Consider the following 245,267-nt stretch of genomic DNA (forward strand, 5'->3'; position numbering starts at 1 on the left):
TCCCCCGTATTTGGCAATGCACTGAAGTGCGCCGTTGGATTGGATTGCTTCATCTGCTAATGCATATGCAAATTCAAATAAAAATATAAAAATATTTTAAATAAACAGACAGCAACTCTTCGGTTTTCAACTGAGAATGCTGCAATCAGCTGACTTGTATTTACGTTGTTTTACTTATTTGTCAGGAAATGATTATTTTCAAAGTTAGTCAGAAGTTTATTGACTCTCCACATATTTTCACTGTTCTAAGATACTATTTATACCTTTGCTTGATACCAAAACCATTCAAGCAACATGATTTCCGATTTGAACTAATTTTCTCAGAAAAGAATATCTTTGGCCGACCCAGAAATATTTCACAAGCTAGTTAAGAATGCTGTACTGGAACAGGTAGTAGTACTTGACTACCAGATACCCTAAGCCCTAACCCGTGTATGTACGACATATACAGACTTAGGTGTGGCGCTGCAGAATATATACAAAAACATGTTTAGGCTCGCTTATCATTCCGTCCCTTTCTCACACGTGCATTTACATAAACTTATTGTTTGTTATCCGATATTGATAATTATTTTACACCTGATCACTTCACTTGAAATACGTTTCAAACATATATATTATTTTATGATCCAATTATTCCAAGGTCATTGGTTTAAGAGAGTTTACAAAAATAATTGCTGCATTCACATATTTAATAATTATATTTAACTGAAATATGCTTATATTTAAACATTGATGCTGAAAAAAAGAGTGTACAGTGTTGATTCCGTTTTCCTTCTCGAACGAGAGTATAATGTATTTTATGTATTTTTTCATTTTTTTGAAAGTACCAAAAACTGCAATTTAAAATCAATTTGACGTTTGTTATGGCACCCAGTTAAGAGGTGGTCCAGTTTTCATGTCCTTTCGATAAGCGGACCAACATTTAATAACAAATTTATGGGGTTATGGTGAATAGTTTTGGCCAGGCCGACAACATTTTTGGCATGTGGCCGCCCTAGCAAAATGCTAAATGGCTAGGACGACATTATAGTGGCAATTGTGCGGCTGGGCAGCCACAGAAAACTTTTGCCTTCCATAAATTATGCCACAAAATTATTATATAAGCGGCGAGTGTCGAACGGCAGCAAAAGAATTGGCCAAGTGCCAAAACGAAGCGGCATTTGCCAAAAGTTGCTAAGCAAATTATGGCCTGGCACACACAAATATAGCTAGGAACTCTTCACAACGTTATGAGCGACTGCAGACTTGGTCTAAACAGCAATTGCAGTTGGCCAACAATTATCAGTGGCCATATTGTTGCATCAAAAGCTTGCAAAAATTTCAAACGTTTATTTTTGGCAAAAATTCAAATGATAAATGGCTTCAAGTTATTCGACGAAAGTCTTAAATGCAGATTGAATCTGAGTTAAATATAAGATAAATTCACAGAATTCAAATGTCAAATAAAGAACATCTTTAAATGCCAATCTATTTAAACTACTTACGAGCATCAAAATCGAATACCTCATAATAAGTACTCCAACTTTAATTTGTAGTTTTTTATCATGCAGAAAAAAGCAATTTTCATTCTCTGCCTTTATAGACAGGAAATTCTAACCAACCATATATATGTATATAATATTTAGACGAATAGAATTGTTAAAAGATTCCTTACCTCTTTACTTTTTTATTAGTGACAAACTACATTTAACGGTTGAGAGGCACATACATTAATATCTCAATTTAAACAATTAGATTCATTGTATTTAATTATTGAAAAGGTTCATTCTCACCCACAATTTAATTTGTCGATCTGAAATTCATAAGAAATGTATAAAACAAACCTATATAAGTTAAATTAGGTAAGATGTCTATCCACCGTAGGATCGACACAAACAGGCCAGACGTAGTCACAATGGACTACCCTGAGTGGATTCATCACAATTCCTTGACACTGATGGGAGATTGAAGTAAGAATGAGTCCAGCCAGCTGCGGTTGACTTTCGCAATCTTAGTTGGAATTTTGGTAACTGCAATATATCGGTTAGAGACGGGGCTTTCCAGGGCGCCTAATCTCTTCCTGGCAAAAAGTGTTCAGGAGATTCATCTTTTTTCTCTTCTTTCTGCAAAGAGTCGCTTGGCAAGAATGACGCCTAACCAATTTCCGGTTAAGGATTGGATTACTGCTGAGCAGTTTTTACATCTGATGTTTCACATCACTCTATTGTATCTGTTGCAGGTATCCAATGGCATCCATTTCAGTCTGATCACATGCTGCTTTGCCACGCCGTCCAGAGATTTGCGATAAGTTGTTACCGATATCGATTTTGTTTATATCGCTCTAATCGATTTGATTGCCGATTGATCAATGTAGATATTGGCATTGCATGACCCTACTTTAGACCATTAGACAAGTAAGTAATTTTAATTTATATTGAAATTATTCATTTTATCAAACAAATAATCTGCTTTTATTACTACTACACGACGTAGTAAACAAATTCATCATAAATATATATTTATGTTAGTTTCTCTAAGCATAAGATTTCAATATTTTTTTAGATCATCCGTTCCTTCATAAAACTAACTTACAAAGATATTTTTATCTTTTGGTTTATTAATATTAAAAATATTTGATCGGAATTGAACATTTTTTGTGGCTTGATTTTTTATTTCATACTAAGTATCATAGTTTAAAATGTAATGTCTTAAGTTTGTTAATATTTAAGATACTTTCTCATATCTACAATTTCTATATATAGATTTAAGAGCATCCTGCTCCCCATGAAATTCATAAAATTTTGGGAATTAAGAACTTGCAGATCATAAATTAAGAAACTAAATTTAGTGAGCCAAGTTTGTTCTTGGTCACCAAAATCTTTTGTAAATTTGGCCAGCTTAATAAACTTGGTAAGCCATAAATCGCTCAACATGCAGAAATCCATTGTTCGTGGCCACTTTTCAACTTGGCTAAGGCTTTGACAAGCCACAAAAATTGCACTCTCAGCCGCAAGGCATTCAACCAAATGTCTAATTAGGCCAAATTAATTGCCTGCGCTTTTGACACTTTCAATGACTGTTGACCCCCGCAACCGCCTCTTAGTCCGATCAGGGTGGTCTTTCCTTGCTTAGCAAAGTCAACAAAACAGGCAAGCCAAGTATACAACTCTCAAAAGTCTATTTGCAGACATCTTTCTTGTACGCACCCTCCCTCCTTTTTCTGCCGTCTTGCCACGGCAAGAGTAATGTTGGCAATTTGTTGGCCACCATCTTCATCGCCGCAGTCGCCGTCGTCGTCTTATTAACCCGCAACAGGAATCGGAGACGCGCCTCGCCGACTTGGTAAAACTTGCGGCAACTTTTTGGCCGACTCGAGAATGTCCAACGGGCGTATAAATTAGCCCAAGCCAAGGCGCAAGCTAGCATCTGTTTCCATACAACTCCCATTCCCCATACCCCCTCCTCAGACTTACACCCCAGCCGTTGTCTTTGTGTTGTTTGTCTCGTGCAAGTGCCAAACTTTTGGCATCAAAAAATGTTTTCAAATTAAGCTAATTTATATTATATAAACACACTAAAGACGCTTAATGAGCGGCCCATTGAGGATGTGGGCGTGGCTCCATAATTTGTAAGCAACAACCATACACAGCTATACCCTGCAATTTATGTAATACACACATAGGCTCAATGTGCTTGACCGTAAAACATTAACTTTCATTTGATTACTTAGTTAAATCAAAATATCGTGAACCACTAGTGGTGAGGCTAACTTATTGAATACCTTAATTAAAAATTAAATTTGATGAATATCCTAAGACAGACATTTAAATATTCATTATTTTATTTAAAATTAAGTATCAAATTTGATTTTTTATTTAATTTCCATAATTGTTTCTCTGTTTACTTTTTTGTATTGACTGATATTAGTATTGAGCTCGAATCATTATTTTTATTTTTGATTAATTTATTGAAATACAACATAAAATATATAGTAATAGTAGTAGTATAGTAATATACTATTAAGATTAAATAATTTAAGTTTTAAGGTAATTTTTTCTATCAAAATTTTGATAAAAAATATTTGGATAGGTAAAATACAAACGATAACGATAAATTAAAATTTATGAATGCTTTAATGTTTATTTAAGTTAGCAAACCGTCGTTGGGAATGTAGAATAATAAATGCTCAGCTGATAGATATGTTATATTTACAGCTTTTATATAAGATTTAATGGAGAGCTTTGATTAACGTTTGTCCATTTCAAAAATCGATTTGTGATACAAATATTTGAAAAATTTGTGACCTTAGTCTGCAATCATAACTACAACCATCCTTGCCATTCTGCATAAAAATTATCTCATATTTAAAAAGAAAAATATGAACTCTGCTGTTGAATATAATGAAGTTAAGAAATGCAACATTTTTGATTTGCCTAAAAGACGGCAAAAGCTGAATGTAAGTCCACCTTTAAGCTCTTTGAAAATGGCCAAAGTTTTGCAACAACAACAGCAGCAGCAACATCAAAAACAACAAGTTGCTGTTGTTGCTTCACAGTTCGCCGGCGAAATTAACGTGACTTGCATGACGCCCCAAAAGTATGCAGCGCGACTCTAAAGTGTCGCCATCAGCATCAGCGTTCCACTCACCCCTCCATCCACATGCTGCCAGCAACTTTTTCTGCCTTTGGACAAAAAAATGGAACAACAACAAACTGCAACTGTGGAAACGTGTCACAAACTTTATGCGCCCGCCACGCGTCACGCACGCGATTTTCGCTTAGTTGTTTGTCACTTTGCCCGAGGGGAAGGCGACCAAGCACAAGGCGAGTAGGGTATGCCAAAGGGAACTCCTAAGAGATGGGGAAGTGTTGTTGTTGCTGCCACCGCCTGGACAAGAAAAATGACTGAGCAAATTAAGTCAGTTTCCATTGAAAGCAGCATGGCATAAATTAGCTAAACGTTAGCACAGAATTCAGATTTTCAGAGCTATAGGAATATATATATGTAGTATAAGAATGGGGTGGTGGCTTAAGCGGCTGTTGCACACGGATACAAAAATGCAATTAAGTGTACAGATACAATTTGAGGCTAAAATGATGTATGTAATTTCAACAGCTGCGAATTACAAATTCAAATATACTCAAAAAAATTATACCGACTGTAAAATCTTTTTTGAAAGGGGGGATTTTTAAAATCGCTTTGGAAGTATAAAAAATGTGCGGAATACTTTTTGAATTATCATTTATTTTTTGGTGACTTTTAATACACTGGTGTTGTGGAAATATACATAACAGGCAAAAGGAAGCATTCACAAACCCATAAAGTATATATATTTTATTGATCAGGATCAACAGCCGAGTCGTTCAATATGTTTGTGTGTATGCTACAGCATTTACGTGTATGGTTTGTATGTATATAAAATCCGTCACTTATTTTGATACTGTGTAAGCTGTATAAATGATGCATATGGAGTTCGCAGCAAGTGTCCAACTAAAAATATTCAAAAGATATTTCTGAAAACCTTATAAATATTGTATAAACTAGATATCAGGACTAATCAAGTTCTTATTTTAAAAGCAACGCGTTGCACGTGTCACTATGCGTTGTGCAAAAGTCTTCCTTCACAGGTTCAGAAATGTCAATAAGGAGTTTGGACACAGGAAAAACCATATTTTCTAACTTCTTACAACAAAAAATATTATTTTATTTAATTTTATTTATTTTCTTACATATCTACTATTAATTGTACTTACTAAAACTATTCAAAAATAATGAAGAAGATTCATTCATTTAAATAATTGTGAAATTTTAAAAACCTCATATGAAAGGCGTTCCCTATTAGCTTCAAGCCTATCAAGCACATCACGTTCGTTTAAATCTTCAAAGTTTTTTTTAACCATTATAGCGAAACATTTTAGGCCGTAAATCGAAAACGTGCCTTAATTGAAGATGGCCGTTATAGCAAAATGCCGTATAAAGAGCGGCTGTAAAACCTTAATTTTAAAAACTTTCAACTGTTTTTAGTTTATCTTAAGTTAATTAAATAATAAAAAGGCGAATAATGAATAATTTTGAAACACAGCCATGATACAAATTGTAATTTTGAATGCAGTGAAGAGCACGTGTAATGAAACATTTAAACTGTTTTATTCTAATTCAAAAGTAAGTACGTAAATAATATTAAATGAAATTTCCAGTTTTGTCAACAATTCGATTAAACGGCCAGGTAAGAGAAAAGTTCATATCATGGTACTTAATATTGCAGCAATAAACATATAATTGGAGTCTATTGGAGTCCTTGAATGATGTTTAATTATGTTAGGGCATTCATTTCAATTGTAAAGTCATTCAGTTCATTTGCAGTCGATCTGCAGACAGTCACCACAAACGGAGTTGCCACTTGAAAACCACTTGAGCATATAATAATTTACAACATGTTGCAGCAGCAACCGCACACACAACACATGATGTGGCAGTCGACAATGAAACTGACACGAATCAGACCATGTCCATATGCTGTTGTAGTTGTGTGTGTGTGTGTGGTTGTATGTGTGTGTGTGAGTGTGTCTTGGCTTGTGGAAAGTGCTGGAGTGTGGCTGTGTCTGCTGTCAGCTCTCATAAAACATAAAATCACTTTGGGCTTCCTGGACAGCCTGGCAGCAGCAGCAGCAGGTGCTGTGTGCCAGGTGCAGTTATTCGAAGTCTCGAACACTCGAGGACTTCGGTTACGCACAATGCCACCTGAATGTAGCAACAATCTGAAGTGTGCGTCGCCATATCTTCAAGAAATCAGCAAGCAGCTCTTTGAGTTGACCAGCCCACAAAATCTGCAACTGTCGCAGAGTATTTTGTTTTTGACATGGGTAACAAATAGTGTGAATATCCTTTGCCTAAGAGTTAATTGAAAATAGGCTTTTGTATCAACTAAGTGCAATTCTGATAAGTACAAGCAGATCTGGCAACTTGAAAAATTCATACATTATAATTTGGAAATTCATATCTTTACATTTTCATGACATGTGCCACTTGTGGATTTCACAAAAAATTGGGCTTTTAATCAGAATTAAAAGTTAAGTGGATTTCGCAAAGTTTGCACATTTTAATGGAGATGTGTTTTAATGAACGCACTAAAGTAAAATGTAAAATTAATCACTATTATTTCGTCGATACCCTTAAAATATTACAATCACCGCTCTTATTATTTTTTGTTATGTAAATAAAATTTAATAATTTATTTGCGAATTGACGTTTATAACTAGAAATCGTCCGTAATCATCCCAAGAAGATAATCGGATAAATTCAAATGTACGTAATAAAAAGAGACTAATTACTAACCATTGTCCAAAAATTGAGCGATATATCGATTTTAATACACAAACCCAACAGAACACTAATCTACCTTCGAGAAAATATTTATTTTTACTTCACAAATAAATAATCCATATCGATTAAAATTTTCTAAAACACTTTTAATTAAAATTACACAAAAAAAATCATCAAACATTTTTAATCCTCTAATGTGTTAAATGTTCTCTCTAACCTAATAACATAGCCTTATTTTTATTTTTATTATTATTATTATTTGCAATAAATACATCTACTCTGCGATGTCTTCTCTATTTTCAAAAAGCTTTAAATTAAAGGTGTTGCCATAAAGTCGCCACATTTGCATTTAAGAATCTGACAGAAACCTGTAAGCTATCAAGCCAAGCCGTTACGGAGGGAAAACAAGTGATCAGCATAATGGGCAGTCAAGTGTGAGGGCGAGTAGATGCGAGAACCAAGTGCCAGACAATGTGCCATCAGACACGCAACTCTCAACTCAACGCAAGCGCAGCTCATTACCTTTTCGCGTCTTGTGGCAACTGTAGCCCAAAATGTTGCTGCAGCCACTTCACTGTAAATCATTTCAATAATTCAAATAGAGCGCCGCCAGGATGATAGCGAGTGGCAGCAGGAGCAAAGTAAACGATGGAAGTTTGCGGAGCCAGACACAGAATGAGATTGTACAAGTATAGTAGTAGGGATAGCCTGGCAGGACAGTAGACGGCAGTTAGCTTGCAGGGCAGCCACTTGAGACTGAGAGGTCGAGGAGACGGTAAATGCATTTAAGCAGAAAATGTGGCAGAAAAAGAAAGGGAATTGCGAATAGAATATGCCATGATTTAGTGTTGGCTAAATGCTTATACAGTTTGACATTAAACTCGTTTGACTAACACCAAAAAAAAAATTTTGCTTACACGTTTTCAGTTTTTTGTGAAAAATGAAAAAAATGTCAGTAATATTTCGACTGTCATGCTTTTACGATCTAAACGGGCAGACGACTTGGAAATTTCATCTGAAAAGTTCACAGCTAAAAACTACATTATGATATTTCAAATTTTAGCTCTTCTTTTTGTGGCCTTTCTTTGCGGCATATCAAACCAGCTGCAAGCTGGTCAGATATGTAAAAAAAAGCAGCAACTTGCACAAATAAAATCGTATTTAAAACTTTCTGGCCATACCAAAAAAGGCCGTAACAAGGAGCTGCACAAGAAAAAGTCTTGCTGTTGTATACAACCAACAAAAGTTTTGTGTTAAAATATAATATAAAAAAAAGGAAGAAAATGCTTCCGACGACAGATATCGACGAATAGATACCTTAAGCCCAAATTTTAACCTTCGCAGATGATAAATATTATGTACAGGTATATCAACTCTCGATAAGGGAGATATATATTTAAATCAATTTGTTTTTACTGCAATCGTAAATCGATTTATATAAATTTCATTTGCGAAATGTGTCGATAAACTGAATAAAATTTATCCGTATATGGTATATCAGATCCACATATTCATAAAGACGGAACTTGTTAGATCGACACGACCCCTGATCAAGAATATTTATACTTTATGGAGTCCTCCATTCTTCCTGTTACATACTATTGGACAACTTGATTACACTCGTTTGCCCATTTTCAATGGGCTTAGGGTAGAAAAATAACGAAGTGTTTTTTTGTTACACAACAAGCGAAACAAGCCAAACAAAATGCTGAACAAACTGAACTTTTAAATTGGTAATTGTAAATATTTAGCAACATTCATAAACTGCAACAGCAAACAAGAAGTAAAATGAAATCTTTTTTTTTGCCAGTTAGGAAAGTTTTTTAGTTTTTGACCATGTGAAATACCGATTTAACAACACTTTTAATGCAACATCTTATTCAAGAAAACTGGAAAGTTTTTTTTGTTTCAATACCAATTCAATACCAATTCACACCCAGAAATAAACCTTCTTAATACGGAGCCAGTTTTACAAAATATCGAACTTAGGTGTGAACGAAATCATTTATAATAATAACATCTTAGTAAATTTCTGACAATATTTAAAATTATTCTTTTCCCCCAATTTAATGCATTTTTGACCGTTTATTTGAGCAATACTTTTTTAGAAGTTATCATACGTTATGCAAAATGTTATATAAAATTAAACCTACCAAAAATCAAAAGCAATTGCTTGCTACTTTTTCTCATTTTCTCACTTTAGCTGCTGCCAGAATCATAGAAAATGTTGTTACATTGGTTCGTACTCTACAAATTACAAGAATGTAGCTCATGGCGGCAAATATGTAAATATGTAATTATATATAAGTGTGCATCTTTTGGCGTATCTTAACTCAACCCAATTTACAAATAATGGCTTGAGGCACAGAAAAAAATGTATGTTAAAAATATTACATAAATTAAGGTAAACAAAGTGAAAATGTTAAGCATGGTGTGTAATTTTGTAAACAGACAGCAAAGGAAAAAAGAAAAGATGAAAACGAGTGTGGGCCATATTAATGCAATTTAACGGGGCGTATGCATAATATTTAGCTAAACCGAAGCCAAAACGGGCAACGGGCCCAGTGCAAAACTTAATTAAAAATGTGTGCGCATAATTATAACTATATTTAGCATGCTGAATTTTTACACAGCCGTAAACACACACACGGACGCATATGCATATGTGCATTAATTTCGTATGCAGCTGCACACAAAGAAGATCTACAAAAAAAATATATACATATATGCTGCATTTTTTGTAAGCGGCATTTTGGGTCCGCCGCTGATGATCCAGCGCCAGGTTTTGTCAACACGGCGACCCAGTCACCAGCATCGCTTTTGGCCTGATGAGCGGCAGCAGTTACCATAAATTATTTTATTTACACCGTTAGTCGGAAGGGCTGCCGCATCCCATGAGCTGTCTATGTGCTTGACTTAATAAAATAAATTTAGAAGTTGCCACAGCTCCCCTTATCCACCCACTCAATTCACGCCTCAGTTGGGCGCGCCAGCAAAACGGCAAAATGTGCATAATTCCTGTGTGTGAGTAAGTGTGTGTGTGTGTGTGTGTGTGGCAGCAGAAGCTTGTTGTTTATTATTTATGCATGCTGTGCAACATTTACGCCCAGCAGCTGCACAACAAACGCGAAATCGTTGCACGGCTGCTTGCCACACCGATTTTTTTTGTTTCTTTTATTATTTCCCGCACACTTGCACAGTGGTAAAAAGTTTTTATTCTTTCGAAACCCGAATAGAGGTTTGCAGGACACAGTTACAATTCACAAGTTTTGCTATAATAACACTCGGATCTTGCCTTGGACATAAATTTACGACGCACTGCTATTACTATCAATCATACCGTTTCAACATAGCGAAAGCTTAAATTTTGCTGAGATATCGTCTAAAAATGTAAATACTTGTACATATTTATTATACGAGTATTATTATATGACGACACTATTTTCCAGCGCGTTTTTTTTTTAAATATATCGCACAATTTTATGTATTTCTCCAAAAATATGGCTTTAAAACATGGCATAAAATTTAAAATTATGGAATCGGAGACACCTTTTTCAATGCGTTACGAACTTTACAACAAAGTGATGATACCCTGTAGGGTTAATGACTGAAGTCAATACTTAGCACACACATATGAAAAAATGTAGCTGTAGTCTGGATAGTAAATTCTATGAGAATACGAAACTTATGAATTTTCAAAATTTAATTTAATCATCATGTTAAAAAATACAATGTAATACAAATAATACAATACGTAAAAAAAAAATTATTAACGAATATACGGAAGCTCTGGCTTAAGATAACGTACATTTAAATTATATTGTTAAATTTCTTTGATAAAAGTGCAATTTGACCTGGACAGGGAAGTAGGTGAGTGTTGCATACAATTCAGAAACTTTAATTTATGTATTGTTTTTATTTGCAACTCAATTGAACTGGTAAAGGGGCACATAGTCAGCCTGGGTGGTCCCAGTCGCTCACGGAGCATATCGGATTTGCTGGCGACCTCCGATACTAATAAGCCTTACCTACATACCTACATAGTGCGGATTTCTGTGCAGGATATAAGAGTCCGGCACTCTCCAATAGCACCCAACAACAAGCTGGAGCCGGGGTACACATCGGACGTGTCTACGCTGACTCGGGGCCTGGCCGCCATAGACCTGACCCTTGTTTCACGATCTAATGATTGTGAGTTTTCCGTCAAGACCAGTCTACTTCTTAAATCAGAAGAAGGGGATCTGCGATATTTATAAAAGAAAACTAGATCCAGCACTTTCAGATCATCCCACGATAGTCCCAAACTCCAAACAACACCTGTGTGAACTTAAAATGCCTTTAAGGCCTATCCTACGTCTAAATGAAACCCCATAGTTAAAACCACAACTAGGCGCTCTTCAACAAAGCTGTAGGTGTCACTTCAATGCTCCGAAATCGAAAAACGACGACATACAAGCGGAAAGGACTTGATTTTTGAAGAAGCTGTAGAGACGAAGAGGAGGTAGGATCTCCGTAACACTTCTTCTGCTGTCTACTTTCTATCAAATCGAACACAGTTAGAGAGTATAGGACCAATCGGTATTGCGAAATTAATAAATGCAACTGGCTGTATTACCCCACAAGTGACATAGGAATGTAGTGAGATCAATACGGTATCACAACGGTACACAAGTGGCATATGTGTGTCGACTTTGGTAGGCCTAACCTAACCTATGGGTCAAGGATATCTGTGCAGGGTTGAAGAAAGAAGACTTGTTCGTAAGCTCTGATATCAAAGAAAAATTTTCATAAGGACTGAGGGTGGCCACCAGCATTGACAGTTTCTTTGTGGATTTTGATCGACGATATTTTTTTCATAGTATCTTTGCCAAACCAATTTATTTTTATTTCATTACTTCAGATAATCTTGAGCCATTTTCTTGCACCCTCTATGCTATGGTAGTCCTTATGAGCCAATGCAAAGATTATGCCATCCGTAAATTTTGCAAGTGAACTTTCCTACTAAGTCGCCTTGCACTCATTGATCGCCGTCTAACAGCTTGTGAGAATACAACATTCGCAATTTCCTAATGTATATCAATATATAAAGCATGTAAGACAACTCTGTATTTTTGTTAAATGGATAGACACTATCACCGAGAAAACCATAAAAGAAAAACTGCATTCGCCCATAACGAAATAATTTAATTTTCAACAATTTTGCCATTGGCTGTCAATCGGATGCAAAAAGTCGTATTGCAAATTAATTTTTCTTCTTTTGTGGCTTCGATTTGGGTTTGTTTCGTTTTATACATGATTAGTTATTGTTCATTTGCCTTAACGTGTAAATTTTCCTCAATTTATTTTATTTATTTGAATTGCTTACCTATACTACAACCACACGACAAGAAATTGCACAAAAATATGGATACATTTTTGTAAATTGGTTGAATTATTTTTTTTTTAATCGAAAATCAAAATAGCCTCTCGTCATACAGCGGGGTCTTTCCCAAAATCTAGTTAAGGTTGGTCAGTAAATTGTGTAGATTAATACAGCTGATGTAAATTAGACGTTAAACACGACATTGTATTTAATATGACAAATTAATAATATCATGAATGCATACTTTAAAGCGCCAATTATTTCACATATTTAAAATTGAATTTTAATTTGTTTGATTAATACTTAATTTATGGTATTAAATTGTGAAACAAAATATATTCTAGTGGCTTTTAAATTGCTGGCAAATAATTTACTAAAGGAATACAAAATATATAAAGTGGTACTACAAGTTAAAAAAAGACGGATTATTTATATATTTTGCCTTATGTGATCATCAATAATACTCACAAATAGTTGTGTTTAGCGCCAATTAAGCGCATTTATTGATGCTCCTTAAAAGGTTTCAATACTTGACAATTTATTGGCATAGGATTTTAGCCTTTGAAAGACGTAATGACATTTCGAGGCCACAACAAAAGGACGACAATGCAGCAAGCATAACAATGGATAGATAGATATAAGAGCAAAATAAATATGTTGGAAATTCTTTAAAATATCCGTCTTTTGGGGGTGTGTGTGTTTGCATTGTTAAAAAAATATGAAGTCTATTTAATAAATGTGGCATGAAGCGAGTCCACGAAATAAATTTGGATATTACGAATACGTGAGATTAAGAAAAGTTTGCTGAACAAGCGTTGCAGTTCTTTAAATAAGATTAAAGTCAAAGCTCTATTTTTTGCGTTTGCGCCTATTTTTGCTACTTTAGACTGCCAAAAGCAATTTACAAAAGTTTTTCCATCAAAAATCCGCTGTCAGTATAAATATCCTTAAAATAGCCGGTACTGCTGCTGCTAAACATACACAGGATACTGGCACACACACACACACATTCAAAGGCAGACAGGAGCTACTGTTGCTGGCCGCTTCCTGAGCTGCCTGTTTGCCTGGCTGGCTGCACTCTCCAGCTGCAGAAAATGATTTATGAATGCATGTGCTGATATATGCCATGTGTCCTGCCCCAAACTGCTCACACGGCCAGCCGCCCGTTCGTTCGCTCACCCACTTGCCTGCCACGTTCTTTGCTTGCATTGTTAGTGCCCCAAATTATGCTACAATATTTTTTCTTTTCCTACACATTGTGCCAGTGTTGGAAAACTTTGTGCATTGTTGCCTCATCTATTCGCAGACCAAACAAAGAGAACGTGTTGGCCACACACACACATACACACACACACACACACACACTCACACTTCCGCTAAATCAGAACACTTTAAATTGAGCATGCTATGTATTAGATGTGGACGTCAACTTTGTCCGAGCTTATGGAATAGAGCAAACTAAAGTCGTCTGATCAGCTCTCTGGCCTTCTAATCAATTGCAGCTTTAACTTCAACAACTGAAGTATGGACGTAATGATAATATTACAATAAAGGCAGACATACCAATTTTTAAATGAATTTGTATTACAATAGGCTATATCATGCCGTAGATTCAGAGTCCTTTATTTTTATCATTAACAACTCAATTGGAAATGTCTTATGTTGTAAATCTTAACGTAACTATCATCATAACAAATTCATACTATATATTTTTATGTTCTGGTTTTTTTCTGAATTTTCTCCAATTCGAGCAATAAATGTTGGATGAATTTTATATTTATGTTTCCAGTAATTGTAAAAAACAGTCAAATTTGTTGTAAAAACAATTGAAATATTAAATGTTATTTTTATTCGTTTGTATTTATTTGGGTCGGCTAATATGATAACTTACAGGTCTATTTTTCATATTCCTTATTGTTTGTGGAATAATTCAAAATTATCATTATTATACAAGCTAAAATAACATTTATTATTTCTATGCAAAATAATATTTAAAGAAAGTCTTAGGAAATAACAATATACGACAATACAAAAAAAAAAAAAAAAAAAACAATTCATTTATTAATAGAAAAGGTTGAATAATATGCTTATAAAAAATTCAATTCCTTGGCATACAAATATAAATCAAAACCGCAAGTTCACATTTCAGCTTATGAAAAAAACAATAAAAACAAAAAATAATTTAATTAGTGCACATGTAATATGAAAAACTAATCCATATTAATTAAAGTAAATACAATTAAATTTCAAAGAGAGTTGGCGGTCAATGCACAAAGGGAATTATGGCGTGCATAAAAATAAATAAATAATAATAAAAACGCAGACATATGAAAATATTACCAAATGGAAAAATCTGTCGGAAGAGTTAGATAAACGGATTTAAATGCGCTATTATTACATTGATTTTTTTCTTTCGTTTTTATTGGTGTCATGGGCGTGGAAATGCATAAATCATAAATATACACACATTACAAGTAAATAAAATGTAATATTAATTTGTTGACAATTATGACATTATTAGTAGACATAAGCGAGAACCACAACAAAATAAGTTTAGCAGCTTACAAAGCGATTAATTAGCGTTAAGTCAGCAGTTTGGCTGTCAACAAAAATTTAACTGCTCATTAGTTGTTTCAGGCCCACTCTGGACAGTCACAGAAGCGCAGTGTCAATGCGACATTCCTGGGGGCAAAATCAGCGTTACGTATACGCCGCATACAACCGCAAAGCACCTGCCTCATTTGGATTCAGTATGTGTCTCGTTTCGTCTCAAGTTAACTACCTCTCCCACTATGCCTCGAATTTAGCGTATGTGTATATGAAAGTGTGTGTGGAAAAACTACTTGTTATTCAGTGCGTTTAACTTCGTTTAGCTGGGCGAAATGTTTTAGAACTCGTTAGAGCGTTCACCACGCCACAGCAACGGCTTCCATAAAGTGCCTCCGAGATTGACAGTCTTTGTCCGTCAGCCATACTCCTGACTGGCGACCTAATCAATGTTCTGCTAGATTGACTAGCCCTCTAACGCCACCCACATTAGTTTGTAATTTATTTAGCATTAACTGTTGCATGACTCTGAAGACAAGTTGTCAGCTGAAACAGAGCAGATTATGATCAACGCAAATCGAGTATTAAGATTATTATAAAAACAGACTTCTCTACCTTTCCTGCAGAAATTATTTAAATTATTGTTTATTGTTGTATTTATTAATATAGTAAATAAAGCGTATTTTCCTCCCTTCCTCTAATTATATACTCTGTCTTTTTATTAAATAGACCGAACTGTAACAGCATTGTTAAGAATACTTGAAGGATACCCTAAGACACTTACCTTGGATATTTATTCTTAATTAACATCACTACCCGAGTTGATATAGCATTGGCCTTCTCTCTGTCTGTTTCTATGCGACCTAGTCATTAATTTTTATACTTGGAACACATACGACTTTTTGCTGCAGGCCTTACATTTATTCCCATAATTTAAGAGTCAAAACTACCAAAAATGTAATAGAAAAAATCAGAGCTTGTACACCATGTCCCCAAAAATCAAGAAAGCACAATTTCGCACAACTTAAGACCTAAATATTACTAACGTAGATTATGATAATCAACTGTAAGCGGCGATATACTAAAGCTCTCGACCACACCTACTCTAAAGCTTGATTTTCTACCACTACCCTCAGAAATGGGTTTTATGCCAGCCGTTAGAACTAGATAACAGAGTATTCCATAGTCGATTACAACGAGTTGCAACGTTCTCACTTTTTATCTTTATCACATTTCAAATAAGTACTGCTAACAACTCAATGTCAGCACATCGGCTGATTGCTCAAGCATAGCCAATGTTTGTGCAATCATGCGAAAAAACGATACAGACACTAACATTTCTTCATGATTAAACCGATGGCTTGTCCTTCAAATCATGTCCCTGCTTCTGCTCCTGCTCCAGCTGCTGGTGTTCCTTTGCCCATACCAATTATCATTTGTCTGGCACCTGGCCAAAACAAAAATCATTGTCCACTGTCAAAATCAGAGTACTGAAAGTATTGAGGTAGACAAAGCACGTCTACCTGTCGCTCAATTCACGAAAATTTGTCCCGTTCTACAAGATACAGTTGGCAAAAAATAAAGGAAAACTTTTACAAATGGGGACAATGACTATTACTTGGCATGCACATAACACACACAAGACACAAAACACACGGACGTAAAGAGACATGACAATATGAACAAGCAACTATTTTATTGCCTGCTTTTTGGGCGCCTCGTCCATTGATTTGACAAGCACATTTGACAGGCTACAACATGTCGCATAGTAAGTAGTTTCTCACACTTCATAATTTCATTCCAACGAGCTCATCTCACAAATCATCAAATAATCATTACAAATTATCTGGTGACAAACTGAGTGAAATGTTAATACCTATTTTATTTATTTGTATTTATTTAATGTATACTCAAAACAATACACAATTTTAAAAAGAATGAAAAGGCAAAATAAATTAAAGTTTAAATATAAAATATAAAATAATAATAATATACATATATAAAATAAGAAGGGGGTAATTAAATTAAATTAAATAAATAAAAATAAATAAAGTAAGGGATATAATAAATCTGGACGTATTAAAATATTTGAAAAACAATATAGCTTATTTACAGGTTATTTCTCTAAAAGAGTAAAATTTTTCATAAACATTTCTTAAAGCTATATTATTAATAAACGCTAGTACTATAAGATGTCACACATATATATATATATATATATATATATACACCTAACAACACTTTTAAAATTTAAATTTTTTAATTTGAAATATCTTAAGATATCACGACGATTCGAAATTGCGAACAGGATTGTGTAAAGTGTAATCGATTGTACATAAAGGTAATAGAAAGGCGGCAACAATAAATCCAATTAACTGATGCCTAGGCGAAGAAAATGTAAAAACAAAAAGGGAAAATTCATCAGGCGAATTTACTAGCTGTGCCTCCAGATAACAGTTTAAAAAGATGAATGATGCATTTTTTATGCTGGCAGCAGACGAAAAAAACATTTGACACCAAAAAGAAAAAAATCAAAAACGAACAACAAGAAAAAAGCAAACAGTTTGAATTTTATTGGCGAAATTGATAAAGTGGCTGTAGGAAAATCGAACTGAATTGCAAATGCAAGCCCATCGATCGATAAGGGGGGCGCAGGGCTACCAAGCAATCAACGTGCACAAGTACAAGGATTTTTAGATTTACATTTTCGATGTTTTCTTATCTCTTTCTTTTTTCCTTTTGCTATTTGTGCCCGTGTCTTGTCTTTGGCATGCATAAAAATATGAGCAATTGGTTCTCAAAAGAGAGATGGATGATAAGGGGAGCTGCTCAGACTTTGACTGCTAAGATAAAGTTTTACCTCAGCCATCTTTTCGTCTTGAAAATCAATTTTAATTTACCAAACTAGCAAAACAGGTAAGTCTTGTACACTAGTTGGCCATGTTTTAAATTCCAATTTCAATTCCGGAGATATAAAATAAAATAAAATAAAAGTTTGGTCATTAATTAATGTGAGACCAATGTCTGGTGATTGGAAAGTATATATTAGTTTAGTCCGACTTTCAATGTTATACATTATTTACAATATATTTGGAAAGTTCGATTTATATGTTTCTGTTCGCAGCCTTGATACGAACTCAATTTACAATATTTATAGGATTAATTTATTCTGAAATGGGTGACACGTATATAATATAAATTTACACATATATATATAAATTATAGCTTTAAGAGACCTTGAATTTTAATTTAAGTAATCAGTTTTTTTGTAAATGGTGTGTGGATAAAATGAAGAGCTAAACGCAGTTTCTTATTATGAATTATATTTATTATGCGCGTGTGCGTCTTTACCTGTTGAAGAATTGAGAGCAACATTTGAACTGAACTTAGGAAAAGTACAAACAGAAAGAAGGAAAGACAATTCATGTCCGACCAGATCTTCGATACTAATCGATATAGCGATACTTAAGTATTAATCGTTGCTGCGATATTCAAACATAATTCAACAAGTTTTAGCTTTAATCTTAGAAAATATTTCAAAAAAGTAGAAGTACAGACCAAAAAAAATCCTTTCTGAAATTAAAAAAATTGTTATGAAATTTGCGCTCTCGAATGCTATGTGAGAGTTTATATGCTGTCTGCCTTACAAGTTGACATTTGCAATCGCCGTAAAATTGCAAGCTTTTTCAAATGAAATTATACGAATTTATAGACTATCTAAAATGTAAATGAAATCTTAAGTTACCAGTGTTTAAAAATAATATAAGCAACCAAAAAGTTAATTTAGAATTCTATGTACACCTAAAAATACCCTGGTAAATTTAAATTTTAAAATAATCTGCTCAGAAATTAAGATAAAGAGAAGTATACCTCATGAAAAATAAGGTGACTTACACTTGGTGCCAGTATGGATATTTTCAGGATGTTTTTTTTTCTGATGAAGTTCACTGAATTTTTGCAAAGTCCACTTTTTATTCTTCCATGTTCTTTAAGTTTAAATTTAAATACATAGCAATAAAATAATATAACTGAACTGATCTGGATTTCTCAATTCAACTACTATTCAGTATTCATATACATAAATACTTATTAAATATAGTATGTATTTTTTGAGACATTAAGAATTGTCATAATGCCGAATGAACCATGTCAATCGTTCGAATTTTGCCTGTACAAAATGGAAAAGTTGCATAAGCGGTATCTCTTAGATTTCGATTTGAAGAGCAAAGCGCACAAGAGTTTGATTGAATGATTTGGGTATTAAAGAGACAATAGAAAAGTTGAGAGAAGCAATGCTCGCTTTGCATAGAGATTTGTGCGAAATAACCAGAAAATCAAAATAAAAGAAAAGAAAAGAAAAGCAAACGAAAGTCGTTGATGTATGATGTTGCCAATTGTTTGAAGTAAATCAATCGGCTTTGAGCTAGGCCGGGCACTGGACGAAGGATCTCAGCATAAGCAAGTTCAGGCAGCAAAAGGCAGGCAGCAAAAAGCTGGCAGCATCCCCTGACCCTTGCCACGACCACGTCAAATGTTAGTGATTGGTGCCGCCTGCTGCCTGCCACTGGGAGGTATTAGTGTGCTCATCCTGATGCTGCTGGTTTGGATTCTACTGTCGTTGTTGTTATTTTTGTTATTGTTGCTGCTGGTCCTTGGCCAATGTAAACAAAGCGCACTGAAAAATTGCCAGAAATAAAGCAGCCAGTGCCAGAAAGATGTACCCCTGCCTGTCCCACTGCTGACAGTTGGTTAAGGGTCGCCGCTGTCATTTATGTTTGAGTTCCATTCGAGTTATTCACTCAGCCCATTTATCGAACAGAGCTGAAACGACATACCAAACCAACTCCTTTGCTGTGGTCAGCTTTTCCGGCCAGCACCGGCAAATGGCCAAAAATTAGTGAGCACTAAGCGCAGACATAAATCACACTAAACTGCATAAACTTTTATTTTGTTTTTTTGTTTCTTCATACTTATGCAACAGATAGCACTATATTCACTATATTCAGACCTTGTTAATGATGCAAATTATTTTACAACTTAATGCGAATTTATGGCTGCAGTCGTATCGTTTTACAAAATTAACCTGCATATTTTACAGCACATTTGAATTGGGACCGCAAAACGTTTCGACACTGAATAATTTATGGTAATACCAATCACAGACGTAATTCAAAATGAATTATACTTTACAGACACATATACCCAAACACACGCAATAACACCCACATGTTTAGGTGTGAACACATTAGCATACAAATCGACAAACTTAATAGATACTTAAGCCGAAGCCCGACATTGTAAAAGCATTTGTTTAAGATAAATAATGCATAGGTAATAAATTTTCATAAATGATATGGTTGCTATTTAACCAAACGAGTTGGCAGTTCTGCAAAAAGGGAATATTTACAAAATGAAGTGCTGTGGAAATATTAAGTGTTAAACTATATAATATTTCTTAAGGGCAATTAATTAAAATATTTTGTTTGAATTGCTTATATTCAAATTAAAATAATATTAAAATAATCAAAAGTAAATGTAATGCAATTTTTATAAAAAAAAAAAAGAATTAATTTTAAAATGTTACCTAATTCACAACTTTCAAGCACTCTCTTCTCAATGAAACTCACATAAACCTTTAAATTATTATTATTGTTATTATTATTAAGAAGTATTTTCAGCTTACAAATCATTTCCACAACAGGATCGAGCAAATTTGTTTAAAAAAAGGACCCGAATGACAGGAGCACAGCATGCTGAAAGACAAGAAATAATGTGATAAGTACAGGAAACTCCCAAAGTTCACAATTTCAAAGGGAGTTTTCATTCACTCATATCAGTTTAATGGGTAAAAATACCTACACCATTCTAACCCAATAGAGGAAATAACTGATAATTTCCATTCAAATGGTCTACAGGCCCCTAGGAACTTTGACGGTTTGGTTCAATAAAATCGATGTCAGGAGTTCGTATATCTAAAACGAATCTTCAGTAAGCCATTGCATTGTGTCAAATGTGGTACATCGCACAAGTTCAAAGAATAAACGATAAAAACCTGTACGTATAAAACTCGAACCCCAGAGCAAGTCCACCAGCGGTTTACCATGCACAGGAGTTACCAGAAGCACACCCCAACCAATTATGGACTCAACTTAAATTTCTTTGTACAGCTTACACTATCTATAACTCTATGCATTTTAGTACATAATCGGAAATGTTCATTTCCAACACAATTCGCCTATTGTCCTACTTAGACAGATTTCAAGTAAATTTAACGTAAAAAAAGATCTCTACTAAAAATGACCTTAAGTGACAATTGATCATTTTTGCGAAGAATTAATTTGAAATTGTTTGGCAAATGGTATAACATTACAGTACCAATTAAGCTGTGCCATTGGCAGAATATTTATATTTGAAGAAAATATATAGCAAATATATAGAAAATTAAAAATAATGTTATTTAACAAATAACAGTTACTTTTACGTCTCAGATTTTGGCACTTTTGTATATATATTTTTACAACCATTTAACATTCTCAGAATTGATTGTTATAATATTTTAAAGTACACACAAACGAAAAACTTAAGTAAATATTTAATGGAAAAGCTCGTAATTATTAGTTTTGATGTAGCTTAACAATGTAATCAATTATTTCACATTGAGGCACATGGAATTTGCAAGCCCACAGAGATGCATTGTTATGTGCCGGAAAATGTTTTATTAAATATTTCGTTGCATTGAAAATTAGCAGAATTGGGCAACGCTGCAAACGGTGCTCAAATATATGGAACAAAAACAAAAAAAGTTAATTAAAACAAAAACTATTGCCAGTGGGTGGCAGAGCCAGTGTTGCCACAATATTAGTAGCCAGAAATTGGCGCTCGAAATTCCACATCTAAAACAAAATTAATTTTTCCGGCCAAGCAAAAGTTTGGTTTTAATTTTTTGTTGTTTTTGTTTCTGGCCAACGAGAGTTTGCATTGTTTTGCATATTTTATACAGCGGAAATGAAGCGCTCAACACACGCTCACACACATACACGTACACTAAAAAATGTTGGCCCACTGTGCCTTAAAGGAAAAAAAAGCAATATTTCTGCAAAAAACTAAACAACAAAATTTAAATGTACATTTCTTATAGCAGATAGTTTTAATTTTGCTAACAATTTTTGTCATATCGAATATTTTGAGATCGTATCTTCAAATTGGGCTACCCAATTTTTCCAGCAGCCTGAACCAGTCGACTTAGCCCAAAAACATTTTGGCAGAAAAGTGGCTATTTTCTCCATTGTGAAATGCGAAATTTAGCTGCACTGCGCCCGAAAAGTATGCAACACGCAAATTATAAAACACAAGGCACAGAAGACAAACTTTCACTGGCTTTGACTGAATCGACAGGCGATCTGAAAATGAATACGAAAACAAAAATGTGACTAACAATGCATATCAGAGATGCAACTAACACAGCCAGAGCTCCGACGACCGCACCAACAATAAACTAATTAAAAATGCAACTGACTGTCTAATCGGAAAGTTGTCACGGATAATGCACCTTTGTGATGCATGCATAAAATATTGATTTACCATGCTGGCATACATCGAGCGCAATAAATAAAATGCTCTGCGAAATTAAACAGTATACTTCTAGATATCGGAATAATTAAGTATACATATTAATAACAGGAAAACACTGCTGAATTCTTGCTAGTATTGCTCTTTCGGTATTACAAAGAACTCGATTACAGGAACAAGAATACTTTTTATACGTTTATTGCATTTGCCATATCCGTAATTGAAAATCTGTTCTATTCAAAAATAGCCACTGTAATAAATATATACGAAATATTCAGATGCAAACATTATGAAGCGTGGTATTATTAGATCTCAGTTGACAAATGATTTTTTCTCAATAATAGTTTCCTGCTTTCCCTGATATTTCTCGGTTGTTTGAAATATCATTCGTCTAATATCTTGTTCAAAAATACTTTTGTTTTCCCATCACCGGAGCAGTTTCATGCATAGAATTTTCATAGTTAGTTCTTTAAATCACAAGCTGAACTCTATGAAGGGACTTCGTTCATTTCCTCTATTTTTAGGCTTCAGTTTAGTAGTCATTTTAATCAATTTATTTTCATTTGCCAATAATTTAAATTATTCGCAGTTATTACAACAAATTTGTAGTACTTTTTTGAATGTATTGTATATATATAAGTAATAAATTATAGTTCATTAAAAATAAAATCCTTGACCCCCGCTTTTCTCTCACTTCATCATAGTAACTTATAAAACCTTTATACTCGTATATAAATACAACTACTAGTTGATTCCCATTTCTATTCGCAATTTTACTTCAGTGCACAATAGTCGTCATGAAGCTATCCAAGTACATTTTCCTCTTCTGTCTGATTTTGTTTCAACTGCTCAGTCATATAGAGGGAAATTGTAAATCGTGAATATGACAACTACAGAAATATTCTAAAATCATTATATCGATATATTTTTGCTTAGTGTGCCGTGGTCACTGTGATGAGGATGTCACGGAATCTGAATTTGAATATGAGTCGACATAGTGTGGATCTGGTGAAACCTGCTGCAGCTTCTACTCTCGTTGAAAGGTTTTATGTAAAAATACCAAATGACTTTCTACTCTAATTTTCAACACAATTTCAAAGCCAGCATATTCCGAAACAAAAATAAAAACATTATAATAATAATGATCTGAATATATTTATATTTTAAGAATCTTGGTCTGTGATTGGTATGCAATTTGGTAAATTAGTAATTGGTTAGTAAATTGGTAGGTTTAGCTTTCAAAACCATCAAGATATTCTCATAAAAACATATTATTTAATTTTTTGTATTATTTATTTCAATATTTAACGGGTCGACAAGAGAAGAGAGACACAAATTGTTGAACAAAACAAATTGCTTGACAAGTAAGCTCCGTAACAGTAAGAGTATTTTATATAATGCCACAAAATTGAATGCTGTCAAACGGGTTTCACTTAAGCTTACTGCAAAGTATCCAAAAAACAACAAATCCTAAATACTACTAAACAGTTTAACCGATTTTAATGTCTCTGTATTAAGTGACTGATAAAACTATGGCCATTTAAACAGAAAATATAAATATATATATATATATATATATATATATATATATATATACATATATATATATATATAGCTCTGATAAAATTATAAACTGCTGTACCTATCACAGAACCAATTGAAAATCTAGCATTGCATTTTATTCATAAGATTATAGGCATCTGCTTACTAAATAAAATATACAACATTTTTTAAAATTTCATATCGCTTTCATAAGTATAATTGAAAATCTAGTTAGGCTTTCATAAAATTATATAGCTCTATCTACTCTATTATATAGCTCTCATAGGAACAATTAATTAAATCCTCTTTTATAAAAACCCGATGGCGATATGATATGTAGATGCAGTTTTATTCTAAAGCAAAAAGTTTGCCTCAAATTGTTTAACATATATATACTGTATCATATACTCTAATAGTAAGAATTTAAATTCTAGTTTAGTTATCGGGCTCCTTGCACTCTGTAAGCGTATGTCATCTTCGGAGCGCTGCTGCAATATGGCCGTTCTGTCATCGTTGTTTTCATTGACTGACAAAAAAGGCAAAAACCAGCTCCATTAGCAGCAACAGCAACAACAGCAGCATAGATCGATCGATCAGAGCATTGATCTGGTGCACGCCGTGAGCGATATTCTCAGTTGATCGGAAGAGCGCGTGGCGAAAGAAGGTGACGCATTTAGTTGCTTTTGGCTATTTTTTTGGGCCACAATGAATTAAAAAATTATAATGAGCCGCACAAATGCAAAGTTAGCGGCAACAGTGCAAGATATATATATATATATATATATATATTTATATTATTTTTGTTGTTGCACCTTGACGTATAGCGTCTATATATAACCCTATTTAAAATTGCAAATAGAAAGTAAGAAAAAAAATATAGTCCAAATTATTTTTTGCATAGTGAATCGTGTCAAGTGTGTTGTTTGTGTGCCACATGGAGCGAAGAAATTGTGAAACTCAATGTCAAGTGCTGGAAAGGAAGTGAAAATTGCCAGATGAGCAACAGATGCAGCTGCAAAGGCAAAAAGTGGCAGCTGCGACAACAACAGTTTGAGTAGCTTTGTGTGCCACAACAACAATGCGCAAATGTCTTAGTACACACTTAAATAGCATACGGAAAGCCAAATGCCAATATATTTCAAATGCAGTCCATCAAGAGCTTTGTATAAACAAAATAAATAAAACAAACATATTTCAAATGGAGTTCATGAATAACTTTATATAAACATATAAGTCAATAATAGTTTAAGTCTCACTGTGCATTGCTTAAAGGTGTAAAACTTGGCTAATCGTTGTGGCAGCTTCCGCATCACATTTTGAGTCGAGGAACAATAAATGTTACATAAGTGCATTAGTAAAACACATATAACATCATCGTTATCTTCATCATAGCAGTAAAAGTACAGCTCACGCTTAAATTAAATAAATTCCTGACAACAGTTTAATAGCACTATGTCTAGCTAAATACATTAACATTTTTTCCATTCGCCCAATTTTACAGAAAGTGGCAACGCCGCACGCTCAACAGAATCTGACGTTAACAGTGCGCTTAACAGCGAACAACAACAACAATGAATCAATGTCTGCCTGTTAATGCAAAAATGTCTAAGGCGAAGAAGGTTTTGGATGAAGCGCGTGAGACGCAAAATCGTGAATTGGACCTCGTTGACAAGGGCCTGGTGTCCTTCGAGGAGCTGCCAGGACTCTGTGAGTACCATTCGCTTAATGTGCCCGCAAACTAAGTGAAAATCAATCAATTTAAAACAAAAAACACCCACACAACATTTTCATGACGCCGTCGACAGGCTGTTAACAGAACTCAGTTTGATGACGCCACCATCTAAAAACAAAATTGCTAAGAGTTGTTTGTAGAAATATTAAATTTGAGTTATTTGTGCTGGCTGGTAACTGAAACAAACGTTTTAAGCAACATTTTGAGTAGCTTCTGCACTTAAATTGCATGCAGAAACGCCCAAAATATTTATTTGGTTTCTTCTTTAAATAGTAACAACACGCACTAGCGTTGTCTCGCTCACACTTATGCCAAGCATGCACGCCTATTGCGCGCATACGAGCAAACAGCTGTTGATTTTTAGCTTTGGGACCAGTAGGAAACTTGTTGCTTAGAATGCTTCAATTAATTGGTCTAGAAATTCGAATACATTTACAAATTGAAAAAAAAAATGTTAACCGAAATCGTTTAGGTTTAGAAGACAATTTGTAAATGCAATACACCTGCTAATGAATAGTTGTACAACTCGTAGTTATACTTTTATTGGCAAAAATAATACCAAAAATCTTTATTGATTTTTGGGAGATGATAAACAGTTGAAAATTTAATTTTTTATCTCCTCGCAGTTAACATGTCGAATATTACACGGCTAACGCTGTCGCACAACAAGATCAGCGTCATTAGTCCTGGGATTGCCAATTTGCTGAATCTGGAGATACTCAACCTGTCCAATAATCAACTCAGCGAACTGCCCGTTTCCCTCTCCTCGATGCCAAAGCTGCGCATTCTGAATGTGTCGATCAATCGACTGGGAAATCTGCCGCGCGGCTTTGGCGCCTTTCCCGTGCTCGAAGTGCTCGATTTGTCGTACAACAATTTGAACGAACAGCTGCTGCCGGGCAATTTCTTTGGCATGGAAACGCTGCGCGCTTTGTATTTGGGTGACAACGATTTCGAGTACATACCCAAGGAGCTCGGCCAGCTGAAGAACCTACAGATATTGGGCCTAAGGGACAATGATCTGTTGGAGCTGCCACGCGAAGTTGGTGATCTGCTGCGGCTGCGCGAGCTGCACATCCAAAACAACCGACTGCAAGTGCTGCCGCCCGAGGTGGCACAGCTCGATCTGCTCAGCAACAAGTCGGTGATGAAAATGGAGGAGAATCCTTGGGTGAATCCCATTGCCGAGCAGTATCTGTTGGGCATCAGTCATGTAATTGACTATCTCAAAACTGATACCTACAAAATGTGAGTATTCGACTAAGTTCAACCAAATTTTAATCCTATTTGAAAATTATATATGTATTTGCTGCTATTAGAATCACAAATCTTTTAAAACTTAAATTATGACAATTGTTTTCTTTTTTTATTATCATTTCTCCATGTAGAAGTAACACAAGCCTAATAAATACAATATAAAATATAGTCCATATACTCCGCCATATTCTTCTATATATACTGGCTTCCTCTCATCACAATATCCAACTTGACCATTAATGTTTCGATTCAAATGACTAATTTCATATTCATAATTGAATATTTGTATGGCATAAAAGTCGGCGTGGTCACTATTTATGAGTATTATTCATATTTAGCACCATCAAACTGTAATTGTGGTCCACATCATTTCATACACTTCCACAACTCACGCCCAGAATACTTCCCCAACTCCAATGACCTGCTTCTACTGTCAAATGTGATCTCAATCCAAATTTTTTTAAAAATAAATCAATCAACTTAAATTACAATAGTAACCCTCAAAACAAGTACAATTAAAAACCTATGCCTTAAACGTTTATAAAATAAATATTTTCATTATCAACCACATACACTCATTATTTAGCCTAAGGTCCTAGCAATAGCTTTAAGTTTATATTTATATTTTTATATGTAGAATATAGTATAGATAAAAAGAGACCGTTGAAAATGAGATGTATACTAAATAATTTACATAGTTTTCGATGCAATTCGTGAACTTTTTGGAAGGGCTATCAAATTAGGTATAAAATATAAATTATTAAATTTAATAATAAATTTGCTTGCGATTTTTAAAACTTAAAATTATTAAAATAAATTATGCCTTTAAATAGTAGATCGGCTACTATATCTATCACCTATCATTATAAATATAGTTATTATTAAAAGCTTGGTTTTCTTCCCAACAGCATCTATAATCGCCACATGCAGGGCGGAAGAGGCGGGCCACCCCCGCCCAAGGCCGACAAGAGCAAGAAAGCATCTCGAGTACGTGCATAGTGGACCAAATCGGAGGATCTATTGTTTGCGGTCGTGATGCCAGGCTGCCGGAGCAGCCACTTATGTGTGTGTTTTGTTCTTAACCAAAAAAAAAGTTTTTTGTATACTAATTTTTAAGTATTTGTACTTTAATATTTAATTCTTGTAATGTGCCTTTAATGTTTGCTAACAAATGCGAATAAATAAAAAAAAAAGAAATTTTAACCCATAAATGTGTAATTATTTTCAAATTCAGTGTCGAATATTGGACTTGACCATAGCGGAATATAAGCGATGAGCAGCGCAATTATTAATGGGTATTTTATTTTTAGCTTCAATGCCCTCATTAATTTAAATAAATAATAAGTTAGTCGAATACTTTCACTTACCAATGTTCAAATCACTACCCTTGAATTTTCCGATATTTAAAGAACATATTTGACATTTGTATTTTATAAAATAGTAGTTTCTTGTTTTTATTATCGTTTCTTATGTTCATCCATTTTTGTTTATGTTTTTTGTAGCAGTGTTTTTAGCCTTAAGTTGAATTAATTAATTCGTTACATTATATAATTAAATTAATAGTTTAATGTTTTTTGTTTTTGTATTTCCTCTGCTTTTTGTCTTGCGATAAACTAATAGCATAGTTTTCATTTGTTGTCAATTTAAATTTAATACATATTTTATACTTCAATTTAATTAATTACTTTTAAACTTATTTTTCTTTTTGTTCTTTTGTATATGCAGTTAAATTTTAATTTATTTTACTTAATTAATGCTTTGTTTATTACTTTGAGAACTTTTTCTATGTACAAGTTTTTTTTTATTTTTGCAATGTAAAAAAAATTAAATTAGAAGAATTTTTTAAAATATCTTTCATTTTATTTTGAACTTTATGAAAACATTTCAATTATCCAGTTAAAATTATGTTTCAAATTAAAATGTGTGAAAATAAAATCGCATTCAAAATTGTTGCCATAAAATACGTTTTAAGTAATATCTACTCACTAAAATAAAAGACAAAAGTGATTTAAATACTCCATGGCCAATTAAAAAAAAAATTTAATACATAAACAAAAGGAATTATATAGTTTTGAGATATGCACCGCTTAGTCGAATAATGGATGCACCTATGTAGTGTAGTGTGATGTTGTGTAGATTTTAAAATTCTTTAAGATTTGGCATACCGATGCGAAAATACGGACAAACACAAAAAACATAAACTAGAAACCTTAATTAAATACAACAAATACAATAGTGTATATAGATAATTGTTTACTTAAAAATAATGGTGGATATAGATCCCATATATAGATGAGTAACATTTAACATAATCAGTTGCTGGCTCCAGAAAAACCGCTCATTAAACATTAAAAGTAAAGCTTTAAACCTAATACAAAATGACAATAGAAAATCAATACAAAAATTAAAAATATATATGTTCATACGTGTGGGAACTGAATAATTGCTTTTAATGTTTGCTTTATTCGATACTCGTATTTTTGGTGGTCGAAAATATCAGCATATAAATGTTTAAAGAAAAACTGGATGACTGAAAAGACACATTTTAGATTCTCTTTCAGTCAATTCAAAATGGAAATTCGCATGTAATTTTTGTTGTTATAGGTGTTTTTTTGATTTTTTTTATTTACGTTAGTTTACAAATGCAATTTTGACGGCTTGAATTCAAGTTTGGCCTTTATTACAGTTAAATACAATTTAAATGCGATGCTTTTGTCCGTGCTAGCCGCTTAACTCATTTGCAGCTTATTTTTACAAAAACAAATTTAGCGCTTTTTTAATTTGAATTAATTATATTCTTGCCTTACTTTTCTGTAAATGTTCGACATTTATGTAAGTTTATAAATTTTAATTTTGTGGTTTGGTTTTTTGTGTTGCATACATTTAAATGTTATTATTTATATTCATGTTGTTGCTGCTTTGTAAATAAGTACGCACAATCATTATATATATATAGTTTTTTTTTGTAAGTATATATATTTATATATATATATATATATATATATATATATATTTAATGCAATCTGCCTTTTTAATTATTTATAATAATAATGATTTGCATTTCCATATCAATTATTTAATCAAAAATATCATTCATTTTGTTAGCGTTACTTTGTTGTTGGTACATATGCAATTTTTGCTTTTCTCTCCTTTTTTTTTTTTGTTACATGCTTTGTTTAAATAAAAATAATTAGCATAAAAATTACATTTACATTTAATTTGAGTTCATTTGATTTTTGTTCTTGTTGTGGTTGTTGTGGCTGCGCAAGCTGCATGTGAAGTTGTTTTTGTTGTTGCTGCTTTTGCTTTTGCCGTTTTGCTTTTGGTTTCTTATGGCGCTCCGACATCAATTTTGGCTGTCAAACTTTGCTGTTGTTGGGCGCCCGCGTTGTCGACTCATAGTGGCTGCGCCCCAAAGCCGCATATGCGTCGGCATAGGCGTGCTGTTGTTGTTGCAACTGTTCCGACTCCTGCTGCTGGTGCTGCTGCTGTTGTTGTTCTTGTGGTTGTTGTTGTTGTTGTGGTTGTTGCTCATGCAGCGATGTCGGTCGACTAAAGCTTACTTGAAGCGGCGGCGGGGGCGTGACGCCTTTGCAAGATTAAAGACATAACACATAATGGTAGAGATGCATATATATAGAGAGAGAAAGGGGAGATACAAAAAAATTTGAATTAGTTTCTTGACTTGGTTTGATGGCCATTTTAACGCCAATTCAAGTATACCGGTCTCCAGGGCGGCTACTTGATTTGGGCCATGCGCATTTTATCGATTCATATTAAAAACACCATGCACACAGATTATTTTTTTAGTAGTCATTGATTTTATAACCATGCAAATAAAATGCTGTTAAGAAAGTATATCAAATCCATGATTTTTAAGTGGTTAAAAATATACAATAGTTATCAATAAATCAATCATTGATAATAGTATTAAAACAAATTTGTAAACAAAAATTACGCTTTTAGAAATTATTATTGACAAAGTTATAAAATTGAGGTAATTATTTAATCAAAAGTTCATTTACAGTAAAACCATTTGAATATTAAATTCGTTCTTTTGTGCAAAACATGCTGTTGCAAGCCACTTTGGAAATATAGGCAAGAGTATTATTAGACAAAATAAAGAAAAAAAGAGCAAAAGCATTGTTTAAAATTTGTTTTTTACATTTTCAAAAACATGACATGACAACTTTAATTGATCCAGTTTTTTGTGATTAATATGAATGTTAATTTGATAATAGTTGAATAATCAGTTATAATCAGTAATATGTGCACATGCAATAACAAAAACAACAACAATACAATATGCTTGGCTAAAAAATAGAAGGAAAAGGGTCTTAATAATGGTTTAAAAAAAATTAATAAAAAATATCCAACCAAATCGAAACATGCGAAAAGACTACAAAATAGGTAGAACAAAACATTGCGAGTTGTGTTAGTAGAAACCAGGAAGATAAACGGCGATCGAGCAACAATCTGGAAACAAAAAAGAAAAAACGCTCCATGGAAGAGAAATGATCATACCAATTGTTTATCAAATTCGGTTTTTGGTAGGGGAAAAGCGTTGCTTGGAACGATGGGATAGGCATGCGTGCGCTTTGAGGGGTACTGGGATGTTCAGGGTTCTTGTGTCTTCAATATGGCATGTATGAGGCGTTCCAATTCCATGCATTCCATGTTGGCTTTTCTGGCTTCTCTATAAAGTTATTTAATAGACAATATTGCGACGCGTTTTGGCAGCACCCCCAACCGATTTATCTTTGCTGCTGCTGCGACTGCGGCCGCTGTTGTTGTGTTTGTTGCTTTTGTGTTGCTGCTGTTGTTGTTGTTGTTGTTGGCTTGTGTCTTTGGCTTTGGCACTTTTGGCATTCTTACTACTGCTACTGCTGCTAGCAGCCGAGTGGGTGGCTGTGGTAGTGTTGTTGGTGGTTGTGTTGTTGTTGGTACGTGATGAGCGGGACTTATTGCGTGGTGGTAATTCTGAATTTTTAGCGTTTCGATGGAGAAAAATGTAAGCGCAAATACAACAAACGATAACCAAAAAAGAAAAAATGCCAAAATTGTAAATTGTAAATGTGTTTGCAACAATATAAAATCAGTCGAAACAGTTGAGTATTCAGAGCAGCTAGCTATAAGGTACTAGAGTGACGGGTCTAGAGGAACACGCACCTTTCGGCGCATAAAACGCTTGCGATTGTTGTTGTTGTTGTTGTTGTTGTTGCGGTGAGAGTGCTTGTTGCTGTTGCGGCTGTTGTGCGTTGGCCGGCGGCAAGGGCAGCGGCAGTTGAGCACGTGCCACAACACCACCGCTGCTGATGGCAGCCTGGACAGCAGCAGATGCAGCAGCAGCAGCAGCACCACCAACACCACCGCCACCACCCGTGGCACCCAGCTCAGCTCCATACCCCAAACGAGCTGCTCCTCCGCTGGCCTGTGGTCGTCCACTGCTGCTGGGCCGTGCCCCACGTCCATCGCTGCGTCGCGCCTGATTCGCCGCCGAGCTGCGATGAGCGTGACTGCCGCCAGTGGGCAGCGGAACTATCGAATGCCCGCCCTGATGCCGATCCCATTCGTGTGGATGCGCTTGATGATGATTACCACGTCCGCCTCCATGTCGTCCGCCTCCACCTCCGGCACCACCACCGGCTCCACTAGTACCACCGCCTCGGGGATAATGCTGCGCCTCGTGCGCCGGTGGTGGAATGCTTCGTGGTCCGGCGCCGCGCTGGTGCGGATGACGCTGCTGCATTTACAGAGGAGACAGAAAGAGAGAAAGAAGAGATAGTAAGAATGATATTTTAAGTAATTTGAAACAGTGTAATTAATCTAGCTGAATCTTTATAATTGGATGAGATGATATATATATATATGATATAGTGATCAGAATATATACTGCCTGTAGAAAAAAAAACCCAGTATGCCAAATTTGATTTATTTTTATTGTTTTATTTGAGACGGACTGACGGATATGACTATATCAACTAGCCTAGTGATATATCAAGATGAGCCCAAAAATAATATAAATACCTAATAATAATTAATTTTTTTATTCAGAAAAAAAAAAATTTGATTTTTTTGTCTGTCAAAAGTTAAAAATATCAATTAAGGTAAAGGTTATCCCGTCTTTTGTTCACATCAAAATTATTTAAGAAAATGTATGTCAAAGGAAAGCTATTTCTAAGTGCGGCATTGCAGATGGAAACGTAAAAATAACCTATAAAATTAAAAAACTCGATAAAGCCACCACAGCCAACTCAGGGGAATTGAATCTCACTCGAATTATATTCAGAGTGGAAGCAGTTGCAATTGCCTTACCATTCTGCGTAGTGTATTCATTGGGGCACGGAGCGTTTCGCTGATGCGTCGAGCGCGACGCTTCTTGGGATTGGAACTGGGCGTGTGGACGGCGCAGCATTTGATAAAGGCGCCAAGAACAACGATGAATCCGACTCCAATCAGCACCACCAGATACCAGTTACCGGTTACCCACTCGGCGACGGTGAGCAGGGTCTCACGATTGAGTAGGAGATTCTTGAGGCGCACAAGGGGACCGTCGGCGTCGACTGCGCGACACTTGAGAAAGACATCGCAGTAGCCCTGGAAATTGTCACAGGGTGAGCCGGGCTGGAGACTAATGCCACCCGGTTGTATATTATATTCGGCGGCAAATTCGCTTGTGCTGCGACAGGTGTTGGTATCGTTGCCATCCTGGCAGGCCAGTTCGCACAGCTTGCGCTTGTCAATGTGCGGCAACATGTTCGAGGTGAGGAAACATTTCGTCATGTTCCACAGCAGACAGGGTGAGCCACTGCATTCGCCGCGTATGCACAGGGCGGTGCCATTGTTGCACATCGTCTTGTCATCCCGATGCTGCGGTTCTGGGCACTCGGCGGTGGTGCCATTGCAGGTGCTCGACCAGCTACACTCGGTTTCCTCCTTGCACTTCTGCGAATAGGTCGTCGGCACAAAGGTGCACGAGTTGGACAGACAGCAGGGTCCCTGCGATGGTGAGCATTGCGTCTTGGCGCGTCGCTTGCAGCCCTTGGCACTCGAATTGAGCGACTGATCGTACTCGCTGATGAGGCGCGGATAGCAGCATTTGTCCTTGCATTCCTCCTCGTTGAAGCCACAGTCGCATTCTTCGCCAGACTCCACGATCTTGTTGCCACAGAAGGCACCCTCCGAGGCCTTGAAGCAGTCGCGCTTCGTGTTGCCAACCAGCACGTCGAGCACATTGGAAATGTTGCGTATGGAACAGGGTGAAAATTTGGAATTGTTAGGACGATCACCAGATGTGGCACTGGCGAACATTATATAATTGCCATTCAGTCCACCAGGACGGCACTCTTGCGGATAGTCGTGCTGCAAGAAGGGGGAACAGACAACAGTTTAGAATATATATCTAAATATGTTCAAAAGGGACACGGAATGTTACTCACAACATGGGTTTAACATTTAGTGCGTGAAATAAAAATAAATGAAAATTAAATTCAGTTGAAGAACGGAAACAGAAGTTAATTTGAGCCTTGAAAACAAGCTTAGTTGACAAATGTAAAATTAGAAAATTTTGTGAAATAGTTTAAATACGAATATATGTATAAAACAAATTATGTTTATCTGTAAGACCGATTGAAAATCAAACAAAATGTGCTGTATATAAATATTAGAAGGAGTCACTTAGAAAACAGTCTCAGATAAAGAAGAAGACTGAGTACATGAAATTATGAAAGTTATAAGGCTGAGAGAAATTAACTTACTAAGAATGTTAATAAGTAAATAAGGTAAAACCAAATCAAACCTCTATATTCTTTTCATTTCCAATATATTCTCTTACTCACCGGTGATCCAAAGTTATGGCCAATCTCATGGGCCAGTGTCAGCTGAGATACTTTCGGTGGCACGCGACTGTTGTAGTTGACGAATGTAATGATTCCAGTGTTCAATGAGCGCTTTGTGCTCTGGTATTGTCCACCCACCGTCTCCGTATAGGTCTTGTACTTCTCACATATGCCGCCAGAAGCGCCCGAAGCACTGGCGACCCAGGCCAAACCCAAAGTGCCACCTGTAAAATCTCTGCAAGGGGAGTGGAGAGTGTTTAAATTAAAGACTCATAAACGTATAAGGATTCGGATTACTACCAACCTATAGGTAAATACGTATGCTAGACAAAAGTCTGAGTGATCCTCTAAGGAGTGGAGATTCAAAAAGTTGGAAACGTCCATATGCTCATTGCAAAAAGCATTATGTGGACCGTTATACGAATGGCGGCAGGCAGTATCGTCGTCAATCTTAATGCGTTGCACCTAGATAAGATATAGAAATGAATATTAATTCAGAAAAGCTTTTTAACAGTCAGCTTTAAACTCATTTTTAAAACTAATTAATTACTTAAAAATAATTCTGTAATAATACTTAACTCTTTTTTTTTTATTTCACAGATTAAAAGAAGAAAACGCAAAATATATTTATCAGCAACTTAATTAATATAACTACAAATGCATATCTCTTATTAGTCGACACATTTACTTTCATACATCTGCCGTCAAATTATTAGCAGTTCTGCTTCATAAAATGGACACTCTCAATTTTCGTATACCTTGTTCGTAATCTTATTGAGTCTTTTGATAATTTTAGTACCAATTACTTTATTATATGTTTTCTGTTGTAAGCTGGCCTAGCTATGTTTCTTGATGGGTTCGCGGTCAAATTAGTAGTAGTAGTAGTAGCAGACGAAAATAAGCTATATATTTAAGCCAGAGCTCGTTTAGAGTTCTGTGAGTCAGATTATTATTTAATATCAATTATCCGCGATCCATTCTTATGGTTTATTGTTATTTAAGGCCCTTGTATTGTAGCATCGACTGTTGAAACTGATAACATACGTCTCTTTACTAAAATAAAATACATAGCTTGAAGTTCGGCATTCGGTCGAGTTTCTCGTACTACTGCGATTGCTCAAAGCTTAAAATTAAGAACTATTTAGATTACTTTACATAAAACTATTAATTTCATTATGAAAACGGCCTCAGAATAGTGTCAAATGTATTTATTTAGAAAATGAAAATCAGCCACAACTTTAAGTGACTAATGCTACGGATAATTATTGGGCACTGTTTGTGCGTAAACGTTTCTATACACAATCCCTAACGTGATGCAGGACACGGTCTTTGTTCGTTGCTAAAACTGTTGATGTTTGTTGTTGCCTGTTGCCTGTTGGCAATTGCGAGCCACCCATGGGGTGACTGTGCTGTGTACTCACCTCGAAGCGTATATTGCGATGCTCGGTGCGTCCGTCGAACTTTGTGTTGCGGTAAATGTAATTAACTGCCGTCACATGATGTGCAATCAGCGATGTGATTTCCTCACGGGTCTTCACATCCACTTCGTACTTGCGGCCGCGATCGTGCTGCAAGTGAGCAGAAAGAGAAATCAAATTGGCGAATTAATTTAAACAAAGCCTTAAAAAAAAAAAAGAAAACGCAGTCGACTTTTAGGCACTGTGCGTAATAAAAATCTCAACCGCAGGACCGCTGTGCTTGACATTTGGAGCAAACAAGCTGCTGCCGCAGGATGGGTGTGGCAAACAAAGCAGCCAGACAAACAATCGGCCTCTCGACCCCATACCAAATTTTAGCACACCACAAAAAAAAAACGACCCATAAAAACACATCCACCCCAACACACAACAAGCACTCTGCAAATATATTTGTATAAAAATGCAAATTCAGCTAAAAACTCGTCGAATATTTTTTGAAAAGTTTTTTTTCCCATTTTATAAACGCGATGAGCGGGTGGCTTTGCTGGATGGCGAGCTGAGAAAAAGGGAGGGCTGGAAAGAGTCCATCATTGTGCCGCTAACTGCAGCTTTTGGCTCCAAAATCAAAACACCGCTGGGCTCAGTGACAAATAGAATACGAGCAAAGAACGCAACAATTGAAAAAGGCCAGCCATACAAATACCCCGTAATTATATGTTTTAATATTTAAATGAGAGATCTCTTGTTGAGTATATTTTAAGATATTTGGAATATACTTAGCAAAGATTTTTCGTATATTAAAAGCAAGCAAAAAAAGCGGTAAGAATAAAGCAAAGAGATGTTTTAGAGAGTGTTGTTGAAATCACTTAAGAGAAATTATCAGAATTAAAAACAATAAAATAAATATATTTAAAATACGCAAACAAAAAGTTGGAAGTTTACTTTGAATATCGCTTTGAATTTATTGAAATTAAAATGACACACGATCTGATTAACAGGGTATCAAAAAACTCGGAACGAACGCAACGACGAGCGAAACAAATGCGCAAATTATGCAAAACTCATTGCAAATAAACATACAAAAAAAAAAGAAGCGCGAAGAGCGAAGGCGGAAGGAAAACGCGGGTCGAATATCGCGTCGGGCTGAAGGACGACCCTGACGAGGATGTTGATGTCGACAACGTCGAGTACAATGCGAAAAAATGAACGTAAACATAAAGTGCGGCAAAAGAATTGCTTGAGAACGAGAAGGGATAGAGAACGAGATGGAGATAGAGAGTCAGATTGACAGAGACAGAGAGGAGAAGGGAAAACAGGCGAGCTGTAACGGTTGATTGCATGCGCTGCTGGAAGCGAAGCAGGTCAGCTGATTGGTTGATTGCTTTGAAGACGCCGCAAAGCAGGCAATATTCCACAAAATTGTTAGGTAAAAAAAAAACAGAACGCAAGAAAAGAAAAGAAAATGGTTGAACTATTGGAGATTTGAGTTTGGGGATTTTTGCCGCAGTGACTAATGATAAAGGGGGCCTTAATTATACACCAAATGATTTGATGGCAGTTTGTATGCTGACTTCATTTGTTATGAAAGAGAAAAAAAAATTTTATTTATTGAACAGAGTTTATTAATTAACCTTTTTCCTGAAAGCAAGATTCATTTTAATAGCTCGAATATTGTTAGTTCTTTTATCGAATTATTATAACAATATTGGTTAAGTTGGGTCAATATTTTTAATTTTGGTGATATTTTGCTGGATTTTATTGAAACATTGTACTTTATTTGGTTTCTGTTTTTGTTTATATGCTCAAAACTCAATTCGAAAACGAATGGCTCGGCCTACATACATTTCAGTCCAATTTTGAATGACCATCACCAATCTCATTATTTGGTGCATTGCTCTAAAAGCAAATAATGGGGTAAAATTCAATCAGAATAAAAATTGCAAAGCAATTAAGAATACCACTCTTACACGAAAATTATCCTGACAGCTAAAAATTTGTTCGTGTTTCAAGAAGTAATTATCAAGTATTCGAAAAATAATTAAACTGTAAATAATTTTTTCTATTTTTCAGATAATCGATATTAAGATTCTTTTAGCTTTCCAATCTACGTCAACTGGAGTTAGTAGATACAAGCCACAGCTAACTTTCAGCTTACTGAACAACAATTTTCACTCAACGTTGCTCATCACTCAATTCTATGCATACCCTTAAAAAAGAATAGAAAAAATGGCGTCTGACTGACACTGTTGGCCCCAATCCTGCCTGTTATATCCCGTTCCATGAAAGAGGGAACGCCTTTGTTTTATGCGCAGCTCCAAAAGTGAAGCGTTCGTTCGTAAAAAATTGCAAAATTCATGGATGTTGTTTTGTGTTTGCTTCTGTGTGTGTGTATGTGTGTGTGTGCGTGTGAGTGTGTGGGTGTGGGTGTGCATGTTTTTTAAGCCACAATCCTCGCTACTGCTTCGATTTTAATTTGGCGCATGAGCTGCCAAGAGCCAGTCTCCCAGAACAACCACCCTATCCCCGCTACCCACTCAACCCACCCAAAAACCAGAGTCAAACTTACATCAGCAATGCCTTCGCGTATGTGACGCCAAATCAATGGATCTGTTTGTATGTACAGCGAGCAGGTATTTTTGTTATCCTCACGGCCACGTCCGGCGCTGGCTGAGCTCGTCGCACCGCTGGCTGAGGAGCCGCTGCCTCCGTTGTTGTTGTTGCCGCCCGTGGAGCGACGGACGCGCTCGTGAACGAGCTGATGCCAATCGGCGACATTGGCCGTTGTGCCCAGTCGTCGACCGGTTGCGGGATCATAGAATGCACCATCGGCAAAGTTTGCCTCCTTCGTATATTTCTGATGTGGGAATTTGAAATCATCGTCGCCGCTGGCGTATTTCTTTGGTGGATGTTGCTGCTGTTGTTGCTGTTGGCTTTTGTGCTGCTGTTTCCGGTGCAGCTTTTGGTCATCCTTTGACATGGGCACCGGTAGCTCCTCGACGGCTGAATTTTGTATATTCTCCATCCATTGTGAGACCTCCTCCGTAATTCCGCACCCACCCACGTGACCTGCAATTATCAAAAATAAAGAGAAAATATAAGTTTGTGAATGCGCTGATGTTGAGTTGAAATTGAGTTGCAAATAGAGAAAAATATAAAAATGGAATTTGTAGCACGCTTTCATTTTAAGTAAATTAATGCTGATGCAGCAGCACCAGCAGCAGCAATAAGTGCAACATTCAGTTTTACCCTTTTTGGTCCGGAGCCAAATAATTGTATGCATAAAGGAAAATAAAAAAGGTGTGCTTTGCATGGTGAAATTATTTATGGCGCGCAAAATGAAAACCACGAAAATGTAATTAAAGCGCAAAGCACACAGAACCGGGAAAAAAATGTGGGGGGGGGGGGGGGGGGGGTGATGCAAAGTCAAATTTTTGAAAACAGTTGAAACAAAGAAAGTAAATACAAATTGTTGTATACTTTTTGCGGCCGCTGCACTTTATGGCTTAAATGGAAAATTGGAATGTATATGAACAATTATATTTTATTTATTTTATATTCAACTGTTGCGAGCGAACGAGCAGTTGGCGAATGCAACCTTTTAAATGCATTTTCTTTTGGTCAGCGGAAACCGTTAATAGCCCTGAGTCCGGTAATGAAAATTTATTGTTTTATTGTTTAAGCACTGTGAGATTCCTTTGCTATTTTTGTCGCTTTTGTTTTTTTTTTTGTTTTTTATCTTGAGCGCAAATATCAACGGCGAACTGGATTTTATAAAAGCTGCCCGCATTTTATGGTCTCAATAATTTACATTCATCTAGATACTTTTCTGATCGCTCTTGGCCACTAAGAACATACTTAACGTTGATTTTAGTGAATATTCAATTAAATACGAATGTAAATAGAAATTTAAATTTCGTGAAATTCGAAAAAGTTGTAATATCAACTCTCAGACTAATAATTCGACTATTTACATGTAAATTTACAAATATCTGCAGAATATAATGTTGTTGCCTGTACTTTCGCCATAAGGCTAACACTCTGTACAGTCAACATTCATAATGTATGCTGCGAATTTTAGAAATTCGCCACGACTTAAGTGCGTTTTGTGCGATGATATATCGAATTTCGTATTGATGTTGTGAAAAATACGACAATATCAATATCACAAATTGAATTAATTGTTTTACTGATGATGCGCTCTTTTATTTAAATCAATCGGAAATATTGCCACCCACACATTGACGATAATGGACTTGTAATGTAATCGCTAATTGTAAAATATATACGAAATGTTGGCCATACTGGAATCCAGCTACAAATATATGGTCAAAATGTAATTTGAGGTATACTTTCCGTATTTTTATGGCTTAAGCGGGCGAGTTTTGAGCGGAAAAAAGAATTGACAATGAAATGCAGCAGCTTAGTGCAATAGCTTATCATATTGAAACATCTCTTTCAATAATTCCCACTGACTTACTTATTTCCATACATACTTCTGTATTTATCATACTCCATGTATATAGTTAATTCGAATTGCTTTGACTTAAAGTGTATAGTGAAAAGTGCACCATATAAATAAGAATTCTACGCACTTTCTATTGAAAAGTTTTCATTCTTTTGTCGTTTATGCTTTAAATCCTTTTCCAATGCCAAACCAGCTTCAGCGTTTAAACTCATAACGACCAGTTGTTCATTCGCGACTCCCGATTCACATGTGTTTTCTGAGAGGTCCTCGGGACACAGTGTGTACACACTGGCAACATTGCAAAAGCATTCAGTTTTCAGTTTTCAACTGTGCCATAAATTTTTATTTGGCTGCCTGCTTTTGTGTCAAGTTGGACAGGCGCTGGGGGAGGTGGGAGTTAAAGCTGCTGTCATTATCATTATGCTTTTGCACTTTTATTCCCATACCTACCCTTTCGCTCTTCATTTGCCCCAACAAACGAACACACAATGCACTGTTTGTCTTTATTATTTCTTTGCGTAAAGTCCACACAGTGTTGCCAAACTTCAGCAGGGCCGCTCTCGGTGTGTGCCAAACAACAAAACGCGACCTATGCCAAAGCGTAAATTGTACAGCAGCTGCAGCAGGTGGCTCAGCGGAGGTGGGACGCAACAGTTGAAGCAGCCACTAAATACATAACACTCGACAGACAAGCCAAGAATCCGACAGGACGCAGCTTCCGCATTTTCTTTTCCGCTGCATCTCCCAACCTAACAGCTGCGCAAGGCCTTGTCCCTACCCACCCCCATGCCTCCCAGGAGTGTAATTTGCATTTCAAAGGCATCCTTCCATCCCCTGATTTTCTATCTTGCCTTATGCCCTATAAGCAAAACGATAAGGGGTATAAGAAGCTAATTGTTTCTCAATTTCATTTTCCGAATATAATATATAGCAGAATGAGGATTTAATATATCTATATATATTGGAATGCCTTTATTTAAGAAAATGATTAGGGACAAGATGAGCTTGAGGTTACGTCGAGAAAATCAGATAGGAAACTTGACTATTTATTGAAGATGATTGTACTAAATCCCACATAAAACTTATATCATATACATAAACTGTTAGATCTAATTTGGAATTCTACAAAATGGAGAAAAACGACTTAACAGTTGCCAGCTCTTAAAAGTTATCGTTTTTATTTTAAACAGGGCATCCATGAGTGAAATACAATATTGTTTGATTCGATCCACGAAGTGCCTGCTTTAAGGCTCTTTGTGTGCTGCGCCAACTTTTATTTTTTGAAGGGGTATGCAGCTTTGGTTTGGAGGCTAGCTTCTCATCTTACTCTAATGACCCGTTTTTTTAACTTGAGCCCGAAGGAACAAGAGTATATTCGACAAGAGACTTGGAATTTAGAATATATGCATATCTGTTTCCAAGTTTATTTATTTATTTCTCTTATTTAAAATGGGCTAAAAAAAAGTTCTCAATAGAAGTTCAAATAGCAAACAAAAACCTGTTAATTATAATAATAAATAAAATGAAGGATAATTACTAGAGGATAGAAGGTAAATTTATAAAATAAATTATTTCTATAAGGATCAAGTCGAAATCAGAGCTTTAGAGGTTTACTAAGCATGAAATCAGCCAAATATTATTCTTAATATTATTATGGAATATTTGGCTGATTACATAATAGTTTACTTTTAAATTTTATTTTATTAGAGTATTACAAATTTGGGTTTGTACGACTGCTACGATTTTATACTTGTTAAAATTAAAAAAAAAAAAAATCTTTTCATTTTATTTTCACTTTATTTTATTTACTTTTTTTGCTGCAGCCTTTATTTTCTTTTGGTTGGTTTTTAGGACAGTTTTGTTGTTGTGTGCTCCTCTTCCACTCTTTCACTCTTTTGAGACTCTCAGCTCGCGTTGCTCTTTGGTTAGGGGCTTGCATTCAATCGTGCTTATCTGATGTGTTTGCCAGGACCAAGATGTTGTCTGATTTTCGGCCTTTATGCTGTGAGCTGCTTTGAGAGTGCCACTCGACGAGATAGCTCACTGCCTCTCCATCCCTCTCCCTATGTCTATCACCATCTCTATCTCTCTCTGTTTGGCTGTGGGACATTTCTGTATTTGAAGTTATTTGTGTGGGTCTTCAGAAGTCGCGCCATTTCAATCAACAGCTGTGTGCGCAGTTTTCTGCACATTTCATTTTGTTATTTATTTCGCTCTCCCGCTCTTTTTGCCACTCAAACACATGTGCTTGCAGTACCTGCAATCTCCTCTGGCCCTCTTTCACCCGACGCACAGATTTTTTTCCTTTTCCAAGCTACACTTCAATCATATTTTTGCTGCAGCGTCGTCGCGACGTTCTGAGATTTCTTCACATAGATTAAAGTGCACTTTGGTGTTATCTTCTTTGCCTGCAGTCAGTTCGACACCCAATTCAATCCCGCAATCGCACACCACCAGCCCCCGCACTTCAAACTGAAGCTACTTGCACTTGTACAAGATTTTTTATGCTCTGCCTTTGGCTTTCGTTTCGTGTTGCTCCAATTGCACAAAAGCCACGCGCTCGGCTTATGAATTTTACAACTTCCACATTTGACAGCCCGGACCAGCTTAGGGGATTTCCAGCACAACAGCAACAGCAATAACAGCAGCAAGAACAGTCAGAGACAGACGGCGCTCAGACATGCAAGCGGCTTTTATAAAGGGGCAACTTATGTAGCTCTCCCTCAGCTTTCTATTCAGCGCCATTCAGGCCACTTGTGACCTCTGCAAGATGCGCAGCAAAAATGAAAAATAATTCCGAATTCAATTGCAAATGAAATTGAGGGCGAAAAGCACCCACAAAGCGAAAAAATTATTTATAAAAGAAGCCTGCATATCTCAAAGGGGCCAAAAACAGCCGGTTTTGCAATTTAAACGCTTTAAACGTAACGTATTTGATGCAACAAAAAGTTGCTCTGGAAGCAATAATGAGATATATGATTTATTTTCTAATGCCTTAAATTGTTTTTCTCAAGTGAGCATTCATTTTTGAAATCGTCGTCGTCATAGCTCCGCTTCTTCTCCGCTGCTTTATATTTTTATATTCTGCTTCAACTGTAATCAGAAATCATGCTCTATGCAGAATATAGTCTCATTTTAAAAATATTCAATATGCTGCTGGCTTGACAAGCATGTCATTCGGATTTCTTGGAATTGCTCCAAGTACTCAATAAGAATTAAATGGCTACAGGACGGCGTCACATGCTACTAATGCCGCTGGCAAACTTCGAGGGCATATACATTTATGGGCGTGGCACGTTACGACGTAAATGTGTGCACAACGCTTACACGCATTTGCAAATGCTCCATCAAAGCGTGGGTGTATCTGGGTGTGTGTGTGTGTGTTTAAATACATTACACATAATTTTTAGTAATTTGCTTTTATTTTGCAAATGATTTGATTATTTCCATGTTGTTGCTCCTTTTGTTTTTGCTTACTTTGCCTTTGTCGTCATCCTTAGCTCAATCTCCATTTTCATTTCCATTTCCATCTTCTTCGTCATCGTCATCGTCAATTTTGCCGTCTTTTGCCAGTCGTAATTTGTTTATTTTGCAACTGTTGTTATATGTTTACGTGTTATTATTTGCTTTAATTTAAAAAAATGTTTTAATTTATACAGGCAATGCTGTTGTCGGTGTGTGTCTGCGTGTTTGTGTGCGTTAGGAATTGAGTCTTAAATTCCTCAGAGGATAATGCTTAAGAAGATTATGATGCACGAACCAATATATATATATATATATATATATATTCGGAATTTCGCTCAAGCAGTTTAAAGCTTACATGCTAATTACAATTTTAATCCTGCAATGTTTCGCAACTCATTTGTCCATTGCAATGGCTTGATGAGAATTTAATTCCGACATAGCTTTTCGATTTCATGTATTTAGCGTAACTTTTTAGTATTTCTTCTACACATTAATAAATAATAATTGTTTGTGTTATATATAATTTTAATCAACAAATGTGCACAATATTGCATTTTTTGCATTCCTATTGATTTAATTTTAAAATTAAAATTGTTTAAATTATAAGTATATATGCTATGAAAATAGTTAAAGTCGAAACTGCTCACATATGAATTAGAATAGTATGTGTCGAATTCAGCGTTAATTTATTTCTTTTATCATTTACAACATTTAAGTCTTAAAGCCACATCAAACATTTGCTCATAAATGCCATTAATAGAACAAAAGTTAGAGCATTGGCTAATTCGGCAGATGCCGCAAAAGGAAAAAAAAACTGTTCAATCAAAACAAATATTTAATTCATTTAGACAACACTGCCAGCTGTATGCGCTATACTCACATTATAATCTATATATGCATGTGTCTTGCTATATGTGTGTGATTATTAAGGTTTTGGCACTACAAATGGCCAAGAGCTTTAGCTCTTCCTGTTCGCCGTCACCTGCGCTTCAACACTTGCGCACAAGGCTAGCCCGAAACAGGAAAACAACTTGGGGCGAAATTACGCATTTTGGCAGCGTCCGGTGCGGGTGTAGACCAACAAATATACAATGGACACATGGTCAGTTCTGGCGACAGTGCTGCCACCGTTTCTCGCATACAAATTAGTTTTTGCGGCTCAGACTGTTGTCGACTGGCCGCTCTTTTACTTCTCCGCCCCCAAAGCCCACTTTGAGCGTTGGCATCTGCGTTAGTATTTTTTTTCCTGATTTTATTTTTCTAGCTTAAGCACATTAATATTAAATACATTGAGATACTAAGCTTGTACATATGCATTAGTTTTTATTTAAATGTGGTAAACCAAAGCAAGCCTTGCAACAATGTATTAGCCTCATAGAAATTAAGCGTTTGAATTTAGCCGCTTAAATTTTGAGATAACTTAGCATTTACACGTAGAACTTTTGAAATGTCAGTTTCTTTTTATTGATGAATATTGTTTAATTTACTTTCGCCGCTTTTGGGGCGGGAGCGGGCGTGGTTTGCCGATTTTAAAAGGATTTTACATATACCTTTTAATAACTCTAGCTTTCAAAATGATTGATATATATGGTTTTATCGATTTACGCCATCAAATTTTGGGTGTCGGAATGATCGTAGCCACCCAATTTTTTGTACAGATCCTTAAAAGGGGTTACCTGTAATCATCAATATCTTTGAATAACATCGTCTACAACCTTTCAAAATTCAAACTTAATACTATCATCTATATAGCAAAATTGTTGTTAAATCCTTAAAGCATCAGTTGATATTAGAGAAGACCAAATTACAATATTCCCTAAATGCCTTAAGCATAAGGAATAATAAATAAAAAAAAATTCCAACATGTTTGTTATAAAAACTAATTAGCAAAAGTGTGATATGAAAGCATAAGTCCCCATTGACAAGTTGTAGCTCTGGACACCTACTCACTGTCTAATTTTTGTAGATGTAAAATACTTGTTTAAGTCCCCTTGTGCTAAACAAGAATATTGCTATTGCTGCTTGTCACTCAACACGACTGCCCAGCCAAAGATAAACAAGAATTTGTGAGCAAAACGAGGAAAATGCTTCGAGCTGAAGCTAAAACCAAATCAAATTGGTAGTCATGAATCTGGTGATCAAGACGGGTTGGGGGAAGGTATGAGAGTGTTCACAGAACAGTGAGTAAATGGGAGGACATCAGTTCGAAGTTTTCGATACACAACTTTCAGTGCATGGAAATGATGAAGAAATAATCGAAGTCCTTCGAAATGTATGTGTGTGCGTGTATGTATCATTCACTAATTAACGACAGAATAATTTGTTTTGCCATGAATGAAAATGAGGCACAAAAGTACTGGCAACATACATGTGAAAAGTTTGGGCACTGTGGGTTCACGGCATTAGGAAAGTTCATTTGGCAGAGCAACTGTTTGGTTTTTGGTCCTTAACTTAGACCAGTATCCAACAACAGGCAGGATGAGTGACTGCTCGGCTGCCAAATTTTGCATGCAAGACAAAGTGCAATATCAACAAGCGACCAGAGACTAAACCACAAGACCACAAAAAATATGGAGAGAGACGGAAGAGAGGCAGACGTAGAAATATGTCGACTTGTCACATAAAGCACAAATTTTCATAGAATAAGTTGTGGCATTGGACATATTGAACACACATAGATATACATAAATGTATTTGGATAGAAGCAAATGCAGACAATATTTATATGGATAGACGCAAATGCAGGCACTGCTAATGCGCAAAGATAAGAAAGCAATGCGAATGAGGAGATGATAAATAAACTATGCTCGTTGGAGCATGGGCAGGATTAGAATTTTCATTACATGCAATTGGTCCATAAAACAATTGAAATATTGCGGTTTTATTTTCGGCATGCCTACGCACACCTTAACATCCAACAGAGCAGGCTTGTCAATAGTGAATAATAGGATAAACTGGTTTGAGAAAGAGGGCGGGGACAAAACTCACGTTGATATATACGCTGCTTACTCGCAGAGATCCTGAAAAAAAATACAATAGCAACAGGAAATTTGTGGCAATTTGACCTATGCACATAACGAATTTTCTGTAGATTAATTGAAATAGAATTGCGACTTGAGGAATGCAATAGCCGAAAAAATTCAAAGTGATTTACGAATATATACATATATAACAATAAGAAATTTAGCTCGTTTACCAGGTAAAGTTGCATTTTTTTAACTACCCATTTAAAAGATTGGGCTTAAGAAAATTAATTAATTAAATGAATTATCGAGAGAATTTACCAAATTTCTGACAAATAACTTTTAACTCTTAAAATAAATTGTGGTAAATGTAAAAATAAAACAAAATAGGTATACTCAAATATTTCGTATTTATAATTACTATTAAAAAACGCAAAAAATTGTAACTCTGTCTAAGATTTAAAGAGCAGGTTGTTGCAGTGTACAATAACTAAAACAGCAAGAACAATATTGAAATCAGCACAAGCTTAATTTCCTTTGCTGCAAGCCGAAACGGAAGTAACAAATATCATCAAGCCCAATTGCATTTGCGGCTGAAAAGTGGAAATATTTACTGCTACCGGGTTCTGAGGAAGGATGCGGAGTGGCTAAAGTGTCTCTTCTGTTGGCGTTGTCTCCAGTATGATGAAGGATACTAAGTGGACTCCTGTGCAGGAACTCCAAGGCACAAGTACATTTGATAAAATCCAGATAGACACACAGGCAGACAGCTGGCAGGCAGAGGATATCAAATGAAGTGAACTACAACACTCTATACGTGGAAATGATAAAACTGGTTTAAGACTCAGTTTGGGTTATGTCTGCCTGCCAGTTTTCAAGCATAATCTAGCTGTTAACGAGTATTTGACAAAAATATGCACATTCTAATTGAAAAATCATTGAAAATCCTCAAAAATCTTTTCCTTAATCATATATCATACTAATAGTTATCAAAATATATTTAGAGCATACGAAATATGATATGGCATATATATCGTTTATAGTCCAACATTTCTCGTGTTTTTGTGAGATAATAGACAAATTATTCTTTTTTTTCTCCTTTTAAAACCTCAGCTTTCGACCTTACAAATCGGTTACAAAGTTTTGTTTTTCTTAAAATGTCTTTATTTACAAAAAAAATATTTAAAACAATTTGCTTCTCATAAGGCTCACTATATATTTTGGAATCAATTGGTACAGTCGAGTGCTTGTGGCAGTTGTTTTTTGTTGATGCTGTTGATTGAGCAACACCGCAGCACGTAGCAGCTACAATCGCGTCGAGTCCTGTCTATGTCCGCGTATCGACTTGTATGACAATGTCGCCAATGCTTTCGATGCTGTTGTCATCGTAATCATTATCAAGTGCCCGACAATGAAAACCCAGCAATGCCCGAAAATAACCAGTGAAGCACTTAAAACCGACCACATGACAGCCGCCAGCGGGTGTCTAACCAGTACAGTGAACAGAACCACCACCCCTTCTACCACTTGCCCTGCTCTCAGATCGCCTGCCATAATCGATGGCAGTCTCAGTTAGTCGAAGAGTGTCTATTCGAGTGTGTGTGTCTGTCAGTGTTTTATCTTTGGGCTTGAAGTGCCAGCAAAACCGCAATTTTCAGTTCAATTTAAACTTGCTGAATGGTGTGTTCATTGCAGTTGTTCTTGTTTGGTTTGTAATCTGCTTCTTCTCGCTCTTGTTGTTCCTTTTGAGAGCCATTCATACCGCTGCCAGACAATATCCAATATGTTTGTTAGTATTTGACGGGCTTCTTTTTTTAAAGGAACCTGCTTGTGGTACTATGTAGAAACAATTACAATTACATTTTACTGAGCTTTTTATATTATTTCTATTATTATTTTTTAAATAATTATTTTATTATTATTTTTTTTCATTTATCCACCAACTATCCAACTAGGCATTTTAAATACTAATTTAAATTGTGTATAAAGCATAAGAATTTTTTATACTAATTTAAAAGTACAAATTTTATAAGTTTTATTTATTAACAACATAGTTGATCTGTTTGGTGTTTTTGTGGGTTTCATGTTCAATAAAATTAAATAAAAAAATTAATTTTATTTCTTAATATTAATTTTAATACGCACAAGCAACATTTTTTTATTTTTATTTAATTAATTTTAATTTTTGTGTGTATTTTTGAGTCGACTAGAACTGATCGAAATTAAATTAGCAAAATTGTTTAAAATTTATAAAACTCAACTTGTATATATTGGAATTAATCTTTTAATTCATTATAAGCAAACTAATACACCTGGCATAAATCGCACGAACTGCGTTCTTTGGCAAGGCAAAACTTGCTGTATAAATCATTTAGAAATGAGAGTGAATATGAGCACGTCCATATGAACATACATATATGTACAGAAGTTTCTATCCTAATTCCCCTTTTTAATTAAACTCAAACACATGACCCGTTGATTCCCCAAACACACATTCAGTTGCCACAGCAACCATATATAAACGTATATATATATTTTGTATCGAGGGGAGGGATGGGGAGTTAGCTAGTCAAACATTTATGGCTACTGCCAGCGGCTGCACTCACAGACACACACATATACAGACTGGCATCCACAAGGACACTGACGACAATTCAAACAGAAATTTAATATTTTAGCCGTTAAATTATTTGGCACTTGTAATAAAACAAACAACTCACAGCTGCTGACGTCGTCTCGCCTCGCCCTACTCCAGCCTGGCCCACTCCAAAAACTGCAAGGAATAAGTGCAAAATGGTAAAATGCAAAACTTTTTGAAACCGCATAACGGCGACGCCGAGCATTTTTGTAGGGAAGGGCATTGGGACATGTGGGTCTGGAAACGACGCTGAGTGGTTGCGGTGAACATCAAAATATTCAACAGCTTACACTCAAGGATCCGCCTCGACTGGCTTGGCTGACCAAATGTTGTTAAATAGCACGAACAAAATGTAAATATAAATTTGTTGCACAAGATTTATGCACATTTTGAAGCTCGTAAAAGCACAAGAAGAACATTTGTGAGTTGTGTTTTGTTGCACAAAACCACACCCCCAAATACTACAACATGCCCTACCGCTTACCTCCAAGTTGCACATGCAGTCAAGTGGCATGTGTGCTCTAAATTTTAAAATTGTTAGAAATTTTCCTTGGACTGCTGCTGCAGCTGTCACAAGGACATGAACTGCAGTCGTCTGAATTATAGCGCAAGACATTGGCTGAAATCTTCAGTGGAACGTGTGTCAGTTCAGTCTGTCTTGACTGTCTATATGCCGTATGTGCGTGTGTGCGTATATTGGTAAGCAGTGTGTATAAGCATAGTTATTCCACGTGGACACATTACGCATACGCCATGTGTCAGATGCCTTTGTTGACTGCCATCTGAGGGCTGCTTGTCTATTCTCATTCAATATATATATATATATATATATATATACATATATATATATATATATATGTCTGTGGGCTTGCACGTGCGTGTGTAATGGGAATATTGCAAACATGTATTAATTAGTGCACACATTTTAAGAGATGGTTTTACAATTGCTAGTTGTTTCCATAGTTATAAATATTTTGGAAGTTGAAAAGCTGATATTGAAATTATAAAATATATGTACCCTTAAATAAGCTCCGTCTTGCTTAAGAATTAAGACTATTTTAAGAAAAGACTCCTCATGGGAAATAATTCACACATTGATCCGTTGCTGTAGATTAATAAGTGATCATTGTTAGCTCTTTAAAGCTAGGATTTTAAGTAATAAACTTAGTTTAAATTTACAACTCAAGTCGCAGTGTCCCAACTCATATCGTACAAGGCTTGTGTCTAGGATATAGGAAAATGTAAGTTTATTTTACAACTATTTAAATGTTATGACTATGTACAAATAACTTTATGACATAAATATAAATGCTTTAAGAAATCTACATGTTTGAAGTTGGCTTCTAAGTCATAAAAATGCTGATAAACAAAAAATGTTCAAAGAAACTCTTAACATTTTATTTTTCTCGAGCCGCCCCAAAAAATATGCTCCGCCCGGACCAAAATTGATGGTCATCATAATCTGAATGCCCCACCGGAATGGAGGCGGATAGACCATGCTAAGGGCAGGACAATCCACATCAATAAATATTTGAAGCTGGCCTTGCCGTCAAAATGAAAGACTAGACGCTCCAAATGTGCCCAACTGGTAACAGGGTAGCGCCTGACCCGTTGGAAATGAAATCCACAACCGCAGCGAGAAGCGAACAAAACCATTTTTGGTGTGGAATGTTCAGCAAATCAATTTATCGCAAAACTCGTTATTACGGGTGCCTGCAACCAGTTATGCGCTACTCATATAGCAAAAAAATGGTTGGCAACAGTACAGAAGCTGCTGTTGCGTTTGTTCATTGTCAAGTGCAAAATGTATTTAAACCTGTCGACATCGTCAGCCGCCAACCACCAAACACACCCACGACCTGGCTAAAATTTGTTGTGGCTCTCACGTGACGGCGTGTGTGTGGACATTAAAATATATGCAAATGCTTAAATGTGCATGTGTGTGTGTATATATGTGTAAAAAGACCCCAGCCAATTTTTGTCTAGGTGCCAAAAATGCAAATGGGAGAATTGGGCTGCTTAGGAAGGAGTAGGAAGAGTGGAGTCTGCGCGGTGCGCGCTTCTCTATGCTTAAAACAGTTAAATATTTCGGATGGCAGACTGTGGTTTAAGGGCTGTTAGACATGAGCATTTGCTAAATGATCGTCGAGCAATTTTCAAAAAAAGTAAAACTTAATATAATGATTAGATTTCATCCTGTTCTCAGACTAATTATAAATTTTAAGCAATTCGAATCAAATTTATAACTATATATATATATATTTAGTATTTAATAATACTGAATCATATATTTGTACTATATTAATGTGATCCAGGTAATTCAACTAAAACTACTACTAGTTTATAAAAAACAGTCCCATGAGTCAAAATATTTGTAATATAATTTGCATCATCATTCATATTTAAACATTAAACATAAATCACGTTAAAAACTTTAGATGTCTGTAAGCCTTCATAATATTCTACAAACAGCTTTCAGCTTATTACTCCAGTTCTCGAATTTTCTGCTAAAAAAATCAGCATTCTTTATATATCTGGTATTATGTCGCGGACCGAAGGGAGAACTCTATTACTTTTTAGTACTTAGTTGATAAGACTTTAATAAGTCTTCCATGAAAAAATGTAATATTTCGGTTATTTGCTGTCAAAAAAACCCCTGTGAGTATTGTACGCTCATTCAATAAAATGCTAACTGATATCAATTTCAGTCATTCACCGTGTTCAAGTATATAAATGGTCAATGGAATACGTACTGATTTTGTATTGTAAGACCCATATTGCAACAGACAAAGCAGATCCCATTACCGGGACTACGGAATAAGAATAACGAATACACAATATCAATTAAATGTTGTGCAGATCACGTCTGGTGTCCGCTAATATGCAACCAAGGATCAGGAACTCTATTGACAGAGCAACGCAATCTAAGGATCATATTCACAAGAGGACTTCAGGATCATGGCGAAACAAGTGGACAGTCTAAGCAATTAAATTGGTACCTGTAAAGAAACTTTGAAGAATTGAGTAGTGCAGTTTGCACAGCTGCAGCATTTGAATAATTCGTGTAATAGTAGTATCAAGCTTAAAAATTATCTATAACTGGACTCTGTTCTGCAAGTCAAGATGAATTTATAAATATTGAATTGAAGGATCGGATAGAATAACCCATAAAGCCCAAGAAAAAAAATCATATTGCAGCAGAAATAAAAATTGCTTTAAGTACCATCAAGGTCAGACAACTAAATGGTATACAAAGCAAACATGGTTCCCAACTAAAGATATGTGAGTCATGAAGCTGTTTGGTTAAATCCAGGTTGCCGTTACTCAACCTGTGACTCTGAACAGAATAGACAAAAAACACATTAAAAGCGAATTGGAGTCTTAGTATTTTTTCACGCTTTGTAGCGCTCACTTCATTTCAGTTGTTCAGAGTTCAGCTGAGTTGAGTTGAAGTGTTAGGGCAACAGATTTTAATTTACCAAATAAATTTATTAAATTTTAAAATCTAATTTGAATTTTTCGCCACATGGAAGACAAGGACGACGACGACGACTACGACGATGATGATGACAACAGCAAGGGGTTATAAAACTAAACCGAGTGTAACACAAAACAAGCCAAAATGTATTCTTGAAAAAATAGTGGACGGTAGTATACCCTTCAACAAGTCATATGCTAATAATTGGAGTCTGTAAAATAAAATTTCTTAAGACTGAAAAAATAAAATATTATATTGATTTATAGATCTATATTATTGTCTTAATACTATATCTATCAAAATGTTTTAAAATAGTTAATTTTCTTATTAATTGGTTAAAAGTTTTGCTAGTACTTCATTCGAAAAAGGCTTCAAAGATAGCATGTATATACAAATTTTGCTAGAAATATCTCCAATATTTTCAAAAATATATCACAAACATTTTAACAACAAAATACACTTATTTTCATTATTTAAAGGGTATAGGGTCAAAATGACGAACACCAAGCGTAGTGAGAGTAATAACGTTGTGGAGGAGTCAACGCCAACAGGATGGAACTAGCAACAGCATGGAATTGTTGGAGTGAGTGTTAGTAATTTGTTTTTATCGATGGAGCGACAGAATCGACGTAGGTGTAGTGAACAAAGTATAACACGTCACAGGCACACACACCACACATATACATGGGGACTTAGATGCTCAGATTGACGAAAAAGTTGTAGCACATTGGTGAGTTGTTAATATTCAAGGCCTATACCGCCTTGTCGCAGCCGTAATTCATTTTGTATGCTGCACTTCCGCTCACAGCGCCACGGTGAAATTGCAACTGCAAGAAATAAAATTTTGGCTGCTTTCAAATGGACATTCATTTGAGTAATTCTCATTTGTAGAATATTTCTGAGCTTCAGTGTGGGTGTATTTTTTAATTTGTGCATGTGGCTTATCAGCAGAGGCTGTTGAATAAAAAATACAACTATTTGTATGTGTGTTGTGTGATAAATTTGTAATCATGCTCAAAAAGACTCATGTAAAGTCTTGCATATACTAAAGCGGAAGTAATATTATATATATACATTAAAAGTCTATTAAAATTTTAGTTTTAAGTTATACATTATTTAAGTTGTATATTGAATGAATTTAAAAAGTTTTTTAAACGATATTTGTTGCTTACAAAAAATTAAATATCAAATTATAAGCCAATTGATATATCTTTATTCCTATCATCACGAACTTAATTTTAAACTTCTTAACTAATTCATCTTAACACTTTTTATTTTGATGATTGTGTTTTTCTAGGCTTAATATTCCTATTTTTATTTTATTTTAAAATTAAAGAGCCTAAATATTACATTTTTTTGTGTCGACTGATATTAGTCGCCATTAAATAAATATATAAAACAGTTGGCAAAGCTACATCCGAGTGTAATAAACTAGTTTATAATTATAGTAAAATTGTTCAATGGATCATTGTGTCTGTTTAATGTTATGCCAGCAATCTCCTACCACCTTTGAATGCAAGTGAAGATAGAGAAATGTCATTTGATACACTCCCATTACGGACTTTTATTGATGTTGTCAGTTTGAGAGCAGCTGGGAACATAAAACAACAACATCAATAGCGAGTGATACAAGTGCGCAGCTGCCACAAAACATCATGCGTCGTGCAACACGCAAAAGCAACTATAAACTTTTGCAGCTGACAATGAACATGAAAACCATATGGCCATGACGACATGAAAGACAAAAGGAATTGTCGATTTGGCATGTGACACACACTCAGATCAGCATTTTATTATCATCGTACAAATGTCAATTAAAATAGAAACATTGTATTCAACAGTGGCTGCTCTCGCATGAAAAAGTAATGCCCATAACTTACCATTCTAGAATTTTGTTTTATTGTCTTCTTTTTTTTTACGCAACAAAAACGTGACATGGAAAATTAGTCATGCGCGATTTTGTTGGGTCGGTCAACCCCATTAGAGTGCAAAGTTTCAATTAATGCTCACCATATATCTCTGGGGGACAAACAACACCAACATGGACAACAAGACCAACAGCTGCAAACCGTGCTCAGTGATTTCAATTAACCGCAATTTCGAATAGTGTTCGCTCTGTGGCAGCTCTGGCATGCTTTTGAGCTTATCACTTTTGGACACCAACTAAACCAATTATATTGGGGTTGCTGGCGAATATCATTTTATAGTCAACTGCAAGAAATGCACCAACAATTCTGAAAGCAGTGCATTTAAATAATTAAAAAAGTTTTATGACCTGGAAACTCTGTCCAGTTGACTATATATGCGGGTTTTATTTAATTGTTGTACAAATTTTTGTTTGCAACTAAGTACTTTGTCACTTCCAATTAATGAGGCCTTTGATTCTGTTGACTTTTGCATTTATATTAGTGGAAATAAAATGGAAATTTGATTGCTATTAAGGGACAAAATTCATACGTTGCCGAACGATGGGGCTTTTAATACAACTGCAAATTGACATTTTCTAGATATTTATCAAAAACTTTTTAAAATATATCCCAACTTTTTTTAAGGACAGATTTTGATGATTTACGAATTACATTTTTTTCCATTCAATAAAATACAATTTGTACTATGGAAAAATAGTTTGAATATTAAGAAAAAAACATGAGCAATTTCATATTTCTTACTGTAGATTACAAGATACTAAAATTATTATTTATTCGTGAAAGGAGTTTTTAAGCATATTTTTATAATAATTTTCGGATTGTCCTACGATTTGGCAAAATTTTAATTTATTAAAAGAAAATATGTTTATTTTAATATAGAGTTCATGGAATCTCTAAAAATGTATATTTTTGATTATATAATAGAGAGATATTGTTTTTACAGTCTTTAATCATAATTTGTACTTTTGATTTGATTTCCTATTTGAAATAATATACCAAGATTAGTTTAAATATATACTTTTTGCTGTAATTTCGTTAGTGTTAAATACTTTTCTAGTAAATTAATTTAATTAAGTATTGTGGAAATTGCAGCGCATGTTAATTTAAGAGCGCTATTTTAAATCGCTTGACACATCGCTAGTTCACATTGTGTCAGACGTACTTCACCCCACCCTCCCTGGCTCCATCACAAAACAACGCTCTTCGTAACTGCCTCGTGGCAAGTCACACTTTAAAAATTGTCCGCATCAGTTGCCAACTGCCAACTGCTGACCACACGGAGCCCAGCAGAAACATGTGGCAGAGTGTACAATGATAGAGACAGGGACAGGGCGAAGTATACGGACGGAGAGAGGTGAAAGAGAGGCGAATGCGAGTTGAATGACCAGTGTTAACTTAATAGAAGTCGACACATGTCGCCACGCATGCAAAATGTATTCATCCAACCACAGCGCAAACGTTGACCGCTTCACGTCCATACACACCAACACCCACACACACATGCATACACACTTCAGTCGCGTCATATTTAACATACAAATTTACATGAATACACACAAAAAAAAAGAAGTGTAAAAATAGTATTGATTAATGTATGCATTTTTTTTTTTTTTAATACTGAAGTGTCCTGAGCAGTTTTAGCAAAGCTAAAGCTTTATAATATTCGATAGATTGAAGATTATATGAAAATCCTTTCTTTTTATTTATTATTGGAGGTATTGGTTCATTTCGAACTAGTTAGATCATTTGTTCACGCTCTCCCTAAATTTTTGATCAGTATTGTATATGTGTGCTATATACATACACTGCTTATTCAAGGGTTATTGTGCTGCTGAACACGATTGATTTCAATTAAGTGCGTACCCCATGTCTGCCAATTAACGTGGTCATTGCCAGGTTCCTGATTTCAATTCATTTTAATAACACACAAAAGCAAGTAAGTAGTGCAGAAAAAGAAATGAAATATATATATATATATATAAACAACAACAAAAAACACAGACAGTGTATTTCCGGCCGTGACTGTCGCTTGTCAATTTGGTTTTTTCTGCTTCTTCTTTGCAAAAGTCACCCCACAATTCGGCTTTGAACTTTCCGGTGAAACGTAGCATGAAATTTGTTTGTTTACAATCGCCAAACTCCCCTTAAACTGTTTGTGCCTCTGTTGTTATTGCTGCCGCTGGTATTGTTTTTGTTGTTATCAAATGCCGGAAATTATTGTAAGCCATGGCATCGTCCTCATCATCGACAAACATCGCGGCAATCGTAGCAACTTGTGTGTAAATCCTGTTTATATAAACGTGCAATGTTGTTTTCTGCCCGCTGATTTCATGCATCGCTGACCAATATCGAAAATATCGCACAACAGCAAATTTGCTGATGACAGCAAACAAGGCTAAGAACAATAACTTTAAGACAGTAAACAGAAATTCAGTCCTGGAACGTAGCTTCGTGTTGATAGTCTCTCTTTGAGATATTAACATTGTATGTAGTTAGTATGCAGTTATGAACAAAATAATAGTAGTGCTGATTCATTCAGTACTCAATACTTTCATAGCTCCTTTGATCATTTCATTCTTCGATAGATCTCCTCATCTCTTAGTATGTTATTCATTAGTTTTGTTTATCTTCTGTTTTGGACTGATTTGGCTAAGGTTCGTAATTTTGCAGCGGTCAAAATAATAGTAATGCTGATGAAAATAGTCGAAATATTTAAAACTGAACGAGTTTAGTAAGAGCTTTTAAGTAAAATAGTAAAATATTATCTTATTTGCTTACTTAAAATCATTCCATAAAAATATGGCCCATTTGGTGATGATCAAATGTGAGAAAATCTAAACATAAAAAAAAATTTAACAAAAATTTAATTTTGCCTAACAACAAATGGTTGGTATCTCATCCGGAAATAATATAAAATACTATTATTAAACAAGTAGGTAGAAGCCAAAGAATATAATCTATATAGTAACGAAAAACATGAAATCAATTTAAAGTCTAAAAAATAACAAAATGCATGACTATTGAAGAAATAGAGGAACATTTAATTTTCGGACTAACCCAAAACTTGCTTATTTGGTGACAGACGTCTTGACAATATATGAGACGCTCACCTAGATCACCACCATCGTCATGTGATGGATATTTCTAATAAGGGTAATGAAACCAACTACTAAACATAGTATCATACATCCACACACCAAATATTGTTTTTAGAAATATTTATTGAAAAACATTATTATTATTTGTTAGAATTTGTATAACTACTACTACTACTATATTAAAAGAGGTTTAATGTTTATTTATCGTCAGTGTTGATTTTGTATTCTGAACTATATTTTAAAATTTCCAAAACATTTGTATATGATGAGTTGTTACAGTGGGATTACAGTGCAGCATAAGCATGACTCGTAGATGAAGAGTCGTAGAAGAACAGTAGAACGAGAGAATCGAGTTCGTGAAGCGCATCGTTAAGATCGTTAATAAGAAGTCGTCAATGTCCGGTGTACCTAAAGTTGTAAAATATTCGGTGCGCCGAGGAAATAAATCCTTGTTTTATAAAGTCGAACATTACGTTGTAAATCCAATACTCATATTTCACTGTAATACACTCATCATTACAATATTAATAGTAAACATGACATAATCAGCCCCACATGTATGTAGTTGTATGAAGATGAATCATTGATTGTAAAGATCATAAAATGACAGTTTATTCAGAATATATATATATCATGTTATTTGAAGTTTAAAAGACAGTCACATTTGGAAGAAAATGGTTTATCGCAATTGGAACTTAGTTCACAATTTAATTTAATATATTTTTTTAATAATAGCATAATTCACTCTAAAGAAATTGATATAATCGGTTGATCTTATCTATTAACTTGTCCATTTCGAAGTAAAAGCCTTGCTACTCGACTGCTGACCTTTGTACGCAAAATTGTTGCGCAGTTGCACAGGAGAGTGTTTTGTCAAGAGCCTCTTTATATAAATAACCATTCACGGCGTTAAAGAAGTACAATAAAACAAAGTGTCATAAATAAAATGCGACGTATTGCATTAATGGCTGTTGCAGAAAACTGCATAAAGCAGCTACTGCGGCCAATGCACTCGTGTAATAACCAGGGGAGATCAACGCGTCTTTGGGGCGACTGCAACGCGGCCAAACAAAGTGGCAAAAAAATAAAAAAGGAGGGAAAAAATGTTGCCACTTGAACTGCATTCTGTTTGGCTGTACAAAAAAAAAAAAAAAAAAAATATATATATATATCTGTATATACATATATATATATGTATATATATATTTTACAACAATGCGTATAAATTGTGATTTCCAAGTAGCATTCAACTGGCAAGTGCAGTCTGCCGTCGCGTAATGGAGTCACTGTGTGAATTATGTGTGTGCGTGTGTGCCTCAACCTCTAATGAACGAGTGGGGTTAGTCTTGTGCACGCTTCGCTACTTGCCAACTGACTGACTGGCAGTGTGTCAAGCCAGAGAAAAAGAATGCCCAAGTCCTGTGGCGCCAAGTTAGGGGCGTGGCAACATGCGTGTTCTCGCTTGGTTGATTTTAGCATACTCACACGCATTCAGCACACAACCGGCAATGTACTCAAAATGAGGGTCCATTCAGTCGGCCCCTCTGAGAGCAGCTGCTCATTTCAGGCGCCACCTTTAATATGCTACTAAATGGCAGTAAGGGAAGGGTCAGGACTGCAAATTGAAGCAGACTGCACATTTTTGATAAGTGTGAAAGAGTTAACACGTTCAACAAAGTTTTCATCATTTTATACCGCTTGATGTGCGTATTACAATTTGCTGCAAAGTGTTTAACGTGTAGAAAGAGAGATAACTTTGATTCTATATATAATCTAGAATTAAAAAAAATACATACAAAATTTTAGTTTTCTTCTCGATTGTTTTTTTTTTTACTATAAGTGGCTTTTTCTCTCTAAAACTGTGTATCTAGGCGTTTCTTTTTTGGGCTGACAATTAATAGCTGTTATTTACAGTGTGAAAATAAATTCGCTTATTTGAGCTGATGTTAACTGAATTACTCAAATTTTAAAGGATTGAAATTATTGATTAATTGATTAAAAAGTGTTACGTTGGAAAAGCTTATTGCACAGAATGTTGGGTCTGCAACCGTCCAAACTAACCTAACCCTTACTGTATCAAATATTTTTGAATGATTAGAGTGTTAAGTTTGGTCGTCAAGGAAAGGTACAGTCACAGGACAAGAAAAGAGTTGGTCTCGGCGAAGTTCTTATTCAAACTTCTGAATTGATGTGTGCAATATTTCAGACAAGTGATTTGTAGCTTCTTGTTTGATACTGAATTAGTTATGCATGTCCATGAAATATTTCATGTTAAATCCTTCTGCACATGTATTCTTGTGTTCCTTACCGATGAAGGCATTCTTACCATTAAAAACTATTTACACAATTTATTATATCACTGTTTCTTTTCTGTGCATGGTATCTATCAGTTAGGTTAACTCTCAATTATAGCACACCTGTATTTTTTTCATACAGTGTTGCGTGCGTGCCTGCCGAGAGTAGCTAATAAAGTTAGACAGTTTAAGACGTTGCTGGAATGGCTGGGCAGCAATTAAGCCATAAAAGGAACTATAAGCTGGGGGAAAAGAGTTACGGGGGCAAAAAGTTCCGTTTCCTTTTGGGCTGTGTCAACAAGTGAAGCATGGCAACAACGCACTTTGCACTAATCGAACTTTATGTTCTGCTCTTTGGCCAAGTTCCATGAACTTTCTTGCGTACTTGGGGTTTACTCTAGTTGCACTCCTTTGCCTGCTGCTTCAGTGCAAGGCACAAGTTTTTTGATAATAAATTAGAAACCTTTAAAGTGAAACCCCCCCATTACATATATGGCACAAAGTTGAAAAGTGCAGACAATGTAAGTTTATTTGGGGATATTATTTATTGGTGCATTTCATTTGTGGATTGCGCTGAAATCAACATTATTAAAAAGTTGGGGAACAGACGCTTAATACCGGTTGTTAGTAAATAACTTTAAATGCTATACAAAAGATCGCAAGAATGAAACTCTATGACTATTGACTTACTATAAATTTTTTAAGGCCTTTACCATATTTTAATAATAGTTAAGAGACCAAAAATCCAAAGGAAACCCAATATGGTTGTTATATCAATAGTTGACTAAATACATTGTGTTCCAAAATAGTTATATTTTATAATATTCAGTTGTAACAGTCCATTAGGCGCTGCTGCAGCACTTCTATAATTGGCAATTACGTGCATAAATGCATTACGCGAAAAGAGCCTTTAGGTCTCGATTCGTCTCATTCATTAAATTAAAAAACTTAACTGCCACAATAAGTCTTTTAATTAGCTTGTTTAGCATTCCAAATGATTCGACATTTGATTTCAAGCTATTGTCTAAACACAAATTTTGCTAAATAAACGCACTCTAAACGAAGCTAATTAAATGCAAAAATTTCTCCCACGCTAAAATTGTCACACACACACACACACAAATTTTCACACACTTTACATAGAGGGAGAGAAAGAGAGAGAACGAAGCCAAGCAATCAGTCGGAATCATTGAAAAGCACATCTATCAAATGCAATAAACAGCAACAAATGTCGCCTAACTAACAACAATTTAAGACCGACTAAAATGTAAGTGGCTTTTGTGTAAGCTCATTAAAATGATTATACCCGAATGTACACACGACAAACCCCCAAATTCACATACACACTCACACACACATGCATAACGTTGTCAAATGCGCGAGCAACTATTATCGCCTGTTGTTATTGTTGATGTTGCAGTTGTCTATTCGTCAAATTGCATGAAAGCTTTGCAACAAGTCACAATGGCATCCCCTGCAGCTTTGTATACACAACACTCATTAAAAATAGCGAAGGGTTATCACTTTAATTGTAAAGTATAATATTGATCAATATCAAAAGTCGTATTAATGTGATCACATCTGTTGGTTTGCAATCTTGTCTGTTATTTTTGAAGATATATTTGATAAGTGTGCAATATAAATATAAGTATTTTGGTTGCAAACAATAAATTTATGTCAAATTGGTTTTCAACATCTGATTGCTTCTCAATACTAATCGAGAAATATATGAAGATCTTGGTTCCTAATGTATATTAGAGGAAATACCGCAACTTAGCTCCAGATACACGAGACGACCATCTCAACAACCTGGTCATTAAGCTGCTGGACAACAGTACTGCCACCAGAAGACTACAGATATTCCTTTTAGAACTAGTCTAGTTTCAATTTAATCAGTCAATTTCAGATTATTATTAATATAATATCATTATCTGGATCCACACAGCTTGAAATTTCCAATCCTCCACGCGCTATACATATAACTAAATAATGTAACGATTTAAAGTAAAGAATAATAAATTAATAAATAATATATATATCACATAGCTGAATGAATAGTTTTGTTTTCACAACATATCTTAAGCACCCAATGGGGATTTATTTAATTTTTGTCAGGCAAAGTAACAGTTCTTTTTAAACCTTTTACGGATAAATTAAAAAATAAATAATTTGATAATAATTTGAAAAGGAGGTTTAAGTGTATTTAATCTTTGGCAACCTAAAGTAAGTTTTGTTTTGTTTATCTAGTTGCTGTTGTCGGCAGCCAGTTTTCAGCTTGTAAGATTGGTACGTCTTTTGTTATAGTCGGTAGCTGATTTTGTCGTTGTTACCGCTTGCACAATAAAACCAACAACAATGTTGCACAATGCGCACATGGTGCTGCAACTTTCATTGCCAGTGTCATTGTTGCCGCATTGTGGCGCTTGTGTGTCTGTGAGTCATCTGTGCCTCAATTTCTTGCTGAGTTGCATACAAAACTGACCATTCAACTGGTAAGAGATTTTTCTCTTGCTGTTGCAGCTGACAATTTCTCAGCAGTGTGGCAGGATATGCAAATTGCAACGTTGCCTAGTTTTCATAAGAGCTTGAAAACAAATAACAGACTTTGTCTACAAAACACAAAAAAAGGTTTATATTTGGCTGTACAAGGGATTCCTTTATTCACAAAGACAAAGTTTACAAAACAAAAAAATCCTTTTCGCGGTTGTATAGCAAATTAGGTGTAATTAACTATATAAAAAACTATAATCAATCATATTAAAACTGGTTAAGCTGATTTTGATGTTAGGCTTAATAAGTATTATAAAAATCTATAAATACCTACGAAATGGGAATTTCATTTTCTTAAAATTGAAACCATCGCTTTTTGTTTCAATTTTAACAAAATTCCCACATAAGAAGTACATATCTGAAAAATAGAATAAAAAGCTTTTCTAATTAAACAAAATTGTTCTTCTTCTTCAAACAATTTTTTCAGTATATAAAGCATTGCATTGAGACAACCCCATACAACCCTTTTAGAGACAGTGCTGTCAAATGTCAAATACCTTTTTCAGGACTAACAAATGCAATATACAATACGCAATTTACACTTACAGCCCAACGCTATGAAAATTTGACAAGTTACGGGTTTGCCGGAACACGATGAATAACCGAAAATGATTAACAACCAAAAGCACTTATGGCAAATACAACACAAGTGTCAAAACTGAAGTGAAATGTTATCAAACATTTTGAAGGTTGACTTCAATTGAGACTGGCGCCAGAAAAATAGAAGAATGAAGTCAGTGTTCAACTTTGCCATCATAAATAAATCATACATATTTGTTTGCTCTGCTTTTCTCTGTTCTCTATAATAAACGCGCAAATTTTTTACTTTTGAAAGTTGCTTTGTGACTTGGGGTTTACTTACCTTCGCGTACATTCTCGTAGGCATCCTCAACATGCGACTCCTTGTAGATAATAGAGTGAAAATCAAGTTCGTCCTGTGCGCCGCCAGAGCTCTCATCCGTTTTGGGAAGCACAGTCGTAGACAACTCTGACTGCTCGAAAGTGCTCGAGTACGTTTCGAATGTGGTTCTAGATGTTGTTGTTGTGGATGTGCTTGCACCATTTTTATTTATGAACTTTTCTGTCTTATTATCAATGGCAGTTTTGTTGTGGTAGTTGTTGCTTTGTGTATCCTTTGTGTTGGTGGACCCCGTTATCGTCGTGGACGTTGTTGTCGCGGTGGTCGTTGTCGTCGAGCGATTTGTGGGAAAATAATGTTTGGCATGTTCAACATAATAGGCATCACGTTCCGTTATAATTTTACCCTCGAAAACCCCATTGTGTATGGAACCAAATACATAACTATTACGATCCCCTATCACTTCGCCCTCATAGATATGATCCGTTGAGACATCAATGGGGCCGTTGCTATCATAAGACTGCAAAATGATGTATTCATATTTTAGTATGTATATTACGTTGAATGAAGTTAATAAATACTCACGTCTAACTTATCACTAAATGTATTTAAATCACGTTTTAATCTAAGATGGAAGTCTCTTCCATGTGCTGCAAACTTTAAATGTACAAAATGATCTTTGGTCACCGATCGTCGGCTCTACTGTGACTAGCTTTAATGTGCTCATGATCATAGTTGAGTGTTTCATAGTGGGATATGTATTCGTTGAGTCGCTCACGACCTGTAAAGTAATCGAAAGCAATTTTAATTCATTAGTTATCATATTTCTAATGAACCTAAAAATAATATGTATTAATACAGAACTTTGTAAAAAATATATATCATTTATAAAATATATAAAGAGCTTTATAATCTTTCAGTTAAGATATGGATATAAATACGGATTTATTATATGAACATACCTGATATTATTTTTAAGTCATATATTCTGGGTATTGAGATAAACTTTTTTGAGTTCTCATAATAAAAAATGTGAATGTAAAAAATGATGGCCATAGTGGAAAATGGGTACTAATTGCATTATATGAATTAAATGATGTAGTGTTATCATAAAGAGGCACACAGACAATTGTTTGTTGGAACGATTAGACAGAAAACAAAAAATCAGAGAATATCGCCCTATTTTGGCCATCTGATATAATATTATCATAGTTCGTTCCGTTTGATTGCATTTAATTTTGATACATTTTTCTATACCAATCAGTATTTCATATGCTTTCAGTTTGGTTATTGTCACAGTCACGTATATGAAGAAGGTATGTATGTGTTTCTGTATGTATGTTTGCGTGCATAACTGGGCATAACACTCCATTAGGCAATTGTCCACGCCCCAAACTTAAGCCAAACAACGAGCGAAATTCCGATTGGCAGAACCCAAATGCACACAAATAATGCATTTATGAGAAAGTATGTGTGTGAGTGTGTGCTTGTGTATGTTTATGTGTGTGTAAGTATTTGTTAATGCATTAAAAATGTTGCACAAGCTGCTGGCAACGTAGAAATAAGCATGAATGTGTACGTTGTGTGTCGTCTGCCATTTCTGGCTCGGTTTCCAGTCCATCTGCCAAAATAAATATGTTTGCGCCAGGCACAAGTTTCACTTTGGCACTTTTACACTTGCACTTCAAGTTCGACAGGCCATGCCCCGAACGAGGAAAAGTAAAATGCATTACAAGAGAATGCATTGCATACACAGAGGCGGCAAAACACACACAGACAGACACAAGTGCCGTAAGAGTCAGTAGCGACAAAGGGGGAGTAGCTTGTGTGCTGGGGAGGAGCCGGCGGCCGTTGGCCCACTTTGCATCCATTAAATGCTATGAAACGTTAAAAGTATTAAGAGAATCAGCAAACGAAGCGCACGAAACATCAACTCAAATGGCAATGAAATGCAGCAACGTGAGGTTTTTCCAGATTGCATCTGTTGCTGTTGTTGTGATATTGTTGTTATTGCTACTGCCGTTGTTGTTATTGTTCTTGTTCAGTGTTACGCAACTGAAACTGGGCTCGTGTATTTTTAAAATGTGTGGGCTGGGGTTGCAGCATCCAACAGAGACGTTGCCTTTCAATTTCCGGCCTTCAATTAATTTGAAATTGCGGCTAGCCGATTTCAGTTTGGATTGTGGGCTTGAAATTGGTTTTCCAAGATTTATTTTTAAATGACGATCTTTGTTACATGAAACAGGGTTTTAAACCCTGAAACCTTTAAAAATGGAAAAGGGGTATAATGATTATTTATTCCAATGAGTACTTAAAGCTACCGGATTTTATAGTTTTTTTTTATGTTTTGAGTATATAATAATGACAATTAAAGTTCAATATTAGTACAGTACATATAATGGCTAATATTCAAATATAAATTTTAGTTTAAAACGATGAAAGCTAGCATTAAATTTATCACACCAAAACCGATAGGTATTTGAATTATCAATATCTTATATTCGATTTTGATTTTACGAAAATATTCATTGTTTCGATTTACTTTTATTAAATTGTCACAATACATTAATATTGTACAAGTATTTTCAATTAAATATGTGCCAATTTTTCTAAAGACCGTCTCATTACTTCTTCCGACTTTCTCTTAATCGCTGTACGTGTTTCGAGTAATCTGTAATGATTATAATTGACCATATCCTGTAATTCCCACTCTAGTCCCCTCAGACTAAACAACACTAGCCCAACTTCTTAGGGCTGACACTGGACAGGAAAATAGACTGGAATCTCAATAACGAGCTACGGGTTAAGAAAGCAACAGTCGCTTTATATACATGCAGGAAAGTATTGGACTTAATTGGGGTAAGACCCATCCTCTTATGTAGGGTTATAGTATGGTGGCCTTGTCTGAAAAGACAAACCATTCAGAAACAGCTTAATAAGGTTCAGCATATGGCTGAACTATGCATCTCAGGGTAGCACCTCATCAAATGAGACACTATACGCCATTTTAGATATTCTATGTGTGGAACTAGAAATCGTTGAACAGACAATACTCTCAACCATAAGACTGAGAGAACACAGTATAGATTACTCAGAAGTTGGGCCATACCTCTATTCAAGTAGAAAATACAATGATTACTACAAAAACGGACTACTGTGTGCCAATAGTACAACTCAATATATCGAGAGGAATGGACTAAAGCAACGCAAGGACCGCCGGCAACCGTAGCATTCTACACAAACGGTTCAAAGTTTGAAAATTGCGTTGGTGGCTATCCTTCAGTCTCACGAAACACTGTTGTATTTTCCATGCATAAGTACTAGTCCTAAAAGAACAAACAAAACTTATTTGCCTAATGAGGTCCACAATTAGTTCTCGTAACGTACATACTTATATTGATAGCCAAGCGGCGATCAAATCTATCAGCACTATGTCGTCCAAATCGATATCCGTAACAATGTGTCGCAAATCTCTACATGGCCCTAGAAATCTGAAATGTGCATTTTTTAAAAGTATGTTACTGGTAACTTCCCTAAGAGATAAATAAACAATATTGGATGGCCACGCCCACTTCGCCTACTCAAACCGAAACACCTCTTAGTGTGAATCGATAAAACAATATATCTCACACGATTTGAAAATTATATTGCTAGTACCACCCTCCAAAACTCCGGAAAAAATTTTCGACCACGTCCTTATGGTATCAACGTATTTCGCAGTCTGTTCCGCCCGACTGTAACGTTCTCTCTTGTTTTAATTTAAATTTAATATTACATTTTATTTTTAATTTAATTTTATATCTTTTTTACTTATTGTAGGTTTTTTATGTCGAGTTACTTTAGTTGAAATTAAATAATTAAAATTGCTGTATGCCAAGACCCACGTAATTTTTGTGAATTGATATTAAAGCTATTTTTAAGGATTCTCCTTATACCCACTAATTCATAGTAAATGACAGCTGGATCGCAAATGAACGACCAACCCACATGCCACAAATATTTACAACAATCAAACAACTCCTCGACTAAGCAACAGATTCAAGAATTACGTAAACTTATCGACCTTAGGATTATCAAATTAAATTCAAATGAAAAATTGACAGACACCGACAGCTGGCAATAAACTGAGTGAGCAGGCAAATATCATTAGGAAAACTCCTAGGTAGAGCAGCATTCACAACACCAACAGCTACAACCACAAAAAATACAACAATCATCAGGGTATATTGAAACCATAGCAGCCAACAAGAGGAAGAGATTGTTAATTGCGTTGAAAAAACCGCAAAAATCGATAGTTAAATGAAAATAAAGTCAGAAAAGCTGCGGTCAACCCAGATACAATGTACAACTATAGATACAAATAAACAGTGTGTCGGCAAAAAATACAAATGTATTTGGGGAAGAATTTTCGACAGCATATGTGATGAGTGAGAAATTTAATTACATAAAATGCGCAAAAAACTAAAAACTCGAAAAAAGATTCTAAAATGCTTGAAAATAAGAGAGGATAGTTGCTAAACAGAGAGACAAATATAATAATAAAGATGCAACAATAGTTTATGATGACTCAAAATTATAATTATAATTCTCTTTGCAACAGCAGAAGTCTCTTATACACAAAGGTAACATTAAGTGGGCAGTAAACAGCTTCAAGCCGTTCAAATCTTCAGGTCAAGATCAAATAAGCCCAGTCCAACTACATAAGGCGGGCAATACAGCCATAAACTGGCTACATGAGATCTTCGGGAAGATTCTGAAGGCTGGTCGCATCTCACCGACATGGCTCTAGTTAAAAATAACCTTCATACCCAAGCTGGGAAGCCATCGCACACCAGCACCAAAGATTTCAGACCCATCAGTCTGTCATCTTTCATGCTAAAGACCCTGGAACGACTTATAAGTCTTCATCTCACAGCATCCATTGACCCCAGGCTTATGTCGGAGTCCCAACATGCCTACAGGAACGGCAGATCCACAGATACTGCTCTTCACTCTGTGGTCTCTACTATAGAGAAATCTTTACTCCATAAGGAGTACCCTAATAGCGTTTCTCGACATTGAGGGCGCCTTTAACAACGTCACTCCGGCAGCCATAACTGGAGCTCTGCTGAGACTGGGGATTGACACCGGTACGGTGGGATTGATCAGTCAATTGCTCACTTGCAGGACTGTGATATCCAAACTAGGGTCGTCAACTCTCTACAGGTTCGTAAGCAGAGGTACGTATCAAGGAGGCGTCCTGTCACCCCTACTATGGAACATAGCAATTAACAAATTGCTGTGGGACATGGAGGGGGGCGGCTGCCGATTAGTTGCATACGCAGATAAGGTTGCGGTAATTTTCAGGGGAAAATACCCACAAACTCTCTGTGACCTCATGACTAGTAAACAAAACATACTTTCATGCTGGGCAAAAGAGAGTGGATTAGGGGTAAACCCAAATAAAACGGAACTGGTTCTTTTCACAAGAAATTACAAGGTCCTTTCTTTTATTCCACCCCGACTAAATAATGTGAATCTGATCTTCAACAACAGTGCAAATTTCCTAGGGCTGACACTGGATAGGAAACTAGACTGGAACCTAAATATCCAAACACGTGTTAAAAAGGCAACAGCCGCTCTATATACGTGTAGGAAATCCATTGGGCTGAAATGGAAATATCGTTCAATGGTTATACACAGATATATAGTCAGACCTATACTTCTGTATGGCGTCACAGTATGGTGGCCCTGTCTTAAAAAGAAAACCACCTTTTCTAAACTAAACAAAGTTCAGCGTATGGCTGAACTATGCATATCAGGGGTGCTTCGTACCACACCTAGTGAGGCACTTGATGCTATCCTGGACATCCCATGTCTGGAAAGGCAAAGAATGGAAAATGCAACACTCACGGCCATAAGACTCAGAGAATCCCTCGCCTGGGCTACTCAGAGCACTGGCCATGCCTCAATCCTAGAATTGAAGCCGATCATCCCTTCAAAAACAGATTGCTGCGTGCCAGTAACACAACTGGAAACGCCCTTCAATATATAATTCCCTCAAAGGGAGGAATGGGTTCATAACACCCCAGGTACATCGGCAACCATAACCTTCTTTACAGACGGCTCCTAGCTAGACAACCGCATAGGCGGAGGGGTCTACTCCGAGCAACTCAACATACAGTTATCCTTCACCATTCCAACACACAGTGTGTTGTGTCTTTCAAGCTGAGGTACTGCCCATAAAGGAAGCTATAGACTGCCTAGAAAGGCTCAAAGTTAGCCCTAGCAATATAAACATATATATTGACAGTCAGGCAGCAATTAAATCCATCAGCTCGATATCTTCAAATTCGATATCAGTAACAAGCGGTCGCAAATCTCTACACGAGATGGCTAAACAGCATGTTATTAGCCTAATATGGGTTCCTGGCCACCAGGACATTGAAGGCAACTGTAAATCCGATGAGCTAGCTAGGAAAGGTACTATACTACAACTCCTCGCGGACGAGGAGGGTATAAGTATGCCTCTAGCTACCTGTAAGCTGAAGATCAAGGAGGAGTACAGGCGCAGGTCATGCAGAAAATGGCAAAGTGCCACCTGTGCCCGCATAGCACACCAGACATGGCCAATTATCAACTCCAAGCGCAGCAAAGAGCTGTGCAGTCTAAGTCGGACCAACTGTTCTGCAGTGGTCCGGGCTCTAACTGGGCACTGGCTGGTCGGCATTCATGCCAACAGACTCCAGGTGCCTTACAAAGACTTTTGCAAAAGCTGCAAAGACGAGGAGGAAGTGAAATCTCCGGAACATTTCTTCTGCCACTGCCCAGCACTTGCCAGGAAAAGGCTGGAAATCCTGGGAAACTACTCCCTAATTGATTTATCGGAGCTCCGACATATGAGACCGGCCAAGATAGCGAAATTCATCAACGCATCTGGCTGGTCAAATGTTTGAATGTTAGAAATGCTTTGGAGGCACGACTGCAGGAGGAAACTCCCCCTGGATCCCATTCGGTATCACAACGGGCCAAATATGGCCTAAGTGTGTCAGCCCATCGGGCTGACATGAATTGTCGAGAAATATGTGGTATGGAAATATTATGCATTAATAATTAGTAATAAAAAAATAAAGACTAGCCGTGCGAGTGCGAGAGTTAATGACATTTTTTTAATATATTTATATATTAGTTGGAATGTTGAAGTAAACTAATTGGAAACAATTAATAAATAGTTTTTTTTTTCATTAAATTGAAGCTGTTTAAGAATGAAAAGTATTTTAATAACTTGGCATTAATCTAAATCAAGGTACTCAATCCAAACCTAAATGATACAAGTCAAACCATTTATCAAAAAGGCAACGGAGCTGACCAAAATCAAATCTTTCCCCTCAGAATTGGCTCTTGCAGCTTGTTGCCATGTTGCCGGGCTAATCGGACCATTATTTTTGCCCAGCCCATTTATGCTTGAACCAAGCAGCTGCACATTTGACCGACATTAGAAACGAGCTGAAAACGACTTTCGCTATTTGCTGCTGCGAGTAAAGAAATTGAATATGGGCAAGCGTTTGACTAACATTGGAGCCAAGCAGATAAAAAAGACAGCTGCAAACAGCAATGGACCGACAATTGGCCGACTTTTACGGCAAACAACTTTTCTTTTTCATTTTTCTTTTATCTGTCGATTTTCTTTTCTCGTTTTCATTTGGTTTGTCGCTACCGCTTTGGCGACGTTTTTACTTATCGATAACAGAGAAAAACTATTAAGAAGATGAAACCAGTTTGGAAAGCATTTGTTCTGATGGTCATAAGCCTGTCGCTCGGAGGTTCTCTTAACTGGGCTCAAATTAGTCGCTCTGGTCGCCGACTGCTGCAAAGTTGATTGAAAAATGTTCAAAAAACAGTTGTAGTTTGATGCGTGTTAAATGAGGCACCGACCACATATTCATGTACATATGTACAACTATTTTCTTTTCCAATTATGTACTGCCGGACTGACAAAAATCGACCGAAGTGGTAGTGGTAAGCTACGCGTTTTTAGTGGTAGAGAGTTGCGCTAGTCAGATTCTTTCGACTATATCAGTGTCACATTTTCCCGTGCCTCCCTTATATTACATTAACTCCAAATTTGTGTCTTTGGTTAGTCCATGTCGATTTGTGTGGAGCGAAATGAGCGTTTAATGACACCATATAGCGGGCTTACTCATTTTTAACTGCATGCCATCACATACTCAGCATACACAATATCTCGCTGGCCTACACATTTGCTCAATGATGATTCAATTTTGTTGCAATATCTCGTCACAAAATTGGCTTAAGTGCGCTCAATTCGAATATTTTGAACATTTGGTCAGCGAGTTTTGGGTGGTAATATGCTTATTTTGATTGATAGTCTCAGTATGTGTGTGTGTCTGTCAACGTGTGTGTGCAATCTCGTTAAGCTGATTTCACTTTGAGCGCTGCCTGTTTTTCTGGAGCACTTTTCCAGTACGCCACGTTTTAGATAAGACTCCCCCAAAAATTTAGCAGCCCATCCGACGGCATGCATTGAAATTCGCTTATGCTTGGGTTTTTGCTTCTGAAGTTGATGGATGATGTGGCCATTGAGATTGAATGGGTGCACGGTTATTGCGTCGCTTATGGCAATTTTAAGATTTTTTACTTGTTTTTCAATTTTTAACGTATTTCAATTAAATTTTTGAATTTCCCTTTTGAATTGCAAAGCTTGTTTATTAAAAGACTATAAAACGAACTTTCGTAGGATTACTGATGAAATTGTAGAGCTTATGTACATAAAGTTGGGTCAAAATAATAGTTGCCTTAAACTATTATACTATCAATACTGAAAATGAGTAAACATTAAAAGAGAGGATATCTATAAAATTGTTATGGAAAAAAATTAAAGTTTTTTAATTTTTCACAAATAAGTTAAAATAATAGTAGTGAAACTTTCGTAGCTTTTCCTGGGGCTATATAATATTTCTAAAAACTACATATTATGTGGCGATGTATTATTATTATTCGTATAGTATTTGGTGGCGAAATCGATGTCTAAGACCTCATTAACGACTCCAAAAGCTAAACATTTTACGTTTCATTACGGTAAAAACAATATTTTTAATGGCGATCTTTAGACTGTGCCATTTCATCGCCTTGACTTCATTAAATTTGAACGATTCTGTATAGACTCTACTGGTGTATTTGGGGTTGTTGTCCTGTTTGAGGTTTGAGGTTTCTATACAATATTGCTTCGTCTGTGCTTAATGACGGAACAAGTGGTTTTAGAAACAGATTATGTGATGGGTGATCGTCTTACATACTGACGAGACCTGTGTCACCACATAAGCCACTTTTGGCTTCGTCCCATCATTTCTTCAATACACAATCCAAAAGTTGTTTTTTAGACTTTAAACTTTTTGCATCACATTTTTTTTTAGTTTGGATTATATTTTTGAATTTCGAATTACTTGATTATTATCTTCGGGAGGTCGATGCCACATTGTAACTTTTTTTTTATAATAAATCATTTAAGAATTGTTTTCGTCGTACGTTTCACAAGGTTAACACGTATTTTTGATAATATTACAGGCTTTAATGATTATTCAATCGAAACTTACCGATTGTAATAGTATTTTAAATCATTCCCAAATGAGAAACCAACCATTTATTGTTAAGCTGAATTACATTTTTGTTCATTTTGAATATTTTTAAAAACTTTTGATTTTCAGCAGTGAAATTATTGTCAAGCTATATTTCATCACCATAAAAGGGCCATATTTTTATGGAACGATTTTAAATAAGCAAATGAGATATTATTATATTATTTTGCTCAAAAACTTTTAATAAACTCGTTCAGTTGCGACACTCGGCTAAAACAAAAGGAATAGATAAAATAAAAAATAGGTGTGATCGCAGAGTAAAATGGTGCAAAGAATCTATGAGAAAAGCTATGAAAATATTGAGCATTTGATTTGTATGAGGCCGCACTAGTATTATTTTGACCAAATAGTATATATATATATATATATATATATATGTTATATTCTCAATATTTTCATATACATATATATAATTATATTTACACACACAACTCTTATTTGAAAGTAAAAAACAACAGCTACATTACATCAAATATTTATTTTAGCTGAACTTCTTGCTGCAGAGCTGCAAATCTTCCCTCAAAGTACCGCGAAAAACATTTCTCTTTGTTTTGTTGCAATTTTCCAAAGATTATTAAATGAATGTCAGTTGGGCTGACAGGCCCATAACGTAGATAAGGGACAGTTTAAGCCGACTTGAAAGAAAAAACAAAAAAAAAGGCTCTGTAACTTTAACACCAACAAAAGAAGAAAGAAGGACGGGGCGGACTGACCGCAGCCGCAGAGAAGTTCGCGAGAAGCGTCGCAGTTGCGCAGAAAACCGCACGAAAGGTTGTCAAATAAAATCCAAGAAAAGTGCAATAAATCACGTTTCAGTGCAATCATTTTATCAACGCGAAGCTTGAAAAAGGAAATACGAAAACAAAAATGTCCTGCAAAAGCAACAACAACAAGCAACCGTCAAATATAAAACGGTGGCTAAAAGTGTTCGAAACTACATCGTAAATTAAATAAAAGCATTTATATTATGCGCAAGCAATTTTATAATTTCCAAATGCTGAAAACTTTCCGAAATCTTTCTTTAATCAAATTCATTTCGCTGGCATTTAGCTTATAATTTTTTTCCCCTCTTTTCTTTTTAGCTGTGCGAGTTTTTCATTTCTTTCTTGTCAATTCAATTTCAATTGCGGTTTATTTTCGATTTCGTTTTCGGGCTGCGCAACGACTTAACTTTTAGTTGTTGGTATTTGTATTTCGTTTTCGGCAAAAGCCACTGAAATACTCAATCAGGTGGAAATATTCATTCAAGTTCAGCATTTCAAGGAATGAAAATGAATCAATTGATTGCTGAGCTTCCATCTCATTCTCAAATTCCTTTTGGTTGTCCTTATTTTTCCGCGTGCGGCGATTTACATGTAAATTGATGGGGCTGTCGAGCTTACGCACGTGCTCAATGATTGAAGTAAGGCTTGAAGGGGTAATGAAATCGGAAACCCTTTTTTTTAAATGAAGGCTCCGAAAATGATGCACCTACTCACACAAAAATTGTTAGCAAGCTTTAGTAATGGCTTATATATTAATTGTGCTGTTATTTGTATTTAAATTAAAATAAATAAGCTACACAATGTACACAGGGTCTTTTCACAATTTTTTTTTATTTTTTATCACCAAATATTAATTATAGACACATTTTGCTAATTTATTATTTGAATGTAAAAAACAATATTTCGGTAAAGTGATATTTAGTGTTTCCCGAGTTGTTACATAATGCTACAATTTCAATTCGAAGATCAGTCCACAGCAAGTATAAACATATAGATATATATTGAAGTTTTTACCACACTTGCAAAAAGAAAAACTATGTTGGGGGATTTTCAAGTTTTAAAATGGCCTTGCACTAAAACAGCAAATTGTGTGCAAGAAAATTACATGTTGACATTGTTTGCACTTCAGAGTGTGCTGCATATAAAAGTTTACAGTCACAATAGCAACACAGCCCAGCACACCCCTAAGGAGGTGTTCTTTGTGTGTGTGGAGTGCATAATTTGAAAAACCCCCAGTAGCAAAGCGAACAGCAAGCAAATTGCAAAGTTGGCAAGGTGAAAAGACTGACAAAAGATTTGTATGTACATATTGACAAAATGTGCTTTTATATAGTAAAGAGCAGACGAACACACATACATATAAATGTATATGTATATGTATATATATGCGGTAGTTTTTACATGAACATTTTTCCACTTTCGCAGAATTGCTTTCAAGCGCATCATACAACTGGCGCTGATTTAACTTTTATTTTCGCTTTTTGTGTATAATTTGTGTGTGCCTGTGTATGAAAGGGACTTTGCTTCCCACACTTCTCTCTATACCGCCTTTCCTCTCTATCTCTCTATCTTTGCTTCTCTCTCCCTCTCACTCCAGCCACGCATGTTGAGCCAGCAAGCGCATTAAGTCTTTAGCTTAAGGGCAACAGTAACAATACATACAGGCAAACAAAACAAACAGACATCTGGAATTGCAGCAATTACAACAACAATGCATTACACATGCATGCACATTAAAAAATCTAGGTATTTCATAGAAAACTTTTAAAAAATTAAAGTAAGTACATTTGAAGAAAATTTCGATTGCCAATTCCTACACTAACATCGAAGTGTTTTTAAGATTATAGTTTTTGTTAAAGTAGAAAATATAAATAAAAGCATGTGCTTTAAATTCAAAAATTCAATATTAACACCCATGGACATATTTTATTTATTATTTCATTGAAGGCATTTTTTGTACAGTGTAGAGACTCACACACACAACACATGAATACTTGCACAATATCTAAGACAAAGACACATTGGCAGCTCCTGTTGTATTTGTGGCAAGTCCCCAACTTGTTTCAGGTAGTCCAACAGTTTGAAATGGCGCTTGCGCCTAGATGGATGACAAAATTAACCCTAAACTATTGCAGCACCAAATAGACACACATGTATCGTAGCTGTAAGTGTGTTTGGTGGAAGATCTTAGCTGCCCAATTTGTACAAAGCCTAAATGTTTAGTTGACCAAATGTTTGAAGCACAAAATTAAAACAGCAAATTTATCAGCACTACTTACTTGACTTGTCAAACATGCTAAAACAAATATATCACAATAACTATGTTTAGTTCTTTATCTCAATGTATGGTTATACATTTTTGTAATTGGCATTTAATAATTCCTACAATTTTATTGATAAACAACCTTCATTTTCTTTCTTTTCGTATTTGCTTGTTTTTCGAAATATTAATAAAGCAATTATAAATAAATATTAATATCAAAAGGCAAAAAATAAATTTTCCTCTTTGATTTCATTTTTAATACAAAATTTATTGATATAATTTGTAATTGCTGATTTCGTAATTAATTGCCCTTCGCTATTAATTTTATATTAATATTTAAGCATTGAAATAAATTACCTGAAAATAAATTGTGAATCGTTTCAAACGCAGGCATCGTTTAAAGCAATTTTCTTAACAAGGAAAAAAACAAATGTGAGAAGTAAATCAGCTTAAATAAAAATTAAAACAACAAACGATATTAAAAACCACGAGAAAACAGCGAATAAAAAGATAAGATTCACACGACTACAGCTACTGATGGCAAGATACTCTGTTATCAACGAGAAACACGCTCATTGACTACCAGAACTGGCAAACTCTATTTATCTGATAGGGAAATCATAAATAGTCCATACTCAATTTTGTGCTTGCTTTAAGATGGAATCAAATAAAACCTGATACTTGATAACAAATAAGGTCCACCGAAATCGTATTTGAACATATGCCCAGTTTTCCTTTTGTATATACCGATAAACAGAAACTTTGCTCAACCATATTGAAGTTTTTTTATGCTAACCGCATTAAAATTGAAGCTGAAAAATACTTGTACAGCATGTGTGTAATCCTTTTTGAGGTCTTATTTGTGTGTCTGTGTGTGCCTACCCACAGACTTATGCATATATACCACTCCCAGTGTGTGTGTGCCTGTCAGACAACATATTTCTAGTATTTATGGCAACTGAGAAGGGGCCACGAAGTGCTACAGGAGAACGCGCATGTTGTGGCACCCTTCCGTCGAGAGTGTTTAAGATTTGTTTGCTTGTTGTTTTGACTGCTCTTGCTGCTGATTCTGCTGCTGATGTTTTAGCCAAAAATTCATTTCGATAATGTGTATGGCAGAGAACGCTACAAGCAGCCCGGCAACTGCTATTGCCAACTGATGCTATAATTTTGTTATTTTTTCTTATTCTGGTTGCCACAGCGCAATTTGTAATAACAAAATTAGATATCAGCATACGAAAAACTTTTCCAAAGTGCATAAAAAATGAGCAGAGCAATCAGCGGATTATGCGGCGCAAGAATAATGAGTGCTGGCTGCCAGGGTGTATGCGTAATATGCCCTACATCTCATCACGTATGCGTCAAGCATTTAAAAGTATTTTTCGGCGTAATGTTGGTTTAGTTAATAAGCCGCGCAAGTGTTGCGTGACTGAGTGTATGAAATTGGAAATTGGGCCTGCCAGATGGAGAAGAGTGGCAAGTGGGCGTGGTGGCGGTTGTTATAGTAGCAGTGGCATGCGAATTAGTCGGCTGAATTTGAAATGCAAAAGACTGTATGGAAATTTTGGGTGATGAGTTGAGAGCATTTTGCCATTAGACACTGGCTGTCAATTTGCATAAATATAGCTGAAGCTCTTCCAGCTTGGTTCAATTTACTTATTAACAAACTGAAAAGAGGCGGATAGCAGGTCGCATAACTTCTCAAAGTTTACAGAATTTTATTGATTAATCGCTGGCAGCAAAAGTGAGGCGCTTCAAGTAAGAAAATTTACCACATTAAACTTGGAGTTTTAGAATTTCAAGATTTCCAAATGTGTCTTCCTGTCTTATTTTGAGTTTGCCAAAACATGTGAAAAGTCACATTTTTGGGTTTACGAGATCGCAAGATTATTATTATGACAAATAAACTTCTTAATACAATTGACATCAATGCCGCATACTTATTAAGGCTTTATTATTTTACATATTCTTTCTTTAATTTTAAATTTAATTTTACTATTTTAATTTGTAATTAAATTTTAAATTGTAATATATTACAACATTCAAACAAATAATAAAAATAAATTGTTTCATACAAAAGAACTATAAAAAATAGTATTTAGTGTTTAAATATTTAGACTATATAAATTATATTCGACAAAAAGGCATTCAGTTCTTAATACCCAATCGATTTAAAGCCAATAAATTGCAGTATTAAAGCAGGTGCAATACACAGATGGACGTTTGCATTCTTCACAAATAATTACCAATATTAAATTCAATGGAGTTTCGCAAAACTTTGTCCGGCATTGCTTGCAAAAATAATCAAGACAAAGTTGACCGCCTGGCCTCAAAAGAGCTGCATATCGAGAGATAACGCCACAGGGCAAACATTCACTCCGTAAACGAGTGCGAGTGGCATAAAGCAGCCAATAATCTGACAGAAACTAAACTCTAACCAAAACCCAAACTCAAGGCACCAGTCGGTCTGGGGCGATGTGAAGGCAGCAGCAAATGCAGGCAAGTTGGCGACAAAGCCAAGGCAAAATAAGTAAAGCGACACAAGACAGACAGCTCGAGGCCGGGCCAAAGTCTGTGCCACAGAACGGAGCGCCTCAAAGTAGGCAATAGAAAAGTTTTTAGCCTTGTAATGCATTACAAGCAATTTCACTTGCTACTTGCTACTTATCAGTCAGCCCTTGTTCAACTGTGGTCCGAAACTTTAATATAATGCGAAGCGAAACTCAACTTAAAATATGGCATCGACGCATTCATCAGTCAACTGAGTGAACCAAAAAAGCCGAGTAAATACCATTCTGCCCAGTGGGCGTTTCATAACTGGGCCATCAGGGACACAGCGCCTACACAAACCAAAAATGTTAATTAAATAGAATACCTCTTGTTATTTACATGTCAATAATATACTAATTTGCATGCCAGCAACACATATCGATTATTCTTTAAGAGTTTAATCTGTAGGGTAAGTATCAGCAATAAAATTATAATACCCTGGGCAAAAAGTGCATAGCTTAAAACTAAATACACAAACATGTGTTAGATTAAACTACAATTATATATAGACACCTACTTGACCAAAACAAACCGGAATTAGTTTTAAATAAATAATTTATAAATAAGTACTTTATAATCTTTACATAAATTTAAAATTAAAAAAATACCGTAATTTAATTACAAGTATTTAAAATTATACTCCAATAAATTTAAATATGTTTAAAATTTTCGACTGTGTAGAGAACTTGCAGCCATGTTATTATTTGGACATTGCAATTGTTACCAAGAATGGTGGCTGGGGATTTGGGGTGTGTGGAACAATCTACATGTTTATTATACTGAATTTATGTTGTGCTTTGAATGCAAGCGACATTTCGGTACACCAAATGACAAGCCCACCACCCCACTAAACGAATTCACATAGCACATAGTATGGAAATGGCGGCTGTTGTTACTTTCTCTTTTTGTGGCTTTACTATGCGTATCTTGTAAGCGGCAGTTGGAATGCATTTGGGTCACTGAATAGGGGCGGGAAATAACTTCTTCTGCTATGCTGCTTATTGACCGAAATTTCGCCATTTGCATAGTAAATATGAACAATAGTTATTAAAAAAATAATGACCACAAAAGCTGTGGAAAAGCTGAAAGCAAACAGCTGCAGCAAGTGAGATAACAAATTGTATGCAGAGTTCTATTTTTAATTTAATTTTTTTATTTTTTTAAATTATATCAGAAAATATTTCTAAAAATGGAAATAAGACAAATTATTTTTAAATTTTAGAAAAATGTATTCTTGAATTAAGAATAGCAAAATCCTAGTTTCTATTTCTATATTTTAGTAATATACTCTCTGAATAATATGGTGAATTACCCTTGGTACCAAAAGTAGGGGGATTTTCTAAAATGTAGCTTTCTAAAACAAACTAATTAAATATATTATAATATAATTTATTTAGCAGGACAAAAGCCACTGTAAATATCTTAATGTGTAATGTATAAGAAAAACTGAATACAACCAACACAAATGCCATTTCAAACAAATCCAATCACACAACTTAGTCCGACTATCAGGAGAAGCTGAAGCATTTCTTGAAATGCCATCAGTTGAATGTATTTCAAATGAAATACATACATACATTCATTTGCGCAAATCACAAGCAAACAAATGAAGATAACAGCAATTTATTGAATTTAGCCCAAAAATTTACACAATTCATCTAATGAGTAATTGACACGATCTTAGCAGCACAATAAGCAAATAGCCTGCATTAGTTCAAAATCAACAGTAGTTGCAACTCTGGGAAAACGGCAAAATCAAGTTTGACAAGGACAATAACTAAATAAAAAAAAAAACAAAGATGATAAGAAGTAAACGATACCACACAAGGATGCAACATTTTGAAGTACTAACTCTTAAATTGCAATTAACAGAAGCGTTCAGCAGTGATACGAAGTAAGTTTATGATATAATCTCGTCATATTTGTACAAGCTGCAGGCCAAGAAAATCCAAGCTATGTCCTTGTATATCTGTAATCAATATTTAATGAATTTCTGCTGGACAACATTCAAAAATTATTGGACATAAATAACAATTAGACAAACACCAACTAAATTTGTGCAGATGCAAATCCTTTCAGCAGCAGCACAAATTATTTAAATTGTGTTGTCCAGAACATATTTCCGATAAACATGTAAGATTTTAAGTCATTTTTAGTTTATTTAAATTAATTTCAAAATTATAAATAAAATCCCTTTATTAGATGCAAAAATATAATAATATTTTATATTACAGAATGCAGGTATCGACTAGTTGCTTCAGTCTACAAGGGTATTTAATATTCGCTCAGCCTGGCCTGAGGCTGTCGTTCTCTCTTGTTTAAATTAATAATTAAATTTAGTTGTCCACAGTTGCTAAGATGTGTTTGTGCATTTCCTCCGACCAAGGTCAATCGTAACCGAAATTTTAAATTGGAATGTTCTAATATTATATGAAACAATGGTTGGAAACATATTATTTTTTTAGTTACGCACAATATTTTTTCAATTAAATTCTTGTTTCTTAAATAAAATTAATAATATAATAATATAAAACTCATACATACAACGTCTTTAGTTGACACGAAATTACATGATCTAATAAAAATAAAGTATGTAGACATATATGTATTAAACTTATGCAAATAATAATAAAAACAAAACTAATGAGATAGGTGTAGGAAGCTTCAATATTTTATGTGTTCAAAATTAATCACATTAAAATATGTAGAATATTATAGATGCGGCGGGAAATGAATTGCATCTTGCTCACATTCAGAATCGCATATTTTATGGTCAATGTATTGGAATAGTTGTTCTTCAACATTATAAATAGTGCGGAGGTTATAAGACAGATTAATCATAAAAAACATCATTTAGCTCACATTTCTCAGGCTAATTTATATTCCCCCCTTTCATGTTTTATGTGTCCCTCAAAACAATCGTTAAACTGAGCATATAAAATAAATAAAATCGAAATGATTATGTCGCTGCGGCGCCCACTCGTTCTGCCTGCGTCTCCGCTATATTCACTCTTGTCCATAACACCCACACACACACACACACACACACAAACGCACAAACGCACATCTTCTTTTTAAGTGGCCAATGTGGCGAATGAAAAACTCTGTTGCGTCAGGATTAGCACATCATCAGTGGCAACAGCATCTGAAGAATGAAACGAAGATTTCTATTCATGCAAAATATATATTTTGTCAGCTCTAGCTTGAAGGACCTTTAACATTTCTTCATTCTTGTGCAAATGCGGGTCAGTAGTTTGCACTCCAAACAAATGGGGTTGAAAAGAGAAGAATGTGAACTAAAAGTAAGATAAAAAAGCAAAAGCGAGTAAAAATAATCATAAATTGCTAACAAAATACACGCCTCCTGTTTGCCATAGAAACAGGTCACTCCAGCACGCTTCACGCCCCCGTCTCGTCCAAACTGTACGCAACGCCATGTTTAAAGCCACTCTAACCCTTTCGACTGAATCGTGCGATTTAGGTTTTTTGGTTCTGGCTCTCGTTCTGCTGGTTCTCGGTTTTCAGTTTTTTGTGTATTTGCTGGCAATTCCAGCCGCAGCGAGTAGGAATGGGGACGGAGAGCTATTAGCTGTTAGACACAGTTAGCGACCACACACCCTCATCTAAGCTGCGAGTTTAACTTATGGATTATGGGCGTGACCCGTGCAAAATGTTCAGATACCAGAGAAACAAAAATGTTGCCTACATTTGGGCGTCGCACAATTCAGACAACATAAAAGCACCAGACAAATGACATTAGCATACATGTGTGTGGGAGTGTTTGTGTGTGCTTGTGTTTGTATGTGTTTTTCTGTGGGCGTGTGTATTGTTTAGGTCAGCTACTTTTCAAGTTTTCCGTGTAAATAAATTCAGACCTTTTAATTGTTGGACGCGCACGAAACAAATTTAAAACACTTTTTTACTGTTGTAAAAAAAGGTATTTTACCTATATATCTAGTCGTCTAGTTGGACAAAACCTGAATAAAAAATAAATAAAAATAATACAAATATAAGTATTTAAAACTATCAAGAACTAACAGAAAACACAACTAAACAGGGAGTGTAATTAACATCAAGCTTCAAATTGCGACCAATTCAAAGCGAAAGAAATAAAAACATAGATAACACTCGCAAAAACAGAGCAGTTGAAATGTGCCCGAGAAAATCGGCGTATTATAAACTAAATGAAGGCAGCTCGAAAGTAATTTATATGTCGATGAGAGCAGGGGCTCCAAAAGGAGGGTTTACACACATTTAATGAGCGCCCGGCTGCGAAAAAAAAACTCCTTTGCGTCGCTGGTCATAAAAGAACTTAACGGCAGCCAAGTCGAGAATAACGCATCATAAAAGAAAAGGTGGCCAAGTTGGATGAAGCACGAGGGGCACAAAATCCATAGACAGGGAGAGTGAAAAAACGAGAATTTAATTTGAATGAAGCTGCGGGCAGTGAAATGGTTGGGAGCTAGATGAGATTGGATTTGGGTTTGGGTTTGTGTTTGGGTTTTAGACGATCGATGTGCGCTATTGTGTGTGCTGTCAACGTGGCTACTGGGCAGAGGTCAATCATTTAACTGATTAGTTTAATTTTAACGTTACGCTATTTCCGTACTCAATGGGGCCGTAATGGAAGCGACCAATCGAATGGACAGCGTATTTGATACAAATATGTATATACGTGTACATATATGTAGCTGAATAATCTCTGTCCACGAGTTGTGCAAGAAGCCATAACAACTGGTGTGGCAGTAATTGGGCAAGTTCCGGATGTGGGCGAGCGTAACAATTATAGATACGGAGTTGCCAAGTAGGCATTTGACTGGTGAAGTATCACTATTCATTTTATCCTTTTTTTTATGTGAGAAGCAGCCAAACTCATATATTGATTAAGTTATTTCTGTAACATATGTTAATGAAAATGTACAGTAAATAAAATTCATTAAACATTGCCAGACTTATGTAAAATAATTGCATACAGGCAAACAGAAGGACTGACATAGCTGTATATCGACTCAGCTGTTGCTCCTGAGCAAAAAAATATATACTTTTTGAGGGTAGAAATGCTTCTTTCTGCCTATTACACAAATTTGCAGAAAACCACTATACCTCTTTACCCATTTTAAATGGGATTAGAAATATTAGAAACTGAAAATTATCAATCAAAACAGTGTATTTATAAATAAACGTAAAAATCTTAATCTGATTTCAATTGGTATATCAATTAAAAACCCAAATGAAATCATTTTGTACATATGTATAAGGTGAGGTAGGCAACATTTTTAGGCTAAAAGCCAAAACAAAAGATAGAATATTTAATCAAAGCCAATTTTGGGAAAAAACTTAGCTCGAGATTTGTGCAAACGAAGCTTTGAGTAAGGAAATAATTATCTTGTTTGATAATTTTAGTGAAATGCTTTTGCTTTAATATGTATATTAAGACAAAACAGACAGGCACTAAATCGATGAAAGATGGTGAAACAGCTACTATAGCCAAACATGCTCGATATTTATCTTGTTTATTATTTATTAATGACGTCTAGATATCAAGATGTGTGCGAAATGCTCCACTTGGCAAATAATATACAATTGATTGCTTTCCCCCAACCGAATAGACCGAGACATCTGAGACTAGCACTGCTTGAGGGGCAGGTGTTACGCAGCATTCGGTTACGCAAATTAATACGCAATAAATAGATTGTGATTCCCCAACTTAAGCAATATTTTATGAAGATATAGAGAAGGGGCGCGAGGATGTATACTCGAATAAATTTAACAATTTCAATTTGTTTTACTACGATTTAATAAGTTAATGAATGCTTGGTGTGTACATATACCATTTATTCGTCATATTTATCGGCATGTGTTTATATTTATAACTATACAATATAACTTGAAGTGTTGTCTCTTAAGTTAAGACGGACATGCATGAACTCTTTATACTTTGATATCGAAGGTCTGTGCAATATCCGCATAGCTCCCACAATTTAGAGACTGTCCTTAAAAGATCGGCATATGCCACGCACACTACCGATATTTCAGAAAGTGTAAATCGATAAATCCGCATATCTCCCACAACTTTAAGGATAGAGTCACCGAACTTTTTAGGTTTTTTAACTTGCTAGTAACCTCCTTCAAAGATCGGCATAAGCATTTCAGATCAAGCCCACACCCGCAAGCAACGTTGGCCACAGAAATCTGAAATGCGTATATCTCCCACAATTTGTAAGCTAGTCATACAATTTTGAAAGACTGTGTCTAACAACTCCCCTAAGAGATCGATAAATAATTTGATGGCCACCATAAATAATAAATAAAACGATAAAACCGTATATCTCAAACAAACTGAAAGCTATGGTATATTGCTAACAGCCTTAAAAAAATTTTTTGGGGCCAGCCCACTCCCGTCTCCCAAACTCCCAAAAGCACATATCTCTCGTAATTTAAGAGCTACAGAGAAGGTTACTAGAAAACTCTTTCGACACACTTATATTGGCCACACCGATTCACGAAGTATCGGAGTAACGAACTTGCGCTCTTTTTTTTATCTTAGCTTTATTTTATTTATATTTTATCAAAAATATCGGAACATTTAAAAATGAAATAATATCTAAAGCATATTAAGCAACTATATAAACAAAATCCAAGCAATGTGTTTATCTTCCATATCAAAGTATTGAAATAAGTGCAAGAACGTTGAGCTAACAAAACTATAAAACTGAAAATGCAAATTAACATTTCTGGATACTTTAGATTAGTTTTCTCTGTTCGGAGCGTAAGGCAAATCAACATCAAACACTGGCTTTTTGTTTAAGGGGTCAAAACAGCGACAGAATAAAAGTTTTTTAGGTCTTTGCAATTTTTGGTTAACATTTAAGTGGCACAAAAGCACAAAGTTTTTGTGGCAGCATCAGCCACTTGGGTAGAAGTGGCAGCTGCTGCAAAACTATTTAATAGTTGCACGTTGCAACATTTGTAAGCCACGCTGAACAAAAAGCCAAAAGGCAGCAGCTTCAACTACTCGCACAACTATGTTACACTCAGCAAGCAGCGGCAACAATGTGACATGCAACAAATGTTCAGAGCGAAAATCACATCTCCAAGAAAGCCAGAAATGCCTTTCAATCATAGAGTCTCAGGGCATGCAAGCTATGCCAAAAAGGATCTGCAGCTGCATCGGATTCCAGTCAAGCAAATTCTTTTGCAATTGGAACTGGCAAAAACGGCGACCGGCAATATTAAAAATGACTGAAATATTCACTCAGCAGTAAACAGTTAACTAAAAATGAGAAAGAAACATAAAAATAGCTGAAAAAATATATGTTTTATCTGCTTTCTTTCGTTTTTGCTTTTTCCTAATGTATTGTCTGAATTAAACAACAAAATGAAAAAAAGTAGCAGCAAAAACAAAAAGACAAGCGAACAATGCACATGAAAAAAGTTTTAAATACAGCCGCCGTGTGGGCGGAAAGTTTGGTTTATTTTACTCGACTAATGCGCGCAATGTTTGAATTTCTATTTGTTTTACTCCGAATAGTTGTAGCTGGACAGTGTTGAGCAACGCCAGTTATACATATAGCTACAAGTACACTATGTTTTACTATGATTTGAAATCGTGTAATGGAATGATTCCGACAACTTATTACGATATTTCTTCTTTGGCTAATGATTATTTTTTCGTTATTCTTTTGACTCTGAACAAAATAATTACATGCTTAAATTCCTTTTAAATTAATTGTCTAATTGTCCTATTAAAAAGTATGTAGAAATGGATGTTTAATTAATAATAATTATTTTAAATATATATATATATTTTTTTTTTGCATCCAAGAACTAAATGTAAAATTCTTTTTTATTTTCGATTCTGAATTTAGTAAGTGTTACTATTGCGATAAAAATATTATTCCTAAAGTTATTGCAACTGTAACTTAACTTACACATTTACTACCATCATCTAATAGTCACTGTTTAAAATATTGAGTGTTATTGTTTTTTAAATAAATTTTAAATGCATCCCACTGCTTAATTACTTCCTCTTGTGCGAATGATATTTTTGCAATCTCTGTAATTAGTAATGATGTTGTTACAGCTACCTTTACTCCTATTGACTTCTTCATTATGATCCTAGAAAATAATAGAAAAATGAAGCAACAGAAACTAGCCCTAAAATCCCGTCTAAAAACAACACATGAAGAAAAAGCACAAATTCAAGGAGAGAGATGGACAGAGAGCGAGAGAGAGAGAGAGAGAGAGAGAGAGATAGAGAAAGTGTACGTCTCTCTCTATACATGGAAAATTAATAAATTTGTCACGCACATTAGTTAGATCTTTTTCTGCCGCCGTTGTCTGCGCTTAGAGTTGTCAATTGCATGCAAATGCCAAGTACACGCACATATCCATGGCATTCGTTGTATTCGCATTTGCCAAGACGACTTTCATTTCTTTGCAGTGATAGCAGTCAAAGAATATCAACAGCTGTTCAGTAAAAGTTAATTTATTTGTTGCTATCGCTATTGCCCACGCGACAGTTCTGTGGGTTGCTTATGATATTTCGTGGGCGTTGCCAACTGTCAAAACGACAGCAAAATTGTGTCGCACAATTGAACTGTAAAACTTTGATAATTGCTCGGCATACGGAAATATTGTATAAGAAGAAAGGCCCATTTAAATATAAAAAAAAGGAGGCAGTTATATATAATATACAGTCGGTACACATCGTCTCTCTCTCCCTCTCTCGCACTATCTGTCACTCTCTTTTTATGATGAACATAAATATTTAATAAACTTTAAATAACATAAGAGATTCATTGTCTGCGAAAGAGCTATAAATATTTCAAATGCACAGACAAAAACAGAACTAATTAAATACAAATTTTCCAGCACTATAAAAAAAAAACACATTTAACACCATTTTCATTAAGTAGTGGTTAATTATTTAAGTTAATTGAAATTTAGCTACCTTCTGTGGGAATTGACATAAATATATATACATGTATATTCCCTCCAAATCTAAATGAAAAAGAAAAGTTTTTGCATACCTCTAAATGTACATTTGAAATACAAGTAACGAAATGTTAGCTAGAAATATGAAATTCATCAACAAAAGCAAAATTAGGTTAAATCAATAGTTCATAGCTACTATATGTTTTGAGAAAGTGTTTTTATACCTAATTATATGTTTTATGGCACACATATATATCTTAGCATGTAATCGAATAAGAGCACGTCAATATGTAAACTGCATTTTCAGCAAGCTTTTCTGTTGAATCGTGTAGTATTAAAAAAATATATTGTAATGCTAACTAGTGGCTTACTGTATGATTGCCCATAAATTCATAATGTTCCAATCAACGACAAATGAGAAGCAAAATTTAACAAGAAGAAAATTCAATGATTCAATCGTAGATAACACAAGCATTCCCACTCATGCACTCGCATATTTACAGAAAAAGATTGCGCCTGCTTATACTATAACTTTCGACTATAACTTGGGGGTTTCTCATTTTATCTTTATGAATTTGTTCAGAATGCATATGCATATTATATATCAATTAGCTTCTGCTTCTAAAATTGAGACTTTTATTGCTATCTTAAAACAATATGTATCGATATTTGCGAAACGGAAGAAGTTGTCAATAAAATTAAATAAACTTAATCTGCACGTGCTACATGCCGCGAGAACTCATATTTCAAATTTTAGTTGTTATAGTCTTTGAGATCCGGACGGATTTTACAGACGGACGGACAGACATGCATGGCTATATAGATTCGGCTATTGATGCTGATTACGAACATATATACTTTATAGGGTCGGAGATGCTTCTTTCTCTCTGTTACATTCATTAATACAATACCCTTCTACCGTTTTTAATTTTTTCCAATATATGATATTTACCAAATATTCTTGTATGGCGCATATGTTAATTTTTGTTGTAACATACGATAAAATTTAGTCAATTCAGCTACAATCTTTAATCAGTGAAAAGTAAAATAAATTCGGATCAATAATAACATTTCGGAAAAATAGCATTTACACTCATTTTCATGAAAACAGGTTGATATAGAAGAAAATGATGTCTAGTGTATTTTTAATGTTAATAAGTGCGGAATACATTTGACAGACGCCCAATACTTATTTCTTTACATATATGACTCGCTTTATGTCAACAAGCAAATTTTCAAAAGGGTGTATTAAGTCTAACAAAACATAAAGCATATATGCAAATAAATAACATACTATGGAAACGGAACGCGTATCCCAAACCAGAAAAAGAATTGGGCTCTCTCTGTCTCTCACTCTTTCCCTTTGTATTGAACAAGGAAATTATATTAATTATTTATGCACTCATTTTGATTTATAGATATAAATGCCAACCACGGCATCTGCAAGAGATGGTGGTGTGAGTAATTAATAAATAAGTTTTGCTTGTATGTAATTTTCATATTCCCTGACAGATTGCTGTTTGCTCATCCGTTTGTCCTTTGTCTTCGATCACTGCTGTCAGCCAAATGATTTTTCTCGGCTTTTTATTTGACAGGAAAACGTAAAAGTTGATATTTATGTCTATATGGTCAATTTACAACTATAAAGCTTAAGGATAGTATTTACCTTTTGTTAATTTGATTGGCATTGGCCAAATGGAATTCGAGTTATAATCGAGCTTACCTTGAGAATGTAAATGAAAAACTTTGCTTACAATTTGTATGAATGTAGATTGATAATACATGAAAGCATAATTTAAAAAAATTGTCAAAAAACACAAGCTTGCTAATAACAATACAATAATGCATATGTTGGAAATAACTGTATTTGCCTATGTACACTGCAGCTTGTCTTGCATTCCCGTCTTGTAGTCTTAATCTGTTGTTGCCAGCGAGCAACGGTAATTGTCTGTTCCTTATGATCAACACCTTCTTCGATGGTATGTTTAAGCTACGGGCCCAGAACACGGAAAATTCAGCTCGTAGAAAATATAGTGAATTGTTCTGAGAATTACTTGTAGAAGGTGAATGAGAGTATTCTGGACTTTCTTGGACAAGTGTGATAACTGTGTGTTTAAAGAAAATGAATACCTCGATGAGTTCGATCGAGAAGTTGGACGACCAGAATTATAGTGCCTGGGTCGATCAAATGAAAAGCGTACTCGTGTATTCAGAGCTATGGCTGTATGTGTGCGGTCGTGTCGTGAAAAACGAAAATGACAGTGCTGAGCAAAAGGCAATATTTGATGCAAGGGACGAAAAGGCTCTGGCAAGCATAATGCTTTGCATAAAGGCATCCCAAATAAATAATGTGAAGAATTGCCAAACATCAGCAAGTGCCTGGAACACCCTGAAAGAAATTCATATGCCAATGAGACCTGCGCGTCGTGTAACTTTGCTAAAGCAGTTGTTACGGCTAAGATTGGTAGAGTCGGGTAGTATGGCAGAGCACATACATAAGTTTGCAGACTTAGTGGAAAGACTAAGCGAGATCGGCTTTATAACGGTCGAAGAGTGTTTATCTTTGTAGCTGATGGAAGTGCACTGTTTTTATATATTCATCGATATGAGCAACATTTGATGTGATATGTTTTTAATTGATTTCAACAATTCATCTTGAACTATTATATTTTTTTTCAAACACATTGAACAATCTAATTTGCTAAGTTAGTTCAGATTGCAGATTGGATATTTTCTGTGGCATCTGAAATTTAGAATGTTTAATGGTTTCTTAAATTTACTGCAATCGCCTCCTACTCGCAGCATAGCTTATCTGCGTTTTTATAAATTAAGCTATTAGCCATTTTGCTAAATGTATTAAATATAATTTAATTTCACCTTATATTTTAGCGGCTAATAACTAATGTACAGCTGTACATATTGTCCATGAATTTCGACTTAAGCGTTAAACCTCATAGTTACTTGAATGAACTCTAATTGATCGACCAATTTATTTGTTATCAACTTAAAATTGAGATGTGTATTAATATTTTTCTGTATTTCTTATTTTGGCTAAAGATTCCGCTACCAACACAAAAGGAATATACTCTCACATATTCTGTCATAACACAATAACAAATATTGACACATAAAGATAACAATATTAGAAGCAGAGGCTAATTAATATATAATATGCATATGCATATTATTGATCAACTGAACAAATTTCATAAAGATACAAAAAGAAACACCCAAGTTATAGTCGAAATGTTATTGTCATATTGATCTCATTACTATCATCAGACGTAAGCATTTCCTGTAAGCATAAATATGCGAGTACATAATTCATTAGCATTTAAAACAAATATACATTTTTAAATAATATGTGTGTGAACAAATTCGACACGAGACAATCCCAATATGATTTGTTGTGATGAAGATAGGCATATGCTTACGAATTGATATATTAAGCCATTTATTTAGCAGATTTATTTATCTGTCTTTGCATAGTCTTCGGAATCATTGGATTCGATGCTCTAAGCTGGGGGTCAGTCTTCATGATAACTTTGTGTAATCATCTAGGTAAAGATCACTAAAGCTTGGTGATAAATGAAAAACAAAAATGATTTCTAGATGAGTTTTTGCAATTATTATACATAATATGTAAATTGAGCATAATTGAATTTATCTGATCTGATATTTTATCAACTAAAACAAATAAAATCACAAAAAAAACTGTTTTTAAAACATATTAGAGACGCAGTAAAATGTTATTTCTTATGTTAATTTCTCTAAACATTTTTTTTAAAGAATTAATACGGTATCTTCGAATTTACTCATTTACGGCAAAAGATTTCTACTGGAACCTTTTATTGAATTACTGCGTGAGCCTACTTCGACCGCAAAACGGTAATCGGAATTTGGATTTTCCTTATATTGCACATGCATCTCTAAGCATACAGCTGGCTGGAATTTTGAGTGTTAATTTGACGTGTATTGTTGCCAATTTTTAAATTATATTGAATTAAATGATTTTTCGTGTTTAACTGTTGAATGAGGAAAAGTAAGTAAATAAGGTGTTGTGGATGCTTACTCCTGCTTGTTACATTCTTTTGCACAACTTACCCTTCGTAACCCATTTTCAATGAAATTTGTGTTATCTGCTAAGGATCGCTTTCTTATATGTACTTTTTAAAATGAAGAAACCATTGCTTTGGAACGCTCTGAACTAACTACAGTGGCAGCCAAAACAGTTTTGCTTAAAGAAAAACTGTTTGCTTCATAAAATTATAATGCCGAACCAAACCAACGACTATTATTATATGAAAACAAATTTAAATCAAATGTTTGAGCCCAAAGCCGTAAAGTTAATATAAAACTGCTCAGTACTGACCTGCATTTCAGCTAAATGTATAAAATACGTCGAAACTCTAAAGAAGTCGCAACGGAAATGAACAAAATTCGAAGTAGCAAAGGAAACCCCGAGAGAAGTGCGGGCTAAGTGAATGAAGGTAGCCATAAGCCAAAGCGTAATTTCAAAAGAGACGAGTGTTTTTTTTTAAACAAAAGTAAGCAAGCAGAACCAAGGAAGAAGTTTTGACCATTATATGTACTCGTATTCATAGGTAAACAAAGGCCCAAGTTGCAACGTAGTTGGCAACGCACGAATAGCGCTCACATTGAGACGAGACAATAACAACAAAAATAGCAGGGAAACAAAAGTTTATTTCTTCGGGTCGCCGAATATTTAATAGCTTGATCAACGTTTTTAATCCAAGTAATTCACATTTTCATTATTTTTCTCTTCTATTTTTGTAATATTTTTAACATAAGATTTAAAACGGTCCCGCTAAATATAATAATACAATTTAAAAATTTAATATTTTACTTGCTCTTTTTGTATTTTAAACTCCTTAGGATAGCCCCTAAATATTATTTTCAAAACAGAATAAAATTTTTTATTTGAGTCATAAATCATTTTTAGCTTATGAGAAATTATATTTTAAAATCAGAATAATTTCAATTATTGTTCGTATGTAATGGGATTATATTGTACTTTATCTCCAACCCCTTATGTGGCTTTCCGAATGAAAGAGTATGTTTCAATACAATAATTGATATAAGCCCCAAAATACCCATAGTTACCGAATAAAAGTAGAAGAATTAGAAAAGGGCAGGCAACTTGACGTCGACTTCATTCCATGATTAAGTTACCCTTATCGACTTCTTTCCAACTGTCTTTATGACGATCAAAATAGATCCGCATGAACTGAGTTGAGGTTGTCATGCAGTCAACATGTACATTTCCATCCCAGTTTTTGTTTTAGTCATCGTCACCAGAATTTGAAACAGTAGCTGGTCTCTAATGCGCAAAGAAAGGTTGTTAAACATGATGATGTTATGCCGAGAATGTAATTGTTGCATCTCCCGTCTCACAAGTTGGGCAAACAGATAAATACAGAAAGCAACCACATAGTCCAGTTGGCAAATTGTTGCTAAAATTATGTGCTAATGAGAGATTTTCTATGTAGGCATTAGTCTCTTAAGCAGCTGCTAAATGCCAAACAAAGCAAATTTAGAATTTGTTGTTTTAACAATTTCAAATATTGGTTTTGGTTATAATAGTACATACTGATAAAATTAATTATCTTGAAAAAATTCTCAATATATATAAATATATATATATATATATATATATATATATATTCGATTAAAGGGACTTGATTTTTTCCTTCTAAAATTGAAAATAAAAAATTATATTGTTCCACAAAAGTTAGCTGTTTTAAATACACGTCAAGTTAAAAAGGAATTAAATTTGTAAAATTAACATAACATTTTTGAAAACATTTTTTTATGTTTAAAGTGAGGTTAAGGTGCGAAATTCGATTAAAAGCTAATAAGTGCATAAAGTTCACGAAAACTTCGTGCAATAGGTTTTTATAACCCTCCAAGCTCATACGGCCTGATATTTTACAAATCATGATCCTGTTGTGATGACTGAATGCAGCCCAGATCATGAGTGAAACATCACCATAGTTTCGAGTTTATCTCACACTTCTTTAAATCGTGCCAGTAATAATTTAAACCGTTTGGACCAATGAGATTAAATTTGTAAATGAATTTTTCGACGCAGTGAAAAAAATGAAAGAAATAGGTGCCGCGATTGGAAATGATTTGGTAGTAATCTTATTGCTATATAGTTTGCCTGACTCTTATGAAATGTTCAGATGTGCGATGGAAGCACGCGATGACTTGCCCCATCCTGATGTGTTTCGCGACGAAATTCTTGAAGAGTCAGAAGCGCGTGAAAATAAAGAGAATCGCGAAGCACAAAACGCAATGTTCGCTAATCGTCGGAAAGATGTAGAAAGAAAAAGCGATAAAGTGCAGCGTCGACCTTGATCTATGGCATCATAGAATGGGACATCTGAATGAAAACGATTTGAAAAATATGGCTAAAAGTGGTAAAGCCTACGGCATGAAAATGTGCGAGAATGGAAAATTGTCGAAATGCGAAATCTGCATAAGCGAAAAGCAAACTGCAAGCATTTATAAAAGTGGAAACGAAAAACGTACGACAGAACTATTGGAAATAGTTCACAGCGATGTATGCGGCCCAATGAGAACGCAATCCCTCGGAGGATGTAAATACTTCGCTAATTTTATAGATGACTATTCGCGCTATTGTGAAGTTCACTTTCTTAAACAGAAATCAGAGTTATTTGAAGCTTTTAAAGTATATAAAGCTACAGCAGAAAACTTCACGGGAAAGAAGATAAAAGTACTTCAGTCAGATAACGGGACTGAGTATTGCAACAAAGAGTTCGACAAGTATATGAAGGTGAACGGAATCCAGAGACGCCTTACAACACCACACACGCCACAGCAGAATGGCTTAGCTGAGAGAAAGAATCGTACCCTGGTCGAGATGGCACGCTGTATGATGAAGCAATCCGGTGTGCCGCCATCCTTTTGGGCATAAGCAGTAAATGCAGCAAGTTACATCAGAAACAGATGTGTAACGCGGGGTCAATCCGGCGAGATTCCCCATACTTACTGGACGAAGAAAATTCCTACAGTGTCGCATTTACGTATATTTAGTACGAAAGCATATGCATTAATAAAGGGTTCAAATAAGGGTAAATTTGAATCAAGATCGGAAGAATGCATGCTGGTCGGCTACTCAAATACATCGAAGGCTTATCGATTATATTTACCTGAAAACCGTAAGGTAATATTAAGCAAGATGTCAAGTTCTTGAATGTTCCAGGTTTCAAAAGTGAGTACGCTGAGTTCTACGACCGTGATCAAAACTCAAACGGAGGTTTCGACATCAATATCACGAGTAAACCTTGTGAAGGGTCTACCAGCGACGATAACAGTTCAGTTGAGCGACCCAAGCAGAAGCTAGTTGAGCAGCAGCGTGGCAGATGCGTCCCAAGATCGAGAGGACAGGCCAGCGTGGTAGGCCACGGAAAATATATCAACCACCAGCACAGGTGATCAGCAACGACGAACAAAGCAGTTCAAGCGAGACATTCGAAGAATGCCAAATTGCATACATGGCTGCGACAGATGATCCAAGTACACTGAAAGAGGCGAAAAGCCACAAGGACAGCATCAGTTGGATAAGGGTAATTGAAGAGGAGTTTCTAGCACAGATACACAACGGAACATGGGAGATAGTGGAACGCCCTAAGGATCGAAAGATTATAGGTTGCAAAATGGTGTTTCGGACAAAAGACAATGGTACCTTTTCAGGAAAAAAGAAAGTTCGATTGGTCGCTAAAGGATATGCACAAAGGCCTGGAGAGGATTTTCATGAAACGTATTCACCTGTAGCACGATTCACATCAGTCCGACTTTTGGTGGCCATGGCAGCGGAACATGATATGGAGATACATCAAATGGACGTGGTCACAGCCTACCTAAACGGCGAGCTCGAAGAGAGCGTTTATATGGAGGTGCCATAGAGCTTCAATGATTTCATGGAAAAGTTGGAATCGGACAAATCAATTGGAACGAAGCATGATTCACTTCGAGCAGAGTACATGAAGACAACAGCGGAATGAGAAGCCCTGTATATTTGTTGAAGATGGCGTTATACGGATTACGCAAATCTAGTTTGCGTCGTTTCACGACGAAGCTACAAGAAGTTGGATTAGAGCCCACGAAGCAGGATCTATGTTTGTTCGTCAAACGGCAGGGGAAGAAGATTCTCCTAGTATCCATTTACGTAGATGATTTGCTGCTGCCGTCAAATCATCCGGAAATCCATGGAGACGCATTTGAGATGAAAAATCTCGGCACAGTGACAACCTGTCTGGGCATAGAATTCAAGCAGGATCTGAAAGAGCATCGCATATTCCTTCCACAGGAAAAGTACATCGATGTTATATTGAAAATTATTTCACTTGCCATTGCTGATAGAATAGAAGTGCGAGAAGGTACAGACTTTTTCTACCGGTCCTGAAGGGTTATGAACGTGTGCGAAAATATCAGCAACATTGATAGCAGATCGCGCAGACCGTTGAATGTTCTCAGGATCCGAATCAGTCAGCGACCCATGGCAAACATTTTTTTTCATGTAATCAATTTTAAGTCGATTTGACGCCTACATACATACACATACACATGTATGTATGTGAATATTGAAATTCGATTTTCATTTATTTTTTAGCTCAGTGTTTTGTCTATCTATTATCAATATTATGTCAAGGTATAACTTTCGAAAGATATATCTTCTGTGTTGCGGCTTTGATTCCAATCGGCATTCGATTTTTATTAATATTGGGTGAATGGAAGAAGTTATCGATAAAATGATTTAAAAAAAATGTATATCAGCGTATGGTATTCGATCTCTTATATTCAAAACTTTAAACAACCAACTCATATTATCTCTGATATCGGTACGATCATACAGAGAGATAGATGGACATGACTGTATCAACTCGGCTATTGATGCTGATTATGAATATATATTTTATGGGGATGGTACATACTTTCCCATAAGTTTATGATACCCGTTTTACCCATTTTCAATGGGTTCAGGGTATAAAAAAGCAAATACTGGGAAGCCCTACAAAAAATGACATAAATAAACAGCAGGTATAAAAGGACTTAAGAACGTAAAATCAGAGAGCGGCTATAAAAAATATACAAAGCCTAAATGTTGCTAAAATAAATATGTGTGTAACGCTGGGTAAAAAATGCTGTCAGGTTAAAATGGTTATGCAATTTATTTAAAGGTCAGGTAATATATACACACTTTCCACTAAATGCACCTCAAAGGAAGGCGCCGTGACGCTGCCCCAACTCCGCACTACCAAAAGGAGAGTCGTGCAATTTTCTTGCATTTCTTTTTTCTTTTGATCAAGGATGGGCGCGCAAATTGCCTCCAGAAGGCACAAGAAACCAAAAAAATTAAAAATAACGCGAAGCACAAAGAAAACAAAAAACGAGACTGCTCAACTGAAAGATATCCCACAATCAGATTTACTTTACTTTTACATACATACCTTTTCTACACTGAGCCATTCACTATTTTAAATTGGCTCTTAAACAGTTTCTATGTTTTATTTTGAGATCGCCGTATAAAAGGTGTTTAAGTGTAATCCAAATTTTTTACAACGAAGTGAAAATCCGTTTACCCCTTCTTGGGTTATATAGATGCAGATATTGAGTTTTAAAGTGTAAAGCTACCGACCCGAATTGCTAGCTTGTCCATCAAGTATTCTCAATGTATTACCAAACCTACCCCTTATGGGGCCGAAGATTTATTTTTCTGCCTGTTTTCATACCTTCATGATAATATACCTAACCATTTTTAATTGGTACAGGGTATAAAAACGAATATAGAGCAAGTGAAAACAATTGCGAACTGTCGTCATTGCAGTGTCCTATGCCATTGGCAATTGTCAACGGTCATCTTTCTCTTTTTTTATTGCCATCTGCTTGCCATGCAAAAATGTGTGACTCTCAACAGAAATTGAAAGGCAGCTCTCTTGTGTGGGCGTGGCCCGCAGTCGCTCCTTTTGAGAACAGGCATTTTATTGCCAGTTTTTGGGCGAGAATTTGTGCAGAATTGAGAAAGTACCAATTGTGAAAAGAATTATGCGTGATATTGCTCAACGAAGTGAATAGGAATCAGGCTCCACCCACCAGCGTTACCAAATACACTCCGCGAAATTCGATTAAAGGTATGATTTTTTCCTTATAAAATTGCGTAAATTATTTAAGTACAGGCATATTGGCTGAGTGCCGCACGATAAGGGGAAAATGTTAACTGAAAGCACTTTGGTATTGGCCAAAAAAAAGTCTGTTCTATTCATTTACTTCAAACTTAATTTGAAAAACTAGTTATATCACACAAATGCCTTATAAATGCTCTTATATTAAGTTTAATTTGACATTTGCAGTTTGATTGCATTTAACTGCACTCATGTAAACTTTTTTTTTTTTATATATATTCAAAGCTATGTATTAACAGAAATTGTTTTCTGTGAATTAATGTTAGACTCAATAATTATTCAATCAACGTGAGTTGATAAAAAAGAATTGTGCTAAGATATTTAAAATATTGTTATTAAATAAATAAATAAATACATCCCATTATAATTAAATTGTTCAAAATAATTTAAGTTTAATATATATATATTTTTTTTTTTAATAAATTTTTTTACCTTAATTTTTAATGAAATAGCTGAGAAAAATTGTTTGAAAATCAACAAATTATCTAATCATTCGATTTAAACACATTAACTCCACTGCGAACAAGTAAAGAGCAAACCATTCAATTGACACACCTACACACCCACATTCACACGGACACCCGCTAGCCAATGAAGCTGCTTTGTCAACAATTTGCTGTAGGTTCACTTGCAGTTAAACTATTGCCCCATCTTCTGGACGAAGTAAACTTGAGGCATGTTGCTTACTGCTTGCTTCTGCTTTAGCTGCTTCTTCTTGGCCCCCTTTTGTAGGCAGTCTTTTGGCTTTTGGCCAGGCAGACACTGAATGCGCGTTGGCCTTTATCTGCCTTGCATATCAAATGGCCACGCGCTGAAGCTGAACATGCCGTCAACAGCCGCTCCGTTTCCAACAAGGAGCAGGACAGCATTTGATGGCATTTCTTTTGCAACATCTTGATAATGACCAGTGACCTCAATACCAGCACCAAGAAGCAACACATGCGCGTCGTCTAACATACTTTCACTTCCGGCCTGAAATGTGTACATAAAAAAAAATATGAAAACAAAAATAAAATTTACACACACTGTCTCTCTTGGCAACGCTTTCCCTTGGAATTGGAGTTGAAGTAGATTTTACTTTTAATGTGAATTTTTCACACTTAACACGTGCATAAATCATAACACTCGTGCTCTCATCTTCTGCTCAAGGCTAAGTCTCAGCATCGCCAGCAGCTCCAGATCCAGTCTCTGCTCCTCGTGTGTAATATTACCTGCACATTGGAGGGCAGCAACTCGACTTTGCTTGCTATGCAAAATGCATCAAATAATAACACATAATGCAGCTAGCAGGCAGCAAGCAGCTGCAGGACGCTTGTCCTGAATATGGCCTGTGCCACAGTATAAAGTGTCGACCAAAAGCAACCACCAACAACAAGGAGACTTTGACAACTATAGCAGCAGCAGCTGTTCCTACGTGGCAACGCCGCAATTGCACTTGCATTTGTTCTATCGCATTCTGCTGTCTGCTTCTTGTCTCTTTGTTCTGACAAACATTTGTTTTGACTGCTGGCTTGACACGAAATGCGGTAGATATTTTATGTTCTGTACTGTGATGCATGTATCTTTATGTATATGACATTAAAATTTATGTCGACGCTGAGACATTAAATTTTGCCATCGATATTGTCATCATCTCCCTATATACATATCTCTCTCTCTGTCTTTCTCTAACTCTATCTAACTTCTCTCTAGATGTCGATAATGTTGGCTGCTGTTGATGTGCTTATCATCATATTTATGCGAGTATGTTGTGGTTAATTAGCTCACAGTTTATGTGACTGCATTGCGCCTACAGCTGATGTGCGTGTCAGCAGCAGGAGGGGAATTAAGTGAGATTTACGAAATGCTCTGATGATAAAATAAGTAGCGCCTACGGCTATTAATTATTATGCTACAGCACTAAGATGCATAATAATAATACTTGTATGTGTATGAGTAAGTATGATTTAAGAAAATGTCTTCGTCAAATCACATTACATTTTTATTGTAAACAAATTAAGTTATTTTTTTTTTATAATTTTTATAGTTATGTAGTCAAGTTTTCACCCACTTTGAAGTTCGGCAGTTCAAACAAAACAAATTAAAATTATATTAATAATGTTTTGGGCATACAACTGTATATTTAGTAAGCATTTTCGTTTTCTTTTGTTCACGCAGAGAAAAACCTAATTAGTTAGAATCTTAAGCAAACACATTTACGCTGCCTGCCCTTAAGGGCTCCATTTTTGTGCTTAAACGGTAAAAATAATGACCAAACAGCTGTCGTGCCATCTTGCCTAAGCACTTAAAACTTTAATTAGCCACCCTGTTGATGGGAAAAACCCGAAAGAGGGCGCAAAAGTGAGAGAGAGAGAGCTACAAGAGAGATAGAGAGAGAGAGAGAGAGAGAAAGAGGGAGCAATGCGAGTACAGGAAACTTTAGTTTAGGGAGGCAGTTGGCTATACTTTGATATAATTAGTGGTATTAGCCATTAAGTTATTTTAAAAATTAATCAACAGCTAGACACAAACTGACAGCCTAAGCAGAATATAGTGGAAATTATAGGCCAAATCAACTGCAGAAACAACACAGGAGGTGGCTGTGGGTTTGTTAGAAATAAAAGCAGCGTTCTGCTAACCCAATTAGCACTTAACACATGGCAGCAACCTGGGTAAATAAATGGCAAACAACAGATCAATTGATGGTTGGAGCACGTGTGCTGAAGCTTTAACGCTACGTTGAATGTTGCCGCAAAATCCAAAGAAACCACTCCCGACCTCCCACCACATATACACACATCCATCCACTCTTCAGCTTCCGCCCCCCTAATGAACAATCCAGCTCTGGCGGCACAGAGCGACTTTCAATTTCCAGGCAGGCAGCCAAAAAGGCAGTCGTCAGCGAAAAAGCCAACAAGAAGCAGAGCAACAGCAGCGGGAAACTAGCACAAGGACGTGTGCCACACGACACACACACGCACACGCATATACATATACATATACATATATATATATACATATATATATATATATATATATAGCTCAAGCTCTCCCACTGCGTAGTGAATCTCACACTCTAGCATTCCTTGGCGCGCCTCTTTTTCTCTCTTCGATTCCAGTGCAGAAATCTTAGCGCTCAAGTAGCGTACGTGCTATGTGCGGAATCAATATTTACACACAACTTTGTTGAGAGAGAATATGTGCAGAACATATAAATGTAAACAAAAGTTTTTGTAATTTCCAGGTAATAGTTACATATATACATATATTTATATCTAAACATATATATATATAATTATATATACTATTACTGTACTTATTATTTTATTGTTTTTTATATTTATGAAATTATTCTTAATACGAAATATAAATCAGATTAATAATAATTTCATAAATTTTAAAAGATAAAACACTAAGTATATTTATTTCTGATATGCATTAACTAACAATTGAATTAATTACAAAAAAAAACATTGATTAAAAGTGGATAAATAATAGAGAAAATTACAGGGAATCTAAGAAGCAAACATTAAACATGAAAATAACCAAGTATGTTATAGAAGTTAAGCTAGCTGTGTGCGAACTTTAACTATCTATGATATTAATTGCCTTAACGGCTGCAACGATTGGCTAGCCAAGAATGCTCGATATACTTTGGCACACATTAAATTTGGTTTGATTTTTGGCTCCGCCAAGCAGCCAAGGATCCAAAGGACTGCGACTCAAATCGTTCAAAAGCGTCAGACGGAGAAACAGACGGCCAGACAAGTGTGATGTGAAAATAAAGAGCGAAAAGCGATTTTTTTTTTTAAAAGGGAGCCTGCGATTGGACGCCACTTGTGCTCTCAAGACTTTTCTTGTGCAACAACCAACCAAGGGTAAAATCCAGTGGAAAAAGTATATTGTGAAAATCAACTATTGGCAGGCAGCTGTCAACCGCTTGCCGAAACGCTGCTCAAACAACGAAAACAATGGTCGATTGCGGCTCTAAGACGCCAGCGACTACTTCGAGTCAAAGGCTGCCAAATTCAGTAGAATGAATATACTTGAAAGTACATATACATATGAAGGAGGGCACTTTTTAGTTGAAAATATTACATCATAAGCAGTCGTCTATACATTGCCAATTTTCGGGCTTATCTGACAGTTTCTGACACTGAAACGCTGCTGGCAAAAAATGTTTTTCCAAATGTAATAAATAACATAAAAGTCAAACAAGTAAGAATGCTCAGGTCGAAGGTGTTTGACTAGCAGATACCCTAATTCCAAGTGTTATGATGCTTGAGATACTGAAAATTCTTATAGACGGACAGACAGACAGTGTCTGATCAAAAATGGATATACCTTATGGAGTCGCACGTACATACTTTTGCACAAGACCATTATACACCTCTTACGAAGTTCCAATGGGTTATGGGTAAAATAGGATTTATTACAAAACCAAAATGAGGAAATCCTTGTTATTTATATTTAATATCTTTAATATTGATTTTTTGTTTGTTTGGGAAATGCGCCTTACAAATGTACCTAAATAATGTCTACTTAGAACTTTTGCCAATGTCAATAATCACAAAAAGGTGTAGCTGTCCAAGTTTCTTAATTGAAAAATACTTGTAGAGTGTAGCGAACACCGTGCTGTCACATGCACCTAGAATGCGGACTTCCCACTTGCCACTTGCCAAGCTGACATTTTTCAATTGAAAAACTTTATGGATTTGAATTTCAGCACTAAGCAGTACTGTGCGCTTAATGGTTTTAGTTAACTTCAATTTCATTTTTGATATCTGTTAATAGGATATACGTACATTTCCACAGCAAATATCATTATTATATTAGTAACTCATCGGCGAACTTATGTCATGAACTCGATTCATTGTTGCAAAACTTCTATCAACTTTCCCAGAAAACTAACAACAGGCTTGGAAAACTATTGTGTTTGCTTTTTTGACTCTGTGTTGTTGGTTGGGTGTTTTCCATTTGTGGTTTAACGGGGTAGAATGAATGATGATAAAAAAAAACTTTTCAGCGCCAGTATACAGGCAAAACAGTTTCAACATATTGCCAACGTCGTCGTTGCCACCTATTGCCACAAGAAACAACAACAAAACCGACAACCAAACTCTGTAAGTCCACGAAATACAAAACAATTTAAATGAATATACGACAGGGGGATCAAAACTTTGTCCTTTTGCCGACAGGGCGACTGATGACGAGACAACAATGATGATTACTGACTCGTCGATGGCTGTTGGACATATAAATATATATAAAATTGTATACATATACTACTACATAACACAGTCAGTTGAATGATAGTGCAAGCAAGGCTATAGCAAACAAAACTTTTGCTTGAAACTAATAAGCTTTGGAAATATCATAAAGACTTCGCATAGCATCGCCCAAGTAAAGCAGAGCCTAATGGCCCAAACTTCCTTCAATGACATCAGCAACTCTAGCATTAAGTTTGCAAAATAGTTGCAATTAATGTATTTATTAACATAAATTCAATATAGTTTATATTACTGAGATAAGGCTGCATTTGTTAATGACATGCGTAGTTGTAACTTATATTTTAAATACATTTCTCTAGCCGAAAGTTTTCCTTAAGAGCCAGATTCATCGAACAGAATATACAATTAATACAAACTCCTTGGCAAAATCCATTTGGTTTTCAGAAAGAACAATATGTTCCAGAAAATTCTTCCCAAATTTAATTTATTTTTCCGTTAAATTCAATAGTTCATACAAAAAGTAAATTTGAATTTAATGTACTTGTATTTCACAAGAACTTAAGATCAATTTTAGTTAAAAGAGTAAGCTGAATAATAATTTTCTCTTTTACGCAAGATTGTTTTATATTTACATTTAACTTAGTATTTAGCTGAACGTGGTAATCAGTGTTTAAACATTGCTAGCCCTTCATGAGCCACATCACACAGTTGACCACACGGCATTCCCATCAAAGGACCACAGATGTAGCCAAGTGCGAAATTGGCTTGCAACACTTGAAAAGTTTATGCACTGCTCAAGTGCAACATAAATTGCCGGCAGTTGAGGCGAGATTTCTAATTAAAAGTAGTTGGGCTGCCCCACCTCCCCAACTACCACGAAAATCATTATAAACTTCTGTTGAAGGAGCCGTTTGTCTGATTTAAGGCGATTTGCAGTCCGAAGCTGCAAGGCCACTTGAGCTAATCACACAATGATTTTCCCCAGCAACTTTTCTTGATGATGGGCCACAAAAAGTGGCCACATTCTCATGACTGCGAGCAAATGTAATCTACTCCCCAAAGGCGTAGCAGGCAGCGCTACTTCGGTTACAAATCAGGTCAACAACTACGTTTTACAAGCGCAAGGCATACTCCGTCAATATAATACACAAATTAGTTTTTAATTAATTTAAAAAAAATATTTTTACATAGCCAAATAATCAGAGGACTGCTCAGTACCACCAACAATAATATATACAATATATTCAAACTGCTGTTGCCATGACTTTACAATCCGATGCTGATCTGCACATCTATTTACAGCCTCTGATGAATATAATCATACTTTCGCAGTAGGAAAATAATAAATAATAATTATAATAATATTATTTCTAAACATTAAACTGTTATTCACAATTTGTATATCAACTATCAAGATAGAACTTCACAGGGATATAGTAATTAATAAATAATATTGAGTAAAACCTTAGCTGCCTTACCGAAAGGTGTGTTAACAAACGTGCTTTTATACAAAAAAGAAATGCACACACTGGCCTTAACACATTACACAAATGATCCAAGTTAAATAAACTTTCAAGTGATTTGTAAATATTTACCTGCAAAGAAAGAAAACAAATGTATTAATGTATAAGCTAAATATTAGAAAAACATTTTTTATTTTATTGTGGTATTCATCTATTAAAATTATTCTATTTTATTTGCTGGCAGCTGCCAATCATTAAGTTGCACTGAGTAGCATAAGGTCTCAATACATTTGCCGGCAGCTGCAGAGTAATCATTCTCGATGTGTGATTATGATTATAATTTGTCAGATAATCATACAGTAAATAAACAATAAGCTGTTAAATTTTACACATTATTTGAAGCTATTAAAAAAGTGATAGGGCAAAACTGTAAGTTATCGAAAAGAAGTGATCTATAACTTTTTAATATATACTATTGTAGTTTAAAATACACTCGACTTTAAAGCCAACAAGACAGAGAGAGAGAGAAAGAGAGAGTGAGAGATAGAGGGCAGCTTGTTATTTTTGTGAGGCAATATTCCTTGCTTTGTTATTGCTGTTTTGCCTTGTAGCCCGTTTTTCTCTTATTCGCTCACTTATGTATACACATTTCATGGCACTGGCACAGAAGTAACCAGGAGCATAGTTTCGCAACTTATAATTGGATTTATGAGCAGGCGAGGCAAAGACAACAATATGTGCAGCGCACTAACCTAACTGAACCGAACCCAACTCTGGGATAGCATCCATCCATCTACATAAGCCGCCATCTCTGGCGTGAGTATCGTAAGTAGCCGTGTAACGATACTCGGAGCTCTTGTTTAATGGTCGCCAGGACAGCAGAGAAACTGTCGACGTTGTCGTCGTCAATGCAACGGAAGCGGAATGAAATGCCACAGCGTTAAAGGGAAAAACTGCATGCGATCCGAGCGTAAGAAAAAACAAAGTGATTTCACTGAGGAGAGGTGAGGGTAGGATGAGAGATGGGGTAAGGTGGAATTGCTAACTTACTCAGAAGCTGTGGCCATCTTGCTCAGCACGGTTACTGCGACCAGTTTGTTGCAAATTAATCACTGGGGCATTTACTTTATTTATTTAATAAAGCTTTGATATAGTTCGAGCAATGAATGGCACGGGATCCAACGAGAACTGACCGTTAACTAACTCGTCCTGAATGCCAATATTCTCACAACATATCTCTAAGCGTATTAATGTGTACAGAACAAAGACAAGAAAGAGCATAACAGTCGAATCGCATTAAATAAATTGAAATTGAGGCACATATGTAAAACTATCGATAAATGTACCTAGAATGTGTTCATAAGTAGTAGAAACGTATTTATTTTCATTTAATTTTCAATAGGCTATTTAAACACTAACGAAGACAAAAGTGCAAGCATTGCACTCAGCTTGCATGGCCAAAACTAAATTTTTTGGTGCTATCCATGAGCATCGGTCGAGTGAACTTAATTTTCAACATCGATTTGATTGTTTGTTTACTCCAAATATTCTTGTTAAAATGAAAGCAAATTTATTAACATGTATTAAATAAAAGTTTAAGTTTAATACGGTTTTGAATTGCACATTTGGAAAATAACACTTCACTTAAAATTAATGTGAGCTTCACAAAGTGAAACAAAAAAACAATTTATATTTTTATTTTTGTTGTAGTATAAATACATTTTTAATTATTTTTCTCACAACTCAACAACTATGAAAATGGAAAATATGTTTTAGCTTCTGTTTAACTCATAAATCAAAGATTATGCTAAACTTATCTTACTGTTCATGCCACAAACAGCACTAGATGCTGTGCCATTGCCTATGCCATTCTTATCAGTCATGTTTATAAAGCTGCCCGTTGCTCAGAATATTGGTAATTCAGTTTTTATCAGTCAAGACCAGCAAATTCCACTGTCTAAACAATGCGTAAAATTAGGCAAATTTCTGTGTGCTTATGCGGGGAGGGAGTGCAGAGTTGAAAGTACATAAAGACTTGAACAATATTTGTATTTATTCCACGTCATTTCTTCTCATCTTTTTGCTGCAGAGATATATTTTATTTTTATGGTGTCTTCTAATTTCTCTATTTTTGTGTTATCTTTTTTTTTTTTTGGATAATAATGATGACTAGAACGCAAGGCGTTGACTGCTGAAGTGTTTTGAAGAAGTACGCTGTCGAGTTGATGGGTGTGTTTACCACTTAGGTGGGTTGTCAAACTGCTGCTGTTGTTGCCAGCTTAACACCAACCAACAACACAACTGCAACCAACAACGAGCAGCAGTATAATAAGAAGCATGTAAAGCGAATAACAAACAACTTAAAATCGCACAAGCAACTACTTTTGTGATACACTTTCTTTTAAAGTATATAAAATAACCGAATAATCTTAATTTACATTTGTTTTAAAAATAAACTTACAAATTTTAAATGTTACATTTTCTCAATATTTTTTGTGAAACAATTCTGGTGGACCATTTAAAAATTGTAGTTTTAATTATGCTTTGATAGCACAACAAAAAGTTTTTCCACAGTTTGACAGCTCTAATCAAGTTTTGCAAAGAGCGGTAAACTGTAGCCGGTAAATGATAACGCAGCTTAACTCCAATCCTTAACAACAAAAAATGTCAACGGTTTTTAAATAAATACTTTTATTAATAGTATATTACTTTTTTATTCAGAAAATCATAAAACGCAACAAAAAATAAACAACCGATAATATTATTTTTCTTCTTTTATGTAAATAAATAAATAAGTATGTTTTTAAATAGGAAAATACCGTTTGATATGTATCTATATCAACTCCCTGGCAGGTAAACCAACGCTTAATTGATTTGTTATACATATAAATTTGATTTGATTTGTTATACACATAAATGAAGTGTATTTGCTGTTGGCGGCTTAAAAATTGAGCTTGAAGTTTTTGTTATGTTAGATTTCAATCTGGGTGTAGAAGCGCAACATGGTGGAGTAAGAGGCATGGCAATGGCTGTGCATGTGTGTGTGCTCCAAGTTTAATGTATTGAAAACTAGGTTAATAATATCATTTACTGCCCTGGCGGGCAACAACAGTGAGCTTGGCAACACGAGACAAACGCGTTGGTCATTCGAACTGTGTATTCAAACGTTTTTCACGGAAATAAATTCATAAAATTCAAATTACATGATGCAGTTCAATGACAAGGACCGACAATTGATGATTGACATTTTTGTAACCCTGACTAGTATGTATGCGTTGAAGTTAAGTTGCTTAATTAAGCCCACCAATTTATAGTCTGCCTAAGGACACGCATTGCAAACAATTTATAGCCAAAGTGACTAAACAAATATTGAATGCATTGTTATCAGTCAGTGTTAATCTTTAGGGTAGCTAAAAAAAGCAAAATGTTTTGATATAATAAAAATTTAGGCAAGCAGAAAGAAACCTATAAGGTATATTTAAATATTTTTCATTGCAAAAATTAGACATTATTTAATATTTAATAGTAACTCTTATTAGCATAATCGCTGTCCAAAAATATAAATGGTTTGCCTTTTGAATGTGCCAACGATAATAAATCTATTTGCTAGTTAATTTCTTTTTGTGTGATATCGCAAAATGAAAGGGTTTTAAAATGCCAAGCCATACAATTATATCCTTATTTAGACCAACTTATTTACATGCATATCATCATCTTTAGATTGATTTATATTCGAGCCCGAGAGATAGAGAGAGAGAAAGAAGAAAGAGAGGAGTGAGAGATCGTATTCAAAAATTATACTTTCGATACTCGATACTTTTTTTCGTTAATTGTGCTAGGTCCCCAAGAAAAGTCAAAATCGAATGCACAACTTGCCGAACCCGTAGCAAAATAATTTTCTCGATCTAATTTTAGAAAATGTGTGCTATCAGTTTTAATCATAATAAACGTATTAATATCATATAGCTACCACAGATTATTGTTATTTGGGTATAGGCTTATTTTGTGCCTGTTTCCGGGTCCATAGCTAGTGATTAAATTTTTTCTCAGTATAGCTGTCCAAAAAACATTTGAAATGTCTGTGGCTAGGTGCCTTTGACCAGCTTATGTCTCCATTTGGAGCTGAGTTGCTGTGTTTTCCTATGTTGCAATAGAGTTCCGGTACTATTAGGGGCTTCCGTTCCCTTTTCTTGTCCACCATATCTCAATAATAATTTTTTTTTTTATGTAAATAATATGCCTGGACTAAATTTGAATTGATATACAATAATACAATAATGAATAATTTAAACTTGAGAATTGGATCTAAAAATGGTGTTTAATATACCCAGAAGCTTATCGGATGAATTTGCTTATTAGTTTAGGCGACAAGAATAATGTTAATTTTATTCAATTTTTACCGTATACTTTGAGACCAAAGTTTAGTGCAATTTCCGTCATGCTCTCTGTACGTCTGTCTGTCTGTATGAACACAACTTTTTTCGACACCATTGAAACTTGGAACATAGACTGGTCAGTGCCCGCGTCAGACTAAGTGCAAAAATTGGAGTGCTACGTCCACTAGAGGGGGCTAGGAGATCGATCAAATCGACAATTGCAAATGGAAAAGGTCACAGTTTTAAGGCTACAGACTCCAAATTTGGTTGGTAGGTTGCTGACGATATCCTTCAATGATCGGCATACGCCACGCCTACCTCCGCGCCGTCAGGCCCAGGCCTCACACCCACACCTGCGCAAATAATCAATAAAGCCGATATTTCGGAAAGTGTAAATCGATAAATCCGCACATCTCCCACAATCTTAAATATCGAGTCACAGAACTTTATAGGTAACTTACTAGTAACCTCCTTCAAAGATCGGCATATACATTTTCAGACCACGCCCACAACCGCCGCCCCCAGGAACTTCGGCCCTAGAAATCTGAAATGCGCATTTCTTCCTCAATTTGTTAGCTAAAGTCACCAAATTTTTAAAGTATGTTACTTCCCAAAGAGATCGATAAAAATTTGGACGGCCAAATCTCCGTCTCCCGAAACCGATATACCTATTAATGTTGTGAGGAGCCATAGAAGCATGCACTTGTGAGCATGCATATATGATTATAAACATATATATATATATGTATGTTCACGAATGGGCATACAAAATGCCCGTGAGCATGTTATATGCGCCCTCACAACAACTGACATTCTGGCGGAAATCCAGCCCTGATGCAGTTGCGGCAAATTCGCTCTCTTTCGCCCTCTCCCTTTCTAACGCAGGTGTTCAGCCATTTGAACGTGTCTGACACACATGTCCATCAGGACATGTGCCGTTAAGGTGGGAGGAGTATTGCGGGGGCAATACTGTGGTCTATACTCACACTGACGGCAGACAATGGCTGGCGCCAGCAAAAGGGCAGTGGAAAATGACCAGAAGATCACGCCACCAAAAGATCACGCCACCGGGGTACAGTCCCGACAAAAGGTGGCCAGCCATGGCCTATAAAAGGAGCGCCGCCGCACAAGGCGGGGAATTAGATACGCGGCTGCGAAAGTAAACACGCTGTGAAAGTAAACACGCGAAGCTGTGCAAATTAAACAAGAGAGGCTGCGCGCATATACACGGTGCGAACATATGTGCGAGTGAAAGCCAGAGATACCAGTGAAAGTACAAGGACACGGAGTGTCAAACTCAACAAGACACAAGGATCACAGGACATCGAGGTCCTGAAATTAGGTGCGAAACGTATATCCTTGCCACGCTTGAGTTGTGCCAACAGGCGATGTCCGCAAGGAACCAAGCGAGGCTTGGTCTGTGATTAGCCAGAGAGTGAGACACGCGAATCCTGACTCACAAAAGGACTAGGCGCAATCCTTGGGGAACAAGGAAGCCGTTAATCCTGGTGAGCGTCAGGAGTGCTGTACGGAATCTCTGGCGGGCAGACTGAGATCCTGGGCTTGCGTAGCTGGCGGGCGGAGTGCCTGGGGCAGATTCTGGCGCACAGGAGCTCGAATCAAACCTGATCAAGGACACCGATGCGTGGCGAGACGCTACGGAACAAGTAACAATTAAGCGATCAGAAAACCAACAGTGGAAAGTGTAATTTCAAGCAATACAAGTGAAATAAAATAAAGCAAGTTTTAATATATTGACGCTGTGCTATTAATTATTGCAAACGCAATATAAATTTGTTGCTCGAACCCGCAGCTCGACTGAGTTTTAGCCTCGCAAATAGGTTCGTTACAACTGGCGCCCAACTTTGGTGGTTGCAATAAATTAAAAACACACAATAGATTTTAAAATAAAAATGGTTCGCGCGTGGGTGTACAATTTAAAAAAAGACGAAGTGCTGAAATATGGAGCAGAATTCGAAGTGGAGTTATCCGGAACTTTGGATGCTAGGCGCAGACAATTTGGAGAGTGGGTGAGTACTCATGAAAACAGATTGCCATATAGCACAAGATTGGAAGAACTGGCGGCGATTCATGGCAGACAATCGGCGACCAGAGAACCAGAAAATGGTGCAGATGCAAGAGAGTCGACGAATATAAATTTCGTCCAGCTGAGCATCCCGGCAACAAGCGCAGCAGCGCGGACTCGAGACGCCAATAATACTCTTTGGGAGGTAGCGTCCACACCACAGCCACAAAGAAGAGTGTCCATAAACGAACAATCGGCACCGACTATGTCCCAGGAATACCCCAGAGTAGCGAAACAAGTCCGCGAATTGAATTTTCGTTTCGACGGCACCACCAAGTCTCTGGAATTCCTGGAACGAGTTGAATGGTCAACAGATACATATGGACTGAACCTGAATTTAATTCCCAGGGCCATGCCCGAATTACCAGGGAATGGCTCTTAAGTGGTATTTAGCCAACAGCCAGCACTGGACGAGATGGGTAGCATTCGTCCAAAGTTTTCAGGAGTATTTCCTTCCAAGAGACTACTTCGAAAACTTGAAGGACGAAGTTACCAGAAGACGACAGGCGATGCACGAACCGTTTAAAGTGTACATGGTAGAAATGCAGATGCTCATGCGGCCACTGCAGTACACGGCGGAAAAACAACTTAATAAAATATACAACAACAGCCTCCCGGATCTACGAGCTTACGCCAGGCCATATCAATTCAATAATTTGGCAGAATTGATGCATTTGGCCGAAGCGTTCGAGGAGCTCGAAGCGGACAGGGAGAAGCTGAGACGACAGAGCCGCATGGAGCAACCGAGACCCATGGAATCACCACGACGCCGCATGGAGCCGCCACAAACGCGTCAGGAAGCTCCACAATACAGCCACAGGGAATCCGCGCAGAGATATAATCGACCACGATTTATGGCAATGACGGACAACCAAAACACACACAATCAGGCGTATCAGGAGCGGACAGAATTCGACACGAGACCCAGGCCTGCTCCGAGGACGAGACGAGACGACACAACATACAAACACATATAAGCAACCCAGCGAGGGCATGCAGATTTTGCGGCCAGGAGGGACACTTCGCAATAGAGTGTACGAATCCTATGCTGGAATATTGCTGGCTATTTGGACGTATCGGAGTTCCAACGTCAGTATGTTGCCCGTCGGGAAACGGACACCGGCGTCCGCCACCGAGGGGCGAGCGGGAGCCGAACAGATCAGCCCCAAGACGCTAATCGGAAGCCTGCAGGACGAGGGAGCGCAGCTGACAGCGGTCGTAGAGATCGGCAACTGTCGGTATAAGGCTACGATTGACACAGGGGCCACGAGTAGCTTCGTTAGCGAGAAGCTAGCTCATGGGCTGATCAACGTAGGCCAACGAAGCATAACCGAACGTCGAGTACGGATGGCAGATGGCCGAAAAAGCGGAGTCCGAGAACAAGTCGAGGTGAACATCAGACTAGGGATGAGGAACATGGATATTGCCCTACTGATACTCCCAGGAGGCATCGACGACTTAGTCCTCGGATGGGACTTTTTGTCTGGCATGGGTACAGTTTTGGAGTGCGCAGGGTTGCTAGTAAGCATTCCAAAATCCGAGACAAGCCATCAAGAAGAGAGATACATCCGGACGCAGGGATTGATCAATTTATGCGAGGAGAATTGGCGGCATTTGGGGAAATAAAAGGAACATCGCCTATAATTTGTCATGAGCGACGATCGGGAAATTATCTATAAAAGCATATATCTCAAGCAATTTGATAGCTAGTCATCAAATTAGAAATGTATATTTCTAGTTACACCCTTAAAAACTTGGGAACAAATTTTGTAACACGCCTACTTCCGCAATTTAAGATCTATAGTTAGGAAACTTGGAAGGTCGATTACTAAGATCGTCCTCTAACATTTTTTTTTGGTCATGCCCACTCCCGCCTCCAAAATTCCCAAAAGCCAGATTACTAGGAGCATTCTCTATAATTTTTTCAAAACCACAGCCACTACCGCCCTATAATTTCAAAGTCATAGGAGAGCAACAGTTACCAAATTTGGAAGGAATGTTACTAGGAAACTCTTGCAACAATTTTTATTGGCCGCACCTACACACGCCCCCAAAATTCAAGAAGCCTATCTAAGTCTACCGCAATTTGAAAAGCAAAATTGGACGGTATTTCTTGACACCCACCCTGTTCTTTGCTACCTGTTATCAGCTGGTATCAAAACATTTCGAAGTCGGTTGAGCTGACTGCAACGTTTTCTCTTCTTTTTAAATATTAATGATGCTGAGCGTTTAGTACGTTTCCAGCGCATGGTTGAGCGCATAAACTTATCCACGCCAACTCATCTCTCAGTTCGGAGTAGATCTCTTACTAGCACATAAATGACGAACCCATTAGTCAAGCCCTTACACGTCTTACGCATTCATTCTCGCACACTAAATAAGTGAGAACGCTACAGCCTGATACCACCAATTATTATTATCAGGTGATAACATGTGGCAATCATACCTGTGGAGGTGGGGGTGTGACTGCAGTTGGTGGGCGTGTCTTGACCATTGACCATTTATTATTGAATGTAGCTTAATTTGGTGAAAATAGACATTCCGCAATTTATTAACAACGGGGGTGAACTTTAATACACATTTTTTATCAATCTTAGGATAATTCTAATTATTATAAACAGTACTTTCGTTCCCTCTTCTACACCAATATTAATAAAAAAAAAAAAAAAGTAATCGTTATTTTCGAATTTAAAAAGTTGAGTCTAAATCAACTCAGTTTTGATGCTGATCGAAAATATATACACATGATCGGGTCGGAAATGCTTTCTTCTGCATGTTACAGACTTATGCACAATTTCATTATACCCATTTTTAACGGGTTCATGGTAAACAAAAAAAAAGTTTTGTGTTCTTTTTGTAAGCGACTTTGGTACAGGTAGCACTACAAAGAAGGAGAGAAGATGTCTACGCACAGTGCACATTTATAATGAGCATCTTACTGAAGTAAAAGACAAAGGAAATTAGAACAAAACTTGAAACCAAGTAAGAACAAATAAAAAATATAACTATTGAAAATAAAGCATTTAGTTAAGCATAAACATTTGCCCAATTTCATTGAACCCTTATAGGCAACACCATTTCCTTTCTTAGAAAAAAGTTATTAAATAATGTTTTTTTTATTTCATCTGATCTCAGGTTAGCCCAGAATTAATAAAAAAAAATAATTTAAACAAACAATATAGTTGAGTAGATTGCTAATAATAATAATTGTTGTTTCTTAAGTAAATTAAGAAATCTAGAAAAATAAGATATTTCAAATGATAACCAATAAATACGAAGGAGTGCATTTTTAGACTTGTTTTGGGTCGTTGAAATAAAATGGTAATTGAATATATCAACAGTGAGAGTGTAAGAGAAGAAAAAACGGACTTTTCCAAGTTCGTCAAAAGCAAAAGGCTTCCAATGGAAACGTATCATGTGCAACATTTGACAACATTATTACGTTTAATGCCCATTGTTGGAGGGACAACAGTTGAAAACTTTTCATTATGCTGATGGCTCTGGCATGCCCTATGCCACAGGTAACGCGACAAGCACTTCTCCATGACGCTGTGTAAAAGTTGAAAACTATGAGAACGCCGTTGAAATTGTCGTCGTTATCGTTATCAAGTTAGCAATTGTGGAACGGTAAAACGTTGGTGACGATTCCAGCAATGACGACACTAGCAATTAAAAATTTGTTCATTCCGCTGCGGGAAAGGCACTCAAACACACATATATATATATATATACATATATGTACATACATATATATACATATATGTATATATATATACAATTACATTTTGGCAGTCAGAATGAGAGCTTCGAAACTTATTAATTTCACAAATACAAAATTACTTTGAGGTTAGCAAGGATACACAACATGTTGCAGCCACAACCATCGAAGCGGCATCAGCGCTTGTCTTTCTCTTCACATTAATTGAGAAATAAGCAAGAACAGGAACCGGAAAATATTGACCAGCACAGGCTGAGAGGCAGAACCCAGCCTGCCATAAAGCTGGCAACTGTTTGACACAAAATAAAAAAAAATGCAAAGTAAGAATAGAATAACTATTGAAAGACCAATTGAATACCATTGCCATCACGTATAATATATAAATTTGTCTATATAGAAGACAATCGTAATCATGCTCCTACGGATACTAATAAATTATTGATTTAAGAAAAATATAAAATGTAAATAAATAAGATATAAAGCCAGAAGAAAGAAAATATATTAATTTTGAAAAAGTCAAATAAAAATTGTAGTTCAATCTGAAGTGAGTAAAATTTCTGAATAATTATAACAGAAATATTAGAGCAAAAATATTATTCAAGTTATTATATAAAATTCAGAAAATAAATTATTTGCGACCTTAATTCATTTTAGTTATTCAATAAAAAATATAAATAAAATTAACTAAATAAGCAACTAGTAGCACCAGCTTTGCATTACTATTTTGCTCTTTTCCATGCCCATTTCTTTTAGCAGCCTTTGCAGTTATTCGTTCAACTTTTGGGCAGTCATTTTATGCACTTGCTATTTCCACATCTAGCGAATAAATCAACATGGTACATTAAATGCACATATTTATAGTGGAACGATGACATTTTAAAGTCTCATCAAGTTAATTGGCAAGCATTCAAGTTGAAGTACAGAATTTTTACGTCTCAACCCCAAAGCGATTGCCAAAACAAACTCAACAGAAAGGGAGAGAGTGAGAAAGAGAGAGGGCCGACGGAAATTGTAACTATTGAGAAGAGCAACAGCAACTGAGCATTAACCTCAAATTACAAAAATAAATAGAGGAAAATCCTGCTATCTTTTGTGGGGTGTGGTGCTGGGTCCTGGTGGGTTGAGTCGCAAATTTATAGGTGGCATAAAATGGGCACAGACAATGCCAATAACAATAAACGCAAATAATGTTTATGGCAGCGCTAAACAGGCACCAGAGCTGAAATACACAAACCGGGCAGCCGAGCAGCCAGCATTATAGATTATATAGCCCATTTTAGCCAACAGCAACTACAACAGAATAGCCGGGTTGTAAACTGTCCAATCGTATAGGTGCCGGACAATGTGTACATCCATTGTCGAAACACTTTAAAAGAACCCTAATAACAAAAACAACAGGTTCACTCAAGCTCATCGTCCGCCCGGCTGTTGCTGCTTCTGACTAGCTGCACATACCGCAGTCCTTTCCAAGCCAATATGACACAAATAACAATGGTTTATAATTTTTATAGAAAACGACTATCAAATACCCCTTAGAGCAAACAAGCAGCAAATATATTTAGGGGATTTCTTAGCTTGCAGAGAACTGAGAAATTCCTTTATCGATATGAGTGAAAACAAATTTTAAATTAGTTGTAACGTAACAAGAGCTGATTGAAAAATACAAGAAAAAAAGAAATACGGAAATAAGGACAATTTGTTAAACCCTTTAACTATTTGATTTTTATAATTGAAAAATTATATACGAAGTACATGATCTTCATTTAAAAACAAATAATGCGAAACAATTTAGAATAATTATATAACCTCGTTATTTTGATTTTAAAGCTGTATTTATTATTTATTTATATTATTTAACGTATTATAGATGAAACATATAAAAGCGCTTTTCCTGATAAAGGGTATTCAAAATGACAATAGGGCTTACCACTGATATGACGAAAACGACGCGAGGAGCCAAAGCAAAATATGGTTTTAAAAGGAAGTACACTGATGTTGGTGCAATGCAATCAACGGGGCTGGACTGCCGACTTGTTTATCCAGCAAGTAAATGTATGTGCATATCTGTGTGTGTATGTATTATGTGAACTCATGGATGTTTGTATGCGGGCGTCTGTCCCTGTCAGTAGGGGCCAGATAAGAAGCTGTCGTAGCATCCGCTAACAAGACCAGATGTAAGAACCTTTGACGGTTTCAATTCGATTCGTTTAGCGCCTCAATATTATTTACGTTTCACTAGCTACATTTATGGATTGTCAATAGAAGAAAGAGAAGAGAAGGAATGAGACAGAGGAAGTAATTTCTTTTGCGTTTCTTAACGCCCTGCAACAATAGTTGTTGGTAGCTAGAGCTTGGCCAGCTTGTCATGAAACACGTAACGACATTTCGAATTAACGAAGCATGAGATTTGATTATATAAACTGTGACAACCAACAATGACAACGACAATATGTTCAGTCAACGACAACAACCACAGCCACAACAGCACGCACAATGAAAACATGTAGAACACACATCCTCTACTCTCCCTCTTCTCATATACATGCTCCTTTATTATTGTTTCGTGATTGTCAACGCCGCCATCCTCATCGCCATCACCATCGTCATCCTCATTCTCATAATCGTCGACTGTGTTGTCCTCTCGGGTTTGGACCATTTCCCGTCCTCCAAGTTGTTGTTGTTGTATTCTCTAGTGCCTGTTTGTCTGTTTATTATTATTGTCATTATGAACATCATGACAACGGCTGAGTTATGTGAGGTGTTGAGCGGTTATGTTATGCGAACTTCAACTGCCACAGGAGTCACAGCGAACGGAGTTATGATGAGTCAAGGTATCAGCCAAGACTTATGCATAGCTTATAAGCAGCTTCAAATAATTAAAACAAATATTTTTCATGCGTAAAAAAATAATTATATACGTAAAAATATTATTATATTATTATTATATATTGTTTATGCTTATAACATATTATTATATAATTTAAACGGTTCTTTGCAATTGAAGGCGTTGCTTGGCAAATTATTCGAAATGCTGATTGAGCTTCATTAATGAATTGCTATTTATATTATAATTAAGAAATAAAATGGGTCATTAAATAAAAAAATGGCTCAGAAAATAAACAAATATGAGAATCACAGCTAAAATGAAAACCAGCAAAACGTACAAAAAAAATTACAAAAACAATAGAAAACAAAGACGCAAAGTACTTTCCCCAAAAAAGCCATAAAAAAGAGGGCAGGACAAGCAGAGTGCCACACGGCCCATAAGAAAAAAAACAAATTTTCGGCATGTTGCCATAATTTAGGGAAAGCGCAAATAACACATACACAAAGAATATAGACACATACATATATCTTTATAGACAATAGGTTATGTCTCTTTGTTGTTGTTATTGTGTGTTGTTTGCTAGCTAACCCAAATAAAAGTCATTTGGAATTGGAAATAAAAGTATGGTACACAATATATTGACAATCGTTGGCCATTAAAATGCCGAAGCATTAGGCCCTTTCAGCATTTTTTATGGCCCAGCCAAGACATGCGTCAAGTTCAAGGTAGCAAATTTTGCGAAAACAAAGACGATATGTGAGTGAATGAGGACAATATACTTGAAATATATCTATTCAGCATATATTGATTTTTACAATGTGGATATGACGTGGGTGGCTTGTCTCGGCCAATTAGCAGCGCCGGAGCTCAATTCCATGTCACATAACTAAAGTTATCATTTGCTTGTGGCCATAGCCGATGACCCAATAAGGTAGTTCCTTGTACGGCAATTGGCCCAAAGGTCGACGGTCAATTGTTGAACATGTGGTGTCGAGTGTTGAGCAATTTGTTACGCTTACATTACTATGCAGTTGCACAAACTTTGCCAACTAAATATTTAAACTATAAGCTCACACCTCTTTACAGGCCGACAAAAAAAGTTGTGAAATTTGGTTGGTAGAGGCAAAAACAAGTCACTTGTATAATTAGTCACAAAATGTTTACATGCATTAGACTCCCAATAGAAGAAAATTTGGCACTTTCTTTTTAAAGCAATATTTTTAATATATACATTTTAATATAAAATCAGTGTAAATGTTAATTTTGATACAAAATACAACAAAATTGTAACTTCAAATTTTATAATTATTCCAAAATTCATGAATTAATATTTTAAGCAACAAAACTAAATCAATCAAAAGCCACTATAAAATTGGATCTCAAATTCTAATAATAATAATAATAATCATTAAAAAAGTTATAATGGTTATTTTCTCAAAAAAACAATGTATATGGCCAATCAGGATATTAACTTAAATACAGGTAAAATTTTAATGGAAAAAGGGCCAGGACATAATCCCCTCCCGTATTAGGAAATCACTAGTAAGTAGCCTAGCCATCGGACACATACCGGGCGCATGGATGAGAACTAGGGTTGTCTTCATCCTCAAAGCAGGGAAGAAAGACATCACCAACCCAAAGTCCTTCAGACCCATCAGCTTAACATCGTTTTTACTGAAAACGTTGCAAAAGCGGGTGGATTACAAAATTAGAAGCACTTGCTAAAGTAAAGTCCGCTGCACCCAACGCAGCATGCATACAGAGTAGGCAAGTCCACGGACACTGCACTTCATCAGCTGCGACGCACTTTAAGTGCGGCAATTGATAATAAAGAAGTAGCATTGTGCGCCTTCTTATATATATCTTATATATATAACACATCATAGACGAACTACTTAACATACTTGCAAACAGTTGTATTCAATGTCAAGGTTATGACGATAACATTGTTATGATAGCGCTAGGCAAATTTGAAGAATCGCTCTGTGGCATATTAGACATAACGAGTGACTGGTGTATGGAGGTTGGACTCAACCTAAACCCTACGATAACAGTCATCGTCCCTTTTACTAGACGTTATAGGTTACAGAGAATGCGGCAAATATGGCTCTCAGGAGCCCTATTAGAAACAAGTAGGGAGGTTAAATACCTGGGAGTCACATTTGAGCAGCAGGCTTAACTTTGGCACCCATGTGCAAAACACGATATTAAAGTGCTCCAGGGCGCTTTAGATATGTCGTAGCATAGCCGGAAAATCATGGAGTACATTACCTAAGATATTAAGATGGATATACCTCATGGTAGTAAGACCCTTGCTAACGTATGGGGTGGGGCGAAACGGCTGATCACCGTGAAGAAACAATTGCAAAAGTTGCAAAGAATGGCCTGCGTATGTATGACACGAGCAATGCGCACCTGCCCAACAAATGCCCTTGAAGCCTTAATGGAGCTCACACCACTCCACCATTCCATAAGGCTCAAGCAGAAAGCCACGCTTTTGCTGATTTCGGCAGAAGGAGTTGGGGCAATCATATCCTAAGCCATAAAGATGTCCAACTCCTTTCAAATGAACTGCCCCTGCTAATGCAGCCTCGGGATTCGGATTCGAGCAAAATTTAACAGTTCGTATAAGTAGTAACAGGCAAGGGACAACTCTGGATGAAGTCCACCCTATGAAACCGCACACCATAAAATGGTACACCGATGGATCACTCACGAATCAGGGCACCGGCCTTGGAGTGGTGGGCCCTCGGTTATCTTACCATGAATCCCTGGGAACACACACCAACATATTTCAGGCTGAGGTGTGTGCGATAGGGAGATGTGCGGACTTAACTATCGGAATACGGACATATCCATCCTTTCCGATAGTCAAGCAGCAGTAAGTGCTATAATGGGGACTAAGATAACATCGAAAGTAGTATATGAGGTTCGTTCAAAGCTAGACCTGCTCGGGACTCACAACAGGCTCACCCTACGATGGGTCCCGGGCCACAGGGACATAGCGGAAAACGAAGCGGCTAATAAGCAAGCAAGAATGGGGGCAGGAAGGCCCCTAACAGGACCAGAACCGTATTGTGGCATAGGGAGACACACTATACGACTGGAACTTAGAAGTAGGACTCCGGCAAGCGTGATGTCACTTAGGTTGTTATAATCTTGTTCGATTTAAACAGATTATAACCATGGGAAAGAACAGCCTTAGGATACTTACCGGCTTATTGACAGGACACTGTAGACTAAGGAGTCACCTGACAAAATTGGGTATTTATAGTAGCGATCTCTGCACGTTTTGTGAGAGAGAGGAGGAATCCTCCTAGCAGAATGTGTCGCTTTAACTAGAAGACGCAGCATCCTAGGGATGCATGTTTTGAATTTCAGAGATATAGGAGACCTCCAATTAACAAAGATCCTCACATTCGAGCGGGAACTGGGGCTGATGGAAGAACTATAGGCACAGAAGGGGGCACAATAGATCGAGTAGGTCGCGGTGCAATCCCCCCTCCCCCATAACAATAATAACACCACAAAAAAGCAGCAAAGGAAATCAGTGTGTGTGTGTGTTTGGAATATAATTTGAATTGGCCGCTAGCTCTAGCTCAGTTTGATTAAAGCTGCACTCACTCCCGTTACTAATGAAAAGTGAATCTCGGTCACATTATGCTCGTAATAAGGCCCTCTGCTTCTCTCTTGTATGTGTCGGTATCCAAATTAATTGCATACAAATTATTTAATAGTAATGAACATAATAAACAGGAGAGTGTGCCGCGCCAGTAACGAGTTGGAAAAAAGGCGTTCGAGTTTATTGTGTGGGGTGTGGTGTGGCGTGTTCATCAGTAATGCCCATGGCAACGGCAACAAAAATGCATAATGAGCATTAAAATGCTGCAGGCAAACAGTATGCGGAAAATGAAAAGGCAATGGCAGTTCCCGTGCCAGGGACGTTTCACTGCCAGCTGCCGTGTGTGAGTGTTTTCTGGATAGTTTGCTATAGTCATATTTAACAGGATTATACAGAACACGCATACATTACTGAATGACTCGAACCAGCAAACGCAGCGCAGGCTTCCATGTATTGCTGCTACTCACGTTCCATTTGCTTAAATTCTAAACGAGTTATTTTCATTAGGAAAGCAACAAAAATTTAAAGCAGTGTAATATAAAATTGGGTATTTCAATTATTGTATGCACTCAAAATTCTTAATATACAAATAAATTCGCTTTTATCTATGCCAACAGAAACCTACGCTGATTTATTCGCCTAGATTTATATTTAGATATATAGGAAAATATGTTTTCTCCCTTATATTCCTCTCAACAGAGCTAATTTAAATTTATATCAATGCAGGACTTATTCATTGGTATACTGAAAATATATATTTATTTTAATTTTTGTGTAATTGGAGTGTTTATTGGTTGTTAAATAGTTAATAAATAGGTAATTAAATGAAAATAAATGTAAGTCCCAATTTTTAAGTTTAAAATCATATTTTTAATTACGATTTTGTCACTATTTTTAGCGTATTTTGAAATTGGGGGAAAAGCACGAAAGCTTGACAACCAGATTAAAGCTTAAAAAATTACAAATTTTCAATGAAATTTCCTTCATATAATTACTATAAAAAATATAATTATAATTTTATAAGCTGAATAATACTTAGACAGGTATTCTTAAAATAAGTCATGAGATTGTATAGCAGTCAAGCAAATTGATAACATTTAACTAATATAAACTAATAATATATTTAAATGGTCTACAACTGCTTTATTTTAATATTAATAATTGAAATAATTGTATAAATAGCAAATCATACAACATGACAAACCAGCTGAAATAGTTTATATGTCCCAACTATGGGATATTATAATGCTCAAATATGGGCAAAAGGCGTGTAAAAAGCAAAAAAAAAAAGAATTAAAGGAATTGGCGCATATCAAATTGAAAATAAAACGCATAGAGTGCAGCAGGCAGGCAGATGAAATAAAATGCAATTGCACTTTGCACAAAAGTTCAACGCATTCTCGGCTACCCCGATATACAAGCACCTACCTCCCACCCCCATCCCGAATACAGAATACACAGTATAGTCGTAAATACCGTATACGGGATGCAGACTATTCGCAAAACTGGAAATCAAAGCGCAAACGGCAGCGGCAGTAGCAAACTCAACTCACAACTCAATGGCGGAAGTTTGCATTTTCGCAACGAATTCATAATCATGGGAAAATCGTACACAGGCCAAAATCCCTCAGACCAACTACCCCACAGATACAGATGCAGACACAGAGACTGTGCCATTTGCCATGTTAGCTAAAGCACGGTTTATCCTTTTTGATTTGCAGCCAGCCAGCCTGTGTGACTGGCAGGCAGTAGTCATGTTTTGGCCGCTGCCGTTCTACTTCACTTTTCAACGACTGAGTAGTAAATATTATATCGTTTCAATTCAAATAACACACATATATACACACACAGAAACAGGCACGTATGGCTGAGCGTTGCTTGTGTTTGCATTTGCCTGAGAAAGGGGGGAAAATACAGATAAAGGGACTAAAAAACGCAGTAAAAACTGCACAAGCAAAAAATGAAGGGAAAAAATCTTCAACAAGCCATCCGCTAGTCGTTGATATTTCAAATGAGCGGAAATTACACGTTGCACAAATATGAATTATTAAATTTTCGCTATGAAACTGGCAATAATAAAAGAACTAACATCCACAGGGACGCGAATGAACTTAGCACTTTTTAGCTGATTTATGCCGTGCAGCTTGAAAAAATTGCTAAAATGCGTGACGTATATCGAAAAAAAGTACGTCCTTTAAAGTTTATATGAAGTTTTTTATACGTTGAGATTGATATTAGACGACAAAAATGAATAAAAATAATAATAATGAAAATCATATTATATTAAAAAAATGTGTACTTATTATTTTAATAAATGATAATAAGTGTGCTAACTTATAACTAATTATTTGTTTCGATAAAACTGTTTTTCATTTATGAGATGGAATATCTCAGGGTATTTTCCAGACACCCAAAGCCTGTTAGTCTGTTAGGGTGTGTGGGTATATGCCAAGGGAGTGTTTTTGTCGATTTCCGTGCACAGTTGCAAAAGTTCGAAATCTTCGTTATTAACCAACACTGGCGCTGAACTTTGTGTTTCTTGGCCTTTTATGCGAGAAAGTTTTAAGATATGGGTCTAGTTGCAAGCGAGTGTAAATAACAAAGATGTACACATGTTCCTGTTAAATATTTAATGAATATGTTTTTAAAAAAATAATGGAAATAGGTTTCAGTATGAATTTCAAAATAGAACTAATCTAGAAATTTATAAATTGAATGTAAGACGAGATGGGGGTGGGCGTGGTCCAAAATTTTTTTCCGGATTTTTGAAGGGTGTTACTAGCAAACGTACCTTTCAGATTTGGTGACTCTAGTTTTCAAATTGTGCGAGATATATGGTCTTATCGATTTACACAAACAGGTGTATCGGTTTACGCCGGCGGAGTGGGCGTGGCCATGAATTTTCCTATCGATTCCTTAGTGCAGTTACTAGTAACATACTTTAAAAATTTGGTGACTCTAGCTTACAAATTGTAGAAGATATGCGCATTTCAGATTTCCGAACTATTGGCATTGGCGATTATGGTCGTAGCTGTGGGCCATAAAAATATGTTATCGGTTCTTAAAGGCGGCTACCAATAACATACGTATCTAATTTGACAGGGGTCGCCAACAACCAACCAACCAATTTTGCTGACAGCCTTAAAATTGATCTCATTTTATCAGCTGCCGCTAGCATTTTCTGTATGCATGAATTTGCGAGCGCATGTGTGACGTCATGATAATCAACGCGAACGTTAATATGTTTGTGTGTATTCTGCAGACTACTGTTACCTGCAATAGCCTGTACGTATATATGCATATATTTATGTAGCTGCTCGCGTTTGTCGCCAGCCAGAGTGTAATTGCAGACCTGCTCACACTTTGGGTGCACAACTTTTTAAAGGGAAGTTTGTGAATCTAGAATATAGTTAACAGCTGAGTTCAGGGTATATCATAAGAGCTCACTCGATACTTGATTGACATATTAATTAGTGTTTTTTACTTTTATACCTGACACTCAACGTATTTTACCTAGTGCTTTATATGTTGGAATAGAAATATTAAATAGAATACACGTCAGATAGAAACCAGAGAAATAAATATATGTATATATATATATATATATATATATATATATATATACAGGGTTACAGGAAATTACTGTTCTTTTGTCATATTTTTCGATATTTCGAAATAAAATGTTGGGAAAACTGACAAGGCACAAAGTTCTCTAGTCGAGAGGGAGATATCATGTTTTAGGTCTTCCCTGGGACTCTGTGAAAAAGTTATGATTAAAGAACTTCGACCTTACAAAATTGTCGAAATAATAATAATGGATATTTACTAAAAACAACAATTTTTAATTCTGATATCAAGCATATGGATATCATGTCTTAGACATCTTTAGTGAGTGTACAGGGTGGACAATTTTGTGGGAACTTAACGCGTTAAGCAAAAAACGATGTTTTTCAACAAAAATGGAGGGCCCTGTTTTGTGCATCTTCAAATCTAATTTAGGTTTGTTTGCAAATAAATGTATCTGCAAAAGAAATGTTTTGGGTACACTGCAGGTAATGACAGAATGCCATTTATATAACAATTTTGGCTGGTAAATAGGTCACCAAGGAATTGGTTATATGCCACAAGCTCCAAAAATTAATTCGAAAAAAAAATTTACTTTTCAAAAGTTGTAAACAAAAATGTTTTGACTAAAATTAAAATATTATAATTTAAACATTTAAATTGATACAATAAATTCCATTATCAGTTCCCAACAAAATCGTCATAAAAAGATTCACTAAAGAAACACAAGAATCACATTAAATTTTCCTACTACCCACAACAAAAATAGGGGCAAATTGTTCACCCTTCAGGTATTTGAAAAGTGAACTAAAAAAATATATTTTTGTTTGGTTTTCACCAACTTGGGTTCTTCATCTTTTGAAAATTCTACCAACACAACGCTTTCAAGTGTGCAAATATATTCTTAAGCTTACGATAATTGCTCATTAAATGCCAAAGAAACCCAACCGAAAAAGACGCCTACAAAAAATTCTTAATTATCCTTTGAGGTCGCTAAATGAACGCTAATTTTCTGAAAACAAGAAAATGAAAGCCATTAGGAAAGGTCAAGGGGGAAAATGGCAAATGGTGCCTACCTGACAGCATATGAGAAAAATAAAAACGATGGCGTGGAATTATTCAACCTGCGGGGTATTCAACCTGCATAATTTATGTAGCCGTGGGATGGGGCAATGGGCGGACTGGCGATGTGGACGCATTCCAACAATTTTACATCATTAAATGTCAAATGCATCATTTAATTTGAAATTATAAAAGAAAATATAAAACCAACTGATAGAGAAGGCCACAAAACACAAGCGCGACATGCCCAAAGAGAGTGAGACAGTAAGATTGAAAGGGGGAGTGGAGGGAGATAGAACAGAACAAACATGGGGCAAACTGGCAGTTGTCTGCCTTATCCCAGATAATAAAAGCAAAGTTTCAGCGTCGAGTCTCCAAACTCCAGCATAATAATTCTCGTTTCTTGTCTCTGGCTGCATTTTTATGAAATACGAGTTCATTTTTATCCTAAGCCGGCGGGATTGTGGCATCAACTCACCTGTAAAGAGAAAATGTTGCAGAAAATAAACATTAGAATAGGCAGTTAAGTATATTTGATTAAGGTTTTATGTCTGCGCCCCATTGTCTGGCTAGTGACTGAGCCCAGGATGTGGCAATTAACATTAAATAAATAAATTAAAACTGTTCACATCTATAAGATGACGACGAACGCCTTTAAGAACTTAACTTTAAGTGCGAAATACCTCAAATTATGCAGTGCAAATTGTGAAGTGTGAGTTCAATTACATATAAAATCTGTATATTTACACTATCGTGAGAGTTGCTTTTAGCTATTTTGTGAAATTGAGCCCTATTAACCAGTCAACCCTTACTGACTCATCGAGTTAGCTTAACTTATTATGCGCTATTATGACGCGTTGCTTCCAGCTCTAATACCCATTATTTTAAACATATTACAAGCAGATTTTGTTCAGATTACAACAAGAGAAGGTGAGTATTTTGGGGGGTTGAAGGGCGTATACCTAATGTCTTGAGTGGCGCTAATTTATGCAGACAACAATAGCTACACCACATAATCCTGCTAGCTGTGTCGCTAATTTGCTTATAATTTTCATAATTCAACTTGTGCGAGGGACGTTAGTTCCTTGCCTTCATTTTGCAGTCAAGTAGTTTAGGCCTTATGAGTGTGCATGAGTCAAAAGCTCGGACAGGCTCCAAATTTTGGCAGTCTGTCACAAAATATGAAAACATTAAAATATACGCAAATGCAAAACTATTCTTTTAATTTTCTATTGTCCTAAATTTGAACATGTCGAAAAAACTATCTCGTGGTAAATCATGTTCTTGTAATCTGTAAATTATCTTACAGTATTTAACGTATTCTCAGAGGAACTCCTCTTCTTTTAGTCAAGTTGTCAATACTATATATAGCTGCGGTCAACTTATCTTAGCCCATAGGTTCAAAGATTTTATTATCGCTTTATTATTTACTCTCTCACTCTCTATCTCTCTCTTAAGGTTTTACTCTCCTTATTAAGCTACTAATGATTAACAATTTTTGGTTTGAATGGATTTTTTGGGATATATCTAAGCATTGCAACAAATTTTGAACCATTTTACTTTATTAATACATTATCGTTTATTTTATTCATTTATTTTTAGTTTATAGTTCTTCTCTTTATATTATGTAACTCGTAACTTTAATAATATGGTGGATTTTTTTTATTGTACATTACATAAATAACTAAAACTCTCCCTTAACTTAATTTCAACAAAAAAAAATTATAAGGTTAAGGGTTTTCGAATATTACTTAAAGTCACGAAAGTCCAAGTCTTAAAACTTTTCTTGTTATTTATGTCATTTATAAGGACAAGCATTCACACATTCGCCTAATGCCATTTGTGCTTATTGGACAACATCATGAAAGTCATCTGCCGGTCCAGTTGCAATCAAGTGCGTATCAGTGACCATTAAGCAGAATGTTGAATTCACCTGATAATTAAAGGTGCCCGTCGCAAATGTCAGTTACCTGTCAGTGGTAGCAGCAGCTATTAGGAAACCATAGAAACAGGACAAGGAACAAGGACGCGTTAGCGTTTTGTTGTCCCAACGATTCTGCTGCTCCCTAAACCACAAAACACTCTCCCTGGACATATACTACTACTACTACTTTTTTAATGTGGGGGAAAATATAAAAGCGGATATATTACACTATTAGCACTGTTCAATTTGTTATGAGGATTAACGTTCTTTTGACGGGGGATACATCGATTAAAATATAACATATAATAATTGGCTTATTATACTTTAAAGCCACGTCTTATCTATTACATGAAAATAACTTTATTTGTGTGTGTAATGTTTATATCATGTAATCGATAATTCTAATTCTGGATATTTAAAAAAAAATGCTACTATATGGAGATTTCCAAAGCAGCACACAAAATGAAAATAAATAAATGATATAAATCAATGTTATTTAATTATTCGTTTTCAGCATTTTAAAAAATTTAACATTTTGGTTTTTTGTTTCATTCGGCTTTTGAAATGTTTTTGCAAAGTTGGCGATCGGGACCGGGAGGACCTAGGTTAGAATGTTACTTAACGCAGTGAATACTGTTCGCCTGTGAGAATCGCTCATTTTGATTGTCATACGAGCAATGGGCGCTACGTGGTCATAACCGAACCTCGGCTGGAAAACACATGCATTTTTTTTTTACTGCAGCTGTAGCAGCAACAAAAACAGTAGCTGCAGCAATAGCAACAGCAACAGAAGCAGCAGCAGCAGCAACTGAAATGGCCATCATAATGGCGATTTCAACTGCATTCCGCATTGTGCACTGTGAATTGTGAATTGCGCACGTGCATTGTGAATTATGCATTGTGCGTGTGCATTAGCGAGCAACACATCTGAAAAATTCACGGAGCGCACACTAAAGCAGAGAATGTTTCCTATTTTAAACTTTATAAGCTTAACTGTAATTAAGAATTTCTTTAGTTTGCTCCAAAATTTGCAAGGACGTAACCAAAATTTGGTTAAAGAATTCACTAAATATCATCAATAGACGTTTTCGGAACGTATTGACGAGAAAGAATACAGTATTTTACATCAAATACAATATTTAAAAGAAAATTAAATAAAATATAATTATATATAAATATATATATATATAAATATTTTTGAATATTTGGTAATTATGTTTACTCGAACCACTGTGCTTAGGCACTCGACTTCTGGTGTGCTCAAATTGTATGTACTGTACTAAGCAATCCGACAACCTGCTCAACATGTTAATGTGGCAGGCGTCCAGCAATGACTCCCCTGTAGCCGCTTGACTGCTATTAGTGTGTTGTGTACGGTGTGGGAGTTGGGTTAGGCATTAGGATTAGGGCTTAAGAGTTTGGATTCGGGAGTTGGCTACGTGCAGCGCCACAAATTGTTTGGTCAGCCCCACAGTTCACGCACACACAGATACATACTCATAGTTTCAGTAGTTTTTATGGATTCTGCTTTATTCGCTTTTCTCAAAAGCTCATTTTGCATTTTCGCTATCAGCCTCACTTTGATTTGTTTTTTTTTTCTGCTGTTATATTTTTATTTTGTTTTCTGATGCTGTTTTTATTTGATTTTATTTCTTGAATATTGCATGTGTTTTTTTATTATCTATCTGGGTTGTATGCATGTGTTTTTTCTTGGCTTTTATGACTTTTGTGTTTGTCTATGTTCCATTTTATTTTCTGTGCTGGGCCAGGCAGATGGTGCGGCTAGAATCGAACTAGAGTATACACAAAAAATGAGGTGGGTTTTATGAACTTTGAGATACTTAAAGAGTATGACCTTAAGAGACCAACTTTTTTATATTTATTTAAAAATTTTTATCATTGTTATGGTTTTGTTAGTGAATGCTTAATTATTTATTATGACAAAAAAGTTTTTAAAATATTAGAATTTTAAATTCAAATTAAAGTTTCAGACTTATATAGATTCAAAAATTAAATATAAACTAATATAATGCGCATAAAAAATACTTTTAATATCTTCACATAAAGAGTTATTAATAGTTATTATTTATTTATTAATTATTATAATGTAAAGCATTCCACAAATTGTAAAATATTAATTACTATTTAAAAAAATACATTTTAAATTGAATAAAATCGAAACAGAATAATTAAATTTAAATTTGAAATTATAAAAAAAAGATGTAAACGATATCTTTTTTTTTTTTAATAGCAGACTGACTAACAAAAGTTCAATAAAACTTTGTACACAATTGAAATATTATTAAATGATTTTATATGCTTCTGCATTCGTTGTACTCCGCAATCATACGTTTTTTTGCTCTTAGCATAACACTGGCAATAATTAAAGTATGGGGAATTATTATCATCGTTACGCACTTTGAAGACCGAAAAATATGATATTAAATATACATATGTATGTAATTGTGCCCAGAAATATTCTTCACATGCTTTTAAATTGAATTTGTAATTTTTTCGCTTTATATATTATATTGGAATATATATGTATGCTCACTATATCATATACATACGTAGATGACAAAAGAACAATCTGTCGAAAGATAAGTTCTCGTAAGGGAATGTTGTTTTGGATTATTTTGCCAATCAAACATTAATGATAATGGAGACTCTTCAAATGGAATCGATAAACTTTAAGTTCATACACTCCGCGAAATTCGATTAAAGGCACTCGTGTCTATTGTGCTAAAATCTGTACCAAGCCTAATGGGACCGTGTCTACGCATTTTATAACGGTTCTTTTTCTTCTTATACTGTTATGATGCATTGGAATGCAAGTTCCGTTAGTTTTTTTTTCCAAGCTTTTTGGGTTTTGTCCCTTTTCACGGTTAGTTTGGGAGCGAAATTCAAATAAAGGCAGCCAATTTCAAGCCTTTGGAAAAGTAATAAGTGCGTTATATGGTTTTTATTTGAATGGGATAATATATATATTTAATGTTTTACACAAAGAAACAGATAAGTTGTTTACAAAAATTTGGAATAGAAAGGAGAAAAACACTTTCACCTGAGGAAATAGTGAAGATCTTGGCATACAAGGATACTAGATTGATCAACAGGCAAATTTTAATTAAATGATGTCGATCGGCATCAGCAATTGATGTGTTAAAATTAAAAGATAACTACAACAAAAATCGCTCAAAACCCAACATCAAAAAATTATCCCACAGGCAGAAATCTGCAATCTTACGAGCTGGTAGATGAAAATTCTAGGGCATTTAAAATTATGTTTGATAACAAATATTGAAACATCGTGTTCAACACATTTTATCAGGAAGTATTCGATTGGTTTGGAAGAAAATGAGGTCAAAGCCAGTATTAACGAAGGCACACAACAGATTAAATGTTGGAAGAGAACACATGTCGGGCGTTGGACTTGTGGAGTGGCAAAAGTACTATTTTCTGATGAGAAAAAATTTAATTTTCGATGGTCCAAACAGTTTAAAGTATTACTGCCATGATATAAAGAAGTCTGAGAGATTTGTCCATACTCGAAGCTGTGGCGGTGCCTCACTTATGGTCTGGGCTGCATTCAGTCATCACAACAGGACCTCGATTAATAAAATTGCAGGCCGTATGAGCTCGAAGAGTTACATATATAAACTTGTTGGACGAAGTTTTTTAATTTTATTTTAAATATTATAATGAATTAATCAAGTGCCTTTAATCGAATTTCGCGGAGTGTATGTTAAAGTGAGTCAGGTTGAGCTTAGTGAAATCGTTGATATCCAATTATTTTATCATTATCAAATCTAGTAAGAATTTTGCAGAAAAAAATCGTGAATCGTACTGAAAAATTAAACTGTAATTATATGACATATCTTTGATTTGTTTGTTTCTATCTTTATATCTGTACTTATGCTTATGTTAGATCAATGCATATTTAGTATAGGACTCTCAAATATAGTGAATTCAGGTAGGTTGGATTCAGTGTCTAAATCTGCGTGATAGTTAAATTTATTTTTTTACAGCCTTACCACAAGTACTTATGGTTCTATATAATTATAATTATATATGTATATATAATTGTAAGCATGTCTTTGACTTTTTACATATAATATATGACTAGTAAATTCCCAGTAAAACCGTGTTTGTAATTAATTGAGTTCATTGCCTAGCCAGCACAAAAAACTTGTCAAGCAATATTAAAAAAAGAGGAAAAATAAAAAACAACAAAACATTACAAAAAAAAAAACGTTGAAATGAAGTGGACGTTGATGACCTTCGCTTAAGGTTCAGTGCTGCAACGATTTATGCAACGCCAGGGAATCAAAGAGAACCTTGCAAAAACGAGAAGAACAGACCTGGTAACTGACACCTTGTGCAACCCAAAGCCACCCACTCGGGCCACCGATTTCGAGGCAGCAGCATGTTTCCCTGTCAGTCATGCAAATGACAGGTAATTGACCTCATAAAGCATGTGTGTTTAGGTGTGTGGAGACGCAGAACAGAAGGCTAAGTGTACGATAGGTGCAGCAATTTTTACTTTCCATGTGTTATTTGATGTACTGTGCTACAATGTATGCATGTGCGAGTTGGGGACTCGCTCAATGCCCACATATGCATATGCGTATGTATATACATATGTGTACATGTTTATGTATGTGTGCGCCCTGCCATACTCCCGCAAACACTTAAATGTGAGTTGTGTGTTGTTCTTTGTAGGCGTTTTACATTTTTACTTGCATACCCTAGCAATGAAAAACACCCCATTCGAGTTTTGTGTTGAGCTTCAAAACTTTGATATAAACTCATAAAAAATATAATCTAATGGAAAGTATTGATGTTTTGTTAAATTGTGTTTCCTTTATTTCGAGATTTAGTAATCTGCATCTGACTAGTGGCTTCAAGGGTATTTAATCTTCGGCAAGCTGAAGAGTGGGCTCTTCTTTCTTGTATTTGTATTTTACGTTTTTCGTTCGTTTTCCTTTCTACCATTTAAGTATATATATATTTTTTTTTTTTATCCATTTGTCACTTCGCGTTGTTGCTTTGTACGAAAAATTCTAAAATGTTAATGTGCCAGAAGAGCGGCAGCTTATTCTGATTCAGTTGGATATGGAAGGGGCGAGACCGTGATCGAAGGGCGTAGCAGGGAAGAGCAACTCAGAGCTGGCGCGAATGTGTAGCACTCAGATTGTTTATTTTGTGGTTGGCTGTGTGCAACTTCTGTTCATAAGCGTGCAATTACGATAAATACCATTAGATAAACAGAAATTTTGAAATTTATGGAACTTTATTTACATTAAAGGACATATTTAAATCATAACATGTACAAATACATTTATAACTGATCGATAGTACCACAGCATTTTCCGCCTATGGTATCGAAATCTGGCATAGGATATTGTAAGACTTGAAAAAGTATTTAAAATTAATTTAAATCGAAGCAGAAAAGACTGTTTTATGTATGCACCAAAATTTCAATGAAATGTTTTGTTGGAAATTTGTTCAGTACCAAATCGAAAGCTTGAAATCTACAACACTATCGAGTGACATATGTTTTATCGCTAATTTTATTATTTCGATTCAAATTTTTAATTTCATTTTTTTAGTATTTTTAATTCACATCAAATATATAAATAATAAATAAATATTCAATTCAGCAAAACTTAAAAAGATTAGTTTCTCATCTGGGAATGTTCTAAGATACGATTATTTTCCAACTGTAGCTATTAAATAACGGGAGATATGGTCTTTTCAGAATTTTGAGGGTGGTAATGGGCGTGGGAGAAGCAAATCACAGAGGAGGTTCCTGGTAATCTTTCTTCCAAGTTTGGTAACTGTACCGCTTAAATTGCGGAAGGTATGCGGCTTTATCGATATGCGATTATCGATTTTAGCGATTTGCTAACCTTCTAGCAGATGTAGCACTCTCATTTTTACACTTTGCCTGGCGCGGGCACTTACCAGTATAAGTTCCAAATTTCAAGTTTTTATCTCAGAGTTTATGACGGAAGGACATTGCTCAAAACATATATACGATGATACATTCGGTATTAAAAAAATAGTTTTACCAAATGTAACATTTAAAATGCGCTCAACCCCAATCACAGTATTTATAAAATTCCGATTCACTTGGCATTCAACAATTGTGCTCAGAAATTGTGATATATTTCAACAGCTTAAAATGGTTGACAAAGAGAAAGAAGGCGAAGAAGCAGGCAAACTAAATTCAAGAACCATGAATTTATGAATTTTATGCGTGCTTATCAGCAAAACATGCCGTTGGGCCTGGTCCGAGTCACAACAACAATAACAGGGGCAGCAATAACAACAACATTAGCAACAACAAATCGAGACCTCAAAAGGCGACAAGAGCAGAAGAGCGCGAGGCATGCAAAGAATAAAAAATAAAGAGAAAGAGAGAGAGAGAGGGAGAGAGAGAGAGAGCGAGAGAGAGAGTGGAAGTGGGAGCGTAAGCTATAGATAAGAACAAGCACATACGCTGCTAAGCTAGTGTGAAAGTGTGCGTGCATGTGTATCTGTGCGTCTGTGTGAAGTGAAGCCCAAAAGCGAAACAAGCGCAAACTAAACGAAACGAGGCGTGAAAATCACAAGCAAATCATGAAAAGCGCAACAAGAGGAGAGACATGGGGCAAAGAGTAGTGGAGCACACACACATACATATATACGCATATACATATTTACACATACATATGCAAATCAGACGAAACAAAAACGGGGGAAATGATTCATGGTCGTGTTTATCAACAAACACGTTTCATGAGTTGCCTCAGCTGCGCTCAGCTGCCAAGGAAGCCAAATGTTAGCTAGGCGACTCACAGAAGCCAAATCCATGTTAGTAATTTCACAATACACACACGGGCTTACATATGCATATGGCATACATACATACAAACATACATGCATATGTACGTACGCATGTATTTCTCGAGTGAAGCAGCTCGTACAAGGCAGCAGGCGAGTGCAATGGAACTTGACACATGTTTCAAATGTCGTTTCGTTTTGCCATACATAAATATCACACATTCTCCAGAAATACATCCAAGTGTATCTACATATATAACAGTCGCTAATCAAATGCAGCTGACGTTGTTGGAGCCCATTTCATTTTCAGCTGGTTCGTTGTCATCATTTGTTGGGCTTGGATTTTAGAGTGGACCTTAACCACTCAACACAAAGAAACTGATGTATATTTCTTTTATTTAAATTAACAAAGAAATGGGAAAACTGTTTTCTATTCTCATAAGCAAATTTGTAGCACATAATAAAATTAATAATATAATTCATTTTGCTGTGCTATAACAAAAGAAAAAAAGGACTTTCAAACGTTTACTATCACTGAAACTGTATCTAACAGAAAAATGATTTAATTTAATGCTATTATTTTGTTTTATTTTATTATTATTTTGATTAATGAAAAAAACAAAAGGATAATTAATAAATAAATATTTGGCATAAATCATGTATGAGGAACTAATTTTCAAGTTCAAAGGCCTGATGAGGGTTTGGAAAAGTTTGCAGGCCACATGGTTCACCCTATGATTATTTTACACTCAGTGGCTGGACCTGCTCCCTCATTGCTTATGAGTCATTTGGGTAAAGTTGCAACGGAATGACACAAAACTGGTTAGTTAACGAAAATGCAAATAGCACAGCTGTCTGAGTCGCAAGTAATTCATTCGAATTTCATATGCAATTGCATCCATCTCAATTACAGAGATATCGAGGGTGCGCCTAGCGCTCAATTTCGCTTACTGAGATGCAATATTAATAATTATCTTTATTTAAGTGTATTTGTCTCTTTACATATTTCTATATAGTTGCTTGCCATTTACATGCTTGACTTGAACACATAGATTGTCAAACACTTAACGAGCACAAGTCAAAGTTCAATGGCCACTATCTGCAAGTCAAGCTGAAGGACAAGTTTGGGTCAATACATAATAAAAAAAAGAGGTTAGGGAAAAACAAGAACGAAAATATAGATAAGATATTTTAGGAAAATCGCCAGCAGAAACGTTTCATATAGCTGCTGTGTGAGAAAGCACAGATAGATTGGCCGGCTGCAGCAGTTGATAGTCTGAAATTCATCAATTAACAGAACGCTGAAGATGCACAGATAGTCAGACAGGCTCAATGGCCCTCAGCTGATTGGAAGGTTGAACAACGTCAATGACAAGAAAAATCAATTTAAATGATTACGAATTGAAAGAGACAAATAGTCAGCAGCAGCAGTAGGCAGCCTAAGATAACGACTCGGTAGAAGAAAGTCATAAAAATAACTTACACTGAAAGAATTGATTATGCTCAAGCCATTTCGATTTGACACGTTTATAAGATTATACCAAATATAAGAAAGAAAAATGTATCAAACAAAAATGTTGAGGTCTTTATTTTATCTAGGTATTGGTATTTCTTTTTATACTGCGAACTCATTAAAAATGGGTAAAAAGGGTATAATGGTTTTGTGCAAATGTATATAACAGGCAGAAGGAAGCATCTTCGACCCTATCAGGATCAACAGCCGAGTCGATATAGCCATATCTGTCTGTACGTCCATCCGTCCGTTCGTCCGTCCGTCTGTATGAACACGTAGATCTCAGAGACTATAAAAGCTAGTAGAGACTTCAAATTTTGAATATACCAAGCGTAGATCAAGTTTACTTCATTTTATCGACAACTGCCTCCGTTTTTCGATTATCGATACATTTAAATTTCCGATAGCAATAAAAGCAAACATTTTAAAGGCAGAAACTTCTTATATCCAAAATTTCATAAAAATCGGATAAGAAACACCCAAGTTATAGTCGAAAATATATTCTCTTGCTGATCTCATTTCTATCAGCTGCCGCAAGCATTTTCTGTGTGCATCAATATGTGAGCGCAAGTATGAGAAAGAGATGACATGTTATTCGACGCGAGCGTCAATATGTCTTTGTATGTATTCGGTGTACCCCCTTTACCATGTTACGATTGTGTGTACGTATATACATGTATGTATGTACATATATATTTATATAAATGCACGTGTTTGTTGCCATTCAGCTAGGATCACTTCAGACTTGTGAATAAAAACATGCGCTGCTCGTTTTTACTACTCCTCTTCAGTACCTGAGCTTGCTATAAGAAATGAGTGCACTTGAAGACCTGCTCACATTTGGGCGCAAAACTTATTGTAGAGAAATTTAGAATATATTTAACAGCTCTTACTTGTTATTATTTTATTCTACAAATTTACTATTTGCTCTGAAATACAAATACATTTACAACCAATTATCGAATAAACTATATATTTCTATGAATGTACCTACATTTATATGTATTTATTTATTGTTAATTTTAGTTATATTATTGATGCTTACATTGTGTGATACAAATTTTCCGTTTAAATAATCTACCTATCAATCTATATACGTCGAAGAAAATTAAATTTTATTCTTCCTCTGTAATTGCTTTCTGTAGCTCAGTAGGTACAAAAAACGGCATATAAAGTCCCCAGTCCAAGTTCATGAAGAAACAAACAGACAACAAGAAATTTTAGTTTCTCCAAAACGCTTAGCCACACTCCGCCCCCACCCAACGTCCACGTCAATTCTCATGGTGACTAACTCAACTGCTTGACACCCACTTCGTCTTTATTTCATGTTTCAGAATTAGTTTTCTTTTTTCTATTCGTTTTTAGTTCTTGTCACAATTGGCACCGGTCGATTTGTACTCTTTGGAGTGCCGCCTCGTCAAAAAACGACAAAGAAAGAAGATTTAACAAGCACTCTGCATCAAAATAAATGAAAGGAAAAAAAAAACAAATAAAATCCTTGACTCCTACATCTGCCACTTGTGAATATTTTCGTCATGCACACTGGTCACAGCTTACACCTACCGCCCGCATCAGCAACATCACATCAGCAACATCACATCAGCAACATCACATCAGCAACAATAAATACGAATTGAAATTCGCTACAGCACTATTTAGGTCTTCCATTGTTACCATTCTTTTTCATGTACTCTATCCGAGCTTCGTTTTTCTTGCATCGACTGTTCCAATATTCATTATTTTTAATTTAATTTTTTTCTTAAAAAATATTAAATTTCAAAGAAAGCGACCAGCACCAGAAATTGCTTAGATTTGTACGAATAAAGAAATATTGGCATACAAGACAGCTTAAATTTGTGCAAATAATGATTAGACCCAAAGCGAACTAAATTGAAATCACTTGAATATTTCCTATTGATGCATTGTAAATTTATTTGAAAGTAAACTTTATTTAAATACATTTTGGAACAAGTAGGAATTATTGTATTGTGTAGCTAACTTTAATATTTAACACAATTTTTTTTTTAAATAAATTTGCAAATAACGCTTTAACAGTATTATAACAAATTACATAAATACAAGGACATCATAATCAATTCGTAAAGTACAAATGGATGAGCAAACAGCAATCTGTCAGGTAATACAAATATTACATACAAGCAAAACATATTATTAATTTCTCACACCACCAACTCTTGCAGATTTTGTGTGTGTAAATCAATAAAATAACAACAAAATGAATGCATAAATAATTGATTTCGTTTCACCGTTCAATACAAAGAGAAATGATGAGAGATAGAGGGAGCCCAATTCTGTTTCTGGATTGGGATACGGGTTCCGTTTTCATAGTAAGTTATTTATACATTTACATGCTTTATTGCAAAACAAAAGATGCTTAATGCATACATTTCAAAATGTGTCTCAAGTGTCCCGAAGTTGTTGTAAAGTAAGCCATAAATGTATATCAGAAATAAGTACTGGGTGTCTGTCAGATGTATTCTACATTTATTTATATTAAAAATACCCTAAATATTGTTTTCTCTTTGATTTTCTTATTTTTGTTCTTATTTAATATATTACTATATTGGACATAATTAATTACTAAATTAATTTCCTTAATAAATATATAATATAATGTTTAATATTCATATGCAATATTTAAAAAAAAAAAAATGTCCTCCACGTTAATCCGTTAATATTATATTCTTATTAAGAAAAAACTAAGTTGTATACATAAATAAGTAAATAATTACAAATGAGTCTACAGTTATAATATAATGTGCACTTACAAATAATGAGTATATATTTTGTAATTGTATTTTATTTCAAATATTTTTCCCTATATTTTAATCAGAATCATTGAATATTCTCCAGAGCATAAGGTAAAATACTTTACATATAAATTTGTTTGATAAGTTTCGGCGCTCATTTGTCATTGCCTACATTATATGCATTCTTAATAAAAAAATGTTTATATGTATAATATAACTATTAGCGAATATGTACATATGTTGGTGCAAATAAATATGTGCGGCACATTTTCAAAATAAGCACCTAGCCTAACCAATCACATGAACTGTGTTCGTCTTTCTGACTTAAGAATACGAAAGTAAATGTGATATGAAATGCAGTAGAACTATACATTCTAAAAAGCATACAAAGTCAGAGTCATAATTTGAAATAATTCACAAATTGACAGCTTAATTATTTACAGTTCCATTGCTTGCATAAGGTTATAGAAATGCAATACAAAATAATATAGTAAAATATTAAAAATTATATGCACCACCAGACAGATTCGTAAACACATCTGAAAATATTGCCAGTCAGTCGGATCGATTGAGATGAGTAATGTTGTCCGAATATATTTTTATATTATTTACATAAAAATCGGTTGAGAAACACGAAAGAAAATTGTATTTTCATATTTCCCAAATTACACATCAGCAATCGCAGGAATATTTTGTGTTAGCTTTTACATAAATGCATACAATGAGTATAGCAAATTTCAGCAGTTAGAAAACAGCAGTTAGACAAAATGGTAGCTGCCAACCATAAGTTGCAATAAAAAGACGTGACAAAAAAAAAGCAATGCACTCAATGGAAATCAAGCAAGCCTAGATAATAAAGGAGACAGATATTGGAGAATGATATGCGGATATCAATGCTAAATGCAAAACTATGGGAAAATGCCAATCTTAGCCACGATGTACTTAACCTAGAGGATGATTAAAGCCCGCTTGAAAACAATTTTTAATTTGCATTTCTAACAACATTTTTACAAGTAATTATTTTTGGGCAATTACTAGATACGTGCTCTAGAATCTAGAGCCTATATTAAAGCAAACAGTGAAGCAGTAAAAGGACCCTAATATCTTCAGGGATATTAAAGGAATTCTAGGTTTAAATTGTCAGCTCTAGTCACTGTCGCAGTCGTACTCAGCTTAAATACAACAGATAAGAATTACCCTGAGGGTATCAGACAGTTTAAGTGAGCGCATATTGTAATTAGAAATTTATTAAAATACGTGTGAATGCAACCAACTCACATACACATATAGATTCACAAAAACAAACAGCAGCAGAAAATGCACAAAAACAAAAAAACTGTGACTAAATGGCAGTGATAGCCACAGAGTCTGCTTTGCTGCTGATAGGTGCAAATCGGTTTAAGCGTACGAAGAATAGACCCCCGCACCTCTGGCACACAATAGGAATCTTTCCGAGAGAACGGTTGCTTCGTACTTGTGCTGCGTCATGACGAGAATTATAGGGATGCAATGCAAAATCTAAAACCCCAACTATATTTTTGATCAGGATCAACAGCCGAGTCCGATATAGACATGTCCGCATGCCCGTCCGTCTGTGTGAACACGACGATCTCAGGTTATAAGAGCTAGACTTCAAGTTTTAAATATATGTAGGTTCTCGTATACCAAGCGCAGATCAAGTTCGCTTCATTTTATCAATAACTGCCTCCGTTTCTCGAGTCGAAATTATTGTTAGAAATATGTTTACATAAAATCCATCTAAATTTTAAGCTGATAAAGAAATCACTAAGTCGTTGAGAGGTCACTATTCATAAAACTTGAGTAATCGCATAGGAGACTAATAAGATGCAGGTCATTTCCAAATACATACAAGCGACTAGGCTTCATTGTTCAATTCGTGCTTAATTTTAAATTAGTTCGCAATTTGTGTAGCTGTGCATCGCTTAAATATAAAATAAAATTAAATTATATTTATAAATTCTTGCAATTTTGCTAATAGATTTATTAGTGAAGTCAAGTGAAGCATCGATATTTAGCTTGGTTAGTTTACCAATTGAATATTTTAAAATCTAATCAAATATTTTACTTAGGACTTGAAAGAGCGTATAGAGAAAGATTAGATTAGTGGAACCTATTGATATCAAACTGTAAAGCCAATGATAAACTATGCAGCTTCTGTTCGATCAAAGGAAGAACAATTTGCAGAGTTATAAAACAAAATTCGCGACCAGGAGGCGATTATAGTAAATTTAAAGGAAACCATTAAACATACAGAATTTCAGCCGACTCAGAAAATAATCAACCTGCAATCTGAACTAAAATTAAAATGATAATTGATGAATGTTAAAATCAATTTACAAACATTTCACATCAAAAAATGCTTAAATCGATGAAAAAGATAAGGAAATAAAGAAATTGCTATTCAATCAGGGTATAATCAAGGACAGAGACAATCAACTATCTTGAATGCAAAAAAATAAAACAACTTCAGGAAAAACTCGTAGAATGTCAATCGAAACCTGTGTATTCAAGCTGTATGTGTAAATTAACCAATGTGTATACGATTAAAGTACTCGGCTAGTGCCGGTTGGACTCTATTAATGGCAGTGTGAGTTTAAATCGAAACTGAAAAAATACAATGTTGGTTTCGGAGAGCTACTAGGAGAATTTTTCCAAGGATTAGAGAAGCTCCACTTACTGACGCAATCGCAAGAACACGAGTTGCATATTCACCTTGAGTACTTTAAAAATGAAAAGTCAAATATAGTAATTATTTCGTTGGAAATGAGAAATGAGAAAGAGTCGTATGCGATAAAAATGCTTTAGAGAATATTCTGGAAATGCAAAATATTCATTGCAAAAGAATTTAAGCCTGAACAGGATAATGACATTGACGGGGAAACTTGTGCAACATTATACGACTCCGGTTGGTGGTTTTACGACTTTATACAGACTATATATCAGTAACTCTACTGTAGAATATGTTGATGGAATTGAATGGAGAATTAGACAGTATAAATTTGTGACTAGATCCAAAGATAAGTAAATTGGAATCACTTGACTATTTCTAACATATAAATTTTATTGAAACTAACCTTTTGTTTGAATAATAAAGTACAAGCAATTTGGTTTTGGAATGATCAATATCAGTGGTAAGAAATCGAATAGAAGATGTGCTGAACTATATAAGGTAGGTGGCTTCACGCCTATTATGATTGGTAAACGATTTAAATATTATTTGTTGTATTATAATTTCGATTACTATTATTTCCCTTTTTATACTTTGATACCAAAGGTCTCATAGTGTATTGGTTTTGTGCAATGTCCGTTATGCTGTCTGTCCGTTGATATAAACGCGACTCATTCAATAATAACAATAATTGCCAATCGATAAAGCCACGTATCTGCCACCAAATTTGGTTGGTAGATTGTTGGCGATATATTTCAAAGATCGGCATTTACCGCACCCATCCCAGCAGCTCCCCCCCCCCCCCACCCCAAGTCTTCCGCCCCTACAAATTTGAAATGGCTATATCCTCCGCAGTTTTTGAGCTAGCTTTTTTTGAGTTAAATTTGGAAGGTATATTACTGGTAGGTATATTACTTAAGAACTGATAACAAATTTGTATGGCCACGCCCACACATGCGCCCATAATTGCCAAGGCCGATATTTCGGAAAGTCTAAATGGATAAATCCGCATATCACATATCATAATATCACAATCTTCCACAATTCTAAATATAGATTCACCATACATTTCAGCTAACTTGCTAGTATATATATTTTCAGACCACGCCCACACCCGCTGAAATGCGCATCCACAATTTGTTAGCTAGTCATCAAATTTTGAAGGAATGTGACTAAAGAGAGATTGATCAAAAATTGGATGGCCACGCACACTACGCCTCTCCAAACCGATACACCTCTTAGGGTAAATCGATAAATCCATATATCTCACACAATTTTAAAGTTAGTCACCAAATTTGAAAAGTAATTTTGCATGGTATTTCTTGGCTAAGCCAACCCAATCTTTGCTAACTGTTGTCAGCTGGTATTACTTATGGTATCAAAACATTTCGCAGTCGGTTCCGCCCGACTGCAACGTTCTCTCTTGTTTAATATATTGTAATTTAAATATTGAAAAAAGCTGACCTAAATGGGAATAAAAAGATGATCAGGCCAAAGTTGAAGTTAACTCTTAAATACTATCGCAACGAACGCTAAAAATTCAAAGACGAATACAGATGCTCACCGATATGAAGTTCGTAATTTATAAATCGCTTTGGCAATCGAGTCGCAATACTTTTATTTATTTAGCGGGTTGGCAGAGAGGGTAGCAAACAGTTTCCTTTACTTCTTACACTTCTTCAAATCTACAGCTGATGCGATTATAGTCAGCAAAAATTATGGAATGAAATGACATCTTGAGGGCCAAGCGGTACTAGCACTGATAAAGCAGTATTAAGGAGAATATAAAAAAAATAGTGAAGACGATTGGAACTTTTATGGGTATGACCAGTTAATAACACTGTCCACTTACGCCCACGCAATCACTGGAAGCATTTTTTACGTTTGCCAAGATACTTTTAACCCATGCGCAAGAAAAAAAAACATAAAGACAATGAATCAAGCCTACAAAGTTGGCCAACTTTATGTGATGTTGCCTAAAGGCAAAAACAAATTTCCACATAGTACCAAACTCTGAGTTTTGAATAGGGCAATTGAAATGGCTCAGATGGTTTTGCGGTTCGCTGCCCGCTTACTATTATGTGTCAAAATTATGTAAATGAATTGGCGAAAGTCCTTACGTAAGGTCTTACTTAACAAATTGTATATTTTGTATTATTAGAGGTACAAATAATACACCATATAGTTTGAATACGAAAAGTATGCCAAATTAAAAACCCAGCTACTTGTTGGCAAAAAAGCATTATGACAAAAAATAACACAAATTTTAATAAAAACCAATTACAAAAATAATAAGAACTTACGTTTATTTTATGTATATATCCATCATTAAAATATTAAGCTAGAATGAGCAAACCAAGGCACTTTAGGGCCAATCATTCTTTTAAGTTGAAGCCTCGGAAAACAAGTGGGCGGCCAAAAGCTTACCCATTTAACCAATTTTCAGCAGCCCACAAAAACGATTACATTGACCGCAACGGCAGCACACACTGCTGCTTACTATGTGTCTGGAGGCATGGCTTATTGTTAAACGGATTCAATGTAAAGAACCGCCTGCACCACTTGCTGGCCAAGTAACAACTCATCAAACTATATTTTCAATAAATAATGACAGTGAATTGAAGAGCATGCTGGGCACGCGGCTGGTGGAGGGTGGCTTTGCAAGAAACACAAACACAAGCCAAAACACATACTTAGTTGCCTCCAGTGTGTGTGTGTGTGGATGTGTTACCACGTCCAGGTACCGCTACTGGCCGTATGCAGTAAGCATTGGCATGTGTGGTAGCAACTTTGGCAGTGCCTGCTTTGCATATACCTTCATCTTCCTCCAGCAGCGACGTCCACCTCCTTTACAGTAGAACAAATTGCGTGATTATCAAAATGTATTTTTGCGTATTAATGCTTTAAGTTGATTTCTAAAAAGGATAATTAATAATTATGTGTTATTTTTTGTTACGAAATGAACTGCAAACAATTTTGGCTTTGCTTTTATTTTGATAATTTACAATTAATAATAATTATTAAATAATTTATTAATAAATATTATTTTGGTTTATTAGTATGAAAGAGTACATCTTAAGGTGTAATTTTTTTTCATAGTTAGACATGAAGTTCACGAAAGTAAAAAAAATATATGTTTATATATATATTTATTGATACATTTATATATATACATATATATATATATAAAACTTTACAAATATATATGAGATATGTAAATTATTGTCAAGTTCAAAATGCTGTGAATTTTTAAGATTTACTATAATAATTACATTAATTATTTCAGTTAAGGTTAAATTGTAATTAAATAGTAAATGTTAAGAAAAATTCAGAACATTTTGAACTCGACATTGACATATCTTACATGAATGTGTAGTTTTTTGTAATATTGACTCTCGACAGTGCCTCATTTTTCAATTTTAGTGGGCATATACGCACAATAAATTGCACTGGTCCACGAAGTGACGGAGTGTAAATGGTCGAGGAGCGCCGTAAAAACTGCACATGCCATTTTCACGAGACCACATTTAGCAGTCTTTTAATCTTTTTGGCTACTTTATGGGGCCTAAGACCGCAACCAAATGGCTGAATATTGTTGCTGTAACAAAACTTTTTACTTTTACTAATTTCAAATATTGTATTGTTATTGTATTATTATAAAAATTAATTAAACATCTTGATTTGTAGAAATGTATCTAAATTTGAAGAGATTTAGTCTAGTCTTTATTCGTATGTGCACATAAGCATAATTATCGTGCAGCTTCTCGTAAGCGTACTTAATCTTTAAATTAAGATATTCGGTTTCAGTTTAAAACCTTAGTAAACGTTTAAACACCCATTTTAATTCTTGAGTGTGTTTGCTTGGCATTTATATGGCTAAGTGAAGACACATAAATAGGAAGAATGGACAAAAGATATGTGGCCACACATTTGCCATTAAATTTGATTGATTGTCGTAGTGGGTGTTCTGAAGCTTACCTCTTTCAACTCCAGAAATATCTTTTGCGTAGCCTGCAAATAGAAGAAACAACAAAACATTCTGTTAATTTCACAAGTACTCCTACATATAAATAATATTTAAGGTATTTTTGTAATATTTCTTAATGGCACAAACAAGAATGCAAATCAAAAAAATAAATAAATAAAAAAGCAAAAGGTTGCACGACCTTACCTTGTGCGCCCCAAAGGGTTCAAGAGTTTTGGGCGCACAAAACGTAAAGTATTCAAATTAAAAACTACTTGAGTGAGTAAAGTGCAGCCGGGAAAAATTTTTCCTTCCTACCAGAAGAAAAAAATTCTGTGTGCCACAAAGTTAAGAATTCAGGAAACTCACTGCCAGCTCTCAAATGTAAAATGCACAACCGACTGTCAAGAACTTCTAGTCCCTTTCATGGGTAGCTAGCTATGAAAGAGTCAACGATGGTTTCAAAATAAGCTGCGCAAAAATAGCACAGAAGAAATCATAGATTATTAAATTAGAATTTGTCCATATTAATCGATGTAATTTAATAAATTTATACGGCAGCAATTTAATCGAGGTTGATTTTGTCAGGTATATTATCATTTCTAGACCTTTCATATATATTGCAGTCAGAGCAATATTTATTCGTATATTCTTCTTTTAAGTGTTTTCTGCACATTGATATTTACATTTTTATTATTCATGCTTTCATTCGTTTTTCGCCTTACAATGGGAATCATCGTGATTTTTTCTGGGATAACTTTATTTTTAGTGATGAGTCTAGATAAAACAAAAAGTTGGATTCGATGACCTTCCCAAAGTAAATGAAATGCAAATATAGTTATGACTGAGAAAGGAGGGTGAAGCATGACGGAGTATATTTAGTGGTTAGGGTATGCAAAGATGCAGCTGCAGCTAAATCTGTCAAAACATTTCAAACGAACATTTTAGTTGAAGAGCTCTGGGACTGAGGCTAGATCTGGTGACATTCTTATTCGGACAAGAACAGCCTATTAACCACTATAAACAAGAACAGCCTATTAACCACTGTAAACAGCTAAGAATGCAACCCCAGTCACCGGACCTAAACCCTATTGACCCTATTTGGACATGCTGGTGGAAAGAATAGGAAAATACGCTATTTCTTAAAGGAATCCGGCATAGCTAGTTCACGACGTTTGAAAGACTTCATAAAGGCAAAAGAATATCCAAGTAAATAGGATACATATTTTTTTAATTAGTATTTTAGAAATCTGAGAAGTGTTCCAATAATTTTTGGGCGAAAAAAAGTGTATTATTGGTTATAATTAATCATTTTATCATAAATAATATGTAATATGCCAACGTGGAGTTTTTCAGTTATTATATGTTTATATTATATTAAAATTAATCTTAATTCAAGTTATTAAGAGCCTTAAGACAAGTTAAATATGCATTTTTATACATTGTTGTGCAACCTTTCTATCAGTATACACAGTACCCAAAATGTTGTTCATTTCAGTTTAATTAATATTTATATTTGCGTCTGTTTTGGTTTTTGTATCGGTTCTGCACGTCTAATTAACGCTTAATTCTCATTTGCATATAACACAATAGAGAGAATCAGAATGAAATTTTGCTTTAATTGCATAAAGCTAAATGTGAACAATAATTCGCAAAGTGGGTTAGGAGAAGGCCGTGTTTTTCAAATTATTGTTAGCTGTGCGTTTTGTTGTCTCTTTTAGGTTGTGTGTGTTGATTGCAAAATTGGCAAAATGAGCACTAAATAATTTATACAATATTTAGTTATTATATTTATGTATATATGAACATGTATGTACGTGCTTATGGTAGTGACTAGTGTAAGCGATTAAATGCATTGTCTGGCGGCCCAATGATTATTCGCTTGTCCAATTTACAAGCGTCAAAATCGACAATTCGACGTTGCGCCAATTATACATATTATTATTGCTAATTAGTGTCGATTTTGAACACTTAAACAGCTCCACAACATGGGACATATCGCGTGTAAGCTGCATGTGTAATCTCTTAAGGCTATTAGCTTTTGTTTAAGCTTTTTGTTTCCTTTTTGTTATAAAAAAGGATATATAAATATATGTATATGTATATCGCAAGTAAAATATTTTGCGATATATAATTTTCGGATTTATAGAGACAATACATATTACACACCAAACAATTCGTATTCTCAAACAAACATATGTTAAATATAAATTTAAATTTGCTTCGATCTTCATCATTGCCATTCACAAATGCATTTTCCTTTGCTCTTTTCAACACACAACACAGAATGTCATTGCGAGTAATAATTCATCAGAGAGAGAGAGAGAGAGAGAGAGAGAGAGAGAGAGACCTTCCAACGGCCATAAAATCTGTAGCTGAAAAACTAATTTACATCCGATTTTAATTCATTAGATTTTGGGTTCATTGTTTTTTTCTTTAATGGAGACCGACATCCTTTTGTCTTGCCTGGCACTTTAGCTGCGGATGCATTAAGTCCCAACCCTCACCCATCAGTCCAAACAGCGCTCAACCCCTACTGCATACAAGAGCTGCAGTAAAATGTCAAAGTGGTATGCAGAAAAAATAAAACCAAAAACACTATGGTGTGTGAGTGTGTATGCTTGTATATATGAACAGTAAATTACTCGTAAATCCAGCGTGTGCACTCAAGCTACAATTTATTTTAACTGACGCTTCTGGCGGTCGCTAAGTAATTGAATCAAGTTTCTCTAGCTCACTTTCAGAAAGTATGCAGCCCATACAACTTAAGTAAAAGAAATGACAACTTTAAAGAACTTTGTACAACTTACTGATGCTCCTTTTACTTCGGCAAAATGAAACCATACCTGAATCGTTCGCATTTTAAGGAGGATCACTGCATTATATATTGATTAATGAAAAATATAAATGCAGGACTTCAATATCAATTGAAAATTTTAAATATATTTTCGCATTTTTGATTCAATATTCAATTAACGGTTTGACAGAAACAACTTTAAGTTGAGTGTACAAAGTTGAACAACACAATGTTCAACTTGCATTTATAGCGCATTGAATATTTCGACTTAACGCTTGTGAGCTGGCAAACAATTTCGTAAATCATTTCACTTTTTTCCTCAACGGCTTCAGACTTAGATACGCACATTTAAATTAGAAGAGTACAAAACGCAACTTGTCCCAAACAAGCTGAGCAGCTGTTATCTTGATTTCCAATTCAATTGACTAATCAGGCTTGGCGAGAGAACAGTTGGTGCAAATGAATCCGTACTGAAGCAAGTGCGTTCATGAAAATAGCGGATCACAATGCATGTACATACTGTACCGCAGGCTCTACTTTAATTACAATATACAAGGTATGGATTGCTTGCGTAAACCAACTTCATTATAAATAATTGCTAAAATTCCATAATCATGTATATTGATTACCAAAGGAAGAAAGCAGATATTGGTTGGAAAGATTGTGTTTAATTTTATTCCATGTAACAAAAATTACAATTACTTTAGCTTTTAGTTCTATGAAAGCGGACATGTCATCTGCTCTAATAGTTTCAGGGTATAACGCTCTGAAGAGTCAAAAAAAGAAGTACCCAAACTGGAAGTACCGGTTTTCGACAAACGTGTGCATGCGCACTCTGCAAAATTCGATTAAAGACACTTTATTTCTTCCTTATAAAATTAAAAATAACATTTTTAATTTTCAAAAAGGAATTACATTTTTAACATTAACATACCATTTTTATTATTTTTTTTAAAGTGAGGTTAAGGTGCGTAATTCGATTAAAGGCAGTGCTATTAATACAATATATAGAAATGACCTGAAAATAACAAATTAATAATGTGTCCAGCCACCAGATTTGCATATAACTTTAAAAAAAATTCGATTTGACGTCGATTCAACAACTAATTAAATCGTATCAGTAATAATTTAAACCCTTTGGACTACCGAGTTAAATTTGTTCTCATCAGAAAATACAAAATTTGGCACTTCTGGGTCCAGGACACGTATTCTTTTGCAACATTTAATCTGGCTATGTGGTGTGCCTACGTTAATGCTGGCTTTGACCACATTTTCTACCAATCGATTATTATCTGATAAAATTTTTTGAACACTATGTTTCGATATTTGTAGTTTTAGATTCCGTAGCATTTTTACATAACCCAGCCCCTAAGACTATAGATTTTTGACCGTGTGATAATTTTTGCTGTTGGTTTTTTAGCATTGTTTGTTGTAGATTTCCTTTCATTTTAGCATGCCATGAATTGCTGATGCTGATTGACTTAATTTAATTGATATTTGTTAGTTGATCCATTCAGTATCTCCTCAGGCTAGTATTTTTTCCTTTCCCATTCCCAATTTTTTATGCAACTAATAATTTCCACCTATAATTTTGAATAAATATGTATACTTTATTGTCGCATTCAAAGAAATTTCATATAAAGCCGAACTTACTTTTCCGAAGGCTAGAAAGTGACTGCCTTCAATCGAATTTCGTACACAAACTAGCTCAAATACACAATTATGCAAAAATCTTAAAATAAAAAACTAATGGAACTTTGGAAGCACCGTTATAAAATGCGTAAGCGAGGCCCTGTTGGGCTTGGTAAACTTCTTAGCACAATAAACACGAGAACGTTTAATCGAATTTAATAGAAGTTATAATATATAGTTTTTCCGATGTTGCTGATTTCTTGCCCAGATTTTAGGAGCATAATAAAACGCATATCTAATAAGTTTGTTACGCATTTATTAATAACCGAAAAGGTTTTGAATACAACATGGATAGATTTTCTATTTATCCCCTATTTTCGGGAGACCTCATTATTGATTTTAAAAACAAACTTATTGTTTCTATAGAATCTCTATGATCTAGTAGTCCAATGTTTGCTAGTCTAAATATAGGGTGCATTTAGATACTGCTTGTGAAAGCTTTAATAAGATAAACTACACTTTCTGTTACATTGAATTGAAGTGACCATTTGCAGGGGTATAAATAAAATAAAAATAAAAGTGCCCTCGCTTCTGTCGCTGTGTTGTGGCGTGTATATTGCCTCTGATCATATGTGTCTGTTGTATATACAATAGCTGTTATTACTTGTCGTGTTGTTGATTTTTGCATGTTGTCACCGTTGCCACAATAGCTACCGACGGCACATTGCACAAATGGCGTGGAAATTAAATTGTATTAAGTAATAAATGTTTAAAGCTTGTGAGTTATGCAATGTTAATGTTTATTAGTATTAAAAGTAGCGTAGGGTATGAACTTGCGTCGGTCTTTTTTGATCCTATTCCACACAGTGTGCACAATGTGCATATGCGGTGCCACAACAAATCAAATTCATTAGCCTATATTAGTACAATCAACTTAAAGTTGTCACAAATATTTCTAGAAATATTTATCGCCTTTTAAGTTTAATGTTATTGATAAAATTAAATCATTTATAGTTACATTGGCAATTGGATTAAAATTAAACTAATTGATAACTATACAAAGACAATTTATGAAAATTAAATAATAATAACTAAGAACTTTGCAAAATAAAATAAGAAAAATTGGTTAAGCTCAACTTTTGTGTGCAATCTTTTAAGCAAAAAATAAATAAATAAATAAAACACATGTAAACTATGAAAGCTAAGTGTAAGGTCTGTAAAGCTGCCCAATGTGTTAACTTCATGAATTTATTTATAAACAGCAAGATTAAGGTTTAGTTTCGATGCGAGCTGCATATAAGAAAGCAAATATGTTTTTACTTTATTTCAAAAAGAGTTAAAGTTATTGACAGCATCTAAACTCCGCGAAATTCGATTAAAGGCACTTGATTTTTTTCTTATAAAATTAAAAATAAAATTTAAAATTTTTTTTTGTTCCCCAAAAGTTTGCCGTTTTAAATACACGTCAAATTAAATTTGTAAAATCAACATAACATTTCTTATGATTTTTTTTAAAGTGAGGTTAAGGTGCGAAAATCGATTAAATGCAGTGCTAATTAACACAATAGGTAAAAATTACATGAAAATAACAAACTAATAATGGGTTCATTCTCCATATTTTTAATAACTAAAAAAAACTACATTTGACATCGATTCAACAACTTTTTACAACTCTGAAAGTGAGATTTTGAACCACTCCTTAACGATAGCCTTTGTAGCTGGTCAACTATCTCAAACTGTAAATTACCCACTTAAACTCGACTGCACATGTTGCTTTCTATGACATTCAGATCAGGTGATTTTGCTAGCCACTCTAAAAGTTTAAACTCCTTATCGCGAAACTCGCGACACATATATTGGAGCCTTTGGGTTTGGTTGATGCTTCATAAAGTTCAGCAAAAACTGCGATCAACAGGTTTAAATAACTCTCCGAGCTCATACGGCCTTTACGTATCGTAGTCCTGTTGTGATGACTGAATATATCTCAGATCATTAGTGAAGCACCATCATAGCTTCGAGTAGGGAAAATCTCTTATATTTATATCGTACCCATAATAATTAAAACCGTTTGTACCATGGATATTACATTTTTTCTCATCAGTAAATACCAAATTTGGCACTCCTGGGTCCAGTACTTATGTTCTTTTGCAAAACTTAATCTGGCTATGTAGTCTGTAAATACTGGATTTGACCTAATTTTCTTCCAAAGTGGTGATCGACCTGATAACATTTTTTTAACACAGCGTTTCGACATTTGTAACCTTAAATAAAATAGAATTTTAGATGCCGTAGCATGTTTATCCAGCCCAGCCCGTAAGATTACAGATTTTTTACCGTGTGATAAATATTTAATGTGGGTTTTTTACATTTTTTGTAGTAGCTTTCTTTTAAATTTAACATGTTATTGCTGATGCCAATAGGCATAATTTAATTGATATTTGCCTGTTGCTCCATCCTATTTACTATTCCCTCAGATGAGTGTTTTTTACTTTCCCATTCCAAATATTTGTATGCAACTAATATATTTCTACCTATAAAATATATATACTTTACTATCCCAATCAAATAAATTACAAATAATGCAATAAGCCACACAAAATGTGTAATAAATCGATTGAAACCCCTTTGGCAGTACGTCGTTGGCAAGACGGTCACCCACCATACAATTTAACTTTAAATGATTGTGCCTCCGAAAAAAAGCAAAAAGCAGTAGTCTAAGCATGACTGGCTAGCGACTAAGAGCTGCGCTTCTTCTTTCTCATAATACAGACAATAGAAACTTAATTCAATAAAGTATTTCCATGATGTGTTCACAGCCCCGACAAAGCCGCAGCGAGCTAACTAGATACACAGACTAAAAAGCTCCGTCATATGTACCACATTTCAGCAAAATAAGGATATATGCCAACTTTGATCAAGATAAATTAAAAGCTGAGGGACAAGTTTGCATAGAAACAGACAGACGGATTCATTGCGTAAAAAAATTTTTTTTTTATAAATCGTAGCAGCGTTAGACCAGAGCGAAGGGATAATGAGGGACAAAGATAATCAACTATTTTTGAATACCGCAGAAATCAAATAACTTGAAATTGTTTTTTTTTTGTATTATTATTACTTTCTTTTGATAAATATTATTAAAGACGAATGTGTATTGATTTTAGTTTTTTGCGGAATATAATCATTAAAGCATTAAATAAAAAGTTTAAATAAGAAACCCAAAAGCAGCATTTTGGAAGGGTCAGCCGATAAAGTTTTATTTCAGTCACACATAAACAACAACGGAAATCGCAATTTCGCATTCCGAGGCAATGATAATTCTTTTAAGATTTGCATTATACAATTTTGTAAGAAAAAATATTTGAGTAATAATGTTAGATTAACAACTAGCGGAATACTTCGCATGAATTCTTTAAATATGTGTTATTATTAAGATAAATAGTCTACAGTCACAAAACTAATCTAAATGAGTCATATGAAGTAATCTACTTTAAAAATTGTTTAGCATAGTTTTTAATATTTTATGTGCTCAAAATAACAAGAACTTACTTTCATTTTTTATTCAAAGCAGTAAAATCTACTTTCTAAATTTGTCAAGCATAACCACGGGCATAAATCATAAATTTCAGGCAGCTCAGTGTGTCTACTATATTTTTCGTGCTTACCCATTTGTAAACAAAAGATAACTAAAATTTGCTATATTCACTATATTGTACCTTATTCGAAATATGCAAAAGTACAAATTTGAGCTCTTGACCCAAATGTCTCCTAAGATACACATAAACATATCAATTTCAATTAGGTATAGGGCTCAGCCAAATTTAAACTTTCAAGTCTGATTGTTGTGTAATTTATTTACCTATGCCTTCCAACTAGATACAGAAATAGAGACAGCACCAGACATGCTGATGATTATGGAACTGTAGAATGTATCAGTCAATGGGCTTCGGATTCGGTTCGTTTGACTCCAGTTTTTTGTGGATGGCATAAATCACATTTAAATGAAATGAGCGTGTGCCTGGCTGACTTTATGGCACTGCCCCCACAATTGTTTGGTAATCGTTTTGACTAAATGTTTTAGGTACCAAATCTCTTACATAGAATCGTATGGTACCAAACACAAGAAGAAAAAAAACTTGTTAGAATGATGTAGTCGAGTGAGCTTGACTACGATATACCCTGAACCCAGTTGTTAAATTTATTCTAGTTATATTGCTAAATTTCTCAAATTAAATAAACTTGAGCTTGACCGAAAGACGGACGGATATGGCTACATCAACTCGGCTCTTGATCCTGATTAAAAATATACATACTTTATGCGGACGCAGATGCTTCCTTCTGCCTGTTACATACATTTGCACAAAACCACCACACCCGTTCACAATTTATTTAGGATATAAAAAGGGCATGATATAAAAAGTTAAATGATTTCCCGGCTGCAACTGAGCGAGTGCCGGCTTTTTATGGTATTTTTTGTACGGGTTTCTTTTTTCTATACCGATTTAATTCAATCTCTATTTTTATTTTTTTTCCAAACGACTGATTCGATGCACTATTTGCAAAGTTCAAATCGAAAAAGAAAGATTGAGAGAAAACGCTAAAGAGAGGGTGAGGGTGAGAGCGAGAGATTTGAGATTGAACACAAAAAGCTGAAGTCCGATTTAAACGGATTTACGTTTTAAAGTCGACTCTTAACCTAAGCCCGAAATCCAAATAAAGTTTAGAAAATAAGCATTACGTAGTTGACATCATTAAATAATAGCTGCTATTACTCCATTGACTTTAAGTTATCCTATCAGTAGTTGTACGCAAAAAAAACGCTAGGCAATTTAGAAAATCCCGAAGGGCAACTCATAACTTATTTTCAGAAATTATATTTCTAAACTAACGTATGTTTTTTCTAAATTACATGATATATCTTTCTAAAATATGCAATTTTTTTTTTATAATTTTCAGAGTTTGTTCTTTTTTTAAATTTAGTTTTTGAATATTTTTGTTATTCTGAAACATTTATATTGGACATTTTTATTAATTGCTTCTGAAATTTACAAATGATTCTTTTCTAAAACTAGCGGTTTGCATTTTTACTTTGAAGAATTACATGTCTTAATAATAGGAAAAACTTCCAAAACAGAAAAAGAATTTTCTAATGTTATGCTTTTTTTATGTCTACAAATCTACATATTATTTATCATTAATTATTAAAATCAGGAAAAATTTTTGTTGGCTTCATTGCGGTTTTCATTTTTGGAACATTTTATAGTAATTTTTTTCTGAGTGTACTTTTATTTTGACTGCATTTGTATATACGGGTAAAAAAAAATGGATTATCAAATAGTTGAAACATGGTTGATGCATTTTATTTTGGTCGGCATGCAAATGCCACAGCAATATAAGAATACTAAAAATACCGAAAAATATCGGCAAATAACTGAGCGCACGTTTCTTGATAATTTAATACAAATATCAAATACATTGAATATTTAGAAATCTATCGATATGCACATATAAATGACAATATAAAAAAAAAACAAAACATAAATACATACATACAAACATTCAAACATACATACATATATATATACCATTTATATATATACACATATACATACATATGCATACATACAAACATATACATACATACACATATGCGTATTTGAATAAAAAAGATATGCGTATATTTCTTGCAGCGAGTGAGCGATGCTACCACCAATAAGTGACGTCCACGACGGCTTTTGTTTCTGCTGCTGTCATTGACGTGGATTTTCCACGAAACCGGAAATTTGAAAACCGAAGCAGCAAAACGTAAATACCTTCCCGTGAAGGGTAGTAAATTGCCAAGAACCACGTTAGCCTTGCCACCACAATGGTGAGGTGAACATCTGCGTTCTCAATGTGCCAAGCATTTAAGCCAAAAACGAATGCTTGAAGACACATGCGACCCACTCGTTGCTATCTCGCTGTCTCGCTCACTATCATTGCTATTATCAACACTCAACACTCGACACTCGAGCACAGCAAATTTACAACTTGGTCAATTGTGCTGGCCAAGCACAATTTCATAAGACTGAAATTTCAGTCGCTGTGTCTTACGTGTTCAGTTTGCTGGAGAACAGCGGATTTAATCAGTGAGTCAGTAAAATAAGCGAAAAACAAATAGTATAAAAATGCACTGCAATGGTTAGGACGATTTTAATTTATTTTCTATTCGTTCTACATACATATGCAATAAGGTAAATTCCGATTAGTTCAGTTTAATCAACAAGTTTTTTTTTATTATATTTTAATAACCCCAAATATGTTTTAAATATACATATTTGAATTTGCAATTTAATAATTAATATTATATACTCCGTACTCGGTTTTATTGCCGAATTTTCCATTACAAGTTTTACGTGGAATTTCTACAATTTCTTAAAGCCGGCAGAGGTACTGAATGCAAAAAAAATCTTAAAGCGCATCTTTTTATTCACAAGCTCGAACTTAAATTACTGATTCGTGATGAACGCGTGCATATATACATACATACATATAGAAATATTTACACTCGAGTCGATTATCCTACCGTTCCTTTCTCATAGTAATGAGATCTTAATGAAAATTTGGCAGCTGATCAGAGATGTGTTAGTTGTGGCTTTTATTGTGTTATCGATCAAATGTAGTAAACTTAATTTGCGCGGGGTTTACAAGGACCTCCAAATTTGAAGTCTCTAGCTCTTATAGTCTCTGAGGTGGGTTCATACAAACAGATGGATGGACAATGCTATATCGACTCAGCAGTTGGTCCTGGTGAAGTACATATATTATATGTAATTTATGTGGTGGAGGTGCTTCCTTTATTCCGTGTTACGTAAATTCATACAAAATAAATATATAAAAAATGGAGTTGCAAATACTCTGCTGTTTTAAAGGTTTTATTTATTTGAAGAATCCTAATCCATAAAGATGCCCAACTCCCCCAAATCCTTTCAAACGAAACTTATGCAACTTAGGGACGAAATGGTAGCCGAATACATATTCGAACGAAATTTCACAGTTTGTATGAGTAGTAAAAGGGAATGGACAACTCTGGATGAAATCCATCCCATGAAATGGTACACCGATGGATCACTCACGAATCAGGGCACGGGTCTTGGAGTGGTGGGTCCTCGGGTATTCTACCATGAATCCATGGGAACGCACACCAGCATATTTCAGGCTGAGGTGTGTGCGATAGGGAGATATTCGGACTTCAACATAGAACGTAACTATCGGAATACAGATATATCAATCCTTTCCGATAGTCAAGCAGCATTGAACGCTATAATGGATTAAGATAACATCAAAGGTAGGCCATGAAGTTCGTTCAAAGCTAGACCTACTCGGGACTCACAACAGGCTCACCCTACGATGGGTCCCGGGCCACTGGGACATAGCGGGAAACGAGGCGGCTGACAAGCAAGCAAGAATGGGGGCAGGAAGGCCCCTAACAGGACCAGAACCGTATTGTGGCATAGGGAGACACACTATACAAGTGAAACTTAGAAACGAGGAGAGGCAGAGACGGCAACAGAGCTGGTCGGAGGCAGTAGGACTCCGGCAAGCGAGATGTCTCTTAGGTGGTTATAATCTTGTTCGATTTAAACAGATTATAACCATGGGAAAGAACAGTCTTAGGATACTTACCGGTTTATTGACAGGACACTGTAGACTAAGGAGTCACCTGACAAAATTGGGTATTTATAGTAGCGATCTCTGCAGGTTTTGTGAAAGAGAGGAGGAATCCTCGATGCACATCCTGGCAGAATGTGTCGCCTTAACTAGAAGAAGAAGCAGCATCCTAGGGGTGCATGTTTTAAATTGCAAAGACATAGAAGACTTCAACCCAACAAAGATCCTCACATTCGTGCGGGAGTTGGGGCTAATGGAAGAGCTATAAGCTCAGAAGGGGCACAATAGATCAAATAGGTCGTGGTGCAACTTCCCCAATAATAATAACAATAAAGGTTTAATTTTATTTTATTTGCAAACAAAATCGACTTTTTAAAAGGAAAAATGCGAAAACCGAAACTTATTCAATTTGCCGCTCCCTAATCCCTTTTTATGGTTTGGACCCTATTGATTGCTGCTCGTTAATCAATTTAATGCAAATCAAATGAACATTTCGACAGTGTTTTCGGTTAATGAAGGAGGGACTATTTGGGACGGCTTGAAGCTAATGGAAAATTATTTAGCGAGAGCTGAACTGAATGCCAGCACTTGGCAAAGCTAATCGAAAGAAGGGCAATAACTGATTGATTTATGTAGACATTAAAGATAATTCAAACATTTAATAAACATTATTTACTAGTGAGTGTTCAACGGGACAGCCACTTAAAGAACCTGGCTCGATTTATATATTGGAAAAGCTTAAGTACATTTTATTTATATAATTTTTTTTTTTTGTGAAGAAGTTCTCTTTGTCTACTGATATGATGTTTTTTTTTTTTTAAGTTAAGATCAAATTTATATACGATTGCAGTCAACATAATAGTAGTGATTTCATAGTCTCTTCGATTCCATTTATCATTTTACTATTTGATATATCTCCTCACACTTATTTTTTTATAATTTACTTATTTCTTTTGTTTACCTCCTGTTCTGGACTGTTTTGGCTAAGTGTCACAATTTTGCCACTGTCAAATAATAGTAGTGCTGGTGAAAATAGTCCAAATATTTTAAACTGAGAACTCCTAAAAGTCTGAAGTATGGATATAAATTTAATCCAGCAACAGCAAATGGTTAGTGTCTCTCACAGAATGACTTAAAATAATATACCACAAACGAAATTTTACTGGAAAATCATGATAAATAATGATTCTTAAGCATACGATTAAAAAAAGCCTTTATAATGTGGCATCGAGTGTTGCAACTATTGGCAGACCCCCAACGACAATAGACGCATAATACGAAGTCCAAGAATATAATCCAACAAAAAACATAATGTAAAAAGATTAAAGTCTAAAAAAAATCACAATAGATTTGACATTTAGTGAACATTTAGTGGACTGACGAATCCAAAACAGGTTTATATGGTGAACATTTCTAAATACACCTATTCGGAAACTAAATACTGCTGATTGTCTGAAAGGAAATCTCGGATCAGATCATATACATATTATATGTGATAATAACAAATTAAATTATGCTACAATACGTTAGTGATGAGATACCATTGACTTCAGGACACCCACTCCAGATACACTATTTAAGTCTGTATAGAATCAATCAAATCCAATGAAGTCAACGTGATGTCAAGGCCGGCACAGTCTATAGATCTCAACCAGATTGAGAATTTGCAGCGTTGGGAGTCTTAGAAGATTTTTGGATAACGATTTTTCAGAAATAAGCCAAAATAAGCTTCACGAAAATTAAGAAAGCTTCACTATTATTGAACTACTTATGACCGGCTCATTTAAGGACTTTAATTTTTAATTAATAATTTTATAGCTATCCCATCTTTTAATGTTTAATAATCTGCAGCATTAACTGATTGTGTTTAAATACAATTTCCATAGTTGTTGAACAATTTTAGAATATTTGTTTTTACATTTTCTAAAACATATGTGATTAGTAATTTATTTATTTTCAAATTTTTTCCATACTTCCTTAACTATCTGTATTTATAGTTTAGCGCAACCACGAAATTCCATTGACTTTGAATAGGTAGGCAACACAAATAGTGTTATGTGGTTCTGCGTCTGGGTCTCCATCTGAATTTGGCACAGCAAACGACAGCAACAACAATTATTAATAGCAATCAGTTTTCCGTGTCCCAAGGTAAAAGAAAAGCAACGACCAAAGACAGACACAGATGCAGATACAAATACGGACATAAACACCGATTCAGATACATATACAACTCCAGTTACAGACACCGCCGCATCTGTAGATCTGCGAGACAATGATGGCGAGACTATGAGCTTAATGAACAACATTAAAATTAATGAAATTAAACTTTGGCACACAGCTTCAGACATCGTACACTAAAATTAATATGCCACAGACTTTAGAAAATCACAAAACTTAAGAGACTAGGACTCCTAAATTCTGAGTATGTTCCCTCTTTATAATTACTTTATAATAAAACAAAAAATTAGCTTATTATTTAGGTTTAGGAAGTCTCATTCGGAAATAAATAAAGGAACTTGAAGCCATAAGTTCACAAGTCCATGTTAAGAAAGCTTTTGTATTTTTTATAAAGAGCTTACCATTGCGTAATACACATTCACAATATTTATTGATGTGTGTTTTGGCTGGCAATTTTACAAATTTTTTGTCATATATTCTGCCGAGTGTAGCAGCAAAAGAAGCAGCAGCCACACATTGCCCAAAAAGCGCGAAGCACATAAGAAGCAGACACAATAAAAATAAAAACAAGAACTCATGTCTCTTTATTTCACTTTTTCTTTCTCTATATGTATACTCACCCTTTTTTGGCAGATAGAATAAGAAATTTTCGAGACACACACAAAAGTAGAAAAGCGCATAAGGACGAAGCCAGCAGACAGAACAATGAAGTGGCAGGCAGCTTAGAATATTGCGTGCAAAGAGCACAGAAATAGCAAATAAGTCTAAACACATATATGATATGTTAATGCCCTTACAGAGCAGCTTTAAATTTAATAGGACTTATGCGCACTAGAAAAATGGCTAATGAATTTCAGATAAATAACAAATATGTCAAAACATCTAAACAAACAATATTTATAAAAAAATATTTTAAAACTACTTTGTTGCTTTCACAGCAATAATAAGAGAGTATATACAGCTAAACGCCTTGGCGCAAATTTAAAAATATACGGAATAAGCCAAGAAACTACATTGAAAAGCAACTTTTTTTGTTCATTTTTGTTGATGAAGCCAAAGTTTTGCTGACTGCACGTGAAACTATTTGGCGCCAGTTTACTTAAAATGAAAATGAAATACTTTTATTAATGGGCTGCCATTCTATCCAAAACAACCAGAAAACAAACAAACAGACAGACTAAGAAGAACTTGAGAGCGCACCTTGTCGTATCTTTGGGGCAAAAAATATATCTGCGTGTGGCAATACCGAAATAAATGCACATAATTTGCAATGTGAGTTAAATGAAAAGCTGTCTGGTTTGTTTTAGTACCCTATAATCTACATGAATCCAAACATTAATTTTTTGTATTTTTTTACTTTTAATATAATAATTTTCTTTTACTTTTTTATATCCATTGTTATTATTATTATTTTATTTTTTTTATTTTAATTTTCCATCCGTTCCTCTTCTTTTAAATAAATGTAGCATAGCGTATCGTTAAGTCGCACACGCTCAACAAAAGAACATTCGCTTCTTTTTTTTGGGTTTTTCATTCATTCATTTCGCATTTGTATCTATGGCTGGAAGTCTGGGCATAATGTATTTCTATCTGTAGCTGCGCTATGTCCAATGTTTGTTTGTGTTTCTCGCTCGTAACTTGACTTGACTTTCATTATTTACTCCCTTAGGCCCTCTTCCCTTTCTCAATGTGCTGGGAGAGTTTTATGTCATTGTCTGCCCGACTTTGTTTGGTCTGTTTATTTGTTTATCTGGCTGTCTGTGGCTTACCGCGTTGCTTTAATATTTTAATTAAATTTTTTCCTTTTGGCACTTTGATTGTTATTATGGCTATTTGGCATAATGAGGCGGCATAATTTGCACATAAAACCTAATTTAGGCGCATTTTTAGTTGGCAGTTTCCTTATTGAATTACATAGACGTTGACACACATGCAGACACACGCAAACACACTCACACGTAATTACATACCGAGAGTTTGTGTGCGTGTATTATCTGAACCTTTACCATATTCTTTGCCCATGACAGTTAACTCATGTTCAAATGGCAAATACATCCACAGGAAACAAATCAGTTCACAAATAATATGCACCACCGGCAACACAACACCTGGCGTTTCATGTCTTCGGCTTACGAAATGACAAACATCAAAATGGAAAACGCAAATGAAAATGGAAATGGGGCTTAAAAATCGATTACCGATTGATATGTATCGATTTAATAATCTGCTAAGGCTGCGACGGACAAATATCGTAGATCAAATAAATAAAACGTAACATTGAAAAATGAAACGTAAATATTAAGCATCATACAAGCATAAAACCAAACAAATTAAGCTTTCAAAACGAAATCGACTAATAAAAATCGTAATGGAAGAAAACTGATCATAATTCAAACTTTGGATCTACGATGGTCTATTATTAGAAATTAAAGCATTTTTCGTATAATGACATTCATTTGATTTATTTATATGTTAACCCCGTCATTTCAGAAGGATCTCAACTTATTGAAATAGAGTATAAGGAAAAATAAAAGCAGAATCGAATTTTATTAGTTATTTTTATTATTACATATTTAATTGAAAACACTACTGTTGTATCTTTTGGCAATCTTCTAGAGTTGATTTCGAGTGAAATCATATAAATACTCTGCGATATTCGATTAAAGGCACTCGTTTTTATGGTGCTAAAAAAGGTATTATAAGGCAGTCACTTTCTAGCCTTCTGAAAGATAAGTCGGGCGTTATATAGAATTTCTTTGAATGAGATACATATTTATTTAATATTTTATAGATAGCTATAGATTAGTTGCATACAACAATTTGGAATAGAAAAGAAGGATACACTATAGCCTGAGGAGATAACTAAGATTCTTGCTTACAAGGATACTGGATTAAAAACAAGGTTAGAAAAATCGAAAGCTCGTGATCAACTAATTTGATCAGGTCGTGATCAATTCCTGGAAAGAAAATCAGGCGAAATCTAGTATTTACACACCACATAGCCATTGGACGAGATGATGAGAAAAAATTTAATTTCGATGTTCAAAGCGGTTTAAATTGCTACTGGCATGATTTAAAGAAGTCTCAGAGGTTTTTTCTAACTCGAAGCTGTGACGGTGCTTTACGCATTCAGTCATCATAACAGGACCTAGATTTTTAAAATGTCAGGTCGTATGAGCTCGGAGGGTTATATAAACCTGTTGGACGCAGCTTTGGTTAACTTTATGGAGCATCAACCAAACCCAAATGCTTCCAGCAGGATAATGCTCCAATACATGTATCGCGGATCTTTAAGAGTGGCCAGCAAGTTCACCCGACCAAAATCCCATAAAGAACATGTGAGGACACCTGTTCATCGAGCTTAAGTGGGTAATCCACAGTTTGAGACAGTTGACCAGCTACAAAGGCTGCAGTTATGTATGTAGAATGGTTCAAAATACCACTACATGAGTTCTGAAAAGTTATTAAATCGATATCAAATCGATTTTTTTTAGTTATAAACAAATCTGGAGGCTGAATACACTATTAATTTGTTATGTTATTTCTATATATTATATTAAATTTATTAGCACTGCCTTTAATCGAATTTCGCACCATAAACTCATTTAAAAATTTTAATAAAAAATTGTATATCAACGTTAAAAATTTAATTCCTTTTTTATTTGACGTGTATTTAACTTTGTGGAAAAAAAACTAAAAATGTATTTTCAATTTACAAAAAAAAAAAAAAAAGACCAAGTGCCTTTGATCGAATTTCGTAGATTGTATATACCGCATTTACGCACTGGCTGACATTTAATTCAAATCCAATTACCAGGATAACCAAAGCAACGCAGTTGCCATTTTTTATTTGCGCTGTTACCTCTTTTCAGCGCACCCGAAAGAATAATAATAATAATAATATAAAAGGGCAGAAATAAATATCTCATTTTGCATTTTAAGAGATTTGCAGTTCCCATCGCATCCTGTTACCTGTCACAGTTAACGACGCACACGTGTAAGTTGCCGCTACACAACACCACACCAACCACTGCAATTGCTAACATTTGGGTTTTTAGGGCTTGTCGCTATTTACAGCAAGTCACGCCCTTTTATTAAAGCCACTCATCAATTTTGAAGCCCCAACCAAGCGTTTGACATATGCAGCCAGCTTAAAGGATTTATCAGCAAAGTATTCAAGAGATAAATGAAATATATACATACACATCAATAAATATACACTCAGAAAAATAGCCGGCTTTAATTTTGGAAAATATTTTTACAAATTAAGGCTATGATTTTAAGATTTAACATATGCAAACTAGATAGTTTATTCAATTTTATTTTTTTATCCTTTCTTTTTTTTTTTTAAAATAACGGTTTGCATTTATACTTTTTAGAAATGTATTTCTTAACAATAGAAATCGTTTCGAAAAAATTACTTTCTAATTTCACGAAAAAACTGTTTCGCTTATTTAGAATTTTTTTTAACAACCAGATTTTTTTTCTGAGTGTATATATATGTATATATATAGATGTAAATGTACATACTATATACATATCGATGCCAAATGGCATTGCAATACGAGTGCTGACACATTTGCAGCATAGCTGACGTATATATCTGCCAGATACAAAACAAATAGCTGTAGATCCTATTTGGCCAGTCGCAGTCAATCATACATGGAAATCGAAACAATACCAAAAGGGTTTGCTAGAAATGGGTGTGCTTATGTATAACACGTTCTGCAAATAAAACAACAGAAAAAGAGACGTCAAATGTGTTTTGTCAAAAAATAAATACCGTGCCACAATGTCGATCAGAAAACTAGAACTCGTAGGGTTTAACATGTGATGTTTATTTTGAATAATTCAAGTTTCCTTTTTTGTAATTGGAGTAGGTAAGCATTGTTAAATAAAAAATATCATAATTGCAGATATTCTTGATGGCTATAATAATCAATGTTGGAATAGTCAATAGGTAATAAAATCCATCAAAGCCTAGCAAATGGTATTTAGCATATGATCATTACAATTGTAAAATCGACATCATCGAGAAGATATACCTTATATACTCGATCGAAGCTATACAAGTTACTAATGATATTCCCTTCCTTGAATGTGGTCATTACATTCATTACTAATTTAAATCACTCTCTCAAATGCATACTGTACCATACTCTTTACTTATTGGCATAAATTCGAAAATTGTTAAATTTAATTTGAATTTATGTTAACTATTTTGAGAAAGCACACATTAACCATGATAAATGCATAAATATAAATATAAATGCATATAAACAAAAGGATAATAATAAGATATCTGGCCAAGCAAAATAGATTTTTATAATATTAATTTAATCTGATTAACTTGTCTTAAAGTTTGTTCAATTATTGTACATTTGTGCCAAGCAACAATAATGTAACTAAGTTTTTGAATTAATGCCAAAATACAAAAAATGTTCATCTGCCATGTGCGACTTCTTGTCTTCACAAATTGCCAGCGCATTTGCATTATCGGAAATTATGCATAATACATGTAAATATGTAAGTACAATCCTTTTAAGCTTTTTTTTGATAATAAAAAAAATTTCATAACATTGAAATTAGGTTGATTCGCTATAATTTGTAACCCCAGAAGCCGAAGTTTGATTAATTCGCTATAATTCGAAACCTTAGACGACGCAGTCCCACATTACATTTTATTTATCAATATGGACCAGTTTTTACATATCAGCAGACAATAACACAAAAGATAGTTCGGAAAGAGAATAATTAAAACACATCGATCGTATCATGAACAAGACTGAATGTTATTATTTATAAGAACAATTGAGTACGAAGAAAGATTTATAGATTCATAATTGTAGCTTTACATATTTCATCCGAGTTTTTATCTTGCATGTATTTAACAGCGTACTGTTCGATTTTATATGAAGACTTTAATTAGTCATTTAACTTTGAGATGAGCTCATACAAAATTAATAGGATTTTACATTTTATTTTTGAGTTTAATTTCCCGACAATGTTGAACAAATTCAAGTTTAAAATAATGTATATGTGTCAATATGATATATATATTATATTATATATGTAAATGATGCACTTGTTTTGTGTTTTTGCGATTCATAATTTATGCATGTTCATATGTGACTTTTTGTGTGTATTTAAGCGTGTGATTACAACACAATATTTAAACATAATGCATTGGTTTTAATGTGAATTCTGTTACTAATAAATTACTTTGTTCACAGCGATTTGGTTTAAATTTGTAAATAAACATTCAACGAGACACGATAACTTTTGGTTGTTATTCTAATGAACGAGTGAAAATTAACCTACGTACTACTACTAACCTGATAATACATAGAGATGCCTATATGTATTTTCTGCTTAGTGCTGCTACATAATTGTACTGATTAGATATATGCATAACTGCATAAATAATAAAATTAATAAATAAAGAATATCATTTCTATTCTCTATGATCTTTTGTTGTACTCCTCCAGCTTTAGAAGGTTCTTTTTATTCCCGCTCTTTTTATGGTGTGCCAAAAAGTTAGAACCTTGTCAGTTTGCATAGTTCTTAATTTATTCTTGTCTTCACATTATGTCTTGGACACGCTTATTGATTCAGTTAAAGACATAAATGAATATAAAAATCTCGATGGAATTTTTTTATTTCATTTTTTGTTACTTTTATTTCAAGATCTGGTGAAATTTGTGATTATTGTTTTAAATGGCAAAGACAAAAGGCATGAAAGGAATTAAGCTCAATTGTAAAATATTTTGCAAATGTATTCATTTTTTTATTAAATGAATAGACATGATTAATTAATTAAAGATAAAAAACCACATTTATATAATAAAATATACTACAAAATAAAATACATATATAACTTATGAATCTTATTAATAAAGTGTAACGCAATTTGTTTCTTTAACAATTTTTAAATTTCTAAACGAAATAATTTACCACAAGAATATAGTTAAAAATGATATATTGTCTGTAATGTATAAAAGTACGCTGAAAATTTTGTAATTCGTTGTAATATTTTAAAACATGGAATTAAATATATTCTATTCAAATCACACATTAAATGAAAAATTTGAAAATATTTCGTGTCACAAAATTTGATTTAATCAAGTACAAATAACAAAAATTTATTAACATATTTTTTTTTTGTCACAACAAAAGCATATTAAAAAATGCTATACAAAATTGATTTATTTATGATCAGTAATCAATAAATACACAATCACATTGTACTCAAGTGACTCACGATTCATGAAGAGTTGAACTCAGAAAAGACAGACAAAAACAAAAGCAAAAATTGGGGGGAAAAAACGAGAATAAAACGACAAAAGCAAATAGTGCCAGCAAAGAAGAAGTGGAACCAGGCGGATGACGATGATGATGACTAAAACGAGTATTTGTGGTTTGTAGGAGTTGCCGTCTGTGCTTGCTTGTATCTGTCTTGGTATCTGTATACTGTATCTATATCTGAAACTGTTGCTTGCATCGCTGTGGCCGGTCACTTGGTCAAGATTGAGTCAGTCGGGAGCCGTTGCCAGCAGATAAGCTTAAATAGGTGTACAGACGCTGTTTACACACGGAAAAATTAAATTATGCGTATTGAAATCAATTGATTGGAAACTTGACTCCCCTTAAGCTAAAAGATAACCAAAAATTAATGTCTCTCAACCAAATTAAAAGTTTCGCGCCATAAATGCATATATTTTATACTTGGTTCAAGAGAAATCGGTTATAAAAATTGTTGAATGACTGCAATATTTTTCTCGGTGTGGCTCTTGCTCAGCATGTTGTGATTATTGCACATGCATGTTGTTGTATTTGTATATTTTAGTCGATATTCAAGACGATGACCCTTCGTTCGTTTGATCCGAATTACGATACGAATGCGAAATTTTTTTGTCTTTTTTTCTTTCGCATTTTTTAGATTAGGGGGCAAGAACAACGATGAGTGGATTAACCGGTTTCCATTCGGCTTATTGCTGTTATTGTGCTGGTTGCTTCACACTGCTAATTAGCTGAGTAGTTTTCGTTGTTTGTTATTTAGCTTGGAGCTAACGCCCCACAGCCCAAACCCCGCCAAACTCCGCCCCTATTTTGTAAAGCTTGACCAGCAAATTAAGGCAAGTGGCTTTTAATTGTCATACTACATCATTTATGTATTACATATTTTTCTTGGCTGCGTCGATGTTCCATAGAACACCGCCGTAGGATATATTTATATACATTAAAACAGTTTTTTTTTTAACATTCTATATATAAATTTCAGCAGGCATTAATAAATGTTTTGAAAATACTAAACAAAAAATATTTCTAAAAAGTTAAGCTGCACATATTTTTATAATATGCATAATGAAGTGAAAATAATCACAAATTGAATAATATTACATATATTTATTTATAATTATGTAATATACTAATATTTTGCTCTGCAGTTTGCAATTTGTGTCACTTGATTGCATATTGCATATTTTACGTAATCATCATTTAGTCAAATTTTCAATATCTCCGGATATCCTTTGAGGCTATTAACTCTGCTTAACTTATGTTACCCCTCAGGTTCCAAGATTTGCCTCTTCCAAATGTTCCATTATAACTCTCTTTCTCCATTTATTCTCTACTTTTCTTAAAACTTTTTGGTCTGAAACTTTAAAATAAATTTTGACCTGCATTTCAGAGATTTTTAAATATTTATTGCATGAAACACATTACACAGATTACCCTTTGTATATTATTATTTATGTATTTATATTAACACCCCCCCCCCCACCCCCCCACACACACACATACACACATGAGCACTCGACTGTGTAACAACAACAATACAGAGGAACAATTGCAATATACAATATGGAGACCCGAGAATATATACCCGAGACCCATAGGGAATAACATTGAAATAAATGCGCAATCATGCAGAAATTAAGTTAACATTTTCATAAAAGCAACGCGAGTACAACAAAAATAATTAGTCTGTGTGCAAGTGTTGGGGAGAGGATGAGGATGGTTGGGACGTAGATACGTATTCACATAATTTTAGTACCCACTTTCCTAATTATTTGCCCTTGTTCTTTATGCCCTTTTCACAGTTGGCGACTGCATTTAATCGCTATACTTATTTCTACTCTAAACGATTTATGGGGTGGATTTTCTATGCGAGCTTGGGGGAGGAGTGAGGAGGTTAGAAGGGCACCCACTCATGTGGTTTGTTTCAGGGTAGTTATATGAGCGAATCTTTCTAAATATTTTTTGTTCGGCTTCATTTTGGGATATTAAAAAAAAATAAATATTAAAAAAAATCAGAATGAATCAATTTTTTATAGTTACAAATTTTTGAGAAACATTTTTAATTATGTACTTTTCAGAGAATTATGGAATTCATAAAATCAAAACAAGGAATGAAAATAGAGCGACATTTAATCTCTTGGGATTAGTTTGAATTCAGTTTTGGACCACAAAAATCACCATCAGCTTTTACCGGGTTAAACAAATTTTGAATTAAAGGTTCTTCTTTTTTCTATGAATGCTTGGTAAAAAACAGTTTTCTTCTCAAGACATTCAAAAAGTTATTTAAGGCTGAGCCAATTTAACAAACAACTACTTTTTTTTACTACTTTTAAAAACGTGGAGAATCAAAATTGAACACATACTTTGAAAGTCTTAAAAGTGAAACAAACAATGGATTCGTTTTGTTAGCCCACATGTGGCTTTGACAACAAGAACCAGTTGCCGCAGTTTGTAGCACAAATAGCTAATATGTGTTTATATGTATGAATAAATTCCAAATGACTAACAAAGCGCGCTCTGTGTGAAGCAGAAACTCTATAAGGTTGATTTTAAATTGTTTATGTGGACCCAGTAGGGAGATAACTTCAAATACAAAATAAATAAGAAAAAAACACAAAGTAAATAAGAAAATTGCATTCGAACGAGTAACTCGGCTAGGCAGTAAAATTTATTTGTAAACATTTTTTAACGTACACAAAATGTAATTTTAAATTAGTTGCAGATTCCGGTTTCGAATGACTAACCTAAAATTCAACACTGATAAATGTTTACTTCTTAAATCTCTGTAGACGGACAATAAACTCATCCCAAAAAAGAATTTGCCGTGCTCGTTCATTCTGTGTATTTTGAAACATGATATTTAATATATTTAATTGAAATTTTGGAATTCGCTGAACACAAAATACTTCTCCATTCATAGTAAGGCCAATTGAAAAGTTCCTCAACTTTTATATGTGATTTTATTATAGCTGTTTCAAAACGTATCCCAGCGTTTCAATACGGAACCGCAATTGTTAGCCGATTTTAACTCAGACAAATTCAGAACCGTTAATGAAATTCAACATTCGCTGATTCCTGAACAGGGAATCCAACCGGAACCAAAACTGTCCACCAAAATTGAACGATTGAACATATTGATAATATTATGGTCTACCAAGTATTTATGATCATTTGATGTTTTACAACAAAGGATTTTCCTTCGGATGGTTTTTATTGAGTACCTTTCAGCAGTTAAATAAAAAAAAAATTAATTTATGTGATTAAATATAATAAAATTGTCTTATTTTACGAAATGAACTACAAATAATAATAATACTTAATAGGTAAGCCAATATAATTGACTGTTTTCCATTTTTGTTCTATATTTTCAGTACTTACCATTTACGATGATAATGAAAATGATCGACATGAAAACAATATTTAATCCACATGTTGATGACATTATATGCAAATGGGATCCAAATCCAAATCTTAAAATCCACAAGTTTTGTATTTGTAGTCGTTGTTGTTGTAGTCGATTTTGTTGGCAGTAGCTTTGCGAAATAAGCGTGTTATCGAACTAACAGCAACTAATTTCCACTTGAAATTTATTTCCATTTAAGATTTTCAATTTCATATTATTACATTTTTTCAACTCTTTTCACAATATTATAAACATATAAATATATTCACATACATATATTTTTTTCGTATTTTATGCCTCTTGCTGTGATTTTATAGCACGTCACGTAAACACAGGTAACTTTATATGTACATACTATGATTTATGATCTTTTTGCATTACATTTCACTTTTTACTTTTATTTTTTCGAGCGCGCGTAAAAAATGATTGAAAAGAAAACCCCTAAAACAAAATCGCAATACGGCAAAATGAAAATGAAGTGATGTTTTTGCTGTTGTTGTTGTTGTTGTTAGTGCTGCAAAGCAAGACGATGATAAGAAAGTGATGAGAGACGGAAGGGAAGCATTGAGAATGCAGCAGCTGTTGCTTGCGAGTGATTTTGAGTATATTATTCTTGTTCCATGATTCGCCTCAAGTTGCGTGAAAGGAACAGGAACAAGGCACTGGATGGCATTGAGCATTTAGGTTTGTAAATACACATTTATATATTTATTTACTTGGGTTATGAGCTAGATTAACGGCTGTTCAAATACGTTTTATGATTTCGCAGAATAAATAAATAAAAATAACAGAACAAACTGCACTCAAAAAGCGAGTGCAAAGCATAAAGATCTCAAATCTTATGCTCAACAGACACACACATCTCAAAATCCACTCAACTTAACATTTTGAGCGCGCGCACAAACTGAGAGCGAGTCTCAGAGAAAGAGCAAGAGGAAGAGCACTGTAGAGCGCAAACTCATTGAAATTGAATAGTTTATGTGTTGTTGTTTTTGTTGAATGCTCAAAATGCGCTTGTACTTTGTTATTGTTGCTGAGGACAAACAAACACAAACTCAACACATTGAATCACACACACAGCAGCAGCCGCTATAAGCAAACACTTTTTTTCATAATTATTATTGCTGTGATTTTAGCATTTACATTGAAACATTACATTTACATTTCACAGTTTTGCACTGGCGCTAATTAACCGTTGCTCATTGCATGTAACATACAGACATTCACACGCATACTTACATATTTGCTTATGCTTTGTGTTGTTGTTCTCTTGTTTGCTTTGTTGTTTTTGTGCGCGCATTAAATGCGTTGAAATGCAGCCATTTTGTCTTGCAAATGGCGCTGACGCTCTTCGGCTGTGCCGTTTATGAAATTTGAAATTTGTGGTGGTTGCTAAGATTACCGCTGCACATGCATTTTTGTGACAATTATTTGCACTTCTTATAATTTATTAAGTCAACACATACACAAGCACACGTACACACACACATACACACGAGACGCAACGGCGAGACACCCGTTTTTTTCCTTTTCGATATTTTTTCCGACGTACCAACGCACACCCTAACCGTTCAATGGTCTTTTTTGAACTCAAGAGCGCAATAGCAACACAGTTTTGCCTCACTTTATGTTATTTAACATTTGCTATTTTGAGTACAACATAATATTAGCGCACGGTTCTGATGGTCACTCTGAATTTTAGAAAATCGCTACAGAAAGCTAACTGCTACGAAACACTTTCGTATATCCCTAATGTTACCTAAATATATATGTACATATATTTAAAGGATTAAGCAAAACAATTGACTGAACTGCGTACAAAAATGTTGCTCTACTAGCACTTTTGACGAGCGTATTAAATCATGTCTGTTATTTCATTATAGTTTCATTTTGGACAAATATACGTAGTTGCGTGCGGTCACACTGTTCAGTCAAAAAGCAACCCTGCCATATTGAGCGAAACCAAGCGGCTTCTATTGATATTCAATAAAAAAATTCAATATTTAACTATAATTTCTCAAATCTGTGAATTTTTAATAACTGAAGATAAACATGCCACAAATATGGATGGACAATGAAAATGCTGGCGCCAACCGTAAGTTCTTGCAAACTGCAGTTGCTACTTATTTCATTAAGTTCTTTTTTTCTGGGGCGCAAAGTGCTGCCAAGATCCGCTCGCAAAGCGATTGGCGAAAGCGCTGGCAAAAAGAGCGTTTTGAGCAAACTGGACAACGTTATCAACAGCCAGAAATCGCATCTGACGCCATTCAAAGGCCAAAACACAAAATGGCCATTGAGCTGCGCGCCAAAATTGTCGCTCTGCAAAGAAACACTGCAGAAGCAGTATCGACGACAGCAGGAGCAGCATCAGAAGAAGCGGGATGCTGGGCTGTTAATTGAGGGGGGACAGTGGAAAGCAGCGGAATTTAATGCTGCCAATGATCTTTATGTGAGATCGGCTGATCCCAACGATAGCCTTGATCTGATTGACTACATGCAATTTCCAACTCAGAAATGTTTGCGTAATTGCCAAAAACGTAAGTTTTTCTCCGTTTTTTTCCAAATTAACAAGTCACCTCTTATTGAAAATTTTAAACACTTGACAATAGTACAGAGAAATTGTGATTAATGATGAATGCGATTATTTTGATTTTAAAACAATTTGGTTCCTGAAATATTTTCAAATATTTACTTATTCAATAACTCGATTAAGTAACATATTTTCATAAAATAATATTTAATCAGCTTGTTCTGATTTTTTTAAACTTAAATAAATAATAAACAAAATTTATTTATGTCTACACAATCATTTATATTTTCAATATAATTGGATTAACTAATAATCTTTTTCACATAAGCAAATTATAAATTGACTATTCTATCTAAATCTTTCACAAAATCTAAAGCTTTTCCATTTTAAAAATTCATTTCCAAAAAAGTCAGTTTTAGAGTCACCAAAAATTATTATTCAATCGAAAACTGAATAAACACACACTTGTATATAATATATAACAAATATTTAAATTTTTTTTTTAGCAATTTCACAAAATTTGATGGAACCATTGCTAAGTAAGGAACTTATTGATAAACTTCTAAACAATACATTCGCTGAGGATGATCTTACGGTGCCCGATGTGCCCGCTTATCCCAACTTGGACCAGGATGAATTTGCACTTATGTCTTTGGAACATAAGCTAAGTGAATCTGTGGAGAAGTCTACTGAAGTATTTGAGGTCATGCTGCCGCCAGTCTTATATGATATTGATTTCGACGAGGAACCGTTTAAGTTTTAAGAATGTGTTGTTAAATTAGGTGTTTATATGATAAGAACTAATTGTTGGCATGAAAAATGAATAACGTATCTGCAGTCTTTAGTTTATCAACGTATATTAATATTTGAGAGAGAGAAACATCGGAAATTGGACTGATATTGTTCTCATCGATATCGAACAGCTATAATACTACATCTTTTTATATATTATTCTACGCATTAAATATTATTATTTAAAAGTACAAACATATAATGTTATTAATGGTTTCACTTAAGGCGATATCAATACTGAAAATGTTGCAAATTTGGCACTTGCGATGGACAAAGTGTTCAAATTGTTATGCACACGTCATTTCATGCCATATACAATTTGTAAACTAAGATCACTTAATGATATCTATTTTAAAAATGAATTTTAATAATTACTATCTTGTCGAACCTATCTCAGTCGTTTTGCTGAAGTCAGTACACATGTCAGAGAGGGTGGAAATTTATAAATATAAATTTTAAGTATTTAGAGTCATTAAATACTATTTTGTTAATATAATGCTATTGATATTCACGAAACTGGTTGAGTAATTGATTAGTTATCTGAGCGTAGTATATGAACATTTTTAAACTTAAATTATTTACCTCCTATAGTCTGACAACCGAACTGCTAACTGCGCCCGACGATGCCTAATTTCGGTGATCGGAACCGGTGTTTAGTATAGTCATTGGCAAATGCCATACGCTTTAATAATTGCTTTTATCGCGTAGTATAAGTCAATAATTAGGGTATTGTTCTGTCTATTTATTTATTTCATGTCAACTAATATCAGTCGATTTAGAAAAATACAAAATTTAAAAAATGAATTAAAGTAAATAAAATCTATAATTTAATATTTAAATTTAAATTATAAGAAAATAAGAAATAATTAAAAGATTTCTGGGGGTATTTAAATGCAAATTGGTTTAACATTTGTTGCATAGATTAAGTAAAACTCAGAAAATCCCAAAAAAATAAGTTCGAATTATTTTAGATGCCCAACCACAAACGCATGCGAAAAAAATTCATGAGATACGACGCTTAAAATTGAGTTCTTAAGGATGGAAGTACGGGACTCGTAATTGCATGATAAAGTCTATTGTCTCGAAAGGTTCATGCAAGGAATAATTAGTAGCTAAGCGATTAATTAGTAGATATTATTTTGCCACCAACTGTACTTTTCTTACAGTTAATAAAAACATGATAGAAAGTCGATACATTTAGATTTCCGATAGCATGAAAAGCCACAATTTGAAGAGCAGTTGCTTCTTAGTGATATATAATATTCATTGACGCATTGCATTACGGATCAATTGGACACATTCCATCAAGTTGTTTGTATGTATGTATGTGTGTATGTATGTATGTATGTATGTATGTATTCATATGCAGGCATTTGTGATTTCAGTTGTGGCTTGTGAATAAAAAGCGCTGCCTTAGTTATTTTTAGTCTTCAGGTTAGGTTAGGGATATCGAATGGAAAACCATCTTCAGGAGAACAAAGAGGAGGGAAAAAAAGGAAAAAGAAAAGGAGTAAGAAATAGAGAGGGGACCACATGCGTATGCGCTGAAGAAAAATTTATTTAAAAATAAAAAATTTAAATAAATTAGTTATAATTAAATTATGAAGTAATTATATATTAAAACAAATAATATAAAACAAATAAATATAAAACACAAAAGTAAAAAAAAATAAACAAATAAAAACAAACAAACCGGCGGCAGCAACAGGCGAATCTATCCATCGCTGCCACCATGGAGGAAATCGTCAGGGACAACTGGAATCAGGAACCAGGAAAGGGAAGCCCGGAAACCCAGAGACGACTCGGATTATACCAGCACATCAGTGAGTTTGTTCCCGCCTAATTAATTGCGGCGGATTGAGTCATAGACAGCTGATCGGCCCTAACCAATGCAATAGAGATGCTCATTTTGTCACTCAGTGATGCGCACTTTTGAAGTCAAAAAAAAGAAAAGAAAAATCATAAATATTTTGTAAGCTTTAAATTAAGTAAATAGATAAAATTGTATTAAATATATATAACCGAATTTAGTGTTGGCCAACAAAATGTTAGGGACCACGATGTCACATGTAACACATGAGTTGTAAATTAAGTAGTCAGAAAAAAATGAATATGAGGTGGTAAATTAATGAGATCGGGTGCGATGATGGCATAAGAAACAAGCGAGAAAGGAATAATTTTGAAAGGGAAAGGGAATTTAGAATAGGAATCATCAGAAAAGGAGGGACACGCAGGCTGTACAACATCCACACAGCCAACACAGCAGCGAGCAGACTGGTTAGAGGGAAATATTTGTTTTTTTTTTTTAATTTATAAAAGAATACAAATTTTTTGTTAACTTGCCCCCCAATACAACGCGGTCGAACTACCCCTGAGCGATATATTGGTGCTTTCAACAGGCAAGGCATAACAAATGGCGCCAAAATGAATAAAACTAGGCTGACATATAAGAACAAATATCACCCTGATTAAACTACACTGCGAAGCACATTTGTAGAAACAAATGAGGCATGCATGATGGAAATAAAAATTAATAGATAAGAAATTAAAATAGTCAGGAGATTCTACACTTGAAATTCTGAGTATTAACAATATTTCAATTTTCCATATATTGAACAGGTGGCCTTAGCCAACAATTAGGAGGAATGTTTAGTCGGACAGTAAATGAGCATCCTACTATGCTGAGTCCATCGCTGCCACAAATAGTAGTCCTGCCGATTTGGTAAAAGAACATCTTTCAAGTGTCATTAGTAGTGAAAGTGAAGCTTAGCTGGCCCGTGAGCCGAGGAAAAGGCCGAGCGACGTTACCGATGAAGTGAATCTGGAGCTAAGAAGAAAAATATAATTTGATAATTAGTTTACCGGAAATGGGGTTTACAGGTTTGCGCATCCAATATCATCTCGAATGGAGTACCAACTCAAGCCAGGGTCTGCACCGCATGCAACATACAAATTGCATCATCAAAGTGGAGCGCGCATCTTCGTTCCAATGCCCACAAGATGCTCGTTTTTACGCCTGTAAATAGTCAGGTGAAACTAATTTCGAGAATAATCACACAAATTTGGTCGAACCAATAGAGTTTCTGAGTGAAGCAGCTGAAGAAATGCTTCCACTAATTCAAAATATTTTGATAACTCACACAGCCTGCAAAATAAATATTGAACTCTTTGCAGAGTATATAAAATTCACCGATGATGAATTGCTGATGACAATTAAATCTCATCAGTCTAATATGAGTGTCTTAACAGCATCTAGTGTTTTTGGTTTCGATGAGCAGTCCAATGCAGTCAACGGACCATTGTATGTGACGGAGATGGAGAAGAATACCCACATAAGCCTTATGTTGCTGGAGAGTGAGGAGCGCGGACATTTCGTATTTAATATTTAAATAAATTATCCAGTTTCAATAACGTAAAAGCCTTTTTCCCATTAGATGATGAATTTCATCTAATACGTAGGAAGGGGGTATTTCCTTATGAGTATATTGACTCAGAGAGCAGATTAGATGAGTCAGCTCTTCCCCCCCAGAGATAAATTCTTCAACAGTTTATCTAATACAGAATGTTCAGTCGAAGACTATTCCCACGCTCAAAAAGTCTGGACAGTTTTTGGATGTCAAAGTCTTAAAGATTACATGGAATTGTATCTTAAGACTGGTGTTCTTTTACTGTCGGATGTCTTTCAAAATTGTCGTACAATTTGCAAGAAAATTTATTCATTAGATCCCGCCCATTATTACACTACACCCGGTCTCTCATGGGATGCAATGTTTAAGACCACAAAAATAGAACTAGAATTATTAACTGACATTAATATCTATAGGTTCATTCAAAATGGTTTTCGTGGTGGATTAGTTCAGTGCTGCAAGCGCTATTCGAAAGCCAACCATATGTATATGGAGAATTATGACAGCACTAAGCAATCAGAATTCCTGATGTATTTAGACGCCAATAATTTATATGGTTGGGCAATGTCGCAATATCTCCCATATTCCGGCTTTAGATGGATGAATGATGCAGAATTGAATGCATTTGATATTTCATCTATCAAAGATAATTCAGAGTCTGGGTACATTCTCGACGTGGATCTTTTGTATCCAGACTCTCTTCACGATTACCATAATGATTTACCTTTTTGCCCATCAAACCAAAAGCCTACTCCGGAGGCTAAAGTTAAAAAACTTGGTGCTGACCTTAGGTCAAAAATAAAGTATCCTATCCATTATAGAAATCTTCAGCAATGTCTTAGAAATGGCTTAGTATTAACAAAAATACACAAAGTTTTAGAGTTTAAGCAGTCTCCCTGGCTGAAAAAGTACATAGACTTAAATACATATCATAGAACACAAGCAAAAAATAATTTTGAAAAAGACTTTTTCAAATTATTCAATAACGCTGTCTATGTAAAAACGATGGAAAACGTAGAAAAACGTAAAGACATCAAACTGGTCACATCGTGGGAAACCACTAATCGGAATAGATTGGGTGCTCGTGCCCTCATTGCAAAGGCCAATTTCCATAGTTCAGCACAATTTGCAGAAGATATGTATGCGATTCAAATGAATCGACTCCATAATGTGTATGATAAGCCTATGTACTTAGGTTTTACAGTTCTCGAACTGTCAAAATGGCAAATGTACGATTTTCATTATGATTACATGAAGCCAAAGTATCAAGAAAAAGTTTCATTGAATTATATGGATACTCATTCATATATTCTATTGATACTAAAGATTTCTTTGAAGACATTGCGGAAGATGTAGAAATGAGATTTGATACATCTGACTATCCGGAGGAGTTATCAAAAAAATATGGGATCAGAAGGTGTAATAAGAAAGTTTTGGGAATGATGAAAGACGAAAACATTGGAAAAAGAATGTTGGAGTTTGTTGGTCTTAGAGCCAAAATGTATTCATTGTCTCTTGAGGGGGGTGGATGCATCAAAAAATCAAAAGGTGTTAAAAAGTCTGCGTTAAATAAGTTGACTATAAATAGTTATAAGCAATGTCTATTTGAAAAGAAGACATTTTGTGATAGCATGTTGATGTTTAGATCTAAGATTCACAATTTGTATACACACAGAATAAGAAAAACAACTTTAAGTTCTAGAGATGATAAGAGAAAAAGAAAGGAAGATGGGATAAATACATATGCCTGGGGGCATTATAGAATTAATTCATAGTAGTAAAAAAAAAAAAATGTAAATAAAATTAAAAAGAAAAAAAAAATAATAAAAACAAAATTAAAAAAAAAAAAAAAAAAAAAAAAATTTAAAACAAAAAATAAGTACATCTGTCTCTTTTACTTTAATTTATGCAAGCTGCAAATGCATCTGTTTGTGCCTGTATTTAGAAATACAGTGTACCTGTAAAAAAAAGGGGAAGATAAACACAAGACTTTAGGGTTCAAGTGTGTGCTTGTGTACCTGCGTGTGTCTATTTAAAAATGCACTGTACCTGAATAAAAATAAGAAGATGAAAAAGACATGATTTTAGGTTGAACATATATGCATTTTATTTGAATTCATGAAGCTGAAAATAAAGTGTATATGTGTGTATGTATGTGTGGAATAAATAATAGCACAACGAAATATGTATTTTGTAATGTTTTTTTTTTATTATTTATTTAAATGTGATTTAAAGATGAAATACAATTTGATTTGACTTAGTATTAAGATAATTTGTATTTATTATTTGTATTTATATTTAATAAAATTTAAAAATTCTATTGAATTTTCGAGATCACCGTCAGCATCGAAAATTTTCTATATATCCCATTACTCAGCAATGGGCTCCTCGACAAGAAGCTCATCGAAGGTGGGCTCCATCCTTTGTCCCTCCTCGGTAATATTGATGCTGAAGGTTTCCGAGTCGTCGTCAACTTTGTGCTTCTTGTTGAACGAAGCGTCCTCCACCTCCTCGATTTTCCGTTTCTCTCTGGGTGAAATTTCCAAGAGCTCAAGCCATTCCGGTGGACTCAGCTGTCCCAATTGAAAATTCATTGAATTCTCCTCGTCGTCCATGAAATTGAACAGCTCCTGAATGTTCTTCGACATCTTTTTGAATGAGATACTTGTATTCAAGACGCTCTTTTGTATCCGAAATTCCCTACACTGAGTACATTCGTTTCATACATAAATTAACCGAAACCTTAGTGCACAGGTCCGAAGGTTTAAAGGAAATTACTGACAGGTTCATCACAAATCAATACTGTTCATAAAATTTTAACCTATTGATAGTACGCACACGTACGATTTATAGAACTTCATTAATATTTATCCAAGAGTTCTGATCATTTGAGAACCCAAGCCATTTAACTAGAACTCTATCTTTTCGACGCCTTATTATCTTTGCAATCAAGTAAGTGTTTGGAAATCTTGTTTTCCTCAACTCTTCATTATAGAAACCTCCTTTCAGAACTGCACCTTTATTGTCTTCCAGTATGTATGTAGTTGGATTGGTATTTTGTATTTGATTTATTTTAAAAATTTCAGTTGTCCAGTTCGGTGTATACCCCTTTTCAAATGTATGTTTATGCTTGCTAATACGCACATAGTCTCCAACATGAAATTTACTACCATTGAAGATTTTTGTATGATTGTAGGCAGTATTCAACAACTTGTTCTCATTTAACGAATTTACATCAACAGGTCTCATTTGAATTGTTCTATGATGTTTTCGATTGTACTCATTTATCAGTTGTTTATAAATTGTAATCCAACAATATGTTCCATTATAACTAAACTCTCTCCACATCATCTCCTTAAGCGTTATATTAAAACGCTCAACAATTGACGGCTTAAGACCACTAAAAGTTGAGTAATGATCGATGTTATGTTTTCTACACAAACTCTTAAAGTCTGTATTAAAAAATTCTTTTCCATCATCGGTCTGTAAATTCTTTGGAATTCGATTCTCCTTAAGTATACCCGAGAATGCGCGTTCAACTTCTTTCGCAGATTTTGTTTTCAATGCTTGTCCCTATGCATATTTCGAAAACGTATCAATAACTGTCAATAGAAATTTATATCCATTATTCGATGATGAGTACTGTCGCATTTCTACTAAGTCTGCTTGCCAATGATCATCGATTCCCTTCATAATAACTCTTCGGCGTTTAAAATTTTTACGGGCTGGTGCATGTAATTTCTCTATTAAATTCCTCCTACTCTTGATTACCTTTTTAGTTATTTTTCTTCATATTTAGCTTAACTTTAATTTTTATTTTTATTTATTTATTTGTATTTTATATATATTTTGACTCTGCACCAATAGCTGAAAATATGTAGTCTCGAAGTCATTTCGAGAAATTTACGTTTTAAGTTTCTGTTTCCAAATTTAAACGGATGTATCTTCGCCAATAATTGTCAGAAGTTAGAATTTCTTTTAACATTATGAAGCCCTTTTTATATATTTTGATTCTGCATCAAAAGCTGAAAATATGTAGTCTTGAAGTCAATTCGAGAAATTGACGTTTTAAGTTTCTATTCCCAAATTCAAACGGATGTATCTTCGCCAATAATTGTCAGAAGTTAGAATTTCTTTCAACATTATGAAGCCCTTTTTATATATTTTGATTCTGCATCAAAAGCTGAAAATATGTAGTCTCGAAGTCAATTCGAGAAATTGACGTTTTAAGTTTCTGTTTCCAAATTTAAACGGATGTATCTTCGCCAATAATTGTCAGAAGTTAGAATTTCTTTCAACATTATGAAGCCCTTTTTATATATTTTGATTCTGCATCAAAAGCTGAAAATATGTAGTCTCGAAGTCAATTCGAGAAATTGACGTTTTAAGTTTCTGTTTCCAAATTTAAACGGATGTTTCTTCGCCAATAATTGTCAGAAGTTAGAATTTCTTTCAACATTATGAAGCCCTTTTTATATATTTTGATTATGCATCAAAAGCTGAAAATATGTAGTCTTGAAGTCAATTCGAGAAATTGACGTTTTAAGTTTCTGTTTCCAAATTCAAACGGATGTATCTTCGCCAATAATTGTCAGAAGTTAGAATTTCTTTCAACATTATGAAGCCCTTTTTATATATTTTGATTCTGCATCAAAAGCTGAAAATATGTAGTCTCGAAGTCAATTCGAGAAATTGACGTTTTAAGTTTCTGTTTCCAAATTTAAACGGATGTTTCTTCGCCAATAATTGTCAGAAGTTAGTATTTCTTTCAACATTATGAAGCCCTTTTTATATATTTTGACCCTGCATCAAAAGCTGAAAATATGTAGTCTCGAAGTCATTTCGAGAAATTGACGTTTTAAGTTTCTGTTTCCAAATTTAAACGGATGTATCTTCGCCAATAATTGTCAGAAGTTAGAATTTCTTTCAACATTATGAAGCCCTTTTTATATATTTTGATTCTGCATCAAAAGCTGAAAATATGTAGTCTCGAAGTCATTTCGAGAAATTGACGTTTTAAGTTTCTGTTTCCAAATTCAAACGGATGTATCTTCGCCAATAATTGTCAGAAGTTAGAATTTCTTTCAACATTATGAAGCCCTTTTTATATATTTTGACTATACATCAAAAGCTGAAAATATGTAGTCTCGAAGTCATTTCGAGAAATTCACGTTTTAAGTTTCTGTTTCCAAATTCAAACGGATGTATCTTCGCCAACAATTGTCAGAAGTTAGAATTTCTTTCAACATTATGAAGCCCTTTTTATATATTTTGATTCTGCATCAAAAGCTTAAAGTATGTAGTCTTGAAGTCATTTCGAGAAATCGACGTTTTAAGTTTCTGTTTCCAAATTCAAACGGATGTATCTTCGCCAATAATTGTCAGAAGTTAGAATTTCTTTCAACATTATGAAGCCCTTTTTATATATTTTGATTCTGCATCAAAAGCTGAAAATATGTAGTCTCGAAGTCATTTCGAGAAATTGACGTTTTAAGTTTCTGTTTCCAAATTCAAACGGATGTATCTTCGCCAATAATTGTCAGAAGTTAGAATTTCTTTCAACATTATGAAGCCCTTTTTATATATTTTGAGTCTGCATCAAAAGCTGAAAATATGTAGTCTCGAAGTCATTTCGAGATATTGGCGTTTTAAGTTTATTTTCCCAAATTCAAACGGATGTATCTTCGCCAATAATTGTCAGAAGTCAGAATTTCTTTCAACATTATGAAGCCCTTTTTATATATTTTGACTCTGCATCAAAAGCTAAAAATATGTAGTCTCGAAGTCATTTCGAGAAACTGACGTTTCAAGTTTATTTTCCCAAATTCAAACGGATGTATCTTCGCCAATAATTGTCAGAAGTTAGAATTTCTTGCAACATTATGAAGCCCTTTTTATATATTTTGACTCTGCATCAAAAGCTGAAAATATGTAGTCTCGAAGTCATTTCGAGAAATTGACGTTTTAAGTTTATTTTCCCAAATTCAAACGGATGTATCTTCGCCAATAATTGTCAGAAGTTAGAATTTCTTTCAACATTATGAAGCCCTTTTTATATATTTTGATTCTGCATCAAAAGCTGAAAATATGTAGTCTCGAAGTCATTTCGAGAAATTGACGTTTAAAGTTTCTGTTTCCAAATTCAAACGGATGTATCTTCGCCAATAATTGTCAGAAGTTAGAATTTCTTTCAACATTATGAAGCCCTTTTTATGTATTTTGACTCTGCATCAAAAGCTGAAAATATGTAGTCTCGAAGTCATTTCGAGAAATTGACGTTTTAAGTTTCTGTTTCCAAATTCAAACGGATGTATCTTCGCCAATAATTGTCAGAAGTTAGAATTTCTCCAACATTATGAAGCCCTTTTTATATATTTTGATTCTGCATCAAAAGCTGAAAATATGTAGTCTCGAAGTCATTTCGAGAAATTGACGTTTTAAGTTTATTTTCCCAAATTCAAACGGATGTATCTTCGCCAATAATTGTCAGAAGTTAGAATTTCTTTCAACATTATGAAGCCCTTTTTATATATTTTGATTCTGCATCAAAAGCTGAAAATATGTAGTCTCGAAGTCATTTCGAGAAATTGACGTTTAAAGTTTCTGTTTCCAAATTCAAACGGATGTATCTTCGCCAATAATTGTCAGAAGTTAGAATTTCTTTCAACATTATGAAGCCCTTTTTATATATTTTGATTCTGCATCAAAAGCTGAAAATATGTAGTCTCGAAGTCATTTCGAGAAATTGACGTTTTCAGTTTCTGTTTCCAAATTCAAACGGATGTATCTTCGCCAATAATTGTCAGAAGTTAGAATTTCTTTCAACATTATGAAGCCCTTTTAATATATTTTGACTCTGCATCAAAAGCTGAAAATATGTAGTCTCGAAGTCATTTCGAGAAATTGACGTTTTAAGTTTCGGTTTCCAAATTCAAACGGATGTATCTTCGCCAATAATTGTCAGAAGTTAGAATTTCTTTCAACATTATGAAGCCCTTTTTATATATTTTGACTCTGCATCAAAAGCTGAAAATATGTAGTCTCGAAGTCATTTCGAGAAATTGACGTTTTAAGTTTCTGTTTCCAAATTCAAACGGATGTATCTTCGCCAATAATTGTCAGAAGTTAGAATTTCTTTCAACATTATGAAGCCCTTTTTATATATTTTGACTCTGCATCAAAAGCTGAAAATATGTAGTCTCGAAGTCATTTCGAGAAATTGACGTTTTAAGTTTCTGTTTCCAAATTCAAACGGATGTATCTTCGCCAATAATTGTCAGAAGTTAGAATTTTTTGCAACATTATGAGCCCCATTTTATATATTTTGACTCTGCATCAAAAGCTGAAAATGTGTAGTCTCGAAGTCATTTCGAAATATTGGCGGTTTAAGTTTCTTTTCCCAAATTCAAACGGATGTATCTTCGCCAATAATTGTCAGAAGTCAGAATTTCTTTCAACATTATGAAGCCCTTTTTATATATTTTGACTCTGCATCAAAAGCTGAAAATATGTAGTCTCGAAGTCATTTCGAGAAATTGACGTTTTAAGTTTCGGTTTCCAAATTCAACCGGATGTATCTTCGCCAATAATTGTCAGCAGTTAGAATTTCTTTCAACATTATGAAGCCCTTTTATATATTTTGACTCTGCATTAAAAGCTGAAAATATGTAGTCCCGAAGTCATTTCGAGAAATTGACGTTTTAAGTTTCTGTTTCCAAATTCAAACGGATGTATCTTCGCCAATAATTGTCAGAAGTCAGAATTTCTTTCAACATTATGAAGCCCTTTTTATATATTTTGACTCTGCATCAAAAGCTGAAAATATGTAGTCTCGAAGTCATTTCGAGAAATCGACGTTTTAAGTTTCTGTTTCCAAATTCAAACGGATGTATCTTCGCCAATAATTGTCAGAAGTAAGAATTTCTTTCAACATTATGAAGCCCTTTTTATATATTTTGACTCTGCATCAAAAGCTGAAAATATGTAGTCTCGAAGTCATTTCGAGAAATTGACGTTCTAAGTTTCTGTTTCCAAATTCAAACGGATGTATCTTCGCCAATAATTGTCAGAAGTCAGAATTTCTTTCAACATTATGAAGCCCTTTTTATATATTTTGACTCTGCATCAAAAGCTGAAAATATGTAGTCTCAAAGTCATTTCGAGAAATTGACATTTTAAGTTTCTGTTTCCAAATTCAAACGGATGTGTCTTCGCCAATAATTGTCAGAAGTAAGAATTTCTTTCAACATTATGAAGCCCTTTTTATATATTTTGACTCTGCATCAAAAGCTGAAAATATGTAGTCTCGAAGTCATTTCGAGAAATCGACGTTTTAAGTTTCTGTTTCCAAATTCAAACGGATGTATCTTCGCCAATAATTGTCAGAAGTTAGAATTTCTTGCAACATTATGAACCCCGTTTTATATATTTTGATTCTGCATCAAAAGCTGAAAATATGTAGTCTCCAAGTCATTTCGAGATATTGGCGTTTTAAGCTTATTTTCCCAAATTCAAACGGATGTATCTTCGCCAATAATTGTCAGAAGTTAGAATTTCTTTTAACATTATGAAGCCCTTTTTATACATTTTGACTCTGCATCAAAAGCTGAAAATATGTAGTCGTGAAGTCATTTCGAGAAATTGACGTTTTAAGTTTCTGTTTCCAAATTAAAACGGATGTATCTTCGCCAATAATTGTCAGAAGTTAGAATTTCTTTCAACATTATGAAGCCCTTCTTATATATTTTGATTCTGCATCAAAAGCTGAAAATATGTAGTCTCGAAATCATTTCGAGAAATTGATGTTTTAATTTTCTGTTTCCAAATTCAAACGGATGTATCTTCGCCAATAATTGTCAGAAGTTAGAATTTCTTTCAACACTATGAAGCCCTTTTTATATATTTTGACTCTGCATCATAAGCTGAAAATATGTAGTCTCGAAGTCATTTCGAGAAATTGATGTTTTAAGTTTCTGTTTCCAAATTCAAACGGATGTATCTTCGCCAATAATTGTCAGAAGTTAGAATTTCTTTCAACACTATGAAGCCCTTTTTATATATTTTGACTCTGCATCATAAGCTGAAAATATGTAGTCTCGAAGTCATTTCGAGAAATTGATGTTTTAAGTTTCTGTTTCCAAATTCAAACGGATGTATCTTCGCCAACAATGTCAGAAGTTAGAATTCTTTCACATTATGAAGCCCTTTTTATATATTTTGATTCTGCATCAAAAGCTGAAAATATGTAGTCTCGAAGTCATTTCGAGAAATTGACGTTTTAAGTTTCTGTTTCCAAATTCAAACGGTTGTATCTTCGCCAATAATTGTCAAAAGTTAGAATTTCTTTCAACATTATGAAGCCCTTTTTATATATTTTGACTCTGCATCAAAAGCTGAAAATATGTAGTCTCGAAGTCATTTCGAGAAATTGACGTTTTAAGTTTCTGTTTCCAAATTCAAACGGATGTATCTTCGCCAATAATTGTCAAAAGTTAGAATTTCTTTCAACATTATGAAGCCCTTTTTATATATTTTGACTCTGCATCAAAAGCTGAAAATATGTAGTCTCGAAGTCATTTCGAGAAATTGACGTTTAAAGTTTCTGTTTCCAAATTCAAACGGATGTATCTTCGCCAACAATTGTCAGAAGTTAGAATTTCTTTCAACATTATGAAGCCCTTTTTATATATTTTGACTCTGCATCAAAAGCTGAAAATATGTAGTCTCGAAGTCATTTCGAGAAATTGACGTTTTAAGTTTCTGTTTCCAAATTCAAACGGATGTATCTTCGCCAACAATTCTCAGAAGTTAGAATTTCTTTCAACACTATGAAGCCCTTTTTATATATTTTGATTCTGCATCAAAAGCTGAAAATATGTAGTCTCGAAGTCATTTCGAGAAATCGACGTTTTAAGTTTCTGTTTCCAAATTCAAACGGATGTATCTTCGCCAATAATTGTCAGAAGTTAGAATTTCTTTCAACACTATGAAGCCCTTTTTATATATTTTGACTCTGCATCATAAGCTGAAAATATGTAGTCTCGAAGTCATTTCGAGAAATTGATGTTTTAAGTTTCTGTTTCCAAATTCAAACGGATGTATCTTCGCCAACAATTGTCAGAAGTTAGAATTTCTTTCAACATTATGAAGCCCTTTTTATATATTTTGACTCTGCATCAAAAGCTGAAAATATGTAGTCTTGAAGTCAATTCGAGAAATTGACGTTTTAAGTTTCAGTTTCCAAATTCAAACGGATGTATCTTCGCCAATAATTGTCAGAAGTTAGAATTTCTTTCAACATTATGAAGCCCTTTTTATATATTTTGACTCTGCATCAAAAGCTGAAAATATGTAGTCTCGAAGTCATTTCGAGAAATTGACGTTTTAAGTTTCTGTTTCCAAATTCAAACGGATGTATCTTCGCCAATAATTGTCAGAAGTTAGAATTTCTTTCAACATTATGAAGCCCTTTTTATATATTTTGACTCTGCATCAAAAGCTGAAAATATGTAGTCTCGAAGTCATTTCGAGAAATTGACGTTTAAAGTTTCTGTTTCCAAATTCAAACGGATGTATCTTCGCCAATAATTGTCAGAAGTTAGAATTTCTTTCAACATTATGAAGCCCTTTTTATACATTTTGACTCTGCATCAAAAGCTGAAAATATGTAGTCTCGAAGTCATTTCGAGAAATCGACGTTTTAAGTTTCTGTTTCCAAATTCAAACGGATGTATCTTCGCCGATAATTGTCAGAAGTTAGAATTTCTTTCAACATTATGAAGCCCTTTTTATATATTTTGATTCTGCATCAAAAGCTGAAAATATGTAGTCTCGAAGTCATTTCGAGAAATTGACGTTTTAAGTTTCTGTTTCCAAATTCAAACGGATGTATCTTCGCCAATAATTGTCAGAAGTTAGAATTTCTTTCAACATTATGAAGTCCTTTTTATATATTTTGACTCTGCATCAAAAGCTGAAAATATGTAGTCCCGAAGTCATTTCGAGAAATTGACGTTTTAAGTTTCTGTTTCCAAATTCAAACGGATGTATCTTCGCCAATAATTGTCAGAAGTTAGAATTTCTTTCAACATTATGAAGCCCTTTTTATATATTTTGATTCTGCATCAAAAGCTGAAAATATGTAGTCTCGAAGTCATTTCGAGAAATTGACGTTTTAAGTTTCTGTTTCCAAATTCAAACGGATGTATCTTCGCCAATAATTGTCAGAAGTTAGAATTTTTTGCAACATTATGAGCCCCATTTAATATATTTTGACTCTGCATCAAAAGCTGAAAATATGTAGCCTTGAAGTCAATTCGAGAAATTTACGTTTTAAGTTTCTGTTTCCAAATTAAAACGGATGTATCTTCGCCAATAATTGTCAGAAGTTAGAATTTCTTTCAACATTATGAAGCCCTTCTTATATATTTTGACTCTGCATCAAAAGCTGAAAATATGTAGTCGTGAAGTCATTTCGAGAAATTGACGTTTTAAGTTTCTGTTTCCAAATTAAAACGGATGTATCTTCGCCAATAATTGTCAGAAGTTAGAATTTCTTTCAACATTATGAATACCTTTTTATATATTTTGACTCTGCATCAAAAGCTGAAAATATGTAGTCTCGAAGTCATTTCGAGAAATTGACGTTTTAAGCTTATTTTCCCAAATTCAAACGGATGTATCTTCGCCAATAATTGTCAGAAGTCAGAATTTCTTTTAACATTATGAAGCCCTTTTTATACATTTTGACTCTGCATCAAAAGCTGAAAATATGTAGTCGTGAAGTCATTTCGAGAAATTGACGTTTTAAGTTTCTGTTTCCAAATTCAAACGGATGTATCTTCGCCAATAATTGTCAGAAGTTAGAATTTCTTTCAACATTATGAATCCCTTTTTATATATTTTGACTCTGCATCAAAAGCTGAAAATATGTAGTCGCGAAGTCATTTCGAGAAATTGACGTTTTAAGTTTCTGTTTACAAATTCAAACGGATGTATCTTCGCCAATAATTGTCAGAAGTTAGAATTTCTTTCAACATTATGAACCCCTTTTTATATATTTTGACTCTGCATCAAAAGCTGAAAATATGTAGTCTCGAAGTCATTTCGAGAAATTGACGTTTTAAGTTTCTGTTTCCAAATTCAAACGGATGTATCTTCGCCATAATTGTCAGAAGTTAGAATTTCTTTCAACATTATGAAGTCCTTTTTATATATTTTGACTCTGCATCAAAAGCTGAAAATATGTAGTCTCGAAGTCATTTCGAGAAATTGACGTTTTAAGTTTCTGTTTCCAAATTCAAACGGATGTATCATCGCCAATAATTGTCAGAAGTTAGAATTTCTTTCAACATTATGACGCCCTTTTTATATATTTTGACTCTGCATCAAAAGCTGAAAATATGTAGCCTCGAAGTCATTTCGAGAAATTGACGTTTTAAGTTTCGGTTTCCAAATTCAAACGGATGTATCTTCGCCAATAATTGTCAGCAGTTAGAATTTCTTTCAACATTATGAAGCCCTTCTTATATATTTTGATTCTGCATCAAAAGCTGAAAATATGTAGTCTCGAAGTCATTTCGAGAAATTGACGTTTTAAGTTTCTGTTTCCAAATTCAAACGGATGTATCTTCGCCAATAATTGTCAGAAGTTAGAATTTCTTTCAACATTATGAAGTCCTTTTTATATATTTTGACTCTGCATCAAAAGCTGAAAATATGTAGTCTCGAAGTCATTTCGAGAAATTGACGTTTTAAGTTTATGTTTCCAAATTCAAACGGATGTATCTTCGCCAATAATTGTCAGAAGTTAGAATTTCTTTCAACATTATGAAGCCCTTTTTATATATTTTGACTCTGCATCAAAAGCTGAAAATATGTAGTCCCGAAGTCATTTCGAGAAATTGACGTTTTAAGTTTCTGTTTCCAAATTCAAACGGATGTATCTTTGCCAATAATTGTCAGAAGTTAGAATTTCTTTCAACATTATGAAGCCCTTTTTATATATTTTGATTCTGCATCAAAAGCTGAAAATATGTAGTCTCGAAGTCATTTCGAGAAATTGATGTTTTAAGTTTCTGTTTCCAAATTCAAACGGATGTATCTTCGCCAATAATTGTCAGAAGTTAGAATTTTTTGCAACATTATGAGCCCCATTTTATATATTTTGATTCTGCATCAAAAGCTGAAAATATGTAGTCGTGAAGTCAATTCGAGAAATTTACGTTTTAAGTTTCTGTTTCCAAATACAAACGGATGTATCTTCGCCAATAATTGTCAGAAGTTAGAATTTCTTTCAACATTATGAAGCCCTTTTTATATATTTTGACTCTGCATCAAAAGCTGAAAATATGTAGTCTCGAAGTCATTTCGAGAAATTGACGTTTTAAGTTTCTGTTTCCAAATTCAAACGGATGTATCTTCGCCAATAATTGTCAGAAGTTAGAATTTCTTTCAACATTATGAAGCCCTTTTTATATATTTTGACTGTGCATCAAAAGCTGAAAATATGTAGTCTCGAAGTCATTTCGAGAAATTGACGTTTTAAGTTTCTGTTTCCAAATTCAAACGGATGTATCTTCGCCAATAATTGTCAGAAGTTAGAATTTCTTTCAACATTATGAATCCCTTTTTATATATTTTGACTCTGCATCAAAAGCTGAAAATATGTAGTCGCGAAGTCATTTCGAGAAATTGACGTTTTAAGTTTCTGTTTACAAATTCAAACGGATGTATCTTCGCCAATAATTGTCAGAAGTTAGAATTTCTTTCAACATTATGAACCCCTTTTTATATATTTTGACTCTGCATCAAAAGCTGAAAATATGTAGTCTCGAAGTCATTTCGAGAAATTGACGTTTTAAGTATCTGTTTCCAAATTCAAAAAGATGTATCTTCGCCAATAATTGTCAGAAGTTAGAATTTCTTTCAACATTATGAAGCCCTTCTTATATATTTTGATTCTGCATCAAAAGCTGAAAATATGTAGTCTCGAAGTCATTTCGAGAAATTGACGTTTTAAGTTTCTGTTTCCAAATTCAAACGGATGTATCTTCGCCAATAATTGTCAGAAGTTAGAATTTTTTGCAACATTATGAGCCCCATTTAATATATTTTGACTCTGCATCAAAAGCTGAAAATATGTAGCCTTGAAGTCAATTCGAGAAATTTACGTTTTAAGTTTCTGTTTCCAAATTCAAACGGATGTATCTTCGCCAATAATTGTCAGAAGTTAGAATTTCTTTCAACATTATGAAGCCCTTCTTATATATTTTGACTCTGCATCAAAAGCTGAAAATATGTAGTCGTGAAGTCATTTCGAGAAATTGACGTTTTAAGTTTCTGTTTCCAAATTAAAACGGATGTATCTTCGCCAATAATTGTCAGAAGTTAGAATTTCTTTCAACATTATGAATACCTTTTTATATATTTTGACTCTGCATCAAAAGCTGAAAATATGTAGTCTCGAAGTCATTTCGAGATATTGGCGTTTTAAGCTTATTTTCCCAAATTCAAACGGATGTATCTTCGCCAATAATTGTCAGAAGTCAGAATTTCTTTTAACATTATGAAGCCCTTTTTATACATTTTGACTCTGCATCAAAAGCTGAAAATATGTAGTCGTGAAGTCATTTCGAGAAATTGACGTTTTAAGTTTCTGTTTCCAAATTAAAACGGATGTATCTTCGCCAATAATTGTCAGAAGTTAGAATTTCTTTCAACATTATGAATCCCTTTTTATATATTTTGACTCTGCATCAAAAGCTGAAAATATGTAGTCGCGAAGTCATTTCGAGAAATTGACGTTTTAAGTTTCTGTTTACAAATTCAAACGGTTGTATCTTCGCCAATAATTGTCAGAAGTTAGAATTTCTTTCAACATTATGAACCCCTTTTTATATATTTTGACTCTGCATCAAAAGCTGAAAATATGTAGTCTCGAAGTCATTTCGAGAAATCGACGTTTTAAGTCTCTGTTTCCAAATTCAAACGGATGTATCTTCGCCAATAATTGTCAGAAGTTAGAATTTCTTTCAACATTATGAAGTCCTTTTTATATATTTTGACTCTGCATCAAAAGCTGAAAATATGTAGTCTCGAAGTCATTTCGAGAAATTGACGTTTTAAGTTTCTGTTTCCAAATTCAAACGGATGTATCATCGCCAATAATTGTCAGAAGTTAGAATTTCTTTCAACATTATGACGCCCTTTTTATATATTTTGACTCTGCATCAAAAGCTGAAAATATGTAGCCTCGAAGTCATTTCGAGAAATTGACGTTTTAAGTTTCTGTTTCCAAATTCAAACGGATGTATCTTCGCCAATAATTGTCAGAAGTTAGAATGTCTTTCAACATTATGAAGCCCTTCTTATATATTTTGATTCTGCATCAAAAGCTGAAAATATGAAGTCTCGAAATCATTTCGAGAAATTGACGTTTTAAGTTTCTGTTTCCAAATTCAAACGGATGTATCTTCGCCAATAATTGTCAGAAGTTAGAATTTCTTTCAACATTATGAAGTCCTTTTTATATATTTTGACTCTGCATCAAAAGCTGAAAATATGTAGTCTCGAAGTCATTTCGAGAAATTGACGTTTTAAGTTTATGTTTCCAAATTCAAACGGATGTATCTTCGCCAATAATTGTCAGAAGTTAGAATTTCTTTCAACATTATGAAGCCCTTTTATATATTTTGACTCTGCATCAAAAGCTGAAAATATGTAGTCCCGAAGTCATTTCGAGAAATTGACGTTTTAAGTTTCTGTTTCCAAATTCAAACGGATGTATCTTTGCCAATAATTGTCAGAAGTTAGAATTTCTTTCAACATTATGAAGCCCTTTTTATATATTTTGATTCTGCATCAAAAGCTGAAAATATGTAGTCTCGAAGTCATTTCGAGAAATTGACGTTTTAAGTTTCTGTTTCCAAATTCAAACGGATGTATCTTCGCCAATAATTGTCAGAAGTTAGAATTTTTTGCAACATTATGAGCCCCATTTAATATATTTTGACTCTGCATCAAAAGCTGAAAATATGTAGCCTTGAAGTCAATTCGAGAAATTTACGTTTTAAGTTTCTGTTTCCAAATTCAAACGGATGTATCTTCGCCAATAATTGTCAGAAGTTAGAATTTCTTTCAACATTATGAAGCCCTTTTTATATATTTTGACTCTGCATCAAAAGCTGAAAATATGTAGTCTCGAAGTCATTTCGAGAAATTGACGTTTTAAGTTTCTGTTTCCAAATTCAAACGGATGTATCTTCGCCAATAATTGTCAGAAGTAAGAATTTCTTTCAACATTATGAAGCCCTTTTTATATATTTTGACTGTGCATCAAAAGCTGAAAATATGTAGTCTCGAAGTCATTTCGAGAAATTGACGTTTTAAGTTTCTGTTTCCAAATTCAAACGGATGTATCTTCGCCAATAATTGTCAGAAGTTAGAATTTCTTTCAACATTATGAATCCCTTTTTATATATTTTGACTCTGCATCAAAAGCTGAAAATATGTAGTCTCGAAGTCATTTCGAGAAATTGACGTTTTAAGTTTCTGTTTACAAATTCAAACGGCTGTATCTTCGCCAATAATTGTCAGAAGTTAGAATTTCTTTCAACATTATTAAGCCCTTTTTATATATTTTGATTCTGCATCAAAAGCTGAAAATATGTAGTCTTGAAGTCATTTCGAAAAATCGACGTTTTAAGTTTCTGTTTCCAAATTCAAATAGATGTATCTTCGCCAATAATTGTCAGAAGTTAGAATTTCTTTCAACATTATGAAGCCCTTTTTATATATTTTGATTCTGCATCAAAAGCTGAAAATATGTAGTCTCGAAGTCATTTCGAGAAATTGACGTTTTAAGTTTCTGTTTCCAAATTCAAACGGATGTATCTTCGCCAATAATTGTCAGAAGTTAGAATTTCTTTCAACATTATGAAGTCCTTTTTATATATTTTGACCCTGCATCAAAAGCTGAAAATATGTAGTCGCGAAGTCATTTCGAGAAATTGACGTTTTAAGTTTCTGTTTCCAAATTCAAACGGATGTATCATCGCCAATAATTGTCAGAAGTTAGAATTTCTTTCAACATTATGACGCCCTTTTTATATATTTTGACTCTGCATCAAAAGCTGAAAATATGTAGCCTCGAAGTCATTTCGAGAAATTGACGTTTTAAGTCTCTGTTTCCAAATTCAAACGGATGTATCTTCGCCAATAATTGTCAGAAGTTAGAATTTCTTTCAACATTATGAAGCCCTTCTTATATATTTTGATTCTGCATCAAAAGCTGAAAATATGTAGTCTCGAAGTCATTTCGAGAAATTGATGTTTTAATTTTCTGTTTCCCAATTCAAACGGATGTATCTTCGCCAATAATTGTCAGAAGTTAGAATTTCTTTCAACACTATGAAGCCCTTTTTATATATTTTGACTCTGCATCATAAGCTGAAAATATGTAGTCTCGAAGTCATTTCGAGAAATTGATGTTTTAAGTTTCTGTTTCCAAATTCAAACGGATGTATCTTCGCCAACAATTGTCAGAAGTTAGAATTTCTTTCAACATTATGAAGCCCTTTTTATATATTTTGACTCTGCATCAAAAGCTGAAAATATGTAGTCTCGAAGTCATTTCGAGAAATTGACGTTTTAAGTTTCTGTTTCCAAATTCAAACGGATGTATCTTCGCCAACAATTGTCAGAAGTTAGAATTTCTTTCAACATTATGAAGCCCTTTTTATATATTTTGACTCTGCATCAAAAGCTGAAAATATGTAGTCTTGAAGTCAATTCGAGAAATTGACGTTTTAAGTTTCTGTTTCCAAATTCAAACGGTTGTATCTTCGCCAATAATTGTCAAAAGTTAGAATTTCTTTCAACATTATGAAGCCCTTTTTATATATTTTGACTCTGCATCAAAAGCTGAAAATATGTAGTCTCGAAGTCATTTCGAGAAATTGACGTTTAAAGTTTCTGTTTCCAAATTCAAACGGATGTATCTTCGCCAACAATTGTCAGAAGTTAGAATTTCTTTCAACATTATGAAGCCCTTTTTATATATTTTGACTCTGCATCAAAAGCTGAAAATATGTAGTCTCGAAGTCATGTCGAGAAATTGACGTTTTATGTTTCTGTTTCCAAATTCAAACGGATGTATCTTCGCCAATAATTGTCAGAAGTCAAAATTTCTTTCAACATTATGAAGCCCTTTTTATATATTTTGACTCTGCATCAAAAGCTGAAAATATGTAGTCTCGAAGTCATTTCGAGAAATTGACGTTTTAAGTTTCTGTTTCCAAATTCAAACGGATGTATCTTCGCCAATAATTGTCAGAAGTTAGAATTTCTTTCAACATTATGAAGCCCTTTTTATATATTTTGACTATGCATCAAAAGCTGAAAATATGTAGTCTCGAAGTCATTTCGAGAAATTGACGTTTTAAGTTTCTGTTTCCAAATTCAAACGGATGTATCTTCGCCAATAATTGTCAGAAGTTAGAATTTCTTTCAACATTATGAAGCCCTTTTTATATATTTTGACTCTGCATCAAAAGCTGAAAATATGTAGTCTCGAAGTCATTTCGAGAAATTGACGTTTTAAGTTTCTGTTTCCAAATTCAAACGGATGTATCTTCGCCAATAATTGTCAGAAGTAAGAATTTCTTTCAACATTATGAAGCCCTTTTTATATATTTTGATTCTGCATCAAAAGCTGAAAATATGTAGTCTCGAAGTCATTTCGAGAAATTGACGTTTTAAGTTTCTGTTTCCAAATTCAAACGGATGTATCTTCGCCAATAATTGTCAGAAGTTAGAATTTCTTTCAACGTTATGAAGCCCTTTTTATATATTTTGATTCTGCATCAAAAGCTGAAAATATGTAGTCTCGAAGTCATTTCGAGAAATTGACGTTTTAAGTTTCTGTTTCCAAATTCAAACGGATGTATCTTCGCCAATAATTGTCAGAAGTTAGAATTTCTTTCAATATTATGAAGCCCTTTTTATATATTTTGACTGTGCATCAAAAGCTGAAAATATGTAGTCTCGAAGTCATTTCGAGAAATCAACGTTTTAAGTTTCTGTTTCCAAATTCAAACGGATGTATCTTCGCCAATAATTGTCAGAAGTTAGAATTTCTTTCAACATTATGAAGCCCTTTTTATATATTTTGATTCTGCATCAAAAGCTGAAAATATGTAGTCTCGAAGTCATTTCGAGAAATTGACGTTTTAAGTTTCTGTTTCCAAATTCAAACGGATGTATCTTCGCCAATAATTGTCAGAAGTTAGAATTTCTTTCAACATTATGAAGCCCTTTTATATATTTTGACTCTGCATCAAAAGCTGAAAATATGTAGTCTCGAAGTCATTTCGAGAAATTGACGTTTTAAGTTTCTGTTTCCAAATTCAAACGGATGTATCTTCGCCAATAATTGTCAGAAGTTAGAATTTCTTTCAACATTATGAAGCCCTTTTTATATATTTTGACTCTGCATCAAAAGCTGAAAATATGTAGTCTCGAAGTCATTTCGAGAAATTGACGTTTTAAGTATCTGTTTCCAAATTCAAACGGATGTATCTTCGCCAATAATTGTCAGAAGTTAGAATTTCTTTCAACATTATGAAGCCCTTCTTATATATTTTGATTCTGCATCAAAAGCTGAAAATATGTAGTCTCGAAGTCATTTCGAGAAATTGACGTTTTAAGTTTCTGTTTCCAAATTCAAACGGATGTATCTTCGCCAATAATTGTCAGAAGTTAGAATTTCTTTCAACATTATGAAGTCCTTTTTATATATTTTGATTCTGCATCAAAAGCTGAAAATATGTAGTCTCGAAGTCATTTCGAGAAATTGACGTTTTAAGTTTCTGTTTCCAAATTCAAACGGATGTATCATCGCCAATAATTGTCAGAAGTTAGAATTTCTTTCAACATTATGAAGCCCTTTTTATATATTTTGACTCTGCATCAAAAGCTGAAAATATGTAGTCTCGAAGTCATTTCGAGAAATTGACGTTTTAAGTTTCTGTTTCCAAATTCAAACGGATGTATCTTCGCCAATAATTGTCAGAAGTTAGAATGTCTTTCAACATTATGAAGCCCTTTTTATATATTTTGATTCTGCATCAAAAGCTGAAAATATGTAGTCTCGAAATCATTTCGAGAAATTGATGTTTTAATTTTCTGTTTCCAAATTCAAACGGATGTATCTTCGCCAATAATTGTCAGAAGTTAGAATTTCTTTCAACACTATGAAGCCCTTTTTATATATTTTGACTCTGCATCATAAGCTGAAAATATGTAGTCTCGAAGTCATTTCGAGAAATTGATGTTTTAAGTTTCTGTTTCCAAATTCAAACGGATGTATCTTCGCCAACAATTGTCAGAAGTTAGAATTTCTTTCAACATTATGAAGCCCTTTTTATATATTTTGACTCTGCATCAAAAGCTGAAAATATGTAGTCTCGAAGTCATTTCGAGAAATTGACGTTTTAAGTTTCTGTTTCCAAATTCAAACGGATGTATCTTCGCCAACAATTGTCAGAAGTTAGAATTTCTTTCAACATTATGAAGCCCTTTTTATATATTTTGACTCTGCATCAAAAGCTGAAAATATGTAGTCTTGAAGTCAATTCGAGAAATTGACGTTTTAAGTTTCTGTTTCCAAATTCAAACGGTTGTATCTTCGCCAATAATTGTCAAAAGTTAGAATTTCTTTCAACATTATGAAGCCCTTTTTATATATTTTGACTCTGCATCAAAAGCTGAAAATATGTAGTCTCGAAGTCATTTCGAGAAATTGACGTTTAAAGTTTCTGTTTCCAAATTCAAACGGATGTATCTTCGCCAACAATTGTCAGAAGTTAGAATTTCTTTCAACATTATGAAGCCCTTTTTATACATTTTGACTCTGCATCAAAAGCTGAAAATATGTAGTCTCGAAGTCATTTCGAGAAATTGACGTTTTAAGTTTCTGTTTCCAAATTCAAACGGATGTATCTTCGCCAATAATTGTCAGAAGTCAAAATTTCTTTCAACATTATGAAGCCCTTTTTATATATTTTGACTCTGCATCAAAAGCTGAAAATATGTAGTCTCGAAGTCATTTCGAGAAATTGACGTTTTAAGTTTCTGTTTCCAAATTCAAACGGATGTATCTTCGCCAATAATTGTCAGAAGTTAGAATTTCTTTCAACATTATGAAGCCCTTTTTATATATTTTGACTATGCATCAAAAGCTGAAAATATGTAGTCTCGAAGTCATTTCGAGAAATTGACGTTTTAAGTTTCTGTTTCCAAATTCAAACGGATGTATCTTCGCCAATAATTGTCAGAAGTTAGAATTTCTTTCAACATTATGAAGCCCTTTTTATATATTTTGACTCTGCATCAAAAGCTGAAAATATGTAGTCTCGAAGTCATTTCGAGAAATTGACGTTTTAAGTTTCTGTTTCCAAATTCAAACGGATGTATCTTCGCCAATAATTGTCAGAAGTTAGAATTTCTTTCAACATTATGAAGCCCTTTTTATATATTTTGACTGTGCATCAAAAGCTGAAAATATGTAGTCTCGAAGTCATTTCGAGAAATTGACGTTTTAAGTTTCTGTTTCCAAATTCAAACGGATGTATCTTCGCCAATAATTGTCAGAAGTTAGAATTTCTTTCAACGTTATGAAGCCCTTTTTATATATTTTGATTCTGCATCAAAAGCTGAAAATATGTAGTCTCGAAGTCATTTCGAGAAATTGACGTTTTAAGTTTCTGTTTCCAAATTCAAACGGATGTATCTTCGCCAATAATTGTCAGAAGTTAGAATTTCTTTCAATATTATGAAGCCCTTTTTATATATTTTGACTGTGCATCAAAAGCTGAAAATATGTAGTCTCGAAGTCATTTCGAGAAATCGACGTTTTAAGTTTCTGTTTCCAAATTCAAACGGATGTATCTTCGCCAATAATTGTCAGAAGTTAGAATTTCTTTCAACATTATGAAGCCCTTTTTATATATTTTGATTCTGCATCAAAAGCTGAAAATATGTAGTCGCGAAGTCATTTCGAGAAATTGACGTTTTAAGTTTCTGTTTCCAAATTCAAACGGATGTATCTTCGCCAATAATTGTCAGAAGTCAGAATTTCTTTCAACATTATGAAGCCCTTTTATATATTTTGACTCTGCATCAAAAGCTGAAAATATGTAGTCCCGAAGTCATTTCGAGAAATTGACGTTTTAAGTTTCTGTTTCCAAATTCAAACGGATGTATCTTCGCCAATAATTGTCAGAAGTTAGAATTTCTTTCAACATTATGAAGCCCTTTTTATATATTTTGATTCTGCATCAAAAGCTGAAAATATGTAGTCTCGAAGTCATTTCGAGAAATTGACGTTTTAAGTCTCTGTTTCCAAATTCAAACGGATGTATCTTCGCCAATAATTGTCAGAAGTTAGAATTTCTTTCAACATTATGAAGCCCTTTTTATATATTTTGATTCTGCATCAAAAGCTGAAAATATGTAGTCTCGAAGTCATTTCGAGAAATTGACGTTTTAAGTTTCTGTTTCCAAATTCAAACGGATGTATCTTCGCCAATAATTATCAGAAGTTAGAATTTCTTTCAACATTATGAAGCCCTTTTTATATATTTTGACTCTGCATCAAAAGCTGAAAATATGTAGTCTCGAAGTCATTTCAAGAAATTGACGTTTTAAGTTTCTGTTTCCAAATTCAAACGGATGTATCTTCGCCAATAATTGTCAGAAGTTAGAATTTCTTTCAACATTATGAAGCCCTTTTTATATATTTTGATTCTGCATCAAAAGCTGAAAATATGTAGTCTCAAAGTCATTTCGAGAAATTGACGTTTTAAGTTTCTGTTTCCAAATTCAAACGGATGTATCTTCGCCAATAATTGTCAGAAGTTAGAATTTCTTTCAACATTATGAAGCCCTTTTTATATATTTTGACTCTGCATCAAAAGCTGAAAATATGTAGTCTCGAAGTCATTTCAAGAAATTGACGTTTTAAGTTTCTGTTTCCAAATTCAAACGGATGTATCTTCGCCAATAATTGTCAGAAGTTAGAATTTCTTTCAACATTATGAAGCCCTTTTTATATATTTTGACTCTGCATCAAAAGCTGAAAATATGTAGTCTCGAAGTGATTTCGAGAAATTGACGTTTTAAGTTTCTGTTTCCAAATTCAAACGGATGTATCTTCGCCAATAATTGTCAGAAGTTAGAATTTCTTTCAACATTATGAAGTCCTTTTTATATATTTTGATTCTGCATCAAAAGCTGAAAATATGTAGTCTCGAAGTCATTTCGAGAAATTGACGTTTTAAGTTTCTGTTTCCAAATTCAAACGGATGTATCTTCGCCAATAATTGTCAGAAGTTAGAATTTCTTTCAACATTATGAAGCCCCTTTTATATATTTTGATTCTGCATCAAAAGCTGAAAATATGTAGTCTCGAAGTCATTTCGAGAAATTGACGTTTTAAGTTTCTGTTTCCAAATTCAAACGGATGTATCTTCGCCAATAATTGTCAGAAGTTAGAATTTCTTTCAACATTATGAAGCCCTTCTTATATATTTTGATTCTGCATCAAAAACTGAAAATATGTAGTCTCGAAGTCATTTCGAGAAATTGACGTTTTAAGTTTCTGTTTCCAAATTCAAAAGGATGTATCTTCGCCAATAATTGTCAGAAGTTAGAATTTCTTTCAACATTATGAAGCTTTTTCTATATATATTGACTCTGCATCAAAAGCTGAAAATATGTAGTCTCGAAGTCATTTCGAGAAATTGACGTTTTAAGTTTCTGTTTCCAAATTCAAACGGATGTATCTTCGCCAATAATTGTCAGAAGTTAGAATTTCTTTCAACATTATGAAGCCCTTTTTATATATTTTGACTCTGCTTCAAAAGCTGAAAATATGTAGTCTCGTAGTCATTTCGAGAAATTGACATTTTAAGTTTCTGTTTCCAAATTCAAACGGATGTATCTTCGCCAATAATTGTCAGAAGTTAGAATTTCTTTCAACATTATGAAGCCCTTTTTATATTTTTTGATTCTGCATCAAAAACTGAAAATATGTAGTCTCGAAGTCATTTCGAGAAATTGACGTTTTAAGTTTCTGTTTCCAAATTCAAACGGATGTATCTTCGCCAATAATTGTCAGAAGTTAGAATTTCTTTCAACATTATGAAGCCCTTTTTATATATTTTGATTCTGCATCAAAAGCTGAAAATATGTAGTCTCGAAGTCATTTCGAGAAATTGACGTTTTAAGTTTCTGTTTCCAAATTCAAATGGATAAATCTTCGCCAATAATTACAGAAGTTAGAATTTCTCCAACATTATGAAGCCCTTTTTATATATTTTGACTCTGCATCAAAAGCTGAAAATATGTAGTCTCGAAGTCATTTCGAGAAATTGACGTTTTAAGTTTCTGTTTCCAAATTTAAACGGATGTATCTTCGCCAATAATTGTCAGAAGTTAGAATTTCTTTCAACATTATGAAGCCCTTTTTATATATTTTGATTATGCATCAAAAGCTGAAAATATGTAGTCTTGAAGTCAATTCGAGAAATTGACGTTTTAAGTTTCTGTTTCCAAATTCAAACGGATGTATCTTCGCCAATAATTGTCAGAAGTTAGAATTTCTTTCAACATTATGAAGCCCTTTTTATATATTTTGATTCTGCATCAAAAGCTGAAAATATGTAGTCTCGAAGTCAATTCGAGAAAATTGACGTTTAAAGTTTCTGTTTCCCAAATTTAAACGGATGTTTCTTCGCCCAATAATGTCAGAAGTTAGTATTTCTTTCAACATTATGAAGCCCTTTTTATATATTTTGATTCTGCATCATAAGCTGAAAATATGTAGTCTCGAAGTCAATTCGAGAAATTGACGTTTTAAGTTTCTGTTTCCAAATTCAAACGGATGTATCTTCGCCAATAATTGTCAGAAGTCAAAATTTCTTTCAACATTATGAAGCCCTTTTTATATATTTTGACTCTGCATCAAAAGCTGAAAATATGTAGTCTCGAAGTCATTTCGAGAAATTGACGTTTTAAGTTTCTGTTTCCAAATTCAAACGGATGTATCTTCGCCAATAATTGTCAGAAGTCAAAATTTCTTTCAACATTATGAAGCCCTTTTTATATATTTTGACTCTGCATCAAAAGCTGAAAATATGTAGTCTCGAAGTCATTTCCAGAAATTGACGTTAAAGTTTCTGTTTCCAAATTCAAACGGATGTATCTTCGCCAACAATTGTCAGAAGTTAGAATTTCTTTCAACATTATGAAGCCCTTTTTATATATTTCGACTCTGCATCAAAAGCTGAAAATATGTAGTCTCGATGTCATTTCCAGAAATTGACGTTTAAAGTTTCTGTTTCCAAATTCAAACGGATGTATCTTCGCCAATAATTGTCAGAAGTTAGAATTTCTTTCAACATTATGAAGCCCTTTTTATATATTTTGATTCTGCATCAAAAGCTGAAAATATGTAGTCTCGAAGTCATTTCGAGATATTGGCGTTTTAAGTTTATTTTCCCAAATTCAAACGGATGTATCTTCGCCAATAATTGTCAGAAGTCAGAATTTCTTTCAACATTATGAAGCCCTTTTTATATATTTTGACTCTGCATCAAAAGCTAAAAATATGTAGTCTCGAAGTCATTTCGAGAAACTGACGTTTTAAGTTTATTTTCCCAAATTCAAACGGATGTATCTTCGCCAATAATTGTCAGAAGTTAGAATTTTTTGCAACATTATGAAGCCCTTTTTATATATTTTGATTCTGCAACAAAAGCTGAAAATATGTAGTCTCGAAGTCATTTCGAGAAACTGACGTTTTAAGTTTATTTTCCCAAATTCAAACAAGATGTATCTTCGCCAATAATTGTCAGAAGTTAGAATTTCTTTCAACATTATGAAGCCCTTTTTATATATTTTGATTCTGCATCAAAAGCTGAAAATATGTAGTCTCGAAGTCATTTCGAGAAATTGACGTTTAAAGTTTCTGTTTCCAAATTCAAACGGATGTATCTTCGCCAATAATTGTCAGAAGTTAGAATTTCTTTCAACATTATGAAGCCCTTTTTATATATTTTGACTCTGCATCAAAAGCTGAAAATATGTAGTCTCGAAGTCATTTCGAGAAATTGACGTTTTAAGTTTCTGTTTCCTAATTCAAACGGATGTATCTTCGCCAATAATTGTCAGAAGTTAGAATTTCTTTCAACATTATGAAGCCCTTTTTATATATTTTGACTATACATCAAAAGCTGAAAATATGTAGTCTCGAAGTCATTTCGAGAAATTCACGTTTTAAGTTTCTGTTTCCAAATTCAAACGGATGTATCTTCGCCAACAATTGTCAGAAGTTAGAATTTCTTTCAACATTATGAAGCCCTTTTTATATATTTTGATTCTGCATCAAAAGCTTAAAGTATGTAGTCTTGAAGTCATTTCGAGAAATCGACGTTTTAAGTTTCTGTTTCCAAATTCAAACGGATGTATCTTCGCCAATAATTGTCAGAAGTTAGAATTTCTTTCAACATTATGAAGCCCTTTTTATATATTTTGATTATGCATCAAAAGCTGAAAATATGTAGTCTTGAAGTCAATTCGAGAAATTGACGTTTTAAGTTTCTGTTTCCAAATTCAAACGGATGTATCTTCGCCAATAATTGTCAGAAGTCAAAATTTCTTTCAACATTATGAAGCCCTTTTTATATATTTTGACTCTGCATCAAAAGCTGAAAATATGTAGTCTCGAAGTCATTTCGAGAAATTGACGTTTTAAGTTTCTGTTTCCAAATTCAAACGGATGTATCTTCGCCAATAATTGTCAGAAGTCAAAATTTCTTTCAACATTATGAAGCCCTTTTTATATATTTTGACTCTGCATCAAAAGCTGAAAATATGTAGTCTCGAAGTCATTTCCAGAAATTGACGTTTAAAGTTTCTGTTTCCAAATCAAACGGATGTATCTTCGCCAACAATTGTCAGAAGTTAGAATTTCTTTCAACATTATGAAGCCCTTCTTATATATTTCGACTCTGCATCAAAAGCTGAAAATATGTAGTCTCGATGTCATTTCCAGAAATTGACGTTTAAAGTTTCTGTTTCCAAATTCAAACGGATGTATCTTCGCCAATAATTGTCAGAAGTTAGAATTTCTTTCAACATTATGAAGCCCTTTTTATATATTTTGATTCTGCATCAAAAGCTGAAAATATGTAGTCTCGAAGTCATTTTCGAGATATTGGCGTTTTAAGTTTATTTTCCCAAATTCAAACGGATGTATCTTCGCCAATAATTTGTCAGAAGTCAGAATTTCTTTCAACATTATGAAGCCCTTTTTATATATTTTGACTCTGCATCAAAAGCTAAAAAATATGTAGTCTCGAAGTCATTTCGAGATATTGGCGTTTTAAGTTTATTTTCCCCAAATTCAAACGGATGTAACTTCGCCAATATTTGTCAGAAGTCAGAATTTCTTTCAACATTATGAAGCCCTTTTTATATATTTTGACTATGCATCAAAAGCTGAAAATATGTAGTCTCGAAGTCATTTCGAGAAACTGACGTTTTAAGTTTATTTTCCCAAATTCAAACGGATGTATCTTCGCCAATAATTGTCAGAAGTTAGAATTTCTTTCAACATTATGAAGCCCTTTTTATATATTTTGATTCTGCATCAAAAGCTGAAAATATGTAGTCTCGAAGTCATTTCGAGAAATTGACGTTTAAAGTTTCTGTTTCCAAATTCAAACGGATGTATCTTCGCCAATAATTGTCAGAAGTTAGAATTTCTTTCAACATTATGAAGCCCTTTTTATATATTTTGACTGTGCATCAAAAGCTGAAAATATGTAGTCTCGAAGTCATTTCGAGAAATTGACGTTTTAAGTTTCTGTTTCCTAATTCAAACGGATGTATCTTCGCCAATAATTGTCAGAAGTTAGAATTTCTTTCAACATTATGAAGCCCTTTTTATATATTTTGACTCTGCTTCAAAAGCTGAAAATATGTAGTCTCGAAGTCATTTCGAGAAATTCACGTTTTAAGTTTCTGTTTCCAAATTCAAACGGATGTATCTTCGCCAACAATTGTCAGAAGTTAGAATTTCTTTCAACATTATGAAGCCCTTTTTATATATTTTGATTCTGCATCAAAAGCTTAAAGTATGTAGTCTTGAAGTCATTTCGAGAAATCGACGTTTTAAGTTTCTGTTTCCAAATTCAAACGGATGTATCTTCGCCAATAATTGTCAGAAGTTAGAATTTCTTTCAACATTATGAACCCCTTTTTATATATTTTGATTCTGCATCAAAAGCTGAAAATATGTAGTCTCGAAGTCATTTCGAGAAACTGACGTTTTAAGTTTATGTTCCCAAATTCAAACGGATGTATCTTCGCCAATAACTGTCAGAAGTAAGAATTTCTTTCATCATTATGAAGCCCTTTTTATATATTTTGATTCTGCATCAAAAGCTGAAAATATGTAGTCTCGAAGTCATTTCGAGATATTGGCGTTTTAAGTTTATTTTCCCAAATTCAAACGGATGTATCTTCGCCAATAATTGTCAGAAGTCAGAATTTCTTTCAACATTATGAAGCCCTTTTTATATATTTTGACTCTGCATCAAAAGCTAAAAATATGTAGTCTCGAAGTCATTTCGAGAAACTGACGTTTTAAGTTTATTTTCCCAAATTCAAACTGATGTATCTTCGCCAATAATTGTCAGAAGTTAGAATTTCTTGCAACATTATGAAGCCCTTTTTATATATTTTGATTCTGCATCAAAAGCTGAAAATATGTAGTCTCGAAGTCATTTCGAGAAACTGACGTTTTAAGTTTATTTTCCCAAATTCAAACGGATGTATCTTCGCCAATAATTGTCAGAAGTTAGAATTTCTTTTAACATTATGAAGCCCTTTTTATATATTTTGACTATGCATCAAAAGCTGAAAATATGTAGTCTCGAAGTCATTTCGAGAAATTGACGTTTTAAGTTTATTTTCCCAAATTCAAACGGATGTATCTTCGCCAATAATTGTCAGAAGTTAGAATTTCTTTCAACATTATGAAGCCCTTTTTATATATTTTGATTCTGCATCAAAAGCTGAAAATATGTAGTCTCGTAGTCATTTCGAGAAATTTACGTTTTAAGTTTCTGTTTCCAAATACAAACGGATGTATCTTCGCCAATAATTGTCAGAAGTTAGAATTTCTTTCAACATTATGAAGCCCTTTTTATATATTTTGACTCTGCTTCAAAAGCTGAAAATATGTAGTCTCGAAGTCATTTCGAGAAATTGACGTTTTAAGTTTCTGTTTCCAAATTCAAACGGATGTATCTTCGCCAATAATGTCAGAAGTAAGAATTTCTTTCAACATTATGAAGCCCTTTTTATATATTTTGATTCTGCATCAAAAGCTGAAAATATGTAGTCTCGAAGTCAATTCGAGAAATTGACGTTTTAAGTTTCTGTTTCCAAATTCAAACGGATGTATCTTCGCCAATAATTGGCAAAAGTTAGAATTTCTTTCAACATTATGAAGCCCTTTTTATATATTTTGATTCTGCATCAAAAGCTGAAAATATGTAGTCTCGAAGTCATTTTGAGAAATTGACGTTTTAAGTTTCTGTTTCCTAATTCAAACGGATGTATCTTCGCCAATAATTGTGAGAAGTTAGGATTTCTTACAACATTATGAAGTCCTTTTTTATGTATTTTGACTCTGCATCAGAAGCTGAAAATATGTAGTCTCGAAGTCATTTCGAGAAATCGACGTTTTAAGTTTCTGTTTCAAATTCAAACGGATGTATCTTCGCCAATAATTGTCAGAAGTTAGAATTTCTTTCAACATTATGAAGCCCTTTTTATATATTTTGATTCTGCATCAAAAGCTGAAAATATGTAGTCTCGAAGTCATTTCGAGAAATTGACGTTTTAAGTTTCTGTTTCCAAATTCAAACGGATGTATCTTCGCCAATAATTGTCAGAAGTTAGAATTTCTTGCAACATTATGAACCCCGTTTTATATATTTTGATTCTGCATCAAAAGCTGAAAATATGTAGTCTCCAAGTCATTTCGAGATATTGGCGTTTTAAGCTTATTTTCCCAAATTCAAACGGATGTATCTTCGCCAATAATTGTCAGAAGTCAGAATTTCTTTCAACATTATGAAGCCCTTTTTATATATTTTGACTCTGCTTCAAAAGCTGAAAATATGTAGTCTCGAAGTTATTTCGAGAAATTGACGTTTTAAGTTTCTGTTTCCAAATTCAAACGGATGTATCTTCGCCAATAATTGTCAGAAGTTAGAATTTCTTTCAACATTATGAAGCCCTTTTTATATATTTTGACTATGCATCAAAAGCTGAAAATATGTAGTCTCGAAGTCATTTCGAGAAATTGACGTTTTAAGTTTCTGTTTCCAAATTCAAACGGATGTATCTTCGCCAATAATTGTCAGAAGTTAGAATTTCTTGCAACATTATGAACCCCTTTTTATATATTTTGATTCTGCATCAAAAGCTGAAAATATGTAGTCTCGAAGTCATTTCGAGATATTGGCGTTTTAAGCTTATTTTCCCAAATTCAAACGGATGTATCTTCGCCAATAATTGTCAGAAGTCAGAATTTCTTTCAACATTATGAAGCCCTTTTTATATATTTTGACTCTGCTTCAAAAGCTGAAAATATGTAGTCTCGAAGTTATTTCGAGAAATTGACGTTTTAAGTTTCTGTTTCCAAATTCAAACGGATGTATCTTCGCCAATAATTGTCAGAAGTTAGAATTTCTTTCAACATTATGAAGCCCTTTTTATATATTTTGATTCTGCATCAAAAGCTGAAAATATGTAGTCTCGAAGCCATTTCGAGAAATTGACGTTTTAAGTTTCTGTTTCCAAATTCAAACGGATGTATCTTCGCCAATAATTGTCAGAAGTTAGAATTTCTTTCAACACTATGAAGCCCTTTTTATATATTTTGACTCTGCATCAAAAGCTGAAAATATGTAGTCTCGAAGTCATTTCGAGAAATTGACGTTTTAAGTTTCTGTTTCCAAATTGAAACGGATGTATCTTCGCCAATAATTGTCAGAAGTTAGAATTTCTTTCAACATTATGAAGCCCTTTTTATATATTTTGACCCTGCATCAAAAGCTGAAAATATGTAGTCTCGAAGTCATTTCGAGAAATTGACGTTTTAAGTTTCTGTTTCCAAATTCAAACGGATGTATCTTCGCCAATAATTGTCAGAAGTTAGAATTTCTTTCAACATTATGAAGCCCTTTTTATATATTTTGACTGTGCATCAAAAGCTGAAAATATGTAGTCTCGAAGTCATTTCGAGAAATCGACGTTTTAAGTTTCTGTTTCCAAATTCAAACGGATGTATCTTCGCCAATAATTGTCAGAAGTTAGAATTTCTTGCAACATTATGAGCCCCGTTTTATATATTTTGATTCTGCATCAAAAGCTGAAAATATGTAGTCTCCAAGTCATTTCGAGATATTGGCGTTTTAAGCTTCTTTTCCCAAATTCAAACGGATGTATCTTCGCCAATAATTGTCAGAAGTCAGAATTTCTTTCAACATTATGAAGCCCTTTTTATATATTTTGACTCTGCTTCAAAAGCTGAAAATATGTAGTCTCGAAGTCATTTCGAGAAATTGACGTTTTAAGTTTCTGTTTCCAAATTCAAACGGATGTATCTTCGCCAATAATTGTCAGAAGTTAGAATTTCTTTCAACATTATGAAGCCCTTTTTATATATTTTGATTCTGCATCAAAAGCTGAAAATATGTAGTCTCGAAGTCATTTCGAGAAATTGACGTTTTAAGTTTCTGTTTCCAAATTCAAACGGATGTATCTTCGCCAATAATTGTCAGAAGTTAGAATTTCTTTCAACATTATGAAGCCCTTTTTATATATTTAGACTCTGCATCAAAAGCTGAAAATATGTAGTCTCGAAGTCATTTCGAGAAATTGACGTTTTAAGTTTCTGTTTCCAAATTCAAACGGATGTATCTTCGCCAATAATTGTCAGAAGTTAGCATTTCTTGCAACATTATGAACCCCTTTTTATATATTTTGATTCTGCATCAAAAGCTGAAAATATGTAGTCTCGAAGTCATTTCGAGAAATTGACGTTTTAAGTTTCTGTTTCCAAATTCAAACGGATGTATCTTCGCCAACAATTGTCAGAAGTTAGAATTTCTTTCAACATTATGAAGCCCTTCTTATATATTTTGACTCTGCATCAAAAGCTGAAAATATGTAGTCTTGAAGTCAATTCGAGAAATTGACGTTTTAAGTTTCTGTTTCCAAATTCAAACGGATGTATCTTCGCCAATAATTGTCAGAAGTTAGAATTTCTTTCAACACTATGAAGCCCTTTTTATATATTTTGACTCTGCATCAAAAGCTGAAAATATGTAGTCTCGAAGTCATTTCGAGAAATTGACGTTTTAAGTTTCTGTTTCCAAATTCAAACGGATGTATCTTTGCCAATAATTGTCAGAAGTTAGAATTTCTTTCAACATTATGAAGCCCTTTTTATATATTTTGATTCTGCATCAAAAGCTGAAAATATGTAGTCTCGAAGTCATTTCGAGAAATTGACGTCTTAAGTTTCTGTTTCCAAATTCAAACGGATGTATCTTCGCCAATAATTGTCAGAAGTTAGAATTTCTTTCAACATTATGAAGCCCTTTTTATATATTTTGACTCTGCATCAAAAGCTGAAAATATGTAGTCGCGAAGTCATTTCGAGAAATTGACGTTTTAAGTTTCTGTTTCCAAATTCAAACGGATGTATCTTCGCCAATAATTGTCAGAAGTTAGAATTTCTTTCAACATTATGAAGCCCTTTTTATATATTTTGACTCTGCATCAAAAGCTGAAAATATGTAGTCTCGAAGTCATTTCGAGAAATTGACGTTTAAAGTTTCTCTTCCCAAATTCAAACGGATGTATCTTCGCCAATAATTGTCAGAAGTCAGAATTTCTTTCAACATTATGAAGCCCTTTTTATACATTTTGACTCTGCATCAAAAGCTGAAAATATGTAGTCGAGAAGTCATTTCGAGAAATTGACGTTTTAAGTTTCGGTTTCCAAATTCAACCGGATGTATCTTCGCCAATAATTGTCAGAAGTTAGAATTTCTTTCAACATTATGAAGCCCTTTTTATATATTTTGACTCTGCATCAAAAGCTGAAAATATGTAGTTTTGAAGTCATTTCGAGAAATTGATGTTTTAAGTTTCTGTTTCCAAATTCAAACGGATGTATCTTCGCCAATAATTGTCAGAAGTAAGAATTTCTTGCAACATTATGAAGCCCTTTTATATATTTTGACTCTGCATCAAAAGCTGAAAATATGTAGTCTCGAAGTCATTTCGAGAAATTGACGTTTTAAGTTTCTGTTTCCAAATTCAAACGGATGTATCTTCGCCAATAATTGTCAGAAGTAAGAATTTCTTTCAACATTATGAAGCCCTTTTTATATATTTTGACTATGCATCAAAAGCTGAAAATATGTAGTCTCGAAGTCATTTCGAGAAATTGACGTTTTAAGTTTCTGTTTCTAAATTCAAACGGATGTATCTTCGCCAATAATTGTCAGAAGTTAGAATTTCTTTCAACGTTATGAAGCCCTTTTTATATATTTTGATTCTGCATCAAAAGCTGAAAATATGTAGTCTCGAAGTCATTTCGAGAAATTGACGTTTTAAGTTTCTGTTTCCAAATTCAAACGGATGTATCTTCGCCAATAATTGTCAGAAGTTAGAATTTCTTTCAATATTATGAAGCCCTTTTTATATATTTTGACTCTGCTTCAAAAGCTGAAAATATGTAGTCTCGAAGTCATTTCGAGAAATTGACGTTTTAAGTTTCTGTTTCCAAATTCAAACGGATGTATCTTCGCCAATAATTGTCAGAAGTTAGAATTTCTTTCAACATTATGAAGCCCTTTTTATATATTTTGATTCTGCATCAAAAGCTGAAAATATGTAGTCTCGAAGTCATTTCGAGAAATTGACGTTTTAAGTTTCTGTTTCCAAATTCAAACGGATGTATCTTCGCCAATAATTGTCAGAAGTCAGAATTTCTTTCAACATTATGAAGCCCTTTTATATATTTTGACTCTGCATCAAAAGCTGAAAATATGTAGTCCCGAAGTCATTTCGAGAAATTGACGTTTTAAGTTTCTGTTTCCAAATTCAAACGGATGTATCTTCGCCAATAATTGTCAGAAGTTAGAATTTCTTTCAACATTATGAAGCCCTTTTTATATATTTTGATTCTGCATCAAAAGCTGAAAATATGTAGTCTCGAAGTCATTTCGAGAAATTGACGTTTTAAGTCTCTGTTTCCAAATTCAAACGGATGTATCTTCGCCAATAATTGTCAGAAGTTAGAATTTCTTTCAACATTATGAAGCCCTTTTTATATATTTTGATTCTGCATCAAAAGCTGAAAATATGTAGTCTCGAAGTCATTTCGAGAAATTGACGTTTTAATTTTCTGTTTCCAAATTCAAACGGATGTATCTTCGCCAATAATTGTCAGAAGTTAGAATTTCTTTCAACATTATGAAGCCCTTTTTATATATTTTGACTCTGCATCAAAAGCTGAAAATATGTAGTCTCGAAGTTATTTCAAGAAATTGACGTTTTAAGTTTCTGTTTCCAAATTCAAACGGATGTATCTTCGCCAATAATTGTCAGAAGTTAGAATTTCTTTCAACATTATGAAGCCCTTTTTATATATTTTGACTCTGCATCAAAAGCTGAAAATATGTAGTCTCAAAGTCATTTCGAGAAATTGACGTTTTAAGTTTCTGTTTCCAAATTCAAACGGATGTATCTTCGCCAATAATTGTCAGAAGTTAGAATTTCTTTCAACATTATGAAGCCCTTTTTATATATTTTGATCCTGCATCAAAAGCTGAAAATATGTAGTCTCGAAGTCATTTCGAGAAATTGACGTTTTAAGTTTCTGTTTCCAAATTCAAACGGATGTATCTTCGCCAATAATTGTCAGAAGTTAGAATTTCTTTCAACATTATGAAGCCCTTTTTATATATTTTGATTCTGCATCAAAAGCTGAAAATATGTAGTCTCGAAGTCATTTCCAGAAATTGACGTTTTAAGTTTCGGTTTCCAAATTCAAACGGATGTATCTTCGCCAATAATTGTCAGAAGTTAGAATTTCTTTCAACATTATGAAGCCCTTTTTATATATTTTGATTCTGCATCAAAAGCTGAAAATATGTAGTCTCGAAGTCATTTCATGAAATTGACTTTTTAATTATCTGTTTCCAAATTCAAACGGATGTATCTTCGCCAATAATTGTCAGAAGTTAGAATTTCTTTCAACATTATGAGGCCCCTTTTATATATTTTGATTCTGCATCAAAAGCTGAAAATATGTAGTCTCGAAGTCATTTCGAGAAATTGACGTTTTAAGTTTCTGTTTCCAAATTCAAACGGATGTATCTTCGCCAATAATTGTCAGAAGTTAGAATTTCTTTCAACATTATGAAGCCCTTCTTATATATTTTGATTCTGCATCAAAAACTGAAAATATGTAGTCTCGAAGTCATTTCGAGAAATTGACGTTTTAAGTTTCTGTTTCCAAATTCAAAAGGATGTATCTTCGCCAATAATTGTCAGAAGTTAGAATTTCTTTCAACATTATGAAGCTTTTTCTATATATATTGACTCTGCATCAAAAGCTGAAAATATGTAGTCTCGAAGTCATTTCGAGAAATTGACGTTTTAAGTTTCTGTTTCCAAATTCAAACGGATGTATCTTCGCCAATAATTGTCAGAAGTTAGAATTTCTTTCAACATTATGAAGCCCTTTTTATATATTTTGATTCTGCATCAAAAGCTGAAAATATGTAGTCTCGAAGTCATTTCGAGAAATTGACGTTTTAAGTCTCTGTTTCCAAATTCAAACGGATGTATCTTCGCCAATAATTGTCAGAAGTTAGAATTTCTTTCAACATTATGAAGCCCTTTTTATATATTTTGATTCTGCATCAAAAGCTGAAAATATGTAGTCTCAAAGTCATTTCGAGAAATTGACGTTTTAAGTTTCTGTTTCCAAATTCAAACGGATAAATCTTCGCCAATAATTACAGAAGTTAGAATTTCTCCAACATTATGAAGCCCTTTTTATATATTTTGACTCTGCATCAAAAGCTGAAAATATGTAGTCTCGAAGTCATTTCGAGAAATTGACGTTTTAAGTTTCTGTTTCCAAATTTAAACGGATGTATCTTCGCCAATAATTGTCAGAAGTTAGAATTTCTTTCAACATTATGAAGCCCTTTTTATATATTTTGACTCTGCTTCAAAAGCTGAAAATATGTAGTCTCGTAGTCATTTCGAGAAATTGACATTTTAAGTTTCTGTTTCCAAATTCAAATGGATAAATCTTCGCCAATAATTGTCAGAAGTTAGAATTTCTTTCAACATTATGAAGCCCTTTTTATATATTTTGATTATGCATCAAAAGCTGAAAATATGTAGTCTTGAAGTCAATTCGAGAAATTGACGTTTTAAGTTTCTGTTTCCAAATTCAAACGGATGTATCTTCGCCAATAATTGTCAGAAGTTAGAATTTCTTTCAACATTATGAAGCCCTTTTTATATATTTTGATTCTGCATCAAAAGCTGAAAATATGTAGTCTCGAAGTCAATTCGAGAAATTGACGTTTTAAGTTTCTGTTTCCAAATTTAAACGGATGTTTCTTCGCCAATAATTGTCAGAAGTTAGTATTTCTTTCAACATTATGAAGCCCTTTTTATATATTTTGACCCTGCATCAAAAGCTGAAAATATGTAGTCTCGAAGTCATTTCGAGAAATTGACGTTTTAAGTTTCTGTTTCCAAATTCAAACGGATGTATCTTCGCCAATAATTGTCAGAAGTTAGAATTTCTTTCAACATTATGAAGCCCTTTTTATATATTTTGATTCTGCATCAAAAGCTGAAAATATGTAGTCTCGAAGTCATTTCGAGAAATTGACGTTTTAAGTTTCTGTTTCCAAATTCAAACGGATGTATCTTCGCCAATAATTGTCAGAAGTTAGAATTTCTTTCAACATTATGAAGCCCTTCTTATATATTTTGATTCTGCATCAAAAACTGAAAATATGTAGTCTCGAAGTCATTTCGAGAAATTGACGTTTTAAGTTTCTGTTTCCAAATTCAAAACGGATGTATCTTCGCCAATAATTGTCAGAAGTTAGAATTTCTTTCAACATTATGAAGCCCTTCTTATATATTTTGATTCTGCATCAAAAACTGAAAATATGTAGTCTCGAAGTCATTTCGAGAAATTGACGTTTTAAGTTTCTGTTTCCAAATTCAAAACGGATGTATCTTCGCCAATAATTGTCAGAAGTTAGAATTTCTTTCAACATTATGAAGCCCTTTTTATATATTTTGATTCTGCATCAAAAACTGAAAATATGTAGTCTCGAAGTCATTTCGAGAAATTGACGTTTTAAGTTTCTGTTTCCAAATTCAAAATGGATGTATCTTCGCCAATAATTGTCAGAAGTTAGAATTTCTTTCAACATTATGAAGCCCTTTTTATATATTTTGATTCTGCATCAAAAGCTGAAAATATGTAGTCTCGAAGTCATTTCGAGAAATTGACGTTTGAAGTTTCTGTTTCCAAATTTAAACGGATGTATCTTCGCCAATAATTGTCAGAAGTTAGAATTTCTTTCAACATTATGAAGCCCTTTTTATATATTTTGATTCTGCATCAAAAGCTGAAAATATGTAGTCTCGAAGTCATTTCGAGAAATTGACGTTTTAAGTTTCTGTTTCCAAATTCAAACGGATGTATCTTCGCCAATAATTGTCAGAAGTTAGAATTTCTTTCAACATTATGAAGCCCTTCTTATATATTTTGACTCTGCATCAAAAGCTGAAAATATGTAGTCTCGAAGTCATTTCGAGAAATTGACGTTTTAAGTTTCTGTTTCCAAATTCAAAAGGATGTATCTTCGCCAATAATTGTCAGAAGTTAGAATTTCTTTCAACATTATGAAGCCCTTCTTATATATTTTGATTCTGCATCAAAAACTGAAAATATGTAGTCTCGAAGTCATTTCGAGAAATTGACGTTTTAAGTTTCTGTTTCCAAATTCAAAAGGATGTATCTTCGCCAATAATTGTCAGAAGTTAGAATTTCTTTCAACATTATGAAGCCCTTCTTATATATTTTGATTCTGCATCAAAAACTGAAAATATGTAGTCTCGAAGTCATTTCGAGAAATTGACGTTTTAAGTCTCTGTTTCCAAATTCAAACGGATGTATCTTCGCCAATAATTGTCAGAAGTTAGAATTTCTTTCAACATTATGAAGCCCTTTTTATATATTTTGATTCTGCATCAAAAGCTGAAAATATGTAGTCTCGAAGTCATTTCGAGAAATTGACGTTTTAAGTTTCTGTTTCCAAATTCAAACGGATGTATCTTCGCCAATAATTGTCAGAAGTTAGAATTTCTTTCAACATTATGAAGCCCTTCTTATATATTTTGATTCTGCATCAAAAACTGAAAATATGTAGTCTCGAAGTCATTTCGAGAAATTGACGTTTTAAGTTTCTGTTTCCAAATTCAAACGGATGTATCTTCGCCAATAATTGTCAGAAGTTAGAATTTCTTTCAACATTATGAAGCCCTTTTTATATATTTTGATTCTGCATCAAAAACTAAAAATATGTAGTCTCGAAGTCATTTCGAGAAATTGACGTTTTAAGTTTCTGTTTCCCAAATTCAAACGGATGTATCTTCGCCAATAATTGTCAGAAGTTAGAATTTCTTTCAACATTATGAAGCCCTTTTTATATATTTTGATTCTGCATCAAAAGCTGAAAATATGTAGTCTCGAAGTCATTTCGAGAAATTGACGTTTTAAGTTTCTTTTTCCAAATTCAAACGGATGTATCTTCGCCAATAATTGTCAGAAGTTAGAATTTCTTTCAACATTATGAAGCCCTTCTTATATATTTTGATTCTGCATCAAAAACTGAAAATATGTAGTCTCGAAGTCATTTCGAGAAATTGACGTTTTAAGTTTCTGTTTCCAAATTCAAACGGATGTATCTTCGCCAATAATTGTCAGAAGTTAGAATTTCTTTCAACATTATGAAGCCCTTCTTATATATTTTGATTCTGCATCAAAAACTGAAAATATGTAGTCTCGAAGTCATTTCGAGAAATTGACGTTTTAAGTTTCTGTTTCCAAATTCAAACGGATGTATCTTCGCCAATAATTGTCAGAAATTAGAATTTTTTTCAACATTATGAAGCCCTTTTTATATATTTTGACTCTGCATCAAAAGCTGAAAATATGTAGTCTCGAAGTCATTTCGAGAAATTTACGTTTTAAGTTTCTGTTTCCAAATTCAAACGGATGTATCTTCGCCAATAATTGTCAGAAGTTAGAATTTCTTTCAACATTATGAAGCCTTTTTTATATATTTTGACTCTGCATCAAAAGCTGAAAATATGTAGTCTCGAAGTCATTTCGAGAAATTGACGTTTTAAGTTTCTGTTTCCAAATTCAAACGGATGTATCTTCGCCAATAATTGTCAGAAGTAAGAATTTCTTTCAACATTATGAAGCCCTTTTTATATATTTTGACTCTGCATCAAAAGCTGAAAATATGTAGTCTCGAAGTCATTTCGAGAAATTGACGTTTTAAGTTTCTGTTTTCAAATTCAAACGGATGTATCTTCGCCAATAATTGTCAGAAGTTAGAATTTCTTTCAACATTATGAAGCCCTTTTTATATATTTTGACTCTGCATCAAAAGCTGAAAATATGTAGTCTCGAAGTCATTTCGAGAAATTGACGTTTTAAGTTTCTGTTTCCAAATTCAAACGGATGTATCTTCGCCAATAATTGTCAGAAGATAGAATTTCTTTCAATAATTGTCAGAAGTCAGAATTTCTTTCAACATTATGAAGCCCTTTTTATATATTTTGACTCTGCATCAAAAGCTGAAAATATGTAGTCTCGAAGTCATTTCGAGAAATTGACGTTTTAAGTTTCTGTTTCCAAATTCAAACGGATGTATCTTCGCCAACAATTGTCAGAAGTTAGAATTTCTTTCAACATTATGAAGCCCTTTTTATATATTTTGATTCTGCATCAAAAGCTTAAAGTATGTAGTCTTGAAGTCATTTCGAGAAATTGACGTTTTAAGTTTCTGTTTCCAAATTCAAACGGATGTATCTTCGCCAATAATTGTCAGAAGTTAGAATTTCTTTCAACATTATGAAGCCCTTTTTATATATTTTGATTCTGCATCAAAAGCTGAAAATATGAAGTCTCGAAGTCATTTCGAGAAATTGACGTTTTAAGTTCCTGTTTCCAAATTCAAACGGATGTATCTTCGCCAATAATTGTCAGAAGTTAGAATTTCTTTCAACATTATGAAGCCCTTTTTATATATTTGGACTCTGCATCAAAAGCTGAAAATATGTAGTCTTGAAGTCAATTCGAGAAATTGACGTTTTAAGTTTCTGTTTCCAAATTCAAACGGTTGTATCTTCGCCAATAATTGTCAAAAGTTAGAATTTCTTTCAACATTATGAAGCCCTTTTTATATATTTTGACTCTGCATCAAAAGCTGAAAATATGTAGTCTCGAAGTCATTTCGAGAAATTGACGTCTTAAGTTTCTGTTTCCAAATTCAAACGGATGTATCTTCGCCAATAATTGTCAGAAGTTAAAATTTCTTTCAACATTATGAAGCCCTTTTTATATATTTTGACTCTGCATCAAAAGCTGAAAATATGTAGTCTCGAAGTCATTTCGAGAAATTGACGTTTAAAGTTTCTGTTTCCAAATTCAAACGGATGTATCTTCGCCAACAATTGTCAGAAGTTAGAATTTCTTTCAACATTATGAAGCCCTTTTTATATATTTTGACTCTGCATCAAAAGCTGAAAATATGTAGTCTCGAAGTCATTTCGAGAAACTGACGTTTTAAGTTTATTTTCCCAAATTCAAACTGATGTATCTTCGCCAATAATTGTCAGAAGTTAGAATTTCTTGCAACATTATGAAGCCCTTTTTATATATTTTGATTCTGCATCAAAAGCTGAAAATATGTAGTCTCGAAGTCATTTCGAGAAACTGACGTTTTAAGTTTATTTTCCCAAATTCAAACGGATGTATCTTCGCCAATAATTGTCAGAAGTTAGAATTTCTTGCAACATTATGAAGCCCTTTTTATATATTTTGACTATGCATCAAAAGCTGAAAATATGTAGTCTCGAAGTCATTTCGAGAAATTGACGTTTTAAGTTTCTGTTTCCAAATTCAAACGGATGTATCTTCGCCAATAATTGTCAGAAGTTAGAATTTCTTTCAACATTATGAAGCCCTTTTTATATATTTTGATTCTGCATCAAAAGCTGAAAATATGTAGTCTCGAAGTCATTTCGAGAAATTGACGTTTTAAGTCTCTGTTCCAAATCAAACGGATGTATCTTCGCCAATAATTGTCAGAAGTTAGAATTTTTTGCAACATTATGAGCCCCATTTTATATATTTTGACTCTGCATCAAAAGCTGAAAATATGTAGCCTTGAAGTCAATTCGAGAAATTTACGTTTTAAGTTTCTGTTTCCAAATACAAACGGATGTATCTTCGCCAATAATTGTCAGAAGTTAGAATTTCTTTCAACATTATGAAGCCCTTTTTATATATTTTGACTCTGCATCAAAAGCTGAAAATATGTAGTCTCGAAGTCATTTCGAGAAATTGACGTTTTAAGTTTATTTTCCCAAATTCAAACGGATGTATCTTCGCCAATAATTGTCAGAAGTTAGAATTTCTTTCAACATTATGAAGCCCTTTTTATATATTTTGACTCTGCATCAAAAGCTGAAAATATGTAGTCTCGAAGTCATTTCGAGAAATTGACGTTTTAAGTTTCTGTTTCCAAATTCAAACGGATGTATCTTCGCCAATAATTGTCAGAAGTAAGAATTTCTTTCAACATTATGAAGCCCTTTTTATATATTTTGATTCTGCATCAAAAGCTGAAAATATGTAGTCTCGAAGTCAATTCGAGAAATTGACGTTTTAAGTTTCTGTTTCCAAATTCAAACGGATGTATCTTCGCCAATAATTGTCAGAAGTTAGAATTTCTTTTAACATTATGAAGCCCTTTTTATATATTTTGACTATGCATCAAAAGCTGAAAATATGTAGTCTCGAAGTCATTTTGAGAAATTGACGTTTTAAGTTTCTGTTTCCTAATTCAAACGGATGTATCTTCGCCAATAATTGTCAGAAGATAGAATTTCTTTCAACATTATGAAGCCCTTTTTATATATTTTGACTCTGCTTCAAAAGCTGAAAATATGTAGTCTCGAAGTCATTTCGAGAAATTGACGTTTTAAGTTTCTGTTTCCAAATTCAAACGGATGTATCTTCGCCAACAATTGTCAGAAGTTAGAATTTCTTTCAACATTTATGAAGCCCTTTTTATATATTTTGATTCTGCATCAAAAGCTTAAAGTATGTAGTCTTGAAGTCATATCGAGAAATTGACGTTTATAAGTTTCAGGTTTCCAAATTCAAACGGATGTATCTTCGCCAATAATTGTCAGCAGTTAGAATTTCTCTCAACATTATGAAGCCCTTTTTATATATTTTGATTCTGCATCAAAAGCTGAAAATATGAAGTCTCGAAGTCATTTCGAGAAATTGACGTTTTAAGTTCCTGTTTCCAAATTCAAACGGATGTATCTTCGCCAATAATTGTCAGAAGTTAGAATTTCTTTCAACATTATGAAGCCCTTTTTATATATTTTGACTGTGCATCAAAAGCTGAAAATATGTAGTCTTGAAGTCAATTCGAGAAATTGACGTTTTAAGTTTCTGTTTCCAAATTCAAACGGTTGTACCTTCGCCAATAATTGTCAAAAGTTAGAATTTCTTTCAACATTATGAAGCCCTTTTTATATATTTTGACTCTGCATCAAAAGCTGAAAATATGTAGTCTCGAAGTCATTTCGAGAAATTGACGTCTTAAGTTTCTGTTTCCAAATTCAAACGGATGTATCTTCGCCAATAATTGTCAGAAGTTAGAATTTCTTTCAACATTATGAAGCCCTTTTTATATATTTTGACTCTGCATCAAAAGCTGAAAATATGTAGTCTCGAAGTCATTTCGAGAAATTGACGTTTAAAGTTTCTGTTTCCAAATTCAAACGGATGTATCTTCGCCAACAATTGTCAGAAGTTAGAATTTCTTTCAACATTATGAAGCCCTTTTTATATATTTTGACTATGCATCAAAAGCTGAAAATATGTAGTCTCGAAGTCATTTCGAGAAATTGACGTTTTAAGTTTCTGTTTCCAAATTCAAACGGATGTATCTTCGCCAATAATTGTCAGAAGTTAGAATTTCTTTCAACATTATGAAGCCCTTTTTATATATTTTGACTCTGCATCAAAAGCTGAAAATATGTAGTCTCGAAGTCATTTCGAGAAATTGACGTTTTAAGTTTCTGTTTCCAAATTCAAACGGATGTATCTTCGCCAATAATTGTCAGAAGTTAGAATTTCTTTCAACATTATGAAGCCCTTTTTATATATTTTGACTCTGCATCAAAAGCTGAAAATATGTAGTTTTGAAGTCATTTCGAGAAATTGATGTTTTAAGTTTCTGTTTCCAAATTCAAACGGATGTATCTTCGCCAATAATTGTCAGAAGTAAGAATTTCTTGCAACATTATGAAGCCCTTTTATATATTTTGACTCTGCATCAAAAGCTGAAAATATGTAGTCTCGAAGTCATTTCGAGAAATTGACGTTTTAAGTTTCTGTTTCCAAATTCAAACGGATGTATCTTCGCCAATAATTGTCAGAAGTTAGAATTTCTTTCAACATTATGAAGCCCTTCTTATATATTTTGATTCTGCATCAAAAGCTGAAAATATGTAGTCTCGAAATCATTTCGAGAAATTGATGTTTAAAGTTTCTGTTTCCAAATTCAAACGGATGTATCTTCGCCAATAATTGTCAGAAGTCAGAATTTCTTTCAACATTATGAAGCCCTTTTTATATATTTTGACTCTGCATCAAAAGCTGAAAATATGTAGTCTCGAAGTTATTTCGAGAAATTCACGTTTTAAGTTTCTGTTTCCAAATTCAAACGGATGTATCTTCGCCAATAATTGTCAGAAGTTAGAATTTCTTTCAACATTATGAAGCCCTTTTTATATATTTTGATTCTGCATCAAAAGCTGAAAATATGTAGTCTCGAAGTCATTTCGAGAAATTGACGTTTTAAGTTTCTGTTTCCAAATTCAAACGGATGTATCTTCGCCAATAATTGTCAGAAGTTAGAATTTCTTTCAACACTATGAAGCCCTTTTTATATATTTTGACTCTGCATCAAAAGCTGAAAATATGTAGTTTTGAAGTCATTTCGAGAAATCGACGTTTTAAGTTTCTGTTTCCAAATTGAAACGGATGTATCTTCGCCAATAATTGTCAGCAGTTAGAATTTCTTTCAACGCCCTTTTTATATATTTTGATTATGCATCAAAAGTTGAAAATATGTAGTCTTGAAGTCATTTCGAGAAATTGACGTTTTAAGTTTCTGTTTCCAAATTCAATCGAATGTATCTTCGCCAATAATTGTCAGCAGTTAGAATTTCTTTCAACATTATGAAGCCCTTTTTATATATTTTGACTGTGCATCAAAAGCTGAAAATATGTAGTCTCGAAGTCATTTCGAGAAATTGACGTTTTAAGTTTCTGTTTCCAAATTCAAACGGATGTATCTTCGCCAATAATTGTCAGAAGTTAGAATTTCTTTCAACATTATGAAGCCCTTTTTATATATTTTGACTCTGCTTCAAAAGCTGAAAATATGTAGTCTCGAAGTTATTTCGAGAAATTGACGTTTTAAGTTTCTGTTTCCAAATTCAAACGGATGTATCTTCGCCAATAATTGTCAGAAGTTAGAATTTCTTTCAACATTATGAAGCCCTTTTTATATATTTTGACTCTGCATCAAAAGCTGAAAATATGTAGTCTCGAAGTCATTTCGAGAAATTGACGTTTTAAGTTTCTGTTTCCAAATTCAAACGGATGTATCTTCGCCAATAATTGTCAGAAGTTAGAATTTCTTTCAACACTATGAAGCCCTTTTTATATATTTTGATTCTGCATCAAAAGCTGAAAATATGTAGTCTCCAAGTCATTTCGAGAAATTGACGTTTTAAGTTTCTGTTTCCAAATTCAAACGGATGTATCTTCGCCAATAATTGTCAGAAGTTAGAATTTCTTTCAACATTATGAAGCCCTTTTTATATATTTTGACTCTGCATCAAAAGCTGAAAATATGTAGTCTCGAAGTCATTTCGAGAAATCGACGTTTTAAGTTTCTGTTTCCAAATTCAAACGGATGTATCTTCGCCAATAATTGTCAGAAGTTAGAATTTCTTTCAACATTATGAAGCCCTTTTTATATATTTTGACTGTGCATCAAAAGCTGAAAATATGTAGTCTCGAAGTCATTTCGAGAAATTGACGTTTTAAGTTTCTGTTTCCAAATTCAAACGGATGTATCTTCGCCAATAATTGTCAGAAGTTAGAATTTCTTGCAACATTATGAACCCCGTTTTATATATTTTGATTCTGCATCAAAAGCTGAAAATATGTAGTCTCGAAGTCATTTCGAGAAATTGACGTTTTAAGTTTCTGTTTCCAAATTCAAACGGATGTATCTTCGCCAATAATTGTCAGAAGTTAGAATTTCTTTCAACATTATGAAGCCCTTTTTATATATTTAGACTCTGCATCAAAAGCTGAAAATATGTAGTCGCGAAGTCATTTCGAGAAATTGACGTTTTAAGTTTCTGTTTCCAAATTCAAACGGATGTATCTTCGCCAATAATTGTCAGAAGTTAGAATTTCTTGCAACATTATGAACCCCGTTTTATATATTTTGATTCTGCATCAAAAGCTGAAAATATGTAGTCTCGAAGTCATTTCGAGAAATTGACGTTTTAAGTTTCTGTTTCCAAATTCAAACAGATGTATCTTCGCCAATAATTGTCAGAAGTTAGAATTTCTTTCAACATTATGAAGCCCTTTTTATATATTTTGACTCTGCATCAAAAGCTGAAAATATGTAGTCTCGAAGTCATTTCGAGAAATTGACGTTTTAAGTTTCTGTTTCCAAATTCAAACGGATGTATCTTCGCCAACAATTGTCAGAAGTTAGAATTTCTTTCAACATTATGAAGCCCTTCTTATATATTTTGACTCTGCATCAAAAGCTGAAAATATGTAGTCTCGAAGTCATTTCGAGAAATTGACGTTTTAAGTTTCTGTTTCCAAATTCAAACGGATGTATCTTCGCCAATAATTGTCAGAAGTTAGAATTTCTTTCAACACTATGAAGCCCTTTTTATATATTTTGACTCTGCATCAAAAGCTGAAAATATGTAGTCTCGAAGTCATTTCGAGAAATTGACGTTTTAAGTTTCGGTTTCCAAATTCAAACGGATGTATCTTTGCCAATAATTGTCAGAAGTTAGAATTTCTTTCAACATTATGAAGCCCTTTTTATATATTTTGACTCTGCATCAAAAGCTGAAAATATGTAGTCTCGAAGTCATTTCGAGAAATTGACGTTTTAAGTTTCTGTTTCCAAATTCAAACGGATGTATCTTCGCCAATAATTGTCAGAAGTTAGAATTTCTTTCAACATTATGAAGCCCTTTTTATATATTTTGACTCTGCATCAAAAGCTGAAAATATGTAGTCTCGAAGTCATTTCGAGAAATTGACGTTTTAAGTTTCTGTTTCCAAATTCAAACGGATGTATCTTCGCCAATAATTGTCAGAAGTTAGAATTTCTTTCAACATTATGAAGCCCTTTTTATATATTTTGACTCTGCATCAAAAGCTGACAATATGTAGTCTCGAAGTCATTTCGAGAAATTGACGTTTAAAGTTTCTGTTTCCAAATTCAAACGGATGTATCTTCGCCAATAATTGTCAGAAGTTAGAATTTCTTTCAACATTATGAAGCCCTTTTTATATATTTTGACTCTGCATCAAAAGCTGAAAATATGTAGTCTCGAAGTCATTTCGAGAAATTGACGTTTTAAGTTTCTGTTTACAAATTCAAACGGATGTATCTTCGCCAAGAATTGTCAGAAGTTAGAATTTCTTTCAACATTATGAAGCCCTTTTTATATATTTTGACTCTGCATCAAAAGCTGAAAATATGTAGTCTCGAAGTCATTTCGAGAAATTGTTGTTTTCAGATTCTGTTTCCAAATTTAAACCTATGCATCTTCGCCAATAATTGTCAGAAGTTAGAATTTCATTCAACATTATGAAGCCCTTTTTATATATTTTGACTCTGCATCAAAAGCTGAAAATATGTAGTCTTGAAGTCATTTCGAGAAATTGACGTTTTAAGTTTCTGTTTCCAAATTCAATCGGATGTATCTTCGCCAATAATTGTCAGAAGTTGAAATTTCTTTCAACATTATGAAGCCCTTTTTATATATTCTGACTCCGCATCAAAAGCTGAAAATATGTAGTCTCGAAGTCATTTCGAGATATTGACGTTTTAAGTTTATTTTCCCAAATTCAAACGGATGTATCTTCGCCAATAATTGTCAGAAGTCAAAATTTCTTTCAACATTATGAAGCCCTTTTTATATATTTTGACTCTGCATCAAAAGCTGAAAATATGTAGTCCCGAAGTCAATTCGAGAAATTGATGTTTTAAGTTTCTGTTTCCAAATTCAAACGGATGTATCTTCGCCAATAATTGTCAGAAGTTAGATTTTCTTTCAACATTATGAAGCCCTTTTTATATATTTTGACTCTGCATCAAAAGCTGAAAATATGTAGTCTCAAAGTCATTTCGAGAAATTGACGTTTTAAGTTTCTGTTTCCAAATTCAAACGGATGTATCTTCGCCAATAATTGTCGGAAGTTAGAATTTCTTTCAACATTATGAAGCGCTTTTTATATGTTTTGACTCTGCATCATAAGCTGAAAATATGTAGTCCCCAAGTCATTTCGAGAAATTGACGTTTTAAGTTTCTGTTTCCAAATTCAAACGGATGTATCTTCCCCCATAATTGTCAGAAGTTAGAATTTCTTTCAACATTATGAAGCCCTTTTTATATATTTTGATTCTGCATCAAAAGCTGAAAATATGTAGTCTCGAAGTCATTTCGAGAAATTGACGTTTTAAGTTTCTGTTTCCAAATTCAAACGGATGTATCTTCGCCAATAATTGTCAGAAGTTAGAATTTCTTTCAACATTATGAGCCCCATTTTATATATTTTGATTCTGCATCAAAAGCTGAAAATATGTAGTCTCGAAGTCATTTCGAGATATTGGCGTTTTAAGTTTCGGTTTCCAAATTCAAACGGATGTATCTTCGCCAATAATTGTCAGAAGTTAGAATTTCTTTCAACATTATGAAGCCCTTTTTATATATTTTGACTCTGCATCAAAAGCTGAAAATATGTAGTCTCGAAGTCATTTCGAGAAATTGACGTTTTAAGTTTCTGTTTCCAAATTCAAACGGATGTATCTTCGCCAACAATTGTCAGAAGTTAGAATTTCTTTCAACATTATGAAGCCCTTCTTATATATTTTGACTCTGCATCAAAAGCTGAAAATATGTAGTCTTGAAGTCAATTCGAGAAATTGACGTTTTAAGTTTCTGTTTCCAAATTCAAACGGTTGTATATTCGCCAATAATTGTCAGAAGTTAGAATTTCTTTCAACACTATGAAGCCCTTTTTAAATATTTTGACTCTGCATCAAAAGCTGAAAATATGTAGTCTCGAAGTCATTTCGAGAAATTGACGTTTTAAGTTTCGGTTTCCAAATTCAAACGGATGTATCTTTGCCAATAATTGTCAGAAGTTAGAATTTCTTTCAACATTATGAAGCCCTTTTTATATATTTTGACTCTGCATCAAAAGCTGAAAATATGTAGTCTCGAAGTCATTTCGAGAAATTGACGTTTTAAGTTTCTGTTTCCAAATTCAAACGGATGTATCTTCGCCAATAATTGTCAGAAGTTAGAATTTCTTTCAACATTATGAAGCCCTTTTTATATATTTTGACTATGCATCAAAAGCTGAAAATATGTAGTCTCGAAGTCATTTCGAGAAATTGACGTTTTAAGTTTCTGTTTCCAAATTCAAACGGATGTATCTTCGCCAATAATTGTCAGAAGTTAGAATTTCTTTCAACATTATGAAGCCCTTTTTATATATTTTGACTCTGCATCAAAAGCTGAAAATATGTAGTCTCGAAGTCATTTCGAGAAATTGACGTTTTAAGTTTCTGTTTCCAAATTCAAACGGATGTATCTTCGCCAACAATTGTCAGAAGTTAGAATTTCTTTCAACATTATGAAGCCCTTTTTATATATTTTGACTCTGCATCAAAAGCTGAAAATATGTAGTCTCGAAGTCATTTCGAGAAATTGACGTTTTAAGTTTCTGTTTACAAATTCAAACGGTTGTATCTTCGCCAAGAATTGTCAGAAGTTAGAATTTCTTTCAACATTATGAAGCCCTTTTTATATATTTTGACTCTGCATCAAAAGCTGAAAATATGTAGTCTCGAAGTCATTTCGAGAAATTGTTGTTTTCAGATTCTGTTTCCAAATTTAAACCTATGCATCTTCGCCAATAATTGTCAGAAGTTAGAATTTCATTCAACATTATGAAGCCCTTTTTATATATTTTGACTCTGCATCAAAAGCTGAAAATATGTAGTCTCGAAGTCATTTCGAGAAATTGACGTTTTAAGTTTCTGTTTCCAAATTCAAATGGATGTATCTTCGCCAATAATTGTCAGAAGTTGAAATTTCTTTCAACATTATGAAGCCCTTTTTATATATTCTGACTCCGCATCAAAAGCTGAAAATATGTAGTCTCGAAGTCATTTCGAGATATTGGCGTTTTAAGTTTATTTTCCCAAATTCAAACGGATGTATCTTGGCCAATAATTGTCAGAAGTCAAAATTTCTTTCAACATTATGAAGCCCTTTTTATATATTTTGACTCTGCATCAAAAGCTGAAAATATGTAGTCGCGAAGTCATTTCGAGAAATTGATGTTTTAAGTTTCTGTTTCCAAATTCAAACGGATGTATCTTCGCCAATAATTGTCAGAAGTTAGATTTTCTTTCAACATTATGAAGCCCTTTTTATATATTTTGACTCTGCATCAAAAGCTGAAAATATGTAGTCTCAAAGTCATTTCGAGAAATTGACGTTTTAAGTTTCTGTTTCCAAATTCAAACGGATGTATCTTCGCCAATAATTGTCAGAAGTTAGAATTTCTTTCAACATTATGAAGCCCTTTTTATATATTTTGATTCTGCATCAAAAGCTGAAAATATGTAGTCTCGAAGTCATTTCGAGAAATTGATGTTTTAAGTTTCTGTTTCCAAATTCAAACGGATGTATCTTCGCCAATAATTGTCAGAAGTTAGAATTTCTTTCAACATTATGAAGCCCTTTTTATATATTTTGATTCTGCATCAAAAGCTGAAAATATGTAGTCTCGAAGTCATTTCGAGAAATTGACGTTTTAAGTTTCTGTTTCCAAATTCAAACGGATGTATCTTCGCCAATAATTGTCAGAAGTTAGAATTTCTTTCAACATTATGAGCCCCATTTTATATATTTTGATTCTGCATCAAAAGCTGAAAATATGTAGTCTCGAAGTCATTTCGAGATATTGGCGTTTTAAGTTTATTTTCCCAAATTCAAACGGATGTATCTTCGCCAATAATTGTCAGAAGTCAGAATTTCTTTCAACATTATGAAGCCCTTTTTATGTATTTTGACTCTGCATCAAAAGCTGAAAATATGTAGTCTCGAAGTCATTTCGAGAAATTGACGTTTTCAGTTTCGGTTTCCAAATTCAAACGGATGTATCTTCGCCAATAATTGTCAGAAGTTAGAATTTCTTTCAACATTATGAAGCCCTTTTAATATATTTTGACTTTGCATCAAAAGCTGAAAATATGTAGTCTCGAAGTCATTTCGAGAAATTGACGTTTTAAGTTTCGGTTTCCAAATTCAAACGGATGTATCTTCGCCAATAATTGTCAGAAGTTAGAATTTCTTTCAACATTATGAAGCCCTTTTTATATATTTTGACTCTGCATCAAAAGCTGAAAATATGTAGTCTCGAAGTCATTTCGAGAAATTGTTGTTTTCAGATTCTGTTTCCAAATTTAAACGGATGTATCTTCGCCAATAATTATCAAAAGTTAGAATTTCTTTCAACATTATGAAGCCCTTTTTATATATTTTGACTCTGCATCAAAAGCTGAAAATATGTAGTTTTGAAGTCATTTCGAGAAATTGATGTAGTGAAAATATGTAGTCTCGAAGTCATTTCGAGAAATTGATGTTTTAAGTTTCTGTTTCCAAATTCAAACGGATGTATCTTCGCCAATAATTGTCAGAAGTTAGAATTTCTTTCAACATTATGAAGCCCTTTTTATATATTTTGATTCTGCATCAAAAGCTGAAAATATGTAGTCTCGAAGTCAATTCGAGAAATTGACGTTTTAAGTTTCTGTTTCCAAATTCAAACGGATGTATCTTCGCCAATAATTGTCAAAAGTTAGAATTTCTTTCAACATTATGAAGCCCTTTTTATATATTTTGATTCTGCATCAAAAGCTGAAAATATGTAGTCTCGAAGTCATTTCGAGAAATCGACGTTTTAAGTTTCTGTTTCCAAATTCAAACGGATGTATCTTCGCCCATAATTGTCAGAAGTAAGAATTTCTTTCAACATTATGAAGCCCTTTTTATATATTTTGACTCTGCATCAAAAGCTGAAAATATGTAGTCTCGAAGTCATTTCGAGAAATTGACGTTTTAAGTTTCGGTTTCCAAATTCAACCGGATGTATCTTCGCCAATAATTGTCAGCAGTTAGAATTTCTTTCAACATTATGAACCCCTTTTTATATATTTTGATTCTGCATCAAAAGCTGAAAATGTGTAGTCTCGAAGTCATTTCGAGATATTGGCGGTTTAAGTATCTTTTCCCAAATTCAAACGGATGTATCTTCGCCAATAATTGTCAGAAGTTAGAATTTCTTTCAACATTATGAAGCCCTTTTTATATATTTTGACTCTGCATCAAAAGCTGAAAATACGTAGTCTCGAAGTCATTTCGAGAAATTGACGTTTTAAGTTTCTGTTTCCAAATTCAAACGGATGTATCTTCGCCAATAATTGTCAGAAGTTAGAATTTCTTTCAACATTATGAAGCCCTTTTTATATATTTTGACTCTGCTTCAAAAGCTGAAAATATGTAGTCTCGAAGTCATTTCGAGAAATTGACGTTTTAAGTTTCTGTTTCCAAATTCAATTGGATGTATCTTCGCCAATAATTGTCAGAAGTTAGAATTTCTTTCAACATTATGAAGCCCTTTTTATATATTTTGACTCTGCATCAAAAGCTGAAAATATGTAGTCTCGAAGTCATTTCGAGAAATTGACGTTTTAAGTTTCTGTTTCCAAATTCAAACGGATGTATCTTCGCCAATAATTGTCAGAAGTTAGAATATCTTTCAACATTATGAAGCCCTTTTTATATATTTTGATTCTGCATCAAAAGCTGAAAATATGTAGTTTTGAAGTCATTTCGAGAAATTGATGTTTTAAGTTTCTGTTTCCAAATTCAAACGGATGTATCTTCGCCAATAATTGTCAGAAGTAAGAATTTCTTGCAACATTATGAAGCCCATTTTATATATTTTGATTCTGCATCAAAAGCTGAAAATATGTAGTCTCGAAGTCATTTCGAGAAATTGACGTTTTAAGTTTCTGTTTCCAAATTCAAACGGATGTATCTTCGCCAATAATTGTCAGAAGTTAGAATTTCTTTCAACGTTATGAAGCCCTTTTTATATATTTTGATTCTGCATCAAAAGCTGAAAATATGTAGTCTCGAAGTCAATTCGAGAAATTGACGTTTTAAGTTTCTGTTTCCAAATTTAAACGGATGTATCTTCGCCAATAATTGTCAGAAGTTAGAATTTCTTTCAACATTATGAAGCCCTTTTTATATATTTTGATTCTGCATCATAAGCTGAAAATATGTAGTCTCGAAGTCAATTCGAGAAATTGACGTTTTAAGTTTCTGTTTCCAAATTCAAACGGATGTATCTTCGCCAATAATTGTCAGAAGTCAAAATTTCTTTCAACATTATGAAGCCCTTTTTATATATTTTGACTCTGCATCAAAAGCTGAAAATATGTAGTCTCGAAGTCATTTCGAGAAATTGACGTTTTAAGTTTCTGTTTCCAAATTCAAACGGATGTATCTTCGCCAATAATTGTCAGAAGTCAAAATTTCTTTCAACATTATGAAGCCCTTTTTATATATTTGACTCTGCATCAAAAGCTGAAAATATGTAGTCTCGAAGTCATTTCCAGAAATTGACGTTTAAAGTTTCTGTTTCCAAATTCAAACGGATGTATCTTCGCCAATAATTGTCAGAAGTTAGAATTTCTTTCAACATTATGAAGCCCTTCTTATATATTTTGACTCTGCATCAAAAGCTGAAAATATGTAGTCTCGAAGTCATTTCGAGAAATTGACGTTTTAAGTTTCTGTTTCCAAATTCAAACGGATGTATCTTCGCCAATAATTGTCAGAAGTTAGAATTTTTTGCAACATTATGAAGCCCTTTTTATATATTTTGATTCTGCATCAAAAGCTGAAAATATGTAGTCTCGAAGTCATTTCGAGAAACTGACGTTTTAAGTTTATTTTCCCAAATTCAAACGGATGTATCTTCGCCAATAATTGTCAGAAGTTAGAATTTCTTTCAACATTATGAAGCCCTTTTTATATATTTTGATTCTGCATCAAAAGCTGAAAATATGTAGTCTCGAAGTCATTTCGAGAAATTGACGTTTAAAGTTTCTGTTTCCAAATTCAAACGGATGTATCTTCGCCAATAATTGTCAGAAGTTAGAATTTCTTTCAACATTATGAAGCCTTTTTATATATTTTGACTCTGCTTCAAAAGCTGAAAATATGTAGTCTCGAAGTCATTTCGAGAAATTGACGTTTTAAGTTTCTGTTTCCAAATTCAAACGGATGTATCTTCGCCAATAATTGTCAGAAGTTAGAATTTCTTTCAACATTATGAAGCCTTTTTATATATTTTGACTCTGCTTCAAAAGCTGAAAATATGTAGTCTCGAAGTCATTTCGAGAAATTCACGTTTTAAGTTTCTGTTTCCAAATTCAAACGGATGTATCATCGCCAATAATTGTCAGAAGTTAGAATTTCTTTCAACATTATGAAGCCCTTTTTATATATTTTGACTCTGCATCAAAAGCTGAAAATATGTAGTCTCGAAGTCATTTCGAGAAATTGACGTTTTAAGTTTCTGTTTCCTAATTCAAACGGATGTATCTTCGCCAATAATTGTCAGAAGTTAGAATTTCTTTCAACATTATGAAGCCCTTTTTATATATTTTGACTCTGCTTCAAAAGCTGAAAATATGTAGTCTCGAAGTCATTTCGAGAAATTCACGTTTTAAGTTTCTGTTTCCAAATTCAAACGGATGTATCTTCGCCAACAATTGTCAGAAGTTAGAATTTCTTTCAACATTATGAACCCCTTTTTATATATTTTGATTCTGCATCAAAAGCTTAAAGTATGTAGTCTTGAAGTCATTTCGAGAAATCGACGTTTTAAGTTTCTGTTTCCAAATTCAAACGGATGTATCTTCGCCAATAATTGTCAGAAGTTAGAATTTCTTTCAACATTATGAACCCCTTTTTATATATTTTGATTCTGCATCAAAAGCTGAAAATATGTAGTCTCGAAGTCATTTCGAGAAATTGACGTTTTAAGTTTCTGTTTCCAAATTCAAACGGATGTATCTTCGCCAATAATTGTCAGAAGTTAGAATTTCTTTCAACATTATGAAGCCCTTTTTATATATTTTGATTCTGCATCAAAAGCTGAAAATATGTAGTCTCGAAGTCATTTCGAGATATTGGCGTTTTAAGTTTATTTTCCCAAATTCAAACGGATGTATCTTCGCCAATAATTGTCAGAAGTCAGAATTTCTTTCAACATTATGAAGCCCTTTTTATATATTTTGACTCTGCATCAAAAGCTGAAAATATGTAGTCGCGAAGTCATTTCGAGAAATTGACGTTTTAAGTTTCTGTTTCCAAATTCAAACGGATGTATCTTCGCCAATAATTGTCAGAAGTTAGAATTTCTTTCAACATTATGAAGCCCTTTTTATATATTTTGACTCTGCATCAAAAGCTGAAAATATGTAGTCTCGAAGTCATTTCGAGAAATTGACGTTTAAAGTTTCTGTTTCCAAATTCAAACGGATGTATCTTCGCCAATAATTGTCAGAAGTTAGAATATCTTTCAACATTATGAGCCCCATTTTATATATTTTGACTCTGCATCAAAAGCTGAAAATATGTAGTCTCGAAGTCATTTCGAGAAATTGATGTTTTAAGTTTCTGTTTCCAAATTCAAACGGATGTATCTTCGCCAATAATTGTCAGAAGTTAGAATTTCTTTCAACATTATGAACCCCTTTTTATATATTTTGACTCTGCATCAAAAGCTGAAAATATGTAGTCTCGAAGTCATTTCGAGAAATTGACGTTTTAAGTTTCTGTTTCCAAATTCAAACGGATGTATCTTCGCCAATAATTGTCAGAAGTTAGAATTTCTTGCAACATTATGAGCCCCATTTTATATATTTTGATTCTGCATCAAAAGCTGAAAATATGTAGTCTCGAAGTCATTTCGAGATATTGGCGTTTTAAGTTTATTTTCCCAAATTCAAACGGATGTATCTTCGCCAATAATTGTCAGAAGTCAGAATTTCTTTCAACATTATGAAGCCCTTTTTATATATTTTGACTCTGCATCAAAAGCTGAAAATATGTAGTCGCGAAGTCATTTCGAGAAATTGACGTTTTAAGTTTCGGTTTCCAAATTCAAACGGATGTATCTTTGCCAATAATTGTCAGAAGTTAGAATTTCTTTCAACATTATGAAGCCCTTTTTATATATTTTGACTCTGCATCAAAAGATGAAAATATGTAGTCTCGAAGTCATTTCGAGAAATTGACGTTTTAAGTTTCTGTTTCCAAATTCAAACGGATGTATCTTCGCCAATAATTGTCAGAAGTTAGAATTTCTTTCAACATTATGAAGCCCTTTTTATATATTTTGACTCTGCATCAAAAGCTGAAAATGTGTAGTCTCGAAGTCATTTCGAAATATTGGCGGTTTAAGTTTCTTTTCCCAAATTCAAACGGATGTATCTTCGCCAATAATTGTCAGAAGTTAGAATTTCTTTCAACATTATGAAGCCCTTTTTATATATTTTGACTCTGCTTCAAAAGCTGAAAATATGTAGTCTCGAAGTCATTTCGAGAAATTGACGTTTTAAGTTTCTGTTTCCAAATTCAAACGGATGTATCTTCGCCAATAATTGTCAGAAGTTAGAATTTCTTTCAACATTATGAACCCCTTTTTATATATTTTGACTCTGCATCAAAAGCTGAAAATATGTAGTCTCGAAGTCATTTCGAGAAATTGACGTTTTAAGTTTCGGTTTCCAAATTCAAACGGATGTATCTTCGCCAATAATTGTCAGAAGTTAGAATTTCTTTCAACATTATGAAGCCCTTTTTATATATTTTGACTCTGCATCAAAAGCTGAAAATGTGTAGTCTCGAAGTCATTTCGAAATATTGGCGGTTTAAGTTTCTTTTCCCAAATTCAAACGGATGTATCTTCGCCAATAATTGTCAGAAGTTAGAATTTCTTTCAACATTATGAAGCCCTTTTTATATATTTTGACTCTGCTTCAAAAGCTGAAAATACGTAGTCTCGAAGTCATTTCGAGAAATTGACGTTTTAAGTTTCTGTTTCCAAATTCAAACGGATGTATCTTCGCCAATAATTGTCAGAAGTTAGAATTTCTTGCAACATTATGAGCCCCATTTTATATATTTTGACTCTGCATCAAAAGCTGAAAATATGTAGCCTTGAAGTCAATTCGAGAAATTTACGTTTTAAGTTTCTGTTTCCAAATACAAACGGATGTATCTTCGCCAATAATTGTCAGAAGTTAGAATTTCTTTCAACATTATGAAGCCCTTTTTATATATTTTGACTCTGCATCAAAAGCTGAAAATATGTAGTCTCGAAGTCATTTCGAGAAATTGATGTTTTAAGTTTCTGTTTCCAAATTCAAACGGACGTATCTTCGCCAATAATTGTCAGAAGTTAGAATTTCTTTCAACATTATGAACCCCTTTTTATATATTTTGACTCTGCATCAAAAGCTGAAAATATGTAGTCTCGAAGTCATTTCGAGAAATTGACGTTTTAAGTTTCTGTTTCCAAATTCAAACGGATGTATCTTCGCCAATAATTGTCAGAAGTTAGAATTTCTTGCAACATTATGAGCCCCATTTTATATATTTTGATTCTGCATCAAAAGCTGAAAATATGTAGTCTCGAAGTCATTTCGAGATATTGGCGTTTTAAGTTTATTTTCCCAAATTCAAACGGATGTATCTTCGCCAATAATTGTCAGAAGTCAGAATTTCTTTCAACATTATGAAGCCCTTTTTATATATTTTGACTCTGCATCAAAAGCTGAAAATATGTAGTCGCGAAGTCATTTCGAGAAATTGACGTTTTAAGTTTCGGTTTCCAAATTCAAACGGATGTATCTTCGCCAATAATTGTCAGAAGTTAGAATTTCTTTCAACATTATGAAGCCCTTTTTATATATTTTGACTCTGCATCAAAAGCTGAAAATATGTAGTCTCGAAGTCATTTCGAGAATATTGGCGTTTTAAGTTTCTTTTCCCAAATTCAAACGGATGTATCTTCGCCAATAATTGTCAGAAGTTAGAATTTCTTTCAACATTATGAAGCCCTTTTTATATATTTTGACTCTGCATCAAAAGCTGAAAATATGTAGCCTTGAAGTCAATTCGAGAAATTTACGTTTTAAGTTTCTGTTTCCAAATACAAACGGATGTATCTTCGCCAATAATTGTCAGAAGTTAGAATTTCTTTCAACATTATGAAGCCCTTTTTATATATTTTGACTCTGCATCAAAAGCTGAAAATATGTAGTCTCGAAGTCATTTCGAGAAATTGATGTTTTAAGTTTCTGTTTCCAAATTCAAACGGACGTATCTTCGCCAATAATTGTCAGAAGTTAGAATTTCTTTCAACATTATGAACCCCTTTTTATATATTTTGACTCTGCATCAAAAGCTGAAAATATGTAGTCTCGAAGTCATTTCGAGAAATTGACGTTTTAAGTTTCTGTTTCCAAATTCAAACGGATGTATCTTCGCCAATAATTGTCAGAAGTTAGAATTTCTTGCAACATTATGAGCCCCATTTTATATATTTTGATTCTGCATCAAAAGCTGAAAATATGTAGTCTCGAAGTCATTTCGAGATATTGGCGTTTTAAGTTTATTTTCCCAAATTCAAACGGATGTATCTTCGCCAATAATTGTCAGAAGTTAGAATTTCTTGCAACATTATGAGCCCCATTTTATATATTTTGATTCTGCATCAAAAGCTGAAAATATGTAGTCGCGAAGTCATTTCGAGAAATTGACGTTTTAAGTTTCGGTGTCCAAATTCAAACGGATGTATCTTCGCCAATAATTGTCAGAAGTTAGAATTTCTTTCAACATTATGAAGCCCTTTTTATATATTTTGATTCTGCATCAAAAGCTGAAAATATGTAGTCTCGAAGTCATTTCGAGAAATTGACGTTTTAAGTCTCTGTTTCCAAATTCAAACGGATGTATCTTCGCCAATAATTGTCAGAAGTTAGAATTTCTTTCAACATTATGAAGCCCTTTTTATATATTTTGATTCTGCATCAAAAGCTGAAAATATGTAGTCTCGAAGTCATTTCGAGAAATTGACGTTTTAAGTTTCTGTTTCCAAATTCAAACGGATGTATCTTCGCCAATAATTGTCAGAAGTTAGAATTTCTTGCAACATTATGAGCCCCATTTAATATATTTTGATTCTGCATCAAAAGCTGAAAATATGTAGTCTCGAAGTCATTTCGAGATATTGGCGTTTTAAGTTTATTTTCCCAAATTCAAACGGATGTATCTTCGCCAATAATTGTCAGAAGTTAGAATTTCTTGCAACATTATGAGCCCCATTTTATATATTTTGATTCTGCATCAAAAGCTGAAAATATGTAGTCGCGAAGTCATTTCGAGAAATTGACGTTTTAAGTTTCGGTGTCCAAATTCAAACGGATGTATCTTCGCCAATAATTGTCAGAAGTTAGAATTTCTTTCAACATTATGAAGCCCTTTTTATGTATTTTGATTCTGCATCAAAAGCTGAAAATATGTAGTCTCGAAGTCATTTCGAGAAATTGATGTTTTAAGTTTCTGTTTCCAAATTCAAACGGATGTATCTTCGCCAATAATTGTCAGAAGTTAGAATTTCTTTCAACATTATGAAGCCCTTTTTATATATTTTGATTCTAAATCAAAAGCTGAAAATATGTAGTCTCGAAGTCATTTCGAGAAATTGACGTTTTAAGTTTCTGTTTCCAAATTCAAACGGATGTATCTTCGCCAATAATTGTCAGAAGTTAGAATTTTTTGCAACATTATGAGCCCCATTTTATATATTTTGACTCTGCATCAAAAGATGAAAATATGTAGTCTCGAAGTCATTTCGAGAAATTGACGTTTTAAGTTTCTGTTTCCAAATTCAAACGGATGTATCTTCGCCAATAATTGTCAGAAGTTAGAATTTCTTTCAACATTATGAAGCCCTTTTTATATATTTTGATTCTGCATCAAAAGCTGAAAATATGTAGTCTCGAAGTCATTTCGAGATATTGGCGTTTTAAGTTTCTGTTTCCAAATTCAAACGGATGTATCTTCGCCAATAATTGTCAGAAGTTAGAATTTCTTTCAACATTATGAACCCCTTTTTAAATATTTTGATTCTGCATCAAAAGCTGAAAATATGTAGTCTCGAAGTCATTTCGAGAAATTGACGTTTAAAGTTTCTGTTTCCAAATTCAAACGGATGTATCTTCGCCAATAATTGTCAGAAGTTAGAATTTCTTGCAACATTATGAGCCCCATTTAATATATTTTGATTCTGCATCAAAAGCTGAAAATATGTAGTCTCGAAGTCATTTCGAGATATTGGCGTTTTAAGTTTATTTTCCCAAATTCAAACGGATGTATCTTCGCCAATAATTGTCTGAAGTTAGAATTTCTTGCAACATTATGAGCCCCATTTTATATATTTTGATTCTGCATCAAAAGCTTAAAGTATGTAGTCTCGAAGTCATTTCGAGAAATCGACGTTTTAAGTTTCGGTGTCCAAATTCAAACGGATGTATCTTCGCCAATAATTGTCAGAAGTTAGAATTTCTTTCAACATTATGAACCCCTTTTTATATATTTTGATTCTGCATCAAAAGCTGAAAATATGTAGTCTCGAAGTCATTTCGAGAAATTGACGTTTTAAGTTTCTGTTTCCAAATTAAAACGGATGTATCTTCGCCAATAATTGTCAGAAGTTAGAATTTCTTTCAACATTATGAAGCCCTTTTTATATATTTTGATTCTGCATCAAAAGCTGAAAATATGTAGTCTCGAAGTCATTTCGAGATATTGGCGTTTTAAGTTTATTTTCCCAAATTCAAACGGATGTATCTTCGCCAATAATTGTCAGAAGTCAGAATTTCTTTCAACATTATGAAGCCCTTTTTATATATTTTGACTCTGCATCAAAAGCTAAAAATATGTAGTCTCGAAGTCATTTCGAGAAATCGACGTTTTAAGTTTCTGTTTCCAAATTCAAACGGATGTATCTTCGCCAATAATTGTCAGAAGTTAGAATTTCTTTCAACATTATGAAGCCCTTTTTATATATTTTGATTCTGCATCAAAAGCTGAAAATATGTAGTCTTGAAGTCATTTCGAGAAATCGACGTTTTAAGTTTCTGTTTCCAAATTCAAACGGATGTATCTTCGCCAATAATTGTCAGAAGTTAGAATTTCTTTCAACATTATGAACCCCTTTTTATATATTTTGATTCTGCATCAAAAGCTGAAAATATGTAGTCTCGAAGTCATTTCGAGAAATTGACGTTTTAAGTTTCTGTTTCCAAATTCAAACGGATGTATCTTCGCCAATAATTGTCAGAAGTTAGAATTTCTTTCAACATTATGAAGCCCTTTTTATATATTTTGATTCTGCATCAAAAGCTGAAAATATGTAGTCTCGAAGTCATTTCGAGATATTGGCGTTTTAAGTTTCATTTTCCCAAATTCAAACGGATGTATCTTCGCCAATAATTGTCAGAAGTCAGAATTTCTTTCAACATTATGAAGCCCTTTTTATATATTTTGACTCTGCATCAAAAGCTGAAAATATGTAGTCTCGAAGTCATTTCGAGAAATTGACGTTTTAAGTTTATTTTCCCAAATTCAAACGGATGTATCTTCGCCAATAATTGTCAGAAGTTAGAATTTCTTTCAACATTATGAAGCCCTTTTTATATATTTTGATTCTGCATCAAAAGCTGAAAATATGTAGTCTCGAAGTCATTTCGAGAAATTGACGTTTTAAGTTTCTGTTTCCAAATTCAAACGGATGTATCTTCGCCAATAATTGTCAGAAGTTAGAATTTCTTTCAACATTATGAAGCCCTTTTTATATATTTTGACTCTGCATCAAAAGCTGAAAATATGTAGTCTCGAAGTCATTTCGAGAAATTGACGTTTTAAGTTTCTGTTTCCAAATTCAAACGGATGTATCTTCGCCAATAATTGTCAGAAGTTAGAATTTCTTTCAACATTATGAAGCCCTTTTTATATATTTTGACTCTGCATCAAAAGCTGAAAATATGTAGTCTCGAAGTCATTTCGAGAAATTGACGTTTTAAGTTTCTGTTTCCAAATTCAAACGGATGTATCTTCGCCAATAATTGTCAGAAGTTAGAATTTTTTGCAACATTATGAGCCCCATTTTATATATTTTGACTCTGCATCAAAAGCTGAAAATATGTAGCCTTGAAGTCAATTCGAGAAATTTACGTTTTAAGTTTCTGTTTCCAAATACAAACGGATGTATCTTCGCCAATAATTGTCAGAAGTTAGAATTTCTTTCAACATTATGAAGCCCTTTTTATATATTTTGACTCTGCATCAAAAGCTGAAAATATGTAGCCTTGAAGTCAATTCGAGAAATTGTGATTTTTTCGAGAATTGTCGTTTTAAGTTTCTGTTTCCAAATTCAAACGGATGTATCTTCGCCAATAATTGTCAGAAGTTAGAATTTCTTTCAACATTATGAAGCCCCTTTTTATATATTTTGACTCTGCATCAAAAGCTGAAAATATGTAGTCTCGAAGTCATTTCGAGAAATTGACGTTTTAAGTTTCTGTTTCCAAATTCAAACGGATGTATCTTCGCCAATAATTGTCAGAAGTTAGAATTTCTTTCAACATTATGAAGCCCTTTTTATATATTTTGATTCTGCATCAAAAGCTGAAAATATGTAGTCTCGAAGTCATTTCGAGAAATTGACGTTTTAAGTTTCTGTTTCCAAATTCAAACGGATGTATCTTCGCCAATAATTGTCAGAAGTTAGAATTTCTTGCAACATTATGAGCCCCATTTTATATATTTTGACTCTGCATCAAAAGCTGAAAATATGTAGTCTCGAAGTCATTTCGAGAAATTGACGTTTTAAGTTTCTGTTTCCAAATTCAAACGGATGTATCTTCGCCAATAATTGTCAGAAGTTAGAATTTCTTTCAACATTATGAAGCCCTTTTTATATATTTTGATTCTGCATCAAAAGCTGAAAATATGTAGTCTCGAAGTCATTTCGAGAAATTGACGTTTTAAGTTTCTGTTTCCAAATTCAAACGGATGTATCTTCGCCAATAATTGTCAGAAGTTAGAATTTCTTTCAACATTATGAAGCCCTTTTTATATATTTTGATTCTGCATCAAAAGCTGAAAATATGTAGTCTCGAAGTCATTTCGAGAAATTGACGTTTTAAGTTTCTGTTTCCAAATTCAAACGGATGTATCTTCGCCAATAATTGTCAGAAGTTAGAATTTCTTTCAACATTATGAAGCCCTTTTTATATATTTTGATTCTGCATCAAAAGCTGAAAATATGTAGTCTCGAAGTCATTTCGAGAAATTGACGTTTTAAGTTTCTGTTTCCAAATTCAAACGGATGTATCTTCGCCAATAATTGTCAGAAGTTAGAATTTCTTTCAACATTATGAAGCCCTTTTTATATATTTTGACTCTGCATCAAAAGCTGAAAATATGTAGTCTCGAAGTCATTTCGAGAAATTGACGTTTTAAGTTTCTGTTTCCAAATTCAAACGGATGTATCTTCGCCAATAATTGTCAGAAGTTAGAATTTCTTTCAACATTATGAAGCCCTTTTTATATATTTTGACTCTGCATCAAAAGCTGAAAATATGTAGTCTCGAAGTCATTTCGAGAAATTGACGTTTTAAGTTTCTGTTTCCAAATTCAAACGGATGTATCTTCGCCAATAATTGTCAGAAGTTAGAATTTCTTTCAACATTATGAAGCCCTTTTTATATATTTTGATTCTGCATCAAAAGCTGAAAATATGTAGTCTCGAAGTCATTTCGAGAAATTGACGTTTTAAGTTTCTGTTTCCAAATTCAAACGGATGTATCTTCGCCAATAATTGTCAGAAGTTAGAATTTCTTTCAACATTATGAAGCCCTTTTTATATATTTTGACTCTGCATCAAAAGCTGAAAATATGTAGTCTCGAAGTCATTTCGAGAAATTGACGTTTTAAGTTTCTGTTTCCAAATTCAAACGGATGTATCTTCGCCAATAATTGTCAGAAGTTAGAATTTCTTGCAACATTATGAAGCCCTTTTTATATATTTTGATTCTGCATCAAAAGCTGAAAATATGTAGTCTTGAAGTCATTTCGAGAAATTGACGTTTTAAGTTTCTGTTTCCAAATTCAAACGGATGTATCTTCGCCAATAATTGTCAGAAGTTAGAATTTCTTTCAACATTATGAAGCCCTTTTTATATATTTTGACTCTGCATCAAAAGCTGAAAATATGTAGTCTCGAAGTCATTTCGAGAAATTGACGTTTTAAGTTTCTGTTTCCAAATTCAAACGGATGTATCTTCGCCAATAATTGTCAGAAGTTAGAATTTCTTTCAACATTATGAAGCCCTTTTTATATATTTTGATTCTGCATCAAAAGCTGAAAATATGTAGTCTCGAAGTCATTTCGAGAAATTGACGTTTTAAGTTTCTGTTTCCAAATTCAAACGGATGTATCTTCGCCAATAATTGTCAGAAGTTAGAATTTCTTTCAACATTATGAAGCCCTTTTTATATATTTTGATTCTGCATCAAAAGCTGAAAATATGTAGTCTCGAAGTCATTTCGAGAAATTGACGTTTTAAGTTTCTGTTTCCAAATTCAAACGGATGTATCTTCGCCAATAATTGTCAGAAGTTAGAATTTCTTGCAACATTATGAAGCCCTTTTTATATATTTTGATTCTGCATCAAAAGCTGAAAATATGTAGTCTCGAAGTCATTTCGAGAAATTGACGTTTTAAGTTTCTGTTTCCAAATTCAAACGGATGTATCTTCGCCAATAATTGTCAGAAGTTAGAATTTCTTTCAACATTATGAAGCCCTTTTTATATATTTTGACTCTGCATCAAAAGCTGAAAATATGTAGTCTCGAAGTCATTTCGAGAAATTGACGTTTTAAGTTTCTGTTTCCAAATTCAAACGGATGTATCTTCGCCAATAATTGTCAGAAGTTAGAATTTCTTTCAACATTATGAAGCCCTTTTTATATATTTTGACTCTGCATCAAAAGCTGCAAATATGTAGTCGCGAAAGTCATATCGAGAAATTGACGTTTTAAGTTTCTGTTTCCAAATTCAAACGGATGTATCTTCGCCAATAATTGTCAGAAGTTAGAATTTCGTTTAACATTATGAAGCCCCTTTTTATATATTTTGACTCTGCATCAAAAGCTGAAAATATGTAGTCTCGAAGTCATTTCGAGAAATTGACGTTTAAGTTTCTGTTTCCAAATTCAAACGGATGTATCTTCGCCAATAATTGTCAGAAGTTAGAATTTCTTTCAACATTATGAACCCCTTTTTATATATTTTGACTCTGCATCAAAAGCTGAAAATATGTAGTCTCGAAGTCATTTCGAGAAATTGACGTTTTAAGTTTCTGTTTCCAAATTCAAACGGATGTATCTTCGCCAATAATTGTCAGAAGTTAGAATTTCTTTCAACATTATGAGCCCCATTTTATATATTTTGATTCTGCATCAAAAGCTGAAAATATGTAGTCTCGAAGTCATTTCGAGAAATTGACGTTTTAAGTTTCTTTTCCCAAATTCAAACGGATGTATCTTCGCCAATAATTGTCAGAAGTCAGAATTTCTTTCAACATTATTAAGCCCTTTTTATATATTTTGACTCTGCATCAAAAGCTGAAAATATGTAGTCGCGAAGTCATTTCGAGAAATTGACGTTTTAAGTTTCTGTTTCCAAATTCAAACGGATGTATCTTCGCCAATAATTGTCAGAAGTTAGAATTTCTTTCAACATTATGAAGCCCTTTTTATATATTTTGACTCTGCATCAAAAGCTGAAAATATGTAGTCTCGAAGTCATTTCGAGAAATTGACGTTTTAAGTTTCTGTTTCCAAATTCAAACGGATGTATCTTCGCCAATAATTGTCAGAAGTTAGAATTTCTTTCAACATTATGAAGCCCTTTTTATATATTTTGACTCTGCTTCAAAAGCTGAAAATATGTAGTCTCGAAGTCATTTCGAGAAATTGACGTTTTAAGTTTCTTTTCCCAAATTCAAACGGATGTATCTTCGCCAATAATTGTCAGAAGTTAGAATTTCTTTCAACATTATGAAGCCCTTTTTATATATTTTGACTCTGCATCAAAAGCTGAAAATATGTAGTCTCGAAGTCATTTCGAGAAATTGACGTTTTAAGTTTCTGTTTCCAAATTCAAACGGATGTATCTTCGCCAATAATTGTCAGAAGTTAGAATTTCTTTCAACATTATGAAGCCCTTTTTATATATTTTGACTCTGCATCAAAAGCTGAAAATATGTAGTCTCGAAGTCATTTCGAGAAATTGACGTTTTAAGTTTCTGTTTCCAAATTCAAACGGATGTATCTTCGCCAATAATTGTCAGAAGTTAGAATTTCTTTCAACATTATGAACCCCTTTTTATATATTTTGACTCTGCATCAAAAGCTGAAAATATGTAGTCTCGAAGTCATTTCGAGAAATTGACGTTTTAAGTTTCTGTTTCCAAATTCAAACGGATGTATCTTCGCCAATAATTGTCAGAAGTTAGAATTTCTTGCAACATTATGAGCCCCATTTTATATATTTTGATTCTGCATCAAAAGCTGAAAATATGTAGTCGCGAAGTCATTTCGAGAAATTGGCGTTTTAAGTTTCTTTTCCCAAATTCAAACGGATGTATCTTCGCCAATAATTGTCAGAAGTCAGAATTTCTTTCAACATTATGAAGCCCTTTTTATATATTTTGACTCTGCATCAAAAGCTGAAAATATGTAGTCTCGAAGTCATTTCGAGAAATTGACGTTTTAAGTTTCTGTTTCCAAATTCAAACGGATGTATCTTCGCCAATAATTGTCAGAAGTTAGAATTTCTTTCAACATTATGAAGCCCTTTTTATATATTTTGACTCTGCATCAAAAGCTGAAAATATGTAGTCTCGAAGTCATTTCGAGATATTGACGGTTTAAGTTTCTTTTCCCAAATTCAAACGGATGTATCTTCGCCAATAATTGTCAGAAGTTAGAATTTCTTTCAACATTATGAAGCCCTTTTTATATATTTTGACTCTGCTTCAAAAGCTGAAAATATGTAGTCTCGAAGTCATTTCGAGAAATTGACGTTTTAAGTTTCTGTTTCCAAATTCAAACGGATGTATCTTCGCCAATAATTGTCAGAAGTTAGAATTTTTTTCAACATTATGAAGCCCCATTTTATATA

At 34.1% G+C, this 245,267-nt stretch overlaps 3 protein-coding genes across 3 annotated transcripts; 2 read left to right on the forward strand and 1 right to left on the reverse strand.

Annotated features, from left to right (window-relative positions):
* Positions 1-25,847: 25,847 nt before the first annotated feature.
* LOC6567183 (ras suppressor protein 1) lies at positions 25,848-28,517 on the forward strand. The gene is made up of 3 exons (XM_001993529.2): positions 25,848-26,032; positions 26,684-27,305; positions 28,223-28,517. Exons 1-3 carry the CDS (start codon positions 25,897-25,899, stop codon positions 28,311-28,313), a joined length of 849 nt encoding a protein of 282 aa, XP_001993565.2. The 5' UTR covers positions 25,848-25,896; the 3' UTR covers positions 28,314-28,517.
* Positions 28,518-30,591: 2,074 nt separating this feature from the next.
* LOC6567184 lies at positions 30,592-171,455 on the reverse strand. The gene is given in 12 exon segments (XM_032739229.2): positions 30,592-30,903; positions 32,484-33,057; positions 33,630-34,676; positions 35,153-35,387; positions 35,457-35,617; positions 36,574-36,720; positions 39,137-39,636; positions 64,312-64,828; positions 64,894-65,006; positions 65,009-65,089; positions 146,315-146,347; positions 171,232-171,455. Coding segments are annotated over 12 exon segments (3,702 nt in total). The 5' UTR covers positions 171,296-171,455; the 3' UTR covers positions 30,592-30,673.
* A 1,755-nt stretch (positions 171,456-173,210) lies between these two features.
* Positions 173,211-174,773, forward strand: LOC6567185. Its single transcript, XM_001993531.2, has 3 exons — positions 173,211-173,351; positions 173,416-173,793; positions 174,293-174,773. Exons 1-3 carry the CDS (start codon positions 173,309-173,311, stop codon positions 174,547-174,549), a joined length of 678 nt encoding a protein of 225 aa, XP_001993567.1. The 5' UTR covers positions 173,211-173,308; the 3' UTR covers positions 174,550-174,773.
* The last annotated feature ends 70,494 nt before the right edge of the window (positions 174,774-245,267 follow it).

Source organism: Drosophila grimshawi, unplaced genomic scaffold (genome assembly GCF_018153295.1).
Source record: "Drosophila grimshawi isolate 15287-2541.00 unplaced genomic scaffold, ASM1815329v1 contig_1377, whole genome shotgun sequence".
Classification (NCBI taxonomy): domain Eukaryota; kingdom Metazoa; phylum Arthropoda; class Insecta; order Diptera; family Drosophilidae; genus Drosophila; species Drosophila grimshawi.

Excerpts from the sequence above, each read along its gene's own strand:
- LOC6567183 (XM_001993529.2), top strand. The coding sequence starts at position 25,897 with ATGAATCAATGTCTGCCTGTTAATGCAAAAATGTCTAAGGCGAAGAAG. Across the intron at positions 26,033-26,683 it reads CGAGGAGCTGCCAGGACTCT|TTAACATGTCGAATATTACA; the intron begins GTGAGTACCATT and ends ATCTCCTCGCAG. Across the intron at positions 27,306-28,222 it reads AAAACTGATACCTACAAAAT|CATCTATAATCGCCACATGC; the intron begins GTGAGTATTCGA and ends TCTTCCCAACAG.
- LOC6567185 (XM_001993531.2), top strand. The coding sequence starts at position 173,309 with ATGCCACAAATATGGATGGACAATGAAAATGCTGGCGCCAACC. Across the intron at positions 173,352-173,415 it reads TGAAAATGCTGGCGCCAACC|TGCTGCCAAGATCCGCTCGC; the intron begins GTAAGTTCTTGC and ends TGGGGCGCAAAG. Across the intron at positions 173,794-174,292 it reads TTTGCGTAATTGCCAAAAAC|CAATTTCACAAAATTTGATG; the intron begins GTAAGTTTTTCT and ends TTTTTTTTTTAG.